Source organism: Lontra canadensis, unplaced genomic scaffold, assembly GCF_010015895.1.
Source record: "Lontra canadensis isolate GAN:19392208 unplaced genomic scaffold, GSC_riverotter_1.0 scaffold20, whole genome shotgun sequence".
Classification (NCBI taxonomy): Eukaryota; Metazoa; Chordata; class Mammalia; order Carnivora; family Mustelidae; genus Lontra; species Lontra canadensis.
The window spans coordinates 23922025-24191533 of record NW_022631014.1 but is presented as its reverse complement, the minus strand read 5'-3'; the positions used below and the strand labels follow the sequence as shown (position 1 = coordinate 24191533).

The following is a 269509-nucleotide window of genomic DNA, read 5'->3' as shown; positions in this document are numbered from 1 at the left end:
GTTAATCTGTCTCATAGAAATTTAAGTCCAGTTGGTAGACCTTGAAGGTAGAGAAGAATTTTTCCCTTCCCTTCACTATCATTCATCCATTCTTATCTACTGTGTGCCTACTATGAGTCCATTGTGTTTTAGTAGCTGAAAAACAATGTACTAAAAAGGTCTGAGACCAGATCTCTCAAAGTTCCAGGACAACCTGGTGCTATTTTTAAATCTTCTAAATAGTGACCTACTATCCAGTTACCTTGAATGAGAGTGCTTATGTTGGAAGGTCATCAGGACTTACTTTGACTCTCCAGTCGGATAGTCAGGTTGTGACACTTTTAAGGCAAGTGCATGGTCTGCTCTGCAGGCCCGGGCTGTGAAGTCCAAAAAACTAAATGCAGCCATTATATCACCAAAGCTAAGTGTACCACACAGACTGATGATTGGTGCCCTACTGGTTCCAAGGTCAGCTTTAATCCCAAGAAGGATTTTTTCTAGGGAAAATGCCATTGTAGGGATCTGGGCCTTTATCAGAAGTCTGCAAATCAGAATGAGGCTGAAACATGGAGGGTTTTCTAGGGCTTCAATGCCCTGACTGACCTATAAATGGTTATAAAGTGCTGTAACTAAACAAAGTGAGAAAGTAAGTATAGTAAGGAGATAATAAGGACATGGGATGGGGCACCTGGGTGGCCCAGTTGATTAAACATCCAACTCTTGATGTTGGCTCATGTCATGATCTCAAGGCAGGAGACCAAGCCCCATGTTGGGCTCTATTCTCAGTGTGGGATTTGCCTAAAATTCTCTCTCTTCCTTTTACTCCGCCCTTCTCCCCACCCTGCCTGCCCACTCTGTGTGCAGGACCTCTCTCTTTCTCGCTCAATCTCTAAAATAAATAAATAAATAAATAAATAAATAAATAAAATCTTGAAGAAGAAGAAGAAAAAGAAGGAGAAGGAAGGGGAAGGAGAGGGGGAGGAAGAGGGATAGTAAGGAAAAATGATACTTGGATCAAGGGAAGGGCGCCGACACCAACTGTGTGACCTTGCGGGGGAAAATCACATGATGAGGGCTTCTCAGAGTCTAATCTGCATGCGGACTTTTTGGGGATATTGTTAAGTTGCAGATTCCAATTCTGTGGGTCTGGTATGGGACCGAATTATTAATTAATAGAGATTCTCTATTTCTAATCAGCTCCCAGTGATGCCTATGGTCTTGCACACCACCCCCCCCCCCTTTTAAAAACGATTTTATTTATTTTTTGATAGAGAGACATAGTGAGAGAGGGAACACAAGCAGGAGGCGTGGGAGAGGGAGAACAGGCTTCCCGCAGAGCAGGGAGCCTGATGTGGGGCTCAATTCCAGGACCCAAGGATCATGACTGAGCCACCCAGGCATCCCTGCACACCACCCTTTAAATAACAAAGCTCTAGCACAACCACTGGAGCTTTATGCAATGATGAAAATTATCTAAATCCCACTGTTCAGTAAAGTAGTCATGAGTCATATGTAGCTATAGAGCATTTGAAATGTGTCTAGTGTGACTGAATTTTTTATTTTAATTAATTTATTTTAATTGACTTGAATTTAAAAATCCACATGTGGGGGCACCGGGGTGGCTGCATGGGTTAAAGCGGCTGCCTTCGGCTCAGGTCATGATCCCAGGGTCCTGGGATCGAGCCCTGCATTGGGCTCTCTGCTTAGGAGGGAGCCTGCTTCCTCCTCTCTCTCTCTCTGCCTGCCTCTCTGCCTAGTTGTGATCTCTGTCTGTCAAATAAATAAATAAAATCTTAAAAAAAATAAAAATAAAAATCCACATGTGGTTAATGGTTACCATGTTAGACAAGAAGGTTTCGATCATCTACTCCTCAGCTATGAAAATGAGAATTTGAAACTGGATGATTCTCTACATTCCTTCTGGTGTTCTGTGGTTCCAAGTTGTTTTCAAGATTATATAGAAGGAGGGGTTTGATGAGGGGGCTGATGTTAGGATGTTAAAATTTGGAGTAAAGGCCTGGGAACTAAGAGCTCTACCACAGTAGGGTGGGGAAAGAGGGGTATTGTCCCTTAAGGGCTGGATTCTAGAACTTCTCGTAGAATTGCTCTCCAGAGACACAAGACTCTGACTAGTCAATGAATATCAGTTGAACTCTTCAGAAGCAGATAAAAGCCCTCCTTTGGCAAGATTCAAATGCTAGGCCATAAAGGAAAGAAGTGAGTAATACTACCACATCAAAATATAAAATCTCTGTGTGAAAAAAGACACAATAGAACACAATGCAAAAATTTGAAACAGACCTAGATTTAATCATTTCAATATATAAAGAAAAATTAAATAATAAAAAGTAGAAAATAGAGTTTAAAAATCCTCCTCGGAAGAGAAAACTCTCAAGCCATAAATAGGCACAAGATGCTTATACTCACCTGTGATCAAGGAAATGGAAATTCAAACCATGATGACATAAATGAAAAGAGTTCATGATACAAAGTATTGGCAAGAACCTGGATCGATGGGGAATACATCTACCCAGTCCACGGGAGTGCCAGTTGATACAGCCATTTGGAAAATGATTTGGAAGTTACCTGTCTGAAAATGTAAAATTAACTCTCTGACCCAGCAACTTAATTTCTGGGAATCAGTCCTTTCTCATGTGCACATAAAGATATATAAAATGATGTTTCCTTCAGTTACTCTAATAGAAGGAAAGAAAAGAAACAAAATTAGTAAGAATGCCCATGATTAAATAAATTCTGGTACCCCCATAATATGAAATACCATGACAGCACTAATTTGGAAAGCTCTCCAGAGCATATTGATATGTAGTAAAAGCAAATCCATGGAATATGAGTCAAAAGTTGGTACTTTGAGATTAATACAATTGATAAGCTCCTAGCTAACTAATCAAGAAAAAAAAAAAGCATGAATGAAGAGTATTGGGTTTGGAAAAGAGGATGTAACCACAAGTCTTACCAACATTGGGATGATAATGAGGCAGTATTACAAATAGCTTTATGCCAATGAATTTGAAAACATAGATAAAGTAGGCAAGATATTTAGAGAACATAACTTGCCAAAAACTGACAAGATACAAATAAGAAACTTGAACATCTCAATATTTATTTTTTAAAACTTGACCTTTTTAAAAACTTAATTTGTAAAAACTTCCTACAAAGAAGTTTTTCAAATAATTGAATAATTGCCCCCATGGTACAGTAAGATAGTCATAAATTCTTTACTGCTTCTCACATTGAAAACTGGAATCTTGTTTTCTCTCCCCTTCAGTCTGAGCTGTGATTTGTTTTGACTACTAAAATGTGGCAGAAGTGATTCTGTAATTTCCAAGACTGGAATTTAAGGGATCCATAGCTTCAGTATTTACCAATTCTTATAATTCCTCTTGAAAGTCTGATATCCCAAGCTCTGCTGGCCATGTGGAGAGCACCAGAGTTCTAAGATTTCCAGCCCACTCTCCAGTGAACGCAGCCGAATGAATGACACAAACTGACACCATGTGGATTGAAGTATGTGTCCAGATGAGCTTAAATTCCTGACCCAGAGGATGGTGAAAACAAAATGGTGATTGTTTTAAGCCACCGTATTTTGAAATTTTTATTTCCCTGATGACTAGTGATGCTGAAATCTTCTCACATGCTTATTTGCCGTTTACAAATGGCAATGGCAATGAAATGCTTTCAATGAGCTTTTCAATGAAATGTCTGTTCATGTCTCTTGCACATTTTCTAACTACTGAGTTTTAAGAACTTTTTATGTTCTCTAGATATTAGTTCTTTGTCAGTTTATGGTCTGAAAATATTTTCTCCCATAAGCAGCTTATATTCTCATCCTCTTCACAGAGACTTTTGCAGAACAAAGTTTTTAATCTAACGAAATCCAATGTATTGATTTTTCAATGGGCTTATGCTTTGACGTTGTCTAAGAACTCTTTGCCTAACCTGAGGTCCCGAAGATTTTCTCCTTTGTCCTTATCTAAAAGTTTTATGGTTCTCATGTTACATTATGTCCATGATTCATTTTGAGTTAATGTTTGTATAAAGTAAGAGATTTCAGTCAGGGTGTTGTTTGTTTATGGCCTATGGCTATCTAATTTCTCCAGCACCACTTGTTGAAATCACAAATAGTTTTGATACATTGTTCAGTAGCCTTTTGTGCTCTTACAAAGGAAGTAGGATGTGTGAACTATGGTAGATATCTATGGGGTAAGGAGATTGGGGGGGGTACATGAAGATGTGCTCAAATCTTCCTTCAGGGAAGGGCTTATTCCCTTAACTGCTGTGAGATTTTCAATGGAACAGCCTTTGGCCCCTTCAGGGAACACCTCACCTACAAAGATCCATCTCACCAACATCATGCCCTTTGGAGGAAAACTCACACCTAATAATGGCTGAAGGTAGGAATACAAAGGACCAAACATTTCCACCCAAAATGGGACAATTCAGATGAGCCTTTATCACAGCTCAGCTTCTTCTCAGTCTCACCTTCACCCTCCTTCCTGTCAGTGTTGATCACAAGGGCACTCCCTGAACATTAAGCTCTCAGAGATTGCTTCCTGCAGAGGCCAAACTGTGATACTTGTTTTCATTTGTATTTAATAAGCATGCCATTTGGTTTAGGTGTTGACAAGTGAAAAGGTTATAACTTGGTGGTTTTTATACTATGATTATAGGACCAGTCATGACAGGAAAACTTGCCTCAGAAAGTCTACTCTCAACACGCACCATTGCAAATGAGGAATGGAAGCTGAAGGAAAGGAGAGGACAAATGTGAGTGGTAAGATTCGCACAGGCATGCGTAAAAAAGAAAGAAATATCACAAGTGAAATTGAGTGAAAACAGCAAGATGCTGTCCCCTCTTTTACCATGGCTCGTAGTGATGCCAACACTGGGAAGGTAGATGTGTGGGTCAATATCCAGAAGTACAACAGGGCCAAATCTCCCATCAACATTGGAAGGTGGGGGGCAGAGAGGAGAGGGGAGAGGGGCTACCATTCAGTTTCTAGTCATGTTCCCTGCCCCAGGAAATTTGAAATCATGCTGATTTGGGAAGAGAATTTTAACAGTGTTCTTTTCCTCTACCTTAAATATCATTTGATTATAATAGAAGAACCCTTGATTTTTATTTTCAGTAGCATCAATGTTTCTTTCTTATTTATTTATTTATTTATTTGACAGAGAGATCACACGTAGGCAGAAAGGCAGGCAGACAGAGAGCTGGAGAACCAGGCTCCCGGCTGAGCACAGAGCCTGAGGCGGGCCTCAATCCCAGGACCCTGAGATCATAACCTGAGCCGAAGGCAGAGGCTTAACCCCCTGAACCACCCAGGCGCCGCAGCATCAGTATTTCTTTCTTTTTTTTTTATTATTCATTGTTTTTGCACCACACCCAGTGCTCCATGCAATCTGTGCCCTCTCCAATACCCACCACCTGGTTCCCCTAACCTCCCACCCCCTGACCCTTCAGACCACTCAGATTGTTTTTCAGAGTCCATAGTCTCTCATGGTTCACCTCCCCTTCCAATTTCCCTCAACTCCCTCTCCTCTCTAGCTCCCCTTGTCCTCCATGCTATATAAGTGAAACCATATGATAATTGACTCTCTCTGCTTCTTAAAACACTGACAGAAAAATTTTTTCCTACCATATTTCAGATCTTTTAACCTTTATTTTCCTTCTGGTTGTCTTTTATCAGCACATGCTGAAATAATAGGTAACCTCAGAAATCAGGAAAATATCCTCCAAAATGTTGACATTGAAAATGTCAGTTGCCTTTCTGTGTTTGAACCTACAAGAGCAAAAACCCTTCTATGTAGTCATTATTTATGCCCCTGAACATTTTGTAGTGGGGAAGGTTTACACAGTAACAGAAAGTGTTCATACCCATAATTCTTCTGACATTAACGTTGGCTCTTGAATCGCTCCCTCACCACTTTGAAAATGCATCCTTCGGTTTAATGCAGCTTATTGAATATCCATTCCATTTAGTCGGCACTCACAGCAGAAAACAAACAGCAACTGGTATCTTGGCTCTATTACATTTTCTGACAAGTGGGAAATATCTGTTTGGGATACAATAAATACTTGGTTCTAAGTAATTCAGCAAATTGGCTTATTTAGCTTGAGCTCTACAGGGAGGCACTGAGGGACTGATTCTTACCCATCATTGATTTCACATTGAAATATGTTGATTGTCCATGCCCGCAGCTGGAAGAATTTTGTGGTGGTATGAGTGAATGAGCAGTTAGTGGAAATGCTGTCCTAAGTCACTGTAAAACTAGCAGTAATCTTATTGCTTACCTACCTTAGAGCCAGCTCTTATCAGCTCACCAGTCAATTGTTAAATATTCAGGAATTTTTGAGCTGGATATGAAACCGTGGAACTTTGAAATTGGGAAATATTTGTACCACAGAAATTAGCAGTTGAAATATGGGTTTGTTTGTTTGTTTGTTTTTTAAAAAAAAGATCTGGTTAACCAGCACACAATTGCCTACTCTACCTTAACGTAGGAAAGTTACAAAGGAGATGGCATGATGATTTCTCTCATGTGGAATTTAAGAAACAAAACAGATAAACATAGGGAAAGGAAGGGGAGAAAAAAATAAGACGAAATCAGAGAGGGAGACAAGCTGTAAGAGACTCTTAACTCTAGGAAATAACTGAGGGCTGCTGGAGGGGAGGTGAGTGGGGGATGGGGTAACTGGGTAATACATTAAGGAGGGCAAGTGATGAAATGAGCGCTGGATGTTGTATGCAACTGATGAATCATTAAACTCTACCTTCAAAACTAATAATATGCTCTATGTTAATTAATCGACTTTAACTTTTAAAAAAGATGGCAAGCAAAGAAATGAAGGTTTCACAAGAAAATGGATAAATTCAAGTAAACTGAAAATACACAAAGAAACAGATGACAAGGATATAACAACTTTCTGTAATGGTACACAGGTATGCATGAACATATTTAAGCACTTCAAAGATAGAGATCTGATTATAAGATCAAGCAAGTGTGGTAAGGATTCATGAAAGTGAGTCTCAAGTAAGACTTATTTTCTTTTCAGTTGAGTTATACAGCATGGATCATAATAATTACCACAAAGTGAACTCCTCCACATTAGCACAATCCAGATGATTAAGGAAATTTTGCAGGAGAAAAAGGGACACTAGAAGAAAGCAATGGAGCAGGCAATGCAGGTAGGCTTGCAAGAGAAGAAATCATGTGCAGCTCCATAACAGATACTTGAGCTTGAACAATATCAGTTGGACAACATAACCTGCTCGGGATTTTTATTTTGTTTTACTATTAAGATGCTGCAAATCAATGTATGAGAACTTTTTTTAGGTGTGCTGATGAATATACAGTTAATAGCTAAATTTAGGGCTTTTCTTTGGGTAACTCTTCTCCTTTGAGATTTGATGATACTGCTTAGCTATCCTCCCCTCTGAGCACAGTCTCTGATTTGATGGACCCTTGACACTTAAGCAACACGGGCTTGAAGTGGGTGGGCCCACTTACATATGGATTTTTTTTATAAATACAGTACAGTGCTGTAAACATGTTTTTCCTCTTGTGATTTTCTTAATAACATTTTCTTTTCTCTAGGAAACTAAAACATTTTCTTTATTCTAGGAATGAAGTATGTAATCCATATAACGTATAAAACATATGTTAATTGACTGTTTATGTTATAGTAAGGCTGCTGGTCAACAATAGGTTATTCATAGTTAAATTTGTGGGGATGTGGAGTGCCTGGATGGCTCAGTTGTTTAAGCATCTGCCTTTGGCTCAGGTCATGATCCCAGGGTCCTGGGATTGAGCCCCACATTCAGCTCCCTGTCCGGTGGGGAGACTGCTTCTCCCTCTGCCTCTCCCACTGCTTATGTATTCTTTCTCTCTGTGTCAAATAAATAAATAAAATCTTTTTAAAAAATTGGGAGAGTCAAAAGTTATACATGAATTTCCACTGTGCAAGGGGTTATTACCCCTAACCTCCACTTATTCAAGAGTCAACTAATTACTTGCAGTAGGGGAAATGGGTTATTATTAAATATCTTTCAAGTTAAGTAGCATATGCAGTATGTACATTGCTCTCTGCTACTTTTGCATTAACTCCTCAGTCTCCTAAAACTAGACTTTTAAACCATCATTTTTGTACATGTGTGCATCTCTCTTTTTTTGGAAGGGGAGAGTTGTATATTAACAAAAGTGGTAATTTTAATGATAACATAGTTTTACTGGATTGAATCTATCCTTTCTTACCATAAAAATTTATTCTGCACAATAAAACCTTTCAAACGAAAATTACACTGTAGCATGAGATTACACTAAAATGATTTAACCAAAATAATTATACCCTCAGTAGTGAACCCATCCTATAAGCCTTGATTTTCTTCCTTGGGTCCAGCAGAGCTTCTAGTTCTCCACATCTGAATCTGGTCACAGACCACTGGGGGAACATCAGAGTCCTTGTCAGTGGCTGCAGTTGGTTATACTTTTTTGTTAGTGTACTCACCAACTGTCACTGGGATTGGTCCTATCTTGCCTGAAAGATAATAATTCCTTGAGAATAGAGATGTGTTTTCTACTTCCTTTATAATTCTCAGAAGCTCTTAGAACTATCTTGGAATCTGTACACTGTGAAGATGAAATATACCCTGTTTGTTGACTGAGTTACAGCTCAGGTGTAAATAACACCTGCAAGGAATTAAAAATGCTACCTGATTAAGCCAGTTGATCTAACCATCCTTCTTAGCAGTTATTAGCATTTTCATGAAACAAATGGGAAATCAGGGAATAGAGGTTCTATTACTTACCAACAACTATACAGAGAAATGGTAGCAAGAACCAAGAGTAATTTTCTCTGTCTCATTGTATCATACCCCTAGTGTGGTGGTGCTGGCTGGCCCATGAGGGGGTGGTGGGTTGTTAAAAAGCTATCCTACCACCCACCCCCATTGTTTAGACACTCTCCTGGAGTTGTGTTTCTAGCAATGGTGATAGATCTGCATCTGTTGAGGGGCTGTTGAAAAGACTGATGTAGCTGTCTACGAACTAGACAAGACTAGTTTTTTTGGCTTTCTACCAGCCAAAGGGGTAATTTAAAGCCATAAGGCAACTGTCACCAGCCAGAGGCCATATTCCCATTGCCAATCAGCCCATCCAAGTAGTGCTGTAACCAGTAGATTAGAACAGCTGAGACCTCTGTTGTTAACTAAATTTGTGAAGCAGTCATTCACATGGGCCTTTAATTATAAGAATGCTGAATCCACTCTTTTTGCCAAGTTCCAATTCTGAGGATTGGGTCGGATGGATTATTTTTCACCCTAACAGGAAACTTGGAAATCCAGTTGGTCCAGTCATAGAAACATTATGTAAAAAATACCACTAAAGTCTGCTGAAAAGTTTAGGCTCTTAACCACAAATCTCCCAACCTATTAGGAAACTAGGAATGATCTCCAGATTTAGGCCCCAGAATTTCATTTAAAAATAAGAATATGCTTTGAGTATGATAGAAAGGTAATAGAATACTACTTAAGTATGATAGATACATAGATGTAAAGATATGTAGCTATAGCCTCTTTTTTTCCCCTCCTCCTGAATATCTTATCAGCATAACTGTAATTATCTTTATTTGGTTGAAAACAAATGAAAAGAAAGCAATTATCACTCTAGATAAACTATATAGAATCTCAGTTGAATTTAGGTACCTTATATAAATGTTAATCATTTTAACAACTTACAAAATGATGGCCAAGTTTAGTTAACAGTTGGATCTCCCAAATCTAGAATGAGTTGTTTTCATCTCCATACAATTGCAAATCTTAATCTTTTCCTTTCTCATTGTTTGAATTATCACTGCAGTTTAGCCTTTACTCAAGTGGAAGATTTTTTTTTCTCTTGAAAGAAGAAAAACAGAAAGACATTAAATATTTTCCTTTGAATTATTCTTCAGTGCTCAAAATACAGGTTTAATTCAAAACCAGTGCTTGCACTTTGCATAGCATACAAATCAGGATTTGAATTAAAAAACATTGAATAGATGGAAGAAATATAGTGTTGTTTTAAAGTTTCTTTAAAATATAAATGACTTAAAATTACATTAATATAAGTTTTTAAAATGTATTAAAAACAAACAAACAAACAAAAACCCCAGTTAAATATGTAACACTAAAAGCACATGCTAGGGCACCTAGGTGGCTCTGTGGTTTAAGTATCTGGTTTCAGCTCAGGTCATAATCCCAGGGTCCTAGGATCCAGCCACCCATGTTGGTCTCCTGCTTCACAGAGAGTCTGCTTCTCCCTCTGCCCCCACCCCCACTTGTTCTCTCAATCTCTCTCTCCCCCAAATAAATACATCTAAAAAAATTAAAAACACATGCTAGAACCTATTTATAGTTGTATATTTAAACATCCCCCAGTTGGGAAATATAAAAGTAAAAATTTCATATAGCAATCAGTTCCCTATCTTGCTCACAAAGAAACCATTTCCCAACTTTACTCATAATGATTTGAACAAAATAATAAACTATAAACTAGTTAATTCAATTATCAGAATTGGAGCTACAGTCAAATAGTAAATCCGAAATATTTTCCTAGTAACTCATACTCTGTTCCTGAGCAGAAGCAATGTGTTTTTAGAGAGGTTTTGATCGAAGGGAAGGTAAATGAAAAGGGAGGCAGTAGAGCAGTAAATAAAGAGAAATTTACTGACTTTTCTGTCAGTATCTGTTAAGAATCACCATTCTGGAAGGCCAAGGTGTTTATAACAACAACAACAACAACAAAATACTGCCTTTTCTTCTTAAAGCTTTTTTTTTCTGGTAAAATACATATACAGAAAGGTACCCAAAACAAACAACTAGCCCCATGTTTTATTATAAAGTGAACACTAATGTGTTTATCACCCAGGTCAAGAAATGGAACATTTCAACATCCCCAACACCTCCCTCGTACGCCACTCAATCATTACTCCAATTCTCTAAAGTTAACTCCTCTCTTAAGAACTAACACCATAGTTTAGTTTTGCCTGGTCTTGACTTTACATAAACAGATTCATAAAGAATGTGAACTTTGGTGTCTGGCTTTTTTCACAGAACATTCATCCATGTGATTGCAATTCCCTGTAGATGTTCATGTCCACTGTCAAAAGATATCACAGTGTATTGATCTGTGCAACTGCTCTTTCTTTGATGACTTGCTTTGTGACCTTAGAGCTGTTTGAATAGTTTATTCACTTACAACCTTTTGTGTGCCTTGGTGACCAATCTGTTCCCATGGGCTTGATGACCTACCCATTCCCATGGGCTTTAAAAATACACCTTTATTTAAGATATATTAGTTTTCATTGTTCAAGTTCTCAAAAGGGAATTTTGAAAGCTATATTTCCAAAATGATAATTCAAACAATGAGAAAGGAAAATATTTCATATTCTTTTCAAGAACTATTTAAATAGCAACAGTTGTGCACTTTTGCCTGGAAGGAAAGAGGAGTAGTAGGCAAAAGAGAAAGAAGAAAACTCAAAGTACAAATACAAAATATTTATAATCCTAGAAAGTAACATCAGACTGCTCAGACTGGATACACATCTTACAGGAAAGAACTAAGGACTGTGTCATTTGTTGATATCTTTAAATATTCCAACACAACAAATAAAAATAAAACTGCTTTTGAAAATGGGATTTGTGAGGACTGGTACTCTCTGTATCAGTTTGGTCCTTTGGCTTCAACCACAGTAACTCCCTTGAGCCATTTCAAGCAGGAAGAAATGAACCTGGGCACCTGGGTGGCTCAGTTGGTTAACCGACTGCCTTCGGCTCAGGTCATGATCCTGGAGTCCTAGGATTGAGTCCCACATCAGGCTCCCTGCTGGGCAGGGAGTCTGCTTCTCCTGCTGACCTCTCTCTTCTTATGCTCTCTCTCTCTCATTTTCTCTCTCTCTCTCTCTCAAATAAATAAATAAAATCTTAAAAAAAAAAAAAAAGAAAGAAAAAGAAATGAACCTGAAGGAACACAAAGGCAATATGGTACCTGGGAAGCTGGATAACGAGATCAGCACACAGTCCGTCCCCGAGCCTGGAGAGAAAGAACCTCAGCAGCCACCTCAAAGCAAGAAGAAACTGGGCAATTGCTGCCAGTCAGATGGAATTAAACTAATTTTCAGTCTTTTTGTTCTTCAGCTCAAGATTCGTATTCCAAGAGGGAGGCAAAGAATTGCTTTGATGTAAGTCAACTACTTTCTCTTTAGCTGGACAGAGGAGTAATGGAAGGAGAACTTCAGTGATAGTCCCACAAGACCTTACGCAGTGATTGAAGGGTAATCATAACATTGGAAACTAATGAGCACATAGGAAAGAGAAATGGTTGCAGAGAAGCCCCAAACCAATATTATCTACTGTATTCTCCTACAACACAACTTCTGTTTTGGTTCCAACATGGGCCGAAGGAAATTGAAGTCCCTGCTTTATGAATACCGTTTAGGAAGAGGACAATTTAGGTCATTATTGCCCCCACCTTCTTCAGGCTGGTGGATTGCTGAGATTATTGCTGTTCCTAGATTTTATTTCTGGGCATTTTTGGCTTGATTTTGAAAAATTAAAATAAAATAAAAACCAGAAGTTGCAGGAAGTCAGTAGAGCTCCTTGGAAAAGAGCAAGACTGGAGAAGGAACCCAGACTGTCACACTTCAGTGAGTTGTATCGAATCATTCTCAGAACGAAAAGATTCATTTATTTTTGGAGAGGAGTATATTCCCTTCTAAGGTTTTATTTACAAAAATACTTATTAAAAAATGGAGAGGAAAGCCCTGCCCTACAGCTTTAACTGTTACCTGCAAAGAATGAAAGCCCTTTCATTTTATTGGAATCATTGTGTAACATTTACAAAAATGTCTCTCTGATCACTGAAAACTGGTAAAAGGAAAATGATTATTAGAATTTCTAATATAAAAGAGAATTACATAGTCTGTGATCACTGCGCCTCATGGAATTAATCTAAAAAAAAAAAAAAAAGTCAGTGACCAAAGTAACATCCATCATCCCTGCTGCTTCAGGCTGTAATTCATTTAATTCTTTTGCTAAGAGCAAACTTGTATTTGTGAGCATTCGTGACATCCTTATGTCAGAAAAACCCAAGGGCTCTGCCCACGGAGTGAAGTCAGAGGTCAGGCCAGTTTTTTTCCATCAGGGCAGTGCACATGTTATTTATGGCAGGCATCCACCCCAAGGAGTGGGGACAGGAACACGCCTATTCCAGCAGTGGGAATTCCATGAGAACGATCATCTGTCCTCCCTAGTCCATCTTCTGGCTCTTCCATATTCAGAATAGGGGAAGAGAAGAATATAAGGAATAAGGTAAAGAGCTTTCACCTGGCTGGTATCATTTGTGTTACTAGTTCTCACTCAGCTGACATTGGCTGGCTGTCACACCTCCCATGGCAGTGAGCATCCCCTGCTAACTCTTTGATGAGAAGACTTGTAGTTTGTTGGGAGACCTCAACACAGGGGAGCTCCATTCCAACCTTTCCTCGTGTAGGTAATGGTAAATTGCAGTTGGAGATCAGTAAAAATAAAAATGTGATTCATTCCATTAAGCCTACCCACCCTATGATTTCTATCCCCATCCAAAAATCTGCAGTGTCTGCCCAAGATGTTGTCGGGGGTGGGGGTGGGGGGGAGGAGACTCAAACTGAGTATTTTAAAGACAGAGGAATAAAGTGAAGGCCCTTTGCTATTTGTACTCCCCCTTTTGGGGGGTGGTGAAGAGGTAGAGTAACTTACATGTGGTCTATGATGTCAAGTTCCCAAAAACCCTCTCAATCCAACTTAAATGATAATGAAGTTTATAGCTATAGATTTAAGTCCAGAACAAGAGGGGCTTCAGGGCTGACTAAATCTGGTGGCTCTGGCTCCATTTTCCTGTAATCCTCTCTTCTCTTCCCTTTCCTTGTGTCAGCTGCGTAGTTAGAGACATTGGGGATGGTTGCAAAGGTCTGGGCTCCTATCTAGGTGTACCAAAGGCCAGGGAAAGACTGGTTACTTCTAGAAGCTTCTAGAACTGCTAGAAGCCCCCTAGCAAGCTGTTCTCTGCATCTCATAGACCTGTATTGTCATGATTATCTATGAATTGCATGTTAAACCAAGTTCTGTCTGAGGGAATGGGATTTTTTGTTATCAACTTTTCCTGAGTACTGGGGTTCTTGGGATTCTAGGAATGAAGAGAGAACAGATGCTGGGTAGCAAAGTCCACTCTGATATCCCCCAAACAATTATAATTACTAGATCTAATCTCTTACTGTTAGGCACTTAGGTTGTTTCTAATTTTTTGACAAAAGTTCACAAGGATATATAACCTTGTACATACTCTTTTGAATAACTCTTGTGTTATTTCTTGGAATGTAATTCCAGAAAGGGGATTGCTCAAAGTAGTAACATATTTCTAAGCATTTGATTTATATTGCCAAATTGCTTTCAGCCCCATTATTCCGAGTTACACACCCACCAGAAGTGTATGAAGATCTTATTTTCCCAAATATTCACCACCCATGGGTATTATACTTTTTTAAACTCTTCACCAATCCAGTGGGTGAGAGAGGCATTTCATTGTGCTTTAATTAGCATTTCTCTAACAACCAATAAATGTTAATATTTTTATATGTATTTGTTGGCTAGTTCTATTTCTTATCTTGTGAATTATCTGTTCATATTCTTTATATTTCTGTTAAAGTATTGATAATTTTCTTATTGATTTTAACTACTCTTTATATATTAAGGATATTATTAAAACTGTGTCTTGTGTAATACATTTTATTAATAGTATTTTTGATAGAGAAATTATAAAAATAATTTACAATCAAGTATATAAATCATTTTTGTTATATTTTTTACCTTGTTAACATGCTCAGAAAGGCCTTCTTTGACTCTAGATCACATAAATATCCAACTATATTTTTCAACTATTTCATTCTTAAGTAGTTTTATTGAGATATAATTCACAAACCATAAAATTCACCCATTTAAAGTGTAGTATTCATCAGTTTTTAATATATTCATGGAGTAGTACAACCATCACCATTACCTACTTGTAGAAGATTTTCATCACCCCAAAATGATTACATTTAAATATGATTAATTTTGGATTTATTTTTTCACAGTTAGATAGGGGTCCAACTTCATTCTTTTGCTTGTGAATATCCAGTTGCCTGAGCACCATTTATTTGAAAAGACTATTCTTTCCCTATTGAATTGTCTTGGCATTCTTGTTGAAAACCAATTGACTATAAATGTATTAGTTATTTCTGGATTCTCAGTTCTATTCCATTGATGGAGATGTTTATTTTTCAGTACTATGCGCGCTCTCTCTCTTTCTCTCTCTCTTTTTTAAAGATTTTATTTATTTGACAGAGATCACAAGAGAGGGAACACAGCAGGATGAGTGGGAGAAGGAGAAGCAGGCTTCCCTCAGCAGGGAGCCCTAGTAGGGCTTGATATTGGGGCTCGATTTGGGGCTTGATCCCAGAACCCTGGAATCATGACCTGAGCCAAAGGCAGACACTTAATGACTGAGCCACCCAGGTGCCCCAGTATTACACTCTCTTAATTACTGTGTGTTTATAGGAAGTTTGGAAATCAGGAAGTGTGAGCCTTCCAACTTTGTTCTTTCTCAAGACAGCTGGCTGTTATGGATCCCTTGCATTTCCATATGAATTTTCTCCTCTGCTACTCAGTTTCTGAAAAAAATAAAATAAAAAGCCAGCATCTGGGACTCTGACTCAGATTACACCAAATCTATAGATCAGTTTGGGGATATTGTCATCTTAACAATATTAAGTATTCTGACCCACAGACATGTTATGTCTTCCCATAAATCTAGATCTTCTTTAAAAAGAAAGCTTGTCTTCTAAGAAAGGCCATCTTCCTTATCACTTCCAACTCCAGAGGAGTAGAACCAGAAGAGAGAGAGAAAGCAATCTTAACAGCAACCTGCCCAGGACTATGCTGTGTGAGGGAAGAAGTGATTTGAGTCAGATATGACATTAAGTTTTGGACTGGACTGGAGTAAGTATGAGTCACTAAAAGGGACTGGAACAAGATATCATCTGCCCTTGATATTGTTAAGATCAGGCAAGGAAGATCAGACACAGAATGGATGAAGTGTGATTGGAAAAAGTAAAAAAAAAAAAAAATTGTTTTTCACATTTAAAACTCAATGGGTTAAAACTCCAATAAACCTGTATGCACAAAGCTGAATAAGAGAAAATCTCTGCTCTCAAGGAATTCATCATCTTGCCTGCACGAACTTTGCCAAGACTGCCCCTTTTACAGAACGAAATCCTTTGAAAAATGTTATGAATAGTGTTTTTACCCTAAACCTCATCCAAATTTCACATCCATTATTTCACCTAATTTATTGCCCTCCAAAAAAAAAACAACTCTTACTGTCAAACAGCTTTTGTACAAGGAAAAGAGTATTAATTGAAAAGAACACATGCTTGCTGGCACATCAGAGGGACAAGAAATAAATGATGTGATGAGCACTTTATTATTCACTTTATCCAAAGGTGGTGCCTCAAGGAGGTCACTATCGTACTGTGAAAGGAAGGTAACACAGGTGTTTGTTATAATTATACTTCCATGAGTGCATTTGAGGCTGTTGACTTCTTTCAGACAGAGTAAATTGCTCATTTATTACATTAATGTTAACACACACAACTTAATGCACACCATTTGTCAGATGGGAAATAAAAGAAACTGAATTAACACAATCAGAACACAGCTGGCTTAAGATAATTATTTAGGGCTATGGGGAAATGCTCAAAACAGCCTAAAACTTAGAAAATAATGATCTGGTACTTTAATTCTTGCATGTGTACTCTTCCCTAATACCTACCCAGAAATTCTTTGGTGATAGGCTTTTTATTGAGGTTTTTAACTTCTGCAAAAATAATTTCTGATTGCAATTTTTTTCTGTGATTCTCTGTGATTTATGAAAAAAAAAAGTTAAAGTTACTGCAACTTATTTTTTTAAGCTTAATTTCCTGTTGCTTCTTTTTCTAACCATTCAAAAAGGACACCAGACTTAATATCCTTGATGGTTTTGCTTAATAATTCCATGGCTTTCCTCAATTTTTAAAGCAGTTTCTTTTCAATTACCTGTTATTTTTCTTATCTTGCACTCATAAATGGCCTTTTACCTACCTAAGACCTTCCTCTCACCTCCCTGCCTCCTACCCAGGTTCTACTGTGCTGGATGAATTCCACATCCTCTGTTTCACCTCTGAACCCCAGAAATCTTGTGAAATTCTCTATCCTCAAGTGGGTGTGTGTATCAGTCACAGAATGATATGTATCTATGTGGATTAGAGGGAACTTGCCAGAGTATGTGTGTGTACAACAGAAAACAGGGTTTATGATGAACTCAGAGTGGAGTGGATGAAGGACTACTCTCATAGGCAGACATCAGCATTGGACACTTATATAGAGAAAGCATTTTTAAAGCAGATTTATTGACGTATAATCCACATGACATAAAGTTCACCCTTTAAAAGTGTCCGCTCCAATAGTGTTTAGTTTACTCACAGTGTCATGAATTTATCAGTATCTAATTTCAGAACATTTTCATCATCCACCAAAGAAAACATTAACATCTCTCTGTTCCACCAGATTTAGACAACTACTAATCTATTTTCTGTCTCTATAGATGTACCTCTTCTGGATACTCATATAAATACAGTCTCACAATGTTTGGCCTTGTGTGTCTGGCTTATTTCACTTAGCATATCCATGTTATGTCATCTGTCAATACTTGATTCCTCCTTATGACCTGATAATATTCCAATGTATGGACATACCACATTTTATCCATTTATCAGTTGATAGACATTTGGGTTGTTTCTACTTTTTGGCTATTATGAATAATGTTGTTACAGACATTCACATTCACATATCTATGTGGACATATTCTTTGAGTTCTCTTGCGTATATACCTACGAGTGGAATTTTTTGGTCATATAGAAATTATATGTTGAACATTTTTTTCTTTTTCTTTTTTTTTTTTTTTAAAGATTCTGTTTATTTATTTGACAGGCAGAGATCACAAGCAGGCAGAGAGGCAGGCAGAGAGAGAGAGAGAGAGAGAGGTGGAAGCAGGCTCCCTGCTGAGCAGAGAGCCTGATGCGGGGCTTGATCCCAGGACCCTGGGACCATGACCTGAGCTGAAGGCAGAGGCTTTAACCCACTGAGCCACCCAGGTGCCCCTATGTTGAACATTTTGAAGAATAACAAAACACTTTCCAAAGCAGGCACAACATTTTGCATTCCTATCAGTAATGTATGAGGGTTCCGATTTCTCCACATCCTTGAAATTACTTGTTACTATCCTTCTTTTCTATTATAGCTATCCTATGGGATGTGAAATTTTATCTCATCATGGTAATGATTAACATTTCCCTAAGTACTAATGATGTTAAATATCTTTTCATGTGCTTGTTAGCTATTTGTATATCTTCTGTGAAGAAATGTCTGTTCAAATCATTTGTCCATTTTTTAATTGAGTTATTGGTCTTTTTATGCTGGGTTGCAAGAATGCTTTATAAATACTAGGTATAAGTCTCTTATCAGATAAACAACTTGCAAATACTTTCTCCCATGCTGGGTGAGAGCTTTATTGATGATGTCATTTGCAGCAAAAAGTTTTAAATTTTTATGAATACACATTTATCTATTTCCCCCCTAGGTGTTTGTGCTTTTGATTGCTTATTTAAGAAACTATTGCCTAATCCAAGGTCATGAAGTTTTCACCTATGTTTCCTTCTAAAAACTTTATATTTTTTAGCTCTGATTACATTTACATCTTTGATCCATTTTAGTTAATTTTTGTATGTGGTATGAGGTAGGAAACCAACTTCATTCTTTTGCTGGTTGTTCTTGCATCATTTATTTAAAGAAACAGTTCTTTCCCCAGTAGCTCCCTTGCCAAAAATCAATTAGCCATAAATGTAAGGATATATATCTAGGCTCTCAATCCTATTTCATTGCTCTGTCTATACTTACACCAGAACCATGCTGACTTGATTACTATAGCTTCGCAATAAGTTTGGAAATCCAGAAGTGTGAGTCCTCCAACTTTGTTCTTTTTCAAGATAGTTTTGACTCATTAGGGTTATTGCATTTCCATATGAATTTTATGATCACTTAAAAGTGTAAGTCAAATTTAGGTCAAATACAAGTGAAAAGGACAGCTGGAATTTTAATAGGAATTATTTGAGTCTGAGATCCAGTTAGGGAGTAAAATGTAAAAATGAGATGTTTCCATTTATTTAGGTCTTTAATTTCCTTTGTTGATATTTTGTAATCTGTAGGTCCTTTTATTAAATTATTTTTTTATTTTTTACATTAAGCTGAATATCAAATTTTTTGTTAGTTTTCTTTTCAAAATTTCATTGCTAGAATATAGATATACAAGTGTTTTTTTATATTAGTCTTGTATCCTCCTAACTGGTATGAATTCTAATAGTTTTATTGTGGATTCTGTAAGATTTTCAATATGCAAAATCATGTCATCTGTGAAGAGAGATAGTTTAACTTCCTCAATTTAAATATGGAAATCTCGGGGTACCTGGGTGGCTCAGTGGATTAAAGCCTCTTCCTTCAGCTTAGGTCATGATCCCAGGGCCTGGATGGCTCAGTGGATTAAAGCCTCTTCCTTCGGCTTAGGTCATGATCCCAGGGCCTGGGATCGAGCCCCGCATTGGGCTCTCTTCTTGGCAGGGAGCCTGCTTCCCTTCCTCTCTCTCTGCCTGCCTCTCTGCCTACTTGTGATCTCTGTCTGTCAAATAAATAAATAAAATCTTTAAAAATAAATAAGTAAATAAATAAATATGGATATCTGTTACTTCTTTTTCTTGTCTAATTGCCTGGTGAGAACTTCTAATACAATTTCAACTAGAAGTTGTAAGAGTGGATTTCCTTGTCTTGTTTCTAATAAAAGGGTGAAATCATTCAGTGATTCACCATTAAGTGTGATACTAGCTGTGAATATTTTTTTGATGTTCTTTATCAGGTTAGAGAAATCCTTTTGTATTTCTAGTTTGTGGAGTGTTTTTATTTGAAAAGGGTGTTGGCTTTTGCCAAATGCTTTTTCTGTGTCTATTGATATTACGTGAGTTTTTTTCTTTATTCCATTAATATTGTATATTACATTGATTGATTTTATTTGTTAAATCAACTTTGAATTCCTGGGATAAATCCCACTTGTTCATAGTGCACTGGGGGTCTTTACATCTACACTCATAAGGGACGGAGGCCTCGTTTTCTTGTAATTATCTTTGGTTCTGGCATCATAGTAATCATATATTTGAGAGTTATTCTTGCTCATATTTTCAGAGGAGTTTGTAAGGATTGGTACTAAAACTTCTTTAAAGGTTTTATAGAATTCACTAGTGAAGCCATTTTCTTTGAGGGAAGTTTTTTAAATTACTAATTCAATCTCTTGTTATTGGTAAAGTAAGATTTTTAATGTCTTCTTGAGTTAGTTTTTGTCTTTCTGTTAATTTGTTCTTTTCATCTATGTTATCTAATTTGTCATCATATAATTATTTATAGTATCCCCATATTCTCTTTCTGATTTCTCAAAGGTCAGCAGTGATAATTCCTCTTTTATTTTTGATATTAGTAATTTGAGTCTTCTCCCTTTTTTCTTGTACAGTCTAGGTAATGGTTTGTCAGTTTTACTGACATTTTTAAAGAGCCAACTTTTGATTTCTTTGATAGTTTTTACTATATATATATATATATATATATATATATAGTTTCTATTATTATTGTTTCTATTATTATCTATTTTTTTCTATTATCTATTTATTTCCTCCCTAATACTTATTATTTCCTTCCTGCTGGTTTAGTGTGACTTTTTTTTTAAAATTTATTAAATTGGAAAGTTTTGTTATTGATATAAGATTTTTCTTCTTTTTTAATATAGGTATTTACAGCTATAAATTTCAGGCAGAATATTAACTTTATTCCACAAATTTTGTGATCTTGTTTTTTCATTTCATTGATGTCAAACTGTTTTCTAATTTCTCTTGTGATTTTTTTCTTTTGCCCATTGTTTATTTAAGAGTGTGTTGCTTGATTTCTACATATTTGAGAATCTACTAATTTTTCTTTTATTATTGATTTCCAGTATTATTACTTGCTATCAGAAAACATTCCTCATATATTTCAAATTCTTTTAGAAGTATTGAAGCTTCTTTTATGGTCTGACATATGATAATCCTTGGAGAATATTTCGTGTGCATTTGAGAAGAAAGTAGTACTTTAATTGTTGTTGCATGGAGTGTTCCATAGATGTCTGTAAGGTCTCATTAGTTTTGCAGTGCTGTTCAAGTCTTCTATTTACTTGTCAATCTTCTGCTTTGTTACTCTGTTCATCAATAAAAGTGAGATATTGAAGTCCCCAATTACAATTGTTAAATTTTCTATTTTTCCCCTTCGACTTTTCATTTTGTGGTTCTGTTGTTAACTATGTATATGTTTGTAAGTATTATATCTTCCTGAGAGATTGAATGCTTTATCATTATAAAGTTTCATTCTTTTGCACTAATAACAATTTTTGACTTAAAATCCAATTTGCTTGTTATTAGTTTAGCTCTCTTTTACATTACATTTCACATTAGCTCTCTTTGGGTATTTTTGGCACAGTATATATTTTTTTCGTCCTTTTGCTTAACCCCTATTTGAATCTTTCAATCTAGTTGAATCTTGTTTTTGTATCCATTCTGCCAGTTTGTGCCTTTTGATTAGGACGTGTATTCCATTTGCACTTAGTGCAATTACTCATAAGGTAGGATTTGCATCTGACACTTTGTGGGGTTTTCTTTTTCCCAGCATGTCTGATGTGGATTTGTTCTCCATTACTACCTTCTTTTGTGTCAAATAGGTATTTTATAGCATATTGCTTTAATTCCCTTGTTTCTTTTACTGTGTTTTGGAGTTACTTTTCTTAGAGGTTGATTACGTGGGAATTAAAACTGAACTTAAAACTATCTTATATGGATTAATACTAACTTGATGTCAATAGTATAAAAAACTTGGTTCCAAAATAGCTCCATTCACTCCTCCTTCATTGTACTATTGTTGTCAGACAAATTACATCTTTACACATAGAACCTCTTTGACACAGTTTTATAATTATTGCTTCAGCAATTGTCTATTAAATCAGATGTGGAAATAAAGGAGTTATAAACAAAAGTATATTCATACTATCTTTTATCTTTATATATGTACTTACTTTACTGGTACTCTTAATTTCTTCACGTGGATCCAAGCTTCTGCCTAGTGTCCTTTCATTTCAGCCTGAGGACTCTCTTCAGCATTTCTTATAAGGTAGGTTTGCTAATGATTAATTCTCTCTGATTTTGTTTATCTGGAAAAGTCTTGTTTCCCCTTCATTCCTAAAGGTAATTTTTCTGTATATATTTGTACTTTGAATATATTATCATACCGCCTTTTGGCTTCGTGGTTTCTGATAAGAAGTCAGCTTCTAATATTACTGAAGACCACTTGTACATGAGTTGCTTCTCTCTTGCTGTTTTCAAGATTCCCTCTTTGGCTTTTGACAGTTTGATTCTGATGTGTCTAAATATGGGCTTCTTTGAGCTTATTGTAATTGAACTTTGTTGAGTTACTTTGTGCAGATTAATGTTTTCATCAAATTTGTGATGTTCTTGGCCATATTTTAGAAAATGTTCTTTCTGCCCCTTCCTCTCTGTTCTCTCTGGGACTTTAATGATGTGTATTTTGATATGATTGATATTTTCCCTCAGGTCTCTGATGCTCTGTTCCTCTTTACTCATTTTGAAGTGTACCTAGTGATTTTATTCATTTTAGTTATTGTACTTTGCAACTCCAGAAATTGTTAGATTCCTTTTTATGATTTATGTTTGTTTTTTGACATTTTATATTTGGTGAAATAGCTTTCTTCTACTTTACTTCTTTAGACATAGCTTCCTTTATGTCTTTGAATGTATGTATAATAGTTGGCTTAAAGTCTTTCTCTGGTAAGTCCAACACCTGAGTTTCCTCAGGCACAGTTTCTATTGACTGCTTTCTTTTCTTCTTTATTGTGTGCATAGATCATACTTTCCTGGTGTGTGTGTGTGTTTGAATGGCATAATTTTTTTGTTGAAAACCAGACATTTTGTGTGATATAACCTGGGAACTCGGGAAATCAGATGCTTTCCTCCCTCCCTGGGGTTTACTATAGTTCTTGCTATTCATCTGTTGTTGCTGTTGCTGTTTGGTTGGTTTCATGACTTTCCTGATCTAATTCTTTAGATCTGATCTAATTCTTTTTTTTTTTAAGATTTTATTTATATATTTGACAGAGAGAGAGATCACAAGTAGGCAGAGAGAGAGGCAGAAAGAGAGGAAGGGAAGCAGGATCCCTGCCCAGCAGAGAGCCCGATGTAGGGCTCGATCCCAGGACCCTGGGATCATGACCTGAGCCCAAGGCAGAGACCTTAACCCACTGAGCCACCCAGGTGCCCCTGAAGTCTGTATTCTTTGTGATATGTTTTACCCAAAGCCTGCTTGGGTAGTTTAGTAATAGACTAATAATTATGATTTTCTTATATTCCTGGATCCAATAAGTCTCCTGGCTTTTTCTGAGGGGCTTTGTATAGTGTTGGGGCAGACACTTTACAAGCTGGTCTTAGTCTTCACTTCCCGTTTCTACAGAACCTCACGCTCAAGCAGAGGTGAGAGATGCACACTGTACTGTGCATGCATGTGACATCTATATTCCCAGGAATGTGTTAGCGCTTTGCAAAACCCCTAATGGGCATCTCATTCCCCAGTTTTTCCTTATGTTTTTTGGTCAGTCTCTTGTTAGCTGCAAACGACCTCAGGCAGCTTTAATGTTTCTATATTACTACTGCTTGTGGATTAAGATACTTTAATATCTGTATAAACTTCTGATTTCTTTTTTTTTTAATATTTTATTTATTTATTTATTTATTTGAGAGAATGAGTGAGAGCGAGTATGAGAGAGGAGAAGGTCAGAGGGAAAAGCAGACTCCCCAAGGAGCTGGGAACCTGATGCAGGACTTGATCCTGGAAGTCTGGGATCATGACCTGAGCCGAAGGCAGTTGCTCAACCAACTGAGCCACCCAGGCACCCCAAACTTCTGATTTCTGAACTGTTATTATTCTCATTTATAAATAAAGAAACCACATCTTCCTTATCCATTCATCTGTTGAAGGGCATCTTGGTTCTTTCCACAGTTTGGCGACTGTGGCCACTGCTGCTATGATCATTGGGGTACAGATGGCCCTTCTTTTCACTACATCTGTATCTTTGGGGTAAATACCCCAGTAGTGCAATTGCAGGGTCTGAGGGTAGCTCTATTTTTAATTTCTTAAGGAATCTCCACACTGTTTTCCAAAGTGGCTGCACCAACTTGCATTCCCACCAACAGTGTAAGAGGGTTCCCCTTTCCCCACATCCTCTCCAACACATGTTGTTTACGGTCTTGTTCATTTTGGCCATTCTAACTGGTGTAAGGTGGTATCTCAATGTGGTTTTGATTTGAATCTCCCTGATGGCTAGTGATGATGAACATTTTTTCATGTGTCTGTTAGCCATTTGTATGTCTTCATTGGAGAAGTAAGTGTCTGTTCATGTCTTCTGCCCATTTTTTGATATGATTATCTGTTTTTTGTGTGTTGAGTTTAAGGAGTTCTTTTTTTTTTTTTAAGAAAGTTTTTTTTTTTTTTTAAGATTTTTTATTTATTTGACAGACAGAGATCACAAGTCGGCAGAGAGGCAGGCAGAGAGAGAGGGGGAAGCAGGCTCCCTACTAAGCAGAGAGCCCAATGTGGGGCTCAATCCCATTACCCTGAGACCATGACCTGAGCCGAAGGCAGAGGCTCAACCCACTGAGCCACCCAGGTGTACCAAGTTGGAGGAGTTCTTTATAGATCCTGGATATCAGCCCTTTACCTGTATTGTCATTTGTGAATATCTTCTCCCATTCCATGGGTTGCCTCTTTGTTTTGTTGACTGTTTCCTTTACTGTGCAGAAGCTTTTGACCTTAATGAAGTCCCAAAAGTTCATTTTCACTTTTGTTCCCTTTGCCTTTGGAGACATGTCTTAAAAGAAGTTCTGTGGCTGATGTTGAAGAGGTTACTGCCTATGTTCTCCCCTAGGGTTCTGATGGATTCCTGCCTCACGTTGAGGTCTTTTATCCATTTCGAGTTTATCTTTGTGTATGGTGTAAGAAATGGTCGAGTTTCATTCTTCTACATATAGCTGTCCAATTTTACCAGCACCATTTACTGAAGAGACTTTTTTCCACTGTATATTTTTTCCTGCTTTGTCGAAGATTATTTGACCATAGAATTCAGGGTCCATTTCTGGGCTCTCTACTCTGTTCCCCTGGTCTATGTGTCTGTTTTTATGCCAGTACCATGCTGTCTTGGTGATCACAGCTTTGTAGTAAAGCTTGAAATCAGGCACTATGGCATATTATGCCTCCATCAGAAAGGATGAATACCCAAATTTTGTATCAACATGGACAGGACTGGAAGAGATTATGCTGAGTGAAATAAGTCAAGCAGAGAGAGTCAATCATCATATGGTTTTGCTTATTTGTGGAGCATAAGAAATAACACGGAAGACATAGGGATATGGAGAGGAGAAAGGAGTTGGGGGAAATTGGAGGGAGAGATGAACTGTGAGAGACTATGGACTCTGAAAAACAATCTGAGGGTTCTGGTGGGTGGGGGGCAGTGGGAGATTCGGTGAGCCTGGTGGTGGGTATTATGGAGGGCACATATTGCATGGAGAACTGGGTGTGGTACATAAACAATGAATTCTGGAACACTGAAAAGAAATTAAAAAAAAAATAAAAATTTTAAAAAGAAAGAAAGAAAGAGAGAGAAACCAAGACCCAGAAAAGTTAAGTCTATGCATATGTCACACTGCTGGTCAATGACTGCATCAGAATCCAAAACTCTGTAGACTGTCTCCTTCCAAAGCTTATGAGGATATGGCTGAATCGTAGTTTGAAATCACACAGTGGGGATATTTAAATACTTTGAATATGGAGTAGTCCAGTCTCTTGGACTGGACTCAATAGTTGAGAGAATGATGCTCTAATGGCAGAATTCTTACATCCATTGTAAGGACACCTGTTCTTATAACAGATATAAGGTGATATATCAACAACACTTGGAAGGTAGAAGAGAATTTTCTCCTTTGGGAAGGAAAGATTCTTTCCATCTTTCCCACCTTTTATAACAAGCTAGTCTCTTCCTTCTAGATGTTGTACCTCCAAGAGTGACCCACATCAATTTACTCTTTCAGTGCCAAGCTGGAAGTAAACACTCATAGTGGTCCACATAAAGAAAGTGGATATCTGTGACTCAGTGCAACCATGATTCTCTGAACAACATTCTTTTGGGGCTCAGTTTCCTCCCTGTAAAATATGGGGCTCAATTAGATGACCTAAGGTCCCTTCCACCATAATATGGAAGTCTAACTCAAAATCTAATTCAGAATCAAAGTGAAACTGCTGTAAGATAATAGTATGGTAGGAGCCAGATAGCCCCGGAGACAGTTGTGAATTCTGTTTGCTCTACCCCGCTCCCTGTCACTTCTGCTCAAAAAAAAGGGACTAGGAAGTGTCCCTTGTACAAGCATGAGAAATAGAACTCCTGGAACCTTTTGTTTTTATGTCACAGTGAGGCAGCTAGTATTTATTTCCAAGGTCAATATTGACTGAAACAAAGCTAAGTCATACTTTGAACATGACTCAGCGGTAGAATAGTAAAATTCCCATGGAAGTTTTCCACTGGTCAATGAATCAACTTATAACAGTCAGAGATACTTAAAAAAGTTTTTCTTTGAGTCTTTTAAACGCTAATCAGAGATACTTAAAAAAGTTTTTCTTTGAGTCTTTTAAACGCTAAGTACAGAAATATCATAGTGAAAAATGTACCCAGGAAATAACACTCAGGGGCTGGCTATAAGGAACAGGAGTAGAATTTTTGTTTATGTTTTTGTTTTTGTTTTTGTTTTAAGCAAACATACCAGAGCCTGTACATGCTTCTGTCTGATTTCAAAGCAATCACGCCAAAGAGAATACCATCTCAAAACATTTAGGAATACTTTTAGTCTTCAGAGGCAGGGATCACTGTCTTTAATATCCTAAAAGGAGTTCAACATTAAATATTTGAGAATGGGCTTAATTTGTGAAACTAATCACAAATTAGACTAGAGCTTTGCAGCATGAAAAGAAAGATAAGTATAAGTAAAAGTAAAAGATAAGTAATATAAGAAAAATCACTCTGGATTTCTAAATGAGGTGTGACTTCATTGACCATTTTTTGGTAGAGTAGAATAGAGTAGAGCCATACTCTCTACCTTTTTGCTAATAGACTGTTATTTATTTCTGATGCTCTTGGCATCAGTCAGGCATAGTCAAAGGGCAAAAGGACATAAATGGAAGGCCTTTTTACAGTGGCATTGATGGGACAGAGCATGGCTTTGGAGAAGCCAGTGGAGGACAATGCATATATATTGTTGTGAGCATTGTTTCTCTCTGTTCCAAACAGCAAGGAGCAGATCTATTACACAGTAGAGTAAAAGTGTCTTTTTAGACAAGTTGGTGTCTAAAAATCAATTAAGTTATTTCTGTCTGATGATAGGCTTTTTAATAAATAAGTTGGGACAGATAGCCCCTTGGAAAAGTTTAAAACTGAATCTAATCCTCACATTGAGATAAACTCCAAATAGATCAGAGATCCAAATGTAAATGTGAAACCAAATAAGTATTGCACGTGAATTACTTCATAAACCAGAAATGAGGAAAGTCTTTCAGAATCCAGGAACAAAATTAGGGAAAGTTTGATAAAATTTGCTATCAAACAAACAAAACAAAACACCCTACTAAGCCAAATCAAAAGGCAAATGGCAAATCAAGGAGAGCATTTACAACTTATATCACAGAAGAAGGAAAGTATACAGAGAACATTTAGAAATGGAGAAGCCCCAAAATTGGATAGAAATATAGATGAGAGTCATGACCAGAGAGAAATGTGAGAAAAGAGAAAAAGAAATGTGAGTTGCTCCTTACACACATGAAATGATGCTCGTGTTCCCTTATAAGAGAAAGGCAAATTAAAACTTTGCTGAGCCTAAAAGTTTGACATTTTCTATTGAGAGTGGAAGCACAAAATGGAACAAAGCTATGCAATGGGGATTTGGCAAAATTCTACAAAATTACATATGCATTAACCTTTGGCCCATCAACCCCACTTTTAGGAAGCTATCCTGAAAGTACACCTTCATAAATTTGTACAAGGTTATGCAACACAACATTGTCTACAGTACCAAAACTTTAGAAACAACCTAAATGTTCATCAACAGGGCAGTGGGCAAATAAAGTGCAGTACATACACAAATTAGAGAGGAGGCAGTCAAAAAAATACAAAGGAAAATGTCTGTGAACTGAGATAATTTCCAGAATATACTTTTAGATTTATCACATAGCAGTACATAGAATAGGTACTATATACTTTGTGTTTAGGAATAAATGGTGGAGTTTGAAGGAAGATGGTGGTGTAGGGGACCCTAGTTTCATCTGGTCCCTTGAATTCAGCTAGTTAGCTGTCAAACCACTCTGAACACCTGTGTACTCAACCTGAGATTTAAGAAAAGAATTGCTGCAATTCTACAAATAGAAAAGTGACTACATTTTGCAAGGTAGGGGGTGTGGAGAAGTAAATCTGAGGTGATAAATCAGAAGACAAACCATGAGGGGAGGGAGCCTCCATAAGGCAGCATTGGACGGTGGTATAGCAGTGGAGCACAAAATCAGAACTTTTACAAGTCTGCTCCAGTGGGGGACATCCCTGCCTATAAGGTAGCAAAGTGGAGCAGAATCCTGCGTGGGACAGTGTGGTCTCAGGATCTCCAGGGTCACAGGAAGACTGGGGTGCCCGAGTTGGGTAGAGCTCCCAGACATCAGATAGGGAAGCTGGCTGCAATCCGTGAGCCTAGGACTGGGCTTTCAGCTCAGTGTTGCCTTAAACCATGACTGCAGCACAGCTGGGTGACTGCTCTCTGAGCGGGGGTCCAGCAAGCAGTAGAACCACAGTGAGACTCTCCTTCTTTCCCTGGAGGAGTGGCGTGGATACATACCAAAGAAATCTGCAGGACTTGGGAGTATTGAGTGGTTCAGTGTCGAATTTTGCCAAAGGAGTCTGTAAAGTCTCAAAATGGGGTCATGTACCTGAGATAAAAATGCTTGGACACAGGCTGGGTGAAAAAAGAGTGGGGACAGAAACGGGGGAGACAAGGTGATTAACTGCTTTTCCCTGAGGACCACTGAAGAGTGGGGGCTGCAATCTTCCAGCTCTAGGACTGGAGAATGGGACACCACCATTTTTGTTTTCATCCTCTAAAGTGACACGGAAAGCCTTCAGGGAACGAAAGCCACACAGAGTGATCTGGAGCCACTTATGCTGAGCCAGGCCCCTGGCAAAGATGGTGCAACTCCTCTTGACCAAAGGCACCTGTGAATCAGTGCAGCAGGCCTCTGCCTCAAAAGACCAGCAGGAACATTAGGCTAACAACAAGTATACAGATCACACAACACTGAAAACTCCAGTGCTATGGAAAAATAGTATGTACAGTTCAAGATTTTTTCTCAAGATTCTTTAGCCTTTCAGTTTAAAATTACTTTTCTCTCTCTCTTTTTTTCCTTTTTAACTAGTTTTTTATTTTACCAACAGTTTTAAGCCTTTAAAAAAAAAAAGAACTCTTTTTTAAAAAGATTTTATTTATTTATTTATTTGAGAGAGAGAGCACAGAGGGAGAGTGATAGGGAGACGCAGATTTGCTGCTGAGAGCCTGATGCAGGGCTCAATCACAGGACCCTGAGATCATGACCTCAACCAAAAGCAGATGCTTAACCAACTAAGCCATCCAGGTGCACTTTTTAAGCCTTTTTGAATTTTCATTTTTACATTTACATTTTATATATTATATATATTCTTCATTTTTGGCTTTCTTTCATTATATTCAATTACATATATATATATATATATATATATATATATATATATATATTCTTTACAATTTGGAGATCTAGTTTCTTCTAACAAACAGGCCAAAATACACCCAGGACCTAGCATATTACCCTGTTCTTTCCACTGTTTTCTCTCTCCCCCACCTTTTGTTTTGTTTTGTTTTTGGCTTCTGATCTCTTCTGATTTGTTTAGTGTATATTTTGTTGGGGTTGTGGTTGATATTTTTTGTATTTTGTTCTCTTGTTCATCTATTGTTCTCTGGACAAAATGACAAGATGGAAAAATTCACCAGGGCAGTGGGGGACAACAAGAGGCAGTACGGCCAGAGATTTAATAAATATGGATATTAGTAAAATATCAGAGCTAGAATTCATAATAACAATTATAAAGATACTAGCTGGCCTTGAAAAACCATAGAAGACACTGGAGAATCCCTTTCTGGAGAAATAAAAGAACTAAAATCTAATCAGATCAGGAAAAAAAGGTGTATTACTGAGATGCAATAAAAAATGGAGGCACTAGGGACACCTGGGTGGCTCAGATGGTTAAGCATCTGCCTTTGGCTGAGGTCATGATCTCTGGATCGTGGGATTGAGTCCTGCATTGGAACCCCTGCTTAGCGGGGAGTCTGTTTCTCCCTCTCCTTCTACCCCTCCCTGCCACTCATGCTGTCTCTATTTCAAATGAATAATTTTTTTTTTAAAAGAGAGAGACTCTAACTGCTAGAATAAATGAGGAATAAATATATAATTAATATATAAATGAGGCAGAAGAAAGAATCCCTGACAAAGAAGATAAAACAATGGGGCATAAAGAAATTGAGGAAAAGAGAGATAAACAACTACTGGATCATGAGGGGAGGATTCAGGAGATCAGCAATACCATAAAGCAAAACAATAATAGAATAATTGGGGTCCCAGAAGAAGAGGAAAGAGAGAGAGGGGCAGAAGATATATTGGAGCAAATTGTACCTGAGAACTTAACCTAATCCGGGGAAGGAAACAAACATTCAAGTCCAGGAAGCACAAAGAATCCCCTAAAAATCAATAAAAATAGGTCAATACCTTGACATAATAGTGAAGCTTGAAATTTTCAGAGATAAAAGGAAAATCCTGAAAGCAGCTCTAACCTACAGAGGTAGAAACATAAGGCTGGCAGCAGACCTATTCACAGAGACCTGGCAGGCCTGAAAGAGCTGGCATGATATATTCAGGATACTAAATGAGAAAAATATACAGCTAAGAATACTTTATCCAGCAATGTTGTCATTCAAAATAGCAGAGACAAAGAGCTTCCAGGACAAACACAAACTAAAAGAATTTGTTATCACTAAACCAGACCTACAAGAAATATTAAAGGAGATCCTTTAAGTGAAGAGAGCCCAAAAGTAACACAGAAACAGAGACAATATACAGAAACAGGATTTTACAGGTAATACAATGGCACTACATTCATATCTTTCAATAGTCACTCTGAATGTAAATGGGCTAAGTGCTCCAATCAAAACACACAGGGTATCTTATTGGATAAAAAAGCAAGACCCATTGATATGCTGTCTGCAAGAGACTCATTTTAGACCCAAAGACACCTCCAGGTTGAAAGGGAGGGGATGGCAAACCATTTGTCATGCTAATTAACATCAAAAGAAAGCTGGGGTAGCAATCCTTATATCAGACAAACTAGATTTTAAACCAAAGACTATAGTGAGGGTGAAGAGGGACACTATATTATAATTAAAGAGTCTATCCAACAAGAAGATCTAACAATTGTAAAAATATATGCTCATGACTTGGGAGCAGCCAATTATATAAACCAATTAAAAACAAAATTAAAGAAACACATTGATAATAATACACTAATAGCAGGGGACTTCAACACCCATTCACAGCAATGGACAGATCATCTAAGTAGAAGATCAACAAGGAAACAAGGGTTTTGAATGATACACTGGACCAGGTAGACTTCAGAGATCTATTTGGAGCATTCCTCCTAAAGCAACACAATACACATTCTTCTCAACTGCACATGGAACATTCTCCAGAATAGATCACATACTGAGTCACAAATCAGGTCTAAACTGGTACCAAAAGACTGGGATTAGTCCCTACATATTTTTAGTCACAGTGCTTTGAAATTTGAACTCAGCCACAAGAGGAACTTTGGAAGGAACTCAAATACTTGGAGGTTAAAGAACATCCTACTAAGGAATGGGTCAACCAGAAAATTAAAGTAGTATTTGAGAATTCATGGAAAAAAATGAAAATGAAAACACAGCTAGCTACTCAAAACCTTTGGAATGCTGCACAGGTGGTCCTAAGAGGGAAGTACATTGCAGTACAAGACTTTCTCAAGAAACAAGGAAAGTCTCAAATACACAACCTAACCATACATCTAAAGGAACTGGAGAAAGAACAGCAAATAAAACCTAAACCAAGCAGAAGATGAGAATTAATAAAGATTAGAGCAGAAATGAATGAGATAGAAACAAAAAAACAGTAGAATAGATCAACAAAACTAAGGGCTGGTTCTTTGAAAGAATTAGTAAGGTCAATAAACCCCTAGCCAGACTTATCAAAAAGAAAAGAGATAGGACCCAAATTAATAAAATCATGAATGAAAGAGGAGATATCACAACTAACACCAAAGAAATACGAGCAATTATAAGAACATATTATGAGAAACTATAGGCCAGCAAATTAGGCAATCTGGAAGAAATGGATGCATTCCTAGAAACATATAAACTGCCAAAACTGAAATGGGAAGAAAGAGGAAACCTGAACAGACCCATAATCAGCAAGGAAATTGAAGTACTAATTTAAAATTTCCCAATAAGTGAGTCTAGGGCTGCATGTCTTCCCAGGGGAATTCTACTAAACATTTAAAGAAGAATTAATACTTATTTTTTCTGAAGCTGTTTCAAAAAATAGAAATGGAAGGAAAACTTAAAATCTCTTTCTATGAGGCCATCATTACCTTGATCCCAAAACCAGACAAAGACCCCACCCAAAAGGAGAATTACAGGCTAATATCTGTGATGACCATGGATGCAAAAATTCTCACGAAGGTACTAGCCAATAGGCTCCAACAGTACATTAAAAATGTTTTTACCACAACCAAGTAGGATTTACTCCTGGGATGCAAGGCTGGTTCAACATCCTCAAATTAATCAATGTGATACACTAAAATGTGATACATGACATTACTGTGATACACTAAATTAATAAAAGAAAGGACAAGAAACATGATCCTCTCAATAGATGCAGAAAAAGCACTTGACAAAATACAGCATTTTTCTTGATTAAAGCTCTCCACAGTGTAGGGATAGAGGGAATAAACCTCAAGATCATAAAAGCCAACTATGAAAAGCCCACAGTGAGTATCATTCTCCATGGGGAAATACTGAGAGCTTTTCCCCTAAGGTCAGGAACATGAAAGGGATGTTTATTCTCAGCACTATTGTTCAATGTAATATTAGAAGTCCTAGCCTCAGCAATCAGACAACAAAAAGTAAAAGGCATCCAAATCAGCAAAAAAGAAGTCAAACACTCACTTTTCACAGATAACATGATACTTCATGTGGAAAACTCAGAAGACTTCATTCCAAAATTGCTAGAACTCCTACAGCAATTCAGCAATGTGGCAGGATACAAAATCAATGCACAGAAATCAGTTGCATTTCAACACAGTAACAATGAGACAGAAGAAAGGGAAATCAAGAAGTTAATCCCATTTACAATTGCAGCCAAAACCATAAGATACCTAGGAATAAACCTAAGCAAAGAGGCAAAGTCTATGTACTCTGAAAACTATAAAACACTCATGAAAGAAATTGAGGAAGAAACAAAGAAATGGAAAACATTCCATGTTCATGGACTGGAAAAACAAATATTGTTAAAATGTCTGTGCTTTCCAGAGCAATCTATACAGTCAGTACAATCCCTATCAAAATATCATCCCCTTTTTTCATAGAGCTGGGACAAGTCCTAAAATTTGTATGGAACTAGAAAAGACCCCAAATATTCAAAGGAATATTGAAAAAGAAAACCAAAGCTGGTGCCATCACAATTCCAGACTTCAAGCTCTATTACAAAGCTATTTCATCAAGACAGTACGGTATTGGCACAAGAACAGACATATAGATCAATGGAACAGAATAGAGAACCCAGAAATGGACCCTCAACTCTATGGTCAACTAATCTTTGGCAAAGCAGGAAAGAATATCCAATGGAAAACAGTCTCTTCAACAAATTGTGTTGAGAAAATTGGACAGCCACTTGCAGAAGAATGAAACTGGGCCATTTCCTTGACACCATACACACAAATAGACTCAAAATGGATGAAAGACCTAAATGTAAGACAAGAATCCATCAAAATCCTAGAGACCATATGCAGCAACTTCTTTGACCTGGGCAACAACAACTTTTTGCTAGATATGTCTCCAAAGGCAAGGGAAACAAAGGCAAAAATGAACTATTGGGACTTTATTTTAAAAAATGCTTTTGTACAGCAAAGGAAACAGCCAACAAAACCAAAAGACAACCTACAGTATGGGAGATTTTTGCAAATGTTTTATCAGATAAAGGGGTAGTATCCATGATCTATAGAGAACTTACCAAACTCAACACCCCCAGGGACAAATATAATCCAGTCAAGAAATGGACAGAAGACATGAACAGATATTTCTCCAAAGAAGACCTATGAATGGCCAACAGATGCATGAAAAAATGCTCAACATCCCTCAGCATCAGGGAAATACAGATGAAAACCACAATGAGATATCATCTCACACCAGTCAGAATGGCTAAAATAAACAAGTGAGGAAACAACAAATGTTGGTGAGGATGCAGAGAAAGGGGAACCCTCTTAAGTTGCTGGTTGGATTGCAAGCTGGTATATTCACTATGGAAAACAGTATGGAGGTTCCTCAAAAAGTTAAAAATGGAGCTACACTATGACCCAGCAAGTGTACTACTAGGTATATATCACAAAGATACAAATGTAGTGATCCGAAGGGACACCTGCACCCAATATTTATAGCAGCAATGCCCATAATAGCCAAACTATGGAAAGAGCCCAGACATCCATCAACAAATGAATGGATAAAGAAGATGTGGTATACATTTTATACAAAGGAATAGTACTCAGCCATCAGAAGAATGCCCAAAATCTTGACATTTCAATGACATGGGTGGAACTAGAAGGCATTATGCTGAAGGAAATAAGTCAATCAGAGAATTATAATTATCATATGATCTCACTCATATGTGGAATTTAAGAAACAATACAGAGGAGTATAGAAAAAGGGAGGGAAAAATAAAACAAGATTTAATCAGTGAGGAAAAAAAACCCATAAGAGACTCTTTAAAAAATTTTTTTTTTATTTTTTATTTTCAGTGTACCAGAATTCATTGTTTATGCACCACACCCAGTTCTCCATGCAATATATGCCCTCCGTAATGCTCATTACCAGGCTCACCCAACCTCCCACCCCTCACCCCTTCAAAACCCTCAGATTGTTTTTCAGAGTCCATAGTCTCTCATGGTTCGTTTCCCCCTCCAATTTCCCCAACTCCCTTCTCCTCTCCATCTCCCCATGTCCTCTGTGTTATTTCTTATGCTCCACAAATAAGTGAAACCATATGATGATTGACTCTATCTGCTTGACTTATTTCACTCAGCATAATCTCTTCCAGTCCCGTCCATGTTAATATAAAAGTTGGGTATTCATCCTTTCTGATGGAGGCATAATACTCTATAGTGTATATGGACCACATCTTCCTTATCCATTCGTCCGTTGAAGGGCATCTTGGTTCTTTCCACAGTTTGGTGACCATGGCCATTGCTGCTATGAACATTGGGGTACAGATGGCCCTTCTTTTCACTACATCTGTATCTTTGGGGTAAATACCTAGTAGTGCAATTGCAGGGTCATAGGGAAGTTCTATTCCATAAAAGACTCTTAACCATAGGAAACAAACTGATGGTTGCTGGAGGGGAGGTGGGTGGGGGGATGGGGTATTAGGGTGATGGGCATTAAGGAAGGCACACAATGTAATGAGCACTGGGTGTTATATACAACTGATGAAGCACTGAACTCTACCTCTGAAATTAATAGCACACTATAAATTAATGAAATTAAAGAAAAATAAAATTAGGAATAAGAATATGTTTACATATTTGTTTATATTTTCAAAAAGAGGTGATAGAATTAGTTACCTATAGGGGATGAGGAAATGGAGAGAAGGAAGAAGGCTGGAAGTGAAACTTCAGTGAATTTGATTACCTTTTCATACAGTTAATACTTTAGGTTCAGGTAAGTGTTTTACATATTTAAAAAATTAAAATGCAGGTGAAAATAAGTATATTTTACAAAACAAGATTTTTGATGTAAGAAAAATGAGATGCAAAGCAAATATTAAATCAAAATAATAAAACACTGTAAGATTAAATTTGAATTGAGAATAACCCTATAGACTCAACTTTTAAAAGTGCGTCTTTCCTATATCTGTATGTTGAGAGGGCCGGGAAGCAATGATAGCCTAGTATCAGTGAATTTGGTTTCTAAATAAGATTTCTCACCAATAAAAAGAATGTACTTATTCTTAGGAGATGCATGTTGAAATATTTATAAGTAAAGTAGTATGAATCTACCTGCAGGTAGGTGTGTGTGTGGTAAAGATCCAATTATTGCACCATGTAATCCCCTTTCCCACATTTGGCATCACTGAAGAGTTAGTTCCAGCTGCCCACACTCTCTTGTGGACATGGCCTCCATTCTGAAAATTAATCCAAGTCTGAAAAGGTATAAATTACTAAGTTGCATGTCTCTGAGCCTCAGAGACCTTAAAGATGAGCAATGCCATGTGAGCTTTAGTTTTCTGCTTAAAGCTACTTGAATCCTTTCAATGTGAGATATTTAAAATAGGACACATGGGACTTCAATCTTAGTGGTCAAAAGTAGTTCATTGAAAGACCATTTCCCAGTGCTTCTTTGGTTTCTTTGGCTGTGAGAGCTGAGAGTTTGCATTAGCAGTTACTGGCTTTGCTGTGGCTTTGATCTTTCTGCAGGAATTGGGAAATGTGGGTTCTTCTGGGGCTCCATGATTAACTTGTTATGTAGCTGGGGGGCAAGTCATATTGCATTTGGGATGTTTGTTTTTCAACTGCCAAATATGAGTGTTGGACTTGAAATTTTTTTCCACAGTAAATTTTTGTGATTTTGAATTTTCTCCAAGTAGAGCAATGTATCTGCAAATAACAAGAGCAGCGAGAGAGAGAGAGAGAGAGAGAGAGAGAAGAAGAAGCCTTCATTGGATATGAGGTGCCACCTGGAGTAGTTTAATCTTTTCCAGCCAATTTTTTTTTTTATTAATCCTGTATCAAATTCTTTAAACATGTTAAAAATGGGTAAGGGCAGTAGGTGGTTCCTTGATTATAAGAACAGTGTTTTGGGATATGATTTTATTGATAATTATCCTTAATTCCAACAATAATTTTTTGAAAGATTTTATTTATTTATTAGAGAGAGCACACAGGAGCAGGGGGAGGGGTAGAGGGAGAGGGAGAAGCAGACCGACCGCTAGACAAGGAGCCCGCTGCAGGGCTCAGTCAGAGATCATGACCTGAACAGAAGTAAATGTTTAACCGACTGAGCCACCCAGGTGCCCCAATAATTTTTTTTAATCTAGGAGGAAAACATGGGTTCTGAGTGGTTCCAATGCAACAGCTCCCTGTGGCTGCAGCTTATGTGGCCGCCTGCATGGCCATGCCAGAGCTGAGCAACACTGGGCAATATGCTCCCAAATTACTCATCACAGCAGTACCACCGACTCACAGTAAATCCTTGGCTTCCTCACATGTCTGAAGAATTAGACACTCAGCTTTGACCGTCTATCCAAAGTACTGGAATATGAAATGCACTAAGCATGAAGTCCTATTGAAAATCATTTCATTCTCTTAATTATTCAGGGGGTTTCTCAGAGTCTGACAAACCTTCAGGATCATTATTATGAGCATCAATTATCAACATAATGTGGCAAGGGAAAAGTCTGTTTGAAAAGACTTCTGTTTGGTAGAACTCTGCAAGGAAGAAAAGTCACCATTTTGTTTGGGTGTGTGTGACTCTACTCTGCTGCTGGACAGTGAGAGAATGGGAGTATTGGAATATAATACCCTCCAGAGTCTTCTTGCTGCCAGGGATAGTCAGCCATTCTGCATAAACTCCTGTGTGGAGGCCTGGTGGGAGAGGGTGCAGACTGAGCTGGTGGTTGGGGGAAGAAAGAATAACTGAAGCCAGGCAGGGATGGCAAGTTCTCCATGACCAGGGGTGCAGCTTTCCATGCTAGCCAGTTATTTTTTCCAGTCCAGTCAGCATTGATCATGCTTTATTATGCTTGTGCTGGCTTGGAAAGAGCATCAGAATGGAGTAGGTTGAATGGAGAAGTTTCAAGCAAAGTCTTTCCATAGAATTAGCTGAGAATACACTTTTCAACCATTTTTCTCCATCCCCTCAAAACACACAACCAATACTGAAAGGTACTGTGGAATTTAAACCTATTAAATACCTATGTGCCTAGTGACTGATATGTTTAAGTATCAATTCTTCAAGCAAATCATTGTAAAGTGGTCCATTTTAGAGTGACTGGCCAGCAACATTATTTTCAGACCCCCTTAGTGTCCTGCCCTCCTTGCCACCAAACATATATTTCTGTGGCCCCAACTCAGGACTAGGCTTGCTTAGGCTAAGGACACTCCTCTGAATTCAACTGGTTGTGTTGATATGACAGAATAATGCTGAAAAAGTTCTAGGCTGCCATCCAAACAGTCTCATAGTTGACAATACTCTGATATGTTAGATTCTGCCTTCTGGAAGAACAGAATCATCTGTATTTCCATCACAAATGGATTCCTCAACTTATTTTAGCTGTGTGGATCTATGTATTAAACATTAGCACTAGGAATGTTCCACAAACACCTGAAAGATGTAGATGTGAGTGCCCTCACATACCAATGTCATGGTAAGCTGGGTGAGTCATCTGATTCTTGGAGTTGCTTCCCTGCGCTGATTTAAAATATCAAGTTCAGGGGCGTCTGGGTGGCTCAGTTGATGAGTGTCAGCCTTTGGCTCCGGTCATGATCCCAGGGTCCTGGGATCAAGCCCCACATTAAGCTCCCTGCCCAGCAAGGAGCCTATTTCTCCCTCTCCCTCTGCCTGCCACTTCCCTGTTTGTGCTCTCTCTGTCAAATAAATAAATTAAACCTTTAAAAAAATAAACAAAAATAAAATATCAAGTTCTCTGGGGCACCTGGTGGCTCAGTCGGTTGGGCATCAGACAACTGATCTCAGCTTGAGTCTTGATCTCAGGGTCATGAGTTCAAGACCTGTGTTGGACTCTATGTTAGCCATGGACCTACTAAAAAAAAAAAAAAAAGTCAAGCTCTTTGACCACCCCGCCTCTGCAGCCATTCAAAAGACGTCACCTAATTCCCCTCCCCTTGACTGTGGGCTGGACTTACTGACTTGCTTCTAACAAATTGTAGGATGTAGAAATGACAGTATGACTATGGGGATTAAGTGACTAAAAGGCAATAGAACTTCCTGTTTACTTTCTCTGATCCTGTCCTCTTCCAGAAGCCACCTGCCATAAGGAGTCCTATGAAGAAGTCCATGTTTGAGGACCTGAGGTGTTATCTTCTAGCAGCCACAAGAAAGAGCCACCCTGGGGGCAAATCCTGGTGCCCTATTTGAGCCATCAGATAACCACAGCCCTGGATGACATCTTGACTGCAAACTTAAGAGAAATCCTGAGCCAAAACCACCCATTCCTCCGCATTCCTGACTCTCAGAAACTGTGTTAGGAAATGAATATTTTGTTGTTTTAAGTCACCATGTCTGGGGGTAATTTGTTAAAGCAGCAATAGGTACTACAGGTAGGTGCCTAAAATAGTTGTTGAGAGTTCCCTTTCTTACCCCTCCACTTGGTGGTGCTGCTGTGCAGCCATATACACACATACACAGGCACGCATGCATGCTCCAGAAAGAAAACTATCTCACCCTACAGAGGTGGTGCTACTCCTGCCCAGTGCACCCTGAGAGTCAGGACCAGTATTTCACACTATGTGCCAAGCACCTGCTCTCTGGATACCTGTGAGCTAAGTATTTTTACCCTCTAAATACATAATGTAATTGTAATAAGCTTTTCATTTTTCAGAAATTCTAAGGTATGAGAAAAGATCTGTCATTGTATTCCATCCATATCCCATTGCACAGACTGGATATCCAATATTATATGCATTTGTTTTGATTTTGACAGCTAAAAATCCCATGAAAATGACAAATGCTTAAAGGGAAATCCAAAATTTCTAATTTGTATTATTTTTAGCATTCTATAGACATATCTTAAAAAATTTTTTTTTTTAAGATTTCGTTTATTTGAGAGAGAGAGCACGAGAGTGAGAGAGCATAAATTGGGGGGAGGGAGGGACAGAGGAAGAAGGAGAACCAGACTCCCTGCTGAGCAGAAAGCCTGATGTGGGGCTTAATCCCAGGACCCCGAGATCATGATCTGAGCAGAAGACAAACACTTAACCAACTGAGCCACCTAGGCATTCTTTATGAACATATCTTGAAAAAAGCTTTTCTTCTTAATTTTTTACAAATTTTGATCAAAGAAAATTAAAACAAATCGCATAATTTCAACAAATATCATCTACTACTTGCTTGTGATAAAACATATTTAGGGGCGCCTGGGTGGCTCAGTGGGTTAAAGCCTCTGCCTTCGGCTCAGGTCGTGATCCCAGGGTCCTGGGATCGAGCCCTGCATCGGGCTCTCTGCTCAGCAGGGAGCCTGCTTCCCTTCCTCTCTCTCTGCCTGCCTCTCTGCCTACTTGTGATCTCTGTCTGTCAAATAAATAAATAAATAATCTTAAAAAAAAAAAAAAAGAAGGTTATCCTTATAAATGAGTTATCCATAAATGAATTTATGGTCTAGTGAGTCAATGATTATTGAAACATTTGGTTTTGGAGAAGGCATATTTTTCCCAGGAATAATTTAGAGATTGGGTTCACAAAGACAACATTAACAATTTTTAGCTTTAGTTTAATTAGAAAAATAAGATACCTCACTTTAATCAGCTTTTATTTGAAGAAAAAACACAAAGATAAATATAACACACATTGCTCGATACTTCTGGAGGCTTCCAGAAAAACCTGATTGATCCCCTTTTGGGGATTTCATTATCATTCATTCATTGCTACCCACAATATATTTTATATTGCATTCAGAACATGTACTAAGTCCCACTAGCTCTAGGAGGCGAATGGCAACTTTCTGATTTATCATCCAACAATTGGTTACTTTTTATTGCTTTGCTCCTAATTTTTTTCTTTAAGGTGAGAAATAAAAAGCAAGATGTGAGTGAGGCCCATGGATCAGCTGGAACTGTCAGGTTAGGTCTACAAAGTGAAGTTTCTGAGAGTCATGCTCCACCTCTGAGCCACTGGTGCCTGAAAGGCCAAGAAGACACCGTTCAGCTCAGGTATAGTACACACAGCCCTGTCCACACCCTAATCAATTAGGTGAGAGCAAAGTGCCCTGACACTTTGTCTCTTATGTCCTTCCTTTTCCTTCTTAATTTTGCCCCTAATTTCTCCCTAATTCTACTGTGTTTAACTGGGGCCTTTGCAATGGTGAGAGAGGTCTGGGTTGTTTTCAGTTTTTGAGGCTTGCAATACATTAAAAAATAAAGAAATGTTAAAGCAGGGTGCTAAAAAAATTTTTAACTGCTGAGTAAACACTTGAAATATCCATATTTAACAAAATATGTCTTTTTTAAAAGATTTTATTTATTTGACAGAGAACGTCACAGCAAGAGAGGGAACACAATTAGGCGGAGTGAGAGAGGGAGAAGCAGGCTGCCCGTTGAGCAGGAGGCCAGATGCGGGGCTGGATCGAGGATTCTGGGATCATGACTTGAGCTGAAGGCAGACGTTTAATGCCTGAGCCATCCAGGTGCCCCCAAAATATGTCTTTAAAACAAAAATACAAAGCAATACAATTATACTAATTATAAGGTAAAGAAAGGATTTGTGAAAAACACTAAATTCATTATACATACCATTAATATTGTGGTCTGTTACTGGGACACAAATTGAAAGTTACTTAATATCAGTGAGATCACATGATAATTGTCTTTCTCTGACTGACTTATCTAGCTTAGCGTAGTATCCTTTCATTCCATCCATGTCATTGTAAATGGCAAGATTTCTTTTTTTGATGGCTGTGTAATATTCCATTGTATATATATATGTGGAAATTAAGAAACAAGATAGAGGATCATGGAGAAGGGATGGAAAAATGAAACAAGACCAGACCAGAGTGGGAGACAAACCATAAGAGACTCTTAGTCAAAGGAAATAAACTGAGGGTTGCTGGAGAGGAGGGAGTAGAGGGATGGGGTAACTGGGTGATGGACATTGGGGAAAGTATGTGTTATAACGAGCACTGGGTATTACATAAGACTGATGAATCATAGACCTGTAACCTGAAACAAATAATGTATGTTAATTAATTGAATTTAAATAAATAAAAAAGAAAGATACTTAGTAGACATTTTTCAATCCTGTGTGTATTTCTATAATTACTTCTGTACCCTCAGGAATGATGTTTTAGCTCAAATTTGGGGGCATTTGCAAGTGTGGAATATGAGCCAATGGCCTCTCTTGGTCCTGCAATGACCCATGTAGTAGATGCAGGTAGATCCCAGCCATATCCCCTCAGGACCTTCCATTGGCCAGCAGCTGCATCTCGTTGCCTGAGGGCACCTCTGGTGGCAGGAGCAGTGGCTTCCCACAGACATGGAGGCCAAAAGTACCAAAGAACTAACCTTCCTAGCTAGCAGTCCTTGTGCAGGAAACTGAAGTGTGTTTTCCACTGGCCCTGGAATTGCCCAGTGGAGTTCAGCCCCGGCCACCTTAAGGAGTGACCTGCGTGACGACACAGCCTCACTCCTGGTCTCTCTTCCTCTCTCCTCTACCATGTCCCCTGGTTCTCCTCCCAGTGAACTGCTTGCCCTCAAATCCTTGTCTTAGGGTCTGCTTCTGGGGACATCCACACTAGGACGCTGTTTCTTGCTTATGTTTTGTTGTTGTTGTTTTTTGGGTTTTTTTGGTCTCTTTGTTAAGGATTTGCTATATAAAAATACTTCTTTCTTACACACTGGACTACTCAAAGAGAAGCTATTGGAGTTTACCAAATTGGAAGAAAAAAATAAACCAGAACTATAATATCAGATCAAGTCAGACTGTTAAAACCTTTCCATTTTCTACTTCATCATATAGGTTAAAGGGTTATATTTAAAAGTCACATATATAAAAGTTATAATTCATCTTCACCTATGCACTTAGGTTTACTGGACAACACTTATATAGCAGAGTAAAATCTGTAGGGTATATTGGAGAAGTCAGATGGAGGGATTATCTCTGTCTAAGGTACTTGAAAGGACTTAAAGTGATGCTCAGGGCCCTCCAGGGTGATAATCGCCAACATTTGACATAAGTGCAGAGCAATAAATTAGATATGGGGCCTCAGAGGCTCAAGCTAGGCTGCCAGTGTTTTGTTTGCTGTGAAGGAAGGAAGTAGGTGTCAGCAACAAGGTGTCCTAAGCGATGTGGGAGGCGTGGGTTCTCCTATAGTACATTTATTTCTCCTACTCTCATTATTCTTCAAAATTAGGTGCCTTGTTCCCCTTTACATGCGTGAGCTCAGGAAGTGGTCACCAATGGGGAATGCATGAGTAAATGAATTCAGGAATTTCAAAAGTCACTGGATGAAACTGCGCTGTTTTTCGTTTTAGATTGCTTCATCTGTCTTAAATTTGATTGTTTCTGGTGGGTGGGGATATGTGGAGGAGTCGACAAGAATTGGAGGTAGAGGAAAGTCTTGAGTATCCAAACACATACCCCAGTGCTTATGTGTGTGGTGGTGTGTATGGGAGGGTTGGATAGGAAGGCAGGGGAGGAAGGAAGACAGGAAGATCTAAAATCTCTAGGAAATTCAAAATAAGCTGGTTTCCTCTGGGGAGAGAAACTGAGTGGTAGGGGATAGGGAGAGAGACATACTTTTCTCTGCCTACTCTCCTACAATTTTTACTTTTGTACTAAGTGTCTGTGTTACTTAACTTTTTTTTTTAAATTCAAAGACATGTGAAAAGGAAATTCAGTAATCTTTTGTCCTCTTACAAAGTCTTGTTAACTCTGCTACCTGTGCAGCCTGTAGTATATACAACTGACCTTGAACAACACAATTTTGAACTGTGAGGCTCTACTTAGATGTGGATCTTTTATGGTACAATACTGTAAATTTTCTCTCTCTCATGATTTGCTTAACATTTTCTTTTCTCTAGCTTACTTTATTGTAAGAATACAGTATATAATCATACAACATGCAAAAATATGTGTTAACTGTTTATGCTATCAGTAGGGCTTTGTTAAATAGTAGGCTATTAGTAGTTAAGTTCTGAGGGAGTCAGAAGTTATACACAGGTTTTTGATGCTTGTAGGTGTTGGTGCCCCTATCCCGTGTATTGCTCAAGGGTAAAATATACTTCTGTTGGGAAACTCATGAGTTGTGTTTGTAGCAAGACCATTCCTAACTGTTGGGAAATAATTCTACATGAATCTTAGGCATATCTACACATCTTCTGAGTCAAGGCACTGAAAACCTTTGTTCCAAATTATCTTTTGAAAGATGTTTGTATAGAAAATAGCCTTGAAGCTAGAGCTGGTATCTCTGTGTGGAGCAGAGGGCGATTTGTTTTCTGTTTAGGATTATAAAGATAATGCTTCCCTCAGAAGTAAAGGTCAAGCGGGCTTGCTAACAGCCCCTTTAAAAGACCAGAGTTACCGAAACTCAGAGTTTCTGAGCTATGATGCTAATCCATTGAGTGTGCAGAATCCACCTGGGCTGCCCCACATTGCCCCCATAGGACATGGGGGTCAAGGGGATCTCACACAAACACAGAGCTCAAACTACCACCTATGCAAAGAGTCATCAAGTCCTTTTTGTCTCTGACCCAGGAGTCCTTTGTCTTCTGTTAACATCCATGAAACTGTGACAGGTTAACTTACTTGCTCATAGGTATGGTAAAATGTCGTACCCTTTGGAGTTCTTGACACTTATGATATAGATTTTGGTGGTTGGAGATACCCATCTCAATCAAAATCTAATACTTAGGATGAGCAGTTCCCGTCAGGTGGGCAATTTCATAGATGAATTCTATTATATCAATGGCTTTATTCCAGGAATGTATTAGATATAGAGAAGACACAGAAAGGACCCATTAGCCATTTAGACTGTTCCCTGCTAAGACAGGAAATTGAAATAACACTGGGAGCCAAATTATGTCCTTGCTTATTTGGCAGATGTCAAATTGTCATTACTCTATATTATAGGTTTCCAGTAAAAACATGGTGGAAATAAAACAACACTTTCCCCAGGACATTAAAAATATTTATATGATATTTCGTCTACTCTGGCAAAAAGTGATTGTACTCAATAGCTACAGGGAGGATGGAAACGGTTTACATATTTGCTTCTAGGAGGATAAGACAGGTGTTTTAATATATAAGCATAAATTTCTATTTTGGAAAAATATAAAAAATCAAAAAAATTTTTTTAAGTCACTAGTCTATGGTATTTTTGGAATAGCAGCCTGAACTAGCTAAAACACTCATCTTTGACAAACTGGGAGACCCCTGGACCGCACAACCACATGAAACAGATGGGAGAGTACCCACAGCAGTGAGGCTTAGTAGGGACCCAGACAGAAGTGGAGAAAGCACACTCAGGGTTGCAGGGGTCACATAGGGCTGGGGGGCACTCCACAGTGAAGGACCCCCTTCACTGTGGAGTGCAGGGTGCACCAAGCCAAGTCTCAGAACAGCAGCAGGTCAAGAATGAAGGTAAAAGCAAGGAGGTAGGGCTGCCTGGGGACACACACACCGCCACAGATACGCAGTCTGTCAGTGAGTAGAGAGAAGACCGCACCATGAGCAGTTCTCCAGTGGCCTGTTTCTGGGTGGAAGAAAAGCAAAGGCCGAGCCAATTTGCCAAGTCAATACTGAGCCCTAAGAAGAGCTTCCAGTCAGGGATCTGGACCACACCCACCATACCCTCTGCCAGTGACTCACATGGAAGAAAGGGAGGCAGGAGGTAGACAGAAGCTGGTGGCACTTTGAAAAGAAGTGAAAGTGTAAAAAAAAAAAAAAAGTATCAAGAATTAAAGGAAAACTGGCCACCTGTCCCTAGAAAATAGACATGAAAGCAAATTCAGGAGGAGCCATGGAGAGCCGGAATGAAAACAGCAAAATAGTTTACGGGGATTAGAGAGACTAGGTTACAATTTTGAGTCTGGAGGTGAGAATAGGCCTCATTGAGAAAACAACCTTTTGAATAATCTTGGAGAAGTGAAAGAGTTAGTGGTGTGCTAGGGAAGAGTGTTCCAGGCAGAGGGAAGAGCAGGTGCAAAGGCCCTGTTTGAGGCAGGGACAACAGTGTTATTTGGTGCATAGATATTCGTAAGTATGTTATCTCACTGTGAATTCTACACATAAGCGTTCCAAACTCCCTTTCTTTGTCTTGTTTAATGCTTTTTGCTCTGAATCCAACCATCTTGGCTTTATTTGTGTTTGTATTTGCCTGGCATGCTTTTGGCCATCCTTTTTATTGTAAAACTGAAAATTACTTTAGGTTGTCTGTTACATAGAATATAGAGCTGAATTTTCATCCATCCAATTTGAATATTTTGTTTATTTACAAGTGATTTAGGCATGGTTACCATAATTGGTAGGCCAAATATGTTCATCTTCGTGCTGTCATATTATTTCACATTCCCAGTTCTCATCTTACTTGACCTGCCCTCAGAATGTGGCACAGCTTCTTCTTCATTCATGTTCTTCACTTGCTTCCGAGACGACCCCCCTCCTACTCTCTTGGCTTACCTCCCATCTGACTGGCCAGTCTCTGCAAAACTCCTCTGCTGTTTTGGTTCTTGGTTTGACCTCTCACTGTTGGAGCTAAGGCCCTGGGCTCAGTCCTTGGTCCTCTTCCCTAGTGGCTCCTGCACCTTTGGGGCACCCAGTCAGGCCTGCAGCTTCAAATACCAGGTCTGCGCTAACACTCTGCAAATGCATCCCTCCAGCTGTGCCTTCTCTCCTGACTGCCAGGGGCCTGTATTCCAACTCAGATTTCCAAAAGGGATCTTAAACAGTGTGTCCAAGACAGAGGTCCTGACTCTCCTCCAAACCCACTCCTGGCACAGTCTTCGCTACTTCAATTAATGACACTGCTGTCACTGGTACTTCATATCCAACATGTCTGCAATTCCTGAGAACTTTACCTTCTGGATATTTCTAGAACCTGTATGCTCCTCATCACTGTACCTCTCTGGTATAGTCTATCTCTTGCCTCAATTACTGTAATAGTCTGCTTCCATCCATGTGCCTCTTCTGTGTGTTCTCAACACAGAAATCTGAATGATCCTGTTCAGATGTGAGGCACATAATATCACTCATCTGCTCAGAATTCCTCAATGGCTCTCTTATCACTTTCAGAATAAAAGCTAAATAAGGAAATCTAATACAATTCATTATTAATAAGAAAAAAGTTACTATGAATGTCTTCATGGATGATGAAAAGCATATTTAAAAAATTCAGCATTCATCCTTGATAAATAAAAAACTTTCAATTAAATAATAATTCATGGATTCTTACTTAATAATAAAATATATTTATCTCCAACCCAAAGTCAACCTCCTACTTGCTGAGTAAACACCAGAAGCATTTCCTTAATACCAGAAAAAAGAAAAGAAAGCAGGAAAATTCTAATTATTTCCAAATTATGTGACTATGAGATCAGTCACAGTCACAATTACCTGATTTGAGATCAGGTAGTAGAAATTAGGAAACTTCTTTGCACCAAGTTCCAGTCTATTTTCAAGCTTCCTGGTATCAGGTAGCAGTAGTGGTTGTGGAAGCTTCTTGATTCAACTCTGAAATCCATGGATCACAGGTTAAACTGTCCATTCTCCATACTCAGGCAGTGGCTGTGGTTCTAGCCCTGATCTGTACATATTTGGTATTGGAAATGGTTGCAGGAATCAGGCCCTCAAGATGGAAGTTTGGGATTGGATCTGACCTGGCTAGGTTTGAAGACAATGGTGACCCTGTCACCAGAGGAAAATGGGATACTATGAATATAGGGCACACAGTGGGAAAAGTTACCTAAATGGTCATCTGTGGTCTCCTGGAATGACCAGTTTACTGAAGGCAAGACTTCAGTGGCTGCTGTACTAGACATTTATGATGGGAATAAGGGATTCAGAAACTATCAGGGTGGGTTGGCCTTTTCTCACTGTACTGGAGAGTTTAAAGAAGGAAAAAGATGTATTGCAAAAGTCCAAAAATACAGAATGAAATTTAGTATGTGATAATGATGACATTTAAATCAGTAAGGGAAAGATGGGTTATCAAGTAAACAAAATCAGGCAATTGTGTCAGTATCAAGATATAAAGAAAAGCTAGATCCATTCCACTTATATCAAAACAAATTCCTGATAAGTCAAATTTTAAAAGGAAAAATGTGACTCATGGAACATTAAGAAAAAAACATGGAAAACTTTTCAAAGTAATCTAAGAAAGGTAAAGGTCTTTCTAAGTCTGATACAACCTGGAAATACTAAGTAGTAAAAGAAAAGTGTGGTAAAATTCATTAATTAGAAAAGGAAAAGGCCTGCTTGCTAAAAAAACAAAGCACAAAACAAGCAAATAAAACAGCATAAGTAAAATAAAAAGATGTGGCAAACTGAGAAAAAGTTTTGACATTCATATCTAAGAAAAGGACTATTTTTACTATTACATAAAGTTCATCCAGTAGAAAATTGGACAAAATATATAGAGAATTCATAGAAGACGAAATACAAATGTCTCGTTTACACTTGTAATAAGAAAAATGCAAATTGAAACATTTTTTCATCTATCAGGTTGGTAAATTCCAGTTCTGGCCAAAATGCAGTAAGTCGACTGCAGCCTGGGTACCCCTCTGACTACTATTAAAACCTCTAGATAAAATATGCAAAAAAGGCTTTACAAGCTGGACAAAGTGTTTAAAACTCCTGATTGTTTTTTCTTCTCCCTCCTCTGTCCTGAGGCTAGTCCCAGTTCCAGTGCTGGGATGCAGTAGTAAGGTGACATGGGTAACTAAGAGAATCCCTGTTATTTTCTTCTCTTTTCCCTCATCACTGCCTTTACAATAGCCCCACAGACAGATATGCACAACAGATAGAAAGCCTAGGAAACTTCAAGAGCAGCCTAGCTTTCTGGCCAGCAGAACTGGAAATAGGTCCTGGGAGCCACAGAATATGAAGGAAATCCTGCAAAGGACAGAGGAGATGGGAATCCCTAATTGTGTGTTGTGGTTTGTTATGCAGAAATCCATGTCATTAACTCACTCAGGTCAGCTGTTTGTGTTGTCCAACAACTAATCTGTCGTACTTTACCACAAAGTTTTAATTTAATTGTAGAGAAGAAATTAGATTTTCCATGTGAAAGGTATTTCTTTATATTTCCATTCAAATTTTGTTTTTGCCAGTCCTTCTGGTCATATAACTATCAGAAGATAAAGTTATGTGGAGGGATGGCGATTCAAGGTCAAGGGGTGAGAAGATAGGAAGATTACAGTTTTAAAAAGCCTAATGAGTACTTAATGTCTAAACCTACTGAAACTCAGAAACAATTTGTCCCAACTTGGAGAAGAGAGAGAACTTCTGGATATACCCATGCAGGACTTACTAAAAGACAGCCCCTTAAGAGCTGGTCAGTAAGGTGGAGCATTGGAGTTCTAGAAAGAACAATAGCCCCTAGGGAGTAACCAGCCTTTGTTCCTTTCACCTAGTTTCCTTCCTTCCAGTCTGGACCCTGCAAGAAGGGGTGGAGGAGTGGAAGAGCAGACCTCACTGCTCTAGCTTGGCAGGACTTGGAGGCATCCCTCTGGGCTGAGATGGATATGGAGGGTGGGGGTTTGAGGTAGTCCTTATAAAGCATTCATTCATCATTGCTTTCTTTCATTCCACTGAGTTATTGGGCCTGTTGCAGATCTAGGGCTGTCCCAGGCACTGGAAATATAGTAGTGGACAAAACTGACAAAAATTTCTGCCCTTGTGAAGTTTACATTCTAGAGAGAGACTGAAAGTAAGCATAATAACATTAAACAGTTACGTGAGGAGTGCTATGGAAAAAAGAAATAGGAGAGCAGGTAAGTAGATGGTGAGGCATGGAGGAGGAAAGGGGCTCAGCGAAAAGGTGGGATTCCGCTCCCCGAGGGAGGAAAGTAAACAACCTCCATAATTAAGGAAGGCAGAGGGAACAACCAGGGCAAAAGGCTCTGAGATGGGTGGTGGGTAGGATCTAGGAAGGTCAGGGAGACCTAAGTGGCTACAGCAGAGAAAAGGGGAGAGTAGAGGTCTTCTGAGAGATAAAGGGTGGCGGGTATTTGCTCTTATATTTGAAAGTGACAGGAAAAGTGGAATCTGGACCGTAAGAGACTGAAAGGAGGAAAATGTGAAGAGGCACACGGCTTCCTTGGCTATCCGAAAGCAGAGCATCAGCCTAAGTCGAAAAACGAAGACTAATCCCTCCACCCCTACCCCGTCGCTTTCCCAACGTTCCCTTTACGAAAGACCTACATTAGTACCTGTGTTCGTTAAGGGAAGGAAATCAGAGGAGCACTGCCGCTTTTACAAAAAAAGCTATTACTCTCGGTAGCAGGTCTCCTGCGGGAGCCTGGATACCAGTAATTCTTTTTTAGCGGACCTAGGTCCCGCCCCCTCTCGGCGCGACGGCCCAGCGAGGCCCCGCCCCTCACAGGAAAGACAGCCCACAAGACACGCCTCTTCCACTGTGATCCCGCCCCCTCGGAATGACAGCTCGTAGGGCACATCCTCTCACCGTGGTCCCGCCCCCCACGGTGCGACCGCCCCGCGAGGCCCCGTTTCCCACTCTGTGGTCCGACTCCCTCTCAGAGTGACGTCGCGCGCGGCACGGCTCTCCCGTCCACCGCCCGGTTCGCACTCCTGGCCAAAGGCCAGCTAGGCCCATCTCACTTTTCTGCGGAGCCGTTCCGGTCCGCGCCTGGAGCACTCCCTGCTAGGCCCCGCCCCGCTCAGTGCGACGCAGTGCTGGGCCCCGCCTCTCCCGGCGTGGTCCGGCCCTGCCTGAGAGCTCCGGCGTTCTGGGCCCCGCCAGGCCTGCCACACCCAGCGCCCGGCGCCCCCGCCCCTCAGATCCCGTCCCGCCCCGCCCTCGAGCGTCCACGGCCGTGCCTCCCGGTCGCGCTGGCTCTCCGGCCCGCCTGCGAAGACGTGGATTGTCGCTGCGGCCGGTACGTGGGGGAGGGGACCGCAGACCCTCTCGCTGCCGGCGGCGCGGAGCCAGGGTCCGTGCGGAGCTGAGCCCGGGCTGCCCCGCCATGGCGGGGCGCCTCCAGGGACGCCACCGGCCGCCCTTCCTTCCCGGGGTACCCCCCAGTGCTGGCAGTCCCAGGAATGGGGAAGTGGGACGGGAACGGGCGCAAATGCGGGAAGGTGGAGGGAGGGACTGAAGGTGTTGGGGAATGGCAGTCGCAGGTGGGGGCTGGGAGAGCCGAGATCTGGGGAGGAGTTACGGGGTGGAGGGTTGAGTAATGAAAGAAACGTAGTGAGGCCGAAACCTGGGGTTGGAGTCAGGCTGTGGGGTTGGGGGTCTTCAGAGCTAAGGAGAATGAGGTCGTGGGCGGGAGTGGAAAAGACTGCGAAGCGTAAGGGCGTGTTTTGGAAGGACCAGCTCAGCGGGGCTCAGGATTCACGCTTCCCCCAGACAGTCCCGGGAGCAGGGGGGCGGTTAGGGTATGTCAGAACGAAGTGTGGCTGGAGCGAACTTGCGAGGTCATGCTTTCACATCAGGGTGATTGGGTTTCCAAGCTCTTGACTGGGACACACCGTACATTTTAAGTAATAAATGCAAGTCAGGAGCAGTGCCTAGGACACCGAAGTAATGTGGATGGAATAGAGATTTCCTTTAGGCTGCTTCTGTTTTCCCGGTACCTTCACAGCGCCAGCCTTGGTGTGCGCTGTCTGCAGCAAAACACTGTTCAGCAGCCAAGACAGAACTGTACTTAAAAATAAGTACAGTTGAGGTTCACTCAGACGGAAAAACAGTTGTATCCCATTCTCTTAAATCACGTGGTGTTTAATTTTTTAAAAATCGAATCCCGTGGAGTTAAAAAAAATCTTTATTATTTGTCTCCTTTCAATTTGAAGTCACACTAACCTACAGAGCTGGATGTTGTCTAAGGACCTATTCTGTATGGTACATAGTTTTCAATTCACTGTGGAAAGTAGACCATATCTGTTCTGACCAGCTATTGCTGAAAGAATCGTAGAATTGCCCGTGAAGAATTAAATTTAAAAGGTCTAAAATAATGGAAGGGAATAGAAATGGCCTGGTAAATTGGAGTGTATGCACTTAAAAAGCCAGTGAAACTTTTTTTTTTTTTTTTCATTGTAGAAACTTGGAAGAGTGAGAAAAAATATAAGGATGAAAATTAAAATCCCATGTAATTTCACCAACCCTATTAACATTTGGGTGCAATTCTTCTTAATTCGTTTTGTATTTTATTGTGTATTAAATGTACATGTTACATTATTGAGATTATTGTTATATTACTTTTCTTTTTTCCCACTTGGCATTTTCCTGGATCATTAAAAAGTTTCCTTAAATATCTTTTTAAATGGTTGTATGGTTATCATATGGATTTATTCTTTTATCACATATTAGAGTTGGTTTGTGTCAAGTGCTATGCTTACAGGTGAGATTTGGTGTTGCTCCAGGTTCTCAGACATCATTCCAGCCCAAATAAGCAAAATCTTCACAGTTTGTGGCATTATGAGAGTAGATAGAAAGTCTGAATGAGAAGAGGAAATAGTGTTTTTTCACTTCATCAGTCAGTCTGTGGCAAGGCCCAGTTGGGTGATTCTGTGTCCAGGTGGCCTTCTGCGGCTGTAGCATCTAATCAGGCCTGGGCTTGCGCTGCTATGGCCAGGCTGTCTTCAGTTGTCTTGTCTTACCTGTCCTGCGTCTTCCTGTGGAATCCTGATGCCACCATGTTCCCAGGTATGGGAATAGGACTCAGCAGCTTCCTTACCTTGTTGGTGTCACTGAGTGTCAAATTCTAGTGAGGGTGTGTGTGTGCAGTGCTGATTTTCTACTATCAAATTTCCCCACATCTGATATAACACCAAGAGGCAGCTGCCTTAGGTCTCAAAGAAGGAATATCCCACAGTTGCTCTCATAATTAACTGCCTATTGGAGGTTTCAGAGGATGTCTCTAAGCTGTCTTTACCCTCAGGGCCTCTGGAGGGGTCCTGTCCTTCTTCCTTCTAGCCCTGGCCATTAAAAATGCAAAAAAAAAAAAAAAATGCAACTTTTCTCCTGAAGAAATCCCTCTCATTTTCCAGCTCAGTCAGTGTGGCCCTTCATTTTTCTCTCACTGGTGTATTCCTATTTTGCTTCATGTCAGAAAATTTTGTAATTTTGGTTTATGTTTCTCCTTGAGTCTGAAATAAGATGATTTCTGAAGACAGCAGGTGCATTTCCTTCTTACTAGCCTCTGAATTTATAATTCCATTGTGCCCCCTCCCCCAATTCAGGAAGAGAATACAGGGTCTCCTATTCTTTTTTTGATCCTTGATAAAATATGCACATACTCTCAGACCCTCAACCTCCCACCCATGGTTGAACTCACAGTGTGTTTCTCTTCATATGTGCGTTTCAACCTCTGTGGACAGGATTTACCTGTTATTATAGGCAAGTGATTCCTACTGGAATCACTTTACTTTAGCTACTGCTAAAGTAAAAGTCACATGAGTCCAGTTCATTTATAGGCCTCTCTTTGACCCTGTGTGCAGTTCAGCACATGCGAAGAGCAGAATTTGGGATGGCTATCTTATGCCCCATGGTATCTATGGAACCTGTATGCTAAGCCTTTTAGTCCTTCCTGGCTGCTATCTTGGCTGACCGCCTGGATAAAAGGGGGAAATTGGTTGTGGTTGTAGAAATCATGCTACCTTCCAATGTCTAAGCAGACTACATATGTTGAATCATTGTTTTTAGATTGGCCCCAAGTGGGAACATGAGCCTCTCTTACCATACTTAAAGCCCTCATGTCTGCCCATCTGGTATTTTGGTCCCATGTACTGGTCCTGCCTGGTAATGGTGGACCAAGTTCCTATTAAGATCCTCTGGTAAAAGCAGATTGCAGAACTCAGCTTAGGCCAAGGCTGCCATGAGGCTTCTTGTTTTCACCACCTTAGACTTGCTATTCACACCACTGGGCTAGCCAATTGGGAGATGTGTGTTTAGGGCACGCCTGGATTACCCTGTCCTGTAAACTGTAAAATTGAATCCTCCTTACCTGTACCCTGCTGCATACAGAACAGGGACAAGAATCCCCCAAGGAAAGGGCATCACAGAGCTGTTCCTATACAGAAATTTCCTGAGCATTAGGTTCCCCTAGGTGGATTACAGGGACTAGAAGAAGAGAGCACAGGAGGTGTTGCAGGGTGGGGAAAGGGCATCTTAGGTAACCAGGTTTGTAAGTACATTGTGGCTCAATGGATGGCATAAGCGTAGGACAGCTGAAAACCAAAAGCATGAACGGAGCAGAGTTGGTTCTGAAAGGGCTGTCATCAACAGTGTGGAAACCTCAAGAGCATTTTCTGTACTAGAGCCTCAAAGGGGACAAGTCTTACCAAACTCCACTAAAAAGCCTTAGTGGGCCTCCTGTCCCACCCCTCACCTGCCATTCACATTGCTCAGAGCAGTGTCCACACAACACTGGCACTCGTGTTAGTCTGTGAGACTTCTTTGGAGCTAAAGCATACCGCTGCACAGTGTGGGCAGACCAGTGTTCCTTCTAATGATGAGACTGTAAAACTGACTTTATGGACTCAGTTCACAAAAAGGACAAAAAAACCACACCTTTTTCATGTTATTCAAAGAGCACTGGATTTCAGTCCCATATCTGCCACACTATTTGTGTGATTTTGGGTCTGATGAACATGATATGGTGAGGTCACGGAACTAAATGACCCTAAGGCTCCTTCTGCTCTAAAAATTCTATTGCTGTGCAGCCCTCTGGTGCTTTTGGCCATCTGCTTCTGGATAGGAGGGGGTGTGCCTAGGTACTGAGTCCTTTCATTGTGTATACTGTCAGACAGAAGGCTTTTCACCATTAGTGAACTTTTACTCCAAACAGCCTTTAAAGTTTGGCAACTTCTTTTGTACAAAGTTGGTATGTTTTTAATCTGAGGACTAAAGCAAAATATTATCTTGTATTAAAGTTTTAAAAATATTACTTGACCTTTACTAAAGGGTATATTTTATACTTACTGTTGAAAATGCAGGGCTTCTATACTATTCTATATACAACTATATGTAGTATATGTATATAGTTCTATATACAACTGTATATACAATATATTATATTGTATATAGCTCTATATACAACCATAAAAGCCAATTTTTTCTAATTATTAAAAAAAACCCCTTGCTCATTAAAATTCAAATCAAAAAGAAAAATGTAAAGAAGAAAATAACCATCAGTTTAAATCCTGCTACTTAGACATGGCAGTTTGGAGAAATATATCTGACTAATCATTGGCGGCACATTTATTAAAATGAATGCTGGGTGGCTCAGTCAATTAAGTGTCTGCTTTTAACTCAGTCATGATCCCAGGGTCCTGAGATCAAGTTCTGCCTGCATCAGGCTACTTGCTCAGCAGGGAGCCTGCTTCTCCCTCTGCCTGCTGCTCCCCCTGCTTGTGCTTACTCTCTCTCTCTCTCTCTCTGACAAATAAATAAAATCTTAAAAAACAAAACAAAACCCAGAAACAGTGTAGACTGAAATGTGAGTGTTTCCACACACAGTTCAGGGTGTAAGCTCTGGCCTCAGACCACTAGAATTTAAATCCCAGCTTTCCTGCTTGTTACTGTGTGACATAGGACAAACCTACTTATCCTGTTTGACCTCAGTTTTCTCATCTGCTAAATGAAAGTGTTAGAGTTTCTTCTTCATGGGATTGGTGTGAGAATTTAATGAGTAGCCCAGTGCTTTGCATGTAGTAAGTCCCCAGCAAAAGTTAACTAGTGTTGTCATTTTGCTATTAGTATGGATTGTATATATCCATAACTGGGATCATGCTTTGCATTTTTTTTGAACTTTACAATGTGTTCTAAAATGTTCTCCATGTTAATATAATTGCATCTGGATGCTAGTATTGATGGTTCTGTTGTATAGTTGTGACACACTTTATGTATTTAGCCAATCTCCTCGTTAGACTTTCAGGTTGTAAGTTGTTTCTTTTTCATTTCTTTGCCATAACTAGAACCCAAAAATAAATAAGAAAGAGAGAAAAAAAGAAAGTTGTCATGAACTTTCACTATATGTATGTATACATAATATGTATGTAGAATATATACATACATATATATGTATGTATGTATATATATATTCTATTTTATTATCTCTTTGGCATGAATTCCAAGAAATAGCATTGTTGTGTTGAATAGTAGGAGTATTTAATATTGCTTTTAATACTGCCACGCTGCTTTCTGGAAAGGTGGTATCAAGTCACATCTGTCAGCCATGTGTGAGAATGCCCAATTTTCTTTTTCTTTTTCTTTTTTTTTAAGGTTTTATTTATTTATTTGACAGAGAAATCACAAGCAGGCAGAGAGGTAGGTAGAGAGAGAGAGAGAGAGAGAGAGAGAAAAGGAAGCAGGCTCCCTGTTGAGCAGAGAGCCTGATGCGGGCCTCGATCCCAGGACCCTGAGATCATGACCCGAGCCGAAGGCAGAGGCTTAATCCACTAAGCCACCCAGGTACCCCAAGAATGCCCAATTTTCTGCACCTGTTCCAGAACTGGCTTCTGTCCACCTTTCAACTTCAGCAAATCTGAAAAAGGAAAAGCATCTTCTACTTATTTTTCATTTCGTTTATTAGTGTGTTTTGAACATCTTTTCAAGGTGTGTTGGCTGCTTGTATTCTTTTGTGACTTGTGATTTCAGTTTTTTGTATTTTTTTGTTGATTTGTAGGAACTCTTTGGATATCAGAGATGTGACACTTTTGTTTGTAATATGTTGGAAATCTTGTTAAGGTTGTCTCAAGTAATGAAAGGTGTATAGTATCTCAAATGAGAATAAATCAGTGCATAAGTATTTATTATGAATCTCTAGCTGGTGCTCATATATATGTTTAGGATGGAAACCCTCATTTAGTGTCTCAAAAAGATTGTTTTGTGACCTGGTAATTATGAATAAGGTAGGCCTTTTATTACTGACATTAGGCAATGCATAATTGCCAAAAAACTGCCATCTCTGATGCATGTCCACATGTACTGTGCTGAACCTTTGATTGTTCCCTTAACCTTACCATTCTTTCCAACATGTCTCTTTATTTACTCTGTCCCATGTCCCAGGTCAGAAGTCTTAGAGTCATCCATGTGCCCTTTCCAAGTTGAAAGGTGTCTGGTTCTCAGCCTCCCTTCCCAGAAAGAGAAAGTTAATCCCACCTCCTCTGGCTGCCCTGCCCCACCCGGTTACTGCTATCCTACTCAGGCCTTGTGCTAGAATGATTTGGCGCACACTTGCTTCTGCTAAAAGACCATGAACTCCCCAGAAGTGAGAAGGGACCTGACTTACTTTTGTACCTTCAGACTGTCACAGCATGGCCCAAAATAAGTACTGCAGTAGTGTTCGTTGCATTTGATATTTCCTTTTAAAAGTTGATGATGCTTAAGCCTCTGTAATCTACCTGTAGATTAACCATTTTCCCAACTTTTTGCTATGAAAAATTTCAGAAGTTCAGGGGAATTGAAAGACGAAAAACACTCACAATCTTGCCCCCTAAATTTACGTATTGAGATTCGTATCATTCTGATATGTTGCTAAGGCTCTGCTCAGAAACCTACAGTGACTCCTTTCTGGCCACTGGAGTGGATGTGAAGTGTAGCATTCCTTATCCTTAAATGGTCACAGCTCACAAAATGTTGCCCTCTCTGCTCTGGTCAGGCCAGTCTTACTGTTCTTCTCCTATACTGTCTATATTCTTGCATCATTGATTTTATACATGTTCTTTCCCTGTGTAGAATGAGTCATTCTTGTTTTTTTTTTTTCTTTTTTGAAAACTTTTATTTTCTTGTTTGAAAACTTTTGCACATCAAGTGTTCTGAGTTCCCATAGCTCTAACTGCTATCTTTTATCATTATTTCATTCTGTGTAATTCCTAACCATATCATTTTAACTGTTGGAAAGGGAGTACTGGGTCCTATTTTGATCTGGTTACCTTCATAGAGCCTAGCAAGCTGACTTTGGATTTGGCTGGCATTTTAGAATAGCATTCCTGAAGCATTTGTGCTATGATGTGAATCCAGAATTGATTTATGATACTTATATTGCCCCAAAACTGTGCTCTGTTAGAGAAGAACAAAAGCTTATCACTGTCAAGTCAGATTACACTGGTCTGTTTGATCAGCTTGTTGCAAGATCATGGTTCACCCCAAAGAATGGAAAGGTGTTCTGTGGTGTTGATCATCCTTTTGTGATTATTTCCAAGAATTGATTTGAATGTGTACTTTGGAGTCATTAAAACTTATATCAAGTACAAAGCTAGTACAAGTAAGTCTAAAGTCTAGAAATCATCCCTGATGTAAATCACTGGGTTAAAGAGATTCACATGAACAACATTTTAGAGAGAGACCATTAAGCCTTCGTGACTGATGCCATTTGGGGTGGGGTGGGGGGGTCCAGGTTGACCTGAGTATTTTTCAGGCTTGGAAATGGAGATAAAGGTGATGTTCCTGAGAAAGAAAAACTAGGAAGGGAAGCTGATGCTGGGGACATCAACTCCATACTGAAACATGAATTCAGATTGTGTTAGTTCCCTGCTCTTACTGACCTGGTGACTCCCATCGTTTATTTGACAAAGCCCAGTTCCTTTGTAATCAGGGTCCCTTGTTAGTACCTACTCATTCCCATCCTAGCACCCTGCCCCCCTCCCCACACCCACAGGTAGTGCTGCAGCCATATTTAATCACTTGTATTCCTCTGATTCTGTTGGTTGTTTTTCATCATTATCTGTAGGGGAATATTATTTCCTCTACTTAGAATGCTATCCAAGTCTCGCTGGCGAACTCCTATTTATTCTTCTGAATCCTGTTCAGGTGTCACATCCCTCATAAATACTTTCTTACTCTTCCTGTGTGAGAGCACATTTGACAATACTGTCCTTCCCTTACCTGAATGTCCTCCCTGCTGTGTTCTGAGCTGCTTACAGTAGAAAAGGATGGTCTTCCCCCTGACTTTGTATGGGCCTGCCTCACATGTGTGCTCTGAACACAGTTGAGCCTATTGTATAACCCAACTAGGTCATGAAAAATCTTCCTTTTTCTTGGAAGCCAGAATTAGGTGTAGTTAAGAGAAAATACAAATATCGATATTTGTCTATATATTTCTCTTTTCCATTGTAACCCATGTGCTTTTTATTTTATTTTAATTTTAGCACGTTTGTAAAAGATGAAAGTGACCTTATCAGCTTTGGATACTTGTGAGAGTTCCTTCACACCTTTGGTCGTTCTAGAACTGGCTCAGGATGTCAAAGAAGAAACCAAAGAATGGCTGAAGAACAGAATTGTCTCTAAAAAGGAAGATGGAGGTAAGTAAAATAAATATAACTCAGACTCGGTCATGATTAGTGACTAAAAATATATTTTCAAATATGTTTTATAGTTATTTCATTGATATATTTCTAAAATTAATAATCCATTTCTTTGCTCTTTATTATTCATCTGGACTTGAAAAGAGACCTTGAGTCTACATTAGACTATAAGTGACATGAGTGATTTTGTTCACAGCTATAAACGCTGTGTCTAGTACACAGCCTGGCACATAGTAGGTCAATATTTATCAAATGAATGAATAAGTATCTATTGAGTGCTCTCTATGTGTCAGTTATGATGCTAAGGGAAAGATTAATATGGTCTCTGCTTGCAAGGATGTTACTGTCAGTGTAAGGAGACTGAATGCCAATTCCTGGAAATTGAAGTAACAGGTAAACGCCCCCTCCAGAAAAACCCCAAAAACCCTAATGAAAGAGCTGTTACACAGCAGTGCATGATACTTACAAATGAATTGTATGTAAACTAGCTGGAAGAGTAATGGGAAGACAGAGGTAACACCTGGTGATGGTGTTTGGGCTGGAAAAGTATGACTTCATACATATATTAATCCCTTAGTAGCTCTCTCCTAGGGTGGAAAGGGATCTAGATTGGGTAAGAGGATGGAGGACATTTCACATGAGCAAACACTTCGTAAAACTACACAAAACAAGAGTTGTTTTGCACTTGCACTTCACCTAAAAATTCATCTAAAACTTTACCAAGTCTCCAAACACTGAATAAAACTTTCTAGACTGTTTTTAATAAAGATTTTGACTGTGAACCAAAATGCTATCTTTATAATAAAACCTTGAATCAAAGTGGAATTTTTCAGTTTTTGCAAACAACTGCACCAAAAGATAACTTAAAAACAAGAGTACTTTCTTACCTAAATCTGAGGTGTTTCCCTGGGTTGGAGTCCCTTCTTTAAAATTCCTGTGATGGGGGCACCTGAGTGGCTCAGTCGTTAAGCATCTGCCTTGGGGTCAGGTCCTGATCCCAGAGTGCTGGGATCAAGGCCTGCAATGGGCTCCCTGCTCAGCTAGAAGCCTGCTTCTCCCTCTCCCACTCCTCCTTCTTGTGTTCCCTCTCTCACTTTCTCTTTCTCTGTCAAAGAAATAAATGAAATCTTTAAAAATGAAATAAAATTCCTGTGATGGAAGAGCATTTGTAGTGCCTAAGAGGGAGGGACTTCAGTATATTCCCATCTTCCCTGCTCACTGTATGCCTTCAACAGAGAAACACAAGGATGGCATGGGGGAGGGCATCTTTCTACCCTGCTGGGAAATATGAAAAGAACATTCCAAAAACATATTCTGATCTTTCAGGTAAAAGTAGTGGATTTAACACTCATGTTTATTTTTACTCTCTTTCAAACATGACAATAAAAGGATTTTTTAAAAAAGAGATAAGTCCAGTTTGACAAAGAAAAAGGGAAAGAATATAGCAGCATCACCATTTTGGAAGCTAGAAAACAGGTGGATGAGTGGTAAATAGCTTCTCAGACTTGAAAAAAGTCAAAGTTGAAGGTGGCAGGGGTATAAATTGAGGTCAGTTTAGTTTAACACCACAGAATACTCCTAAAGACTTAGGTATTAGTGACTTTAGGGGCTTGCAGAGGTGGAATTAAGTAGTACCAAGAAAAAGAAAAAAGAATTGACTGAGATTCATGTAAGAAATAGATCCCCAGATCCCTTCTGTATTCTGCCATTACAGCAGAAGACTGAATGCAAGATGCTTGGATTTTGATGTGGGGGCTTTATGCACAGTTGAAAACAGAGATTCTCTACTGAAAATAGGATAATAACTGAGTATTATTCCCCCTATCCTCCATCCCACCAATCTCATATCTACTTTAGTTTCTAAAATGTTAGCAGCTACATTCAAATCATTTAGGAAGCAGGTTGAATAATCTTTCTTGGGGAGTCTGATCGAAGACAAAATAACCATAGGTGCCGAAATCAGAGAGTTGACCATGGAAAACAACCTGGCTATATGTATTCAAGGTTATCTTTAATGAGTTCCATCTAAGCCTTCAGAACTTAAGTACAGCCTCCTAGAACCCCATTCCTAAATATGCACATATAATAAAAGATCACCAAACGTCTGAGGAAAATCCCTAACATGAAAGAGAAAGCTAAAACTAAACAAAAAGATAAAAACAGCAAACTTTGCCAAAGAAGAAAACCAGAGAAAATTTAAAACTCAGCTCTCAGTTACGAGAAGCTAGGACAGACCTAGAGTTGGATACTCTTGATAGATCAAGAGATCAGGAGTTGGATACTGTAAAATACTCATTTAGGAAAAAAGCTCATATATAAAGTAGAAGTATAAAAGCAAAATTTAAAACTCAGTAAACGGATTAGAAAATAATTTTGATTAAAGCTCCCAGAAAGTAGAGTAAAAGGGACAGAATTGGGAACTTTGACAGAGAAAAAGAAAAAGTACCTAGTCTAGGAGGTACACATCTGAATAAAAGGAGTTCTAGAAAGTGAATAGAGAAAAAGGAGAAGAAATCATCAAAGGGAAACTTAAGGTTGATCCCATGCTTTTTCAGATGGGAAGGGCCCACCTGGTGCCCTGCACTGTAGATGAAAATGGCTTACCATTGGAATGTTCTAGAACCTTGGGAATGGAGAAGATACTACAAACTTTAAGAAAGACAGTAAGTCACACATAAGGGATCAGACTTGTGAGCAGAAATACAGGAAGCTAGAAGGCATTTTCCGAAGGAAATCAACTTACTTGTAATTCTTATTTATTTGGAAGATAGATTTGAATTATTAATACATTTGTCTTATATCAAACTAGAAATAATACTTATTTAGAATGTTTTCATTTTTGAAACTTTTCTAAGATTGTGCTTATCTTTTGTTTTTGAAGGTGCCCAGCTCCTATTTAGACCACTATTAAATAAATACGAGAAAGAAACACTAGAAAATCAGAACTTATATCTTGTTGGTGCCTCTAAGATTACATTGTTACTGGGTGCAGAAGCAATAGGTTTGGTAAAAGAGTGTAATGATAACACTATGAGAGCCTTTACATATGGAACACGACATAACTTCAAAGATTTTGATGGTAAGTCCCAATATTGTTTCTATCAGAATCAATTTATTTCAAAAATAAGTTACTGATGAGTAGATCAGGGGTCAGCAAACATTTTCAGTAAAGGACCTAATTGTAAATATTTTAGGCTGTGCAGGCCATATACTTTCTGACTGTTATTTGACACTGCCCTTGGAAAGCAAAAGCAGCCAGACCATAAGAAATGAATGGGTAAAACTGTTCCACTAAAATTTGCTTATAAAATATGGTCCATGGGCCTTACTTAGTTATTTAGTGAGTAAAGGATAATGGTAAAATTCACCTCATTTAGGAGGATTCACTTGCCAAAAAAATACTGTTTTCTTTTTTTTTTTTTTAAAGATTTTATTTATTTATTTGAGAGAGAGAGCACAAGTGGGGGTGAGAGGGTCAGAGGGAGAGAGAAGCAGACTCTTCCCTGAGCAGGGAGTGTGATGCACGACTGGATCCCAGGACCCTGAGATCATGACCTGAGCCAAAGGCAGGAATTTAACTGAGTGAGCCACCCAGGTGCCCCCCAAATACTATTTTCTTATCAGACTATCTTCTCCCTCATTTATGGGTGGGATGTTAACTCCAGAAGGGACAGGCCTAGGCTTGTGAGTTTGAGGAAGGAGAATTTGTCATACAGCCAAACCTTAGGTCATCCGTAGTTAGAATTAAAGAGCATATAGCTTTCTGCTCATTGGTATTAGTTGAGAGCAAGCAAGTAGCTGCCATTTGGATGTTTATACTATATTATATAAGAACTAGTACTGTAGGCCCTCCCACTGGATGCCTGAAATAGCAGGTAGTACTGGACCCTATATGTGCTGTTTTCCTATATGCACATCCCTGTGATAAAGCTTAAATTGTAAACTAGGCACAATAAGAGATTAACAACAACAATAATAAAGTAGAACAATGATAACAATCTACTGTAATAAAAATTCTGCAAATGTGGTCTCTCTCTCTCTCTCCCTCAAAGTGCCTTATTTTACTGTATGTACCCTTCTTGTGATGATGGGCTGATGAGATGAGGTGAGGTGAATGACCTAGGCCTTGGAACATAGTGTTAGGCTACCACTGAACTTCTGATGATAGGTGAGAGGGAGGGGATCAGCCACTTCTGGACTGTGATTCATGGGGTAACTAACACGCTAGAAAGAAAAACTGCAGAATAAGGGGGTACCATTGTACAATGATTGAAGAGTTGTATTATGTGAAGGCAAAACATTATTTTTATTCTTAAAGAATATCTAAGGTGCTTTATGTTCTGCTTAATTTAGCAGTTTTATACTTTGCTAACTCCTTTTGTTGTTTGTTTATATCATCATTTCTGTAATCCCAAGTTATATGAATATTATTAATTTTATTTTGGCTATTAATGAGAAAATAACTGGAAATTTTTGCTTTCATTTAGATGACAATAATGACTTCCTTACAATGGCAGAATGTCAATTCATTATCAAACATGAGCTTGAAAATCTTAGAGCCAGAGAAGAAAAGATGATCCCTGGTTACCCCCAGGCAAAGTTGTATCCAGGAAAATCATTATGTAAGTCATTGTATCAACCAGCTTCATGAATACACATTCTAATGCAATTATCTTTTCTTAGTAGACATGAATAACAAGTTAGAAAAGCTCTATTTTTTTCTCTTACTGAAAAATGCATAGAACTTTACAATAACTTATTCCTGTGTGAACATAGCTTTTGCTACTGGAGCTTCATTATATTGTACCTTTAGATCAATATATTTGTTTTGTATGGTTCGCTATTTATTAATTGCCTTCTCACAGCATTCAGTTAGCTTAAAATTAGGTGTGAATACATACATATATTACTCATGTTAAGTTTAGCAAAGTTTACTTTATGTCCAGACACTCTAGGGAGTCTGGGGAGGAATGAGAACAGGAGCCATCACCTTTTCCTGGAGCCCTCCTTCCATCTGTTCTCATCTCAGTCAGTGAGAACTTGGGAGCAAGGCTTAGGAAGAATCACAAAGTGACATAATACCTGAATACAGATCAGCAGTTTGCAATTTTGTGATTTTGTGTTACTCCATTTGAGTGAGAATACTAGTTTGCAGATGGAAGTGCTCACTACAGTGTGTAATTTCAAGTTTGCCTCAAACCACTCCCATACCAGATGGTGGCAAGGCCTCAGAGCATTTTTGCTGTGAAAATGCACTTTAAACATGTAAGTCACTGTGTTCTCTAGGCAGCATAATACTATCTTCCAGTCTTTACCCACTCCCCCGGCCCCAAGCCCTGGGAGGACAGATGCCCAAGAACCAGTCCATTTCAGATTTTCTCAGTTGTCCCCAAATATATAGAGTTGGTTTGATCAAACCGAGATCCAATCACAGATCACCCACTTTGTATGGTGGTATATCTCTAAATTAACTCCCTTTCTCTTAGTGTGATAAAGTATACATAACATAAAATTTAAAGATTGAAGATTAAAAATCTTAAGAGATTTTCAATGATATTAAATATATTCATAATATTGTACAACTATCATCACCATCCCTCTTCAGAGCTCATTTCATCTTGTAAAACCAGAAGTCTGTATCCATTAAACAATCCGTCTCCCTCCCTTCTTCCTCTGACTCTGGCATAATCAACCACCTTTCTATTTTCTGTCCATGGTTTTGACTACTCTATCTCAAATAAGTGGAATTATACAGTATTTCTCTCTTTGTGACTGGTTTATTTCACTTAGCATTATGTTCATTGGGTTCATCTATGCTGTGGCATATGTTGGAATTTCCTTCCTTTTTAAGGCTAAATAATATCCCATTGTATGTATATATCACATTTTGCTTGTTTACTCATCCATTGTGGACACTTGGGTTGTCTCCACCTTTTGTCTATTTTGAATTATGCTTTTATGAACATGGTCTACAAATATCCTTCCAAGACCCTGCTTTTAATTATTTTGGGTGTATACCCAGAAGTGGAAGTGTTGGGTCATATGGTATTTCTATATTTAATTTTTTTAAAGATTTTATTTATTTGAGAGAGAGAGCATGAGTGGGGGACAGAGGGAGAGGGAGAAGCAGACTCCCCACTGAGCAGAGAGCCTGACATGGGACTTGATCCCAGGACCCTGAGATCATGACCTGAGCTGAAGGCAGACACTTAACCAACTGAGCCATCCAAGTGCACCTATTTTTAATTTTTTGAAGAACCTCTATACTGTTTTCCACAGTGGTTGTGACATTTTGCATTCCCACTGACAGTGCAAAGGGTTCCAGTCTCTCTACATCCTGGCCAACTCTTGTTATTTTCTGATATTTTGGAAGTAGTCATTCCAATAGGGGTGAGATGATGTCTCATTGTAGTTTGATTTTCATTTCCCTGATGATGAGTGATGTGGAGCGTCCTTTCATGTGCTTATTGGCCATTCGTATATCTTCTTCGGAGAAATGCCTTTTCAAGTCATTTGCCCATTTTTGAATCAGGTTGTTTTTGTTGTTGTTGAGTTTTAGACAGTCTCTATATATTCTGGATATTAATCCCTTATCAGATATATGATTGGCACATATTTTTACCTATTTCATGGATTGCCTTTTTACTTTGTTGATACTGTCTTTTGATGCATAAAATTTTAAAATTTTCATGAAGTCCAACTTAACCTATTTTTTCTTTTTGCCTGTACCTTTGGTGTCATATCTAAGAAATTATTGCCAATGTCATGCAATCAAATCCAATGTCATGAAGCTTTTCCTCTGTATTTTCTTCTAGGAGTTTTATAGTTTTGGGTTTTATATTTAGGTCTTTAATCCATTTTGAGTTAACTTTTCTCTATGGTGTTAGGTAAGGGTTCAATTTATTTTCTATTTTTATTTATTTATTTATTTTTAAGGATTCAGTTTCATTCTTTTGCGTGTGGATATCCAGTTTTCCCGGTACCATTTGTTGGAAAGACCACCCTTTCCCCATTGAATGGCCTTGGTACCCTTGTCACAAATCATTTGACCATGTATGTGAGGGTTTGTTTCTGGCCTCTGTTTTATATTGGTCTATATGTCTGTATGCCAGTACCGCATTATATTGGTTCCTGTGGTCATTTTTTTTTTTTAAGATTTTAGTTATTTATTTGAAAGAGAGAGAGAGAGAGAATTTGCATAAGCCAGGAGAAGGGCCAAGGGGGAGAGGGGAAGAGGGAGAGAACCTCAGGCAGACTCCATGCTGAGAGTGGAGTGCTACATGGTGCTTGATCTCAAGACCCTGAGCCAAGCCCAAACCAAGAGCCAGCTTCTTAATCAAGTGAGCCACTCAGCATCCCAGCTTTATGGTAAGTTTTTTTTTTTTTTTTAAGATTTTATTTATTTATTTGACAGAGAGAGATCACAAGTAGGCAGAGAGCTAGGTAGAGAGAGAGGGGGAAGCAGGCTCCCTGCTGAGCGGAGAGTCTGATGTGGGGCTCGATCCCAGGACCTTGGGATCATGACCTGAGCCAAAGGCAGAGGCTTTAACTCACTGAGCCACCCAGGTGCCCCTATGGTAAGTTTTAAATTCAGGAATTTTTTTCTTCCTTTTCAAGATTGTTTTGACACCCATGATTGTTTTGAAGTCCCATGAAATTCCATATGAATTTTATGATGGGTTTTTCTATTTTTGCAGAAAGCTTGATTGGGATTTTGATAGAGATTGCATTGAATTTATAGATACTTTGGTAGTATTGACAATTCAACAATATTAAGTCCCATGAACATGGGATGTGTTTCCATTTATTTACGTCGTATTTCGTTTAGCATTGTTTTGTAGTTTTTCATTGTGTGCATCTTTTGTCTTCAGTTAATTTCTTATTAACTAAATTCTAAAACTAAAATAACTAATTCTTATTAGTTATTTTATTCTTTACGATGCTATTATAAATGGGATTGCCATAATTCCTTTTCAGATAGTTCATTCTGTAATTACCTTTTCAGATAGTTCATTGTTAATGTATAGAAATGCAGCTTGTTCTATTTATTCATTTTGTATCCTGCTATTTTTCTGAATTCATCTATTAGCCATGACAATGTTTTTACAGAAAAGTTGGGGTTTTTCTACATAAAATACAATATCGCTCATCAACACATAATTTTACTTCTTCCTTTCTAATTTGGATGCATTTTTTTCTTCTCTAATTGTTTTGGCTAGAACTTCCAATTCTATTTGAATGGAAGTGGTGAAAGTGGGCTTCTTTATCATATTCCTGATCTAAAGGAAAAACTTTTAGTCTTTCACCATTCAGTATGATGTTTGCTGTGGGCTTTTCCCAGATGGATTTTGTTATGTTGAGGTAGTTTCCTTCTGTTCCTAGTTTGTTGAGCATAAAAGTGGTGACTCATATTAAATGCTTTTTCTGCATCAGTTGAGTTGATCATGTGGTCCCCCCCCCACCCCTTTCTGTTAACATGGTGTATCACAGTAGGCTTTTACTGGAATTATCCTTGCATTCCAGGAATAAATTCCACTTGCTTGCTGTCTCATCTTTCTACTGTGTGGCTAAAGTGAGTTTGCTAGTATTTTGTTGAGTATTTTTGCATCATTGTTTATAAGGGATGGTGGTCTGTAGTTTTCTTGTGGTATTGTTGTCTGGCTTTGTATCAGGGTAATGCTGGCCTCAGAGAATGAGTTAATAGCACTCCTCATTGGGGCGCCTGAGTGGCTTAGATGGTTAAACAGTTGCCTTCAGCTCAGGTCATGATCCTAGGGTCCTGGGATCAAGCCCCTCCTGGGGCTCACTGCTCAGTGGAGAGCCTGCTTCACCCTGTCCCTCTGCTGCTCCGCCTGCTTGTGTGCTCTGGCTCGTTCTCTCTCTGTCAAATAAATAAATAAAATCTCTTAAAATATAAAAAACAACAACAACAAAAAAGTGTTCCTCATCAACTTTGGGGGAAAGTTTGAAAAGGATTGGTATTGGTTCTTTAAGTATTTGGTAAAATTCACCAGCAAAGTTGTCAGGTCCAGGGTTTTTCTTTGTCAGGAGATTTTTCGGGGTCCTTACTAATTCAGTCTCCTTACTAATTATCAGATTTTCTATTTCTTCTGACCTCTGATAGTTTTTCATGGTAGCTTTTGTACTTATAGGAATTTGTCCATTTCCTGTGGGTTACCTAGTTTGTTGTTAGATAGTTGTTACTAGCACTCTCTTACAATCCTTTTTATTTCTGCAGAATTGGTAGTAATGTCCTCATTTCTACTTCTGATCTTAGTAATTAGTAAGTTAAGTCATCTCTCGTTTTTTCTTAGTTCATCTAGCAAAGTATTTGTCAATTTTGTTGATCTTTTCCAAAAACCACCTTTGATGCCTTTAGTCTTTTCTATTGTCTTTCTTTCCTCTATTTTGTTTATCTCTGCTCTAATCTTTATTATTTCATTCCTTCTCCTGGCTATGGGTTTAGTTTGTTCTCCTTTATCTAGTTTCTTAATTAAATTAGTTTGTTCATTTGAGGTCCTTAGCCACAAATTTCCTCCTTTTTTCTGTGTTTCCTAAGTTTTGTTGTGTTTTTGTTTTCATTCATCTCTAAATATTTTCTAATTTCCTGTGTGATGTCTTCTTTGAGCCATTAGTTGTTGTTTAAAAATGTAGTTTTTTAATTTCCACACATTTGTGAATTCTTCAGCTTTCCTTCTGTTACTGATTTCTAACTTTATCCCGTTGTGGTCTGAGGATACTTTTTACGATAGGTATTTGTAAATCTGTTGAGACTTAATTTGCGGCCTAACACATGACTGATCTATCCTGGAAAGTGTCCCATGTGCACTTGAGAAGAATGTGTTTTTGGTCATTTATTGTCTAATTTACATGTGAACTGGATTTTGTGGATTCCCCTGTCTCTGAGTTATGCTGTCGGTATTTGCCATGGATGCTTTTGTTTGTTCTCTTGTTGATATGTATGGCTTGCAGGAGGTGTCAAGAAATCCGAATGTAGGTACTGATTCTTATTTGTCTACATTCCTAGTTATCTGCATATGTCTTGATATTGATTATATTGTAGCAGTTTTTTTGGACATATATTTTTTCAATGTGTGTATTAAAGATTACCATGATTGCAGAAGAATTTTTTTCAGTAAACTTTTATGAGTTATTGGTTGTATTTACTTTCTTCTTGTCTTTAGGTAAGCCAGTTATGTGTATGTGGACTCTTAAATATTCTCTGAAATATATTTAAGGTTTTATGTAATTTTCTTAGGCTTGTCTACCATTTTCCTGGCTATGTTTTCAGTATTTCCTGTTAGCTTTAATTATGACTTTGCATCTGTAGGAGTTCTATGTGTGTCTTAAATCAGTTTTCTGAGCTCTCACCTTCAGCTCTTATAGCTCTTCTTTGGGTTTTAATTTCAGGGAGATGGCTTACTTTCATTTCTTTAATTTCATAGGCTTTCATTGCTCAATGCTGTAATTTCCTGCTTTGTTTCTTCTCTGCCTTTGTTTCTGGTTTCCTTTTCCCTGTAATATTTCTGCATAGTTCTATGCCAGTTACTTGTGGTTATTACTTACTTTCTAGAGAGCTTGTTCTTCCAGACCACTATCTTTTCCAGCAGATGCAGTTCAGGGATCTACCATGAATCCTTTTTGTCCACATCTGGGCAGTGGGGCAGTCCTCACTCCTCAATGTCCAGGAGAACCCTGCCCTCTCCTCCTTGACCCCATTGTGCAGAGGCGTGGATGCTCTTAGCGTAGCCTGGGCTGACTTTTAAAGCCTTGTCTCTTGGTTTGTGATTTGGGTTTATAAATGTTTTTCTAGTTTCATCAAAGATAGGTGTTTCCCTTATCTGTCTTGTTTCCTTTGTTGTTTTTAACTTTTATCATGAGCAAGAACAGGGCAGAGGTGTCTTTCTGCCACTCTTTGTTACCAGGAGTTCCACATTCTGTATTCAGGCAGTATTTTGGTGCCTTTCCAGAATTTTAAATCTTTCTTAATCTCTTAGTGGAAATAAGACACAGCTGGGTACAAAACAGGCTGAGGCACCGTCTTGGTTGTTAATGTCAGCCTCCCATTTCTTCCTGTTTATCCACATTCAGATTCTTATGTGGAAGTCCCTGCTTCCTTCTGCTAGCTTCTGCACAGGTACATCCTCTTTCTGTGGCTGGGACAGAGACTGTGTGTGCATTCCCACCACATGGGTCTCTGGAGCAGCAGTTTTCCAAATGCTCCCAGCTGCTTCAGAAAGAAGTTTTCAGCTGAATGAAAACCTTGAAAGGAATATACGTAAATGGATTTTTCTTGGGTGTATAGGTGCCCTGTCTGGTGTTCTAAAGCTGTAATAGAAATAATTTTCTTACTGGCAGGATGGGGGTTTTATAAACAAGGATCTCCTCTCTCTCTTTCTTTCTTTCTTTTTGGTAATATATATAAAGATAATAAAATCATCTCATCATGGTCATTTGAAAATTTTTTATACATCTGAGGTAAGAATCATATTTCCGTGGTCAAGGCTGGATTTTCAAAATCTGCATTATTGTTTTCCTTTATATATTTGAAAAATGTGATCCCTAAAATGCTGTGTTTTATCATAATATTTGGTTGAAGAAGAAATGAGATATATATATGGGCTATGGATAATTATAAAGTGTGAACTGTTTTCAGAGTGCAAATATTAGAGCTAATAAAACTCAGAGTAACCTAAAATCTTAGATTTCCATGAAGTTAGTCCATAGCAATAAGTAGAAAAGCTTTTTTTCTTTTTAAGATTTTATTTGTGAAGGAGAGAGAGGGACAACATGAGAGGCAGAGGGAGAAGCAGGCTCCCTACTGAGCAGAGATATCCCCCCAACCCTCACCCTCCCCTCCTGCGCAACAGGGCTCAATCCCAGACCCCAAGATCATGACCTGAGCTGCAGGCAAACGCTTAACAGCCACTCAGGTGCCCCCTCCCCACCTTTTTTGGCCTTTCAGTTTCACGGGAGACACTCCCTGGGTGTCTTCTTTCCCACAGCTTAATTGGGAGCAGAGATTGTAACCTGCTCATTGTGATCCCATCAGCACTGTGAGAGCTAGCCAGGCCTTTCATGAGAAATTCTCCCTGCTATTGCAGGTTTAATTTGATTTTACATGCGATGATTGTGATTTTGTTTGCTACAACGTTCTGTTTAAATAGCTTGCATTAAGTAGATGGCAACTGTTGTTGGGGTGAATGTGACCTTCAGCCAATTAGGAGGTCCTGGGTGCTTGCAGTCAGGCTCTCCCTTGTCTCACAGCGAGCAATGTGGACGGACGTCTAAAAGTGTGTCTCTACATGTGTCTTTGTCGCATTCATCTTGGTTTTCTCTGTGAGCTGAGATCACTCAAAGACTCTGCCTTCTCCTATTGGTTCCCAATAGTTAATAGTCACGCAAAGTAACACAATGAAAGATTTTCTTTAGAAAAAGGAGTTAAGGGAGCTGGGAATTTCTTATGTATTAACTGTATCTTAAGGGATGCTATTTAGGTTAAAGCTCTGTCTCAAAATGTCTGTCAGAAGATTATCATGTTTTGATTGATGGGAGATGGCACAGCTCATCTTTAGTTTTATATTGTCATTCTTTTTGGACATTATAGTAACTATTTCTGAATATCTTCTGTTTATACATAGAGTGGTCAGATATAATCTGTCTTATAATATTATTAATAGACCTTATAAGAGTAATAAAGTTTCAAGTAAATATCATGTAGCAGGCATGTATATAAGATTAAACTATTAATACATATATATATATCTATATTTCTCTTTCTCTTTATAAATACATCTATCACTGGGTGCATCACCATACACACACAGACACACACACACACACACACACACAAATGCACACATACATGTACTGTGTTTTGGTGCATATATGCACTTTTTCTATTAAGCAGGATTAAAACAATACAGGAATATAAATGTATTTTGAGAACACAGGTTATTTCTGAGAAGCAGTTTTTTCCTTATTGAGACATGAGTGGTGTGTTCACACCTGACTGTTCGAGTGCAGTGAGACCTGGGAGAGGGTGCTGGGGCATGGCAGCAGCTACGCCTCTTGTGGGTGCTCTGTGCGCTCATCATCCCTCTTCTGGATTGGAGGCAGCATGACCTGCACAGAGACGCTGTAAGGAGACATGAGAGAGACTTTGTTGTTGCTTTTGAAGTAAACATGTGTTAATTAGCCAAAGACAGAAGCAACTGTGTTAGTATTATTATTGTGTTATTTAATTTCGAGGTCTGACTATAAACTAGGTTAGTTATCAGTTCCCTTCAGTTCGATTTTGCTTTGTTTAGCTAATCAATAAATGGTTGTAATAGTAAGAACCCTAGTATTTGACAACAGAACATTAGCAGTCTTTTTTTTATTTTTAAAGATTTTATTTATTTATTTATTTGACAGAGAGAGACATAGCAAGAGAGGGAACACAAGCAGGGGGAGTGGGAGAGGGAGAAGCAGGCCTCCCGCCAAGCAGGGAGCCCAGTGCGGGGCTCAGTCCCAGGACCCTGGAATCATGACCTGAGCTGAAGGCAAACGCTTAAGGGCTGAGCCACCCAGGCACCCCATTCAGCATTCTTAAAGGAAGGAATCTTGGTGTAGGTTGTTTAGTTTTATTTTTTTTAATGGAAATATAGTTGACATACAATATTTATTAATTTTAAGTATATGGTATAGTGACTAGACATTTATTTGCTTTATAAAATGATCACCATCGTAAGTCTAGTTATAATCTGTCACCATATGAAGTTGTTACAATGTTATTGGCTATAATCCCTGTGCTGTACTTTATATCTCCATGACTTTCTAATTATAACTGAGAGTTTATACCTCTTAACTCCCTTTACCTATTTCTCCTATCCCTTGATCCCCTTCCCTTCTGTCAACCACCAGTTTGGTCTCTGATTTATAAGTCTGTTTGATTTTGTTCATCTGTTTTGCTTTTTTTTTTTTTTTTAAAGAGAAAGCATGAGGCCAGGGGGAGGAGTGGGAGCGGCAGAGAGAAAGAGAGAGAATCTTAAGCAGGCTCCACACCCAGTGTAGAGCCCAACACCATGGCTTTGTCTCACTGCCCCGAGATCATGACCTGAGCTGAAATTGAGAGTCAGACACCTAACTAAGTGGGCCATCTGGGTGTCCCTGTTTTGCTTTTTAGACTCCACAGATAAGTGAAATCATCTGGTATTTGTCTTTCTCTGTTTGACATTTTTCACTTAGCATAATACCCTCTTGGTCCATCCATGTCGTTGCAAATGGCAAGATTTCATTCTTTTTATGGCTGAGTAATATTCCACTGTATGTGTGTTTATATACTACATCTTCTTTATCCATTCATCTGTCCATAGGCATTAGGTTTATTCCATATCTTGGCTATTGTAAATAACGCTGCAATGGACATAGAAGTGCAGATTATCTTTTTGAATTAGTGTTTTCATTTTCTTCAGGTATTTACCCAGAAATGGAATTGTTGAATGTTATGAAATTCCTATTTTAGCTTTTTGAGGAAACTCCATACAGTTTTCCATAGCTGCACCAATTTAAATTCCCACCAGCAGTCCTTAAGAGTTCCTTTTTCTCCATATTCTTGCCAGCACTTACTATTTTTTGTCTTTTTGATACCAGCTGCTCTGACACAATGACACATCATTGTCATTTTGATTTGAATTTCCCTAGTGATTAGTGATATAGACTATAGACATAGTCTATTGAAATTTTTATTATTTTTGATGCAATTGTAAATGGAATTGTTTTCTTAATTTTTTTTCATGATATTTTGCTATTAGTGTATAAAAACACAACAGATTTCTATGTATTAATTTTATCTCATTCATCTTAACTGAATCCATTTAATCTAATAGTTTTGGTGGATTCTTTAGGATTCTTTAGGTTTTTCTATGTATAATATGCTATCTGCCAATAGTGACAATTTAACTTCCCCTTTACCAATTTGAATGCCTTTTATTCCTTTTTGCTGTCTGATTGTTGCAATTAGAACTTCTAATATTATGTTGAATAAAAGTGGTGAAAGTGGATATCCTTGTCTTGTTCCTAACCTTGAGTTTGATGTTATTTGTGTTTTATGTTACATGTGGCCTTTATTATGTTGATATGTACTACACCCATTTTGTTGAGAGTTTTTAAAGATCATAAATGGATGTAGAATTCGTCAAATACTTTTTCTGCATCTATTGAGGTGATCATATGATTTTTATCCTTCATTTTATGAATGTTGTATATCACATTGACTGATTTGAGGATATTGAACCATCCTTTCATCCCTGGAATAAATTCCACTTGATTATCATATATGATCCTTTTAATGTATTATTGAATTTGGTTTGCTTATATTTTGTTGAGGATTTTTACCTATAATTTTCATCAGTGATACTGGCCTGTAATTTCTTTTTTTGTAGAATCTTTGTCTGGTTTTAGTATCAGGGTAAATTCAGGCCTCATTGAATGAATTTAGAAGTGTTCCTTTCTCTTGAAATTTTTAGAATAGTTTGAGAAAGATAGGTATTAAATCTTCTTTAAATGTTTGGTAGAGGGGCACCTGGATGACTCAGTCAGTTTAGTGTCCTATTCTGGATTTCAACTCAAGTCATGATCTCAGGGTTGTGAGACTGGGCCCCATGTTGAGCTCTGTGCTCAGCATGGAGTCTGCTTGAGATCCTTCCTCTCCTTCTGCTCTCCACACCCCCCCCCCGCCCTGCTCACACTCTCTAAATAAACAAACAAACAAACAAACAAAAGCTTTAAAAAAAATAAATGTTTGGTAGAATTCACCTGTGAGGGTGTTTGGTTCTGGTCTTTTCTTTGTTGGATGTTTTTTGATTACTGATTCAGTTTCATTGCCAGTAAGCAGTCTGTTCAGATTTTCTCTTTCTTCCTATTTCAGTCTTCCCTGAAAATTGAGGGTTTCCAGGAATTTATCAGTTTCTTCTAGACTGTCCAGTTTGTTGGCGTGTAACTGTTGGTAGTAGTCTCTTATAATCCTTTGTGGTTTTGTCAGTTGTAACTTCTCTTTCATTTCTAATTGTATTTATTTGGTTTCTGTACTCTCCCTCCCTCCTTCCTTCCTTTCTTTCTTCTTCTTCTTCCCCATGTCCTCCCCACTTCCCTCTCCCCCTCCTTCCTCTTCCCCCTCCTCCCCCTTCTCATCCCCTCCTCCTTCCCTCCTCCTCCTCTTCCTTCCTCCTCCTCTTCTTCTTCTTCTTCTTGTTTATCATTTTGTTTATCCTTTGAAGAACCAGCTACTAGTTTCATTGATCTTTTCCATTATTTTTGAGGTCTCTATTTCATGTATTTCCACTTTGATCTTTATTATTTCTTTCCTTTTATTAACTTTGGGCTTTGTTCTTTCTCCAGTTTATCTAGATGTAAGGTTAGATTGTTTATTTGAGATTTTTTCTGGTTTCTTGAGGTAGGCCTCTACTACTATAAACTTCCTTTAAGCTGCTTTTGTTGAGTCTCATTGATTTTGGGACATTGTGTTTCCATTTTCATTGGTCTCAAGGGGTTTTTTTGTGTTGTTGTTTTTTTTTTAATTTTCTCATTGATCCATTGACCATTGGTTGTTTATTAGTGTATTGTTTAGCCTCTGTGTATATAGATATATTTTCATTTTTTCCTTGTAGTTGATTTATTGTCTCATACCATTGTCATAAAAGATGCTTGATATGATTTCAGTCTTCTTTAATTTATTGAAACTTATTTTGTTCCCTAATATGTGATTTATCCTGTTGAATGGACTTCAAAAGAATATGTGCTCTGCTGGTTTGGGATGAAATTTTTTGTATGTATCTGTTAAATCCATCAGGTGTAATGTGTCACTTAAGGTCACTGTTTTTTTTAATTGATTTTCTGCCTGGATGATCTATCCATTTGTGTAAGTGGGGTATTAAAGTCCCCTACTATTATTGTATTATTGTTAGTTTCTCCCTTTTTGGCGGTTAATATTTGCTTTATATACTTAAGTGCTTCTTAGTGCACTTAAGTGTACTAAGGTGTAATAGGTATTTACAATTGTTATATCCTCTTCTTGGATTGATTTTTTTATTATTATGTAGGGCCCTTTTTGTTATACACTCTTTGTTTTATAGTCCATTTTGTCTGACATAAGTATTGCTACTCTAGCTTTCTTTTCATTTCATTTTCATGGAATATCTTTTTCATTCCTCACTTTTAGTCTGTGCAAGTCTTTAGATCTGAAATGAGTCTCTTTTAGATAGCATATAGATAAGTCTCATTTATTTACCCATTCAGTCACCCTATATCATTTGGGTACACTTGGCAGACTTTGTCCATTTATATTTACTTATTGATAGGTATGTACTTATTGCCATTTTGTTAATTGTTTTTGTAGTTCTTCTGTGTTTCTTCTTCTCTTGCTTATTCCCTTGTGATTTCCTGGTTTTCTTTAGTGTTATGTTTGAATTCCTTTCTTTTTATTCTTTGTGTATCTATTATAGGTTTTTTTGTTTGTGATTACCATGAGGTTCACATATAATACCCTATGTATATAGCAGTATGTTTCAAGTTGATGGTTGCTTAGGTTTGAACACAGTCTAAGAACACTACATTTTTATTCTCCCCCTCCTTGTTTTATGTTTTTGTTATCATATTTCACATCTTTTTATTTTGTGTATCCCTTAACTAACTGTTGTAAATATTGTTGACTTACTACTTTGGTCCTTAACCTTCATACTAGCTTTATAAATAGTTGATCTACCACCTTTACTTTATATGTTCACTGTTACAGCTATATTTTTTCTTTCAAAATTTTCTTCTAGTTATGGCCTTTTCTTTTCTACTTAAAGAAGTTCCTTTAACATTTCCTGTAAAGCAGGTTTAGTGGTGATGAACTCTTTTGTCTGGAAAACTCTTTATTTGTACTACAATTCTGAATGATAACCTTGCTGTGTAGATAACCTTGTTTCTCTTTGTGGATTTTTCCCTTTCAACACTTTGAATATATTGTGCCACTCCTTTCTGACCTGCAAAGTCTGCTGAAAAATTAGCTGATAATATTATGGGTGTTCTCAGGTATGTAACTAGTTGCTTATTTCCTGTTGTTTTTTTATATTTTCTCATTAATTTTTGACATTTTCGCTATTTTTGTATCTTGGTATGAACTTCTTTGGGTTCATCTTTTTTGGGGCTGTCTTTCCTTTTTTGGATCTGGATGTCTGTTTTCTTGCCCAGGGCTCTCTTTCGTTTTTGGACCTGGATGTCTCTTCCTTGTCTTTTTTAGCTATAACTTCTTTAAAGAAGTTTTCTGCTCCTTTCTCTTTATCTTCTCATTCTGGGACCTGTAAAATGCAAATGTTAGTAGCCTTGATGTTGTCCTGAAGGTCTCTTAAACTATACTCAGTTGTTTTTTTTAAAAGATGTTATTTATTTATTTGATGGGGGGTGGGGCAGGGAAAGAGAGGGAGAAGCAGCCTTCCTGCTGAGCAGAGAGTCCGACGTGGGGCTTGATCCCAGGACCTTGGAATCATGACCTGAGCCGAAGGCAGATGCTTAACTGACTGAGCCACCCAGGTGCCCCAACTATCCTCGGTTTTAAAAATTCTTTTTTCTTTTTGCCATTCAGTTAAGGTCATTTCCATTACCCTGTTTTCCAGATTGCTGATCCATTCTTCTGCATCCTCTAATCTGCTGCTGATTCCCTCTAGTATATTTTTCAACTTAGTCATTATATTGTTTGGCTCCGATTGGTTCTTGTTTTATATTATTTATCTCTTTCTTGAAGTTTTTGCTGTGTTCATCAGTTCTTCACCTGAGTTTGGTGAGCATCTTCATGACCATTACTTGGAAGTCTTTTTCAGGGAGATTGCTTATCTCTTTTTCATTTAATTCTTTTTCTGAGGTTTTATCTTATTCTTTCATTTGGAACATATTCCTCTGTCTTCTCATCTTGCCTCTTTGTGTTCGTGTGTGTTCGTGTGTTTTAAGTAGATCAGCAACATCTGGTCTTAAAGGAGTGGCCTTCTGTAGAAGGTGTACTATGGGGCCTAGAAGTGCAGTCCCTTGCTGGTCACCCGAATCAGGAGGTCCAAGGCTGTCCTTTGTGTGTTCCCTCCTGTTTTGGGTGAGCCACAACTGTTGTGGCCTAATAGTAGATGGGAGGCCCTTTAGGGGAGCACCAGTTAAGGTGGAGGTGGCCTGGTGGGTGTGGTGGGGTGGGAACTACTTTGGGTGGGGGGTGCCTTCCAGAGTGCGGAGAGTTGAGCAGGGCAGGTCTGCAGGGGAATACCAGGGTGGGGCTAGCAGTGCTAGCTAGGTAGATGGAGAATGTCAGAAGTCTTTCTCACCAGTACTAGGCCAGCTAGGTAGGGTGAGAAAAATGGCATCTGCCAGCGCTTCCATTCCTGGAGAATGTTCCTGCAGTTCCCTGAACCTCTGGCACATGTCCTAAAGTTAGTCAGTGAATCTGCTTCATATATGGCCCGGGTACTTTCAAACTGCTGCCTTGACACTGGGTCTTAGAGCGAATATGTGGATGGGTCTTTTAAGAGTGGAATCTTGGTTTCCTGTAGCCCTCTTGCTCTCTTGGGATTAAGCCCTGCTGATTTTTAAAACCAGACATTTTGGGGCCCATCTTCTTGGTGCAGGTTCCTGTGGCAAGGTTACCTCCATATGGGGCTTGAACCCTTCACAGGGAGGACCTCCCTGCATGTGCTATCCCTCCCACTTGTGGGCTGCCATGATGTGGATTTGGGTCCTGATTAGACCACTTCTCTGCCCCTCCTGTGCTTCTTAGTGTGACTTTTTCTTTCTGTGAAAGAGCTGTTCTGTTACTCTTCAGGTCATTCTCAGACAGAGTTGTTCTATATGTAGTTGTAGTCTTGGTGTGTCTGGGGAGAGATGAGCTCCAGTCTGCCATCTCCATCCTCCTGGGAAACCGTTGTTTCTGTCTTTAAATAGACCTACACAGCATCTTACCTTTGAAGGTAAGGGTCATTTTAATTACATTCATCGCTAACAAGAGAAAGTTAAAGGATTAAAAGACAAACCTCTATTTTTAGAAGCTGAAATTGGAACCACGCTTTTGGCATTGGTGGTGAAGAGAAGCCTGGTAATTTAGGACTTGAGGCTTTATATTCTGAGTCTTTCAGTTCACGGTCCTTTTTTTAGAAGTAGCTGGTTTTTATGCCTGCCGAGAAAGTCATCTATAGTAGAATGCAGTCAGTTTTTTAAAAAGAACTTAGAAATAGTAAAATAATTTAGATGTTGTCAGTTCAAAGTTGAATAACTTGACACAGTAATTGAAAAGGATAGTGATGGAAGAAAGAGTAAAGTACAGCTGTGCATCTTCAAATAAGAGAGAAGAATCCGAACAGTTGTGGATGACCGACTTTCACTCATGTGAGTGAAAGAAAAACTCACTGAAATACTTCAAAATAAAAACATTAAAAAATAGACTTGACAGCATCAGTGGCTAATATAACAAACCATGTATCTTTTCCTGCTAATTAATGAGTGTGTTTTTTTTAGTCATTAAGGATTTCATCACATCCCTTGCTTTTCAAGACTTTTTAAAAAAAAGATTTATTTATTTTTAGAGAGAGAGCATGAGAGGAGGGGTAGGGGCAGAGGGCGAGGAAGAGGGAGAATCTCCAGCAGACTCTCTCCTGAGCTTGGAGCCCAACCTGGGGTTCGATATTATGACCCTGAGATCACAACCCGAGCCAAAACCGAGTCTGATGTTCAACTGACTGAGCCACCCAGGTGCCCCTTTAAGACTTTTTTATAACTTCTGTGTGAGATATAATTGTAAGACTCATCGATTAAGAAGTTTTCTTTCAGACCCAGGCTTTTTCCTATTGTTGGTATCACATATCTCCTGTTTAGGATTCTTTGTTCATTTCTAAGAAGTTAACTTTATTTTTATTTTTATTATTTTTATGTTTTAGAGCTGGAGGGGACAGGGTTAGAAGGAGTGGGAGAGAGGGAAACTGAAACAGGCTCCACACCCAGGTGTGGAGTATGATCCGGGCTAGATCTCACAACACTGAGATCATGACCTGAACTGAAATCTAGAGTTAGACGCTTAATTGACTGAGACACCCAGGCGCCCCTGCTTTACTTTTAAATTACTCTGAAGATTTTCTGATAGGGCCATCTGTCGAAAATAGCATCTTTCTTTGTTATATATAGTATTTCTACAGGGAAAACTCAAAACATACTTTGCTTCGATGTTGCAGATGTTCATTTTCATCCTCCTTGAAGGGCCTGTTGCTTGATATGCTCATCACTTGTCTTTGGTGACAAGGTAGATAGGAGATAAGAGAGGCAGCTCTTGGAAGAGGTGAGCTGATAAGCCTTGAAGAGCTCAAAGCTTATCAGTGGATGAAAACAGCAAAGCATCTTTTCTTTATGCAAATTCCATCTTATAAGCAACTGTACTCTTGAGTTAGAGGCTCTATTAGAAACTTGTGTAGAAAGTAGTTCATCTCCCCACATATGGCACTAGGCACAGCATCGGAGCTCTCCATGTCTGCTGATCACATCCTGATCACATCTGAAGACCCACACACCTGAGTTACTCTAAATAATTTATGGATGAGAGAATGTCCTGTTTTCACATATTACCAGGGGATATTGTCTTTGGGTAAATTCATTTGTCTCTTTCAAGTATATGTACAGGAGTGATAAAATCGTACTAGTCAGCTGACTGCTGAAAGTATGATTTTATTTGGTTTTGTTATTTGCTGTTTGTAAATGTAAGCCTTTGTTATCAGATTAGAAAAGATGAAAATGATTCTGCAAATATTCAGTATCATCAAGGATAAAAGGAACTGAACACTGTCTTCTTACCTTCACTGTGGTGGGAGGACAGATTGGTAAAGTCTTTCTAGGGGCAGTTTTATAATTGCTGTTCAAATTTAAAATAAATATGCTCTTGGACCTAGCAATTCTATTTCTACTTCTAACTCTACTTCTAATTCTACTGCTAAGTATGTCTGAGGAAATAGTGGGCAGGTGGGAAAAGATATGTGTATAAGAATTTTAACATTTGTTTATTTATTAAGATTTATTTATTAGACAGAGCAAGCGTATTTGTGGAGTGGGGAGGGGCAAAGGGAGAGAATCTCCAGCAGACTCCTGGCTGAGCATGGAGCCTGATGTGGGTCTGGATCCCACGACCATGATACCGTAACCTGAGCAGAAACCAAGAGTGGCATGCTTAACTGACTGAGCCCCCTAGGTACCCTGAATTTTAACATTTATAATGGCAAAAAAGCGGGGGGCAGGGAACAAGTATTTTTCAACAGAGGATTAAATTTTAGCACTTCATACAAGGGAATATTATGATACTGTTAAAAAGGACATTTCATGTTTCTAGGCAATGGCATTGAAAAACATTTGTTATACACTACTACATGAGAAAAAATTACAGAACAATGTGTATAGAATGATCCTACTTTTATTTTTATAGTATATATTTATGGATGTATGTTTTGAAGTTTGGTCTTACACAAAATTGTTGTTTACACTGGTTATTTTTTGTGGGAGGATCTCTCCAATTCTAATTTGTGCATTTCAGTATGGTTTATAATTTTACATAAAGTTGTATTGCTTTCATAGTTAAAATAGTCAAGATATTTACACTGTGAAGAACAAAAGAATATACACCTTCAGAATAGGCAGTATACCACTGCTCCTTGTACAACACCCCTTCCTTACAGGGCTGACTCTCTAGCATTTGAAGAAGTATATCACGAGTGATCTCAAAGCCATTTTATCTAGTCTGGCCCATTTTCCGTCTGCAGTGAGAAGATTGCTCACCTCTGGCATCGTGATTCAGGTGTTCCCACTGCATGATAATGAAGCACTGAAGAAGCTTGAGGACAGCTGGTACACGCGGTTTACTTTCAAGTATCAGCCACTAGGTATGTGTCAATACCTGTTCTCGTAGGGAAGAGGAAGGACTACCAACCAGATGTCATGATTCAACAGTGGCATGTTTCTTAGCATATTGGTTAGATGTTTAATGCTCTGCTGGGCAAGGCTCTGTGGGCAAAAATTGGGGTCAGATAAGATGGTGTCACTGGTAGGGAGGAACCTCTCTACCCTATTACATGACCTATTTAGTAATTTATTTTATTTCTAATAGCATTTCAGATGGGCTGAATGGCAAGCTCTCTTTAAATTTCACCAACAACACAGGCTATTCAGTGTGGCCTTCATGAGTACATGTCCGAGTTGGAGTAGAACAGATTTTATGAGAATTTCATTTGACTATGAATATCTTGTATTGGAAAATTTCTGTTTCTTTAGAGCTAATCATTTGAGCAGACCAAGCTGTGCTCATTTTTAGGGGCAGACTAACAGGCCTAGCTTGTAAGTATCTTGGTGTATATTACTGAATCTATACATTTTCTCTGAATTTAGTTATAAGAGTGTCCATTAGTTTATTTGGTATGTGTTAGCATTACTGCATGCAAACTGACTTCAGAATAAATGTTCAGGTTTTTTGGCTTACTTATGTTTTATTTATTTATTTTTTATTTAAACATTTTTTTAAAGATTTTATTTATATATCTGACAGATAGAGATCGCAAGTAGGCAGAGAAAGAGGGAAGCAGGCTCCCTGCTGAGCAGAGAGCCCAATGTGGGGCTCGATCCCAGGACCCTGGGATCACGACCCGAGCCAAAGGCAGAGGCTTAACCCACTGAGCCATCCAGGCACCCCATGGCTTACTTATGTTTTTTAAGCATAAGTTTATTAAGCTATTAGATTTTGTTATAAGCATTGCTATCCATATTTCAAGGGCATTTCTCTTTTGATTTTGTTCAAAGGAATCCCTCTAAAATAATTTTATTTCCAATTTCCATTCCTGAAAACAGATACTATAATACTGTCACAGTAAATAAAAATCTGTTTTTAAGATGAAAATTTGAAATTGCATTTTGAATTTTTTCTTGAATTCTTTGAAAGGAAATGTTCATTTTTTATAGTTCTAGGTAATACACTAGTTGTTTTGTGTTACACTAATTGACATTTGTGTGGCATCTAGATGTAGTAAATTTAAGTATTGCCTCTAGGACTTGTAGGTGATAGTATCCAGTAACTGCTTAGAAAGTGAGGGGAAAAGTGAGTTGAGGGTGGAGGCTGAGCATGGTTGTGGTGGAGGGCGTGAGACTTTGGGGAGTGCTGGGACTGGGGATAGCAGGTGGGGCACAGGCAAATCTTGACCTTCCCCTTAAGATCAAAAGAGGGAGGTCATGTGATTTTGGAGACCAGGACCATGAGCACCTTTTTTTGTAGTTGTTGTTTTTCTTTTTCATTTTTCGGATATCCTTTAACCTGATTCAGATTTGAAGTGACCTGATCATACCAACTATTTTATCATGTTCATGGGTTAGTTGGAAGAATAAGGATAGGGGGAAATAGCTTATCCCAGTTTACTCTGACCTGTCTGCATAGACTGATCTGACACATTATCCTAAAGTTTTAACTGCATGAAACGAACCAAGAAATAGTAACCCCATTATTGTACCTCCCCAGCCCTTGCATCACACCCTGGTCCCAGTGCAGGATGCTTTTACAGCCCAGGCACTCCCCCAGGTAGATGCAGCTGGCAAAGGATGGAGTGTTCGAGAGACCCCTTTTGAGTTAGCTCATGTTGTGTTTACAGAGTATTTAATGGTGAAGTCGCTTGTCCCTTCTTTTGCCCAGTTCTTATATGAAGGTATAGATAAATGTGTCCCGTGGCTGTTCTAGAAGTTAATGTATAGAATATTGTTTTATACTTTTGAATAGCTTTTCTTCAGTGTATTGAATCATTTGCCATGGCACATTGATGAAAATTTATATTTTTGGACAGTGGGAGGAGATACTGTGGATGGAGTCTTCTTTGAAAAGAACATCTATAGATATGATATTAAAGTGAGAGAAAGGTAGAGAACACAAACCCCCAAATTAAAATGGCTCATTGGCTATGACTGTGTTTAGGCTAGGATCATGGATATTTGAGACAAGCCCCAAGCTAAATTTTTCTTTGGGAAGAGGGCATTCATCAGATAAGGAAGTAAAGAGGAAACAGATCCTGGGTGCCTTTCAGAGCATCCCCAGCAGCTATGGCCTGGGCTCTAAGCTGGGGCAAGTATTGGGCTGGATCTCCAGGCAAGTGGGGTCTTGGTAATGCATGGAAGAAGATTTACCATTGTACACTGATTGGGAAATGAGAGTATTAAATGATCCTTCACTTAACTACAAAAATAAGTAAGTTTACTTGAAATGGTGAAAGTCTTTGGTAGTCTGTACTTACAGTCTTTTTTTTTCCCCCCCTTTCATTGTAGACCGTATTCGTGGCTACTTTGGGGAAACAATCGCTCTTTACTTTGGATTTTTGGAATATTTCACTGTTGCCTTAATCCCTATGGCGGTCATTGGGTTACCTTACTATTTATTTGTGTGGGAAGATTATGATAAGTATGTGATCTTCGCCTCCTTCAACCTGATCTGGTCCACAGTGATCCTGGAAGTGTGGAAGCGTGGCTGTGCCAGTATGACCTACAGGTGGGGGACACTTGTCATGAAGAGACAGTTTGAGGAGCCCCGGCCGGGATTCCATGGGGTCCTGGGTATCAATCCTGTCACTGGTAGGGAGGAACCTCTCTACCCCAGCTACAAGAGGCAGTTGCGCATTTACCTGGTCTCTCTGCCCTTTGTGTGCCTCTGTCTCTATTTCTCCCTGTATGTCATGATGATTTACTTTGACATGGAGGCCTGGGCCTTGAGTCTACACGAGAGCAGTGGATCAGAGTGGACCAGTGTCCTGTTGTATGTGCCCAGCATCATCTATGCCATTGTGATTGAGATCATGAACCGCCTCTATCGATACGCTGCTGAGTTTCTAACTTCATGGGGTAAGACGTGATGCTTGCATTTATGTCTTATTTGCCTATAGGAAATGTTGCTTGGGTCATAGGATTCCCATCCCTGCTGCTTTGCAAAGCAAGGAGATGTTGCTGTGTGCTCACTCTAGAGACATAAGGAGGAATTCATTAGCTTTGTGGGTTCTGATGCTCTCACCTCCTGGTTATCGTGGCAGTCACACATGAATGTTGGTTACTGCACTCCAGGTGCCCCGCTCTTTGTCCGTGGTACCTCATTTTCACCTCCTCAGGACACTATGAAATGGAAGTTATGTCACCATCTTAGGGATAGAGTTAAACAATGTTCGGGGAAATTGTTGAGCCAGGCTAATCCACACCTCTCTGTCTAAAACCTGTGATCCCAATACTATAATTTTGTATTTTTTGTATTTTTTGCTGGGGGTAAAGTAGATTGAATTAACTTCAGATACTTTGGCTAGTTGTACTATGTATGGTGTCTGAGAGCTGATGGTCTAGTGGTTTAGAGCACCGAGGACTGCCACTGGCCTTAGTATAGCGGGTACTCTTGTGTATATATACATCTGCGGCAAAAGGGGAATGGGTGTAGTTTAAAAATTGTTGTGACTGGCCATTCACTCTTTATTTATTCACTCAAACAAGCAAATATGAACTGTTATTCCTTAGGAAGAAGTCTGTATCTTAACTTCATGGACTATAAAGATATTTAAGTTATTTTTATCAGTCATTTAACAACTACTATTTATTGAGTGCTTTCCTTCTGCTGAAACTGGACTGAAGTTTTGTTTTACTTCTTAGCCTGACAGTGACGCTGGAAGGAGGGGGCGTTAGCAGTTTTTGTAGGCAAGGAGGCTGAGTATCCCAAGGTTAAGTGACTTGCCCAAAGACAGACCGTGGCTGAGTAGCTGAGTGGGGTTGCGGTCCACTTGAGCTTAACACCACCTTTCTGCAGGGTGACACTCCTCTTAAGAATCTTCTTTGTTCTTTCACGTGGTTGTCTCAGGGCCTGTCCTGTGTCTCCTTTCCCTAGCTGGGGATGGAGATTTGAGTTGCCCTTTAAGTTAATCCTTGTAAGACAGACATACGGAAACTTTACTGCCCTCTTTAGAGGTTGCTCTGTTTTATTTATTCAGAGTCTTTTCCTGGGTGGTTGTCTGTGGGATCATTTGCCAATTCTTCCCACATTTCTTCGTTGCAATAATACTTTAAAAATAATTACAGAACACAGTGCTCTCGCAGTACTGTGAAAAATGTGTCCCAAGTGTAGTTTCTTCCTGTGAGATGTTGTTGTGGGTTAAGTGGTAACCGTGAATGGCATTCTGGCATGTTCACTCACTGAGGCTCTGTTGCCTGACGTCTCTGGCTCAGCTCATCTGCCTTCACCCCATGATGGCATCTCCTACTGTGTGCTTATGTAAGAGAAATTTCCTCTCCTTTCTAATATTTTAGAGAATCACAGATTGGAATCTGCCTACCAGAATCATCTAATTCTGAAAGTTTTAGTGGTGAGTATAGTTTTTATATACAAATCCATTTGAATTTTGAAACCTATGTATATTAGTTAATAGTTAGGAGGATAAATAGGAAGCCTGGCTTCTAATTTATGGTATCGGATAGTTACTATATTTTGTATAGGCAGGGAAGGATTGATTAAGTGAGTTTTCATATGCATTCTGTAGTCTTACTACCTATGTGTGTGTTGTAAGACTTCAAGTATAGAAATTGGTAGTATAGCCAATTTCTAGTTATTTAAAAATCTAATTAACGACGTTATAGACATATTTCTGTTCTCTTCCTCTTGGTGACTTCTTTGTTTCACTCTTCAACAATTCTTCCAATTCAGTTCAGTGATGGACCATTACATTTTTTGAAAGATGTATCGTTAGATGAACCATTAATTTTGTGAAAGAAATTTCCAAAGTCTAAGATTTTCTCAGCATGTTTTAGTGGGTAGGAGGAAAGAAATGGAGAGAAAGCTTGGTGTAACCTGCTTGCTCTTTGTGTAAAAGCTCACACATTATGCCTCTTTCCATCATTATAAATGATGAATACCAGCTTGGAAGCCCCTCATTTATCAGGAGGTTATCTCAGCCACTAGTAACATAACTGAGGATCAATAAAGGTGCAGAAAGAGTTCTCTGAACTCTCACTGTACATTACTCCTAAGAAAGGGTTCCAGAGGAACAAGTTTTTGTTCCAGCTATAGTAATCATTCTAAGAAGCTTATTGATCTAGTTTTTCAAGCTTTAACAGATTAGAAGCTACTGATAGAAAGGTATTTAGGTTTCTGGAAGGAGGTAAACTTAGAGAGGCAAGAGTGGTAAGGAAATAGAAAATTTTTCATAAGTAGGTAATAAAAATTCAACAGTTTTAGCAATTTGGACATTAGAAAAGGTCCAAGCAGTCATACATACCAAAAAAGTCTGTGAAGGCCTCAGGCTAGCACTGGAAATAATTGATAGTCCAAATGCCAGTGTTGTCTGGCCATCTGGGAATCTCTCTGTGGCAAAGAGGAGTGCCTGGCTTGCAGGAGGGAAGCACTGCTAGTGAGGACTCTGGAGAGATCCCCCTTGCCAAGTCCACACGACTCTTCAGATGGACAGGGGGGTGCGGTGAGGTGGGGTTAGCAGGGACTGAGCCCGCCCCAGCTATCTGGGCTGCTGGTTGAGGGTGGGAAAGGCTGGTGTGTTGGAATGTAGTGGAGATGTGCTGGAACTGTCCTGGCCTCCCAAAGCAGTTGTCCTCCAGGCTCTAGGCAGGTACCAGAGTCCTCCTTTGCTCACCCTGGTGTTCTTTCCAGAGTTTATGGACATGCTTAGGGAGGAGGAATAGGGAGAAACAAGTCTATGCCATCTTGTCAGGACTGGAAGTCCCCTCTTCACATTTTTAATGCTATATTTATAGTTTTGTTGAAGTACTGTAAAAAGAGTGTGAAATCTTGCTCTCTCTCTCTCTCTCTCTCTTTTTTTGGCAGTTCAACTTTCTGAATTGTTTTGCCTCACTTTTCTACATTGCCTTTGTCTTGAGGGATATGAAGCTGTTGCGTCAGGTGAGTGAATAGCAGAAGGTATCCATCTTACAGGTTTTAGAGGTGCTTTCTTATATTCAGGGAATGTGATCGTCTTCACATTATTATTTTTACAAATAAAACCTTACATTTTGTATCTTTCTAAGCCAACTCTAAATAAAAAACCATTAGCAATTGCACTGTATATCATACTCAACTGAAAACACTTGTAAAGTTAACCATGTAGTACTGGAAAATAAACCGTTCACCTCAAAGCTTGTAAAAGCAATTCTAATGAAGAAAGTGTATTCCTTAATTGAAATTTTGTGTGTGTCCCAGAGTGAGGGGTGATTGATAGGACTTTAAATACATTTCATTTTGAAATGAATTATTTGTGAAACTTTAGAGACCAGCAGATCCCATGCACTGCTGTCTTTTCTGCAGTGTTTAAGAAGTTTGCTATTTACTTTGGTGTGTTGCCATTCTTGGACCACAAATGCCAGGGAATGATAAATTGAGTACAAATTATTGCCATCTAAATTATCTTTTTTATAATTGAGCCAGCTATCAGTAAGTGCTATTCCTTCTTGGTTTTAATATACTGTGGTTGTTAGTAAAAAATATCAAAAGCTTAGGCTTCATAATAGTGTTTATATGAGAACTTGGGATCATTTTTTAGGAAATTGTATAATCAGAAACAGAAGATTTTGTAGTTATGGTTCTAACAGCTTGCATAAAGTAAAATTAAATGCTGTGTTCTTAAGAACACTGGAAATAAGTCAACCAGAGAAATATTACCTCACTGATATGAGAAATTTGAGAAACAAGACAGAGGATCATAGGAGAAGGGAGGGAAAAATGAAACAATATGAAACTAGGGAGGGAGAGAAACCATGAGAAACTCTTAATCTCAGGAAACAAATTGAGGGTTGCTGGAGGGGAGGGGGATGGGAGGGATGGGGTGACTAGGTGATGGACACTGGGGAGGGTATATGCTATGGTGAGAAAAAAATTAAAAAAAAACAACATTACATATATTGCTACTTTTTTTGAAAATTGAAAGTTCAGAATAATACATTTTGAAATTGGTAAGTTGGATATACATACTGTCTTCTGTCCTGCCTTTAGTATATTAGTAGGGTATGACTTCTCATTTGTAGTACCTTAGAGAGTCTCCTTTTTAAATAGGAGATAAAGGATGGGGATAGGGGAGGACTTTTTAAATAATATAATTTTAATACCAGCAAAGGTGGTATGTGATGGAAACACTCCTGTCCATCTGGGGTAAGTAGAAATTGACACAGCATTTCAGGAAACTACTTGGGCAGCTTTGCCAAGAACCTTAATCCATCCCTAGTAGATCATCAGAGATTGGGCAAGGAATCATGGTACACAGGTATCCAGGGGGCGGTATTTATAGGAGTGAAGGTTGGGAATAATACAGTCAACAACAGTCTATGGGCTACTTGTATTTTTACATGTGACTGGAAAGAAATATCCTAAGATGTTAGTTAGCATGGTTGCATCATGCATGTGGAATTATGGGTGACTTTTTCTCTTTTCTAGGTTTTCTACAAGGAGGGAGAATATATTCGCTTTATAATTTTTTTTAAGTTTTGCCAAACTACTTTTTTTTTCAAAGTTGCCAATATCATGTAGATTATTATGTTGTATCAAGGATGAGATGACAAAAAACACAATTTCAAGTAAAATTGTTCCCCTGCCAACTCGTAATTGATTTATTTCTTATTATAATCTTATTTATATTACAACTTTTTTGTATTTTAGTATGTCTTAACTGAAAAAAACAGTAAATTGGAAACATTTATTCTAGCAGCTAGCTTTTTCAATCCTAGTTTTTATTAATAGTGTACTATTTGTTGAAGATTCCATTTTTATTTACTGTGTGATTATACAGATTCCATACAAATTACATTGTCAAATTCCATTTGTGTGTTTCTTTTTAGAGCTTGGCCACTCTCCTTATTACCTCCCAGATCCTTAATCAAATTATGGAATCTCTTCTTCCCTACTGGCTCCAAAAGAAGCACCATGTGCAGGTGAAGAGGAAGGTGCAGGCCTTAAAAGCTGACATTGATGCTACATTATATGAACAAGTTGTCCTAGAAAAAGAAATGGGAACCTACTTGGTAAGTTTGAATATTGCTGAATTAACCATTGCCTCAAAGGGAATGATAGTCATACACTGAGCGCAACAAATGTGTATATGCTCACTGTCTCAGATGTGGCCACTTTCCTGCCAGTGTCCTCACCAAGAGCTATGTTAAAGCTTAAAAAAAGGTGGACCTGGGCATTGAAATGTTGCTGTATTCCATCTGAACTTATGCCTACTAGCCGCGGAGGGAGTTTGGCCAGTTCTGCCGCCGCTCTGCAGAGGCTTGAGGGCCATTGCTGCAAAGATGCTGGAGCCTGGGCGGGATGAGAAGGCTGTGAAGAGGCAGCACTGGCTGGCTCAGGGTACTGCCGACGACTGGAGGAGACTGAAGCCTGCTGCTGAACGGAGGGCCTATCTGCAGATTCATTTCTAGCTTAAATTATTTAGTGGCATGGTAAATAGGACAGAGAATGTCTGAGTTCACTGGGGATCTGCTGGCAGTGTGGCCACTTGTAACAGTGAAGCATCTAGCTCCTGAGACCCGGCCATACGTTCATGGGCAAGGGCTGTTGGGCCCCGTCTGCCCCAGGTCACTGTTTCTGTATCCTACACCTTCCTTCTCAGCTTGGGACTCTCCTGAGGGAGACAGACCCTGCCGTGGTTCATCAGGGAGGGTCCGTTACTGGCAAACTTTCTTAGTCTTGTCTTCCATCTTGGTGAATCGTCTTGCAAGTTTCTTGGCTCACGTGCCTCTTTTTCTGATGTGCATGTGAGTTTTAGTTGATACGTTCATCTCAAGGAGGAGTATATTCTCTCTCTGCCCACTTTTCCCTGCCTTGTTTTCACAACTGTCCCATGAGCTGTTAAGTCCTTAGTCCAGACCCGGGCATTTGTAACCCAGAGCTGCCACCTTATGATGACCTTGGAGATTTTGGAGAGCCAGTAGTAGGTAGCACGGTGTTGACCCAAGCTGCAGTTCCAGAGCAGCAACTGGCTTTTTTCAGCTCCCTTTCAGGGACAGTGGAACACTGTCCTAGCTCCTGGTTTTGTGCAGATGGCCTTACCTTTTTGGCACTTCATGACATCCGATAATACCTTTATGAAGGAAGGTAAGATAAGCATGGCTTTTCCAGTTATGTGGCACTGGAGTGGGGTGCCTTTGTCCCCTGCCCCACAGATGCAGATCTAGCTGCCACTGTTGGCCAGGCTCTGGCTTACCACCTTGCATTCTGTTCCATTTCTCACCTATGCAGCTGTTTTTCTAATTTTTGAGTGATAATATGCCTGTGATGAAAATACATGTATACACACTAGCATTTTCTGTCACTGCTCTCTTTGGGAGAGAGTGTGATTTAGAGTATAAATTTATAGCACACTTGACCAGTAACACGATTTATGCTTATTCGTGAAGTGTCAGAGAAAACACAGGAGTGTGTGTACACATGCACACACACAACACAGAGGCATGTGCACTCAGGACGAGTTAAAGGAACACATTTGCACAGTGGGATGCCATCTTGCCTGAATTGGTTGAGGGCTAGCTTACTGTGGCCTAAAGACTGTCTAATTCACACTGCGTCCGAATCCTTTCCTTGCTTGTTCTGGGGACTGGTATTTCTGACTGTATATATTTTTCGTCCTTCCACTCTTTTATGGAAGACAACCCGCAGTCTTTCCCCCCCAAGCTCTTTATTCTGTCGCCTCTGCATCTCCTTTCATTTTTACATACCTTTTTTTCCCAGGGCTCACCTGGAGCTCCCACATCTCCCATTTCCCCTTCTCCCTGCCCCGCCTGTCAGCAGCCCCCTGTCCCAAACCAAGCAAACCCTCACACTTCTCCTGTTTGTGTCCTGTCTTTCCTGCCCCTCACAGTTTCTTGAAATAATTCTCTATATTATTATCATCTCTACTTCCCTACTTCTCTTCCTATAATCAGTTAGAATCTGCTTCCATCTCTTTTTCCTCCAAATTATTTGGGCAAACAACATCATCCACTGAAGTATTCCAAATCAAATTCACACTCTTCTCTAGACCAGTTTCTTCTCCTTTTCCCCTGGCTCAGTGAATGATACACCATAATTCAAACAATGTGCCCCTTGCCCCAGCAATTTTAATTCATCTAAGAATTGTAGAATCTTAGACCCTGCCAGAATCTTAGACCTTCCTTTTTTTGGCACTTGATGACATCTGATAATACCTTTATGAAGGAAGGTAAGATAAGCATGGCTTTCCCATGTTAATAAAAGACAAATGAAGTTCTTAATCACTTGGCCACTAAATCAGGAACAAAATTCAAGACTCTGCTTTTCCAGTTCAGTCTTCCTGTCATTGAACACAGGCTCTCCGATGTGAAGTAAAGGAAGGAGAGCACTGGTTTCTCTTGCAGTCCTGGGTCTGTGCGTGAGCACCGGGGTCGGCAGTGCTACTCCTCGGCTTGGTTGCAGGACCCTGTGTGATCTGATACGTTTCGCCCTCCTCCTCTCCTATATGTCCCCCTCTACTCTCTCCACTGGAGTCACAATCCAATATATGTTATTTCAACTCTCTCCATATATTGGGAGAGAGGGGACATGCTTTTTGGTCACATTTGATCTAGGTCATTGTTTCCCATGCACTGATGCTTCCCCTCTTTTCTCCTCACTGACATCACTTAGAACTGTGTTTTCTGTAAAGCTCATCCTGACTGCTACATGAGAATCTAAAATAATATTACCAGGTTTTGGGGAAAAAAAACAATCCAACTGAAACACAAAAAACATTGTAAAAGTAATACTTATTATGCACTGTGGGAAACTTGGATAATGCAGGACAGAGTAAAAATTAAGGAAAAAGAAAACCTCCATAATGTCCCCACCAGGGGTAATCTGCTAGGGTCTTCTGACCCTGCTGTCAGCCATAGGGCTAAGGCTGAGTCGCACCTCAGTCTGCACTGTGCACCACTCCCGCTCACCTGTGACCAGCCAGTTCCCACCCACCTGCATAGCTGCATGAGTATGAATTTGCACGGTGAGTACTCCAGTTAGAGCAGCATATTGCTGCACAGTAAATGAGCTGCCTTCTAGTAAGACAGACATTAAGAAATTTGTTAAAAACATCAACGAGTGTTACTCTTTACACTGAACGTTTTTGTCTTAGAAAATGTACTTACTTTTCAAGCAGTATTTTATTGTTGTTAATGTTTTTATTTACATAATCAATGAGACTTTTTTTTTTTTTTTACAGTTTTGAGTTTTAATTTCAAATATGGTAAACATCATTAGGTAGAACTCCTACAAACAAAAGGCCTTTGGTGTCCTCAGTCATTTTTTTTTTAATTTAATTTTATTTTTTCAGTATCCCAATATTCATTGTTTATGCACCACACCCAGGGCTCCATGCACTACATGCCTTCTTTTTTTTTTTTTTTTTAAAGATTTTATTTATTTATTTGATGGATAGATCACAAGTAGGCAGAGAGGCAGGCAGAGAGAGAGAAGGGAGGAAGCAGGCTCCCCGCTGAGCAGAGAGCCCGATGCGGGGCTCGATCCCAGGACCCTGGGATCATGACCTGAGCTGAAGGCAGAGGCTTTAACCCACTGAGCCACCCAGGCGCCCCTACATGCCCTTCTTAATATCCACCACAGGCTTACCCATCCCTCTACACCTCCCCTCCAAAAACCCTTAGTTTGTTTCTCAAAGTCCACAGTCTCTCATGCTTCATCTCCTCCTCTGATTTCCCCCATTTCACTTTTCCTTTCCTTCTCCTAATGTCCTCCATGTTATTCCTTATGCTCCACAAGCAAGTGAAACCATATGATAATTGACTCTCCCTGCTTGACTTATTTCACTCAGCATAATCTCTTCCAGTCCCATCCATGTTGATACAAAAGTTGGGTATTCATCCTTTCTGATGGAGGCATAATACTCCATTGTATATATGGACCACATCATCTTTATCCATCATCTGTTGAAGGCCAAGATGACTCCTCACAGTTTGGCATCTGTGGCCATTGCCATTATGAACATCGGGGTACATATGGCCCTTCTTTTCACTACATCTGTATCTTTGGGGTAAATACCCAGTACTGCAATTGCAGGGTCATAGGGTAGCTCTATTTTTCATTTCTTAAGGAATCTCCACACAGTTTCCCAAAGTGACTGCACCAACTTGCATTCTCAGTGTAACAGTGTAAGAGGGTTCCCATTTCTCCACATCCTCTCCAATACTTTTTGTTTACTGTCTTGTTGATTTTGGCCATTCTAACCGGTGTAAGGTGGTATCTCAGTGTGGTTTTGATTTGTATCTCCCTGATGGCTAATGATGATGAACATTTTTTCATGTGTCTGTTAGCCATTTGTATGTCTTCTTTGGAGAAGTGTCTGCTCATGTCTTCTGCCCATTTTTTGACGTGATTATCTGATTTTTGAGTGTTGAGTTTGAGGAGTTCTTTATAGATCTTGGATACCAGCTCTTTGTCTATAGTGTCATTAGTGAATATCTTCTCCCCTTCTGTGGGTTGCCTCTTTGTTTTGTTGACTGTTTCCTTTGCTGTGCAGAAGCTTTTTATCTTGATGAAGTCCCAAAAGTTCATTTTTGCTTTTGTTTCCTTTGCCTTGTCCTCAGTCATTTTTTAAGAGTTTAGAGCTTCAAAGACCAAAAAGCTTGAAAACTGTAAATCTGGGATAACCTCCCTGCCTTTTTTGTTTTTCAAGGCATTGGCTTTGGTGCAGCCAGTTGGTCCCCTTGTTTCCTCATAAGATTCAAGCTTAGCAGTTACCGAAGGTACCATTATTATACCCCATCAGGGGGCATGATGTCAGGTTGCCCCCCGTGTGGGGCCACCTTGTTCTATCCCTTGATTGACCTGATGATAAGCAGATTGTAGAGGTGGTTTTTCACTTTGTAATGAATCTACTGCTAGATACTTTGAGACTTTCCTGTTTCCTTTTATTGGTACCCTTAAAAAATAATTTTTAATTGGTTGTTGCTAGTACATGGGAATGCTATTGATTTTTGTATGTTTTATCTAGCAACCTTGCTGAATCCTGCCATTATTTCCAATCAACTTTCTTGGATTTTCATGTAGACGGATATTTCAACTGTAAATAAATAATGACTGTTTTCTTTCTTCCTTCATCTTGATAGTTATTGTCTATTGGGTTCATTAATATGTTCAGTATAATTTGGACAGAATTAGTTACAACAGGAATCTTTCTCTTGTTCCTGATTTTTTTTTCCCTCATCATTGAGTGTCATGTCACATGTTTCTGGTAGATAACTTCTTATCAGTTTAAAAATGGTTCTTTTCCCCTATTTACTAAGAGTTTGTATTGTGAAGGATGTTAAATTTTATCAAATTCTTCATTTATTTCTTCTTTTGAGATTATCATATTAAATAAATTGTTTTCATTTTTTAATATTTTCATTTACAATAATAAATTTCCTAATGGAATACCATGTTACATTTAAATGATTAATTCCACTTGGTAAGTATTTTTAAATACATATTGTCATATTGAATATGTCATTATTTTATTTAGGATTTTGTGTCACTTAATAATTTTCCTTTCTCGATCGCTGAGAGCAGGGTACCCATGTTATTTATCATGGTAGCTCTTAGCAGGCATTCAATATAATATGGAATAAGGAACAGTTTTAGGAGAAGAATGGCCAGCCTTGATGTCTGTGTGCTGTTTGCTGCCCTCAATATACTTTTTCTTTGTCCTGCACTCAGCATAGGGAACTCTCAGACATGTTGTTTCTCCAGGGCTGGTTTGAGGAGCCAGTGGGATGGATCACCTGAAACCTGAAACCTGAATGAAAAAATTCATTTAATAAATAGATGTGTAAAAGTAGTTATAATTTCATAGCAAGTATTGTTAATGACTTCTTTGTTTTTTAAAATTTTGTAGGTTTGTCTTGGTTGGTCCTTGCTAACTTGCAGCTAATAGGGTAGAGTGTTTCTTATTTAATGTATTTTTGTTTATGTATACAGTTATTTACTTTGTTGAGTTTGCATTTTTTTTCCTTCTTGCTGTTGGAGTATGTCCCTGATGTGCTAAATTTACTGGCTTTAAAGTGCTCAGTAGCGTTAAGACTACTGATAAAGTTAACACGTGCACACGACACTCACTTGATGTGTGAGATAGAAACAGAACGCGTGGTGTGCTGCTGTGTGGGGTAGGGACTCCCTAGGTGCTGTATGCTAAAATGCCAAGAAGACTTGGGCATGCCTTCTGGAGGCTGCCTAGTGGCACATCCAGGTGAATTTGTCTATACATCTCTGCAGAGGCCCAGCCTTGTACTGTCGGAGCTGAAACATTCAGCCGAATGGAGGCTATCAGGATTTCTTAAGACTGAATTGTGGTAAAAATGGCTTAATAGCTAAGATTTTCACTTTTTCCTAACTCTTAATTTCTACACTTTTCAGAGAAATGAATTGATGCTATATCAGTCAGTATATTTTAAAACCAATATGCTGCAACACAGCATAAGGAAATACATAGAAGCAAATGCAACCAAAGAGTGGTTTAGAAACTACTCACCACTGAATCTCCAGCTGAGCGCCAACCCCCCGCCTCTCTCTGCCTCACCCCCTGCCCCCCGCCTCACCCAGCTCCGGAGGCACCCATGAGCCTTGAAAATAGCCAGAGACTAACTCAGAATCCCTGGGTTCCTGCTTCGTCCACATACCCAGAGCATCTGGAGGAAGCACTTTCTGCTATTCCCAGTACTTATGTTTGGGTATTTTCTATTTTAGTGAAATACAAAACAAGAAAAGAAACTGACTAGGAATGGAATCTGACCTACACTAAGCTCAGCTACTGAGCCTAATATACATGTCTTGGTGAAAGATGGGCTCTGAGATACCATAATAATAATTATAACAATTCATTTTAGAATTATTCTATATAATATAGAATATATATAGAATATAATATAGAATATTTAATAATATATTATATAAATATATACTTATATATTTTTATGTAATTTATCAGATTTACATAATTTATTTATATAATTACATATTCTTTTTTTAAAGATTTTATTTATTTATTTGACAGAGAGAGAAGGATTACAAGTAGGCAGAGGCAGGCAGAGAGAGAGGGGGAAGCAGTCTTTCTGCTGAGCCTGTTGCAGGGCTCGATCCCAGGACCCTGAGATCATGACCTAAACTGAAAGCAGAGGCTTATTCATCCACTGAGCCACCCAGGCACCCGTATAATTATATATTCTATATATGATCTCTATATATTCTAGATATATTCTATATAATTATATGTTCTATATAATTATATATAATTACATATTCTATTATATAATGCCTATATTATATATAATTCTATATATTATGTAAATACATAATAATATATAGAATATATAGTATATATACTATCTCTAGTATATATTTATACATATATTTATATTTTATAATATAGAGAATATATATAGAACATATTATAGAGAATATATATATAGAATATATACATATAAAAATACTTGTCACAATATTTTAAAGCAATATATATTTTATTCTATATAGTATAGAAGATTAATGCTTAATAATTGCCTTAAAATATTGTGACAAGTATTTTTACTAAGCTGAAGTTGTTGCAGCCTGTGCACTTGGATGGTCATGAGGAGGCCTGAGGGTGCTGGAAGTAGGCAAGCCTGGCCTTAGGCCTTACGAGGGCTGGGTCTGTCACTCAGTCACTGCATGGCGTAGAGCACTGCTTGGCTTCTCTGGGTCAGAATAAATGTGTGTTGTGAGCAGGCCTCTAGTGAGGAGTGAGGAGTTTAAGTAGCATGTCACTGGGTCCTGGAGAGTTGTAATGTCACTCAGGTGGCAAGTGACAGTCACCAATGCCCAGGCATCCTACTTCGGTGAAGGCTCCTTTGTCCAATTATTAAGTAACTAAATAACTCATACTGATGTTTATGTTTCTCCCCCACCAAGCTGAGGGCATATAATGATTGTTGCCCCTTTCTTCCTTTAGACTAAACCTATTAAAACCTATTTGCAAGGTTTTTAAACATAGTTTGAGAAAGATTTTTTCCTGCTTCTATGGTTTCCCCACTTTCTGCTGTGGATTTTCTCATTGGCTTCTTTGGTATATCTGCTGCTTCTGATGTAGTGACTCTCAGGAGGTCCCTTGTTACTACCAGCTTTTTTTTTCTTTACTTTTTAAAAAAAAATGGGATCTAATTCACATGCCATAAAATTCACCATTTTGAATCAGTACAATATAATGATTTTTAGTGAATTCACAAGGTTTTACAACAATGACCACTAAGTCCAGAATATTTCCTCATCCCTGAAAGAAATCCGACACCCATTAAGCTGTCAGTCCCTACCCCAGTGTCTGGCAACCACCAGTGTGCATTCTGTCTCTGTGGATTTGCCTGCTGTATGCATGTCATGTACATGGAATCCTCCAGTATGTGGCTTTTGTGTCTAGTTTCTTTCACTAAGCATAGTACTTTCAGGGTTCATCCATGAGAGAGCATATATCCATACTTCATTCCTTTCTATGGTTGGATAATATTCCCTTGTATGAATATACTACATTTTATATATTCATTCATCAGTTGATAGACATTCGGATTGTTTCCACTTTTTGGCTGTTAGAAATAATGCTGGTATGAACATTTGTGTGCAAGCTTTTATATGAATGTATGTTTCTTATGAACCATACCATTGGCTAGGTCATATGTTCACTCTCTGTTTCACTTTTTGAGGGAGGAACTGCCAGACTATTTTCAGAGGCAGTGGTACCATTTTACATCCCTGCCAGTCCACTTTTTTCTACATCTCTATCAACACTTGTTATGTAAGATTTATTTATGAGAGAGACAGCATGTGCACAAGTGGGGGAAGGGCCAGAGGAGGAGAGAGAGAGAATCTCAAGTAGACCCCACGCTGAGCACAGAGCCAGACTTGGGACTTGATCTCATGACCATGAGATCATGACCTTAACAAGACCAAGAGTCAGACACAACCAACTGAGCCACCCAGGCGTCCCTCCCCTTTTTTAATGATAGCCACACCTAATACATGTAAAATGGTATTTCATTGTGGGTTTGATTTGCGTTTTCTTTCTTTCTTTCTTCCTTTCTTTTTAAGATTTTATTTATTTATTTCACAGACAGAGATCACAAGTAGGCAGAGAGAGAGGAAGGGAAGCGGTCTCCTTGCTGAGCAGAAAGCCCAGTGCGGGGCTCGATCCCAGGACCCTGGGATTATGACCTGAGCAGAAGACAGAGGCTTTAACCCACTGAGCCACCCAGGCACCTCTGATTTGCATTTTCTTAATCCCTAAAGATACTGATCGTCTTTTCATGTGCTTTTTGACCATTGTGTCTCTTCTTTGGGGAAGTACATATTCATATTCTTTGCCCATTTTTCATTGGATTATGTGTCTTTTTATTATTTCATTGCAAAAATTCTTCATATATTCTGAATATAAATTTCTTCCTTTCTTTTTTTTTTAAAGAGAGAGTGTGAGAGGGGTGGAGAGAGGGGCAGAGATGGTGGGAGAGAGAGAATCTTTTTTTTTTTTAAATTTTTTAAATTTATTTTCAGCGTAACAGTATTGATTGTTTTTGCACCACACCCAGTGCTCCATGCAATCCGTGCCCTCTCCAATATCCACCACCTGGTTCCTCCAACCTTCCACCCACCGCCCCTTCAAAACCCTCAGATTGTTTTTCAGAGTCCATAGTCTCTCATGGTTCACCTCCCCTTCCAATTTCCCTCAACTCCCTTCTCCTCTCTAACTCTCCTTATCCTCCATGCTATTTGTTATGCTCCACAAGCAAGTGAAACCATATGATAATTGACTCTCTCTGCTTGACTTATTTCACTCAGCATAATCTCTTCCAGTCCCATCCATGTTGATACAAAAGTTGGGTATTCATCTTTTCTGATGGAGGCATAATACTCCATAGTGTATATGGACCACATCTTCCTTATCCATTCGTCCGTTGAAGGGCATCTTGGTTCTTTCCACAGTTTGGCAACTGTGGCCATTGCTGCTATAAACATTGGGGTACAAATGGCCCTTCTTTTCACTACATCTGTATCTTTGGGGTAAATACCCAGGAGTGCAATTGCAGGGTCATAGATAAACTCTATTTTTAATTTCTTGAGGAATCTCCACACTGTTCTCCAAAGTGGCTGCACCAACTTGCATTCCCACCAACAGTGTAAGAGGGTTCCCCTTTCGCCACATCCCCTCCAACACATGTTGTTTCCTGTCTTGCTAATTTTGGCCATTCTAACTGGTGTAAGGTGGTATCTCAATGTGGTTTTAATTTGAATCTCCCTGATAGCTAGTGATGATGAACATTTTTTCATGTGTCTGATAGCCATTTGTATGTCTTCATTGGAGAAGTGTCTGTTCATATCTTCTGCCCATTTTTTATATGGTTGTCTGTTTTGTGTGTGTTGAGTTTGATGAGTTCTTTATAGATCCTGGATATCAACCTTTTGTCTGTACTGTCATTTGCAAATATCTGGGAGCGAGAGAATCTTAAGCAGGCTCCCTACCTAGCACAGAACCTGATCAGGGCTCAGTCTCATCACCCTGAGATCATGACCTGAGCTGAAATCAAGAGTTGGCTGCTTAACTGACTGAGCCACCCAGATGCCCCTGAATATAAATTTCCTATCAGCTATATGATTTGCAAATATATCTTACCATTCTTTGGGTTAGCTTATTTTCTTGAATGTCCTTTGATGCATAAAAGTTTTTAATTTTGATGGAGTCAGATTTCTCTCTTTTTTGTTGCTTATTCTTTTGCTGTCATCTCTAAGAAACCATTGCCTTATCTAAACATGGGAAGATTTACTTACTCCTATATTTTCTGCTAAGAATTTTATAGACTTAGCTTTTACATTTAGGTCTGATCCATTTGGAATTAATTTTTGTAGGTAGTATGAGGAAGGAGTCCAGATTCATTCTTTTGCATGTGGATATCCAGTTGTCCTACCACCATTTGTTTAAAAAAAATCATTTTTTTCTTCATTGAATGATCTTCACACATTTGTTGAAAATTGTAAGTCTATAGATACATGGATTTGTTTCTGGACTCTCAGTGCTATTCCTCTACATGTCTATCCTTATGCCAGTACTACACTGTCCTGATTACTGTAGCTTAGTAGTAGGTTTTCAAATCAGGAAATGTGATTTCTCTAACTTTGTTCTTTTTCAAGATTGTTTTGGCAATTCTTGGTCCCTTGCAGTTCCTTACGATTTTAGGATTAGCTTGTCCATTTCTTTTAAAAATGCAGTTGGAAGTTTGATTGCATTGACTCTATTCATCAATTTGGGGACTATTTCCATCTTAATATTAAGTTTTCTAATCTGTAAACATGGAATGTCTTTCTGTTTATTTAAGTCTTTAATTTCTTTCAGCAATGATATGCGGTTTTCAGTGTACAAATCTTGCATTCTGTTAAATGTATTACTAAGTGTTTTATTCTTTTTGGTACTATTGTAAATGAATTTTTTAAAAATTTCGTTTTGAGGTTGTTCATTGCTGGTTTCTAGAAGTACCATTGATTTTTGTATGTTGATCTTATATCCTGCAACTGTACTGAAGTTTATTATTAGATTGCTTATAATTAGACCTAATAATCTTTTGGGGGGGTTCCTTAGGGTTTTTTGGTATGTAATATCATGTCCTGGGCAAATAGAAATAGTTCTACATTTTTTCTTGTTCTGGATGGCTCTTATTTCTTTCCTTGCCTTATTGTTCTGGTCAGAACCCTAAGGACAGTGTTGAATAGCAGAGTTAAGAGCAGACATTCTTGTCTTGTTCCTGATCTTAGGTGGGAAGCTTTTAATTTTTCACCATTAAGTATGATGTTAGCAGTGGGGATTCATAGATGCTGTTTATCAGTTTGAGAAAATTCTCTATGATTACAATTTGTTGAGTGTTTTTATCATGAAAGGGTATCAGATTTTGTGTTTTTTTTCTGTATCCATTGAGATTATTATATATAATTATATAAAGATATATATTTAGGGATCTCTGGGTGGCTCAGTTGGTTACACATCTGCCTTTGGCTCAGATCATGATTCCAGGGTCCTGGAATCGAGTCCCACATCAGGCTCGTTACTCAGTGAAGAACCTGCTTCTCCCTCTGCCTGTTACTCCCTCTGCTTGTGTTCTCTCACTCTCTCTCTCTGACAAATAAACAAAATCTTAAAATATATATATATATATTATATAAATTATATATATCTATCAAATTTTGTTATGTTTATGTATTTCCTTTTGCTTGCTCTGGATTTAGTTTACTGTTATTTTACTAGATTCATAAGGTGAAAATTTTAGTTGTTTTGAGATCTGCCTTTTTTTTTTAAATGAAAGCATTTATACCCATGAACTTCTATTTGAGCTCTGTTTTTACAGCATCCTATAAGTTTTGATATAGTATCTTAATTTTCATTCATCTCAAAGAATTTTCTAATTTTTCTCGTGATTTCTTCTGACTTACTGGTTTTTTTTTTTTAAGATTTTTTTTTTCTTTATTTATTTGACAGATCACAAGTAGGCAGAGAGGGAGGAGGAGGAGGCAGGCTCCCTGCTGAGCAGAGAGCCCGATGCGAGACTCGATCCCAGGACCCTGAGATCATGACCTGAGCTGAAGGCAGAGGCTTTAACCACTGAGCCACCCAGGCGCCCCTGACTTACTGTTTTTTAGGCGTATGTTGCTTAATATCCATACAATGTGTGAATTTCCCAAATTTCCCTCTGTTATTGATTTCCACTTTCATTCCGTTGTGGTCAAAGAGTACTTTGTATGATTTGTAAGCTTTTCAGATTTGTTGAGAATTGTTTTACGATCTAACATCTCATCTATCCTGAAGAATCTTTCATGTGTACTTGGGAAGAATGAGTATTCTGTTGTTGGGTTCAGTGTTATGTAGATGTTGATGTGGGGCTGCAAGTGAACGGTCAAGAAGGAATTGCTTTCTGTCCACAGGGACAGGACCTTTGGGCAGAAGGAGTTGCACTTTTGCATTATGAATCTGGTGGTTATATGCTTAATACTCAAGAGGGAAGGGACACGTAGGGAGTGTTAAATCGTAAATGTTTCTTCAAATTCTAGTCGTGACATTACTTTTGCAAGATTTTTCTTGTGCTTATCAATCAGTTTGACAGAGATTAACTATCAGTGAGATGTATAGGTAGTCTTGAGATCCTTTAAGAATGTAGCAACAAGCACTTAATTTGATCCTTATCAAACTTATGCAGGCCATAGATCAACCTACTGGGCTAAAGGTGAACATTTTTCTGCTTCTGTCCTTCATCACATGTCTTTAGGTCTCTCTTTTTGTGGTGGGGAATGCTTTCAGCACAAAACCAGGAAGTTTAAAATTGTGCCTTAACATTCCCTTCCTGCTTATGCAGAGGTGAGATCTTAGACAGAGACTTCTAAGATCTTTCCTGAGATTATGCATGATCCTAGGCATGTGCCTGGTTGTCTAGATTTCCAGGAAAATGTTGGAGCTTTTCAACCCCCTGTGAATGTCTCCTCAGCTTGCCCTTTTGAGCTCCCTGGCTAGTCTCTTGTTTGCCCCAACTGCTATCCATTACCTCAGGCAGACTGATGTTTAAAAATTCAACTGACATACCCAGGGAGAAGCCTTTAGCACTCAACGAGATTTGGTGAAGTTGAATAAAGATGAGCCTTTCAAGTGAGGTTTTCTAGGGTCCTACTAACCAGGTCAGATAATAATTTCCCTTTGGGAATGAGGCTTTCAAAGATCTCCAGGCCCACCTTGCTCCCTCTGGTCCTGGGAGTGCATGCTGTTCTTGGTTTGTTTGTTTGTTTTCAATGTTCCTACAGAGCTGGGGAGTAGGAGATGAGACTAGAATAACTTAAGATGCCAGAAGATTGAGATGTTTGTCATGACTGTATGCAGCCAGTATTGCTACAAGCCTTTGGTTAATTTCCAGAGTACCCGAAAAGTTGATTCTGACACATTTTGCCATCTTTTCTATTCTCATGGAGGAGCAAACTTCTGGAGGTCCTTACTCTTCCATTTTCACTGACATCACCGATATAGGAAAGACATTAGTTTCAAAGGCAACAGCCAAGAAAGAATTTTTGAGGTGTCTTTAGTGCAAAAAGGTGGGTTTATTAAAGCATGGGGACAAGATCCCTGGGCAGAAAGAGCTGCACTGAGGGGATGAGGAGTGAGCCATTATAAACTTGCAAGTTGGAAGGGGGTTAAGGATAGCATAAGCCTTCTATGTATTTTGGAAACAAGGTTTTCAGGATCCTGAAGGGGTTAGCTGTTGTTAAGAAAAGGCCATTCATTATTGTTTAGTAAGCCTTCAGTCATTAGACCCTTCAGATATATATACTTGGATCTTATGCTTGGAGGATGATTGCCAACATGTATCTTGGCGGGGGTTGGAGGGAGTGGTGAGATAAAGGAAGTTTCCAAAGGAATTTTTATGTTAAAGTAGACTTTACAACATCCTGGGGGTTTGGGCCTGACTTTGCCTTTTGCCCTTAGCAAAGTATTAATGTTGAGGCAGCTTAGTTCTTAAAGGAAGGTCACTCTGCTTGTTTTAAGGACTTGTCAATGGGCTGTAAGTAGTGAGGAAATTTAATAATTTTTCTTTTGCCTTTGTTTCCCACATCATCACCACCTCAGTTTTTTATTAGAAGGTCAGAGACTGAGATTCTGGGGTACCCATGGTGCGAGGGGGCAGTCATGCAAGATTTTTTTTTTTAATTTAATTTAATTTTTCAGTGTTCCAAGATTCATTGTTTATGTACCACACCCAGTGCTCCAAGCAATATGTGCCCTCAATAAGATTTCTAATGGTGATGTTGAATCATTTTTCAGTTGATCAAGAGCAAACATCTTTAGCTTTGCTGTTATTATGTAATAATTCAGTGATTTGGCACAATGAAATGAGTAGCTAAATCATTTTTTCATTCTTTCAGGAACTTAAATATAAAATTGCTTTTGAATTTATGTAAAATCTATTGTTGAGAAGAAGAAATTGAGAGGAATTCTGAGATTTTTTTTGGTTGGAGGCCGGTGTCTTGGGTAGTATTGCTAAACGTTGTTCCTGTTACATGATATTAAAACAATGCCTTTTTTTTCTTGTGGTTTACATTTTCAGGGTACCTTTGATGATTACTTGGAATTATTCCTTCAGTTCGGTTACGTGAGCCTTTTCTCCTGCGTTTACCCATTAGCAGCTGCCTTTGCTGTGTTAAATAACTTCACTGAAGTTAATTCAGATGCCTTAAAAATGTGCAGAGTCCTCAAACGGCCATTCTCAGAACCTTCAGCCAATATTGGTGTATGGCAGGTAATTAATTGGTGTATGGCAGGTAAAAAATTATTCCTTTGGGGGGAAAATTAGCAAAATGGGGCCTTATATTAAAAATAAAAGTGCTCAGGAGAGATTTGGAAAAACTGGATGTTATCCTGTTTATTTTTATTTATTAATTATTTTGGCCACAAACTAGCTGTGTGACTTCACATAGTTATTAACTTCTTCTGGACCTTGCTTTTCTTGTTTTTAAAATTAGGGATGGGGCGGGGAGGTAAATTATAATTTTTATGACCCCTTTCAGACGTAAAATTCTAATAGTTTTCTAGGAAAGTAGCCAGCTGGGATTTTACCCACTAGGTGATAAAGAGGACCTCCCACTGCAGTGTCAATGCAGATCATGTGGGGAGCCTGGACTTCCACACTTACCCAGGAATAATGAGGTTCCCTCTCTAGTTTCTCCTGCAGTGATCTCAGATAAAACCTAATGAAGAGTCAGACATTTCACCACCACCCAGCACAGCAGAGGCCATATGGGAGTGCACATGAGCCATTTGTACCCCTCCAAGCAAAAGAGAGATCAGTGGGGAGGTTAGTGGGAAGCCAGAACTCTGATCCCTGTCCAGTGATAATAAGGATCCCATCCCCCACTTTGGGTGTCAGTGGTGTCCAAATGGGCAACCTAACAAGATGTTACTTCTTTTCCTGCTGGAGTGATGTCAGAGGAACCAGCTAAAACAAAAGTTTTAAATAAAATGTAGAATTTTATAACACCCAAAATGTCCAGGGTTCTATTAAAATATCATCATACCAAGAACCAGGATGTTACCCCCCCAAAAAAGGTGATGTAGTCAGTAGATGCCACAATCAAGGTATCAGATGTTAGAAATATCATACAAAAATTCTAAAGCAGCCTTGATAAAATGAATACACCTTAAACAGATGGAAAAATAGAATATCTCAGCAAAGAAATAGAAGATATGAAGGAGAGGCAAATAGATATTTTAGAAGTGGAAAATATAATTAAAATAAAAAAACTCAGGGGCGCCTGGGTGGCTCAGTGGGTTAAAGCCTCTGCCTTCGGCTCAGGTCATGATCCTGGGGTCCTGGGATCGAAACCCGCATCGGGCTCTCTGCTCGTCAGGAAGCCTGCTTCCCTTCCCCTCTCTCTGCCTGCCTCTCTGCCTACTTGTGATCTCTGTCAGATAAATAAATAAAATCTTAAAAAAAATAAAAAAACTCAGTGGATGAGTGCAGGAGCAGAATGGAAGGAGTAAAGATCAGAAACTGGAAAACAGTGCAATAGAAATGATTCAGTCTGAATAGCAGACAAAAAATAGCCAAAGTAAATACAACCTCAGAGACCTGCATGGCTCTAACAGAAAATCTAACATTCCTGCTGTTGGTGTTCCAGAAGGAAAGGAGAAAGGAGGGGCTAAAAAATATTTGAAGTAATAATGGCCAAAACTTTTTGATTTGGCAAGAGAACTAAAACTACATATTCAAGAAATTGATTGAATCGCAAATAGAGTAAGCCCCAAAAGTCTGTGCCAAACACATTGTAACTAAACACATGAAAGCTAAAGACAAAGAAACACTTGAAAGCACCAGGAGAGAAGTGACTTGTTACCTACTATAGGGGAAGACAATTAGAATGACAGCCAGTTTTTCAGCAGAAACCATGGAGGCCGGAGGCAAGTGGCATAGTATCTTTTAAGCACTTAAACAAAAGTACCGTTAATACAGAATCCTATATTCAGAGAAAATATCCTTCAGGATTTAAAAGAAGATCAAGACACTCTTAGATGAAGGAAAACTAAGAGAATTTGTTGCCAGAAGACCTATCCTAAAAGAATAGCTAAAAGAAGCTCTCTAAACTTAAGGAAATGATAAAAGAAGGGACCTGGGAGCATTAGGAAGAAAAACCATGGTAAGCAAAAATACAAGTAAACATATTAGGCTTTTCCTGTCTTGAGTCTCTAAAGTTATATATGACAATTGAAATAGAAATTATAACACTATCTAATGATTCTAAATATATGTGGAGAAAATATTAGATACTATACAGAATGGTAAAAGGAGGTGAGGTTTCTTTATATCACTCAAACTAGTAAATGACGACATAAGTAGACTGATTATATATAGACGGTCCCCAACTTAGAGTAGTTCAAATTACGATTTTTTGACTTTACAACAGTGTGAAAACAATACGTATTCAATAGAAACCATACCTCAAATCTTTAATTTGGATGTTTTCCTAAGCCAGTGGTATGCAGTAGGATCCTCTCTCATTACTCTGGGCAGCAAGCTGTTTATAGTCATAAGGGTCAACAACCAATACACCTAGAACCGTCTGTACCTACAACCATTATATTTATTACTTTCAATACAGTGTTTAACAAATTACATGAGATATTCAACACTTTATTATAAAGTAAGCTTTGTGTTAGATGATTTTGCTGAACCATAGGCTAATCTAAGTGTTCTGAGTACATTTAAGGTAAGCTAGGTTAAATTACGATAATTTGGTAAGTTAGGTATATTAAATGCATTTTTGTCTTACAATATTTTAAACTTACAGTGGGTTTTTTGGGATATAACTCTTCAATCAAGGAAGATCTACACAGATGCACACACAATATAATATGAAATGTATGTAATATATAAAGCATATCTATATAATCATATATGTATGTAATGTAATACCTAGAGCAACAATTACAAAGCTACAAAAAAGCTACATTCAAAACAGATAAATCAAAATGTAGTTCTAAAAGATGTTCAAATAACCCACAATAAGGCATGACAAGTAAAACACAGAAATGAAAAAACAGAAGGAACAAATGGAAAACAGAGAAACAGCAAACTAAAGTCCTAAGATATCAATAATTATATTAACTGTAAAAGGTCTAAAGATACCAGTTAAAGACTGATATTGGCAGAGTGGATTAAAACACATAACCTAACTATATGTTGTCTGTAAGAAATTGAGTTCAAACATAATGCTATAAGCAGGGTAAAGGTAAAAGGACAAAGAAAAAAAAAAAAACCAACCATGTATAGAACTATTAATCAGAAGAAAGCAAGAGTGGTTATATTAGTATCAGATAAATTAGACTTCAGAACAAAAATAAATTAACAGAGAGGAGCATTCTATGATGATAAAAGGGTAAAATTACCAAGAAGACATAGCAATCTTAATGTATATGCCCTGAACAACAAAGTTTTAAAATTATGTGAACCCAAAATTTATAGAACTAAAAGGAGAAGTAGATAAATCCACAGTGATAGTTGGAGATGTCAACATTCCTCTCTCAACAGTTGACAGAACAAGAGCTAGAAAGTCAGCAAGGGTATGGAAGAACTCAGCACCACCACCGTCATTAGATAACAGAATCTAATCCCTGTTATAGAGCACTCTGCTCAACAATAGTAGGGCACACATTTCAAGTCCTTACAGAACATTCAAACTGGGGAAACAAACTTTAGAAATTGAAATCATATATAGTATGTCTCCAACTACAGTAGAATCAAACTAGAAATCAATAACAGAACGATAACAGGGAAATCTCTAAGCACTTGAAGACTAAATGACACATTCCGTAAATAATCATGGGGTCAAAAGAAAGTGTCAGGTGAACTCAGAAGACACTGAAAATGAAAAGACAGCATATCAAAGTTGGTGAGACATAGCTAAAGCTGTGGTGACAGGGAAATTTGTAGCACTAAATGCATACATTGGAAAAGAGGGAAATGTTTCAAACAGTAATCTAAACTCCTACTTCAGAAACTGGAGACAAAGAAACAAAACCAACAGAAGCAGAAAGAAGAAAATAATAGAGTGCAAGTCAATGAAATGAAAAACAGAAAAATAATAGAGAAGATTAATGAAATTAAAAAAGAGTTGATTCTTTGGAAAGAGCAATATAGTTGATAAACCTCCAGCAGGACTAAAGCAAGAAAGAAGAAACAACCATTATAAAAATGAAACAGGAGATATCACTACAGACCCTTCAGATATCAACAGTATAAAAGGGACTATTACAAGCAACTCTACACATATAAATTTTTTAAAAAGATTTTATTTATTCATTAATAGAGGGAGAAGGAAAAGCAGGCTTCCCACTGAGCAAGGAGCCTGGTGTGGGACTCGATCCCAGGACCCTGGGATCATGACCTGAGCCGAAGGCAGATGCTTAACCAACTGAGCCACGCAAGCATCCATATACATACAAATTTGACAACTTGGATAAAATGGACCAATTCTTCCAAAACACAGACTACCACAACTCACCCAATATGAAGTAGATAATTTGAGTAGCTCCATAACTGTAAGGAAAGTGAACCTGTAGTTACAAATTTCCAAAAAAGAGATGCCCTGGCCCAAATGATTTTACTGGCAAATTCTAATTTAAAGAAGAATTAACACTGATTTTATACAATTTCTTCTAGAAACAGGACATGGGAGTATTTCCCAATTCACTTTATGGAGCTGGTATCAGTGTGATAGAAAACCAGAGAGAGAATGGAAAAGGAAAACAACAAACCAATATCCCTTATGAATAAATATATAAAACATCTTAATAAACTGTTAGCAAATATAATTCAGCAATCTATAAAAAGAGGTATAGACCATGACAAGTAGGATTTAGTCCAGGGATGCCAGCTGGGTTCAATATAATCTACCATATTCATAGTCTACATGGTTATATCAATCAATAGATATAAAACATTTGACAGAATCCAACATTCATTTTTGAAGACTCAGAAAAATAGAAATGGGGGTATTCTTTAACTTGGTAAGGAACATCTATTTTTAAAAAACCTAAAGCTAACATCATACTTCTTGGTGAAAGACTGAAAGCTTTCCTTATAAGATTAGGAACAATGCAAGGAAATCCACTCTCACTACCCTTACTGAACATAGTACTAGAAGTTCTAAGTAGCATAATAAGGCCAGTGATACCTCCAGTTTACCAGTGAGGTCCCTAGCTGACCTCAAGTATATGAGCATATCCAGTCAAAGTCATCTGAGACCAGAACTGGCTTGGATGAGCACATCCTAAATTATCCACCCACAGAATGAGGAGTTAAAAAAAAATGGCTGTTTGAAGTCCCAGAGTTTGGGGTGGTTGGTTATGTAGTAATAGCTAACTGACTCAGTACTTGGAATAAAAAGAAGACTCAGTACTTGGAATAGATCAGTTCTCCTTTAATTTACAAATTTATAAATTAACCTACAAGTTAATTCGCAAATGTACCAGTATCCCAGTCAAAGTTTTTCTTTTAACTAGGTAAACTTATTGTCAAATTCACAGGGAAAAATAAATGAAATAGAATAGCAAGAAAATTCTAAAGAAGAATAAGGACACTTACCACATATTAATACTTACTATATAACTTCAGTTATTAAAGTAGTGCGGTACTGGTGCATTAGTAGACAATCACACCAGTGGAACAGAATAAAAAGTCCAGAAATGCATTATATGGTATAGGTGAAATCTCAGTTCAGTAGGGGAAACGACTATCCATTAATAGCATTGAGATAACTAGGTCTCCAGATAATGGGGGGAAAGTTTGCTCTTCTAAAATTACAAGATAACAGGACAGGACTCAGAATGGGAGAAAATATTCATAAATATATGTCTTCCAGAGGACTCGTATTCAGATTAAGAACTCTTAAAACTCAATGAGGCATTTCAGCCAATAAAAACATGGATAATGATTTGAAGAAGTACTTCAAAAAAATATGCAAATCATACAGTATATGACTTCAATTATATGACATTCTAGAGCATACAAACTAATTCATAATGACAAAAAGCAGATTAGTGTTTGGGGCCAGGTTTGAAAAGAAGGTTGGATTACAAAGGGTCATGAGGAATCTTTTGAGGGGAAATGGAAATATTCTGTATTTTGTGGTGGTGATTTTATAGATAAATACAACTATCAAAACAATAAAGTGTATACCTTCAATGAATGCAGTTTATCACACAAATTATAACTCAATATCGCTGTATTTGAAAAATCACGTTTTTTGATAAATGTACTAAAAGTGCAGGAAGCCAGGCACTCTTATATGCTACTGACAGGAGTGCAGCTTGGCATTATTTATCAAAATTATGAATGCATGGTACCTTTGACTCAGGTAGTCCATGTTTAGGAATTTATCATAATTCCACACTTGTTAAATGATGTATTTACATGATAACTAATTGGAGCATTGTTTGTAACAGCAGCTAATGCCCACCAATAAGGAAATAGTAAAATAAGTTCTGGTACATCTATGCAATAAAATATTTAAGCAGTTGTGACAAAGAATGAAGTCATTCTTTGAGATCTGACATAGAATATTCTTCAAGACATTTAGTGACAAAAGCAAGGGACCTGACACTAAGGGTATATACATTCAAGTTTGTTTATATTTGTATATTAAGTGTCTGGAGAGGTACAAAAGAAAATAATAGTGATCATTTTGTAGGGAGAACGGGAGCTGGTGAGGGAGGGAAGGGATACATGAGGGCAAGGAGACTCTTCACTTTTTGCTTTTTTTAAAGAGAAAGTAAACAAAATCCAGAGTAGGTTTGTTGTACAGAAAACTGGAAAAATAGATTATACAAGGATTCCCAAAATAAAAGATGGCAGAAATTCTCCATGAAACAATATTCAGTTTGGATCCAATCATGTTTCATTTTGCTTCTTTTAAAATTTTAGTTTCTGGGACACCTTGGTGGCTCATTTGGTTGAACGTCTGCCTTTGGTTCAGGTCTTGATCCCGGGCTCCTTGCTCAGTGGGGAGCTTGCTTCTCCTTCTGCCTGCTGCTCCCACTGCTTGTGCCCTCTCTCTCTCTCTGACGAATGAATAAAATCTTCAATTTTTTAAAAAAATTTTAATTTCTAAACGTAATTGCTTTTCTAAGAATTAGTGGGACTTTTTTTCTGATTTTTTTTAATAACACGCAATTGACACATAGTGTTATATTTGTTTCAGGTGTGCAATGTAGTGATTAGATAAGGCTATATGTTATGCTGTGCTCACCGCAAGTTAGCTCCCATCTGTCACCATACATTGCTACTATAATACCATTGATTGTATTCCCTATGCTGTGCCTTTCGTCCCCATGATTCTTTTTTTTTTTTTAAAGATTTTATTCATTTATTTGAGAGAGAGAGAGAGAAAGAGAGAGCATGAGAGTAGAGAGGTCAGCGGGAGAAGCAGACTCGCTGCCTATCAGGGAGCCCGACTTGGGACTTGATTCTGGGACTCCAGGATCATGACTTGAGCCCAAGGCAGTTGCTTAACCTACTGAGCCACCTAGGCGCCCCCGCCCCATGACTTCTTCATCCTATAACTACAGGCCTATCTCCCATTCCCGGTGGTTAAGTAATTAAGTAGCGGTCAAGTGTTACACATTAAAGGAAAGAAAGAGTGACCAAGCAGTGGTCACAACATTTCCACAGTCGGTACTCAGTAGTGCGCTCCATGAGACTCCTCATGGGACCTTGGATCACTCCGTTAAGTAGCTGAGTGGGGGCATCTGTATTTTCCTTGAAGTCCCACAAGTAAATGCCACTAGAAAAGGATCACTGTTATGGTGCCTCAGGTATAGTTGAACCAGATGTGTGTGATGTGTCAAAGTAGGGCAGTCACAAAATAAATTATATTTGAAATCATACCTGACTGTTTTTGAAAGTGAAACATTTTTTCTGGTGGCCCCATTTTAGGTTCCCTGTAGATATGAGTAGAGTAACTTTAACAGCGTACTCCTCTAGGATGTATTCCAAATTTTCAGGTCCCTGGCCACCTCCAGTTGGGAAGGTAGAACATACTGCTTTGGATATTCAAGCCATAAGTATCTAAAATACCTTGTAACAGTGTGGCTTTTTAAAGCTGATTTTAAAGAAAATCACAGCATTATAGAGAAAAAGCTTAAAATGTACTTGGAATATTTAGAACAAGGGAAAGGCTTTTCCTTTGATTTTAGATAATATAAAAAAGGATGAGGAAATATGGAAGAGGTCATTGTGGTTTTTAATTTCACATTTTTTTTTCTTTTAGTTGGCTTTTGAAACTATGAGTGTTATATCTGTGGTGACCAACTGTGCTCTAATTGGAATGTCACCACAAGTGAACGCCCTCTTCCCGGAGTCAAAATTGGACCTCATTTTGATTGTAGTAGCAGTGGAGGTAAGTGAAAATTTAAACCTGTTTTAAATAGTCTCCACATCATATGCCTCCATTAAAGCAGAGATGACCTAAAGCAGTGATGTCCCCAACTGTCAATGGTTAACAATTTAGTGACATCCATTTCCTGGGTAAGGTAATGGAAAGCCATGAGGTTTGAGGCTGTGCGTTTCTGGTTGTTTCCCAGGTATGAGAAAGTCCCCATGGTGCAGATGGGAAAGTGACCTTTCCAGCCGTTGTATTGACCTGTCCAGTGCTGAGTAGATAAATCCTATTTGAAAAATAATTCTGTAGATTTAATATTTTTTTAAGTTTCTTCTAGGGATCTGTCATTTCCACGTTCTTAAGCAAATAAATTGTAAGAGATGCTTTTTGATTAACAATTTAAATCTCATTAGCAACAGGTATGAAATTCATTGTGAAACTCTAAAACACCAAAATGTAACATATAGTAAGAAGACTCATAATTTCACATACAAAGTACAAGTGGTCTGTCTGTGTACTTTTTTTTTTTTTTTTTTAAGATTTTATTTATTTATTTGACAGAGAGGTCACAAGTAGGCAGAGAGGCAGGCGGCAGGGCAGGGGCGGGGCGGGTGCACGGTTTGGGGAAGAAGGCTCCCCGCTGAGCAGAGAGCCCAATGCAGCTGGATCCCAGGACCTTGAGATTATGACCCTAGCTGAAGGCAAGAGGCTTAACCCACTGAGCCCCGCAGGTGCCCCGTCTGTGTACTTTTTAGGTTTTCATTTTATCATGTTTTTCAATATGGCTTTACTGTAACATTTTGAAAATTCAGCACTGACCAATTGCAAAGGGAAAAATTTGCAGGAATTTCTTTATTGCTAGTGATTATTATTGTCTGGAATATTGTGACCTTTCATTTTTAGATATTTAAAAAAGAGAACAGTTGTGGAAATTTATTAAAAAGAATTTAGCAGGATTATAGAGTGGCCTAAGGCCTTAGGCCTGAAGGCTGACTAGAAATGAAACTATGAACTTGTACGTTTCTACTAGTGGCTGAAGAAATAGATTGTGCTTTGCTGTATTTACTCTTTCTGTGTATTTAATAGGAATCTGTGTTCATGGTAGATGCTATATGCAGAGTGCATTTGGAGAATGATTTTAGACAGCAGTGAGTAGGAGGGAAAGGGAATGGCTCTAGCAGATAAAAGTAGATCTGTTTTGAATTTTGAGGGTTGAATAGGATTTTGGAGAGCTATTTGTAAGGCTGATTTCTCACCTGTGTGAGAGATCAAAACAGGTATCTTAGGGGATGGCCAACTGCCCAGGCTCATAGCATACCTTCTTGATATAGGATATGGCGCTTAACTTTGCCAGTACATCCAGAGTTAATTAGGCTTTTGGGGCTGACTTACATTTTTAAAAGTAATGAGTCTCACAAAGGACTGACCAGAATGCCAGGCAGTTAATTTACCATAAGGTAAATTTACCATCTTTCCCAATAATTTACCGTCTTTCCCAATGACTGTAACAGTTGGTGTTAAAGTGAAATTGGTTTATTAGATTTCTTGGTAAAGTGGGAACCAGAGCAAGAGCAATATATGTCTTGAAAGACAAGGAAATGGAAACCCTGAAAACCATCCCTTCCCCGAACTTGAGCAGACCTCTGCTTCAAGCCAGATCTGGGTGTTCCATTGCCAGCTTCTGAGCAGTGCTGGATGTGTTCACTGCCCACCTCTTGATTTTGCCTTCACTTTCTCTAGATTTCTGGCCAGTCCAATGTTGCGTATATTGCCATTGCCACTGCTTTCTTTTGTGTTTGGTGATGTCTTAGCATCGGCTAGCCAGGGCCTGGCTCTTCTCACTTAATTTGGGTGACTCCCTAGCCTCTGAGGCTGTTCTTGCAGCCGGCGCTCCCCCAGGGATTTGCCTGCGTGCATGGGATGGGGCCCCAGGATTTCTGCTGCATTAGTCTAGAGTGTCCAAAAGTTTGGTCTTGCTAGGCCTCCCCTGTGCTGGACTTTGGCTGGAGAGCAGGCTTTTCTGGTTGATTTTTGTTTGTGCCCATTGGCATTTCTGGTTCTGCTTCCTCAGCCCTTAGTCTGACACATACGAGGTAAAGAGAGATCCCTGGGAACTCACTACCATGTTGCTCCTTAGGATCCTGGGGTCCCTGGTGAGTCTGTTTTCTTCTTTCTACCCTTCAGAGTTTTCTTATGTTTATTTTATGTATAATGTCAGTGGCTTTTAGTTGTACTTAGCAGGAGGAGTAGTGAAGAGTACTTCTATTCTACCTGCCCAGAAGTAGAAGTCCTCACTTTTTTATTCCTTTTTTTTTTTCCCCTCTTTGGCTTAGGACCTTTGCCCTTACAAAGTCCTTTCTTTGGGCCTAGCTAGCATACTTTTATTCCTTAGGTCTCAGCTCAGATGTCACTGGGCTCCCAGCCTTTTCTGATCTCTCCATCTCTTCTGGATCTCTTCTGTTAGTCTCTCATGAAGCCTTAATTGTCTTCCCTCATGGTGATTATCCCACTTATATGCCTGGCATTTCCTGGTAGGCGTGTTTATGTAATGTCTGTTTCTCCCTGTGCACTGTCAGCTTCAGAAGAGCAGGGACAGTGTCTACTTTTCTATCGAGTAAATCAGACTACTAGCTAGAATAGTAACTAAAACATGGTAGGTAGGCATTTCAGTGTTGACATAAATGTGGAATTAATAAATTAAGCTATTAGAAAGGGAAATGGGTACTTCTTTTTTTATTTAAAAAGGAAAAAATGGATATTATTCTTTTGATTAATTTATATCCAGTATTAATTTATGACTATATTTGTGTATAACATTCTCTTCTAAGTTCTATTTAGAGAACACAAAGTGGCAAGTGCTCATTTTTTTATTCCTTAATTAAATTATACTCAGTATATAAAACTTACATGTATATTACACTGAATCTGGTGCTAAGGAAAGACAAAGCTGTCTTTCTGTGTCTGTCCTCAAGAACTCTGCTTCTTAATGTAGCTGAGGAGATGTGCACTTTTTGACCACACAGACACACACATGAGTGCATGTCTCTGCGTGCAGACTGGTTAAATTCATCTACTAGAGATGCAGCTAGGAAGTATGACACACAGACACACACACGCGTGCATATCCCCACGTACAGACTGGTTACATTCATCCACTAGAGATGCAGCTAGGAAGTATGAATGACGTGCCAAGTGAATGGTCAGTGGCAACATGGAAGAGGATAATCATGGAGAGCATCCGAAGACAGGAGACCCTTTGCTGGCTTTATCTTCTCCCTTCGGTGAGGTCTGGGGCCTCCTGTTGCATATTTTGGGAAGGCTTGGGTGTGAGTGAATCCTGATTTCCCAGAGCAGTTTAAAAGGCAGTTTCTTCCATGCTAGTAGAGACTTCTCACTCTGAATTCTGTAACCTACTCCTAAGTTAAGGATACCCGGCATCCTGAGGGTGGGAGATAAAAGCACAGCCCAGGCTGATTTAGAGTCAGTCATGACTTAGAAGAAAGGTAGTTTTCAGCTTAAAATTAATCCGCAGAGGCCAGAATGCCAGCAATGTTTTAGGCCATTTCATTACCAGCTAGACTTAGACCTCTAGACAAGAAGTATTTCCCTGGGTTACCAAGATTAAATCCTTATAAGATAAAAGTGATCATTTTGGTATGTATTGGGTTTTTTTTTTTTTAGTAAGATAACTCATTAGAATGTTATCAACAATTATTAATATAGAGATCATTACTAATATTGAGATCACCCAGAGTTAAAGGTAAGGGAGGATGAAGAGGTGGTAACTAACTGTATACTACTCTTTTCATTTTTTTATTGTGATAAAGTAAACATAACATAAATTTAGCACTGTAACCTCTTTAAAATTTTTTAACTGTGATAAAAAACACATAATATGAAATTTACCCTCTTAACCACTTTTAAGTGTATAGTTCAAGGCATTGACTGAAATTCTGTATCTCTTAAACACTAACTCCCCTCCCCACCCCCATTCTACTTTTGTTTCTATGAATTTGATTACATCAGGAATCTCCTATAATGGAATCACCCCATATTTGTCCTTTTGTGTCTGGGTTATTTCCCTTGGCATAAGGTCTTTAAGGTTCATTCATATTGTAGCATATGTCAGAATTTCCTTCCTTTTTAAGAATGAATGATATTCCATTGATAGATATACTACATTTTATTTATCCAGGCATCAATCGATGGGCATTCGTATTGCTTCTACATTTTAGTTATCGTGAATAATGCTACTGTGAACGTGGGTATACAAATAATCTGTTTGAGTCTCTGTTTCACTTCTTTTAAGTATATAGCCAGAAACAGAATTTCTGGATATATGGTAATTCTACGAGGAATTTTTTGAGGAAATTAACTGTACCATTTTTCATAGCAGCTACACCATTTTGCATTCCCATCAGCAATGTGGGAATTGCATTCCAATTTCTCTACATCCTTGTCAACACTTGTGATTTTATGTTGCTGCTTTTTGTTGTTTTTTTTTTAAGTAATAGTTACCGTAATGTGTATAATGTAGTATCTCATTATAGTTTTGATTTCCCTGATAATCAGTGATATTAAACATGTTTTCATGTTGTTTTTGGCCATTTGTATTTCTTTTTTAGGTTATCTGTTCAAGTTCTTTGCCTATTTTTAAATTGTGCTGTTTGCTTTTTGGTAGGAGTTCTTTATTCTGGGTATCAATCCCTTATTAGATGTCTGACTTGCAGATATAGTCTCCCATTCTGTGGATTACCTCTTTGCTCCCCTGATACTACCTCTTGTACAGAAGTCTAATTTTTCTACTTTTTCCTTTTTTTGCCTGTGCTTTAGTGTCATATCCAGGAAATCATTGCCAGATCTAATGTCATGAAGCTTTTGCCCTATGTTTTTTTCCAGGAGTTTTATAGTTTTAGGCCTTAAGTTTAGGTGTTTGATCCATTTTAGGTTAATTTTTGTATGTGCTGTAAGTATCCAAATTCATTCTTTTGCATGTGGATATTCAGTACTTCCAGCATCATGTAGAAAAGACTCTCCATTCCCCAGTAACTGGTATTGGCATCCTTGTTGAAAATCATTTGACCATATATGTTAGGTAGTTTATTTCTTGACTCTATTCAGTTTCATTGGTCTATCTATATGTCTGTCTTTTTTTTTAACCGCTTTATTGATGTGTGATTGACATACAAAAAGCTGTACATATTTAATGTATACAACTTGATGAATTTGGTGATGAGTATATATCTGTCTTCAGGTCAGTTACCATACTGCTTTTCTTACTGTAGCTTTGTAGTAAGTTTTCATATCAGGAAGGGTGAGACTTTGTTCTTTTTCGAGGCTGTAAAAGATTGATTCGGCTATCGGGTTTGTGTTTGTTTTAATGTGCTTGTAGTAACTGAAGCTACTTAACTGATTTTTTAAAAACTATTGATTAAAAGCTGGGTTTATATTGGCACAGATTCATATTAAAATGTCTTTCCTTTCTACCACAGTGGTATTTTTGAAGATTTATTTGTTTTTATTTTATTGACATTCTTCCTATTGCGAGAACCCCAGCTTTGTTTTCTAAATTGAAAATTTTTTGTGTTAGAACAAAATCTAGCTCAGAGAAACTGTTAGAAGTAACCAAGAAATTAGTAAGTTAGCTAGTTTTATTTTAGTGTTGCTGAGACCTAAGCTGAATGCCATCTGGTCTTGTAATGAATCCAAAAAGTAGAAAGTTTAATATAAATTAGAAAGCATACTTTTTTGGTTTATTACCATGCAAGTTTGTAAAATCATACTGAAATTCTAATTCAGAATGTTATAGAAGATTCCCTAAAACCATCCATGGGTCAAGTTAACATGTTTCTGTGTATAAGATTTTTCCTTTTGATCTGTAGAAGTATTTTCAAATAAGGAAGTAAAATGTTAAAATTATATTTAATTACATGGGTTTTTTTTTTTCCAGACTCAAGGTAAAGTATCAGTATTAATTGATATGGTTTTGGAATATAGGTGCGGTTCTGTGGGGTGCAGTCTGGAGCCTATGACCAGGAAAGAATTCTCGAGACATCTTTAGTACAAAATGGTGGTTTATTAAGCACAGGGACAGGACCCATAGGCAGAAAGAGCTGCAGCCCCAGGAATGTGAGGGGTGGCTGATTATATTGATTACATTATATTGGGGGAGGTAAGGAAAAGGGAGGTCTCAAAGGATTTTTACATGTTAAAATAGACTCCCAGGATACCGGTGGTTATGCCATTGTCGGTGGTTATGCCATTGTCGAGTTAAGGTTGTTTTTCCTGCTGGCAAGGCATTAACATGAAGACAGTTGGGAGATTCCTGGAGGAACATCACACTCTGCCTGCTTCAGGTATCTGGAAATGGGCTGCAGGTTATAAGGACATTTGATTGTATCTACAGTTTCTTCTGGAAGCTAGGTTATTGATAGAAATGCTTTGTTCTTGTAGATCTCTAAGACATTTGTAAGCTGAGGGAGACTCATGTCTTGCAGGATTGTGATCTCTGTGAGTTAACTATTTCTTTTTCCTTTCCTTAGCTTTAGGGCAGCCAGGAGTGCCCGAGGGATGTCAAGTAAATCCCATTTCGGGGGAAGGGGGTTGTGAGGTGTCAACTTGTGCTTCTTCCTAAGCTTGCCTTCTGTCCCCTCATCCTTAATTATTAAGTTTTAAAAAACGTTTTGTGTGTAGGACATTAAATTTTTTTTTTAAGATTTTATTTATTTATTTGACAGAGAGAGATCACAAGTAGACAGAGAGGCAGGCAGAGAGAGAGAGAGAGGGAGGGAAGCAGGCTCCCTGCCGAGCAGAGAGCCCGATACGGGACTCGATCCCAGGACCCTGAGATCATGACCTGAGCCGAAGGCAGCGGCTTAACCCACTGAGCCACCCAGGTGCCCCTGTAGGACATTAATTAATAGCATGCTATATTTATGTATATTCATTCATAATCCCTAAAAGAATAGAAATTTCACTAATTCAAACCCAAAAAAAAGTCATAAATAAAGTAAGTTCTTGTGTAAATTTTTAGCATTTTAATGGAAACAGCAGTTTAAGAGATCTTTAGTTATTTTCTCCAAATTAAGTAACATCTAAAACATGTTCATGTGATTAAAATTTTTTAACAAGACAAAAGAAACTTAGAACATGTAACGATTTTATAAAGCTGGTGTTGAGAGTGTTCTCACAATTTTAATTGTGGATGAAGTTTTTCTTGTTCAAACTTCTAAAGTCAGGAAACTTTAGCTTTAATTTTTGATTCTTCAGGTTAGTTTAGTTTAGTTTTGTTTTAAAGCTTGACATAGTGCAGTGTAAAATTCAGTAAAAGGCAAAGATGGTCAGTAACGTTTGCTGGTAAGCACCAGGTCATATGTCACAACTTTTGTGTAATTACTGCCATCTAGTGTTTACTTTAAGAACTAAGGACACTTGAACACTACTTTTATTGCTAAAATGTTACAAAATTATGGGCTGATCAAAAGAATAGCCTACCAATGTATGAAAACATGTGAAAATTCCATTTCTAGATTAAAAATAGCCAAATAATGGCAGTCTTATGCCCACAAGTTCAGACCACAAGATTAAATCATCATCCAAATAATTCCTTTTAAATAATAATTATCCTCACTTTTGAGGCAAATTTCATTTACTTCTTGGATCAAACAAAGGATCACTACTGGTTTGTTTTTGTTTTTGTTTATTTGTTTGTTTTGCAAAGGATCACTTCTTTAAATGAGGAAATGAGGAATTGCACAAGAACTCCCAATTCCTAAAAAATAGAAATGACCTAAATTTTCTAAATATCACATGTTGGTAATCCGTTATTTTAGTATTAAATACATTCACAGTTCTCTTTTAATTTTAAACTTGGCAAGATGAAGCAGTCATACATTCTGAATGTGGACCATTCACCTACTAAACGCTACTTTTCTCCTCAGGTGACAGTGAATTAACTATTCACCCCAGAAGTTATACTGCATTTCTAATGCTCAGGTCCTGGTGCCTAGCAAGCTAATTTGCACCATGCATGTTTAATTGGTAGTTTTAAAAATATTGCTTAATTGCAGTTTCTTAAAAAAAGGGGGGGGGGTGTTATGTGATTTCCACTCCCGCCAAGAGCTGCCTAGAAACAGAATTGATTCTCACCTGCTTGTAATGACTAAGGTGTCTTTTGAGAATGGACAGAGCCCTTTGAGTTCTTTTATGCCCTGACTCACAGGGTTTATTTTTCTATTATTTATTTATTTACTTACTTACTTTACTTACTTATGATCTTAACTATTTATTTATTTATTTAGAGAGAGAGGTACAGCATGAGTTGTGGGGGGCAGAGGGAGAGAAGAGAATCTGAAGCAGGCTCCACCCTGAGTGGGGAGCCCAACAAGAAGCTTGATCTCAGGACCCTGAGATCGTGACATGAGCCAAAATTAAGAGTTGGGCACTTAACTGTGTTAACTGTGATCTACCCAGCTGTCCCTATTTTTCTATTCTTTAAAAATGGTTTCAGACTTAAAAATGGTTTCAGAAAAGCTGCAACTCATAATACAGGTAATTCCTATATTTATAAGGATTCACTCATTTCGAACCTTTTGCTACATGAATGCTCTCTCTTACTCCCTCTCTCCGTTAATTCGTATTTACATCTGTGTGTATGAATACATATGGGTACTTCAGAGTGTGGAGATTCTGTCCCTCTCCTGCTCCTTAGTGCACCATGGCCCTGGGCCAGTCACCTCATCTTCTAGACCTTTTTTCTTTTATAATTTTTCTTATTATGTTGTTAATTATTATGTAGTACCTCATTAGTTTTTGATGTAGTGTTCCATGATTCATTGTTTGTGCATAACACCCAGTGCTCCATGCAATTGGTGCCCTCTTTAGTACCCCTCACTGGGCTCACCCATCCCCCCACCCCCCTCCTCTAAAACCCTCAGTTTGTTTCCCAGAGGCCATAGTCTCTCATGGTTCATCTCCCACTCTGATTCCCCCTCTTCATTTTTCCCTTCCTTCTCCTAATGTCCTCCATGCTATTCCTTATGTTCCACAGTTAAGTGAAACCATATGATAATTCTCTTTTTCTGACTTATTTCACTCAGCATAATGTCCAGTTCCATGCATGTTGACACAAATATTGGGTATTCATCCATTCTGATGACTGAGTAATATTCCATTGTGTATATGGACCACCTCTTCTCTATTCATTCATCTGTTGAAGGGCATCTCAGCTCCTTCCACAGTTTGGTTGTTGTGGACATTATTGCTATGAACATTGGGGTGCATGTGGGCCTTCTTTTCACTATACCTGTATCTTTGGGGTAAATACCCAGCAGTGCAATTGCTGGTATGCCTATTTCCTTGACTACAGATTGAGACCAGAGTAGCTTCTCTTTAGGGATATACTGAGGAGTAGAAATGACACATGTGTGACCCTAATCACAAGGGTATGGCCTTGTGCAGATTCTTGGTAGATGCAGGTTGTGTTACCACTCTTACAAGACAAGATACAGACACGATTGTGCATGTGAAATTCCACACACAGAGCTGGGCATTTGGCAGAGGCCCAGAGCTGAGAGCTGCAGTTCTGAGAGCTGGCTTGGCAGTGGCAGAGTGAAGCTGTTGTTGTCTTGATTGTCACTGTCATCATTATTTGTTAAGCAGCATAGCAACATGGAAGTAGCTTGGGGTGTCAGAGGCCAGAGGTAGCTGAATTAGGACCTCCGCCCTTCCTCTTCGTCTCTGTGTGCCACGGTGGCTCAGATGTAGAATGAGGGCATTGGTAAAATATAGCAGAAGCGGCAGACGCCAGGTCTGATGCAGAGGAGGACTTGAGAAGGTGGTAACGGTGAACAGTGACACCACTGTTAATGGGTTCATATTTTAGCAGCTAGCTTGTATTTGTCCCTTATCTCACAGATGCCTCTCCCCGGCTCTGCTCCCCCCATGCAACAGTGAATTGGTTTTGTTTGTGCTGCAGTTTCTCGATTATATGTTAGTCTCTATCTCATGTTCCCATCCTGTGACAGTACTCCCATTTTTCTTCTCTTTGCAATCTTCCTGTTCCCACACCTCAGTCCAGCCCTCCTTCCTGCCCATCATCCCACCAAGTCTTGCTGATTCTGACTTTGAATATCTGTTGCACCACTCTTCCCTTTGACCATTGCTGTGGTTTGAGGTCAGGCTTTTACCATTTCCCATTTAGACTTTTTTGTAAATTTTTAAAATTTTTATTTGTTTGATAAGAAGAGAGAGAGAGAGAGAGAGAGCACAAGCAGGGGAAGTGGGAGAGGGAGAAGCAGGCTCCGCCGATGAGCAAGGAGCCTGATGCCGGGCTCCATCTCAGGATCTCCAACCTGAGCCGAAGGCTGATGCTTAACCGATTGAGCCACCAGGCACTCCCCCATCTAGGCTTTTTAAAAAAACAACTTTATAGATATAATTCATATATCATACAGTTCCCTTATTTAAAGTGTACATTCCCCAGCTCTCACTTAGACTTTCACAGCCACCAGTGTGACTGGGTCCTTACTAGTCTTCTGGCTTTATGCTTTCTCTCATCTTCTCCATGCTTTCTACTTCTGGCCTTGTTATTCCAAAACAAAATTCTGATCATATTTCTCCTCTGCGGTGGTCCTTAACACGAATCTCTGCAGCTTACAGAAGAAATGCCTAGGTTGAATATCAGTCTTTACAATGTCCCTTCCCCTGCTGTCCCTTTTTATATTTGGACACCCCAGAGCCCTTCCTGCATGTTACTGTTAGCATTTACTTAAACTGTAGGACAGCGATGCCTTTCTTCTATCATAAGGAGCCTCCTGAAAGCATTGGCAAGGACAGGCATGCAGTAAATACTCAACAACTGAAAAGTGTCCACTGAATCGCTTTTACTGTGTTTTTAAGTGATTAAGCAATTGCTTGTGAAAATTTTTTTTTAATTTTATTTATTTATTTGACAGAGAGACATCACAAGTAGAGAGAGAGGCAGGAAAAGAGAGAGGGGAAAGTGGGCTCCCTGCCAAGCAGAGAGCCCGATGCAGGGCTCAATACCAGGACCCTGAGATCATGACCTGAGCCGAAGGCAGAGGTTCAACCCACTGAGCCACCCAGGCGCTCCTGTGAAATGTTTTTTAATGAATAAGTGTAGTCATGTATGGTGGTTGTTTTCCCAGTGAATATACAGTTAGTGGGAATTATTCAAGAATGAATTTTAACTTTATAATTAAAGACTTGGATGTATTTTGGGGAGGTATATCAACAAAACCGTTAAGTAGAACATTAAAATGGTTTATAAGAAAAGGTGAGCTTAAATAGGCAGTATGACACTGTGTTTTAGAACATGGCCCCTGGGGTCAAATCCTGGCTCCACCATTGATAAGCTATCTGTCTTTGAAAGACTTTAGTACCTACAATTATTATGAGGATTAAATGTATAAATACACATGGCATGCTTACTACAGGGCCTGGCAAGATTAAGTATTCAGTATTTGTCAGTTGTTTGTTTTAGGAAGACAATCTCTTCTCATAGAAGTCTCTTTACCTAACTGAAAGGTCTGATTAAACTCTGAGAATTTAACTAAAAGGCTTGATTGGGAAGAAAACGACAACCACTATTCTTCTGGTACCACGTGCAGCATCAGCATTTATTGGGCTCCTAGGAAGGTTTTTGACCTTTAGATTAGGATACTTTTGAATGGAATTGTTGAACTGGGTTTTTCCCTTCCTCCTTTTGTTTCCTTTAGTTCTGTGATAGTCATGGGAATTTTCTGGTCTTTCTGTACGCTGGCACCCTCTTCATTTTTTATCCAAGTGAAACATTGCTTTATGTTCTTTTGAAGGTGTTGGAATAATTAAAGATAGTCAAGGCAAATTCTTTCACTGAAAATGTAGGTATTGGGTGCTTAAACTATGCCAGGTATTACCAAGGTACAGCCCTGGCTTTAGCCGTGTTTACAGACAGAACTCGCCAGGAGATGGATCAGTGATAGGCGGCCTGCTTTCTGGCCTCCCCAGGTGACCCCCTCCCTTCCCCTCCCAGCAGTACCTGGACTGGCGCAGGTGCTCCCAGCCCACTGGGTTGGAGCCAGTGAAGATGTCTGCTCACTGAAGTAAGTGCTCACCAAGAGGCATTTTGTTTCCCAATCTATGTATGGCATTCTTGTTACTGTAATCGGCATAATTTCATTAAGTGGAATGAAAACTGATGAAATGTGTGTGCTAAAACAGAGAGAGCCATCATTTCTATGAATACCCTTGGAAAGACTCCATAAAGACAAATTATTATCAGATTGGATAAAGATGAGGCAATTATAAAAGATTAGGAACAAATCATAAAAACATGGACAGCTTCCAGGTTCTGTTTTCACTTTGGTCCACATGTGTCTTTAAGTTTTCATTCTTCTTTAAAGAAAACAATCCTGATGATCTTCAACATTGTCTCATGGGTGTTATTTGTGTATGGAAGACTGTGGAACTCTATCCCTGGGTCCTATCCAAAGAAAAGGTATTGGCCCTACATTAAAATCTTTGCAAATAAATGTACATTTAAATGTTTGCTGAAATAAAACATGAAAGATAGGCATTTTTATGATTCCTCATTTCAGCTACTTTGTTGAATAACTGGTCTCAGGTATGGCATCTTTATAAATGAGATTCTTCTGTCCTTGGGGAGTGTGGAATTAGCGGTCTGGCTTATAAATTTGTCAGTCGGTGGGAAATACTGGTTTTGTTGAAGAACCCAGTTTAATAACCCCTTTCCTTTAGGAAACCTCCCCCATTAACAATATCCCAAGCTCAAGATGTTGTGTTAGTATTTGAGGTCAGATCCCACTTTAAGAAACACTTAGCTGCTTTTTGCTTTGGAATTTTGTTTCAAAAATTGGGTCAGGCTTGAATTATCACTTTCTTAGCATCATAGACATTGATATATTAATTGGATTGGGTGAAATGGTATCAGTTTGACCAGCATATAATTTTCTGTTATATTTGCTATATTTTAATTGTTTTTTTTTTGTTGTTGTTGTCACTTCTGTTTTCCTTCTGCCTCACCTTTACTCTCTAGCTTAAAAGTTTCAGAAGGCTTTAGTTTCTTTTATAGTCCCCCAAGGTGCTGTGTTGCAAACACTGGATTAAATTAGAAGCCATGTGAGAGTGTTTTATAGATTCTGAGGTGCTTATAAATGTAAGATGTTAATATTACTGCTGTCATTTCTTCCTAATTAATAAAACATGTTCCCAGTCCCATTATGTTATGTTATATGTTACTAAAAATCAACTATTTCCAAAGAGGTTAAAAACTATGAAAGGGAAAACTTCCTACATACTTTAGTTAAAAGCCCTTATGTTCCAACTGAAGGAATAGAAATGCCTGTTTCACACACACGTGTGTATATATGTGTGTGTGAGTGTGTGTCTGTGTGTGAGAGATACGATATGCCTAATCAGAACCTGTAGACCACGGTTCTCCTCTGACAGCCGGGGCATAAGGAGGAAGATGAGCTGCAAAGTATAGGGATGTGATTATCCCCGTGCTGCTCTCAGTGGGCCCCAGCTGTAACCATTTCTACAAATGCAAGCAAGGTTATAGTGCTTCCATTTCAGGTTCATTGTAGCACCTCACGGGGAAACTAATTGGCACCATCTGTGTGAACAACTAAGTCTGTAATGTGGTCACTGGCACACAAAGAACTCAGATTGAGGGAGTATTTCACAGCAAAAAGGTGGTAGGATTGGAGCAGAAAGAATACCACTGGTTGATATTCTTTTATAGTCATCAGTTGTAGAAGCGCAATTCCAAGGGGAAGGAGCAGCTCTGTGGTAGGTCAACAGCATCCTTCCACTGAGGGTTTAGGAAGGACATATAAGCAAGGCTATGGGGAGGGCTCGTTGTATTGTCTTCTCTCTGCTGTGAGATTTGTCCTATGCATCCATTCTAAATTTTGGACATTTAAATTTACTGCAGGGTGATTGCCACGGATTGGGAATAAGGTGTGTATTTGATTACAAGGGTACAGCACAAGGACAGTTTTTGGAATGATGGACTTCTTCTGTATCTTGATTACGATGGTTTCACACCTCACTGCATTTGTAAAAATTCAAAGAGCTTTATGAGTGATTTTTACTCTTTGTAAATTTAAAAATGAATTTTATTTTATTTTATTTTATTCTATTTTTTTTTTAAGATTTTATTTATTTATTTGACAGAGAGAGGCACAGTGAGAGAGGGAACACAAGCAGAGAGAGAGGGAGAAGCAGGCTTCCTACCGAGCAGAGAGCCTGATGTGGGGCTTGATCCCAGGACCCTGGGATCATGACCTGAGCTGAAGGCAGATACTTAATGACTGAGCCACCCAGGCACCCCTAAAAATGAATTTTAAAATGTATAAAACTTTATTGAAAAACATGCTTTGGAAAATCTTTTGCCTGTGGCTCAGGGTATGTTTGCAAGGTGAAAGAAATGATTTTTTTTTTAAGATTTTATTCATTTATTTGACAGAGAGAGAGAGACAGAGCAAATGAGACAGAGAGAGAGCACGAGCAGGGGGGAGGGGGAGGGGGAGAAGCAGACTCCCCACTGAGCAGAGGGGCTGATTCCAGGGTCCTGGGATCATGACCTGAGCCAAAGGCAGACTGAGCTACCCAGGTGCCCCAGTGACTTTTTCCCCCAAACTAACTGAGAATGAAATTACCTAATACCAGTTAATCTAAAATTTGATTTTGTATAGCAAGTGGCTTTTTTCAAGCTCTGAATAAGATTTTAGAATAGAATTTTCATAGATTCTGCTAAAGGGAACATGCTAAAGATATATTGGGTTTTCCATTCTTCAGTTTCTCATAATGCCTGTCAACATTAAAGGAGCTGCTCATGCAGAGTACTGTTTTGCTGATGGGGGAAAATTAATGAGGTGAGCCATAGTTCAGACATCTGAGAATTCACTGATCATGCTTAAGAACAAAAATGAGCCACTATTTTATATTTTGTTGCTTTCAGAATGTGGGCCATGTACATAAATGCTGATAGTTGTATAGAAAGTAATATGGTATTGCCGTTAAGCTTTTCAAAGGCACAAGATATATTTGCCTTTGTGCTCATTTTGCTCATGTGCCTCTAGAATCATCAGGGTGTGGGCAATAGGCAGTAGCACACTGGGAGTGATCGAGAGAGAATTCCAGTGTTCTAATGAGAGAGGGAGTGAGGTTGATGTCCACGAGTGGAGTCACCGAAAACCATAAGTTTGTATTTGGTAATTTTTAAGTAAATAATTTCAAACTAAAAGAAACATTTTAAACAATTTGGAACATTACATTTGTTCATGAGTTTGACTTTTCTAGGGAATGTTTCAATAGTTCTAAGTTAAAAGCTGTTTAAGGGTTTAACCTAAAGAATATTTTCTTTTAGATATGAAAGACTAAATAGTATGTAATTGTGATCTAACTGAAAATTGGTTTATCAATTGGGTAACAAATACTTGAGTACTTATTTGTAGTTTTTACGCTTTAAAATAAGGGTCAGAAAAAAATAAAATAAGGGCCAGTGACCTTTCAAATAGGGTGCTAAACCCTGTTTATTCATTCCTTTGAAAGAGAGAGGTTTATAATCTGAAGTCTCGAGGAGGGTCTTATCTCGAACCCTGATTAACTGATACAGTTCTTAAGTCACATATTAGCTGAGATTAATGGAATTTGCATTTTGAGGATTTTTTCCCCCCTGTTGTCTTGGTCAGCACATCACTAAAACTTGCTGTCAATGGTACTCACCATAGTTCATGGTGCTGCCCTCAGTATGGCTCCCACACTGGGCTTGCTGGTCTGCGAACTGTTTGTGGTAGTTTGCAGAAAGATAAGGAGCTCATGCTAAAATGTAAATCAGCAGGCTGCTTCCTTCATTGCAAATGTGTAGATATGGAAAGCAATGTCAGCTGAACTCTGAGCATCCTTCCTGAGAAATGATGTGCATTCTGGCACAAGTCTTGGAGTCTGATGGTATTGTTTGATACAGTTGCATTTTTGTTGTTAGCGGATACAATGGAAATTATAAAGGGTATTTCCTTACAGAAATAATGATCTTCTTTATGTAAATGTTTTAATTTATTCTGTGAATATAGTGCATTTACATGGCTCAAACTTGAAAGATTCAAAAATGCAGTGATAAAATCCCTCTACTTCTATCTCTCAGTCAATAAATTTCCTTTCCTGGGGGTAGTCAATGTACTAGGATCCTTACATCTGCTTCCTGGGATAGTTAATGTGCAGATAAACAAATATATATGAGAATAATGATTTATGAGGAGGATTTCGTGGATTCATTTTACATCTAGTTGTTTAGAACAAATAATGCTGTCAGTAATTTTTTAAAAAATTTACGTAAATTTTTTATGTCCTATGTGAGATTACCTCTCATTTTGTTGAGCTTTAGAATTGATGACTTGAGTGGTATTTTACAAGGCAGTTTTGACCTTTCCAGGATAGCAGAAATTCATGCGTTGTGAGTAGATGATGGGTTGAAAGATAATGAATGACTGGTGTGCTTGTAATTTTAGGTTTGGATCTGTTTCACCTACAGGTTAGGAAAAACAAAAGCTGCTTATTAATAACAAATATTTTGTCCTGCTTGTCATCAGGGATAGTATCAAGATTGGGTTGGGGCCCAAGCAAAGGAGCAGTCTATTTGTGTATTTGTCCTAATTTTTTAATAAGAGTGAATTTCTTTAAAACTGCTTCTGAGGCCAAAGCTTTTTTAAGCAGATAATCGTGCAACTCTGGAAAGAGAATCAATTGCAACAGTGTCATTCAACAAAACTGCCTGGGTTAGGGAGTTTTTGAAGTTGTCTTTTTAGAAAATAAGCTTCATAAAATTTAAATAAATGTGAAATAGGTATATTCTTTGGCCCTGAAATTCTACTTGAAATAATTTATCCTTACAAGAGAAAATTTAGGATGGGGTAGTTTAGGCTAATGATACAGTTCTCTGGATGGACTTGGAGTTTTCAGCCCGCTTCTCACTCTCATTTACTACTGCATTTCTCTTTCTCAATAGCCCTTCACATCCTTTGGCTTTCTTCCTCAGTGCCGCTTCTCATTGTCATCCTCTGAAATGTATCACCACCTCTTTTCTGCCGACAACGCCTACTTTAGGCTTCTTTGTTGCTGGAGTTTTCTCTGACTGCTTCCTTGATGTCTGGGTCTGTGTCCTGGGCTAGGAGCACCAGAGATTTACTGAGCCCCTTCTGGGCTTGGCATAGAGGCCACAAAGGCAGAGAGAAAAGGGAACATCTGTCTGGTATGGAACAGAACAATTAAATCCCTAATCAGAGAATGATGTCTTTGGAGCACGGCACACATTTTGTGTGAATTCTTGCTAGGACTGAGAAAGGAACTGAGCATGCCTAAACCTTACCCTATCACTGTGTCTTTGAATCTTTGGGTCGGTGATCCTTGGGTGTTTGGAGGGATTGTTTTGGTTGTTCTGTTTTGTTTTACTCTTTCATGGGAAAAAACATTCAAATAAAGTGAATTAAAATTAATTTTGTTTTGAGTGACTATAAAGACATAGCATGAGGGATTTTGGAGGTTGATGGAACTGTTCAGTACTCCAAATATGGTGGTGGTCATGAAAATCTATGCATTTGTTGAAATTCATGGAACTACACACAAAAATGTCAACTTTATTTTATGATATAAAATAAAATTTAAAAACAAAATAACTTGAACAATTTCGTGTACCCTGCAAATAGTGGTACATCTGTGGACGTCATTAATTAAGGAATTACTATTATACTGGATGAACTGTTGTATGGCCCCATGATAAATATTGGGATTTCCAAGAATATTATTTCCCAGTCTATAGCTACTTCTCCCACCTTTTACACACCTGCCTGTATTTTCGTATTTAATAAAAAATTAGTTCTAAATTGAATGAGAATAGCCAGTCAGGGTTATTAGCTGATAGTTTCATTTGTTTTTTTCTAAATCCTTAAGAAGAATTTTGAGCCAGTTTGTATGGGAAGTTTAAGCAAAAGCAAGGCATTTGCAACCATGAAAGCATCAGTTACTATTGCATCTTTAGAGAGAGAGATAATAATAAATAATAATAATAAATTATATATACATATTTATATATAATTTATTATATTTATATTATATATAATTTATTATATTATATTAAAAATTTATTATATTTATATTATATATAATTTATTATAGTGTATTAAAAATATAAATAATAAAAAATAAAAAATATTTTTTATTTCAAGACCTGCTATTAGTATTTTTAAAGCAATTACAAAGCAGAAATATAATATGGTAACTTTGTTTCACACATTAAAACATTAGTGCAAGAAAACTCTGCCATAGACATCAGAAAGAAGATAATTTTTTAAGATTTTATTTATTTATTTGAGAGAGAGGGCACGTGTATGTGGGTGGGGAAGGGGCAGAGAAGGGGGAGATGGACAAACAGACTCAGCACTGAGTGGAGCCCAAGGTGGGGCCCCATTCAAGCTGAAATCAAGAGTCGGATGCTTAATGGACAGAGCCACCCAGGTACCCCAGAAAGAAGACATTTTTATCTGAGTTATGAGAGGCTCTTATTTTACCTTCATTCTTGTAAAACGATTTGGGAAATTAGAATAATTTATGAATCTTAAGATTAAAATCAAGTAGATCATGGTGAATTCTGTGGATAAAGAGTAAGCCAGGTTTTGTAATTTTAAAGGTTAAAAATATTTTTCCAAAATAAGGTGGAGTTTGCTTTTAGTTTAGTTTTTTTTTTTTTTTTTAGATTTTAATTATTTGTTTAACAGAGAGAGAGAGATCACAAGTAGGCAGATAGGCAGGCAGAGAGAGAGGGGGGAAGCAGGCTCCCTGCTGAGCAGAGAGCCCGATGTGGGACTCAATCCCAGGACCCTGAGATCATGACCTGAGCCGAAGGCAGTGGCTTAACCCACTGAACCACCCAGGCACCCCTGTAGTTTGCTTTTAAAATATATGTTGATTCTTGAGAATCTAGAGAATCTTGCTGTGTCTTCAGAATAGTTGACTATTACTTAAACAGTGTGTGAATGGTGAATGTAGTCAAAAGTTAGAATACCTATACTTGTGATCTTAGACTTCTTTTTTTTGTCTTCTTGCCTGGAGTTTATAATGGTATTGCACATATAGGTTTTACTTATAGAGAATGTTCAGATTTTCCCTTTTAGATACATACATGCCATTCAAGTTTGAGACATTTTCTGTGACTTGACATAAGATCAGGCATTTAAATGTTCTACATGTGCTTGAGAATAAAATAGGCCCTTTATTATACTCATGTAATGTTATCAGTGTCTGTATCTGTTTTTTCAAGCTCCACCATTGTAAACATGTTGTTTAGGTCTCCTAAATTATTACTTTTTGTCCACTCATCTTCTTTTTATTTTTAAAGATTTTTATTTATTTATTTGACACAGAGAAAGAGAGAGAGAGAGATCACAAGTAGGCAGAGCAGCAGGCAGAGAGAAAGCAGGCTCCCTGCTGAGCAGAGAGCCCAATCCCGGGCTTGATCCCAGGACCCTGAGATCATGACCTGAGATGAAGGCAGAGGCTTAACCCACTGAGCCACCCAGGCGTCCCTCCACTCATCTTGATAAAGTCTTCTATTGATAACGTCATCTTGGTAAAGTCTTCTATTAAATACTATGCTCCTATTACAAAGCATCTATTTAGTTTCTGGTTTGTAAATGTAATTACTATGTACTTGATGTATAGAGATATGTAACTGCTGTATTTTCATTTTGAATTGTGACCTTTAACATTATAAAAATATTTTTCATTTTACGGTCTTTTGACCTAATTTTGCTCTCTGATATTAGAATTATATCCCCTCCTTTCTATTTTTCTGTTTTTCTCTAGTATACCCTTATTTTTAACTTTACTGAATCACTTTCATTGAGGTGTGTCTCTTGTCTATAGCATAAGATTAGTTTTCTTCTGGAAGACAGTTTGAAGTATTTTACTTTTAATTGATGCCATTGTGTTTGGTCTCAACTTTGTTATGTTACTTTGTGTTATGTATTCTATGGTATTGTGTTATATTTACTGTGTTTTCTCTCTATATGGTATATACTCTCTTTTTGTGGGGAGGTGTTTAGGAAGATTTGTTTTGTATCTTTATTGTTACAGCTATCTCAATGTCCTTAATTATCTTTTTCTTTTCTTAGATTTCTACATTTGGTTTGTCAGTTTTAAGAAACATTCTTTGATTATATATTATCTGTTTGACTTCGTTAATGTATTTTCCTTTCTCCTTTCTCCTCTCATTATTTCAGTTGTATTATTTCTACATTGTCAAAATATTCAGCATTTGCATGTATCTTTTTTAGTCCGAGGAGACAGTTAAATCTCTCTGGTGCTTGCCACACTCTGCCAAAGTTTCCCTGTTTAGTCACCTCTTTTTTCATGAAACTTGTTCTCTAGTGCATTGTTTCTCCAACAATAATGGGCATATGAATCATTTGGAGTTCTTGGAAAGCACCTAGATTTTCATCCCTTACATACTCCCAAATGATGCCACTGCTGTGCCAATGAACCCTACTTTGAGCAGCAAAAGATTCCTCAAGAAGAGTTTTTAAGTTCTTGAATGTTTAAGACTATTCTTCCATAACATTAATGTTTGAAGGACAATTTACTGTATAAAAAATATTTTGGTTCAGTTTTCTTAAAATTTCTTGAAAATGCTACTGCAATGTTGTCTTGGTTTACTGCTGTCAAACTTTGATGTCAGGGTGACTTTTCTCTTTTTATGAGTGATTTGGTCATTTGCTTTGAGGCCCGAGGGTTTATGATTACATTATAAATTTATCTTTAAAATCTAATAGTTTTATAGGTAGGTATATGTCTCAGGAGTTGACTGGTCCAGATCACAGATACACAGTGGGCCTTTTCAAATGCAGTTTTAGGTCTTCTTTTACTTCTGGGACATTTTCTTATCTTCTTATTATTCTCATTATATTTTTAAATATTAATTGCATTCTCTTGTTTTGTTTTTCTTCAGGGTCTTTAGGTGTATGTAGGTTGGATCTTCTTTTCCTGTCTCCTGTAGCAATCATTTTATTTCACTTTGACATCTCTATTTTATTTTTGTCATCTTGGCTTTTCAGTCCTTTCTTTTCTTGTCCCTTATTTTCATTTCCATCTATTGTCCCTTGGCTACTTTGTGGTTTAATCCTCATTTCTAAGATGATTTTTGTCTTTTTCTTTAATTCTTTGCTAGGTTGTCATTCTTATTTCACATCTTCCTCTTTGTTGGTTTGCTTGATATTTCTGTTCTGAGTTTTTAGATTTTTTACTTGGAGGTTTTCTTTCATATTTGCAAAGGCTTACTTAATATAATTTAATTCAGGTTTCAATCTTGAGTTATAACTTTCATAATTTAATTCAGGTTTAAATCTTGAGTTATAAGTTTCCTGTGGTTTCTATTTTGTTTTATTGTTTTTTTTTAATCATTTAAAAAAATTTTGTTGGTGAGCAAATCCTAAAACAAACCCATTGATTCTCAATGTCTGTTTTATACTCCTAGTAACTCTGTGCAGATGCTATTCCTGTTTTTATGTTCATTTTGAAATGAGTGATTTTCCTGGGCTAGCTTTACTATTTTGAGTTGGCAAGGGTGAGATTTACTTGATGGTTTTCTTAGCTCCCTAGTTCACAGTGCTCCCTTCTTCTGGTATAGCAAAAATGCTGTCTTTTTTTTCCCCCTTTTTCTTTGGTTAAGCACTTTTTTTTTTTATTGAGGCACAATTGACATATAATATTATATCAGTTTCAGGTGTATAACATAATGATTAGATGTTGTGTGTACTGTGAAATGATCACTACAATTAGTCTAGTTAGCATCCAACACCACACAGTTACAAAATTTTTTGTCTAATGATGGGAACTTTTAAGATTTATTCTCTTAGCAGCTTTCAAATATTCAATACAGTGTTAACTATAGTCACAACATTGTATGTTACTGTATGTTACATCCCCATGATTTATTTATTATATAGCTGAAAGTTTGTATCTTTTGATGCTCTCACCCATTTTATAGGGACACTGAAGTTGGTTCCATATCTCAGCTATTGTAAGTAATGCTGGGTGCATATGTCTGTTCAAACTAGTATTTTCTTTTTCTTCAAATATGTACCCAGAAGTAGAACTGCTGAATCATATGGTAGTTCTAGTTTTGATTTTTTGAGGTACCTCCATACTGTTTTCCACAGTGGCTGCACCAATTAACATTCCCACCAACAGCACACCACAGGGGTTCTCTTTTCTCTGCAGCCTTGCCAGCACTTGTCATTTCTTGTCTCTTTAATAGTAGTCATTCTAACTGGTGTGAGGTAACATCTCATTATGGTTTTGATTTGTAAAAAAAATGCCATTTCTTTAATGAGTACCTTCTTTGTGGTGAGAAGTGTGAGTATTGCTCTGGGTTGTACAGGACCATAATTTCTACCTTTTACTTTCTTCTTTCCAGTAATCACTAGCCTCCATGAGATACCTGATCCTTCTGTGTAATCCTTTCCCCCAGAAATGGTGCCTTCCTAAGACTACAATCTCTGGTTCTGTTCATTTTCAAGCTCTGTCCTTTGGATTTTCCAGGAAACCCTCTGATCCACCTGTCTCAGATAAGTTTTCAGTAGTTACAGTGGAAATTTCTTTTCCTGTGGGTGATTTTATTTGTTTTCCAACACTCCTAGAACTCTGTTTCCCTCTCTACTTTTTTTTTTTTTTCCAAAGTTTCTGACTTGACTCCCCACATAGATATGGGCTCTAAAGCTGGTGTTACTGGATTTGGGTGTTGATTTCCCTATTTTCATGTAACCTGTCTCCTAGATATGTTGTAGTTATGAATAATGGATACCTTCATTTGTTCTCTCCTTGTTGATCTGTTTGGTTTTGTTTGTTTGAGGATGTATTGAGCAGTTTGGATTTAGGTATCTCCATTAACCTATAAAAACCCAGAATTCTGTAATAGTATTTTTATCTGGAAAAAATTGAGTTTATTTTGGTGTTTTCAGGCAGTTTTAATATACGATAATCATTTATGAACTAAAGAAGAATACTTTATCTTCTGTTTAGCTTATACCATATTTTATATTACTTGGATTGTCATTCTACTTATTCTAATTTATACCTAGTTCACTACAAAATCCATTCTTGTCAACATAATAGTAAACTAATATATTACCTATAAGGGGCATACTGGGCATGTTGTAATATTTTAATTGGATAAGAGGCATTTTGAAATTCAATTTTTATAAATACATAAGCATTGAACAAAATGTGAAAACTTTTCCCAGAAACCTGTTACACTTAAATCCTTGTAACTTTGTCCCACGACACTGAAGAACAGCATAGCATGTGTGTTTGTGTGTCTGTCTGTCTGTGTATGTATGTGTGTTTGTGTTATATCTGTTGTATGTGCCAGCATGTGCCAGTTGAAGTCAGTCAAGTTTGAAATTATTTAGACCCTAAGAGAATTTTAAGCGACGTCTACTATTACTTCTTAAAGTAGGGCTGAAGTAAGGATAAAGGTGGTATATCCTGTAATATTTATAAGATGTTTTAAGTGACCATTAAAATTATTTTAGGGAGCTTGTTATTAAAGTATCACATACATATGTATACTGGTTATGGGTGTCAAGCTAAGTTGGAGTTTCAAGAAGTGCACATATCCGTAAGACCTAGAACAATGTACCAGAAGTCCCTTCTTGCTCTTCCAGTCAGTGCTAACCAGAAGTAACCATTTTCCTGACTTCTGTTGCCACTTAGTTTTGCTTCTTTTTAAATTTTGTATAGATTGTATCATATACTATGTTCTCTCAATATATTTTTTCAGTGATCTCAGTCTGTTGCAATTTTTTCCCAGCTGTGGTGCTTTTTAAACCGTTTTTTTCCTCTGACGTGTTAATTAATCATTTAGTATTGCAGTGTTGATGTGCATGCTGACTCTTCGGGTGGCTGGCAGCAAGCGGCAGTACCACACAGACATGCTGTTTCAGCATTATACAAGTGATCATAAATATTACATCTCCAAGTCCAGTGAGGAAATTCTCAAGATGATGGCTAATTAGAGAGATTAATGAAATATGGGTATAGTTAAAGATGTGGTGACAGAACAAGACAATTAGTATGTTGCTAATTCTGAAAGTGAGTCTAAAATGAGAAAGATAATTCTGCAGTCCATATGTTAGTCACACCCCTGACTAAAGAGATAAGTTGGCAGTCTTTTTTAAGCTTCCTCATTTTCATCATTTGATTGGTTTTAGTTCTCTCAATGTGCTGATTTCAATGACTTTTTTACTTAATACTTTCTAAGTATATTATGTGATTATGCTGGAGTACATTGAATGTTGTCATTTGAAAATAGATGTGATCACTCTGTTGGGAAACAAACAAATAAATTCAAAACAGTGAGATGATGTTTGCACGTCATAGTGGCAAGCAGATCCTTGGATTTGGAGGGATTGGTTCCCAGAAAACCTGAGGTTTGAAGTCACCAGTCTCCATTAGTTTCCTCATAAATTGGTAGCATTTTGATATTGAAAACAGAAGAAGAATTTGCCGTGGAGAGGAACAGATTTGGAAACTGGGCCTCTGCTTATCCTAAGTGCATCAGCCTCCCCTCACCCCACCCCCAACCCCTGCCAGTCTAGTTTATTTAGGAACTTAGGAAGAGGAGCGAAGAGAGACAAAGCATCTTTCTCTACTTGATAATTGTACTTCCTTTTGTTGCTTCCTCCTTGCTGAACGTGGCCAGAGTGTTCTGTGGTATTGTAGAAGGGAAGTGTAATGGCCTCTATCTGCCCCCTCCCCAAGGTTGATTGTGCTTGCTGCTCCTCTCCCCCAAGGCACAGTCACCTGGCAGTTACTTGGGGACTGCCTGTACCTTGTTCTGGGTTCTGAGCAGAGGCAAGATTCATCCCTCGCCTCTTGGAGCTTCATCTAGTGTGGATGCAGAGCACCAAGTAGTCACACAGAGAGATTTAAAATGGCTGGAGTGTAGAGAAGAACTCAACCTCTTCAGGAGTCAGAGAGGTGTTATTTTTGAGGAGGAGTGACCAGTGTCATGGAGCCTGGAGTGAGGGGCTAGGGACAGGACACTTTGGGCAGAGAAGAAGGTGGTCCTGCTGAAGGACCTTGGAGTCTCTGGGGCAGTTCTCTCCTTAAAAGCCTTCAGGCTCTCTACCATTTTCAGGATTGAAATCCAGATATAGTTTTGCAGTCCGTCTGTGAAATCATACAGCTCTTCCCCACTGCTCTCCTTCCCACACTTTAATAACACCCAGCTCCTTGATGCTCCTCCAAAGGACTGAGCTCTTTCTTGCTTGGTAATTTAGGTCTGCTGCTTCCTCTGCTGAGAACCCTTGTCAGACATACTTAGCTTAAATTGCTAATTTGCAAATTGGTTTGCCTAAAGACATGGTGCAGTGAACATGAGTCATTCTTTTTGATATCTGAGCATCTAACCCCCCTTTTGTGTCCGCAGAATCTCTGACCTTGGAAGGCAGAAGCACCCCCCCCCAACTTAGCACCCAGGCAACAGACAATGCTGGGTCCTCCCTTCCTAGCCTCCCTTGCTGCTGGGCATGGACATAGGCACATGATCTGTATTCCGGCAGTCATAACCTTGCCACTGCAAACTTGGAACTGGAATCTAGTGGTCCCAGCAAGGTGGTACTGTGCAGAATCCACTCTGGTGAGGGACGCCAAGGCAGTGGCTGTTGTCGGGGGGTTAGGTCTCTGTCTTGCAGCTGTGGCCCCAGCATCCTTATGAAATGAACTTGGTGCTTGATTCTGGACGCTGCTCCTGGCTGGGTAACTGCTAAACCTGGTTCTTTAAACTTTTTAGAGGTTATGCCAACTGCCTGATTTCCTTTGAACAAACTCCTTCTTTGTCCAAGTAAAACAAAATTGGGTGTTTGTAGCTTGCAAAGAAGAACCCTGCTTGACTCAAGTAGATTCTAGCATTAGTACTTTCAAGGGCAGGGGCAGAATATAATTATCTATGTAATTGCCATGACATGCCCCTCACGCATAAGAATTGTAGGAGTCTCTTACCCTGCAGGTAAGCGAGTAGTCACAATACTTACCAAGAGGAGCTTGTGCTATGTATATCAGTGATGTAACTCAAGTCACAAAGCTTTCCCAAGAAAAGAACACAAAAATATTGCTATGATAGTAAAGACAGTAAAAATGTGGATGTAGGAATAGCTGTGGGCCTTTTTATTTTATTTATTTTATTTTATTTTATTTTTTCTATTATTGGTAAAATATGAAAAACAAAATTTGCCATTTTGACCATTTTAGGTGTACAATGCAGTGACATTAATTATGTTCACTGTGTTGCACAGCCCTCACCATTAAGCATTAACTCTCCAGACTCCTTTCACCCAATCCCTCCTGACCTGTACTTTCTGTCTCTGTGAAGTTGTGTATTCTAGGTATTTCCCATAAGTGATTCATAGAATTGTTTGCCCTTTTCCGTCTGCCTCCTTCACTTACCTTAGTGTTTTCAAGGTTCATCCATGTTGTAGCCTGTGTCAGAACTCCGTTCCTTTTTATATCTGAGAGATATTGCATTGTATGGATAGACCACATTTTGTTCATCCATTTATGTGTTGATGGGCATTTGGGTTGTTTCCACCTTTTGGCTATTTTAATGTCATTGTAACTAATGCTGCAGTGAACATTGGCATATGGTTATCTGTTTGAGTCCCTGCTTGCAGTTCTTTTTTTTTTTTTTTTTAAGATTTATTTATTTATTTGACAGAGATCACAAGTAGGCAGAGAGGCAGGCAGAGAGAAAGGGAGGAAGCGGGTTTCCCGCTGAGCAGAGCACCCGATGCGGGGCTCGATCCCAGGACTCTGAGATCATGACCCGAGCTGAAGGCAGAGGCTTAACCCACTGAGCTACCCAGGCGCCCCCCTGCTTGCAGTTCTTTTGGATATGTATCGAGGAGTGGAATTGCTGAATCATATAGTAATTCTACATTACATTTTCTGAAGAACCACCAAACTGTTTTCCCTACAGCTGCATGATTTTACTTTCCCACCAGCAGTGCACAAGGTTACCAGTTTCTCCATGTCCTGGCCAACACTTATTTTCTGGGTTTGTTTCTCTTGTTGTTTTAATTATAGCCATCCTAATGGGTGCGAAGTGGTATCTCATTGTGGTGTTGCTTTTCATTTCCCTGATAGCTAGTGATGGTGAGCACCTTCTCGTGTATGTAGAGCTTCTCTACTGTCTCATTTGTGCCAAGAGCAGCTGGGTTAGTTAAGTGAAGTTTCATTCTGTAATTGGCATTTTTTCCTGGAAGTGAGCAAACAGAGCTGCTTTACATGTATCATTGTATCACCAAATCCAGCTCTTAAACATAAGGCTACCCTGTAAATAGTAGTAAAGGCTTGACAGTTAGCAGGTTTTCAAAAATCATCCCTTTTCTTCAAACTGATAAAGGGTATCTATACAAAACCTCCAGCAAACATCACGTTTACTGGTGGAAGACTGAAAGCTTTCTCATTAAGATCAGGAACAAGAGAAACAAAGATGTCTACTCCTGATTCTTGCCACTTTTAGTTACATTTCCCTGTAAATTCTAGCCAAGGCAGTTAGGTAAGAAAATGAAATAAAAGCCATCTAGATTGGAAAGGAAGAAGTGAAACACACTATCTCTGTTTGCAGAGGACACAGTTTAGTTAATAGAAAATGCTAAGGAATTCACTAAACAACTATCAGAACTAGTAAATGAGTTCAACAGGGTTGGAGAAGACAGAAACAATACCCAAAAGGAATTGTATTTATATATAATAGCAATGAGCAGTCAAAAAATGGAATTAACACAGTTCCATTTATAATAGTATCAAAAAGAATGAAATGAAAACTCAGTACTGTTAAGATGGCAATACTCCTCAACTTCATCTACAGATCCAACATATTAAAATCCAAACTAATTTATGTGCAGAAATTCGTCCTAAACTTCATATGGAAATGCAAAGGACCCAGGATAACTGAAAGAATCTTGAAAAAGAATAATGCATGAGGACCCATACTTCCCAATTTCAAAACTTACTGCAAAGCTACAGTCATCAAGACTGTGTGGTACTGGTATAAGAATGGATATATATATCAGTGGAATAGAATTGAAAGTTCAGAAAGTAACACTCACATTTATGGTCAGTTGATTTTTTTTTTTTTTTTTCCGCAAGAGTGCCAAGACAGTTCAGTGGGGGAAAGAACAGTCTTTTCAACAAATGGGGCTGCGACAACTGAATATCCATATGGAATGTACACCATGTACAAAATCATGTACAAAATGAACACCATGTACAAAAATCAACTCAAGGTGGATCAGTGACCTAAATGTAAGACCTGAGTTTGAGGTGGGTGTGAGGAAAGGTTTTATGGGCCAGGCCTGGAAGGTCATTTCTGTTCACATTCTGCTGTCTATGGAAATCAGCCATAGCCATTGGGAGAACATGTGGCCACTGGAAACCTGGGGAAATGTGTTCCAGCTCTATGTCCAAAAGAAAGAAAAAATTTATTTAGGCGAATAGCTGGCATCTTTGCTACAAGGAGGTTGCCTTGCCATTGGTTATTCTGGGCCTTTGCAGTTCTGAAATTCTGTTCTTTTACTAGCTCTTCCTCATTGAGTCCTGTAGTTTTAAGAACTGTGAAGAAGTGAGAATGCTAACACTAAATTACCTTTTCCTTGGACATAGAAGAAAAAGGAAAATCCAGCCAGCAAAGTTTTTCACAGCAATCCTGTTTGCAAAAAATATATTCTGTGGTCTTGTAAACCTACCTGTTTGCCAAGGCATGATGCTGGCTTGAAACCGTGATCTCCACTCATTTCTGGCCTGTTTCCATGCATGCTGAAAAGGTGATCCTTGTCCTCAATTGTGCTATCGAAGCTACATAAAGCTTTTGAAGATGAATGAACACTTCTTCATAGGAAACAACTCAGTAGTGGCTCAGAGTGAAAACCAAATGCATATGTTAGATCGCATGCATCAAAGATCCTCTGGAATGGCCATCAGAAAGTTGGACATCTCTTCACTGGGAGCACAGGGTCCTCATCTCAATGGCAGGATCGTGAGAGTTAATTTGCTTATCCATCCAAGTCAGAGTCCCTCGAGGGCATCTGTTTGGTGAGTTTGGTATATAGTCAATTGAAGAAGTCATACTCCAGCTTTGAGCTTATAATCTAATTATAATGCACTCTGTGGATATGATTACAGAGACTGAAGGAAGAGCAAAAGAGAAATAGAATACAAGAGGTGTTATAAACAAGGCACAGTGCTATTCACTTTTAAGAACCTGCATTCTGCAGTGGTTTGAGGGATCTTAGCAAGATACATGATAGAATCCTGAGCTTCTCTGTTATTTCCCTCACCCTATAGCATATTTCTGATTTCAAATGTGTTTAATATTCTTGCCCTAATTCTGAGTTCTATGCCTAAGCTAAATATTGCATTAAAAAAATATCAGAGAAAGACTATAAACCAGTACTGGTTGAAGTGTGGTCTGCAGACTGCTGTTAGTCCACAAAGTGTTTGACACCAGTCAACAGTGAGATTAACACAGAAGTAGGGCGTTAAGTGTTTCAAAATGTCTAAGGCAGTTTGTCATTGCTGTGACATTAAGCATGTGGCCAGTAGTCTCCCGTTGTTGAACGAGGTATAGATGAAGCAGAGTGGTGTGCGACTTGCATGTTGTGCAGCTCATTTTGATCACCTGTGGTATGCATTAGTCTGCTCTCATTGTATAACAAAATACCACAGACTGGGTGGCTGTTCCAACAACAGAAAGTAGTTCTCAAAGTTCTAGAGGCTGGAGGTTCAAGATCAGGGTGTCAGCGGGCAGATTCTTCCCTTGGCTTGTAGGTGGCCGCCGTCTTGCTGTGTGCTCACATGACCTCTTCTTCATGTGTGTTCAGAGGAAGGCAGAGAGAGAGCTCTTTGGGAGCTCTTCTTATAAGGACACTAGTCCTGTCACATCAGGGACCCACCCTTATAGCCTCATTTAATCCTAATTATGCCTTGGTCAACCCTATCTCTAAGTTATAGCCACAGTGGGGGTTAGGACCTCAACATATGAATTTGGGTGGTACATAGTTCCATTCACAGTAGGGCCATAGGTGGTTCCATAATGGACTAGGAATTTAAAACATTGATCCTTCACCATGGATAGTTTGAGAAGCTGTGCTGTAGACATAAATGGGGGTAATTACCTTAATTACAAGTAAATATTAATATCAGAGCAGGAAACAATTTGCTGTAGGTTTTAACATTTGAATATTCTTGAAGTTTATATATCTTGTTTTTCAATAAAATTGTTTGTGGGAAATGTTGACCCTTTGGAATAGATTAGATTAAAGACTGGAGAAGATGTATTGAGTGGTTAATTCTTAAAGAGGCCTGGGCTTAAGCTGGATGTAATTACTGTACGGTCACTGCTCTTGTAGAGTAGCTGTCTTGTCTGTGCTGCCAGCTCATAAATCCGTGCCTCCATCTGCCGGCTCTGCTTTCTGGCTGCCTGAGGACACCTCCCCATGGCCATTCTGTAGGCACCACTATACAGCCACTCAGATGAGAGCACAGCATCCTCCCAGGGACCTCACTCTCGTGCTTTCTCCTTTCTCTGGTTTTCTATTGAAACACATGGGATCACTATCTTCATGGTAACTTACTTTGAAACCATGGAACATGTTTGCTTTCCTCTTTGCCTTTAGAGATTTCTTTTGTCTCCCACCTGCTGATTCTGCCTCTAGAATGCCCTCTCCATCAGCCTCCTTCCTGAGGCACCATCAACCTTGCACCAGGGCCCCTCTTATCATGCCTCACTGGAGAATTTCAGTGAGCTCCCAGCTGCTCTCTTGACTTCAGTTTCTTCCTGTACCATCTAATTTGTAACACACATCTCACCTGTGATCTGAAAGCCTTTGGTTGTTCCCCTTTTCATAAAATAAAATCCAGCATCCTTAGCAAGGGACTTAAGATCCTCTGTGATCTGCCTCTTAGCTGTCTCCCCTCCCCTCCCCCACTGCTCCTTTCACAACACCACAGCACTGCGGTGTCTGTCTGCCTGGAGTTTCCTTAGTCCTTGAATTTTCTCCTATCTAGTTGCCGCTATCAGAGGATCCCTCGGTCTTCAAGGACCAGCTTAGACATCACCTTTCCCTGGTCTCCCCATTTAGAATTAATGATTATTTACTGTGCTTCCATAATGTGTTCTGGTGTCATACCATGTTTCCCATGTATTCTCTCTCCTCTGACTAGTGTTGGCATGGTAGCCTTTTTTTTTTTTTCCCTCCTCAACATCCTTCTCCTAACCTATTTCTGTCTATATTTTAAGGATTTTTTTTTTTTTTTTTTTTAGGCAGCATATGATTAGCTCTTAACTATTTTTTTAAAATTCTTTATTTAAATTCAATTTAGTTAACATAGAGTGTAGTATTGGTTTCAGGGGTAGAATTTAGTGATTCATCAGTAGCATAGAACACCCAGTGCTCATTCCATCAATTCTTCCTTAATGCCCATCACCCAGTTACCCCATCCCCCCACCCACCACCTGTCCAGCAGCCCTCAGTTTGCTTCTTAGAGGTCAGGGAAAATAAAATAGGTCTTATTGTTTTATCCAGTTTGACAAACTCTGACCTTTAGTTGGGATGTTATGGCATTTATATTTAACCTGGTCATTGATATAGTTAAATGTAAGTCTACCCTCTCACTATTTGTTCCCTTTTCTGCCATCTAATGAATTCACAGAAGTTTGTGTGGATGTGTGTGATTCCACCATCAGGGGCTCCAGCCCTCTCCACACTCTCACCCCAGCTCACAGCCTGGGACATCCTTGAAGGACAGCACACTTGGAGCTTGTGACCCCTGAGTTTAGGTGACAAGACTATGTGCTGCTCTGCAGTTTGACCCTTGTACCACGGACCTCAGTGTCCTGTGCCTGTCCTGCCCTGATGCCTGCAGACACAGATTTAACCTCACACTGAGGAGCCCTTCTACTTCGTGAGTGGTTTCTGAGCTCCAGAGAAGCCGATAGCAGGCCTGTTCCTACAGCACTGCACACACGCGCCCCTCTGATCCTCTCTGGTATCAGGGCCCATTCAGGGCACACATCCTAAGTCTAAAAGTGGGGTGCTAAGGTGGCAGCACAGACATGAAGGGCAATGATGGTATCAGACATGAACCAAACCAGGCAGATGTCCTCGGCCTGTGTATTCATAATCATGATTTGCATGTGAAGAGAGATGCTTAAGTTTATTTTACAAAGGATTATTTTCAGACAGAGATAGAGATTGGTTGTTAGACAGACATTAATTTAATATGGAAGAGCTTATGCAGACTCCACTCTCAGGCTAAATAGAATTGGAAATGTCATTCTAGGACTAGGACCTTGTTAAAACATTTTTCTGAGATTTTGCAGATACTGTCAAGTCAATAAACTGATACATGGACTATATTTTGTAAATTTTTAAAAAATCTAATTTGTGTTACTAGAGCAGCAATAAAAAAGCCAAGTAACCATAATGTATAAATAAATTATGTTGGAAATATAATAACACTCTTTTTTGTGCGTATTGCACTCCATCATTTTATGGCCATTTTTTTGTTTAACTGTCTTTGTATCACTTAAAGCTATAGTGTCTAAAAATGATATCATTAACGTGATCATGAAATTTTGGACATTGCTTATAAAAATTCACTAGTTGGTCACATTAATCAAATTATACTATTTTTGTTCAAAATAATTATAATTAAACCATGAAATGGGATAACCATTAGGTAGTTAATTTTTGTCACCTTGAGAACAGTACCAAAACTAAAGTGATTATGTCATATTTAACATATTACTATTTAAAAAGATAATCTTTTTTTTCCAACTAATTGGAAATACAAAGAGTGTGCAGAATATAAACTCAAGCTGACTTTGTAGTATTATTGGGGAGTTTTTCATAAATCTGGTGGGTTTATTTAGCCATCAATTGAATCACTATATAAGCTCCCTTGTACAGTGACATACTCATTTAGGTCCTAAAGGCTTGGGAGACCAAGGCTAGTCAGACCATGGCAAAATAATGACTTTATGAATTTTTTCATTGAAATTTTTATTGAGATAATTCTAGGTTCACATGCTTGTAAGACATAATACACAGAGATCCCATGTACCTTTTCCCCAGTTTCCTCCAATGGTAACATCTTATAAAACTATAGAGCTGTGTCACAAATTAGGGTATTAACCTTTATACAGTTTACTGACCTTGGTCAGATTTCCCCAGTTTTACTTGTGCTCGTGTGTTTGTGTGTGTTTGTTTTCTATATAATATATATATATATATATATATTCTATATATAATATAATTTCTATATAATTATTTCTTTATAATTCTATGTACATGTGTAGGTTTGTGAGTTCACCATCATAGTCAGGATACAGAACAGCTCACTAGTCCTTTAATAACCCCACCTACCTCTACCCCCTCTACCCCCACCCTCTGCATCTCTTACCCCTGGCAACTACTACCTGTTCTCCATTTACAAAATTTTGTCTTTTAAAAAACGTCACATGAATGGGATGCCTGGGTGGCTCAGTCAGTTAAACGTCTGACTCTTGATTCTGGCTCAGGCCATGATCTCAGGGTCCTGGGATCAAATCCTCCATCAGGCTCCATGCTCACTGAGGAGTCCGCTTGAGGATTCCTTCTCTCCTTCCCCCTCTTCCCTATCCCCTGCTCATACACATGCACGCACTCTCTCTCTCTCTAAAATAAATAAATAAATCTTTTTAAAAAATGTTAACATGAATAAGTCATGCAGTATATGCCCTTCTAAGATTGGCCTTTTTTACTCAGCCCAGTTTTCTGGAGATAGATTCAAGTTAGTGTGTGTATCTGCAGCTTGTTCCTTTTTTGTTGTTGAGTATTATTCTGTGATGTGGGTGTACCACAGTCGGTTTAACCATCAGCAGTTGAAGAACATCTTGGCTGATCCCAGTTCAGGGGCTGTGAACATTTTTGTACAGATTTTGTGTGAACTAAAGTTTTCATTTCTCCGGATAAATGTCCAAGAATAACATTGCTGGGCTCTATTTGCATGTTTAGTTTTATAAGAAACCGCTAAACTGTTTTTCAGGGTGCCTGTACCATTTTGCATTTCCACCAGCAATGGGTGAGGGAACCAGTTTCCACATCCTTGCCAGAATGGTGGTGTCACTAATCTTTATTTTAACCATTCTGACGAGTTTGTATTAATATCTCATTGTGATTTTAGTTTGCATTTTTCTTACGGCTAATGATGTTGGACATCTTTTCAGGTGCTTATATGTCATCTGTATTTCCTCTTTGGTAAAATGTCCATTGATATCTTGTGCCTATTTTTTTTTTTTTAAGATTTTATCCATTTGTGGGGGGAGGGTGGGAGAGAGAGAATATGAGCAGGGGAAGGAGCAGAGGGAGAGGGAGAGACTTCCTGCTGAGGATGGAGCCTGATTCGGGGCTCGATCATAGGACCCTGAGATTATGACCTGAGCCAAAGTCAGATACTTACCCCACTGAGCCTGTCAGGCACCCTTGCCCATTTTCTAACTTGGTTTTTCTTTTTAGACAGTGAGTTTGTAAAGTTCTTCATGTAATCTAGATAGTAGTCCTTTGCTGGATATGTGGTTTGCAAATATTTCCCCCCGGTCTGTAGCTTCATATAACTTTTATAGAACAGAAGTTTTTAGTTTGGATGAGGTCCTTTTCATGACTTTTATGGCCTTAAAAAAAAAAATAGGGAGAAGTGCCTTCAATAGAATTAGAACATTTTTCAAGTTAATTTTGTTCCTCTTTTATTCACTTTTTACTTTCCCCCACTTTTGCTCTCTCTTTAGCATCATAAACTTTTTCTTTCTTTTTCTTTTTTTAATTTTTTATTTCTTTTCAGCATAACAGTATTCATTGTTTTTGCACCACACCCAGTGCTCCATGCAATCCGTGCCCTCCCTAATACCCACCACCTGGTTCCCCCAACCTCCCCCCCTCCCGCCCCTTCAAAACCCTCAGGTTGTTTTTCAGAGTCCACAGTCTCTTATGGTTCACCTCCCCTTCCAATTTCCCTCAACTCCCTTCTCCTCTCTAACTCCCCTTGTCCTCCTTGCTATTTGTTATGCTCCACAAATAAGTGAAACCGTATGATAATTGACTCTCTCTGCTTGACTTATTTCACTCAGCATAATCTCTTCCAGTCCCGTCCATGTTGCTATAAACTTTTTCTTGGCTGTAAAAAATACTGTTAATTATTCAAACCATAATTTATTTCAAGTGTTCTTAAATAAGTATGTTTATACTTTCCTCTTACACTTTACAGACATCTAGAACATTTTCTCTTTATTTGACCACATTATTTATAAGCATTTCTTGGGATTGTTCATTTATTCACATGCTAACTGTAGAATTTTACTTTTCTTTTCAAAACCAGACCATTGTGCTGGTAGCACTTCATTTTTATCACAGTTAATAGTGATAGAGTGGCTCCCTAGAGCTTATAAAGAACATCCCAAGGTTTAAGATTCGTTGGCTCTACTTATGTAAAGGCTCCCACCATCTATGGGGATCTAGAGACATGCCTTTACTTTTTTTTTTTTTTTAAGATTTTATTTATTTCAGAGAGAGAGAGTACAAAAGCATTAGTAGGAGGTGAGGCAGAGGGAGAAACAGACTGGCTGCTGAACAGGGAACCTGAGGCAGAGCTTATCCCAGGACCTTGGGGTCATGACCTTAACCCAAGGCATATGGTTAACTGAGCCACCTAGGCACCCTGAGACGTGCCCTTCCTGAGTGCCCTGGTCACTCAGTCACCAGTGGCTGATGAACTATAGCCACCATCAGAAGGTTGGGATGTTTCCTTTTTCTCTGTCTTTTCATGAGGGGTTTGCCTTAGCTATGAGGATGTCCAGGCAGTGCTGGCTGATGGAGTGCCAGTCTTCCAGGGACTAGCAGCAGCAGGGCTCATGGGAGGAGAGTTGTCTCACACACTTGACCTGTCTGCATGTGGTGCTGGTTGAGGAAGCAGCCATGGGCAAGGAGGATGCCCCAGTTCCACGTGAGTCCTGGGCCTATGGTAGCTCCTGAGCCTTGCAGGATGTCTGTTCTTCCTTCCTATGAAGAGCAGAGAGCACCTGCCCTGTCTCTCTCAAAGGACTTATCAGGACAATTCTCAGTTCTCGAGCCCCCACTATTTTATCTGGACTCTGGCTAGAGAAGAAAGCACTGGTGACTTTATAGAGAGAAATGTGTTTATCAACTCTAAGGTAAAAAGATAGCAATGTCAAATCTGTTAGCAAATAAAGCACTGAAGTCCCTTTTTTTTTTTTTCAAACTAGATGAGTTCTAGAGTCTTCCAGTAAATAGTAATTACAACTCATTCAGTTAACTCAATAAGGATTTGTTAGCACCTCCTCAGTGCCAGACATGTTTCTTGGCAATGATGATACAACAGCAAGCAAAAAGAAGAAAAAACTCTGCCCTCATGTAGTATGTATTTTAGGGTGGAAGATAGATTATGACTAAGATAAGTAAATGTTTAGTATTAAAGGTAAGAGCTATGGGGAAAAATAAGGTGAAGAAGGAAGATGGGTATGTTCTGATGGGATGGTGAGAAGGCTTCGGAGGGAGAATGACAGTGAGTCAGGACCTGGAGTCAGCCTCTGAAGTGGGCCTGGGCCCAGTGTGTTCAAGAACAGAGGGAGGGGAGGCTCATGTCACCACGCCAGAGTGAGTAGGGAAAGAGGAGATGAAGCAGACGTACGACAAGAGCAATGGGAAGGCAGCTCATGTTGGGCTTCTTGGGGCATGGGCAAGACTGTGGTGTGACTCCAGGGGATGTGGGAGTCACTAGAGGTTCTAAGCAGGGGGCGGGTGATTGGAAGTGCATGTTAGTGGGGCCACTCTTGGCTGCTGTGGTGACACACACTGGAGGGGATAGGGGCAGAAAGAGCAGTCGAGAGGGCATGGCAGTGATCTGGAATAGTGGTGGCAGTTTCCTTGGCCAGGCCAGTAAGTGTGGGGGCACTAGGAGGGTTTGGGTTTTTCATATATTCTCAAGGCAGAATCAGAAGGATTTGATAATAGGTTGCAGGTAGGATGGGACAAAAGTGAGGCATCAAGGATGACCTCTGAGTTTGGCCTGAGCAACTTAGAGAATGGAGCCGTCATTTATGAGATAAGGATATCATGAATCAGTTGTGGCAAGTAAGGTCTAGATAGTAGTTTAAGAGCATTAGATCTTTTTAAGAAGTTGGTGATTAGCAAGCATACCCAAAGTGTAATAAAGTATGCTTATTTTAAATTGAAGTTTATAGGAACACTATATCATATATTTTATTCATCAAAGAAATTTTTGGATGGAATTTTTAAAAATTATTTACATCTTAAATTCCTTACCTTTCTTTAGCTCTTCTAAGAGAAATGGTACAGCTATCTGTGCTACAAATTGAAATGTAAAATTCTTTTCTTCTGCAAGTATCTTTTATCCCTGTTTTGCATCCTCATAATATCCTGACCCTATGGGGGAAGAAGAAAGGTATGACCTCTGCCCTGAGGCACCATGACTATTTTGTTAAATGTAAATAAAAGATGTGAAAACTGGAGAGTAGTGACCAGATTGAAACAGAGTCCCCTGGCTGACAGCTTTGGCTTCTCAACTGTGTGTGTACACATCACATACCCCTCTGGAATATCTGTCACAAAATGACAGTTATTTTGTTCTACAGTCTGAAAGATGGCATGAAAGGAACATGTGAAGAAAATGTGATACCTCACCCCTGATGAGTAAGAAAGCCAGTCTGAGGTTCTGAAGCACACCTCAGGTAAAGGGTTTTGATGTAGCGTAATTTGGGGCTTCCCTGGAACCTGGGTAAAGCCCTGGAGATGATGACATCTTATGAAAACCACATGCCCTTAGGTCAGTCCACTAGTGAAAGCTGTCAAGGGAATCGAGCCTGGAGGCAATCCCTGGGCTCAGCAGGAAAAATGCTCTTACACTTAAAGCAACTTTAATTTGAATCTGATTTTCTCATAGCCGAAGTAGTGTGAGGGAGAGTTTTATTCTGTGCTGGGATCCAATGTTCAACTATACCTGGCGTGCTAGTCAGTATACAGCTTCGTCCTTAGGAACCCAGTTCATAGTCATGCAGCTTAGTGATTTGGACACCATCTCCTTTACTGGAAAGCTGCTTTTGTTTTCCTGGGTTCTCAGTTTTACTGGAGCAGATCAGAGAAACTGCTGTGGTATTTAGGGAATTCCGAAGAATTTCATCGGATTTTTAAACCATCTTTGAAAGAGACTTTGGACTAGTTGGTAATTTTTTGAGAAACTGATTCAAGAATAATTTTCTGGAAAGACTTTCTCTCCTGTAAATGAAGTAAACCAACAACCTGAGTTTTAAATAACTCCCTTTGCAATGGCAGAAAAAACAGGCCATCGCAGCCACAGCGGTAATCTCTTAGGTAGCCCTTACGTGTCTCATCTGCTTTGTAATTGTTACTTACATTTCTTAGTGGAGGTGTGGGTCAAGCTTTTCCTCTGGTTCCTCTGCCTTTGGCCTTTTCGTTTGTTTGTATTGACTGTGCTCACCTGGAGCTCCCCAGCCCTTTACTGCACCATGATGGAACAGACTCAGGGTGTCAGTGCAAGCTGCGCTCAGGGTTGCTACACAGTTAAAAAAAAAAAAAAAAAAAAAAATCCCTTCCTTCTCAGCTATGACACCGCCTCACTAGAGCACAGTGTTTAGTTGGATGCGTGATCCTGGGCAGTGATGAGATCCCTCTTTACGTGACAGCGTCAGAACATTGAGCCAGAGCAGCGGCAGCAGCCTGCGGAGCTTGGCTGGGATTGGCCTGAAGTCTGTTAGAAGCCGGTCCTTCTTAATTTCTGCAGAGATGGTTGTGAGAAAATGAACTTTTTTTTTTTTAAATTTTTTTAAAAACTGTAGGTAGTTAACATATAGTGTAATATTGGTTTCCAGAGTAGAATTTAGTGATTCGTCAGTTGTGTGTAACACCCAGTGCTCCTCACAAGTGCCCTCCTCAATGCCCATCCCTCAGCTACCCCATCCCCCCTCCCATCTCTCCAGCAGCCCTCACTTTGTTCTCTGTGAGCTTTTTTAATGTTGTGGTTGCAGCTCACTTCTCTTGGCCTAATGCCTGTCTTTTTTCCTGGTCTCCGAGCATCACACAGCCTAGCTCTGTCTGTCCCCATCCCATCACTCATGGGTGCTTACATTGACCTTGAAGGGGCAGAGAAACTTGCTATGTGACTTGGGAGCCATCACATTTGATCTCTGGGCCTACCCCTCTCTTTATCTACTGGGATGAAATTTACGGTGCACTATTTGTAAGATCTGGATTTCCTCAGAGGAAAAGGACTGGATGATACAAAAAATAAAAATAAATGATCAAAAAAAGGTAGAAACTTCTTCAAAGTATCTGAGAGTATTTAAAGGTATTTAAGCCACTAGAGGGAGCTCATATTGTTCTGATTTCTAAAAACTATACTGTTTAACAGATTGATTTTATTGGCTGTAGAAAAGGATACCTTCCACCAATGACTCATGCATGCACAGTTTCGGGGATCTCCATCAGTTTGCTTTTAAGTTGAAAACGGGAGACCGCCAGGTCCAGACCACTGTCTACACCGGGGATCTTGTGCTCCATGTCACAGAACGTGGTGCAGGTGAAGTGGTTGAGAAAGACCTTTCCTTGGCTCCAGGGTCTCAGGCTCCCTCCGCTTCATTTCCCCTTCCACCCTCTTCCTCCCAATAAGCCCTGCAGATTTAGTCCCATTCAACAAAATGTCAGTCATATGAAACTATTATGCTGGGCTCTGGGCAGTTGCGAATAATAGAGCCATCCTTCTTGTTCGGATAAGACTCTCAGGCTCACGAACACCCAGGTATCATGTGTCGTGGCCTCTTTCCACCTTCTCTTCACCTCCCTCCAGATGATTATGTCCCAGTGATTTCTCTGGTTCCCTCACCTCTTCAGATTCTCCAGGTTTCCCATCTTTCCATTAATGGAGTTCTGTTAATATTTTATTTTCTGCAGATAGCCTTGTGCATAGAAAGGATTACTCAAAATTACTTGCATTTTAATATTCAGGTAATTAAAACTGTGAATACGAAAAATAGTGTTTCTGATGCTCAACTTATAGGCCTTTGTTTTATTTGTAAATCTAGTAAATTTTACATGAAAATCATAATCGCTTTCATGTATATTATGAATAATATTCAATAAACTTATAAACACATTAGGATTCCTTAAACTATTAACCTCCACACAAAGTTAGTTAATTAAGTTAAACTTTATTTGCAGACTTTATCTGACTCAAACATGTTGAAAGCTTGGCAGAGCATCCCTGGACTTTTAACAAGCAAGCTCTTCTGAGCAATAAGCAACTCAGATCAAATACATTTAACTCGAAAAGTAGGTTAGAGTCTGTTGAGCATTTGAAACATGTTAAAAGAAGAAAGCACAAAATAGCTAAATGAGTTTTAGAAAATGTTGCTGTGACCTTGTGATAGGATGTACCCAAAGTTGTTTATATTCACTTCTTCACCCCAGGGCTCCTCCTCTACCCAGAAGGGGCTGAATTACTGTCTCAGACCCACACAGAGCGAGGTTAGGGACTTGACAAGGCTGAGCCAAGGCAAGGACTGGGAACGCTTCCAGTATTTCCACCAAAGCCACAGTTTATTGAGCCCATTTGATAGGGATGGCTTTATAGTCCTACGACTTTTGAAAAAAAAACATTTGGAACTCATAATAGCCCTTCTACTACAGATAGCACTGATTTTGTTACTGAAAAATTTGGGCTAATTCAGTTCTTCACCCACCACCCCTCCCAGTCCTCCTGCAGACCTGTTACAGGTTGCTTCCCCTTTTATTGGTTTCTATGGCCACCATTCTAGATTGATCTATAAGAAGTCAAATAGACTGGAAGCTTATCCAGCCTTTGTAAACCTTCATAGATTACCCCAGGCCAATGCAGAATGCATACACAGACAAAGCTAAAATATTTATTGGGATCATTTCTGTAACGGGTGCATTTGCTTCTGTGTGTGTGTGTGCACGTGTGCACACACACATCTTAACTACTGCATCTTTTGAGGGTTTAAAAGACAAATCCTGTCCTCAGATTAATTACATTCCAGGGTGATTTTAGTACCAGTATCTGTGGAGTTATAGTCTAGGATAAAAGCTTAATACATCACACCACCACATTTCATTGATTCTAAGGGCACATTTTCTCACTTTAACACCTCTGAAAGTGACTGCATTTCACAGTGGCTGCCACGATAGAGTTGCTCTTGCCAGTACACGGGTGTATTGAATGTTTCTTCTGGTAGCGTGATTTGGCAACTGCAACTCCTCCTGGTTTCAGGCAACAAGCTGTTGAGCACTCTTTGAAAAAGGGAAAATGAGCCCTGGGTGGTGCAGAAAACCTCTCCCTACTCTTTCTGATTAGATCGGGCAAGGAGCAGCATTGGAACTTGCAAGTGGGTGTGTCAGCGGCTTGGAGGGGTGGCCTGGGTACATGGTGAACCCGCCTTTAACCATTGCTGCACCCTTGCACTGCTGGGCCGCCCCAGGAACTGGCTCTCTACTGACACCCTGAGCACCCTCGACTCTGAGACAAGACTCGATTCTGAAGTGCTGCACTCTGAATGTGGGGGATTAAAGAAAAAAAAAAAAAGAGCATGTTAACTGGTGTATTGTGCTTTGTTTTCTTGTATGTAGCGTAAGAATGATGATTTTAAAACCTTTTCTAAAATTTTTTAAAAGCCCTTTCAAGTTGGAATTCTAAGTGATGAAAACGCATGGTATAAGATTGGGTGAAATGAGGTAGCAGCAGGAAGGGGGGGGTCCTCCCTTTTCTCGCCTCTTCCTCTCCCAACACCTAGTTTTTTTGCACCACACTAACTTCAGCTTCTGTGCCTCGACAGTGCCCCCTTCCTCTGGTCAGTGGCCTTCCCATCTGCCTACTGAAACCCTCCACTTCCTATACCAAACCCTCCTTTGGTAGACTCTTCCCCCATCTAGGGCATTTCTTTATATTCAGGGTCCTTCTCTGGAGGTGTGTAATTTGAACCACACATGAATATCTGTTACTATGGAAATGTTTTGTGTTTGCTTCACGCATGGATCCCACACCTGTGATAGATTGTAAGTTCCTTGTGATAGGGTCCGTGTCTTCTGTGTTTCTGTCGCAATACCCGTAATGCCAGCATTGTAGTGTGCTCACTTGGTAAATACTTGTTGATTTTAGCTGGGCTCTCAATTTTACTAGAAGTCAGGAATATGAAAACTTTTTTTAAGTCTTTATTTTTAATTTCTTTTTAGCAACAGAGAGAGAAAAAGAGAGGGTGAGGGGAGGGACAGAGGGTGAGGGAAAGAGAGAGACAGGGCTCAGTCTCGTAACCCTGAGATCACGACCTGAACCGAAATCAAGAGTCAGACACTTAACTGACTGAGCCACCCAGATGCCCCAGAAATGTGAAAACATTTTGAGAAAAACAGGGGCAAATGCTTCAAATGGTCCCTCTTTAGTGGTTTTTCTACATGAGCTCTGGGACTCTAATGAAGAATGCTGAGGTGATCCCCTAATTTTGCCTGGGGTATGATTTTTTGCTTCTTGCTCAGTATTCACCACTACCTTAAGTTACTCAGGCCTGGGGGTGTACTGCAATGCCCAAGCACCACAGCCTCAAGACTGTTGCATTGCAAAACCATTTGATGGTGAAAAGAACAGACATACCCAGTAGCTTCCCAGAAGGTGGGAGGGAAAAATAGCCCCCTGCTCTACCTGCCCATGGCCAGACAGCAACCCTATCAGTCACTGGGGCCTTATCCTGCTGCACGTACTACACCCCTCATAGCACCAAACAAGGATTCAGTAATTCATGCCTTAAAAAAAAATACATGAGCAGAGCAAGTCTATGTTACTTCATTCTTTAAGATAATTGCCATGTTGTTAATGACTTGATTTACAGCTGAGAATTTATTCTGATAGGGACAAAATCAGTGAGTCATTCCATATAAGAAGTACAGAGATGAAGTAACAAAATTAGAATTAAACAACATTAAGATTTGTACCATGAATGTCACTTTAAGGTTCTCTAATTTCATGTTTAGATTAGCTCAATTTGTATTGCTGTTTTCCTTCTCTCTTTGAATATATCATAAAAGCAATATCAAAGATATTATATTTGAGTGGTGCCTGGGTGGCTCAGTCAATTAAGTGTCCGGCTCTTGATCTCAGCTCAGGTCGTGATCTCAGGGTTGTGAGTTAAATCCCTTGTGTTACTTAAAAAATATATATGTCTGTATGTGTGTGTGTGTGTGTATTTGGGGTAAAAGCTACAGCTTTTAATGAACTTGCTGCAGGGGGTCTTTGCCCAAATAACAGGTGTATCAAGGGTCCATGGGGTGCAGAGAGTGTGTGCAAAGTGGTGGGGTCACGGGAAGCTCAAAAGGTGACATCTCCCCCAGCTCTAGGCCTCTCCCTGCTGGGGGTAACAGGAGCCTGAAAGAGAACCCTTCTTTCTTTGGATTAGAAAAAGAGCAACAGGAGTGAATCTTGTATGGATTGCCTGGTGTCCATTTACATTTAAGTTTCTGTTAAACATTTAACTCACTTGGAAATTATTTTTATTTTTGTGGTAGGAGTCCAACTTTGTATTTCCCAAACGAATAGGCATTTATATTCATACCATTTATTAAATAAGCCATCTTTTCTAGCAACCTGAAATCTTTATCATGTATGTTTTACGATTCTCTGTTTTATTTCACTGACCTTTCTGTTTCTTTTCGAGCCAATCCATATCGTTTTAATTATAGTTGCTAGCGTTTTAGTATTTGGTATGACAATTCTTTCCCTAAAATTTTTCCTCCTATGTTTTTTTCCCTAAAAATTTGTTGGTAATTCTCATACATTTATTTTTCCATATGAATGTGAAAATTATTCAATTCAGTCTAAACAAATCCATTAGGTTCTGATTGAAAGTGTGTTAAAGTTATATATGAAAAAAATGGAAAGATCAATACTTTGTGATAAGTTTGCCCATCCAAGAACACTGTATTTAGGGTCTCTGTTTATCAGTGTCTTATTACATACCCTTCAATAAAAATTTATGATTTTCTTCATATAAGCTCTGTACGTTTCTTGTTTTTCTTTGGTAATTCATTACTTTTATTGTTTCCATGAATAATATTTTTCTAATCAATTTCCATTTCTAACTACTTATTACTAGCATAAAGAAAAGCTTTTTTAAAAAAATAATTATATCCAACAACTATTAAGCTATAAGTCAAGCAGAGAGAGTCAATTATCATATGGTTTCACTTATTTGTGGAGCATAACAAATAGCATGGAGGACATGGGGAGTTAGGAGAAGGCATTTGGGGGAAATTGGAAGGGGAGGTGAACAATGAGAGACTAAGCTCTCTTATTTGTCATAATTGGTTGTTACATCTTTCTTGGGCTTATACTCATAGCTCTAATGTAGATCATGTTTTTTCTTCTCTGCCAATACTTAATTTATTTGTGTCTTCTATTACTGCATTAGTAGCTAGGGCTTTCAAAAACAATGTTGATTGTAAACATTGTTTAGTCTTGACTTAAATAGTAGTGGCCTTAGTATTGCACCATTGAATAGGTTGTTTAAGTTTGTAGTAAAGGGCTTTGATCTTACTCTATTTTGGGTAGTTGTTTTTTGCTTGCTTGTTTTAATTAGGAATGACTTTTGAATTTTATCAAGTGTTTTTTTAGTCTCTATGCTTTCTTGATAGGGTTTTTATTTTTTCACTTTTTAAAAAATGTAATAAATTATGCTGATAGCTTTCCAAATGGTGAGCCATGTCAGCAGTCCTGAAATAAGCCATACTTGGTCATGATATATTTTTCTGTTCATTCACTGCTGGATTCTACTTGCCAGCACTGTATTTAGAATTTTTGCATTTATATTTATAAGTGAAATTGGTCTCTGGTTTTCTTTATCAAGTTTTCTATTAAATATATTCTAGCTTCCTTTTTCTTTTCAAGATTTATTTATTTATTTATTTGAGAGAGGGAGAGAGCAGGGGGAGGGGCAGAGGGAGAGGAAGAGATTCCCCAAGCAGATTCCATGCTGAGTGCAGAGCCTGACATGGGGCTCCATCCCAGGACCCTGAGACCACGACCTCAGTTTTAGTAGAGCGCAAGTATCTGTTCTCTGATGCTGTCTCTTACCCAGTATTAATAAGGGTATGGGATAGCACCAAGCTTTTGATCTTTACCATTATTATTTAAAAATATGATCTTGCTACTTTAGAGGAAGAGCTCTGAAATGCTTTTTCACCCCTCTGTCCAGAACTGCCAGGATTTGGGTTATTTATTTATTTATTTATTTTTGCTTTTATTTTGTTTTTGTTGATATAAAAAGTTTTTTAGAGTTTCAGTAATTTTTAGGCTGAAGGCTCATTGCAACAAGGCAGAAGAGCTATCTATGGAGAATCAAGGCTTTTGTGTCGCATGGTTGGAGATCTGAGAAGGGGAAGGGACACAGATTTAGCAAGAAAAAGAGAATAGGGCTCCTTGTGGAAAGCCTGACTCCACCCCCAGCTCCCTCACGCTGGATGACAATAAGTGAGCCTACTGTGGCTACAAGTTGTTTTTGCCTCATCCATGTGTCATGTTCATAACTGCCTGCTGCAATTACTTTGAGGGTGGGAAGAAATAATAGCCAAAGACTTCAAGATCCTTAAAGCGCTACATTGATGCAAAGGGCACTTTTATAGAATTATTCTTTTCAGATTATTATCAATGAAAAGAAAAAAATTTTTAATTATGATATAAGGAGTCTCCCTCCTATTTCCTGTGAAAGGAAATTTTTATTTGTAGATAGCTGTTGATTTATTGTAAAACAGTCTTCTTTGATCAGAAAGGCTACTGACCATGAGCTAATAGAACAGGTTTTTAGTTTTTTTAAGTAATCCCAATTTTAAAGATGTTACACTCTACCCCAGTGAGCCAGGCCAGGTAACTCTTAACTTCTTGGTGCCATTGCAATATTTATTTGGAGAGTAAATTAAACAATAGGTCATTTATTTTGTAGGTGTCACAACCTACCTTTTCTGCCTTCTTTCTAGTCCTCATAGAGAAAGACCTTTTTTTTTAATGCCCTTTATTTAGTCACCTGGAAATTAGATGCTTTTTTTTTTAAAGCAAAATGCTCCTCTAGCACAAAAAAGAAAGAGAAAAATGGTTTTCTTTAGTATGTCCTCACAGTACCAGCTGACTGAATCACGTATGTTTTGAGTACCTGAAATAAAAGTTACTGAAGAGTTCATATCATCAAACTGTGTACTAATCTCTGTAGTATTGTGATGAAAATACACTGCAGCCTCCTTTGGCTCCCATGTCTCCAGTGCTCACCCTGAGAGGGCAAAATCAGTTCTGTCAGCTCAGAGCAGGCCCCTACTCAGCAGTGCAATCAGCTATGAACAAAGAAAGTCCGAATTCGGAGTCAATGGGGGAGACTGCAGCCCCCACTTCTACTCATTCATGGACGGTATGGGCTCATGAACCCGTGGAGCAGGGTGAGGCACCCGGGCGAGCGATTACAGTCATTTATCTCTAGTGCGTGGTTGGGAATAAGGCCAGGTGTGGAGTGGTGCCCCAGGGTGCGTCAGCGTGAACCCTTACCCAGAAGCTAGTTTCAGAAGCATGGCTTCCTTAGTGAAGTCGCCATCTTACAATGCAAAGGCAGAGAACAAAACATGCCACCCAAAGGAAAAACTGCCAGATTTTCCCCAGATACCAGAAAAATACACAGTTACTAAATTTTTCTAAGGAAAAGGCCTTGGGACTGGAAGCAGATCTTTTTTATTCTGGGTAAAGTCACTTAAGGAAATTATTCTTTCCACAATAATGAGCAAAAGCAAAGAAGGGAATGAAATATTTTTCTCAAGGAACGATCGCCTTGTTGGATTTTTGCTTTGTGACATTTGATGGTGATCACTCATTAGGGCCCAGAGCACAGGAAGCCAATAGCAAATAATCATTTGTTCCAAGAGAAGATATAATTAAATAATTCCTAAACATGACCAAAAATTGAATCTCTTAAGAGACAAATTCAATAAGCAGTCTCTTTCTCTAACATCAATGTTCTAATTATTGGACTGCCTGCCCATTACTTGTTTCTTCTGGAAACTGCGCCCCCACCCCCTGCAGCCCCCATGCCTGACTGCAGCTATGCCCCCACCCTGTTGGGTTCCCTGCCCCTTGGCGGGTATGGGAGCATCCAACCTAGGCTCCACCATTCGGCCCTTCCTTGGAGGGTTTGGAATTGCACCCCAGGGCAGCCTGTGTCCATCTGGCTGCTCTTCTGCAGAGGGGAATTATGTACTCAGGAGCTGTTGTTCATGGCCCTTTTTGCCACGTGTTTTGGGAAACAGCAACCCTTAGAAGGTAGAGAGCTGCCAGAAGTGAAACTCCCAAAAGAAGAGGTTTCAGGGGCCATGGAGGGTGAGCCTAGTCATCTGAGTGTGTCCTCCCATGTCTGTCTAGAGGGCATGGCTGTACTGGTAGCAGTTCAGGGAGCAGAGGTGTGAGGAGGTAGCTGGTTTCCCACTGGGAAGCAGGTGGCATAACTTAGATAACCGTTGAGGCGCTTCCAACCCTGAATCCCATGTTTCCCTAAAGGCACAAGTGAGGTATCACTCTTAGTACTTGACTGTAATTTAGAAACTGAATTTTACAAATCTTTCTGCTTATAGTTGACCAAGCATATTGTTTCCTTTTTAAATTATATTTTATTTTTTGAAAGTAATACATATTTATAATGTTAAAGCCAAATATTTCTTTAAGACTAATAACAAAGTAACACGTCACTGTGCTTTTCTAATTTCCTGGAGTCAGTGACTCAATATTGTAGGTCTTTCTTCTGCTAGTTACCTCTATATTCCTAAATAATGTGTTTTTCAGTTTTGTTGACTCCCTACTCTATGATATGAATGTTTTTACACCCACATACACTGTTCTTCTATCCCCCTAATACCGTTTTACATCCCAACTTTTGGTCAAATTCAACCTTGATAATTCTGTTATTTTGCAGCTATTATGCACAGATAAGCATGTAGTGTGCCATGGTATGTTTCCTTAAATGTAATTGAGTTGATAATTGCCTTATTTTTTATTTGCTTCATTTTCGATATACCTATTATTGATTCTGGAACATACTGTGCTTAAACACATCAGATATCCTATCAGTGTTGTGTTTTGTTGTTTTCTATGGAGAGCGTATTCCTGGAATCTGAGTTGTCCTATTTCAATCTGGGCAGGTTACTCGTCCTCATTTCCAACTTGAGAATTTGCTTTTCTTTGTTCCCCATACCATTTCTTAGTCCCCCTCCTTATTTTGGCAAGTGCATGAGAGAGATTTTGGAATCTTGTATGAAAACATCTTTGTTCCCATTTTCCCTCCAAATTTGGAAGGCATTGCTCAGTTCCCTCCAGCGTTGCCATTGAGAGGCTGATGTCATTCTGATCCCCAGTCTTTCATATGTGACCTCATTCTTTCTAGAATAGTTTCCAGAATCTTCTCTTTATTTCTGATATTTTTAAATTTCATAGTGATATTCTTTTGTGGTTTGGTGATTGTTATTTTTTTTCTTTCCCAGCAATTGAACATGCAAACTCCTTGCAAACTTGCAAACTCCTTGCAAAGAGTTCTTGCAAACTCCTGTTCTTCATTTCTGTGAAATGTCTTGAATTGTTTTTTTGAAAACGATCATTTCCACATCTCCTGTCTTCTCTATTTCTGGGCCTCTCTTGCATTATCCAGACCTACCATTTGTTATGGATCCCCCCTGCTTCAGTCCCGACCATTGTGTCTCCTTTTTTGGTTTGTTTTGCTCTGTGTTTGTTTTTGTCTATTTGAGAAGCCTTCCTCAACTGTATTTTCTAATTGTTCTATTGAATTTATTTCTATCGTATGTTTAATATCCAAGAGCTCTTCTTTGTTTTCTGAATATTCTCCCCCTGCCTCTTTTAAAAATAGTATTCTGTAGTCTGTTTCAGGAATGCGACCTCACTTGTCTTCCCTTCCTTGCCTTGTCTCTGTCCCTGCCTGAGTCCCCTGTCAGGTAAGGGCATGTGCCTTGGTGTGGCCAGTATATTGGCAGGTCCTGGAACCCACCCCAAAACCCCTCCAGGCCTTGTAGCCCAGCTCCTGAGCTGCCAGCCGTCTGCACACCGTGGGATGGCCTTGTGGTGACATTTCGGAGGAGGTGAGAGCAGAAATAAGTTCATCTGTTTGTTCTAGAAGCCTCTCACACCTCAGAGTTGCATTTTGATTTTAACCATATGGTGATTAACTTTTATCCTCCTTAGTCTGTTCCGTACTGATGACTTAAAATGCCTGCAACTGTAAACTGGCTCAGTTTCTTTTTCCTCCATTCTTTATTTCTTTTAAAGCTTCCTTCAGGGCAAACATACCAATCACAATTTAATAAAGGTGGTTACTTCTCTGGTTCTTTTCTTATCTTTAAGCTCTAGAAGTTCGATGATTTTTTTTAAAGATTATTTATTTATTTATTTGACAGAGAGAGAAATCACAAGTAGGCAGAAGTAGGCAGAGAGAGAGGGAGAAGCAGACTCCCCATTGAGCAGAGAGCCCGATGTGGGACTCAATCCCAGGACCCTGGAATCATGACCTGAGCCGAAGGGTGAGGCTTAACCCACTGAGCCACCCAGGTGCCCTGAAGTTTGATGATTTTTGGTACATCATTGAATTTTGGATTTCCAGCTTCTATATTATTTCATTTAAGTTTGATATTTATTTTTTATTTCTTCTTTGACCTACTTGAAGAAGAAAGTAACAATGAAATTAAAAATGCAAATAGGATAATGAGGTTAAGAAACTTTTAGAGGATATCTGAAATAAAATTAGACAGTATGAGCTTATCCATCCTCATGAGATGAGATACTTTATCTTGTGCTTAAGTTGTCCTGTCAGCTGAAGTGAAAAAGGAAGGTAGTAAATCTTCTTTTGTTATTTAAAAAAAAAAAAAAAAAGGAGCATAAACCAAGAAATAGAGTCTTAACTATGGAGAACAATGATGGTTACCAGATGGGAGGTGTGTGGGGGGATGGGTGAGATAGGTGATGGGGACTAAGGAGAGCATTTGTGATGAGCGCTGGGCGATGTACGGAAGTGTTGAATCACTAAATTGGATACTAAATCACTTACACTAACTATACAGGAATTAAAATAAAAACTTAAAAAAAAGAAGCAGAAAAATTCTTCTTCAGAGAAAATTAAACTCAAAGATGACCTTATCATATAATTCCTTGAGTAGGAAACCTTGATTTGCATAATGTACAATGTCCTCAAGGATAGTTTTAGAAAATGTGTGTAGTATGCCATTCAAATGGTTCAGTATGGTTTCTAACGTGCCTTAACTTAGTAGAGGCATTTCCTCAGGGGTTTGTGAAAATATTACTTAGGCACTTGGCTTTGCTTTTTTTTTTTTTTTTAAGATTTTATTTATTTATTTGACAGAGAGAGATCACAAGTAGGCAGAGAGGGAGGCAGGCAGAGAGGAGAAAGCAGGCTCCCCGAGGAGCAGAGAGCCCGATGTGGGACTCGATCCCAGGACTTTGGGACCATGACCTGAGCCGAAGGCAGAGGCCTTAACCCACTGAGCCACCCAGGTGCCCATTGGCTTTGCTTTTTTTAAGGTGAGAGCTTTTAGGTGCTCTCACCTTAAAATAAAGACAGAATTTGGAAGTCTAATAACTTATTTGATTTCTCAAGCTTTTGCCGTTTGGTAGATCACAGTCAGTTTATTTTTGAATTATCTGCCACATAAGCATGGTGTCAGTATTTCATAGTATTTAAAATGAGAAAAATTGTACCAACCAAGAACGTAACATAGGGGTGAGACTTAAATTTTTATTGAATTAATTACTTTTGCCTGAAAACTTCTCCCCAGGTAGAAGGCCAAGCCTACGTTATCACAGGCATAAGCCATCAGAGTAAACAGAACCACTATGAGGTAGGAACTGTTGCTCAGTTTCCTTACCTGTGATATGAGGATAAAGTTCGTACCTCCTGGGATTGCTGTGATTTAATATCCTTTTAGAGGAGGACCTGGTACATGATATCAGCTATATTAAAGCAAAGCATAAGAAGCAGGCCTGCTTCCGCAGAGACTGCCTGTGGTAACATAATTTCAGGACACTCTGGCCCTGGCCCGCGATATGTTCCTGTTCTGTGAGGCTTGGCCCTCTTCTGCCAAAGTCTAGGGGATCTGTCTGAGTGTGAGTGATACTTCTCTTTCTGCTCATAAACAGCAGCAAGAACCCTCTGTGCTAAGATTATATTTTGTCCAAACAGGGAGGCCACATCCACTCACCTTCCTGGGAGCTGTGTGCATGACCCCACCCCAGTTTCATGACAGTAAAGGGAGGTGTAAGGACATCTGAGATGGGGTCTAGGATCTGAGGAAGTATATGAGCCATTGATCTCTGTTAAGATTAAAAAAAAAAAAACTTAAAAAAAAAACCCCATCAACTGTTCTTAACTGTTTTCTTAATACAATGAACTGGAGGTTAACAGTAAGTGGATCGTGTCTTGTTTTGTTTTTGTCCCTGCGTCCTATGACAGTACCTAGCATATGGTAGATGCTCAATAAATCTTTGTTGAATGAACATTTCATGAATTATTTTCATATTCATAAATAAAAAAGAAAATATACTATATCTTTTTTTAATATATCTTGACAACCCTTATCCAGTGTAACACTTTTGATATGCTAGCTTTCTTAACAGTTTATAAGACTGTATCCTCTCAAAGTCATGTACTAGGCCAGAATTTAATTTGAGGAATAATAAAGGACTTCTCTATTTGTAGTCCAGCAGATAAATAACGGCTTGTTTCTAGTCAGAGTGTTGTAAGATAAGGGATAAGAGGCAGGTCAGGAATGGATGGAAGATCTGCTTTTCAGTGTACCCTTGACTATTTTTTCTAATCATGTGTACACATTACTTTCTCAAATGAAAAAAATATGACCCATGCTAAAAGAAAAAAAGTACTGTTATTTGTGCCTTAACATGAGGACAACATACCCATGTTGCTAATTAGGTGAATAGTTGGGCAACAATTGTAGCTCACCTTCCAGGGCACACTCAGTAGTTGTTAGGACTGGAAATCTTTTCAAGAAAAGTTTGTTTGTTTGTTTGTTTTTAGAGAGAGAGAGTGAGAGAGCAGGGTGAGGGGGGGGCAGAGGGAGAGAGAGAATCCTGAGCATGCCCTGTGCCCAGCATGGAGCCTGAAACGGGGCTCCATCCCAGACCCCAAGATCATGATCTGAGCTGTAAATAAGAGTTGGATGCTTAACAGACTGAGCCACCCAGGCACCCCTTCAAGAATTTTTTTAATAGATTGCTCACTCAATCGGATATTATAATACAGTAGAGCCCTTAGCTTTTCTCTGGGAAAAGCCCCCAAATCTGCCTACTCTGTAGATCAGCTTCTGTCAAATAGGCCACGGAAATCACTTATCAGTCATAGTCATCAATCATAAATCATACCATGATTTATTTCTTCTTCCAAAATCCATACTCTGGTCACCCATGAATTCAGATCTAGACTTGTTTTCTTTTAACAGTTAATTTTAAGTTATTTCATTATTTTAATGCTTATTACTGGTGCAGCTTGCTCATACAAAGTTCTACAAAGTGGTCTAACTCAAGATTTCCTGAGAAGATGATGAAGTAAGGGGAGAAACCAGCAAACATTACAAAGAAAAACAAAAGTTTGGGGGAAAGTACATCAGCACAGAAACAGGGAGCTCATGGGAAAGCGGTGACCAATGCGGCCTACAAGGATTGACAGGTTTTCACCTGACAGAACAGGTGAAGGAAGGAAGGACAGACCAACTTTCAGAAAGACACCAAGAACCAACCCATGACTTCCCTTCCTGAGGAAGTTGGTGCAGTGTTAGGAGAATTCAGTTTAACAAATGCTATCTGACTTCTACAAACCCTGCTCAGTAGAGAGCCAAGAGCAGGCCCAGGAGAAGTGGGGACCCTTTTCTAACCAGGATTCAGGAACATTCAGACACTGGGGACAAGATATTGCCACGATGAGCCAGAGCTTAGGGACAACCATCAGGCCTACTGACAATTATTTTATGGAGCTTTCTTTTGTTTCTTTTAGTGTTTAATTAGATATGATTAAGTACATGGTAATTGTAGGTAAAAGTAAATAAGCTAAAAGAGAAATCCATCATTCAAATCTACCACCAGAGAAAAACACTTATATTATAAAATGAGTAAACAGTGTATTAAAACATATGAATCTGAATAAGTCAGGTAGAATAAATGTGAGATAATGGCCATGAACATTTTTGAAGACAATAATGCAGTGGTAAGACTTTGCCCTATCATATCACATCAGAACATATATATAAATGGAACAGAACAGAAAATCCAAGGACTGTCGGAAGTACAGATATGCACAAATTTGGTGTATGTTATCATAGGTATTTCCCATCAGTAGAAAAATGATTGGTTGTTGAATGGTGTTGAGACAACTGGCTAGCCATTTAGAGGAAATAGATAAAGGTCAATCCCCTCTTTAAATTATATACTGAATATAAATTTAGTAAAGTTAAGGATATAAATGTAAACATGAAAACCATAAAAATATTCAAAAGTATTATAGGTAAATATTTAGCTGACCTTTGGATGGGGAGATCTTTACTATATGAGTGGCACCAAAGGAAGAAACTGTAAGAAGATTCACAAGTTCTTTAGTTAATGTTGAATATCAAGTTCAGGACTAAAGGGAGCTTTGCGTCCAACATTAGGTAATTGATTAAAACCTCTTAAATGGTGTACCTTGTTGCCATAAAAATAAAACTGTATATGACTCTTTATTATTGGAAAGATGGCCCCAGTAATGAATGAGAAGTGAATAACTTGTACTTTTGTGTATTTGCATTATTATATGCATTTCTGTAGTAAAAGGCCTGGCTCGTTGTGATCCACATTCAACAGTAGTAGTTTTTAAGTTAAGATTTGGACAATTTATTTCCTTTTGCTTTTTCTATGTTTATTTCTTTTTTTTTCCCCTAGAGTGATTACATATTTAATCCAGTTTAGTTAAAAACCCAAGACAAAAATTTCCACAAAATAATTGGTGATTATTGGAGAGAAAAGTAAGCTTTAAACTTCCCTCTTGCCTAGATCAAATAAGCTTCTTTTTTTTTTTTTTAAGATTTTATTTATTTATTTGACAGAGAGAGCTCACAAGTAGGCAGAGAGGCAGGCAGAGAGAGAAAGGAGGAAGCAGGCTCCCCACCAAGGAGAGAGCCCCATGCGGGGCTCGATCCCAGGACCCTGGGATCATGACTTGAGCCGAAGGCAGAGGCCTTAACCCTCTGAGCCACCCACATGCCCCTCAAATAAGCTTCTTAAAGGGATCTTGGGAACCATCTGTTTTATTGCAAGATTACTGTGTTTCATTGGGTGGCAACTTGAGTCCACATGACCATAAATGTAAATTCCTTTCAACATAAAAACCGAATGTATACATGCTTTCTAAAAGGACTCTAAAAGATTTTATATATATAAATATATTTTATATATATATATATATATATATATATTTTTTTTTTTTTTTTTTTTAAGATTTTAGTTATTTATTTGACAGAGACACAGCAAGAGAGGGAACACTAGCAGGGAGAGTGGAAGAGGGAGAAGCAGGCTTCCTGCTCTGCAGGAAGCCTGATGTGGGCTCAACCTCAGGACCCTGGGATCATGACCTGAGCCAAAGGAAGTCGCTTATCCACCTGAGTCACCGAGGCACCCCATAAAAGATTATATTTTAAATGGTGATTTCTCTTATTATACCTGATACTTGATTTTCTTATACATTCATTCTTTTTAACCAGTCTTTGTTTTGTCTAGTTTCTCTGACTTGTGCAGCAGAGAGCTGTTTTAACATTCAAATTTATTATGGATAAACAAAATTAGTGAAAATGCCTTTTAATGAAAGCTTTGGTTTGGCCAATTTAAGCTGTTTATAAATCAAAAACGTAATCAAGGAGAGATTATTTTAGCTCATTGTCCACCAAGAAACTTGTAGCTGCCAAGAAAAGGCCTCATTTCTGGAGAAACATTGCCCCTCCTGCTTCGAGTCCTCCAGTGGTTTACTGACTTGGAGAAACAGCATGGTGGTTTCGGATAATCAAGTTTGACGGACTTTTTTGAGCCCACCAGCTTTCTCTTTTGAGCCATTGGGTTGACAGTCTCCTAATAGGAACAAGGAAGAGATTAGAAGAAAAGAGCTCTAATTTTCTCCATACTCAGCCCTTCTCCCCTTCACCCCTGGCAACCACCTCCTTGGCTACAGTTTTGCTTTTTCCAGAGTATAATGTAAATGGGGAATATTCTTTATAACCTTTTGAGTCTGTTTCTTTCACTTAGAATAATGCATTTGAGAGTCATCTGTGTTACTGCACTTACCAATAGTCCCTTTGCACTGCAGGGTAGCATACCAATGTGTGGATGCACCATAGTCTGTCCATTTTTTAGAAGAGAGATATTTTGATTGTTTCTAGTTTTTGCAATTTTTGAATATACCTGTTATAAGCATTTGCCTAATGTTTGTGTAAATAAAGTTTTTCATTGTATTTGGGTAAATACCTAGGAGTAGGATTGTTGTGTCATATGTAAAGGGAATATTTGACATTGTGAGAAACCACTGGTTGTTTTCCATAGTGGCTGTACCATTTTGGGTTCCCGGCAGCAGCGTATTAGAGTACCAGTTCCTCCACATCCTTACCAGCACTTGGTGGTGTCAGTTTTTTTGTTTATTTAAAATGTTATTTATTTGAAAGGGAAAGAGCACAAGCAGGGAAAGGACAGTGGGAGAAGCAGACTCCTTGCTGAGCAGGGAGCCTGATATGGGGCTCAATCCCAGGACTCTGGGATCATGACCCAAGTTAAAGGCAGACGCTTAACCAACTGGTGGTGTCAGTTTTTGTTCAGTTTAGCTTCTCTAATGGTCGTGTTGTGCTGTCTGCACTTGTGTTTCTCTGATGACCAGTGATGTTGAACATCTTCTCAGGTATTTACCTGTGATCATGTACTTCCTTTGATGACATGACAATGGCAGTGACTATTGAAGCATGTAGTTTCAGTTACAGTTCTTATGTTGATGTTTCACAGTGTCGGTCTGTCTGATTGTCTCCTTAAGTTGTGTTTGTTTCTTCTTCCTCCTTTTTTTTTTTTTAAATTGATCCCCCTGTCCCAATGTTATATTAGAAATTAGGTTTAGAGACTAAATTAGATTCAGTTTCAACAGTTTTGTCAAGAACATTTCATGAGCGATATATATGTGAGGGATAAAAAAAAAATGCATCACACCATGATGATACCACCTATTGCATTGTAGCAGCTTCCCCAAAAGTGGGAACAGCTGGAACAGTGTCCTGGACTCTGAGAGAAGGACAGCTGGAATCCAACCCGGGTGGATAGGTTGGACCTCAGTGCAGAGGGAATGGATGGTGGGGGTATGGGTCCAGCCAGGTGTGGGAACTGACAGATATCCTCTTCTGAAGGCTTCTGTTCTCTCAAAATAGAAAGTAAGGTTGGTGCTGACATTGAGGACATCGAGAGAGGTGTTGGAAGTTTAAAGAGACAGGAGAACATGGAGAATCAAGCTGGGGAGTGGGAGATTGAATGGACCAAGGGAAAATAGCATATACCAGGCCCTAAGAGCCCTCTTGAGGACATGAGTTGAACATGGAGATCACTTGAAGTTGTTTTTCCCCTAACTATTGTTGTGACTGTATTGTTAATAATTAGAGCAATTTTAGAGCAATCGTGGGCTTTCACTTGTAAATTGTGAACTTGTGAATGTGAGAGTATATCACATACAGAAATGTCATCAGTAAAACTGGTTACAGTGTAGAATTTTAACCCCCAAGATATTCACCTGGAGGCCCGGGACACCCATCCTCTGCAAGGGAAGGACATTATGAGGTTTCAAATCAAGAGCAGAAAATCTTGCAAGCAATATTCTATTTCCTAAGCATAGAATTTTGAAATGTTGAAACTGTGTGTCTTTATAATGTGAGACATTTTATGGCAAATAAGAGTAAAATCAGTGTTTTATTTATTCTTGATTTCTTTTCTTAGTCTTTCTTTTGAAATTGGATACACTTTTACTGTTAGTTAAACCTGGGATTGAATGTTTGATGTTACTTTAAATAGGTTTCCAACAGAGGGAAAGTGTTTTCTGAATATTTTCTGGGCCATCACAGCAATGTTATATAAGAGAGAAAATTGTTATAATATTTTTCTAAAAATAGTTCAGTGGAAAATTATTTTGCAATTAGAATATGTCTGTTTAAAGATGTAATATTAAAAACTGCAATTTTTAATTAAGCCACCTGGGTGGCTCATTGGGTTAAGCCTCTGCCTTCAGCCCAGGTCATGATCTCAGGGTCCTGGGATCAAGGCCTGCATTGGGCTCTCTGCTCAGCAGGGAACCTACTTCCCCCTCTCTCTCTGCCTGCCTCTCTGCCTACTTGTGATCTCTCTCTCTTTGTCAAATAAATAAATAAAATCTTTAAAAAGAAAAACTGCAATCTTGATTAACAATGTAATTTTTACACTGACTTTATTTTTAGAGCAGTTTTAGTTTCATAGAAAAATTATATAGAATATAGAATATACCATGTAATCCCAATACCCCCAAACAATTTCCCTTATTATTAACATGCTGCATTAGTGTGGTACATTAGTTACAGTTGATGAACCAATATTGAGACATTATTATTAACAAAGGTCTACAGTTCACACTAGAGCCCACTCTGTGTTGTACATTCTGCAGCCCTTAACAAGTGCGCAATGCCATGTATCTACCGTTATAATATCATATGAAATAGTTTTACTATCCTCAAAAATCTCCTACATGTCACCTGCTCATCCCACCCTTCCTCCCACCCCACCCCCTAATCCCCTGGCCACCATTGATCTTTTCACTGTCTCTACAGTTCTGCCTTTTCCAGAATATCGTATAGTTAAAGTCATATCGTATGTAGCCTTTTAAGATTAGATTGTTTCACCTAGTAAAATGCATTTAAAATTCCTACATGCCTTTTTGTGGCTTAATAGCTCATTTCTTCTCATCACTGAATAGTATGCAATTGTGTAGATGTTCCATCGTTTGTTTAGTCAATCAGGTACTGAAGGACATTGCAGTTGCTTCCAATTTTTGGCAATTATGAATTAGGGTGCTATAAATTACAATGTGGCTTTTAAAATATAATTATAATGGTTGATACTTTTCTCAAGTTAAGTAGTGCTGACATTTGATAGACCAGGCTTTGACCGATTGCTCACCGTAAGCAGGTCCAAGAATGTTTCCAGATGGCACTAGCCATCACAATATCAGGCAGTCAAGTTCCTTGCCTTGTGGGGCTTGTAGTCTATCTAGTGAAGAGCTAAGTTACATAAAACATATATCAAAGGACTTAAATACGTAAACAAACATGTGAACCCCTACAAGAGAACTTTTAGGTACTTTCGTTATTAGAAGATTAAACACTAGACACCGAACTATATTTAAGGAATGATTAGAGACCCAAGGCAGTGGGTTTCCTTAGGAAGAGTCCTAAGGAAGAAGAAGCCTTTGACTGTGGTATCTCTATTTATTATGGTTATATTTCTAAAGGTAAAAGTTATGGCCCTTGGGACTTTCAGAAACTTTCCAAGTTTTCACTCCTTATAGTACAAGTATTGATACAATGATCTTAACAAGCCCTGAAACACTGTAAAAGAGAATAGTAAAATGTCCCTCTGTAGGTCATGTGCTGTGAAATCCTAATTGATAGAAGATTAATTCAATATAAACCTGAAAGAACTGTTAGAAAGGCAAATCACAAAAAGAAACGATTTGATATAGGACCGAAACCCATCTCAAGGTTTAGAGAAAAGATTCCCAAATCACCACCACGCTCTAACCTATCGAGGTTGCTTGGCTTGAAGTCTGGACGCATTCATTACAGCAGTAGGCTTGGAAATCTTGACTTAAATTCAGAGTCTCTGTGAGGGCCAGAAGCTCTGTGAGATCACTCCTTCCTATAGCCCTCTGTCCAGGGGGAGCCACATGCAGATGTGCCGGGCGCTGGGCGGCACTTCTTTCACCAGAGAAGTGTCCCCCACCCCCACGCGCACCCCCACATGCTCCATCGCTGTGGCTTCTGTGCAGGAACTTTCCATTTGTCCAGGGCACTTCCTGTTACGGAAAAGTCCCTTGGGTTAGAGACGGTTCCTGCATCCATCCTTCCAGCACTTTTTGAGGACTCTGTGCTATGCTCTACTGCACACTGGGGATACGATGGTGACTGAAACAACTGTGGGAATTAAGAAACTGACATGCAGAACAGATCAGAATCCTTTAGAATCACCTGCCCAGCCAGCATAGTGCCCACAGCTATTTTTTGACTGTGATATTATAATGTACATGGGAAGGCGCTGCTAAAAATTACAAGACCTTGTGGCTACAGCAGGGAAGTAATTAATTTTGCTATGAAAGAAAAACAGGTTGTGGTTTGAACTCTTTATAATTAAAACTTAAAATATGACCCAAAATGCTTACATTACATTTTCTCAGGCAACTCAAAAGAATACTTATGCTCAAATGCTATGAAGTCCATTGTTGTGATGAAAGCTGAAAAAAATTCCTGTATCTCCTACTTTAATTCTCTTTACAACTTGGTTTGTACATATCTCAATCTGACACAGTTGTTACTATTGCAGATGAACTTGAAAAAGTTGAGGATTCACTGCATCATTCTGCTGTGCAGTCTTCTTAATCAGTTTTTCCAGGTATAATTTGCATACAGTAAAATGGACTGATTTTAAATGTTTCATTTGATGGGTCCTGACAAATGTATCCACCCATGTAATGGCCACTACAGAACAACTTAGACTATTTCCGCATTTCCAGCAAGTTCCTCCTCCCTCTCTGCAATTAGTCTCTTCCCCATCACAGACCATTGCTGAAGTGCTTTCTATCACTGTGAATTATAGTTGCCTGTTCTGGAAATTTATATGAATGCACAAGACCATAAATAATGTTTGCATCTGGCTTTTTTATTTAGCATAATGCCTTTGAGATGCATCCATGGCATTGCGTGTAGTGTGTTGTGTTTTTTATATTGCTGAGTAGTATTCCGTTATCTGAATATACCACAGTTTTCTTTTTTTTTTAGTTTTGTTATGTTAATCACCATAAAATACATCATTAGTTTTTGATGCAGTGTTCCAAGATTCATTGTTTATGCACCACACCCAGTGCTCCATGCAATACGTGCCCTCCTTAATACCTACCACCAGGCTCAAACATCCCCCCCACCCCTCTCCCCTCTAAAACCCTCCATTTGTTTCTCAGAGTCCAGAGTCTCTTATGGTTCATCTTCCCCTCTGGTTTTCCCCAATTCGCTTTTCTTTTCCTTCTCCTAATGTCCTCCACTTTATATTCCTTATATTCCACAAGTGAAACCACTGACTTTCTCTGCTTGACTTATTTCACTCAACATAATCTCCTCCAGTCCCATCCATGTAGATGCAAAAGTTGGGTATTCATCCTTTTTGATGGCTGAGTAATAGTCCATTGTATATATGGACCGTATCTTCTCTATCCATTCATCTGTTGAAGGACATCTTGGCTCTTTCCACAGTTTGGCAATTGTGGATCTTGCTGCTATCAACATTGGGGTACATATGGCCCTTCTTTTCACTACCCCTGTATCTTTGGGGTAAATACTCAGTAGTGCAATTGCTGAGTCATAGGGTAGCTCTATTTTTTAAATTTTTTGAGGAATCTCCACACTGTTTTCCAAAGTGGCTGCACCAACTTGCATTCCCACCTACAGTGTAAGAGGGTAGCCCTTTCTCCACATCCTCTCCAACATTTGTTGTTTCCTGCCTTGTTAATTTTTGCCATTCTAACTGGTGTAAGGTATCCCAATGTGGTTTTTGATTTTAATTTCCCTGATGGTTAATGATGATTTTTTCATGTGTCTCCTAGCCATTTGTAGGTCTTCATTGAAGAGGTGTTTGTTCATGTCTTCTGCCCATTTTTTGACCTGATTATTTGTTTTTGGGGCATTGTGTTGAGTTTGAGAAGTTCTTTACAGATCTTGGATATCAGCCCTTTGTTGTGTCATTTGCAAATATCTTCTCCCCTTCTGTGGGTTGCCTCTTTGTTTTGTTGACTGTTTCCTTTGCTGTGCAGAAGCTTTTTATCTTGATGAAGTCCCAAAAGTTCATTTTTGCTTTTGTTTCCTTTGCTTTTGGAAACATGTCTTGAAAGAAGTTGCTGTAGCTGATGTGGAAGAGGTTACTACCTATGTTCTCCTCTAGGATTTTGATGGATTCCTGTCTCACATTGTGGTCTTTCATCCATTTTGAGCTTATCTTTTTGTATGGTGTAAGAGAATGGTTGAGTTTCATTCTTCTCTACATAGCTGTCCAGTTTTTCCAGCACCATTTATTGAAGTGACTGTCTTTTTTCCACTGGATGTTTTTTCCTGCTTTGTCAAAGATTATTTGACCGAAGGGTTGCAGGCCCATATCTGGGCTCTCTACTCTGTTCCATTGGTCTATGTGAATATACCACAATTTTCTTACCAATTCATCTGCTGATAAACATTTTGGTTGTTCCCATATTTTTACTATTGTGAGTGAAGCTGCAGTGAACATTCTCATACATGCTTTTTCATGTACATGCATCTTCATTCCTCTTGGGTAAATACCTCAGGATGGATTTGCTGAGTCTTATGGTAAGTATATGTTTAATTGCACAACAAATTGTCAAACTGTTTCCAAAGTGTTTCTAACACTTTATACCTCCACCAACAAAAGCTGTGAGAGGTACTCCAAATCCATGCTTATATTTGATATTGTCAGTTTTTTAGGGTTTTTTTGTTTGTTTGTTTTAGCCATTGTAACAGTTGTGTGGTGATATCTCCTTGTGGTTTTAATTTGCATTTCTTTGGTGACTGATTATGTTAGAGCATCTTTTCATTGGTGTATTGTTAGCTATAGTTTATTCCTAGAGGCCTTTTTAAGGTTTAGGAATTTCCCTCTATTTCTGTTTTACTGAGTATTTTTATCATGTAAGAATATTGAGTTTTGTCAGATGTTCTGTGTGATAGGTCATTTTTCTCCTTTATTCTGTTAATGTGTTGAATTCCATTTATAACTTCCTATTGTAAACCAAACTTATATTACTGCGATATATCCCACTTGGGTATATTTTATTACAGATTGTTAGATTCAATTTCCTAATATTTTGCTAAGGACTTTTATATCTATACCAGTAAGAGATTTGGTCTGTAACTTTCTTGTAATGTCTCTGTCAAGTTTTGGTATTAGAGTAATACTCTCCTCATAAATTGCCTTCCTCTTCCTTTTTTCTGAAAGAGATTGTGTAGGATTACTTGTTGTTTGTTTTTTGTTTTTACTGGTATTATTTTTTTCCTGAAATGTTTGATATAATTTTCCAATAAAACCATCTGAGACTGAGAAGTTTTTTAAATTATGAATTTAATGTCTTTAATAGCTATAGGGAGGTATTCACATTTTATATTTCTTCCTGCATCAGTTTTAGTGATTGGTTCTTTTAAGCAATTTGTCTATTTCATCTAAGTTGTTAGATGTATTGACATAAAGTTATTGATAATATTTTCTCATTGTTCTAATTTTTATAGAATTTGTAATGGTATCACCTTTCTCATTCCTGATGTTGGTAATTTATTTCTTCTCTTTTTACTATTAATCTGTTTAACTAGGGTTTATCAATTTTATTGATATTTTCAAAGAACCAACTTTTAATTTCATTGATTTTCTCTACTGTTTGTTTCCTATTTCACTGACTGCTGAATTTTCTTTTAGTATTTTCTTTTAGTCTGTTTGATTTTTGTTTGGTTCTTTTTCTAGCCCCTCTTAATTCTATTTCATGAGAGACTTCTTAGACTAGATCCCCTGGCTCTTGTAATGAAGTTTTTATTTGGGGAGTCATTTGGTAATTTTCAAGAACTCTTCCTGGTTTTCTGATTTTTTCCTTTTTCACAAGTGTCTGTTCTTGCTGTATGAATGCAAGGTTTTCTTAGTTCTCCCTAAAGGATCCTTTTTTAAAAAAACAAAACCTTCTCTCTGTTCCCTAAATTATGTTTCCTCTGGCATCCATTTTCTTCTTTTTCACCTTGGGGTATGTATGTATAATTATGTGTCGGTCTGTGGGGGTTTTTGGGGTTTTTTGTTTGTTTGTTTGTTTGTTTGTTTTTGAAGGCTATTCTCAGGTGTCTGATGGTTCTTGTCTCTGTGTTTGTAATTGAGGACTAGCCAATAGCATGGCTTGCTCAGGATAAAGGCAGAGTCTCTGCTTTATGCTGGTTGCTTGCTGGTAGGCTAGATTATACTGCCAGTTCTTTAGGTCCAGTGCATGGAATGTGTTGCTGAACTCCCCTCCCAAGGATGTTCATTAATTTCTCTAGTAAAGACCTCTTTTACGTGTGCATATGAGAGTTCTTTTAGCTGTAAGCCATTTGCACATAGGGCTGGGGAGGGAATGAGCCCATATCACTTTGCCCCCCATCATGAGAACAGTGTGCTATGGAACCTTTCCAGGGTTCTGTCAACTTGGTTGGCTTCTTCCATAGCTGAAGCTCCCACCTCCATCAGGGTGCTAGACTCAATTTCCTGTGCTCAGTTTCATCATCCTATATTCTTTCATCTCTTTTCGGATTTCCATAAATTTGTAGAAATTTCCCACATGCTCATCATCTCCTTCCCATTTCCTTTGTTATTACAAAATTGTACCTTTTGTATTTCTTTGCTGTCCTTTGGATGGTCTTTCCAGATGGTTGTGAGAGATAGATGGGAATCTTATCTTAAACCAATGTACCTCATTCCTTTTTAGCTGTATCGCATAGAAGTCTATAATTTCTACTCCTATGTTCTGTGCCCCTGGGCAAGTTGTTTAACCACTGTGTTCCTCCATCTTAAAATAGAGCTAGTAGTACCTGCTTCATAAATTTTTTGTGAGGACAAAATGAATTAGTATATATAAATCCCTTAGAATAATTTATAACAGAAATAAGACCTACATAAAGGTTCTTTTTGCTGTGCTTCGGTTGTAGCCTAGCTGTTTGTGCACACCGGGCATTTAGCTCTGTGTGTTTCACCAGTGTTGTGATAGGTGTCCCAACTTAGTTTCCTAATCTGGACGCACGTGAGTTCTGTCCACCAGAGATCAACAATGCTTAGGGGAAGCCACCATGCATTCTGGATTTTCATAGAGATACCACGTCCCTTTCTGTTCTACCCTCCAACCAATGGTGGATCAAAGAATTCTCTGTTTTTCATCTTGTTTCTAATCTGATAGATGAATACAGATGGATAATGTACTTCCATCCCTCAGCCAGAGGTTATGGTAATAAATAAACACACTTAATTAAATTAGATTTGTATTTAGAATCTCTTAACAATCCTGAGGAGCTGCATGAGGCCCCCTAACATGAGGGCACCAACCAGGGATGTGTCCATGAAGCAAGTCAGGTGGAGGCTGGGAAAGGCCAACTGTGGTGGTGGAAGAGTTAGAGCTCATCCACAGCCTGAAGCACAGGCCCTCCTGCCACAGCTGAACTTCATCAGCCCCACCAGCCAGGGCCGAGCTTTATGAAGGCACGAGAAACAACGTGTTGGAATCCTGAACAGAAGCTTCTGATAACATCAGCCTGTGGTGGCAGCTGAGAAGCACCTTCATCAGGAGCATCCCACCCAGAGTCTGGCAGCTGCCCTACACCTTTCAGCTATGTCACCTGCTTGCCCACATGCACCTACTCCATGCCCCAAGCTTCTCTGCACCAGTCCTTCTTTCTCTGCAGCCCATAGGCAAGTACTGCCACAGGCCACTAGATCCCCGTTCCATTACCTTTGAGCCTTTTCTCACCTTCAGCCTTGTCACACATGACTCTATCATATGGAAACCTTGCTTCCCCCCATTAGTACCACCCACTGTGTGGTGGGTACTAACTGGGTAATGTTCCAGCTTGTAATTTCCCTTTACTAGGGAAGTGCACGAGGTAAATAGAGGTCTGAAGGCAATCCCAGTCCTTTCACTCAACGGCACTGACTCCTGAAGGGGAGAGGGCTATGGCCACCAACAGAATAGAACAAAAGGTGAAGATGACATGGTGGCAGGAGGTGGTGGTAGTGGAGATGGGTGGACACAAAGTGAGTCAGGGAAAGAGGTGCCACACTAGGTAGGAAGTGACAGTCAGTCATTGCTCTTAGAGCTATCCAGTGGCCTTGGGGCTAGAGTTTGCCCACCTTACACTAAATGGTGCTACCTCTTTACTATGACCTAATTCCACACAACTCAGGGAGCTCAGAAACTTTGTCTCACCCTTGTAGAAACATAAGGTTAGAAGCTCATGGCATACAAGACATTGGTTTAAGTCTAATTGGAGAGTTAATAGTCTGCATTTCCTGTCTACTGCTAATTCATTTGATGTTAATGGGAATTTGTAATCTGTAAGAGAATCCATTAGAAATATTTTCTGTGTGGAAATATTTTCAGAATATTTTATTGTTGCAGTCAGTAAAAGGAAGACGTGGAGTAGTTTTGTGGAGCAAATCAAATTATTTCAGCTTAAACTCAAAAACTTTTCACTGCTACATTGTCTTGTGCTAAGACCATCCTTCCAAGAAGGGGGAAACAGGTATGGTAGAAACTTTGTTAAACTTCTCCTTAGAATAGATTTTTCTAAAGTGTGTCTTAGACCTTTAAGAAGATTCACCTGCTGGGTGCTGTATGGCTCTTGTTGAACAATAGTCTCCATTGTAAAGGAATTCTTGACAAGGACTCTGGGATCAGCACTTATAACCGGCCTCCAGGGTTTTAATATTTCTATTTTATAAGTAACGAAGGTCACATGTGGCACAGTGGGGATATGTTGTTATCTCCCCCTTTCATAGGTACTAAGCTGGGAACAAAATGAGGGTTCTTGACCCTTCTTCCTGTGTTCATTCATCCGCTGTCTTTGTTGGCAGGAACTCGGTGAAAGTAAGGCAGAGAAACTTGAGCAATTATTCTAAGATCACACAAAACTTCCATAGGAGTAGGAAATGGGGCTCCTTGAATCTTGGTTGGCCTGGTCCTGAGCCCAGTGGACCCCAGATACATGATGGTACAGCTCTCCCTGTAGCACTGAGCTCCATCTCAAGTGGCAGCTTCTCAGAGCCCATTAATTTGATTTCCATCTGGTGCTGATCTCCTCCTTGCAGTCAATTTTATTTGAGAATAGAATTTATAGTTTAGAGATGGAAAACAAAAAGGATTTTGTGAACTAGGAGCCTGTTGGAAACATACATTTATTATAAAGTGAAACATGAGCACATTTTTGCAGTAAGCTCTGCCTGTCAGGATAGGCTCTGATGTGTGTGGTTAGCATTCAGCTAAGAAGTATTTCGTGTACTAAGTTATTAATCATAGTGTCAAGTCCAATTCTATAGGAGTCTTTTTATCTACTTTTCTCTCTGAATATTTCAAATTATGATCAAAGCTTTACTCTTTATTAGATTTAGGATTGACTAATTTAGCTTTTGGCAACTGTTATTCCAGATCCTATTAAATACCATTCGTGAATTGAGATAACGATTGTACCAAAATGTGTCAAGTTTATAGAATGGAGATACACTGTTGCGTGATTATCATGCTATGATATAGATATCTCTGGAGCAAGATTTATAAGTAACAAATAATAGAAAGCTTCAAGTATGAAACACACATACCTACTAACTGCATTTCTTTTCCAAGAATACTCTACTCCCTTGCTCCATGATCACTACCTCAGATACACAAATCAAGTTGATCCTATGTCTTGATTCATGATACAGTCATCTTTGCTTGTATTTTATTTCATTTATTCCTACTTCTATGGCACTCCCACACTGGCATCAATGTCCATGCTTCACTTCCACTCATTTATTTAAATTGTGTTGTTCTGTGCATGTTCTTAAATTTATGCGTATAGTCTTGGGCTCTGAGCCTCTAATTATTTTCACTTATTACTATATTGAAGATGTCCGTGTTACTGTGTGTGTGTGTGTGTGTGTGTGTGTGTGTGTGTGTGTCTGGCTCATTGTTTCATACCACTGCATAGATTTCCATCTTCTGAATATCCCAGAACTTATTTGTCCGTTATCCTGGTGATGGACACCTATCCTGCCTCCCAGTCTTTGCTTCTAGAGCCTGTGCTACATAAGGATGCACGGCCTGACACTTGCTCCCTTGGGCCAGCCTGAGGGATCTGAGGAGTGGACAAAAGTAGCACATCAGTTTCTATTTAAAGAAATTATTTCATTGTGTAGCAGATATTTAAGTGTTTTTTACATTAATTTTCTCTTTTCATCTTCATGTGTTGGAAATTTAAGTTAACATTCTGTTTCTGTTGCACTTAGACCTTGCTTTAGGATAGCTGTGCCCACAGCATATCAATCTTCAGAATAAATAGAGCCTCATGTACCGGGGTATTATAGTGTATTCTTATGTACGGTCTTGTTCATCTTTTTGCCCTAAGGCTGACCTAGAGTCTGAGCCTGATGCAAAAAAAGAAAAAAAGGTTTGGAACCAGTGTTTGATTAATTCTGTTGTTATGTTTGGAAATTTTGTAAGCCCAGCTTGCTCAGAGATTCAGATCAAACATACAGCACCCACACAGTTCTGGGATGGTCCTCTAGCGGTCAAGGGGCAAGAGAATAAGAACCAGTGGGTCAGATGGGTTTGATTCAGCTGGTCTAAAGAAGGATCTGTGGGACCAAAGTCGCCCTGTGGGGCTGGCCCTCTTCCCCTGCAGACCAGTTTGTGTCCAGTGTGCAGTCCTGGAAGACCCTCAGGCCTGGCCGGCTGTCATTCTCTGAGGACTCTTTCTCTGGTCCACCTCTCTGTCCATGCTTCCCTGCCAGAGTAGCCCACTTCCTTGACCTCTCTCCTGCAGTGCCCTTTCTGACCCCTGACATTGGCCCTCATGCCCTGGTCATGCCCTTTGTCAGTGTGTGTGGCCTTTGACTGGCCAGAGTCAAGACTCATCACTGCCTCAGGAGGCCCTTTGTGCCACCTGACAGTCATGTGTGTTTTCTTGGCCTGTCCTCTTTCCCCTGCTGGATGACAGTGACAAGCCTTCTCATATTGCTTCCCACTCTCTTGCACCTACACGAGCATCTGACCATCTCTCCTGTTCCTGTGGGCCAAGGCTGTGCGCCTCTAAGCAGGCCCCACACCTGGGCTGGACCCTTCCCTCACCTCTCAAGCACGGGCTGCTTCTGTCCTTCCTGCTCCTTCCTGTCCCACATCACCATTTCCCGTCCCCATCAGCAGCACACAAACATGCCAGTGTTTCTCTCCCTTCTTGAGCTCATATCTTCCTTCAGGTACTGCCCTGCCTCTCTTTAAACAATGTTCCTTTAAGAAAAAATGTCCATTTGCACTGTCTCTGATTATTCTACTTAACATTTTCTCTTTACCATCACCCCACCAAAATGCCACTTCTCAAGGTCACCAGTGACCAGCATTGCTGACACTATTGTCATTCCTCAGGCCTCATCCTACTTGACTCCCTTCTCCTGGAAACAATTTTCTGTTTGACTTATGTCACCTGCTTTTCTTCCTGCCTTTCTGGCCACTCTTCTTAAGTATTTCTCTCTCCCTCTCTGCTTCTTGCTGTCTTTTCTGTCTTCCCTGTGTGCATGTGTATGTGCATTTGTGTGTTTGCATATGGACGTGTGCATATGTGTGTATCTGTATGAGCACATGTGTTCCCGACCCCTGAGGCTGCCCTCTGAGATGAGGCTGCCCTCTGAGACGAGGCTGCCTCAGACCCCATCTTTGGATCCATCTCCTGGTCTGCATGCATCGCCTTGGCAATCTCATCTGTTATGCCTTTGAATCTCAAATTTTTATTCACAGCTCTGTAAACAAAAGTTCCTGTTTGACTTCTTCATTAGGGCTAGGTGTCTCAAAAATTAATGTTTCCAGAGATGAAATAAGCTTCTGTTGTCCCCAAAGCCACTCTTTCTGCAGACTTTTCTGTCACAATCAGTGGAAACTTCATCTTTCCAGTGTCTTAGGCCTAAAACCTTGAGTTTCCAACTCCCCACTTTCTCATTTTCCCATCTGTCTTCAGGCCAATCTGCCTGGCTTCCCCTTCAGAGTCAGGGCACTCCTCTCATCACCCTCACTGATCCCCACTCGGTGGGGCATCTCTCATTATCCCCTCACTGGCCCCTGCTGCTACCCTCCCTCCCTAGTCTAGTCTCAACTCAGCAGCCATAGTGGTCTATTAATCACTTTACCCAGACTATGCTATTCCTCCACCCAGAAACTTCCAACAGGTTTCCATTCCATGTAATGCAAAGCCTGTGTCCTCACGATAGCCTATGAAGCACCCCCAGGATCCAGCCCCATGTTTACCTCTTTCTCATTCTCAGTTCCTCCCCTTCATTCACTGCATTTGAGACATACTGGCCCCTCTCATTCTTCAGACAGCCTTTCAGGCCACTGCCCTTGCTTTCCCCTCTAACTAAAGTGCTTCCCCACAGATGTCAGCATGCCCAGCTTCTTTACCTTCTGTGGGTCTTTGTTCAACACTCAGCTTCTTGGCAAGGCCTGTCCTGGCTATACCGTCTGAATTTAGCCCTCCCCCCAATACTTCGTATTCCCTTCTTTGCTTCCTAAGTGATACTTATCAATCTCTGACAAACTGTATGTGTTACTCATAGAGAGTTTAATTATGTGTTTCTGCATAAAGCTAAGCTCCAAGCAAGTTTTAGTTCAGTTGAGATTCCGCAGCACTTCAAAGAGTGATACCCAATGTCATGGGTGCCCAGTGAGCATTCGTGATGAATGAGTACACATAGCAGTTATCTTCAGGGTGCCCTGTGTGATGCTAGCATAAGGATAGACTTACAGACTAATAGAATAGAATCAAGAGTCCAGAAATAAACCCCCATGTATGATTTTTCAGTAAGGGTGCCAAGACAACCCAGTAGAGAAACTATATTCTTCTCAACAAATGGGGCTGGGACAACTGGATAGCCACATGTGAAAGAATGAAGTTGGACTCCTACTAACACCAGATATAAAAATGAACTCAAAATAGACCAGAGACCTAAATACAAGCGCAAAAACTACAAAGTTCTTAGAATGAACATTGATGTAAATCCTTGTGCCGTTGAGTTAGGCAGTGGTTTCTTAAACATGACACCTAAAGTACAGACCACAAAAAGACAAAAAGCTAGACATCATAAAAATTTACAGGGTTTGTACTTCATAGGACATCATCAAGAAAGGGAAAAGACAGGAACAGAAGGGGAGAAAAGTTTTGTAAACATCTGATAAAGGACTTATATCTAGAATATACAAAGAACTCAATACTAGAAAGACAAATAATTTTAAAATGGGCAAAGGATCTGAATAGACATTTTTCCAAATATGAAAAATGACCAATAAGCACATGTAAAGATGTTCACATTGTTAACCATCAGAAAAATACAAATCAAAACCACGGTGAGATACTTCATACTCATAGGAAGGTTATCATAAAAAAGCAGATAATAGCGAGTGTTGGCAAGCATGTAGAGGAACTGGAATTCTTATACATTGCTGGTAGGAGTGTGAAGTGGTATAGCCACTGTGGAAAACAGTCTAACAATTCCTCAAATATTAAACATAGAGTTAGCATATGATCCATCAATTCTACTCCTAGGTATATACTCAAAAGAAATGAAAACATATTCACATAAAAATTTGTACATAAAGTTCAGAGCAGCATTATTTATTTCTCAAAAGTGGAAATAACACATATGTCCATCACCTGACAAGTGGATAAATAAAATATGGTTTGTTCATTCAATTGGATTTATTAGATAGCAACAAGAAATGAATTATTAATACACTCTATAATGTGGATGAAATTTGAAAACATTATGCTAAGTGAAAAGTCAGTCACATCTGATTCCATTTATATGAAATGTCTAAAATAAGCAAATCTATAGATATAGAAAGTAGGTTAATGATCATCTAGATTAGGGGATATGGAGGATTGGTAAGTGATAGCTAAGGAGGCTGGTTGTTTGGAGGGATATAAGGAAATTGTTCTAAAATTGACTGTGGTAATGGTTGCACAACCTTGTGAATATATTAAAAGCCATTGGAATATATTAAAAGCCATCAGATTTAATATATTAAAAGCCATTGGATTAAAAGCCATTTAGATGGGAGAATTATGTACCAATCAAGCTGTTTTATAGAGAGGAGAATGCATTTACAAGCCGAGAGAATGTTAGGGAAGTCTCTTTTAGAATTGCCCTGCAACCTATTTTATTAGTAATATCTTTAGCCTTTGAGGGTGGATTTGACTTTTAGAATAGGAAAAATAATTTAGTATTGAATCTTGGCAGTTCACTGGGTCACCAAACTACATATTACAATTGGAAATGAAAACCAGTGACAGCAAAAAACCATTTTCATTCACTCGCTCTGGTTGTACATCTAAGTGTTCCAAAAATCTTTGTGATTTTTCTATTCTAGTTCTTTAAAATAATTATACAGCCTCCCAGATTCATTGCTAATTAAACAACAGTTATTTGAATATAAAATTCTAGTATAGGGGCACCTGGGTGGCTCAGTGGGTTAAGCCTCTGCCTTCGGCTCAGGTCATGATCCCGGGGTCCTGGGATCAAGCCCCGCATCGGGCTCTCTGCTCAGCAGGGAGCCTGCTTCCCTTCCTCTCTCTCTGCCTGCCTCTCTGCCTGCTTGTGATCTCTCTCTGTCAAATAAATAAATAAATAAAAATCTTTTAAAAAATAAAATAAAATTCTAGTGTATTTGTTTAAATTTCCTCTATATTACTTTATAGTCTCATCTAAGTGCATTTGGATTCCTCAACTGCCTTGAAGGGTACTTGCGTGGAGGGGTTTGTGTTGTACTAATTTTGTAAGCTCTCCCACCCCTCTTCTCCCATCCTCCATTTCTAACCACCATGCCTAGACAAAGCCATAAGTAAGGTGCTTTATTTGTTCATTTTTAAAGATTTTATTTATTTGACAGAGAGATAGAGAGCACAAGTAGGCAGAGCAGCAGGCAGAGGAAGAGGGAGAAGCAGGCTGTCCGCTGAGCAGGGAGTGTGATGCGGAACTTGATCCCAGGACCCTGAGATCATGATCAGAGCCGTAGGCAGCCGCTTAATCCACTGAGCCACTCAGGAGCCCCAGTAAGGTGCTTTAAAATCCTCACTATTTGATTGATTGCTGTCACAGTTCACTTTCGTTGGGAAGCGAACTCTGAGACAGAAGCTAGTGTGGGGGACATTTGTTAGGGACAGCTCTTGAGAATCACCACCTGAAAAGAAGGGGAAAGAAGGAGGAAGGAGCAGAGGGAGAAGGTAAGCAGCAGTACAGTATCAACAGAGACCTCAGCTGATTCCACACTTAAGCTGGGATGATCCTGCATAGTTATCCCGAGTTGGGACACAGTGGCCAGGCTTTTTTTTTTTTTTTTTAAGATTTATTTATTGTTATATGCAACTAATGAATCACTGAATTCTACTTCTGAAACTAATAGTGCACTAGTTGTTAATTAAGCAACTGTTTTTGTGGCAGTAGGCTCAGAGGGCACAATTCAGATGTTATAAATTTGTGCTGTGATACATTTTGAAAATAAGGTTTCTTCTTACCAGATGGTCATTAACTTTAAGATTATATAAGATACCTATCAATACTGTATTATAAAGCCTAAGCAATAGAAGAGAATGCCTGAACTTGTCATTCATCTAGTCCATTCATAGAAGTTCATCTGTGAGGACAGTAGAAGCTAAGGAATTTATAACCAACAGGCAGTTTTTCAGAACTGTGCCATGTTTGTTAGAAACACTGTTTAACCTACTGCTGTATTGCATCACAAAAGATGGCACAGTGTTCTCAATAATATTTTCTAAACTACAGGTTCCTTTGATATGGCTTTGGTTCATGTGGACTTGAATATTATGTTTAGGAATCTTATTTAAAGTTTATCACTTGATTTTTAAAAATGTATCACAAAGGACAAAGTTATTGATACACAATTCCTTTATTATAACTAGGGAACTCTCTAAGATACCTGATTCTAGTACAGGTGAAAAGCCAGATATGTAATTTTTCACAGCTTCAGGAATCAGATTTTCTGTATTTTCAGTTGCATCCACAGACATATAGACAACTATTTTTCTACTTGATTCTAAAAACAATGGTAAAAATTAGTAGAACAAAAGTCAGTTGTTTTCTGATATATGAGTAATGAAAATTGGAATTTGAAATTTAAAATACAATACCATTTACATTAGCACTCCCCTCAAAAAGCTGAAATATTTAGGCATAAGTCTAACAAAATATGTGTAAGATCTTGATAAGGAAAACTGTAAAACTCTGATGAAATAAATCAAAGAAAATGTAAGTAAATGGAGAGATAGTCCATGTTCATGGCTGGAAACACTCACTATTGTCAAGATGTCAGTTCTTCCCATCTTGCTCTACAGAGATTCAGTGCAGTCCCAATCAAAATTCCAGCAAGGTCTCTTGTGGATATCAACAAATTGATTCTACAGTTCATATGGAAAGGCAAAGGCCCAGAATAGCCAACATAATACCGAAGAAGAACAAAGTCAGAGGACTGACACTAGCTGGTTTCAAGACTTAATGTAACATTTCAGGAATCAAGACTGGTATCGGCAAAAGAATAGAGAAACAGACCAAGGGAACAGAATAGGGGGACCAGTAATATATACACTTATATATATATCCAACCGGTCTTTGACAAAAGAGCAAAGGCAATTCAATGGAGAAAAGATGGTCTTTTCAACAAATGGTGGTGAACAACTGGACATACACATGCAAACTAATGAATCTAGACACACACAGATCTTAAACCCTTCATAAAAATTAACTCAAAATGGATCAGAGACCTAAATGTAAAATACAAAAGTGTAAAGCTTCTAGAAAATCTGGGTGACCTAGGGTTTGGCAATGATTTTTTAGATACAGTTCCAAAAGCATGAAATAAATAATTGACAAGTTGGACTTTTTTAAATTAAAAACTTATGCTCTGCAAAAGATAATGCTGTAAGAGACTGAAAAGACAAGCCACAGACTGGGAGAAAATATCTGCAAAAGACACCTCTCTTAAAGGACTTGTATCTAAAACATACAAAGAACTCTTAAAACTCAACCTAATAAAACAACCCATGAATAAACAATCCAACAGCTCATTCACTGCTGGTGGGAATGCAAAATGGTACAACGCTTACAGACTGGACTCTTTCACCTAGCTGTGGAAGACAATTTGGCAGTTTCTTACAAAGCTAAACATACTCCTTACCTTAGATTTTAGCAATTGCCCACCTAGACATTTACCCAACTAAGTCAAAAACATGTCCACACAAAAACCTGCACATGAATGTTTATATCATGACTGATGAAAATTGGAAGCAATCAGGTGTCCTTTAATAGATGATGAGATACATAAACTATGGTACATCTATACAAATGGAATGTGTTTCAGTGTTAAATTAAAAAGAAATGAGCTATCAAGCCATGAAAAGATGTAGAGGAAACTTAAATACATATAACTAAGTGGAAGAATTCAATCTGTAAAGACTATAATCATGTATGAGTCCAACTATATGACATTGTAGAAAAGGCAGACTGTATGGTCACCAGAGGTCTGAGAGGAGGGAGAAAGGATGGGACGAGTAGGTGACCCACAGATGTTTAGGGCAGTAAAACTATTCTTTATGATAAGTAATGGTAGGTACATGACATTATGCATTTGTACAAACCCATACAATGAACCCTGATTTGAACTGTGGACCTTAATTAATAATAATAATGTGGCATTATTGGTTCATCAATTGTAACAAATTCACCACACTAATACAAAATGTTAATAATAGGGGAAACTGAAGGAAGGGAGGGTATATGGGAACTCTGTACTTTCTATGCAATTTTTCTCAAAACTAAAACTGTTCTAAAAATAGAATTTCTTAATAAAAAATAATAGCAAAACATCATTAGAATTTGACGTGTTCCAATATAAATTAGGTTAATATAAGCCAAAAATGTGAGGTCTCTATCCTTGTACAGAACTGAATAGATGTATTTTCTTCCTCCTCTCCCTTACTTTTTTTCCTTCCCTCAATCCTCCAACCTTCCCAGATGCTTTTCATTGTGAACAGAAAGTTCACATTAATGAAATGCAGATGGATGTTAAAGCATATAAACAGATGCTCGACACCACTCAAAGTAGGAAATGCAAATTGAAACTAAACTGAAATACCGGTTGTCACCTATCAGACTAGCAGAAACCCGCAAGAGACATATTATTCTGAGTCTACCCAGGGGGAGCCAGGCGTACCACATACTCAGCTGCTGGGAGTGCATACTGGCTCAACACCACGTATGAAACAATTTGGCAAAATCTGCTTGAATTGAAACTGCATGTGTCCATGGACCTAGCAGTTCTATATTTGGGATTTTATCTCACAAATATATTTGCATACACACAAAATGATAAATACATGGGGTTATTCACTGCAGCATCCTTAATAATAACAAAATACTGAAAGAACGTAAATGCCCATGAGGGTTAAGTAAATTATAGTTGCTTTCTGTGTACTAATATGGAAAGAGCCCTAGGGCGCCTGGGTGGCTCAGTCAGTTAAGTGTCTGACTCTTGATTTCAGCTCAGTTCATGATCTCAGGGTCCTGGGATTAAGCCCTGCGTGGGCTCTGCGCTCAGTGGGGAGTTTGCCCTCTCCCCTGTTACTCCCCCCCCAATAAATAAATAAAATCTTTTTAAAAATATGGGAAGAGCTCTGATATTAGTAAGTCAAAAATCAAAGTGCAGAACAATATTGCTGTACTTTTTATGTAAAAATAGCAAAAAGTAATCACATACTCATATTTACTTGTATATGCGAGTATGGGACACAGGAGGGCACTGGCAGACAGGGGCAGAGGGAGAGTTTTCACTGGCTAGCTTTTTTTCTCCCTAACCAACACCTTTAAACATGTATTTCAAAAACCTAAGTACAAACATGAACATTTTTAAAATAATAAACTCAGAATAGCTAGGAAAGATAGTCTTTGCTATTGCCAAGCCTTAGAAATTATTTTTATCTGCCTATGAAAATCCCTCCCTTGAGCATTTCCAGCAGGGTGATTGTTAATGTTATTTTGTAACTGTAAGGGTCCCTGGTAAAAACCTGACTTTGCCAAAGAGGTAGTTCAGATATCTCTGCTCTTCTAACAGTAATGTTCTTGTTTAAGAAAGAGAAAAGTAAGAAACCAGTGTTTTCTTTAAGAAAATATCTCAGTGAAGAATATAAAGTTTAACTTTGATCTTGAAAAAGAAAAAAAAGTGTAGCTGTAGAGTCCTAGCCTTTTCTTCTTTGACAGCAACTCTACTCAGTTGTATGAGGTTTCTTTCTGAGTAAAGACTCTTGAACCAGCTTTATTTTTTACCTCCTCTTTCTTCTACATCCACTGCCTCTATGTAGCTGGTTTTTCCACTTCCCTTGCTCTGGCAAAGAAGTAAGATGTTACATTAAGGCAAAACCTGACAAGTGCCAGATATTGCTGGTAATTTCTAAAAGGAGTAGACATGAATGCTGAATCCTAGTGAGCCCAGGGGGAAAGACAAGGTAGGAAGCATTCTTTATTGACGCCATCCCTAATGTATACTGAAATGTGGGAAAGAAATCCAGTCCCCAGAAGCAAATGCCAGTGGAGGCTGTAGCCTTCCCTACTAGCAGCTCTTTCTAAGAACTGAACACACCTGTGTTAGCTCCCTCTGCCCGGTGTGTTGCTTTCATTCTCATCTGTGTTTGGACAGCTCCTGAGAAACTGACAACAGGGACAGGATGTATTGCCTCTGCTGTAGGAAGCATGGGCATAGGTTTGAAGCCATAGGACCTGAGAACTGATTAACAAGTATTTAGCTGAATTGTTTTTAGAAGGTTTCTTTCAAACCCTAGTTTGTTTTACCTGAAAAACTTTAGGAAATGTATATGATAAGAGAATCATGTTAAATTTACCAGGAAGTTGGCACAGTAGTGCAGAAACTTCTCATATACCTCCTATTTTTAATATCTAACATTACTATAATTAATGAACTCCTGCTAATACATTAACTAAAGTTCATAGTTTATTTAGATTTCTGTACTTTTTTCTAAATGTCCTTTTTCTGTCCCAGGATTCCATCTGGACTACTGCATTGCCTTTAGTTGTCCTGTCTCCTTAATTTCCTCTTGGCTATGACAGTTTCTCAGAATTTCCTTGTTTTTGATGACTTTGACAATTTTGAGGAGTACTGGTCAATATTTTGGACAACATCCCTCACTTGGGATTTGTCTGATGTTTTTCTTGGACTGTGGATTTGGGGGAGGAAGACCATGGAGGTGAAGTGCTCTTCTCATCAGGGCCATACACTGTCAACATGACTTATCAGTGTTCACCAAGTGAGGTAGCTTATGTCAGGTTTCTGCACTATAAAGTTGCTGTGTTGTGCCCGTTCCATTTGTACTCTTTGGAAGGAGGTCCCTATGCTCAGCCCACACTTAAGGAGTGGGTCATTATGCTTTTTTGGAATTCTTCACAAGGGAAATTTGTTACTTTCCCCCCATGTACTTATATATACGATCATTTATTTGTATCAATATAGATTCGTGGATATTATATTTTATATTTTATATTTATATATATTTTATATTTATATTTTATATTTGGATATTATTTTATATTTATTTTATATTTATATTTATAATTTTATATTTATATATAAATATTTTATATATTTTATATATATTTATATTTTATATTTATATTTATATATAAATTATATATTTATATTTATTTTATATTTATATTATATATTTTATAAATATATATTTATATTTATATTATATTATATATTTTATATTATTATATATTTTATATTTTGGGTTATTGGCCTTTGGGGGCTCTTTTAATTGGCTCCTCTGTCTCTTTGACAGCCCCCCCCAATTTATGTGTATGTGCGTGTGTGTGTTTCCTTTTTTGAGCACTCCCTTACTTTCTGGCATGATAAAATGCTCCAGGCTCATCTTATGTATTTCCTGCCCCAGTCCTAGAATCAGCCATTTCTCCAGTAAGCTCTAGTTCCTTGTATTGAAGAATGAAATTAGAAACCAAGATCTGGGGGTGCCTGGGTGGCTCAGTGGGTTAAAGCCTCTGCCTTTGGCTCAGGTCCTGGGATCGAGCCCTGCATCGGGCTCTCTGCTTCGGCAGAGAGCCTGCTTCCTCCTCTCTCTGCCTGCCTCCCTGCCTACTTATGATCTCTCTCTCTGTCAAATAAATAAAAAGAAAGAAAGAAAGAAAAGAAACCAAGATCTGGGGTGCCTGGGTGGTGCAGTGAGTTAAACATCCAACTTTTGGTTTTGGCTCAGGGCCGTGGGATCAGCCCCCATGTCTAGCTCCACTCTCGGCCCAGAGTCTGCTTGGGAATCTCTCTCCCTCTGCCCCTCCCACCGTGATCTCTCCCTCTCTAAGATAAAAATAAATAAATCTTAAAAAAAAAAAAGAAGAAGAAGAAACCAAGATCTGGTGCATTCCTTTGCTTTTAATTCATCTGAGTCTTTGTATCTACTTTTCTTATAGATAACATATAGTTAAGCTTTGCTTTTTGTCCACTCTGGTATTCTCTGTTTCTTAGTACATTTAGACCATTTACATTTAAGTGATAATTGTTATAGTTGGTTTAATATTACCATGCTTTTAACTGTTGCCTATTTGTTATATTTGCTTTTTATTTCTTTTAAATACCACTTACAAAAAGTCTTTCTCCTTCACACTGAAAGATAATTTTGCTGGATGTAAACTCTGATTTGATGGGGGTTTCTTCCCACACTTTATAAGCACTTCATTTCATTCTCTTCTTGCTGGCATGTTCTTACCCTTGTCCCCCTGTCCGCAAGGTGTTTTTCTCCTCTCTGGCTTCTCTCAAGATTATCTCTTTGATTTTCTGCAGTTTTGAATATGATATGCCTGGGGATAGACTTTTGGCATTTATCCAACTTGATGTTTTATGGGCTTCCTGGATCTTTGACTTGGTGTCTATCATTAATTTGGGGAAGTTCTCTGGTACTACTTCTTCAAATATTTCTTCTGTTCCATTCTTTCTTTGTTCTTCTCTGGGATTATAATTATGCATATGTTATACCTTTTACACTTATCTCACAGTTGTTGGATATTTTCTTGTTGGTTGTTGTTTTCCTTCTTTGCATTGACTCAGACTGGGAAGTTTCTTTTGACCTATCTTCAAGATTGCTGATTTTCCTCAGCTGTGTCCAGTCAACTGCCAATCCTATCAAAAGCATTGTTCATGTCTTTTAGAGTTTTTAATTTCTAGCATTCCACTGTGATCGTTGCTTACATTTTTCATCTCTGTGCTTACATTATTCATTTGTTCTTAACATTTTGTCTACTTTTCCCAGAAGAGCCCTTAACAATACTAATCATAGTTATTTTAAACTCCCTGTTACAGATTCTGTTCCAGAATCTGTTATGTTTGAGTCTGGTGCTGATGATTTCTTCATCTGTTCAGAGTGTGTTTTCCTTTTCTTATGGCACACCTTATAATTTCTTGTTGAAAGCCAGACCTGTTGCATCAGGCAGTAGCAGCTGAGGTAAAGTAGGCCTTTGGTGTCAGGATTTGTGTTAATCTGGCTGGAAGTTGGGCTGTACTTGATGTTTATTTTGGCCATAGATACCACAGGCTTTAAGTTCCCATTCTGTCCTTGTTTTTTTCTCCCTCTTTAGGTTGGGCTTCCCTGTGTTTCCCTCCTCAAAGAAAGGGTGTATTGCGGCTCTTTTAATTGTAATATACTATTATACTGGAGCCCTGTTGGTGTGTGATAAGCTGTTGAGGAGGGGACCAATTCTCTGATTTTCAGATCAACCCTCAGGCTTTAAGTGAGGCAATGTTTCAGGAGAGTGGTCTCCAAAAGTGTTGTTACATGAGTAGAGCTCTCTGCCCGCCCCTGCCCGCTTTCCTGTCTGCGGTGCTCCAGACTACTTCTTTGAAACCCTGACTGCCGTTCCCTCTGTTTTATTTTTGTTTTCCCTGCATGAGACAGGAAGACTGGAGAGGCAGGAGTGGGGAGGAATTTCCTTACTGAAGCTGAAACCACAGTCTAGAATTTGCTCTGGTAAAGTCCTTCCTCCTAGAGAGTAAGCCTTTTGTATGGAGAAGGCTATGAACAGTATTTCATAATGCCTACTCTTCCTTTCTCCCTGTAAGATCTATGAGGTGATCCTTCTTCTGTTCTCAGCATGAGAACCAGGTTGGGTTCCTGGAGGGAACACCTATGAAAGTATGGGGCCCCTAGCACTCTACCCTTCAATGGTTTCTCACTTATGCTGATCATGCCCAGCCACCAACAATTCATCAAAATCACCTTTTAAGTGTTCCTATCAGTTTATGGCTCTGGCAGTTTCCATTCTGAGTAAGTAGATCTTGGTTGCTACAGCTCTCTAGATGCACCTAACTCCCCAGATTTTGAGCAGTGGTTCACCCTCTATTCTTTGACAGTTCCAAGAAAAGTAGTTGGTCTTCCATTTGTCCAGTGTCTTATTGTTGTATTGACAGGAGTGAAACTTCCAAGCTTTCTTTACATGTTGGAGCTAAAACCAGAAGTGCTCAAAGGTCTTTTTTGAAGAGATGTTATTTGGTGTCATATAAATTTGCCAGTTACCAAAATAGTAAATCAAAGCATATATTCAGTAGTAAATATGCTGAATTTTGTTTTAGGGAAACATGAAGCAAATGTTTCAATAACTGAGCAAACTATTTGCTCACTGATAGTAGCAGTGAAAGGTCCACTGTGGAGGGGACAGAAATCTGAGGCCCTCCTGCTCCATACCCCTGGTCTTTCTGGCTCTTCTCCTCTGCAGAATAGATTTTCCCATGAAAATGGACCTGACGCTCAGTTTATTGACTGTCTGTCACCTGCCACCCAGTTAATCAGCTGACACCTCTGGTGTGGTTTGGTGCTAGAGATGTGAAGCCCATTGCTTCCTGGCACAAGTTCTCAATTTAGAATCATATTTTGGGGAGAGACATTTGTCCAGCAGCATATCTCCTAAAACTGTGGCCTTCAGCAAAACATATACATATGCAGATGACCAGCATTAACTGTATTAGAATGAGGACTTAGATGAAAGTAAGAGGAGGTGCTTTCTCTTTTCATTTATAAACAGATAACCATCTGATTTTTAGGAGGCCCCATTGAAGGACTCTAATATTCTTTGCAGTAATTTCTTTCTTCAGAAGAATGCCTGATTAGTTAAATACCTGCCACTAAGGTTTGGATGCCCAAACTGAGTTGAAGGTAGTCAGAAACTAATCTGACAAAATAGTAACATAGGAACTTCAGAAAGTAGCATTTCTGGGACACCTGGGTGGCTAGTAGGTTAAACGTCTGCCTTCGGCTCAGGTCATGATCTCAGGGTCATGGATTTGAGTCCCACATCAGGCTCCCTGCTAAGCAGGGAGCCTGCTTCTCCTTCTGCCTCTGCTGCTCCCCCTGCTTGTGCCCTCTCTCTCTCTCTCTGACAAATAAATAAATAAACTCTTGAAAAAAAATAAAGTAAGTAACATTTCTGTGTCTTGACTACTCACCATTTGTCAGGTGCGACAGTGGGAAAGGAGGCTCACTGACCTGCACCTTGTCCTGCCCTCTTCCCTGGCTCCCAAGCCTGTGCTCTCCCACCCACAGTGTCTTCACGGAACAACCTCAGGCAGGTTGTTGGTGGGGGGAAGGCAACAGCAGTGTGTACAGTGAAAAACCTAGAACTTCATTGTCAGCCCTGACATAGTCTCTATAGGTCAGTTTCTTGCCCTTAAAGTGACAAACTGATTGAAAGGCTCACTCAGCTTCTTACAGCTCTAAAATCTCTGCATTCCTGATGGGGCAAGAGACATCACTACCTACCAGGTGGCCCTTCTCTGGAAGCTATTTGTCATGATTTCCTTCTCTATGTAACAGTTGGGCTTCACAACAACTGTGTAGCATAATAAGAGTAAAGGAGGATGAAGCTCCAGCAAAGGAGGGGGAAGCACAGGCCTTGCAGGGACAGTGCAGAAGCAGCTCCTGGAGGGGGCCCATTTCAGAGGCCAAGTCCACAGAGGGTCTTGTCAAATTGAAGCTTGTCCAAAGCAGGCAGGTAGAACCAAGAAGATGGGACAGAGCTTTCTGCCCAGTAGTGTCAAAGAAATGCCAGGTAGCTTTACTTCATTTTTGGTCCTTGAAGAAGTGGTATTAAACATGATTGGTTCTCATTTAGTTCTGTAATAAACAAATGTTTCCCATGGCCGTGGCATCTAAATTACAAGGAAAACAACAGCAACAAAACTAGAAGGAAAACAAAAGACTAAGAGGGAAGGAGATGAAGTCTGTGAACACAGAGCCATCCTGAGATCACAGCTTTATGTCACATATGTCACATCCTGCTGTCACCACAGTGAAGGGAGAAGAATTCTCCTCCTGTCTTGTACCTGTAGCTTGGAATTCCCACCGCCATTGGGCCTTTGAGACTTTTTTTTTCCAACTTAAATATTCTTCCAGTGTCTGCCATGCCTGTGTATCTCTGAAGATAAACGGTGTTTGGTGAGGCCAGTACATAAAGGACTGTTTAGTTGGCCCCGGACTGGATCTTAAAAGGAAAAGTAATTATGTTTCCTGTAAGACTTCACATGTGGAGTCTCCTGAGCCTTGCCCTCCTCACTCTCTGTCACTGACCAGGCAAGCATCAGGAAGGTGACTTAAGCAGGCTGATTGTGTGTCTTTCTTGCACTTTGGTAGAGCCACCACCTCTCAGAGGACCCTTGGAGTGCACCATGGCTCGCCTTTGTGACAACAAGTGTGTGTTTCTCCAGCGCTATTTAAATTTTCACTTGATTGTCCAATTTAAGTAAATGAAGTAAGTATATAGTGAAACAAAACCACAATCTTAGGGTATCCCTTTGCTTGTAGGCCTTAGAAAACATTTCCAAGTACAGTTATTAAGCGTTGCTTGTTTTTTTTCCTTGTCGAGTGATCAAAATAATTGTTGGAAAAACAAACTCCAAATAAAACATAACCCTCCCACAGATTGCACTTTCACAGTCATCAAATCTGGCCTAGAAACTGCTTTGTACATGGAATGTAGCTGTGAATGGAAAGAGAAAAAGTTTTGCACATGTAAATCACTTCAACACTGCATAGGACCTGCTCTTGGATGACATCAGAATTGCCAAGGCCTTGAAAGCCAGCTTCTTCACCCCATTGACCAAAGACAATGCCATCACTCAGGGTCCTTCACCTATAAGGTGCTAATCTTGCTAATCTTTTGTTAGCAAGTCTCAACAATGGTGATTATACTTTCAAAAGGGAAGAGCTGATGAGGCATTCAGCTAAATTTACTTGTAACCCTTTAATTCCTTCTGTTCATTTGGTCTAATTGGCATTGGTTCTATTAAGTGGTAAGATGGACGAAGAAGAAATAAAAGAATTTTTATGTTTTTATTATAATCAGTTTCTCTTCTCTGTCTTATTGTTTTAATCAACTAACTCTCCTAATATTTTTTCATTGCTTTTTTCCCTGTACACTTATTTTAGATTCCAACTTTCCACTAACCTTTTCAACCCAACTCTTCACTCATTTGACTGATCTTGAGAAATAGCTCATGTAGACAAGCCAAAGGTCTAGGGTCTTTGTGATGATGGTGACTCCCTGTCATGCCCTGTGTGCATCCTCACTGCACCAAGCATGTACCATGACCTTGGTCAGGAGCATAATGTACTGTTATCACAGGAGATACCCTGCCCACACTGCATCCCTCAGAGTCTATCAGTGACCCACCAGGTGTTAGGAACTGAAGACACTATATAAGAAGCCTCCTTTGAAACTACAGAGGAGATTCCTATTCATTGTGTTATTGAGACAAAGACAGATTTTTTTAATGCTTTCTTATTCGTTTGCATGGAATATCTTTTTACATCTTTTCACTTTTATGCTATGTGTGTCCTTAATTCTAAAGTGAGTCTCTTGTAGATAGCATATAGTTGGATCCTGTTTTTTTATCCATTTAGCTACTCTGTGTTTTTCAGAGTTTAATCTGTTTACATTTAAAGTAATTACTGATAGTAGCAAATTTTCTGTTGCCATTTCATTGTTTTCTGTGTGTCTCATATTTATTTTGTTCCTCCTTTTCTCCTCAATGCCTTTCTTTGTTTTTCATTTTTTGTTTTTTTGGGTTGTTTTTTTGTTGTTGTTGTTGTTTGGTTTTTGGGGTTTTTTTTGGTACTGCCTTACTTTGATTCTCATTTCTCTTTTGTGTCTCTTCTGTAGGTATTTCTTGTGGTTAGCATGGTGGGTATATAAAACATAGTTATAACAGTCTATTTTAAACTGATAAAAACTTTATTCACATGCAAATCTCTGCTCCTTTACATGTCTCCCCTCCAATTTTATGTTATTGATGTCACAGATTGTTTTTATATACTGTATTCAATCACATAGTTTTATAGTTATTTTGTATGCTTTTATCCTGTAAGTTGTACACCAGAATTAAAAACAATGTGTATATCACCACTACAGTATTACAGGATTCTGTGTTTGTCAATATTTACCTTTGTAATATTTGGTAATATGTAATATGGTAATATTTACTATATGTTTGTATATGGTTTTGTGTTGCTGTCTAGCATCCTTTATTTCAACATGATGGATGCCCTTTAGCATTTCTTGTAAGGTAGATCTGGTGGTGATGAATTCTCTCAGCTTTTATTTATCTGGAAAGGTCTTAATTTCTACTTCACTTTTGAAGGACAGTTTTGCTGAATTTAGTACTCCTGGCTACAGGGTTATTCTTTCAGCATATTGAATATATCATCTCACTCCCTTCTGGCTTGTATTAGTTCTGCTAAGAAACTCTCTGATAATTTTATGGGTCCTTTCTTGTAGATCTGCTGCTTTTAAGATTTTCTCTTTTTCTTTCAACAATTTGATTACATTGTGTCTCAGTGTGGGCCTTTTTGGGTTTATCTAGTTGGAATCTTTTGTGCTTCTTGAGTTTGTGTGTCCATTTCCTTTCTCAGACTTGGAACTTTTTGACACTTATTTCTTCAAATAAGCTCTCTGACTTTTAATCTCTTCTCTTTCTGGGACTCCCAGAATGCGTATATTGGTCTGTTTGTTGATGTACCTTAAGTCCTTTAGGCTTTCTTCATTTTTTTTTTTTTCCTTCCATTCCTCTGACTTGACAATTTCAAATGGCCTCTCTCCGGGTTCACTGATTCTCCTGCTTGAACAAGGCAGCTGTTGAGCCCATCTAGTGAAATTTTTGATTATTGAAATCTTCAGCTTCAGAAGTTCTGTTTGGTTCTTTTATAGTTTCTGTCTCTTTGTTTATATTCTCATTTTTTTCATGCATTATTTTCCAGATTTCAGTTAGTTTTCTTTCTTGTAGCCCATCGAGTTTCTTCAGGTTAATTATTTTGAATTGCCAGGTAATTTATACATTTCTGTTTCTTTAGGGTTGGGGGTTGGTTTTTCAAGATTTATTACTTTCCGTTGATGGTGCCATGTTTCCCTGTTTCTTCATATGCCTTATTATTTTTCAGTGAGGTTTTTGCATTTTAAAAAAATAGCCACCTCTCCCAGTCTTTACAAACTAGCTTTGTATATGGAAAAAATTCCATCAGTCAGCCCAGCTAGAGAGCTGGAGGTGTCTCACACCTTTTCTGGGAATGTGTCTTCTCTGAACTTGTGCATGTAATTTCCCAGTTAGGAAGGTTGTCAGTTTCGTTTTCAGGAGTTTATGATTTCTTGCTCCCTCCATTGTCTGTCTGCAGTATTGCAGGTACTTCAGCATGCCACCAAGCTCATGTTGCTCTTAGTGGCCCCCAGGCATCCAAAACATGTCACATCCTTTCCAGGACTCTGAGTCTACTGAGATAGAAATCAGTCCCTGGGGCAATGCCCTGAAAACCCAGAACATTGGATATATGTTCGACTCTTCTTCTCCTCTCCTGAGGGAGAAGCCATGAGTTGGGTATTGTCTCCCAGTTGTGCTTAGTTGTGCCAGCTTGGAGGAGGAGCTATTGCAGGTGAAATCCAGTGGCTTTTCTTATGTATTTCAAAGTAGCCATTCTTGATTTTGTGCTTTCCTGGAGTACTGCAACTTCTTAACTGGTTTCTGGAGTTCTCATAAAGGCTTTTTGGATGGTATATTGTTGTTAGGTCGATATCTCAGTGGAGGAACAAGGTTTGGGCTTTCCATTTCAGCATCTTTTCGACTTCAGTCTCGCCTCTAAGTCTTTACTAGGAGCCTGGAATGACTGTGGGTGTGGCTTCTCTCTTGGGCCTAGCAGTCCCACACAAAGACTCTCCCAGATGATCACATGCTTTCTTTAAAGGGCAAGTCACTGGCTTTAGTGTAAGAGAACCTTGCGGTAACTCTGTTACAAAGTGGCATAAGAAAGGGCTCCCTGTGGCCCTAGTTTTTCTGAAGGCAGGTTTTTAATACATTCACTTTGGTGAACACTCCCTATCCCAATCCCTTCCTATTGTGGGGCTGAATCTGACATTGGTGTCTTTCTGAGTCTTCTTTGGGAGGACCTGCCTTTATGTCAGGAGATGTGCTATACTTTCTGCCTCATCAGTCCTATATTCAGAATTTCTGACAAATTCTCTTGGTTCCTCTTCTCATTCTTTTTTTTTTTCTTTCTCCTTTCTTTATTTTTTATTTTTATTTAAATTCAGTTAATTAACATATAATGTATTGTTGGTTTCAGAGGTAGAGGTCACTGATTCATCAGTCTTATATAATACCTAGTACTCATTACATCAAGTGCCCTCCTTAATGTCCATTACCCAGTTACCCCAACCCCCCTCCTCTCCAACAACCCTGTTTGTTTCCTATGATTAAGAGTCTCTTATGGTTTGTCTCCCTCTCTGATTTTTGTCTTGTTTTATTTTTTCTTCGCTTCCTCTGTGCTCCTCTGTTTTATTTCTTAAATTCCACAGATGAGTGAGATTGTGTGATAATTGTCTTTCTCTGATTGACTTATTTTGCTTAGCATAGTACCCTATAGTTCCATCCACATCATTGCAAATGCTAAGATTTCATTTTTTATGGCTGAATAGTATTCCATTATATATATATATATATATATATATATATATATATTCATATATATTCATATATATTCCATTTTTATCCACTCATCTGTTGATGGACATCTGGGTGCTTTCCGTAGTTTGGCTATTATGGACCTTGCTGCCATAAACACTGGGATGTAAGTACCTTTGGCTCACTACATTTGTATCTTTGGGATAAATACCCAGTAGTGCAATTGCTGAGTCATAGAATAGCTCTATTTTCAATTTTTTGAGGAAACTCCGTTCTGTTTTCCAGAGTGGTTGCACCAGTTTGCACTCCCACCAATCTTTGCCATCAACTATAGTTTTCTGAGTTGTTAATTTTAGCCATTCTGACTGGTATAAGGTGGTATCTCATTGTGGTTTTGATCTGTATTTCCCTGATGCCGAGTAATGTTGAGCACTTTTCATGTGTCTGTTGGCCATTTGGATGTCTTCTTTGGTGAAGTATCTGTTCATGTCCACTGCCCACTTACTGATTGGATTATTTGTTCTTTGGGTGTTGAGATTGTTAAGTTCTTTATAGATTTTGGACACTAGCCCTTTATCTGATAAAATATTTGCAAATATCTTCTTCCATTCTTTTGTCTTTTGGTTTTGTCAGCTGTTCCCTTTAAGGTAAAAAGTTTTCTATCTTAATGAATTCCCAGTTCATTTTTACCTTTGTTTCCCTTGCCTTTAGAAATGTGTCTAGCAAGAAGTTGCTGCAGCTGAGGTCACAAATGATGCTTGCCTGTGTTCTCCTCTAGGATTTTGATGGATTCCTGTCTCACATTTACATCTTTCATCCATTGTCTGTTTTTGTGTATGGTGTAAAAGAAATGGTCCAGTTTTACTCTTCTGTGTATATACAGCTGTCCAGTATTCCCAACACCATTTGTTGAAGTGACTGTCTTTTTTCCATTGGATATTCTTTCCTGCTTTGTTGAAGACTAGTTGACCACAGAGTTGAGGGTCCATTTCTGGGTTCTCGCTTCTGTTCCATTTACCTTTGTATCTGTTTTTGTGTCAGAACCGTACTGTGTTGATGATTACAGCTTTGTAATAGAGCTTGAAGTCCAGAGTTGTGGGGCCACCAGCTTTGGTTTTCTTTTTCAACATTCCTTTGACTATTCGGGGTCTTTTCTGGTTCCATACAAATGTTAGGATTATTTGTTCTAGCTCTTTGAAAAAAAGTTGACGTATTTTGATAGGAATTGCATTGAATGTGTATATTGCTCTAGGTAGCATAGACACTTCAACAATACTTGTTCTTCCAATCCATGAGCATGGAACATTTTTCCATTCCTTTGTGTCTTCCTCAATTTCTTTCATGAGTGTTCTGTAGTTTTCTGAGTACAGATTCTTTGTCTCTTTGGTTAGGTTTATTCCAAGGTATCCTATGACTTTGCGTGCAGTTCTATATGGGATTGACTCCTTGATTTCTCTTTTTTCTGTCTCATTGTTAATGGATAGAAATGTAACTGATTCCTGTGCATTGATTTTATATCCTGCCACTTTGCTGAATTCCTATATGAGTTCTTGCAAATTTGAGGTGGAATCTTTCAGGTTTTCCACAAAGAGTATTGTGTCATCTGTGAAAAGTGAGAGTTTGACTTCTTCTGTGCTGATCTGGATGACTTTTATTTCTTTTTGTTGTCTGATTGCTGAGGCTAGCATTTCAAGTACTATAGTGAATAGCAGTGGTGATAGTGGACATCCTTGCCATGTTCCTGACCTTAGCGGGAAAACTCTCATTTTTCCCCATTGTGAATGATACTCACTGTGGGTTTTTCATAGATAGCTTTTATGATACTGAGTTATGTTTCCTCTATCCCTATACTGTGGAGAGTTTTAATCAAAAAAAGGAGGCTGTATTTTGTTAAATCTTTTTTCTGAATCTATTGAAAGGATTATATGGTTCTTGTCCTTTCTTTTAATAACTTAGTATATCATATTAATGTACTGCATCACACTGTATTGTATCACATTGATTGATTTGTGGATGTTGAACAACTCTTGCATCCCAGGAATAAATCCCACTTGGTCATGGTGAGTAATCCTTCTAATGTACTGTTGGGTCTTATTGACTAGTATCTTGGTGAGAATTTTGGCATCTGTGTTCATCAGGGATATTGGTCTATAATTCTCCTTTTTGGTGGGGCCTTTGGTTTTTGGAATCAGGGTAATGCTGGCCTCATAAACGAGTTTGGAACTTTTCTTTCCATTTCTATTTTTTGAAACATCTTCAGAAGAATAGGTATTAATTCTTTCAGTGTTTGCTAGAATTCCCCTGGGAAGTCATCTGGCCCTGGACACTTGTTTTTTGGGGGATTTTTTTATTTCCTTACTGGTTATGGGTCTGTTCGTGTTTTCTGTTTCTTCCTGTTTCAGTTTTGGTAGTTTATATGTTTGTAGGAATGCATCCTTTCTTCCAGATTGCCTAATTTTCTGGCTTATATTTGCTCATAATATGTTCTTATAATTGTTCGTATTTCTTCAGTATTGGTTGTGATCTCTCCTCTTTCATTCATGATTTTATTAATTTGGGTCCTATCTCTTTTCTTTTTGCTAAGTCTGACTAGAGGGTTATTAATCTTATTAATTCTTTCAGAGAACCAACTCTCAGTTTCATTGATCTGTTCTACTGTATTTTGGTTTCTATTCATTGATTTCTGCTCTAATATTTATTAATTCTTGTCTCCTGCTTGGTTTAGGCTTTATTTGCTGTTCTTTCTCCAGCTCTTAGGTGTATGGTTAAGTTGTGTATTTGAGACCTTTCTTGTTTCTTGAGAAAAGCTTGCATTGCTATGTACTTCCCTCTTAGGACTGCCTTTTGCTGCATCCCAAAGGTTTTGAACAGTTGTATTTTCTTTTTCATTTTTTTCCATGTATTTTTAAAAGTTTTTCTTTAATTTTCTCATTGGCCCATTCATTCTTTAGTAGGATGCTCTTTTTTTTTTTAAGATTTTATTTATTTATTTGTCAGAGAGAGAGAGACAAATTTATTTATTTGTCAGAGAGCAGGCAGAGGCAGAGAGAGAAGCAGGCTCCCAGCTGGACAAGGAGCCCAATGCGGGACTCGATCCCAGGACCCCAGGATCATGACCCGAGCTGAAGGCAGTAGCTTAACCCACTGAAACCCCCAGGCGCCCCAGTAGGATGCTCTTTAACCTCATTTTTTTTTTTTTTAAGTTCTTTCCTCTTGTGATTGAGTTCCAGTTTCATAGCACTGTGGTCTGAAAATATTCAGGGAATGATCCTAATCTTTTGGTACCAGTTGAGACCTGATTCATGACCTAGTGGGTGGTCTATTCTGGAGAGTGTCACATGGGCACTTGAGAAGAATGTATATTCTGTTGCTTTAGGATGGAATGTTCTGAATACATCTGTGAAGTCCATCTGATCCAATGTGTCATTCAGAGCCCTTGTTTCCTTGTTGAACTTCTGCCTAGATGATCTGTCCATTGCAGTGAGTTGGGGGTGGGGTTGTTAAAGTCCCCTACTACTATTGTATTATTATCAATGTGTTTCTTTAATTTTTTTATTAATTGATTTACAAATTGGCTGCTCCCACATTAGGGACATAAAAACTTAAAACTGTTAGATCTTCTTGTTGGATAGACCTTTTAGTTATGATATAATGTCCTTCCTCATCTCTTATTACAGTATTTAGTTTTAAATCTAATTTGTCTGATATAAGGATTGCTATCCCAGCTTTCTTTTGATATTTATTAGCATGAAAAATGATTTTCCACCCTCTCACTTTAAATCTGGAGTAGTCTTTGGGTCTAAAATGAGTCTCTTGAAGACAGTATACTGATGGGTCTTGCTTTTTTATCCGGTCTGATACCCTGTATCTTTTGATTGGGGCATTTTGCCCATTTAACTACTGAATGATACGAATTTAGTGCCACTGTATTTCCTATAAAGTTCCTGTTTCTATATATGGTTTCTGTTCCTTTCTGGTCTGTGTTACTTTTGGGATCTCTCTCTGCTTAAAGGGTCCCCTTGAGTATTTTTTGCAGGGCTGGTTTAATGGTCACAAATTCATTTAGTTTCTGCTTGTCCTGGAAGGCTTTTATCTCCCTTTATTTTTGAATGACATCCTAGCAGGATAAAGTATTCTTCGCTGCTTATTTTTGTCATTTAGCACTTTGTCATTGTCACTTTGTCACTTATTTTTGTCATTTACATTTTGTCATTGACACATGAATGTATCACGCCAGTCCTTTCTGGCTTGCCAGGTCTGTGTGGATAGGTATGTTGTCAGTCTAATGTTTCTACCATTGTAGGTTACAGGCCTCTTGTCCCAAGCTGCTTTCAGGATTTTCCCTTTGTCTTTGAGATCTGCAAACTTCACTATTAGATGTCAGGGTATTGACCTGTTTTTGTTGATTTTGAGGAGAGTTCTCTGTGCCTCCTGGACTTGCATGCCTGTTTCCTTCTCCAGATTAGGGAAGTTCTCAGCTATAATTTGCTCAAATATACCTTCTGCCCCACCTCCCTTTCCTCTGCTTCTGGTGTTCCAATTATTCTAATATAGTTAGAATGGTATCACTTATCTCTTGAATTCTCCCCTTGTGATTCAGTAGTTGTTTAGCTCTCTTTCTCTGTTTCTTTATTCTCCATCATTTGGTCTTTTATATCACTAATTCTCTCTTCTGACTCATTTATCCTAGCAGTTAGAGTCCTCCATTTTTTATTGCATCTCATTAATAGCCTCTTTGATTTTGACTTGATTGGATTTTAGTTCTTTTATTTCTCTAGTGTCTTCTATGCTTTTTTCAAGCTAGGTAGTATCTTTATAACAATTATTCTCAACTCTAGTTCTTATATCTTATTTATATCCATACTGATTAGGTCCCTGGCAGTCAGTACTGCCTGTTGTTCTCTTTTTGGGGGTGATTTTTTCCATCTTGTCATTCTGTCCAGAGAAGAATAGATGAATGAGAGAACAAAATACTAGAATGGTAACAACAACCCCAGAGAAATATATGCTAAACAAATCAGAAGAAACCTAAAACCAAAAAATATTAAAAATTTTTTAAAAGAGAGAATATAATCAGACAGGTGAACAGAACAGAGCAATACACTGGATCCTGTATTTTTTTGGTATGTTTGTTAGAAAACTAGATCCCAAAATTGTAAAGAAAGAAAAACTTATATGTGTATAAAAATAAAATTAAATATAATGAAAGGATAGAATGTAGCTGTAGAAATGAAAATTAAAAGACAAAAAAAAAAAAAAAACGAATATAAACAGACAGGTGAAAAGAACAGAGCTATACACTATATCCTGAGTGTATTTTGGTCGGTTTGTTAGAAGAAATTACATCTCAAATTTGTAAAGAAAGAAAACTTATATATCTACAAAAATAAAATTAAACACATTGAAAGGATAGAATGTAACTGTAAATATGAAAATTTAAAAAGACTTTGACCAAAAAAAAAAAAGAAGAAAAAAAAAAGAGAGAGAAAATATGATCAGACAGATGAAAAGAATAGAGCCATACACTGAATTCAGGATGAATTTTGGTCTGTTTGTTTGTTAGAGGAAAGTGCATCCCAAAATTGTAAAGAAAAACTTATACACACACACACACACACACAAATAAATACAAGGAAAGGATAGAATGTACATGTAAAAATGAAAGTAAATGATTTTGAAAAAGAATTCATGAAATATATTGGTTAAAAGGGAAAGAGAAAAAGATTAAAATTGAAAGACTAAAGAATTGTGGTGGAAAAAACTGTGTATTCTATATACTATTTTCCTCTAGCTCTGGAGTTTTACAGTTATCTATGATTGGTAAACTTGATCTTGGCTGGATGTTCTTACTGATCTTTTGGGGGAGGGGCCTGTTGCAGTGATTCTCAAATGTCTTTGCCTGAGGCAGAATTGCACTACCCTTGCCAGGGGCCAGGCTAAGTAATCTCCTCGTGTTCAGTCTCGGTAGCTTTTGTTCCATGAACGCTTTCCATAGAGCTCTGGAGGACGGGAATGAAGATGGCGGCCTCCCAATCTCTGGCCCCTGAGCCAAGAGCTCTGGCCCCCCTCTTCAGGGTGCCCTCAAAGAAAAGCAGTCAAATTATTCCTGTCTACCTGGTCTCTCTGTGCATTCCATGCTCACTTAGCCTGTGACCAAGGATTTCTATCTCAGGCACACAACCCTGTTTTGAGTTTCCAAACCCCATAGACTCGTATGGTGTGCTCCCCTACCACTCCTCCCTGGGGTGGAAGGAAGGGCTCTTACTGCAGTTCTGCCACTCTCTGGGCCCCTGCTCAGAGAGCAGTCACCCAACTGTGCTGAGATTCATGGTATATGGCAATCCAGACCTTAGAGCTCGCTGTGTTTGCAGCTGGCTTCCCAGCTCCAGTGCTTGGGAACTCTGCCACACTCAGGAATCCCTTGTCTTTCTGTGACCCCCGAGAATCCTAAAACCACACTGCCCCACCTAGGATTGCACCCTGCTTTGCCACCTGAGCACCTTTCAGGCAGGGACGTCTCTCACCAAGAGCAGATTTCTAAGAGTTATTTTCCCTGTTGTATACTTTTGCTTTCTTTGTCATAAATTAATTGACCATATATGCTTGTGTTTATTTCTGGGCTCTCGATTCTGTTTCATTTATGTCAATACTGTGCTGTTTGAGTGCTATAACTTTGTACTGCAATTTGAAATCAGCAAGTGTAGGATCTCCAGTTTTGTTCTTTCTCAGGATTGTTTTGGCTATTTGAGGTCTTTTGTGGTCCCATGCAAATTTGAGAATTATTCTAGTTCTATGAAAAAAATGTAACTGGAATTTTGATATGGATTGCATTGAATCTGTAGATTGCTTTGGGTAGTATAGACATTTTAATAATAATAATTCTTCCAGTCCATGAGTGCTGAATATCTTTCCATTCATTTCTGTCTTCTTCAGTTTATTAATGTCTTGTAGTTTTTATAGTATAAGGCTTTCACCTCTTTGGCCAAATTTATACCTAGCTATTTTATTCTTTTTGATACAATTGTAAATGAGATTATTTTCTTGATTTTTCTTTCTGATAACTTGTTATCAGAGTACCGAAATGGAACAGATTTTTGTATAATAATTTTTTATCTGAAAATCTATGGAATCCATTTATTTTAGAAGTTTTTTGGTAGCATCTTTAGGGTGTTCTATATATAACATCATGTCATCTGCAAATAGTGACAGTTTTATTTCTTCCTTTCTAATTTATATGCCTTTTGTTTCTTTTCCTTGACTAATTGCTTCCTAGGACTTCTAGTACGTACTGTGTTGAATAAAAGTAGGAATAGTGGTCGTTCTTGCCTTTGTTCCTGATCTTAGAGGAAAACCTTTCAGCTTTTCACCATTGAGTATGATGTCAGCTGTGGGTTTGTTATCTATGGCCTTTATTATGTTGAGGTACATGTCCTTTATACCCACTTTGTTGAGAGTTTTTGTCATAAGTTGATGTTGAATTTTGTCAAATGCTTTTTTTACTGCATTATCATTCAATTTGTTAATGTAGTGCTGATTTATTTGCAATTGTTGAATCATCCTTTCATCACTGGAATAATTCCCACTTGATCATGGTATGATCCTTTTAATGTGTCTTAAATTCAGTTTGCTAATATTTTGTTGGTGGGGGAGTTTGCATCTATTTTTATCCCCATCTCATAATTTTCTTTTTCTGTGATGTCCTTGTCTGGTTTTGGGAGCAAGGTTATGCTGGCCTCATAAAATGAGGAGAGCTTTCCATATTCTTCAATGTTTTGGAAGAGTTTGAGAAGGATAGGTATTAAATCTTATGTGAATGTTTGGTAGAATTCAGTAATAAAGCCATTTGATCCTGGACTTTCATTTGTTGGGAGCTATTGATTACTGATTCAGTTTCTTAATAATCAGCCTGTTCCAATTTTCTATTTCTTCATGATTCAGTCTGGATGATTTTCTGTTTCTAAGAATTTATCCATTTCTTCTAGGTTGTCCGATTTGTTGGCCTGTCATTGTGCCTAGTAGTTTGTTATGATCCTTTGTATTTCTATGGCATCAGTAACTTGTATTCCATTTCTGATTTTTTTTATTTGAGCCCTCTCTTTTTTTCTTGATGAGTCTAAAGATGTGTTAATGTTGTTTATCTTTTCAAGGAATTTGCTCTTAGTTTGATTGATCCTTTTCTATTTTTAGTCTCTATTTCATTTATTTCCACTCCGATCTTTATTATTTCTTTTCTTCTACCAACTTTGGGCTTTATTTATTCTTTTTTTCCCCCTAGTTCCTTTAGGGTTTAAAGTTAAATGGTTAATTTGAATTTCTCTTATTTCTTTGATAAGAGAACTTCCCTCTTAGAAGTTGTTTTTGCTGGAACCCATAGATTTTGGTATGTTGTATTTCTGTTTGTCTGAGGTTTGCTTCTTAAGAGCCTAATTCCATATTTTTTTTCAATCTTGGATCTATTAATCATTTCTTGTTAATTGGCATTTGGCATGTAATTTGGTAATCAGCTGAGGATGCTCTTTTGGAATTTCTTTTATTCAGTGGTGGCTGGACTCTGAATGGAAAGAGGTACCATGGCCAACATTCCACTGTGGAGATCAAATGATCTTTTCAGAATTCTAAGAACTATCTCTAATTTGCATTTTGTATTTCATAAGAGACAGGGTTGGTGACATGCTGCTACAAACACAGCTGCTACTGTTGATTGTGTCATAGTTTCCAGTTTTTGTAAAATAAAAAGGTTCTGCTCACAGACTGTGCACCTGCCACAAGACTCCCAAGAGCTTGACCTCCTGGGGTGACCAGAGGTGCATGGCACCAGTGGCTGGGTAGGCAGTACTGTGTTTCTGGGAAATGCTTAGCTCCAGATGCTCCTTTACTTTGGCTTGTCCTTTTCTTCTTTCCTGACTAATACAGCCTATAATCATTACTTGAAGCATGTTGTTATGGGGAGCCAACTTCTTTGTATTTACTACTTTTAAAATTCTGCCCATTTTCCCACCAACCCCCAACTGTTTCTTTTCTTCTTTGCTTTGTTTAGGATACAATTTTGTGAGTTTTACTTTAAAAGAAGATTGTCAATGAAGAAAGAATGACAATCATGGCCACAAAATGTCTTCTTTTTTCACAGGCTATGAAAAGCCAACCAAAGTATTCATTTTTTAATATGTTTTTCTTCAAATCTGAATAGATTCACATTTTGTCTTAGGTTTGCTTTTATTTATGAAAACAAGTAGAAATAGCTAAAATGCCTTTTGCGATTTTTTTTTTCTCAGTTCAGTTAGCATAAAGCAGTTCCCAGCCTTGAAACAGATTTGCTGTAGGGAATATATAAACAACATTTTAAAGGTTGATTTTTTTTTTTTTGAAACATGGTGCTATAACTGTTATTTAGGTTTCCAGGCTAGCCTACAAAAGCTTACTTAATCCATCAACTTGAACTCTGGATCCTGGGTACAAGAAACCAGTGAAGAGACTGCAACGGTGGCTGGATGTCTAATTTATCCTTTCCTGAGCATTAAGATAGTGTTAGTTCCATTCTGATTCTATTTACTCCTCTTCCTCAAAGCCAGTATCCCACTGCTGAAGCTACTATGGCATCCCCCTACTTCTGAGCACTCAAGAGGATTGGGGGTGGGTGGAGGACAGAGTTTGCTAGCACTGGCTAATTAAACTTACTGACAGTTACCTGTGAATGGCAGTGCTCCTTCACCCTCCCAGGGATATGTCAAACCAGATAAGCCTGTAATTGGTGGAACTTCTGGAGTGCTGCAAAGTGGGGCAGGGTGAGGGCTGGATCAGTGTGACAAGGTTTGAGGAGGGAAGGAAGTGGTAAAAGAAGGCCAGCATCTAGGTAGCCTGGCTGTGTGTAAATGCTCTCCTACATATTTGCAGAAGGAATGAGTACAAAGTGATGACCTTCACCAGCTGCTTGTCATCTTGGACCCCAGATTAAAAAACCAGACTCCCTGGGCTGCAGGTTTTCTGGTTTGGGTCTGTCTCCTGGGCATATGGGCAGTTATAGTGAAGGGGGGTTAGGAGCTTTAGCATATGTAATTCCTTTAGGTGAGTGTCAGTTCACAACCCTCCCAAGAGCTTCCTGGGTGAAATCTGAGCTGACCCCTGAGTGTGGAGGGCAGGAAGAGATGGAAGAAAGAGGTCAGCCTCTCCAAGTGGGAAGATGACAGTTAAATAGCAAAGGGAACTTACTTATGAGGCTTGTCTTGGGCAGTAGCAAGATGAGTAGATCCTTGCACCTCCTCGCCACATCTAAAAAGTTTTTATGAACTTTTATCAATAGAGGCCCTTGCTGGGTTTGGTCAACTGTACCATCAACTGTACCGTTCTCAACAGCACCTCACCATCTCAAGCTGATGTCCTTACAGCAGCTTCTGGGAGTGGGAGGGGCAAGCTCACTCCCACATTCCAAGGACAGGGGAGGAAGTGAGCAGCCCCCAGCCATCTAGGTCCAGCTCACGGGTTCACTAGTGGTCATGTCTTCTCCCTGACCTTCCCCAGCTGTGAGGAACACTTGCATTCTTTTTGACTGAAGTGGGTTTTTCCCCCATATAAAAGCAATGCACAATGTGCAGCCCTATGTTTGTAGCAGCATTGCTTACAATAGCCAAGATATGGGGGGAGCCCAAGTGTCCAGCGATTGATGAATGGATAAGAAGATGAGCTGTGTATGTATGTGTGTATATGTGTATGTGTATATATATACCTATATATACACATACAAATGGAACATTATTCAGCTGTAAAAAAAGAATGAAATCTTGCCATTTGCAACAACACATATAGAACTATAGAGTATAATGCTAAGCGAAATAAGTCCGAGAAAGACAAAGACCATATGGTTTCACTCATATGTGGAACTGAAGAAACAAAACAAATGAGCAAAAGTGAAAAAAAAGACAAACCAAGAAATGGACTCTTTAACGATAGAGAACAAACTGATGGCTACCAGAGGGAAGGTGAGGGGGCATGAGCTAAATAAGTGATGGGGATTAAGGAGCACAGTTGCTGTGATGAGCACAGGGTGATGTATGGAGGTGCTGAATCACTGTATTGTACACCTGAAACTAATACTACACTGTATGTTAACTAACTGGAATTAAAGTAAAAACCAAAAAAAAATGTAGAAAAGGAAAAAAGAAGTAATGCATGTTATCAGAGACTAAAGATAAAGAGATTGCCCATATTGCCAACCATCCAAAGAAAACTATTGCCAAGATGTTGATATATCTTCTTCTAATCTGGTTAATAATATTGGCATTTTTGTTTTGCTCTTCAAGGCACTTTTTTTTCTTCTGTTGAAGATTATGAGGATCTGTTTTGAGGAAAGGATACATAGTGATGGTTTAAGATGAGGTCTGTAAAAGAAAAATGAGAACACTATGGGATGGTCACCTGTCCTTCCTCATTTTAAGTATGAATTGCCAATTCTGAACAATAAATTTCTTCTAGAGTTCTTCTCTTCTTTAAAATGAGTGCCCCCAGTGCCTTTGTTTCCCTGAGTCAGCTCTCCCTCTTCAGTGTGACAAGCCCTGCTTTCTCCATTCTTGCTTCCCAGGCTTGGCTCACCTTTGTCTTGCTTCTGTGACCTCCACTCACCTGAAACCACTCCCACCAGAGCCACCAAAGGCCTCCTGGTGGTTAAAAAACCAAAGATTGCTCCCCAGCCTCCATGTACATGACCTACCAGTGCCCACTTGACTGGCTTCTTTCTCTCTGCTTTGTTCCTGTAACCCCACAAGCTCCCCGATTTCTGCTGCTTCTCAAGCTACTTTTCAGACCTTTCCCTCTGCTCATCACACCTGATACGTTCCTCCAGTTCCATCCTGTGCCGACTTCTTACCTCGTCTCATCTTTTCTCCCTCACTGTGCATCCCTGCAGATCTCAGCCATTCCCATGGCATTATGTGCCTCTTATGCATATGCCCTAGCAACTCCCAGGTGTTTGCCTCCAGCCCTGTCATGAACTTGAGACCCCTCTGCCCCACTGCCTGCTGAGCATCTCTACCCAGATATCCCACAGTCCCCTGAAAGTGCATAGGCTGTGCAGACCCTTCCCTCCAAGCCTGCTTCTCATCCTGCACACGTCATGATGGAGGAGCCGTGGAAGCCTGTCTGGTCCTCTGCTGGTGAGCCCTCCATTCAGACCTGGAGGTTCTGTCCCATTACTCTTGCACACACTGGCTCACCCCGATTACCTGCCTGTACTGCTGAACACTCCACACTGGTCTGCTATCCGCGCCACAAATGGAGACCTCCAAGCCCGTCATTCCTGTGTCGGCATCTTCAGTGCCTCCTCACTCCTCACTCAGCTCCTGTGTCTTCCAGTATCTGAGTGCCTCCATGTCCCCTCTCTCCTCAACCCCACTGCCCCTCTGTGTGTTGGTTTCCTCTCTGGGAACACTCCTCCCCTCTCCTAGCCAACTCCTCATCCTGTATGTCTCTGCAAACATACTTCCCTCTCCAAACTGCTAAAAACCCAGGTAACTGCCAGTTTGTAGGCTCTTTGTCCTGTGTATACTGGGTGGGACCACTCATGCGTGGCATTAGGGGATGGCCCATAATTACTCGTCTCCTCCTCTAGACTGTGTGCCGGGACATCATCTCCTTCCCTGTAGAGTCCTCCAACACGTGACCCATGTCTAGCACACTAGTCACTAATATACGTGAAAGGAGGGACACAGTACTGCTTCCCTCTGGCTTTGTGGTGCTGGTAGTAAGCTAAGGAGTATTCAGCTGTGTGCGTTGTGTGGAACTCTTCAAGAAACATAACCCTGGAAGTGTTCAGTAGGAAGTTAAAAGCTTAAAATAAGCAGGTCTATTAGGAACCTATTTGCAAATACAGCTCAAAAGAAATTGATCTGTCTACATATGGGCCTTTAAAAACATTTAACATAAAATTATTTCAGGAAAACAAACTACAGAACTACTCATAACTTACCAGGTTATGGTATGTTATGGTAACTACTCATAACTTACCAGGATTTCCAAACTACTCAGAACTTACTGCTATGTAAGTGTTCTAACCATATTAAAATGACTTCCTATATCAACTGATATTGTTTAATAAATACCAACATTTTTAATTCTTGAGGGTTATGGACATTTTGTATGGCACCTGTGAGCACTGAGGTCTGTGGCAGCCTTGCTCGGTTGCCCAGTAACCAGTCCTGGTTCCCAAAGGAGAGTTGACACATCTTATAGGAACCTTGTTTCCAAGGGAAGACCTTGGCAAGGTCTTTTTTTTTCCACTGGTTCCCTCCAGGACTCCAAAGAAGAGAAAATGGGTACAGATTTCTAGGAGAGATGGAAAGGGGCCAGTGACTGTCTCATGATGGGGTTCTAGCAGTTTGAGGACATGCCTTTCCTGGAAAATGTGGAAGATTTCATCGGCTCATTTGTTTATTTCTTGTCTAGTATTTCTACTGAAGAGGTTAAGTCTTATATAAAATTATGTGTCAGTGCTCCAATGGAATGAAATAATGACACAGTATACCTTTTTTGAATTATTTATTTGTTCTTTGTAGATTTTATCCAGGTTCCTGTTAATTTAATTCAATTAGTTCAGACTTACAACAGATGATGTCACCTGATCCGTGCTGTGTTATCTACTAGTTTTCACACTGTAGATACTTAATCAGCACCTTGCAGGTGTCCTCTGGGGTCCCAGTAGTCACACTCTGGTGAAGACTCCCTGGCCCTGATCCAGTCCACATCTCCTGTTAATACCAGGAACACCTGGCCTGCCCTGGGGCTCTGCCCATTTCCAGGTCTTTGGATTGAATTATTGCTTGTTCTGGCATGATGCTGATTTCCTTCATTATTTCATGCCTCTCCCAGTAGATATCCACATGGTATTCATCCTTCATCCTCCTTTTGAAAATATCACAGTAAGGGGTTCATCTGATTTTTTTAAGCTGTCCTCTTTTTCTGTCAGCAATTCAATGCAGCATTTCTTAGAGGCTGCTCCATTTCCTTCGCTGATTTTCAAAATGCCTTTTAATCATTTCTTACCTTTAAAAATCATTTCACAGCTTTTCATATTTAGTAATTCATGCTGTCATCAAAGAGGCAACTTTATTCTTTTCATCATTCAGACTTCTGTGGGTGTTGATCCTGGATCACAAGATGATACTAGAATTGTAGAATCGTCCATAGGTCGAGGCCATGCATCTGAAGAGCAGGCTTACCAATGGAAACAATCCTGTTTGTTTATTCTGTTCTGCAGAGAAAAAGGCATAATTATAAACCTCATATCATTATGGTATGAAAAACCCCAAATAATTTTGGTGGAGAAGGGTTCTAAGCTTCCCGTGTTATAATGGATACACTCTATGTTTCTGTGTACCTGCCCTACCATATAGATGGAGTCAGCAGCATAAAGTAGTACATTGCAACCAATCAATTTATCAATATTTATTGATTATCATTTCATGAAAGAAATAGTAGCAGATACTTGTGGGGGTGCAGAGGATTCAAGGCACCTGATGTTTAAGGCACCGTATGTTTCACATAATAGCTTGAAGCACAGCACAGGGAAGATGTTATTGGGCAAAGAATAGAGGGAATCTGCCAGTGTTGTATGCTAACATACACTGGGAAGGTGGACACAGGTAGAAAAAACACATTTTGTGAAAGACTTCTCAGAGTAAATTTCATTTTTCTATAAAACACTGAAAATAATGTATGGTATCAATTTGGGTGAATAACCAATTTTAGAAGAATAAAGCAAATAAGACAGTAGTTATTGAGTGGGCCACAGTGGTGGGGTGGGTTAAATAGAACTCTTGGGCCTGGTTTATCTCTGATAAAGGACAGGCCAGTCATAAGAAATTAATAAGACTAATGAGAAGAATCACAGATTGCTTAGGTCCCTTGTTGTCTAATTGCACACCGTAGCCTAGTGTGGCATGTCAACATGTACTCTTTCTTGTTTTCAGCATGCACTCCTGGCTTTAAAGTTCATACTTGCATTTGCCATACCTGATAAACCACGGCATATCCAGATGAAACTGACCAGACTGGAGTTCGAGTCTTTGGAGGCACTCAAGCGGCAGGTAAGGGCAACTGTGCTGAAAATCAGTGTATGTCTTTAGCAAATGCCAGGGGCTGTAATTTAGAGAGCTCACTCTCAGTATTTCCTTCAGCCTTGAAGTTACCAGCGTAAATAAATACAGAAGCCGCCAGTTTAGATGGCATAACAAAACCAAAATCGTAATAATATGAGCAACAAATAGTTGAAAGAACTAAACTAAGCAAAACAAAAATATCTGAGCAATGTTAAAGAACAGAGCTAGCTTTCAGTAGAAGAACAAGGCCAGGATTTCCAAGAATTATCCTGGTGCAGCTCCGACAGTTTCTAAGTCTGCCTTCCACAGAAACATGAAGCAAGAAGTGAGTAAATAGAATCTCGCATAATATCTTGCAGAGAATGAGGGAGAACAAGAAAGTGTGGGCAAAAGCAGCAAAAATGCCATCAAAGTAGAAACTTCGTCCAGGGATTTCCACATTATACCAGAGGCGAAGCTGGAGGTCTTCATTTTGACTTTCTACTCGTAGCAGAATGTGAGCAGGAAGATAGAGACTTCTCCATGCCCAGAGCTAGTTCTCTCTAGTGAGAGATATATAGGAACTAAACCAATGAGAAAATTAGTAAGGCACTTATCATCTGAGAGGCAAGCTGTGGGTCCAGGACATGGCTTTTTTTTTTTTTTTTTAAGATTTTATTTATTTATTTGAGAGAGAGACAGTGAGAGAGAGCATGAGCAAGGAGAAGATCAGAGGGATAAGCAGACTCCCCGTGGAGCTGGGAGCCCGATGCGGGACTCGATCCCAGGACTCCGGGATCATGACCTGAGCCGAAGGCAGTCGTCCAACCAACTGAGCCACCCAGGCGTCCCCAGGACATGGCTTCTGACCCTCACAGTCCATTAGGCTTCCAAACCGCCTTGTACAGAAATATTTCCTTTGATGTTTGGGGAGCTGGGAGGAAAAAAATTGCAAAGAGGACCCCTCCCCAAACTGACCCTCTGATAGAAGCAAGGGCTCCAGGACAGTGCACAAGATGGGAGGCCCCACACTGGAGCAGAATGTGCCCCTGATTAGGCAGGGTGTCCCCCGGATAAGACTTGTGATAAGAGTATAGAGAAGGAGAAGTGCAGGTCCACCAGCGGGGTGCAGCAGCAGAGAAGGCTAGATGACTATGTTTCAGTTTCTAAGTTGTGGGGCAAGTTCACCTAGCCAGTGTGTCTGTGTCTTACATCAGAGCACAAGCAGCATCATGCTCCACAGTGAGTCACCAGAAGCATTCCCAGCAATGTCAGGAAGCCCATTACCACTGCTGGTACTTTCCATGGTGCTGGGGCTGCTGACCAATGCACTTCTACAGGAGGAAAAGTGAGAAGGTCAAGTAACCTGCAGGAAGCAAAACTCCTTGAAAATTAGAAGATTATAAATCTAAAAATCACTAGATACATTATTGGACACAATAGGAAAATATGGTAAGGAGATAGGTTACGAGGTTTGTCTAAAATTGTTTCCTTTTGTTTGTTTGTTTCCCTTTAATAGCCATCTGAAAATATTATTGAAGAAAAGGCCCCATTTGCCAAAGAAGCCAAAAGAGAAAACGTGTGTAGTAATTTATAAAAATAGTATTGATAATCTATATGAAGAATATTTTTTAAACTCTGCTGGGACCAAAAGATTCAGTCTTGTGAAAATGTGATGCTAATTCAAATATATAGGAATAAGCATTTGAGAACAGCAAAGAGATTTCTGAAAAAGAAGAGAAATGAGTTCTTTAGCTCTGCCAGATATTAAAATGTATTCTGAATAATATAATAGAGTAATTAAATACATTTTGAATTAGGGAAGAAATAGATCAGTGGAATAGAGCAGAGAGCCTGTAAATGGACCAAAATAAAACTGGGACTTTAGTTTATGGTAAAATTAACATTCTGTGGTAGTGGGGAAAAAGGAGGGTTGTTTGTTACATGGTCTGATGACAATTTTGGGAAAATTACTACATTTCATTTTACCTCATTCCTTACATACCTCTTGCCACCACGCTTCTGCAAAATTCAGACAGGTAAGAGATACAAAAAGTATGGGAATTTAAAACTTCTGTATAACCAAAAAAAACCTCAAAAGATAAATTGGACATAGTGGGGAAATATCTGCAACATATGAAAAATGGTTAACATCTTTAATTCAAGTAGCATTTTGATAAATTCATACAAAAAGACAACCAGTAATCAAAGCATAACCTAAGAAGAGGTGCTCGGCCTCACTCACAATTAAAGAAATTTAAGTTCAAACAACAGGGAAACGTGACATTTTACTCACGCTGTCGGCAAACGCTGGTTGATGACCTGTTCTTGCCCGGTGTGAAGTAGTGGACACTTTTCTATACTTGACAGAAGTGTAAATTGGCTCAGGCTTTCTAGAATGCAATTGAATCAAAATTTAGATTACCCTCTAACCAGAATGACTCTTGCTAGGGTAATGGTAATAACTGCAAAGTGGGCCAAAATAATGTTGTCAAAGCATTTCTATTAGCAAGAACCCAGACGCAGCTAAACTGAGTAGGAGACAGTTTAAGACAATTATAGTAAGATAATGGTTCCACAGAACCTTGTTTTTAAAACTCCGTGCTGGGGTGTGTGTTGTGTGTATGTGCATGCACGTGCATGCGTGAGTGTGTGTTTGCTATTTTAGCAAGTAGAGAAAGCAAGGTACAGAACAAGTTTGAGTTAAATTTTGAAGAAGGGAAGGAAGGGACAAGAAATGGGTGAATGCGAACATGTCCTTTGTTTTTCCTAGAAGGGCTTCCAGGAAACCTGGTACATAGCTGCCTTTGAGGGAAAATTAAGATATCTCTGGGCGCCTGGGTGGCTAAGTCAGTTAAATGTCTGCCTTCAGCTCAGGTCATGATCTCAGGGTTCTGGGATCGAGCTCTGCATCAGGCTCCCTGCTCAGGGGGGAATTTGCTTCTCCCTCTGCCCCTCCCCACCATTTGTGTTCTTTTTGCTCTGTCTCTCAAATAAATAACATCTTAAAAAAAAAAAAAAATGAAGGTAACCGTTTTCACATACAGCTTGGATTTTCTGACCAGGCACGTGTACTACTTGTTGAAGGACAACAGGAATTCTTTGGGTGGAGGGTGATTTGCCATTTGTTATCTGTATGTTTTCTGCATTTAAAACACTCCTATAAGTAAATGAGAAATAAAGTCCTCCCTCATGTTGGTGGTTTGAATAATTCCTTAAATTCCCTAATGCCATTTTCAGATACACCTGAATGCATCTTTGAAACACTGTTCCTCCTCCTTCCTTATTCTTTTTACAAACATTCATATGCTTTGGTTATTTTCTTAGAAAAAAATTTAAACATCAGGTGAAATTTTTGGAGTAAAATTTATTTTCATATAATATGTATTTTAGGGGCGCCTGGGTGGCTCAGTGGGTTAAAGCCTCTGCCTTCGGCTCAGGTCATGATCCCAGGGTCCTGGGATCGAGCCCCACATCGGGCTCTCTGCTCAGCAGGGAGCCTGCTTCCCCCTCTCTCTCTGCCTTCCTCTCTAACTTCTTGTGATCTCTGTCTGTCAAATAAATAAATAAAATCTTTAAAAAAATATGTATTTTACGCACAAGGTTTGCAGGCACGAATTGAATGTGGAAACCTAGAATCAATGTGAGGCAAAGTGGGATTGGTCCTCAGTGAACCTCAGTTGGGGTCAGGATCAGGATGAGACCAAGGCTGAGGGCAGACCAACCTGAATCTGGAGCCCCACTCAGTATTTCAGAGTACTTGTTCAGCCCCCATTTAAAGGAGAGGCTGGGGGTGGGGGTAGAGCATAGTCCCTCCCCATAGCCTAGTTCCTTAAACTTGTGAGGAGTCTGTGGGCACAGACAATTATGAGAGCCTCAATATTCAGATCCCCAATTTATGTGCGTCCTCTTTTTTCTAAAATGTCCTTGTAGGCGGCCTGAGTACCCTGTGGTTCCTCTGGGCTGTCCTGGGCCACACTGCCTCTCTGCCTACAGTTGTTACCCCTGCTTAATAGAAGAAGGCACCCCTCACTGCCTTGAACCCTGCTCTGTGCCTTGACCCCAGGGTGAAAGGCTCGAAGCTGAGAGAGAGCCTTATAACATGGAGGTGTCCGGGGCTAAACGTCCATAAAGACATCACAGTCTTCCGCCTGCCAGAAGACTGCACCTTTAAAAGGTGCATTTTGAAAATGTATCCAGGAATTTATGTCTAATAATTGCTTATCAATATGTATATTATATTTGTGTAATTTTTATCATTTATGCCCAGTCGTAACTATAATGACCAGTTGGTCCAGAAGAAAATTGTAAACACTTATAGTGAGACTTAGAGTCACGGGAAATTTTTTAAACTTTTAAATTTCCATTTATGAGCATATTAGTGAAGTAAAGTATGATAGTAATTGATACTTCCAAGCAAAAAAAATACATTTTATTAGGATAAAATTCTTTGGGAAAAGAATTTTCCATGCTAGTGAAGCTTTCCTCTTGCTCAAGATTTCATGTTATCGTGTATTTGTCTAAAAAGCAAAGGGTTATTGGGGCGCCTGGGTGGCTCAGTGGGTTAAGCCGCTGCCTTCGGCTCAGGTCATGATCTCGGAGTCCTGGGATCGAGCCCCGCATCGGGCTCTCTGCTCAGCGGGGAGCCTGCTTCCTCCTCTCTCTCTGCCTGCCTCTCTGCCTGCTTGTAATCTCTCTGTCAAATAAATAAATAAATAAATAAATAAATAAATAAAAAAAAGCAAAGGGTCTGTAATGATGTTGGATATTAACATGGCTCGTATTACTCAATACATTTACCTAGAAGTCCTACTGCAGAACTGTTATACTTGCTTTGAGGGGGCTCATAGCTGTAAGTACTTGCTGTGGACATGGCTAAATGATCTCTGAGGTCATCTCAGCTCCTGGCTTCCCCTGCTTCAGATACACACTATCTAACAGCAAAGCAAAGCCCTAATTCAAAGGCAGAATTTATTTACACATATCGTCATTGGGTAATGAAGCACTAACCAAAATTCTGTCTCATTTTTTAAAATTTGTTTTTATTTACTTACTTTTTCTCAGTAAGTTCTATGCCCCATGTGGGGCTTGAGCTCACCACCCTGAGATCAAGAATTATATGCTTTACTGATTGAGCCAGCCAGTTGCACCTCCCTGTCTCGTATTATTTTAAAAGAAGAGAAAAACCGAGGGTCACCTGGGTGACTCAGTTGGTTAAGCACCTGACTCTTGATCTCAGCTCAGGTCTTAATCTCAGGGTCTTGAGTTCAAGCCCCTCATTGGACTCCACACTGGGCACAGAGCCTACTTAAATAAAAATAAGTAAATAAAATTTTAAAAGAAGAAAAAATCTAAAAGATTTTAAGTCTCTTTGGGCCTTTCTCTTCTGGAGACCTAGATGTGATTCTCTAATTAATATCACCTTCTAAGAAAACATGACTTTGGTGCTGATTTTGCTATTAAGATTCTGGAGGGACAGAAATGTCCCGCAGGCTTTGACTTGTTATATTTATCAAATGCCTTCAAACAGGGCATTCTAGCTTGTCCTAGCCAGCTTGCACTAAAGGTAGTTTTACATTTGTGCATGTGCGGCTCCCAAGTGCCTGATCCATCAAGCGGGCAGGAGGCAGGGATGAGTGCTGTGGTCAAGGTTTCCCAGGGTCCTGAACAGCAAACCACGTAAAAGTATTCTCCTGTCCACTCCTTGTTTGTTAAAGTTAGAATCTGAAAAGGACAGATCCAGGATAAAAGCCTGGAGGGAGAGCCCGTGCCAGCTGTCCCTCTCCTGTCCTCTCTTGCTGGCCCAGGGCTTTGTTGGGTGGTTGGCGCTGCTGCTTGGGCCTCGCAAGTTCATGCGGCTCTGAGTCCGGGAAAGATTCTTACTATGCTGCCTGTTTAGTCTCACTGTCCAGAGGTCTGAAGAAGCCCAGAAGGTCCTAGATATGAAAGGTCACCCACAGAGTGCTTTTCAAAAACTCAGATTAACTGGCAGGTCTTCAGTTTGCTTATTGAACTACTGACATTTCTAGGATATAGGATTTTTCTTATTTTTCTTTAATCTGACATTTAACTTACCTGCTTTGTAAATAAGTAGAGCCTCACTTCACTGGGCCATTCCTATGTATCAAAGGCAGAGAGAGGTTCTGGTGGGCCCTAGTCAAAAACAGAGTTCTTGAAGACATACTTAAGAATAAATCTCATGAGTAACTCGCCTATCCCCTGACATTTTCACTGTTAAGTGACCAGAAATTGACAGTACATCGGCCAAAAGAAATCATTACCTATAGAAAATCAGTATATTATGTTTAATTTTCACTTGAATTGCTGCTTTTCAATTCAGGTTCCCATTTTATAGACAAAACATGACTAAGAAATTTAGGTCATTGGCCAGTTCTTAAATCGGGCTGTGTATCTTAAACGTAGAACTTCTGAAAGATACCTGTGCCTGGGCCCCACACCTGAAGAGTCAGATTCGCTAGATCTAAACATTTAAATATCCCTTCCTATTGCTCCAAACCCCCCGACCCCTCATCCTCAGCCCCCAGCAAAATAGATCCCAAGCATGGTCAGGTGAGTGTCAGGAACAAATGCGGTCTGGGCCATAAATGAGGCAGGTAGTCTCTTTTGTTTTATAAAATGAAAGGCTGGATTGCATGGTCTGTGGAAAGACCCAGAGATCTGCATTTTTGCCCCGCACTGCTTCTAATGCAGGAGCCCTGAAGCCCATTTGGAGAAGTGCTCTGTGGGTCCTAGTTACTGCTCTCAGTTGCGATGGGAGGCATGGAGGAAAGGCGAGGTACTGGGAGCAGTTCCCTCTTCTGGGTCAGATAGGAAGCTATGACTTGTCTAAATATAGGGCAAGTCAGATGCACTTGAAGGTGAGAGGCAAACTAGGGAACATAAAACTGTTCGCAGAGGGCATTTTCAAAGAATCAGGCTTCTGCTGGTGAGACCTTTGCAAAGAACTCTAGATGGTAAATATCCGAATGATGCGCTTTTCTTTCTTTTCAAATTGATTTATTCAATTCTGGATAATTTTGAGATTTAATTAAAAATAGGAGTCTCTCAGGGTCCTGGAGCCCAAGGACACCACAGCCTCTTTAACTGGCCTCTGGGCAGCCAGCCGTCCCCGAGCCAAGCACCTACAAAAGCCAGAGGGCTAGGTCCAAACGCAGGGTTTGAAAAAGATAACAGCCCCCAGAAATCAGTCAGAAAGAACAAGATAAGGACTTTAAGAGGATACCACAGGGCTAATTATAGCCCTCAAGGGCCTCAAGTCAGGTGTGGGACCTGCCAGGCTGGGCCATCTGGGCCAGAGGCCTTAAGTAAAGTCTTTGTTTCCTAGAATTGAATATATTTAAACCATTTCCAGCATTTACTAATAGCCTCTGAACTTCTCTTCCCTGCATCTGTGCTCTCAAGTTGTGGTAGATAAATAAACATTTTTAAGGGAAAGTTAAAAGTTTCACAGTCTGGAATGAAGGTGCTAAAGCATTTGGCTATTGCTATGTAATCACAAGCTCGTTTGCCAACACGTGGTTCAGAAGGAAATGAGCCCAGAGAAAGAATCCGCTTCCAAGAAACTTAGTGGCAGACGGTGCCAGAGCCTTGATTCGTGGGGAGGGATGGTCCATGGCCCAGGGCCCCAAACCAGCTACTGGCCTTGTAAGTTCCAGGGCTTTGGGATGGCCCCTCTCAGCTGGCCTCTCCCTTTCTCCTCTGTCGTCGTCTTCCCGCTACAATGAGACCCTGGGAGGCAGTGCCCACCACGTATGGTCAGAGTGGGGCCCGAGTGGGACAGCATGAGTAGGACACAGTATAACGTTGGGACAGGCAAGGACTGCCTTGTGCTTGGGTGCCCTGTATCACCAGGTGAGCCAGGCAGTAATTCTGGGGAAAATGAGGCCATGAAACCAGATTAGGAGATGAGTCGCCATTCCACCTTTGCAGCAGGCCTGCCTGCTTTAGGGCACGCAAGCAGCTGAGCAGCCGTGATAGTGGAGGAGAGGAAGGCTGGCCCGCAGCGGGTGGTCACAGGAGCCAGGTGCTTCTCCAAGCCTCTGTGCATGCAGTCACTCCTCTGAAGGGTTCCTGGCCTAGGGTCTGTTAGCCACTTACATGGGGTTTCTCTCCAGTCGCCACAGGATACTTCCTCACAGGTGGTCAATGCTTTAACAAATGCTGGCTCTGTGTGGCCGCTCAGTCCCCTCTCCTATTCTTCTTCCTCTTCCTTTCCAGTCTGGTAGGATGCACTGCTCATGGAGTCCCAAGTCCCTCTGCCATTTTATAACTGACCACCCCTACAGTTCCCCTCTGCCCTCAGCTTCACACACCTCCCCTTCCGGGGGGATGGGGTGGTGTAGCGCTCCCTCCGCTGTGAGGATGGTGGCCACTTGTGTGCATTCCCCCGCTGCACTTGGGCCGGTGGATATCTACTCCTGCGTTCCATCATCTGGCACAGGGCCTGATGCCCAGCAGACTCTGAATAAATCTCCACCTCATCAAACTGAGTTTGTTGACTCATACATAGTTCAGAAGCTAATATATTAAGTAAATGACAAGTGATGTCCTTGGACAAGAAAAGAGGAATCTTAAAATAGGTTCTGTGGCAAAAATGGAAACAGTTAGGTCATATGCCTTTCTGGGATCACCAGGGAAGAGAATGCACTCTGAGGAATTGCATCCAAGCACTTTACAAGGTCCCCATACCTAGCCTTGATAAAGCTCAAATTCTACTTTTTTTTTTCCCCAAAAGACTGACTGTGGTTGATATCAGTAACAGTCATGGCTCCAGAAGATGGTAAAAAAAAAAAAAAAAAAAAGCCCAAATCAAGCCAGATAGAATTCTAAAATAGTTTCTACTTTGCAAAGTTCAGACTCTGGAACAGTCCTCTCCTTACCACTGATGTGAAAACATTTTCCCCCTGCATTTTCTGTTGTCACTAGAGAAAAAAATGCTGTAGTGTACATAGAGTCAAACAGACATTAAAATAAGATGCTTCACTAAAGCTCTAGAAAGCCTTTCATCATTTTTATCTTCCTAGTAAACAATCCATAGAAATTGTTACTTATCTCATTCCCCTGGTTTTCTAAGCAAAATTTTAAATTTGTAAATCCTAATTATTTTTCCAGATGTAAGAAACATAGCCAAATCAGTACCAGATTTATTTTTACTTTGGAAATTACGGAATAGGCCATAAAACAGAATAAAATTTAGCATTTTCCTAGCCAGCACGTGAGTAAACCAGAAGCAGGGTGGGCAGAAGGGACTTGGAAGTACAGTTCCTTTCTGCTCAGAAGGGCCTCGAGTTTACCGTGCTGTAGGAGGGACACCCTGTGCTTTGGACCAGGGTCACATTTGTCGTCCAAATGCGTCTGAATTTGTAAAGAATAAAGTTCACCTTATAACAAATTATCTTAGAGATATCAGAAGGCCTAAAACTGTATATATATATATATATATATATATATATATATATATATATATATAGGTATACATAAGTTTTTTTTTAATTTCTGGCATAAATAACATACTGGGTTGTATTAGTTTCAGGCATGTGGTATAGTGATTCAAAAATTCTGTACATGACTCAGTGCTCCATCATGAGAAGTGTACTCTTAATCCCTTTTACCTCTTTCTCCCATCAAAGCTATATATTTTAAGAGGAAAAACACATATTCTGATAAGATACTTAAAGTTCTAAGAGTTCTTATCTCAGACTCTGTACTGGAGTAATAGTTACATTATCTTGCAGGCCAGCAGTGTGGTAACAGGCTTTTCTTTCTAGGAAAATCCTGGGCTGTTATGAATGCAGCTATTTACTTTTTTTTTTTTTTTAAACCATATATTCTAGGATGTTAAAGTTTATATTGTTGACTCACTGAGGTCAAAGATATTTGTCTGTGACCACCAGACTAGAAGCTTCTTAAGGACAAGATTACTCCAGACACAGAATTTATATTTGTTGAATGAGTAAGTCAGTAATTAAATGAACATCACCAGGGTCAAAGCCCCATCTCTTTGTGCCTTTCTCTATTACTAAATTCTAGTCTTTGGACTTTGAAATTCTCTTTTGCGTGTTATATTTGGGATTCAGGAAACCATTATTGAGTACTTGCTATGTCAGGAAACCACAGACTTCTTTTTAACTTTTGTTTTTAATTACTAGTAAATTGCTAAAGTAGAAAATATTCAATGTAATAAGAAAATATTCAACATAATAAGTGGTATTATTTTCCATTGATTTCTAATGCTACAGAACCTCAGGGATATGATTGAATATTGCATCATGCAATGAATACAAACCTAGGAGGTTAGGCTGAAAATACAGTGATTGGTAGACTAGAAATTTTAGACTCAAATCCTTAAGAACAACACAGATTTGCCTCTGTCTTCTAAGAATAGAGTACAGAAAACGGGATGATTAGATTTAGGAACTTTTTGAAATACTACCTAATTAATTAAAGGAAAATAATCCACATAAATAATGGCTCTAAGAACATAAATAGTAAATTATGCTGAATTCATATATGTCAAAATTAAAATACAGATATTAAAATTCAACAAATATTGAGTATATTCATTCTGTGGCCAATACACAAAAATATAAATCATCAGAAATTGCCTATATCGTGTAATTGTCAAATGTTAGAATTATTGATCCTGTCCCAAACCCTGATTGTACAGATTATGGAAAGGGTCACTAACTGTGATTGTTTGCTTCCAAGGTCCCCAGTGATCCCTGCCTCCCAAGTATTTACACCCTTTTGAAGTCCCAATAGGATACTACAGAATGTTGGTATGTCCCTTCTGAGGCTAGGTCACTTAAAAAAAAATGTGTGTGTGTGTATGTGTGTGTGTATATATATTTTTTCATATATATATATAGCTTCTGTCATCTTCTCCCTCTTGGGTCATTTGCTCTCGGGAAACTGGCTGCCATGTTGTGAGGACACAACATTGGAGGGGTCAAGAAAGTCTAACTGCTGGATGACCCAAGAGTTGGACCTAGGCAGTCAGAGGCTCCTCCCTGTCCTTGAAATGTATGTTCTGACCACCATTCCCACACTAAGAGCCATTTCAAGGACAGAACCTTGAGAGAGTAGGTGTTGAAACCCTCTGGATTGCATATGTGACTGAGCCTCTTGAGGTCTCTATATAAACTGTAAGATTCTGATGGGCAGATATGGAGATCTACTCATCTTGTGATCACCCAAATCAAGCCTTCCATGTCCTTTTCCTTGATTGTTAAACCAGCCACCTACCAATCTGGAGTGGCTGGCCTCTTTCCTCAGTCTCTCCTTGTCCTTGATGTATGGGGCCTAGTTTCAGATTTTACCCAGAGAACCCCCAGGGTTGTGAACCAACCCTTAAGCAGCCAATGGAGGGCCCACATGACTAAAAGCATGACCTACTGCTGACAGCCAAGTGAGTGCACCATCTTGGAAACATTCTCTAGTCTGAGGGTTAGCAGACATTTTCTGTAGAGAATCAGGTAGTAAATAGTCACGATGTGTAGACCATACAGTCTCGATCAAAACTCCTCGGTTCTGCTATTGTCATGCAAAGGCAGCCATCGGCAATATGTGAATGAAAGAAAGAGGCTGTTTTCCAGTTAGAACCATATTTATAAGCACAGGCTGTGGGCCAGGTTTGGCTTGTGGACCGTAGTTTGTCATCCCCAGCTCTTAGCCTCAGTCAGGCCTTCAGATGCCTCAGCCCCTGCCCTACCTCCTGACTGCACATTCATGGGAGGCCCTGAACCAGAGCCACCCAGCTGCTTCCAGATTCCCAGCTGACAGAAAGCATGGAAATAAACGCATGTTGTTTTAAAGCTACAAGATTTTGGATTAATCTGTTCCACAGTAATAGATACTTAATGCACCAGAAATCCAGGAAAGGAGGCTGGGTGACTATGAGGTAGTCATTATTGAGGCTAAGCAATAGGGGGATTCTTTACACTATTCTCTCTACTTTTGTGTAATAAGTTTAAAGAAAAAGAAAAAGAAAAAAACTGGTAAGTAGTTCATCTAAAATCACAAAGCCCAAGCTGCATACCCAGGTTTCTGGCTCTGAAATCCTGCGTTCTCTTGGCTTCTCCTTTCTGCATAAATAGCAACCAGTAGAGCTGTAGCTATTTGCTCAAGTTTTCCCCTCAGTTCTTGCTACCTGAGTACCTCCAACTTAACATGCAAGATAGTTCTTTGGACTTTGATACCATTGCTCTTGTTGAGCTGTCCTGAAGGCCTTTCTGCTTCTTTATACCTCTTTATACCATGGACTATAGAATTAGTCATTCCTGGGGGATGGAGCCTTGCTCAGAGATCTACAGAGTCCTACATCAGTGTGGCCTGGAGTAGAACAAAGCTTGCTGTTTACATTCTTACTGAATGTGCTGTCACCAGAGCACTCGCAAGTCCATTAACTGTAATTCTTACACAGCCTATGAAGATTGGCTTGGCCAGTTTCACTCCAGGATTTTGTAGATGAGAAGACAAAGACTCTGAAAGTTTAAATGGTCAGACAGATAAAGGCAGCCGAGTCCAGAGTCTGGCTCCTGGCCCAGTGTTCTTTCTTCCTTCCTATATTACCTCTTCTCATGCTTAAGGAGAAACGGAGGGACACCCAGATGGCTCAGTCCGTTAAGTGTCTGGCTCTGATTTCGCTCAGGTCATGATTTCAGGGTCGTGAGATCAAGCTCTGAGTGGGGCTATGCACTCAGTGGGGAGTCTGCTTGAGATTCTCCTCTCCCCCTCTGCCTCTCCCCCACTGCATTCTGTGTCTCTCTCTCTCTTTCTCTAAAACAATAAATAAACACATCTTTTGGGGGGGGGGGAGAAACAGGCAGAATTTGACATTAAATAAAATACAGTTCACTATATAAAAGAACCTACCACAATGGTTGGTACATAGTAGGTTCTAAAACAGTAAGTTTAACTTTCCTTTAAAATCCTTTTGAAATTGGAAATCACCCTGAAAGGTCTTAACTGGTAATATAAATTACATAACGTATTGATAGGTAGGTACATGAGACGGATATTTGAAACAACTGGTCTTTTGATCCCTTGCATTGCATGTACTCACCTCCTCAGAGTGGTTGAATGGGTCTGGAAGAGAATGCTCCTGCAGTTCCCCAGGATAACCACAAAATAAGATTTAGTGTTGGATTTTGAATAACCAGATGTCCTTGGTGATGCCATTTACAAGGGAGATTTAATGATGAGAATAGGTAAGGAAGGTGGGAGGACAACAAAGAACAAAATACCAGGCCTGATGAAATGTCCTTGGATTATGAAATTTAGTTCAAAAGTCCATCACCTTCCCTTTCCTTTTTCCTTCCAAAAATCTGTTTAATATTGTATCTTAAGGTTTTTTTTTTTTAAACATTTTTATATTGGTGGCTGTCCTTTCAGATCAAGTATGCAATGCAGTTGCTGTCTACCAGGTAACTATGTTACCAGGGCTGTTACTTTAAATTCTTGATCTCCCCTACACACCAATTTGGGAAAAAAAAAAAAAAATCTCTTATTTGTTATTTGGAAAGTAAATGGATCTCAGGATTCTCTCCAGTTCTTCATTCAAGTTGCTTAAAGCAGTGTTCATGTGGGTAGATTTACAGGCTCTTTTGTTTGAATTGTCTTGAAAAAAAAAAAGAAATGAGAGGCGTTTATTTTTAATTTTCAAGTCTGGTTTTAGTCACAGGCACGAGAGAAAATGAACTGCCAAATGTCTGGGAAACAGCACCAACGCCTCTCCTTTCACATGTGATAAATATTGTTTTGATTAGAAGCAGAATAAAGCCAGGTTGCTTTTTTTGACTTCTTGGACTAATGAATTCACTCTTTTTTTTTTTTTTCATGTAAGTTGTAGAAAAACATTTCCAAAAACATCAGTCTGTGTTATTTAGACTTTATTCAGGATAGCTGGGCACAAATCATTTCTGTGAAAATGATGTGTGATTAAACAGTTACCATCAGCGAAACTTGCTAAGGAATTGTCATATTTATGTCTGTGCCAAACCATTGGCCTTAAATGAAGCATTTTGGTTCTCTGAAGGATATAAAATGTGCCTGGAGCAGGATGGGTAGTTTGCATGCTCCGGATGTTAAGAGAATGGCTTTTGGAGTCAGGTATATCCCAGCTGTGCTACTAAGTAACCCTGGGCCCTAAACTTACTCAGAGTAACTAAACATCTCTGGGCCTCAGCTTCTTCCTCTGTGAAATGGGCATAATGATGAGAATAACCACACAGGGAGAATAAGTAGTTAGGTCCAGGCAGACAACTAATTCTGAGTCTATGGCTTTTCTACCATTTTCCACCACAGAGCAGATGGGTATAAATAACAGAATTCTCTGTTGGACACAATGAAGAACTTGACCATTGGGAGACAAAATATTCCTTTTTAATACTCCATCCTTGGAAATGGATGGTTTTAATTCGCCATCCTTGGAGATCTTGCAGAAGAGAAGGAACTCCTAGTTTGGAGATTTACCTTTCTTACTATCTCAGATACCGTCCAGCCTGTGATTCCTTAAAAATAGTTACTATCCAGCTGTATTTTAACCAAATAGGTTGTCTTGAAATCCTGATCAACCAAGACTAATTTGGATTTCAAATGAATACCTGGGAATAAAAACTGGTGTCAAGTCCCTGGGCAGTGCCCTTCCTTCAAAACTTGGATTGGGGCTCTGTTGGATAGCTCTTCTTGGGCTCACACTTGCTCTTTCCATGGCAGAATTCATAGAAACAGCATTTCTCTCTAGGAAGAATAGTGATGGAGTTCAGCCAGCCCTGGGGCTATATTCTGTAGAGTCTGTGTGCTATTATCAGTCACGCTTCTCTTTTCTTCTACCTCCTCCTTCCCACTCTCCATCAACATCTCTTCCTTCTTTGTTTTTCTGTTTTTTGGGAAAGAAAAAGGTCTATATGCCCAGAGTGTCCATTCTTTGAATTTTATGTTATCCAAACACCCTCCTTTCAACCTCCCTTCTTTGTGCTTGGGTTACTATTTACAGTCTCTCTCTCTCTCTCTCTTTTTTATTTTCTGCTTCATTTCCTTTTAGCAAATTACCCTGCTCTCTCTTCCGTTTATCTTTGCAGATGCTCACGCACCCCTCTTGCATTCTGCTGGTTCTGTCTTCCAGTCTTCAGAGCACTAGGTCTCAAACCCTCCTCTGGGATGGCCGCAGACCTAATGGTCTGTGCTCTGGGCCAGCATTCCTACTTAGGAAGCTGTGTGTTGGGGATGACTGCCCTCCTGAAGGCTGCCCTCTCTCCATGGGGAGCCTGGGGGGGGTGGGAGCCCTCAGAGCCCTCCCATCTCTGTGGGGCAGCAGTGCAGCCGACCCCTGTGGGGCCTGGGAGACTTGCAGGCCGCTTTCCTGGTCACAGCAGGTGAGATGAGAACGGACTTCAGTCAGATCTTGCTGTCAGAGATGTAGCCCTAGCACCAGCAACTTGCTGTCCCCTGAAGAAAGTGGTCCACCTCTGCCAATGGTCATAATGAATTCCCCATCCCAGACAAGTGGCTGTCTCAATGAGAACCAAGGAGTGCATACACTCTAGGGAAGAGAGCCCTTCCGGTCCATCCTCTCCAGAAACCTCTCCACAGACTGAGGGTGGGGGGGGTGGAGTACAAAGGAGGGTGGGAGAAATAGGAAACAAAAGGCTGAGCAGCTGAGAGCTCTAACTGAAGGTCCCTCCTGCCAGGGCCTGAGTGCAGGCTTGCTTTGTGGATCTGCCTTAGGAATTTAGGAAGCTCTTGCTTCAGATGTAGTGTAGGTCATTCTCATTGTGCCAACGGCAGGGAATAAAGATGATTGTTGGCCATTTGTATGGTCCTTTCATTTGGTCAGAAAGAGTGCTCTAACTGAGGGAGAGGCCCTGAGGTCTAGACAGCACTAGCTTTCAGATGAGCTGCTGATTCAGCAGTGCTGGAGAGCCCTCTGGAATGGGGACAGTGGCTACAGGAAGTGGGGGGAGGCTCCCAAGCAGCCAGCCCAGCACGGGCACATTGGCTGTGTCCTGGGCCACCGCCAGTGTGATGCCTGTGACACTGGAGACCACCTGGAATCTTTTTTTTTTTTTTTTAGATTTATGTATTTGTTTTAGAGGGTGCACATATGTGTGGGGGGGAGGGGCAGAGGAAGAAGAGTGAGAGAAGCAGACACCTGGCTCAGCTTGAATCCGACACAGGGCCATTACGGGGTGATCTCACGATCTTGAGACCATGACCTGAGCCAAAATCAGGAGTTGGACGTTCACCTGGTTCAGCCACCTCGCCACCCCTAGACCATCAGGCATCTTGACAGTCATCTCTGATTGCCTCCTTTTCCGTATTCTCTTAAAATAAGATGCATCTGCATTTCTGATCTCCTACCTGTCTAAAGATCCATGCCACCCAGCACCCCCTTGGCTCCCTTAGATCCCCTTTCAAACCACCAGCCCTTGGTTGAGGGTGGTTAAGTGGAAAGGAGTTGTTCTCATTGTGGGAGGGTGGAGTGGGTTTGATTTTCATTTACATTTGGTTGTAGGAGCTGGCTGTTTTTCATCCTTGGCCTCAGGAGTCCATCACATGTCAGCTTGTGACAGTTGAGATATCCCAATTGTTTGGAATTGTTTGTTAAAAATACATACATACTTACCTACATGTAAATATATATGTCTTCTCTCTCAGGAACTTGGGCTTATCCTGTCTATAGACAGAGGGTGTCCAAATCAAACGGGTTAGCTGGCGAAAGAAAAAAACTAAGTTCTTGTGAGTTAATTGTGTCTTAACACAGTGGCAGTCTCAGTGAAATGGTTGGTTAGCACATACTCTTGAAGTTAATTTTTCTGGGAAACAATAACTCCAAGACACAGTTGTTCCTGAGCTCCAGAATACAGACTGAGGCATCTTTAAATGGTCCTCCATTAGACTTGAAACCATCTGCTTGTTTGCAGCGAAAGTATAAATTTTCCACTGTTCTGAGCTCTGTGACGATGGCATCACTCCAGAGAGAGAAGCAGCATAAACGGGGCCCTGTGGAAGCACTCTTGCCAGCCTGCTCTGCAAGGCACTTCAAGTTCATTTCCATTGATTTGATTAGGGAACAGAGAACCAATGAAAAATGTAATGCCTTTTCAAAATTAAGCTTCCCTTCTCTAATACCATCCTGGGCTTCCAGAGGATTAAATCTCACTCAGTCTGCCTTCATCGAGTTTCCTTTTGCATTTGGACTCTCAATGGCTCTAAGATAGTGGTCAGAATCTGTACGATCTACTTTTGAAGGAGTACAAATTAAACGGGAAGGCGAGTTTCTCTGACAGGAAAGTACCTGGACTATGGTGGTATTAAGTGCAGCCACAGAGTGGGCTGTGGCTCTCTCTGCTTGTTGAGGTAGGCGGCAGTGAAGCGGGATTAACATTTTAGTCCTACCGTCAGGGTTCTAAAACCACCTCCCCACAGTGTCACTACCTTTCAGTGGACCAGAGAACTTAAACACCTATTGCCTAAGGCTGTAGACATAATCGTTGAGGTCATAATTTGGTTTCAGTGCACACACCAGCCGAGGGATCTCGTCATGCTCATGTTCCGGAACTTTTCGTGCAGGTAAATCAGTGAGAAAGGTGTTAGCATCTGTTTGCCATGTTACCAGAATGGCATAATATATTTGAGAGTCATCCAAGAAGAGTTACTTTTCAGACCACTTGGAGTCATGGCCTCCACCTGGAAATGTTCACAGAAAGCCTCTTTTTCACAAATATAGCACCGCTGTATTCAGAGTATATTTTCTCATGCAACTAAATGCAGTTGGCGGTCATGGATTTTATGAGTGTTCAGCTAGATGAGGTAAGTGGGACGGAATGGGTTTGGTAGCATTACCTTCTTGCCAGTTATATAAATGGCACTCTGCTTGAAAAGGCACATCAGTGTTTTCTTATGGTTGCAAGAGCATCTCAAAGTATTTTACTATGCTGCAGGCTTGGAATGTCTGTCTGTCTTTCTTTCTTTCTTTCTTTCTTTCTTTCTTTCTTTCCTTTCTCTCAAGAAAATATAAATAGAGGAAGACTCACGATATTGTAGTAATAAAAGGTTCTATTACAATCTAGGTAATGGAATCCGAATACTCTTGCTGCAGAATCAGATATGAGCCGAGCAAGAAGAGTTTAATATTTTTAAACTACGTTTTTTAAATGACAGTAATAGAATATGTTTAAAATTACTTAGAGTAAAAGTTGTTTTGCAACAATTTCTTAGTAAACTATAGTTAAAAACAACTCGTGTAACATTCTTATTCCCTTGTTTTACCTTTCTCTCAGCTTCTGTTAAATATGGTAGATTTTGTGAGGGCGGAGAAAGCTAGATAATCTCATGTAACGTTAATACATTTTATTGTTCACTGTCAAAGCCATTAGCATGGTAGAAACAATCCCAACTTCTCATTTAACACAAATGAAAGACTCACATCACTCTCTTCCTTCTTTTAGTTTCCCTTTTAAAGGATGGGTCTTCAGGAATTATATGCTGGAAAAAGAGGATATTATTCAAATGTAATATGAAAAAGCAAATTCCCCTTGAAACATTTGAGAGACAGTCAGCCTTTATACTTGTTTTTTTTTTTCATCCAGTATTTTGTTAACACATTAACCCCAAGTGTGAAATACAAATTAGATGGGTTAGCTGCTTTTTATCTTACTTACTCACAGTTGAGTAATGTAATATGCACATGCTTTTGAATGTTTTTTGTTGTTGTAATGACTCTTTTATTGTATATTAAAGTTAACTGGTAAAATTCACTCCAGTTCCCTGGGCTAGTGATAAGTAACGCGAACTGCATTTTATATCTGGGAAAGATGAGTTTGAAAGATACAGGCACTCGGCTATAGAGGTAGTAAGAATAGTATGTACTTCCTTTCTTCCCCAAAGGCTGTGGCTCCACAGACTCCTCCGTTTCCATTCCTTTTCTGTGGGTGCGGTGGTGGTGGTGATGTGGGCTTTGGATCACCCTTGAACGGTCCTGTTGAATAGCACCCAGTGAAGGCAGCTCGAAAGCAAGAGAAAATTAGTGGACAGACACTATAACTTGTCAGAAAGTATCTAGAGCTACAAAGTTGTTACGCTGATCTCAGTACCTAGACTCCTCAGCCAAAATGTAAAGGTGAAAAGCCATGAGGAGAGGGACCCAGTCCTGGCCTCCCTCCGCGGTGCCCCCTGCAGGTCACGCCATTCACGCCTTCCCTCAGCCAACACTTCATGCGCCTTCTGTGTTTCGTAAACAGGACTGTAAATAGAACATAGGGCGGTATGGAAGGAGCAGATTTGGAAGTGATATATATTTGGTGAAATTGTAAGTGCTGATTATAATTCTTCAGTTGCCAGACTCTTAAATTATACCTTTGAATTCCTCAAAGGAGCAAGCATTAAGTTGAAAATCAAACCCATTTTCAAAATCACAGTATATCCTGCTGGTTTCCCTTATGTCTCTATTTTCATTTGGTACTTTAAAAAGCACAGAAATTATCATTCTCTGGAGTATAATAATGGAGCTTAAGCCTCTACGAAATAATTAATAGATGAACTATGTTAATAAATCAGTGTTTAGATGAACTAAGATTCTTTTACCTCATCTGAGAATTCTCTATGACCAAGAAACAGTCATTAAGTAACAAGTCATTAAGTAACAAGCTGTGTTTTTAGGTTTCCCTTGCTGGGGTTAGAAATTCAGGTCCCTGACTTGTCCTTTTCAATGGTATCAGTCCTTGTGTAGTGAAACTTTTCCTTTAATCGGCAGTATGTCAAGGAATCAGTTAAGGGGCTCTTACCCTCTCTTCCAGGACGGCTCCTACAGTCTCTGACTGCCATCAGTCTCTCCTCTGTCCCATCCACTTGCCCTTTTGCTACCACAGCTTGCTCTCCCAATTCTGAATGTAAGTCTATTGGGGGTATGCCGGGGTGGTTCAGACAGTTAAGTGTCTGCCTTCTGCTTAGGTTATGATCTCCAGGTCCTGGGATCAAGTCCTGTGGCTGGCTCCCTGCTCAGCAATAAGTCTGTCTATCCCTCTGCCTGCTGCTCACCCTGCTTGTGTGCGCTCTCCTCTCTCTCTCTCTCTCTGACAAATAAATTAATTAAATTAAATAAAAAACTCTATGGTATGCTTCTGCTCAAAATCCTTTAGCTTCTCCACATTCCAGAGAAACCCCAGCCCACCCCCATGGCTGTTTCCAGCTTCATCTCCCTGGCCAGATCCTCTCTCTGACCACATGGAAATAACCAGGTTCATGGGTCACCCCAGATGGATTTGCCTCTGCACACTCTTCTCATTCTGCTGGCTCCCTTTTTTCTGTCCAGCTTGTCTTCCTGGAAATGTTCCCGTCCTCTCTTAAGCCTCCTGGGTCACCACCACAGTGAAGCCCTCCTTTGTGCTACCTGTGGTCACAGTTTACTTATCTGTGTCCTGGAATAGCCACAGCCAGCATGTGGCTTCTCTTTCCTTAGTAGCTAGCTTGTGGCGGATATGCATGGAAGAGCGACCTTGTACCCGTTGACTGGCAATTCCATCTTTGTGTGTGTGTGTGTGTGTGTGTGTTCCCAGAGAAGGTGGGGGTGCAGTGCTCCTCGAGGCAGCAGCCTTCACCTAACAGGATCCTCAGGGACAGGCCCTGTCCCAGGGCATCCAAGAAGCGCAGGGAGAAAAGTATTCACTTTGGAGTTAGAACACCCGCAGTCAATCAGGCAGTCTCCTTGAGGTCAAGGGACCTTATGCAGCATTCTAGGATTTATGAATCTGAGGCATGGGTTCTGGTCTGTCCTCTAGCACAGAGAAGCCATGCAAGCCTGGGCTTGCTTCAGGGCCCTCCTGGCTAAAATTGAGGACTTGGACCAGGTCACCCCGGAAGCCCCCCATTGCCGTAGGGCAGCTCTTCCAGGGAGACTCCATGCACACTGCAGGGTGGGGCAGCCCACTAGGCTCGTCCCCTAGTGTTCAAGTGACAGTCATGAGATCCTATGGCATCATCCTTTAAAATGCCAGTACTCCCTAAGACGGGCGAATTTGGAATATTGTAAATGGAATTTAGTGTTCATCGTTTTTGCTTTGAAGTTGTTAATTTTACCTTTCTAAGAGGACACAGTACAACTCTAAGTCACTGGGGAGATAAAGAAGCAGTTGGCTTTGGGGAGAGACCAACAGCACTGACTTCAGAGTGCATTCTGCATATTTTGACTGTCATGAATTGGGTGCCACGAGATTCATCACATGAGCCTCTCAGTGTTAGAAGTAACCCGGGCTCCCATCAGCCATGATGCGTGTACAAGAGACAGCTCTTCAGGTGCTAATAACTTACCAGCATTACAATGTGACTGTTGTTTCCAAATCAGCAACAAACAGGTGATGATGGCTCCTTTTTTGCCTCTAAGATTTCATTATTGGCTCACAAGGTTTAAAAATGTGGTCACAATCAGTTTTAAACCAATACCCCAAAGTTTTTAAAATGAGTTGAATGTAGCAAGTGAAAGCATATGCACATCATCTGCTTTGGGTGTTTCATCGTGTTTCTGAGCAGTGACAGCTCCGACTCAGCATGGACCATTTGCAGCCTGCTCCAGACACCACAGAGGAGGCCATGCCAACCCCCAGGGTGCAGGAGCCCCATGTCACCCCTCACCCAGGAGCACCCTTACTACTGTACCACTTAGCGGAAATTAGAGCAAAATTATTTCCCTTTTCAGGCCCAAAGAAGTAGATAATTACCTTTGACAAAGTAGCTGATGATAATCTAACAATATTCAATAAATTTGTCAATGTAATAAGTATACATTCTAGGTTGAAATTCTAGTTCTTTGGAAAAAAATCTACAGATTAAAAAGTGTTAAGGAATAATTTGTCAATTTCTCATAAATTAACAGAAAGCTTTGAATCTTCATGAAGTTACAACATAGTGGGTTGGTAAAGGGTCACTGGGTCAAAGTGACCATCCTTGGACCACATCCTGGGTCAAAGTGGACATTCTCACATCCCACCTGGCCTCTTCCCTGCACACTGCTCTAGGAGTCCACAGGTACAACACCCTGTTTACCTCCAGGACTCCTCCAGATGGGATTGATTAGAATTAAAGTGTTTATAGTTCACCAAAGGATAGAGTTTCTTAAAAATTAGAGCCATCAAAATCCTGAAAAACCAGGATCAGTTTGCCAGAAGAGCCAAACAACACAGCTTAAAATTAAAAGGATGGGTTAGATCAATTTGCAGATGAAAATTGTAGCATAGATTTAAAACATATTTTTAAATCTTTATTTATTTGGGGTGCCTGGGTGGCTCAGTTGGTAAGCATCTGCCTTCAGCTTAGGTCATGATCCCAGGGTCCTGGGATCCAGTCCCGCATCAGGCTCCCTGCTCAGTGGGGAGTCTGCCTCTCCTTCTGCCTCTGCTCCTCACCCACCACTCGTGCTGTCTCTCTCTCTCTCAAATAAATAAATAAATATTCAAAAATCATCATTTATTTAAAGCTATAAAATATTTAGAGATCATTTCTGCTTAATTGTTTCACGTACACAATGCATCAAGAATGTGGCATAAGTAATTTCTATCTCAGGCACTGTGTTAGTTTTCTATTGTTCTGTTAAGAAAAAAACAAAAACTTAGTGGGCCTAAAACAATACATTTAGTATTTCACAGTTTCCATGGGCACAGCTTAACTCATTCCTCTCTGCAAGGTCTCAGCAGCTGCAGTCAAAAAGCTTGGGCAGGGCTTTGGTCTCATCAGAGCCTCAACGGGAAAGGGATCTTCAGGCTCTCTGCAGTTGTTAGCAAATGCATCTCCCATGATAGACTGTGAAGTTCCCATTTTCTTGCTAGCTGTGTCCTAGGGTCTGCTCTTTGCTCCTGAAGGCCACCCACAGTTCCTTCCCATGTTCTTTCCATAGGCCTCCACATTATGGCAGCCTACTTCTTCAGAGTCAGCAGTGAAGAGTCTCTCCACTTAGTCTCTACCCTCAGAGACAGCCTATTCCCTTTTTTAAAAGACTCTCAATTTATTAAGTACAGCTTACTCAGGATAATCTCTGTTTTGGTTAACTTTTTTTTTAAGATTTGTTGATTTTTTTGGTGGGGGAGGGGGTGGCAGAGAGCAGGCTCCACACCCAGTATGGGGCCTAGTCTTACCACCCTGTGATCATGACCTGAGCTGAAATTAAGAGTCAGACACTTAACAAACTGAGCCACCCTAGAGCCCCTCTTTTGGTTAACTTAAAACTCAGCTCATTAATTATATCTGCAAAATCTCTTCACTTTTCTCATATAATGCAACCTATCACGGGAGTGACATCCCATTACCTTTGTCATATTCTGTTGATTGGAAGCAAGTTCCAGCTCCCATTCACATTCTAGGAATGGGGACTGTCCAAGGCATGAAACCAGGAGATGGAAATCATTGCGGGTGAACCCTAGGACATACCTTAGGATGTCCACCACAGGCACTCAGTGACTAGTTATTAAGTTGAAAGATCCCTGTATAAGACTATGGTTTGGAATGCAGAACCTGTGTTCTAAGACAGAGAGGATGATCAGTTGTAACTAAGTTTATAGGTGAGCTGACTAAGCCCATGTCATAAAGTGTAGCCAATCTAAAATATCACTATACGACTTACCTTGTGCTTAGAATAAGATCAGGGTGTGTGCAGTGCTGGAGAAAAACTTTTTCACATCTTCTGGGGAAATAGGGGGCTCCCGTCCATCAGCACCTCACCACACCTACTCTAGCCCTGTTTGGTGAGAGGCCACATCTGCTGCTCCCTTTCCCACACACCTGGAGCAGCCCAGCCCTCTTGTGCTGCCCTCAGCACCTTGCTGCCACACCCCCACAGGCCCAGCCTAGCCCCAAGCTCCCCAGGTGCCCAGGCGACCTTTCTTCTGTTTCACTAGTCAAAATCATGCCCCTTAGTAAGGCTCATCCCACTGATGTTAGACTGTGCACCTATCTTGACTGACATCTGATAGTTGCTGGGTGTCACTGTGTTTTTCTCCAAAATTCAAAATATCTTGTGGCACCCCTGTGAGTTCGCTGCAGTGCTCAAGGGTGCCTCTGTGCACAGTTTGAGAACTGTCTCTACCTGGTGCAGGATTCCATCTGCATGGAGTACTCACTGTTTGCAAGGCCCAGTGTTCAGGGCAGGGGCAGCAAGTAGAGGAAGAAATATGCCACCAAGTGGCTTGAAAACTGAGCAGGATGAAGGAGAAGCTTAGCAGACCTGGTGGGGGAGGACAGAGAAGGCACATTCAATCCTGGGTTGGTACGGAAGGCGGCAGCTTGCCTTAAGACAAAACATATGTCAGCTGTGGCACAGCGTTTCCTGATAAAGAGTCCCTCTCATATGTCTGTCACTAGACTGCGGATGAGGTCTTGTTTAATCTGCTGATTTGTTGTAGAGCATTTGCTTCCTGTTGGAGGCAACAGTTGTCTCATTCTCCTCAGTGAGGACACCAAGGTGTGTTTTTAGATGAACTTCACGAGAAGGCATGTAACTGTATGTTCCTTCTCAGCACTGCCTGCCCTGTGGAGCTGGTGGAGCCCGGGGTGGAGGGCAGCTGTGGGACAGAGAGCACAGGAGGAGGGCATGCCCTTGCCCAGGAGCCAAGGGAATCAGCACCCCAGCACACTGGGAGCCAGTTCACCCTGGAGCCCTGTGTGCACAGCTCTTGTTACTGACAGGAAGTTTTAACACTTACAGAGTAATACTATGTGTCATTTAGGTGTAACACATCTAGGGGAGAAGAACCACATGGGAATGATGAGTACCAAATCCAGGGGAGTGTTCCTCTTTGGGGGAGGAGGGTGGAAGATGAGGTTCAGAAGGCTGTCAAGGTGGAATCCATTGTATTAGCAATGTCCATTTCTTTTCTTTTCTTTTAAGATTTTATTTATTTGACAGAGAGAGAGAGAGAACACAAGCAGGGGGAGCGGCAGACAGAGGGAGAAGCAGACTCCCCACTGAGCAAGGAGCCCGATGTGGGACTTGATCCCAGGACTCTATGATCATGAAGTGAGCCGAAGGCAGATGCTTACCCGACTAAGCCACCCAGGCTTCCATTTCTTAAGGAAGCTGGATGGTGGGGCAGTTAGAGCATTCTTTCCAACACCATGTGTTTGTGCAGTAGTTTGTGATTTTAAATAGGAAGAGTAATACTTTTATAGATTTGTGAGAATTAGATTTTTTTTGTTTGTTTATGTTCATTTGCTTTTAGGAAAACCAGGAATTAAGCAGGTATGCCTAGGGGTCCGTCTCTTGTTTACTGAGTTTTACAGCCACTGAGCTGAGGGAAAAGCCTGCTGGGAGATATTCCTGGCTCTGTGCCCACACCAGCCTGTGCCCACAGCCCTTGCTTTCCCCCGGGGCACAGAAGCCCCTTCTTAGAGTCTGTGCAATTGCAAGGTAGCAGTGCCCGAGCCCAGCATTTACTCCAGATTATGCATCAGCTACACCTGGATTTCACAAGTGCTGGCTTCTGGACCCTTCAAAGAATGAAAGGGGAAGGTTAAGAAATATGGGGATATATTTGTATTTTTATCTATTATGCTATTACTGAATGTTCTTACATCTATGGGAAGGACTGTATTCTGTAATTAGAACAAAAAAAGCAATCATGTAGACTTGTTCCAATTTCAATTCATTAATTTCTCCAACCTGAAAAAAAAATTTTTTTTTTGTGACGCTTCATTTTGCCTGAGACAAATTGAACCATGAAACTACTGGTTTGTGAAATGATTGAACAAATTAAGAAATGTGTGTAAACAGCCAGATCAAAATTAACAAGCGAGTCTAACAGCATAAGCAAAGGCCTGTTGGCCAAGAAGCAAGTCTTTAAGTCCATTATAGCAGGCTTATTTTGTGTTTGCTTTTCCCTGCCTTTTAAAAATGTAATGTATCTTCACCCAGAGTGGTTTCATAACAAGACTTGAGCCGAGAAGGAAACATGAAATTTTGGAGTTCTTTATTTTGTTTTTTTAAGATGAAACTATGTTCTCCTTAGATCAAGAATGATTATATGATGGAGAGTGTTTGATAGTGCTGGTTCCTTTGTAAATGCTGTGGCCAGCCTGTCTTAGCATAAAATACTACAGAAACTAAGACAAGCAGTCTGTGGGGCCAAGATTATTGATACTTTTTTTTTTTAAAGATTTTATTTATTTGAGAGAGAGGCAGTGAGAGAGAACATAAGAGGGAAGAAGGTCAGAGGGAGAGGCAGACTCCCCGCAGAGCTGGGAGCCCGATGAGAGACTCGATCCTGGAACTCTGGGATCAAGACCTGAGCCGAAGGCAGTTGCTTATCCAACTGAGCCACCCAGGCGCCCGATTATTGATACTTTTAAGGATCTCCCCGACCACCACCAAAAAAAACAAAACAAAACAAAAAAAAAAACCCTCTTAATATAGTTATTTTAAAACAGTGCTCCAGGGGCACCTGGGTGGCTCAGTTGGTTGAGCATCTGCCTTCAGCTCATGTCTTGATCTCAGGGTTCTGGGATGGAGCCCCACCTCAGGTTCCAGCCCCACCTCGGGCTCCCCGCACAGTGGACAGTCTGCTCCTCCCTCTCCCTCTTTTCTCCCCTAATCCCCGGTCGTTCTCTCTCTCTCTCTCTCTCAAATAAATAAAATCCTAAAAAAAAAAAAAAAAAAACTAGTGCTCCTAATTACTGACTAGATAGGAGAATTACATACATATGTATACTTCTCTTCCAAAAAAAAAAAAAAAAAAGACCCAAGCCTGTGAAAGATGATTAAGGAAAACAGAAAAAGACCTTGTCGTGATGGCTATGGGCTTGATTCTTGACAAAGTATGTCCTACTGAACCTGTGCTTTCCTGCATCCCTGCTCTTTGTGGAGCCCTGCCCCTGCCCCCCGCCTCCCTTACACAGAGCCATAGTCTTCCATGGCCAGAAGAGCTTTTAAAGACATGGGGAATGAGATCACAGCCAGCCAGCCAGCTTTCTGTATGTGGTAGCACTGGATGGCCTGGTGATTGCTCCAGTTCTGCTTTCTGTCTCTGGGTATGACCTAGCAGATAGTCTGTGGGAAGGTGAATCCATACATTCCCTAACACTTACTACCATCTAACAGGACTTCCCATTTATTTCTGCCTCCTCTAAAAACCATATTTAAACAATAGGAAAAATACAAGAAAAGCATAAATCCATTTAAAAGGTTGGAAAACAAGAAAGTGTACCATCAGCTAACCAAAAAAGGTTGGGAAATTCCTGTAAAATAGGCATTAGAAAAGACAGGTTGACTGGGAACTGGAGCCAAGATGTTGCAGCCCCATCAGACACAGCCAAGTGCTGGCTGGTGAGAGCAGCCCCAAGCTGGCGGCCAGTCCAGCCAGAAAGGGAACCAGGACCAGGTGGCTTTAGGCAGTTCTGTCAAGAGAGCAGCACCTCCCCAGCAGGAGAAAATGCGCGAGAGGAGCTTTGCGACTATGAGGGATGTCTAGGCTACTCTGGGCCTCTGTGACCCATGGGGAGAGGATACAAGGAATGCATAGTATCCCAGGATGGAAGATGCTTTTCTCATGTGGCTCCTAATGAAACCTGCAGGTCACCTACCTGCTGCCTACACACACCCTGAAGAAAAACAGGTTCGTTGGTGTATGCATACAGAGCCTACCCAGAGCTCCTCCTCCCCATCCAGGGAGAGGAGAGCCCTGGAAGGGGCCCATTCTTGTCACCTAGTCTTTGGTGGAGTACCTACACAAGGTTCACCTAGTCCTTCTGTTAGAAATGTGAAGGAACTACCTAAGAGCATCAGATATTTGAAGAAAACCAAAAGTATGAGAAAGACACCACCAGGATATACTATGATTTTTAACAAAGACACAAATATGGTGCATTAGAGAAAGGATAGTCTTTTCAATAAATAATATGAGAACAATTGGATATCCATACGCAAAAGCAACAACAAAATGAACACGGACCCATACTTCGTACCAACATGGCTTGTAAACCCAAACAGAAAACCTAAAATTTTAAATCTTCTAGAAAAAAAGCAGGATAAAATCTTTGTGACTTGCATTAGCCAAAGATTTCTTGGATACAGCTTCTAAAGCACAGTCCATAAAAGAACAAATCAATAAATAGGCATGTCATCAAAACTGAAAACATGCTTTTCTGAATCTGTCATTTATACAATGAGGAAGCTAAAAGAAAAGCAGGAAAATCTTCTAGAAAACAGTTCTGGGGACCTGTCAAACACTGACTGTTATTCTCTGTGGGCAGGAAACGTGCTGTGTCAGACAGTTGAGCCTCCCAGTGTCTTCCCCCCAGCTCAAACCTCTTTCCCCACCAGGGAGGAGCAAAAGCGGAGCGGCAAACAAGTCCAGCAAAATCATAGTTTCCTGAAATCTATAAACTGAGTTGACCCTTGAGCAACATGGGGGTTAGGGACACTGACCCTGCTCATTCAGTAAAAAATTTGTTTAACTTTTGGCCAGCCCAAAACTTAACTACTAATAGTCTGCTATTGACCAGAAACCTTACTGAGAACATACACAGTCAATTCACACATATTTTGTATGTTGTATGTATTATATACTGTATTTTTATAATTAAGTCAGCTACAGAAAAGAAAATGTTATGTAGCAAATCATAAGGGAAAGAAATTTGTAGTACTGTACTGTGTTTATTTAAAAAGAAATACATGGATAAGTGGACCTGCACAGTTCAAACCTGCATTGTTCAAGGGTCAATTATACCTTCCTCGAATCCCAGAAAATACAGAAATTGAGGAAATTGAGAAGAACAATTGTTTGATGCCAAGTGGCTTGGCATCAAGACCTAAGTGTCCTAAGACCTAAGCTTATTAGCTGTAGGTGTGTGACCTAACCTTTGTGCAGGACAGTTACTGCATGTGCCAAGTGGGAAGCACTGTGAGAACTAGAGGAAGGGCGGCCGGGTGCCCAACAACCAGGCCTGCCACTTATGCAGGGGTGCCTCCTGCTTTCTTTACCAGCAAGACACATGATTCTGTCAAGTGTAAAAACTACATGCAAGTGTAAGGGTTATTTTTTTCATTGTTTCCTATGAAATCTAGCTGACGTTTTTGCTAGAAAAAGTCTAGGCTCTAACATTTTAGAAGGGATTAAATATTCCTGTGCAAGATGGAAAAAATTCAGGAAGGAAGCCAGAAAAACAAATATCCTGAAGAGACTTTAGAGTCAAGAGGTGAGGGTGGAAGAATTTGACACAAGGGAAAAATAAAAATGCAGAGCTACTGGTGATGTGTTTGTAACAGGAGGTTTTCCCATAGAGGATAAATCTGGACTTCCCAAGGAAAAGCTGCATGTCAGGCCTCAGGACAAGAAGAAAAAATGATAGGTCAGAGGAATCTTGTTGCTGACCACAAGGGGTCACAATGCCTGAGGGTGGGCCAGAGGACATAAACATAAGGTCTGCACTGCCAAGCAAGAAGGATGCTTTGACACATATGTGAAAGCAAATCTGCCCACACTTATCAGCCCTTGCAGTCACCCTAAACTTCCCCTGATTCTCCTGAAAATGAAGTGTGACAGAAAAAAGCAGTTATGATATCCTGTGAGTGTTTATACCTTTTCCCTTCCCTAGGAGTGTTCCCTATCTACCAGCTCTGCCCCTAGGCTTGTATATAGTGCTGACTTATGAGGGAGGACAGATATCAAGTTTAATTGCCTTCCAGTGGAAAGGGCAGATGAGAAGGGAAGAGCTCTGGGAATGGAGGAGGGGGCAGAGAGGAAAGCCGGGAGGGCTTTCCTGAGGAGGCTTGGAGGAAGGAGCCACAGTTGGGGGTCTCAGCTCACAGTTGATAACTCAGGTTACTTCCCTACTGATGTTGGAGCACCTCCAGGAGAGGGAGACCAGGTGTTGGTCTATGTTGGAGGTCAAGACTTGTAACTGAAAGGAAAGGGAGATAAATAGCTGCATAGAATGTCAAAGAACATGATTTTGGTGTCTAAATGAGGCTTAAAATGCTGGAGTGTAACAACCAATAGAAAGTACCTCAAAATTCACAAGAAGAATGAATTTCTCAGAAAATTGGCTGGTATAAACAAGAGAATTTTGTAATTTAAGGGAGAAAAACATATGCCCAGATAATGCCTTCAGTCTACATAGAATTACAAACCGCAGCTACAATATATTTAGTTGAGAGGGTGCCAGTAACGTACAGGTGAACACAAGAGTGATGAGACATAGGGACTTACGTGGCCTGGGATATTTCTGAGTTGTTCCCATACAAAGAATAAAATTTATTAGGGCTTTGAATGACACACTGGACCAGATGGACTTCACAGATACATTCAGAACATTTCATTCCAAAGGAACAGAATGCATATTCTTCTGGAGTGCACATGGAACATTCTCCAGTATAAATCACATACTGGGTCACAAATCAGCTCTCAAGCTATACAAAAAGACTGAGATTATACCATGCATATTTTCAGACCACAATGCTTTGAAACTTGAAGTCAACCACAAGAAAAATTTGGAAGGAACACAAACACATGGGGGCTAAAGGGTGTCCTACTAAAGAATGAATGGGTCAATCAAGAAATTAAAGAATTAAAAAATACATGGAAGCAAATGGAAATGAAAAATGCAATAGTTCAGAACCTTTGGGATGCAGCAAAGGCTGTCCTAAGAGGATGTATATAGCAATACAACCCTTTTTCAAGAAGCAAGAAAGGTCTCAAATATATAGCCCAACCTTACATCTAAAGGACCTGGAGAAGGAACAGCAAATAAAGCCTAAACCAAGCAGGAGACAGGAATTAATAAATATTAGAGCAGAAATCAATGAAATAGAAACCAAAAAAACAGTAGAAGAGATCAACAAAACTGTGAGCTGGTTCTTTGAAAGAATAAGATTGATAAGTCCCTGGTCAGGCTTACCAAAAAGAAAAGAAAAGACCCAAATTAATAAAATCATGAATGAAAGAGGAGAGATCACAACAATACTGAAGAGAAATAAACAATTATAAGAATATATTATGAGCTTGGGACACCTGGGTGCTCAGTGGATTAAAGCCTCTGCCTTCGGCTCAGGTCATGATCCCAGGGTCCTGGGATCGAGCCCCACATTGGGCTCTCTGCTTGGCAGGGAGCCTGCTTCCTCCTCTCTCTCTGCCTGCCTCTCGGCCTACTTGTGATCTCTGTCTGTCAAATAAATAAATAAAAATCTTAAAAAAAAAAGAATATATTACGAGCAGCTATAAACCAGCAAATTAGGCAATCTGAAAGAAAGGATGCATTCCTAGAAACATATAAACTACCAAAACTGAAATGGGAAGAAATAGAAAACCTGAACAGACACATAACCAGCAAGGAAATTAAGTCTCCTAACAAACCAGAGTCCAGGTTCAGATGGCTTCCCAGGGGAATTCTACCAAACACTGAAAGAAGAACTAATACCTCATCTTCTGAAGCTGTTTCAAAAAAATAGAAATGGAAGGAAAACTTCCAAACTCTTTCTATGAGGCCAGCATTACCTCAATCCCCAAACTAGACAAAGACCCCACCAAAAAGAATTACAGACTAAATTCCTGATGAACATAGATGCCAAAATTCTCACCAAGATACTAGCCAATAGGATCCAACATTAGATTAAAAGGATTATTCACTATGAGCAAGTGGGATTTATTCCCGGGCTGCAAGGGTGGTTCAACATCCACAAATCAATCGATGTCATACACATACATTATAAAAAAAGGACAAAAACCATATGATCCTCTCAATAGATGCAGAAAAAGCATTGGACAAATACAGCATCTTTTCTTGATTAAAACTCTGCAGTGTAGGGATAGAAGGAACATACCTCAGTTCATAAAAGTCATATATGAAAGACTCACAACAAATGTCATCCTCAATGGGGAAAAACTGAGAGCTTTTCCCCTAAGGTCAGGAAAATGGCAGAGATATCCACTATCACCACTGTTATTCAACATAGTACTGGAAGTCCTAGCCTCAGTAATCAGACAACAAAAAGAAATAAAAGCCATTCAAAGCATCAAAGAAGTAGTCAAACTTTAACTCTTCACAGACAACATAATACTCTGTAGGAAAAACCCAAAGGATTCCACCAAAAAATTGCTAGAACTGATAACAGGAATTTAGCAAAGTTGCAGGATAAAATCAATGCACAGAAGTCAGTTGCATTTCTAAACATGAACAATGAACAAAGAGAAATCAAGGAAAAGAATATTCAATAGAAAGAAGGACAATCTCTTCAATGAATGGTGTTGGGAAAATGATATAGCCACGTGCAGAAGAATGAAACTGGACCAATTTCTTACACCACACACAAAAATAAACTCAAAATGGATGAAAGACCTAAATATTGAGACAGGAATCCATCAAAATCCTGGAGGAGAACACAGGCAGCAATCTCTTCTACCTCAGCCACAGCAACTTCTCACTAGACGTCTCCAAAGGCAAGGGAAGCAAGGGCAAAAATGAACCACTGGGACTTCATCAAGATAAAAAGCTTTTACACAGCTAAGAAAACAGTCAACAAAACTAAAAGACAACTGACAGAATTGGAGAAGATATTTGCAAATGTCTTATCAGATAAAGGCTAGTATCCAGAATCTATAATCTATATATCAAACTCAGCATCAAAAAAAAAAAAAAATCTAGTGAAGAAATGTGCTGAAGATATGAACAGACATGTCTCCAAAGAAGACATACAAATGGCCAACAGACACATGAAAAAATGCTCAACATCACTCAGCATCAAAGAAATAAGGATCAAAACCACAATGAGATACAATCTCACACCAGTCAGAATGGCTAAAATTAACAACTCAGGAAAAAACAGATGTTGGTGAGGGTGCAGAACAAGGGAAACCCTCTTACACTGTTGATGGGAGTGCAAAACTGGTGCAGCTATTCTGGGAAACAGTATGGAGCTTCCTCAGAAACTTGGAAATAGAGCTATTCTATGACCCAGCAATTACACTACTGGGTATTTACCCCAAAGATAAAAGTGTAGTGATACAAAGGGACACCTGCACCCCAATGTTTATAGCAGCAATGTCCACAATAGCCAAATTATGGAAAGAGCCCAGATGTTCATCAACAGATGAGTGGATAAAGAACATGTGGTATATATCTACAATGGAATATTACTCAGCCATCAAAAAGAATGAAAGCTCACCATTTGCAATGACATGGATGAAACCAGAGGATATTACACTAAGTGAGATAATTCAATCAGAGTAAGACAAATACCATACAATTTCTCTCATATGTAGAATTTAAGAAACAAAATAGATGAACATAAGGGAAGGAAAAAATAAAGTAAGATTAAAAGTGAGAGGGAGGCAAACCATAAGAGATGTTGAACTCCAGGAGACAAACTGAGGGCTGCTGGGGGGAGGTAAATGGAGAGGAGGATCGAGTAACTGGGTGTTGGGCATTAAGGAGGGCATGTAATGTAATTAGCACTGGATGTTACATGCAACTGATGAACCACTAAATTCTGCTTCTGAAACTAATAAAAAAGAAAAGAACAGAAGTTATTAAGTGAACCTGAGGTGTAATATAACAATAAATCCATAAGTGGGCCTCTCCCAAGGTTGAGGGAACAGCCCAGTGATGGCATTATGGAACTAGGTTGGCTTTGGCTGTCTTGCCATCCAGCCATCATCAGTATGTTGGCTTTCATCATGGTCACAAGGTGGATGCCATAGCTCCACGCATCATATCTTCACACACTCTTGTCCAAAGGCAAGGAAGGCTTCTTGTCAGAGTCTCTTTATATTAGGAAGGAAAACCTTGCCCGAAAGTCCCCCAGGAGACTTACTAGTTCATTCCCTTACTATTGGGAAGATTAAGAAGTAGCACCTGGCATTGCTGACTTCCAGAGTGAAAAATAGGCTTTTAGAGTAGGGTAGAGGTAGAGACCAGGTAGGGAGTAAAGACACTACGTAGCAGTCGAAGGGAATAGATCTTGTTCTGCCTTACTAAAGTTTGCAGTAAGCTCTGAGTGTCAAAAAAAATGCACACAGTGGGAGATGGTGAAAAGGCAATGGAATGTGCTGAATGAAGGCATTCAGAAAGATCATGGTAGGTTTCGATGATGAAGGTCAGAAAGGACAGGTTAAAATTTAATCAGGATAAACTGAAGGTCTTGCATTCTATTTAAAAAAAAATCACAAAAGTACAGGCAAAAAAAAAAATTCTGACCAAATGAAGCGCACATGGAAAAAGCTGGCCCGTCTCCTTGGCTGCAAGTTCCAAAGAGCTAAAGGCTCAGCTGCCAGAGCAGCTTATGTAACCAGAGGCTGCAGGAATAATATCCAGAACAAAGGGGCGTGACCCCAAGGCTTCCTGGGCCACCTCTCCTGCCCAATCTCTGTCTCTGGATTTTTTTTATTTTTATTTTTATTTTTTTGCCACCTTCATCCTTTGGTGTCACACACCTCAGAAAGCCCCCTTCATCCTTTGGTGTCATACACCTCAGAAAGCCCCTTTGAGGGACTGCTCAGCAGATCCCATCCCTCGATGACTGTTGGTCAAGTGCTTGCTTCTCCAGCCTTTCCTGATCCCAGTCCCCCAGGCCCCAAGTAAAATGGACCACTGCTGCCTTGTTTCCCGACCTAACTCCCAGCACTTACTGGGCCTCAGCTCTGCTCGTCTTGAAGCTGGACCCAAGCTCGACTTGGAGGGCTGGGAGGATCCCTGACATCTACATGGTGCGTGGCATCCATGACCTTCGCTGGTCTAATGGATGACTGTGCTCCAGCTGTACTGTAGCATGCTGGGAGTGGTGTCTCTCATACTCAAGGGTACTGTGAGGACACACAACAGGTGAGGCAGAGGGGATGCGATAGACCAGTAGTGAGGCCACTGCACCAGTTCCACGATGGATTCATAAGACAGTGACCAAGATGTAGAGTGCAGACCAATTAGGAATAGTCTGGAAGGTGAAGGCAACCACACCTGCTTTTCCAAGGCTCTGAAGCTGTGTGATTCACTAGGCGGGAATACAGCCTGGCTTCAGGAAATGACCTTGAGTTTAGCATTGTCAGTTTAGTGACACCCAAAAGAAGATGTCAGGGCATGGGTTTTGTGAGTGTTCTGTGAGCGGGAAGGAAACCTGTGCTGGGAGTAGGGATGAGTGTATGTATGCTCTGCACACAGGTGGTGGCTGCCACTGGCTCTGTGCGATCTCTCGTAGGGAGAGTGCTGTCCACGGTAGCCGCCGGCCACCTGTTGCTCTTTACATTTAAATTCGTTCACATTAAATCAAATGAAAAATTCATCACTTCGGTTGCACTAACCACATCTTAAGTGCTTATAAAACATTCCTTTTATCTCAGAGTGTTCTGGCGGGTGGTGTTGATCTAAGTGAAAAGAGGAGAGGGCCTGGAGTTGACCCTTGAGGATTGTTTCCAGAAAAGAGCGGGCACAGGGCAGGAGAGGTGGGAGGACTGGAGGGCCAGGTAAGGGGTCATGTCATAGTCACAGGCAGAAAGGAGTTAGTGGCAAGATGTCCAGTGCAGCTGTGAACACATCAGATGAAGACGGGAGAAACACCCTTGGATTTAGCCACATGGCAGCTAGGTGACCTTAGAGGGAACTCTTCCAGTGGGTTCACTGGCCAGGAGCCACAGTGGGGTGGTTGGGGAGTCAGAGTGAGAAAACAGCCAAGGGAGACCATTCCATTGACAGGTTTGGCTGGGAGAGGGAGGAGGAAACTGAAATGTCCACAGAGGGGAGAGTGAGGGTGGGAGGTAGAGAGGAGGATTTTGTTTGTCTGTTTAATGAGAAAGAGTAGGATGTTTAATAGCCTAAAGAAAATTCCAAGAATTTATTCCCTAGATATACTCACGTTCATAAGTACACCGTGGTTTAGGGGACTAGTTAGCGAATTGTCCCATGACAAACCCCATACACATTCAAAAGAAAAAGAATTTTCTACAATTCCTCATATAGGACTATCTCTAAGATTTATTTTTGCAAGATGCAGAACAGGGTATATTATGCTACACTTGTATTAAAAACAAGAAGGATATCCTCAGATAGCATATGCTGATATTTGGCGTGGGGGACAAAACTTCTGAAAGAATGATCATGAAATTGGTCATGTATTAAGAAATTTCCTCCCAAGATGAGGGACTGGGGGACAAAAGTGGGAGTGAATCTTTATTAATGATATTTTTCTAGTGCGTGATCCTTTTAAACTATGCACATGTATTTTAAAAATAGAAGTATTTTTCATAGTCACTAGGACAGAATTTGGTTGAAAGAGAGAGAGGTTAAATAATCAGGACAGGTAAACCACATCCCGCTTTTCTGGCCAGGACCCCTTGGCCTTTGATTACTCCATCGAGCTCTCCATGAAATCGGGCTTATTTTAACGTAATGAGTTTTTGTGATATTCCACGTTAACCATCCCATATTGTCTACTTGTGGATAACAAATTATCCTCGAACAATAAACACTGGCTCTCTCACAGTGTCTGTGAATCCGTACATGCCTACCAGGGTGCCTCTTATGTTGGGTAGAGCTGCAGGTGTCCCAGGACTGGCTGGGCTTATACCCGTGACTGGGAGCCTCAGGGCCCAGACATGGGTTCCTCACCATGTGGGCCTCTCCACGTGTGAGGGCCACTCCCAACAGGGCAGCCAGCTCCTGTCAGAGCCAGTGCACGAGAGAGAACGCACCTGAGCCAGAAGCCAGAGTCTCTTTGTAACCTAATCTCCAAAGTGACATCCCCTCACTTCTGTTGTGTCGTGTTGTTGAGAAGTGAGTCGCTAGGTCCAGCCCACACTCCAGGAAAGAGGTTTCCACAAAGGAGTCATACCAGTGACAGGGACCACTGAGGGCTAGCAGAGGATGCCCACCACTATATCCCCAAATTCACCTCAGTTGATTGCTTCTTTATATGGTGATGTTCTATTCCAGTTCATCAAAAGATCTTTTGCATCCTGAATAAAAGGGAACTCCTGCATTCATCACTGTAACCTCTCCCATAACCTTATAGCCTCAGAATAACCAGCTGCTATTCTGCAGTAATACTTGAGGGACTCCCATCTGTTTTTGATACTTCCTGAATTCTGTCAGTTTGATAAAATTTGGAAACTTTGATAAAAAAAAGGAAAGTACCATCTCTTCACCCTCCAAAATCATTTCGGGGACAGAACATTCTCCCCTATCATGTAAGAGACAGGCCTTGATTTTAGGAAATACACACTGATGTGTTTAGGGGCCAAGGGGCTTATCGTCTGCAACTTACTATCAAATGGTCCCCCCCCAAAAAAACAAAAGAGAATAATGAAGCAAATAGGAGAAATGAAAGCAGTTGGTAAATCTGAGTAAGAGTATTTCTGACTCCCTTAATACTGTGTGTGCAATTTTTCTGTAAGTTTGAAGTATCAAAATTTAAAGTTTGAGAAATAGTTTTCAGACCCATCCCCAGACCTGTTAACTGAGAATTGCGAATGGGACCAGAAAAACTCGTTTTATGAAGGATCCTCAGATACATTCTGGTTGTCAGCAAGGCTGAGGGCCAACTACATGAAAGTCTGTCTCATTCTTAAAGCTGCTTGTGTAGAGCATCTGAATTTGCCAGTTGGACTTTGCTTCCTCGGGTCCCCGTGGTAGTCCCATGGTCCATTCCCTAACTGCTGCCCTTGGTTCTCCTCCAGCTATAGAACTGGCTCCTTGGAGTGATGGGTTTTGGTGGCAAAGGGGGAGTCTGACTGTGCAGCCCAGGGAAGAAGGGAGACTCCCAAGATGTGTTGGTGGTCACTGTAAAGGGCAGAAACACTGGGTCTCAACACTGGTGCAGAAGCCTGGCTTGTTTGGCTCCTGTGCCATACCTCAGAGCTCTGGATCCCCCCAGTGACCAACCCTGCCTCAAGGAGGCCAGCAGGCAGACAGACAACATCCTACCAGCTCTTACATCAGGGTTGTCCACTTGCCGGTGCACAGAGGCCTGCCTATCCTGCGTGTGGCAGTCTAGAGAAGCTTCCGGGAGTGTGCCTGCTGTGCCATGTCTTCAAAGAGCAGTAGGCATGCAGAGGCGTAGGTGAGACCCTGGGACTAGAAGCTGCTGCCAGGTCGGTGTGCTGGAGAGGTCAGGAGAGAACCGCTTCCCTCTGAGCTCCCTGCACACCAGCCTGTCCCGGAGCAGGGTAAAAGGGCCAGTGAAGATGGCAGGATGGGGCTGGAGGTGGGCTCTGAGAGGTGGGCTCTGAGAGGTGGGCTCAAGGTCCAGTCCAGGTGTATCCACTGGAGTCAGAAACGCTGGGGTCTCCCGTGCTCCCCCAGGGGCTGCAGCTGCTTCACAGCGTTGGGGTAGTTAGCAGGTGCCACAGTGACCTATCGTGGGTGGGGTCAGTGGGACTCTGCTGCCCTGAGGACCCGGAAGGCAAGAACTCAAGACCCGTGGGCGGGGCTCCCTTCTCGGTGGGTCATTACTGGTGGTGAGCCTTTGCCCCCGATGAGGTCTTTGTTTGGAAAGAGCTGTCCTTGTATTGTGTGGAGGCCCTTCAGCTCTGACACACCCACTGTCTTATTCTGTTCCATTTCCGCCTCGTGCATGTTTTCCGCTTGAGGTTAGCCCTCACTTCCTCCCGGCCCGGTACAGCTGGCTGCTGCGCTGTGCATGCTGGGGGAGTGTCTGGCTTTTCCAGCACACCAGGGCAGCCTCGATACTGGTACCAGTTCCTTCTTGAGGCGTGGTGGATCTTGGTCTGCAAGCTGCTTTTGTTACCATTAAGGACGTCTTACTCTTCTAGTGGTCTTCAGGCCCTTCCAGTTAAACCTACAGAAGTTAAGAGCATTTACCCATGTGCTTTGCCACATGCTTCCCCAGAATGCTCGATTCAAAGGGGGGAAATGTACAGTATATACCCACAACCTGCTGCAACTGGATGATTCTTGATTTGGTGCATGCTTGGTTTTTGGCTTTGCTTCCCCCTCCTAAACCCATGCGAGCAAACTGTGCCTCAGCTGCAGTCTTTGCTAGATGACACAGAATCACCCCACAAACACCTGGCCATGTGCACCTAAACATTTATTCCATGCCCACTTAACAAAATGACCTGCAGATCATTCAGGGTAAGAGGCAAAAATCATCTGTATTTTATTACTTTTACCAGGGGCTTCCCTGTCAGCAAACAGCTTATCTCCTGTGCCACATGCTGTTCTTGGCTTCATGCAGGGAAACGGCAGTAATGGTAGAGGAGGAACTAAATATTTGAAAGCATGTTTAATTCAACACCTATTAGGTAGATCAGCTCGTGTTTCTAAATAGCAAAGCAAGGAGGCAGAGTTCTGACACTCCAGATACTGGGACCGGCTTAGAAAGCTAAGTCCACAGCCACGTGGCTTAAGCAGGATTGTGCTGGCTGACAGCTCAACCCAAACTGTGACTGTGATCTCTTCCAGAGGTCGCACTAAAGACAGCACTGATCACACGGGCTGGACTCCATCCTTCTAGAACTTTCCAGATTCTGGAAAGCTTGTGATGGAAACAGAAGGAAGCCTTTGCTGCTGTCCCAACATGAAATGCAGTCATGTTTTGAGACCTGGAGGAAGTGAGTAGAACCAGGCACTGTTGGAATGAAGTATTGGTACTAGCTTCTTCTGTGCAGTGATTTCTAGGAGCCTCATGAAGTGCCCTTTTACCACTTCTCCCCCTATTTTGTGTGCCCTTCTGAATGCAGTATGCAGATAAAATGGCAGTGTTTTAGTCCTAGTTTTTCTTCTTTTTGAATTTGTAAACTTTTTTTTTAACCAAAAAACACCTGAATTTAGTAATATTGGCGTCACCCAAAGAACCAAGAACATCTTCTAAGTCCATTTGTACACTGTGCATTTAGGGCCTGAGAACAATCAGAACTTTCATATCCCCATTAGATGGACAAAGTGAACCTGTGGTGTTGCATTTAAAATAATAAAGTAGCTATTATTCTACTTCTGTTATCTTGGAGAGAACACAAAAGAGCCTTTGGAATAGGGTCATAAAAGGGGTAAGCCCATGCATTTGTTCATGCTGCCTTTCAGAGCCTCCCCTGATACCTGGGAGTGCTGCTTTTCAAGGCCTAGAGGGGTACATGTATGATACACTGAGGGGCTCACCTAGGATTGGTTTCGTAATTAATTTCAGTGAAACTGTAATCATTGCAATTTAGAAAACCCCATTTTGGCTCATGTAACACCAACACGTACTGGGCCACGTCTCCCCCGGGGCACATGCACACTTGGGAGAAACCTCACGGGGTCTGACTAGAGTGTATGTGGGGTGTCAGTCATGAATGCTCTCATTTCTTCTTCATCTAGACTCTGTATTCTGATAACACCAGGTTCTTAGATGTCTTTGATCTCTAAGACACATGTTTGCAAAAAAAAAAAAAAAAAGTCCTTTCTTCCTCACAGAAACAGTGAATGTCATGCCTGTATTATACCATAGACATGAACTTAAAAAAAGTCATCTAGCCTGCTTCTAACTCCACTTGTTAGAAAGTCTGACCTGGACCCCGCCCCCCCGGAGGAAAGTTAGTGGAAAGATAATCCCTGGGACAGAGGTGGTTTGGTGCCATGGATAGGTTTCAATGGCACCAACTAGGACAGCGTTGTGTCACTCCAGTTCTAGATTTCAGGACACGCTAGACAGCCTAAATGTTCTCACGACCCTGGGACACAGCAGTGAGGTGTGTTTGTGTGTTCGGTGACATTCTTGTCACCCAAAATTCAGCCATCAGTGCTGGTTACGGTCGCTGCCACTCACCCAGGAGGGAATATAAGGCGATGGAAAGAAAAGTGGAGTAAAAGATGGAGGCGAGAAGCAGGAATTTTTCCGTTTAATGAGGCTAATAGATGGGAATGAGTAGGCCTTAGCTGCTCTGAGGGAAAGGGATGTCCAGTGAATGAAGGCTAGAGCCCCACCTTCCACTGAGGGTGTTTTTGTTGGAGAAAAAGATCAGGTGTGATCAAGTAGACCATCCCTGGCTCCAGCTTTGCCCAGGCTCCTCCGAAGGGGCGCTGATGGTGGCAGTCCTGCTGGCTCCCAGCACGGGCACCCAGGGCAGCTATTTTTACCTACTGGGGACGGGACCCTCCCCCAGCCCTCCCCCACCCACCCGGGGTGAGGGGAGCATGCCAGTGTCTTAGGCAATGGAGGCAATGTGGCCTTGTCAGAATCGCAGTCAATGTTACAACTATTGGTTGGGTTTTAGTCATATTATTGGTTGTGACTGTTAGATTAACAGAGGATAGAGATGTTTGTGTTTATCAAAGAGCCATCCAGTGTTTAGATGGGGAGAAACAACCTCACTGCTCTGGGAAGATCCTAAAGATGAGGGTGGGGGGTGGCATGTGCTTTCTCTGTGGTCTGAAATTGAGCATGCATTTTATAAGCATCTTTCATAAGATGCTTTGGTGATGGGTGAGGTGTGTCTAAAGGCTGGAACCACTCTGCAACAGACAGGAGCCCTTTCTGTGCTTACACATACCCCAGACCCCCATGGCAGCCACACAGAAGGGGTACAGATGCCTCTTGGGGCAGAGAGGCAGCTCGCCCTGTGTGGTCATGCCCATTCATCCTGCCCTCTCCCTCCTTGTTAGTAGTGATGGCATTATTTTCTTAGATTAAAGGTTATTCCCCCTTAATATTAATGAAAAATGTTTATTTTAAATTGAAAAAAATCTTTAGTTGAAACCCTGCTGTGGGGCGTAGACTGTCTCCTATATTTAATTCAGTGGACTGTTTACCTCAGCCCTTTATTTTCTAAACTGTCTGGGTTTCTGCTTCATGGCACAGTGAAATCCTGCCCCTCCCACTCCTTGACTCAGGACTTGGATGAAAGGCTGGGCTCCAGGTTCCCTCTGACCGACCTCCACACCACCCACTCACCCCACAGTCGAGGTCCTGTTAGAGACCTTTGATTTCTCTTCCTGGGGCTCTTACGCCTTTGTGTATCACCTTGACCCAACCAAATTGTTGAAGTTTCAGTTGCTCAGTCCCTAAATGCCCCCCAGCCATGGCTTTCAGTGAGCCTATGGGGGGTTTCTTTGGAGGAACCATGGGTGCTTTCTGTCCTTTCTCCTTGTCTACTGCTCCACTCACAGCCTGAGCCCTGGGATGCCCCTGCTATCCACCTAGGATCTGCAGATAAAGACAATGCCTTGCCTGGTCAAAAATCTCTCTAGGTCTCATCTCCTAAGGGACCCCAGTGACTTGTGTGTAAGCTTATTCAGGGAGAGAACAACACTGCCTCCCTCCTTGGCTCCCAGGGCTTCCAGACAAAGAGGGAGTTAAATCCTGAAGCCCCAACACATCCTTCCTACAGTCAGATCAAGAGCGAGCCAGGTCCTGAGTAGGGACACTGTGACAGTCCTGTCCAGGAAGTGCCTCCTGCAGATGCTTGGTCATCTGGGTGATTGGAAGCACAGGAGTCCTGTCTTAGTAAAGTAACATCACTGTGTATTCAGTATCGCAGGTAATGAAGAGCTATCAGATTATCCCCCTCCCTCTCTTCTTACGAACTGCCCAGGACCATATTGCAGCAGATGGAGTGGATGGAGGGCTGCCTCCTGCACTTCACTGCAAAATAACATCACACCTGGAGACCTAGTTCTTTCAGTGAAAGGTGCCATTCGAAAAGGAACTCCATTTATAAAGGAAATTTAGTTATTTGTCCCCTGATTTGAGGCAAACTGACCACCATACTTTTTTTTAAAAGATTTTCTTTATGTATTTATGTATTTGAGAAAGAAAGAAAGGGGGGGTAATAGTGGGGGAGGGTGAGAAAGGGAGAAGAATCCCAAACAGACTCTATGCTGAGTATTCAGCCGACACAGGGTTTGATCTCACAACCCTGAGATCATGACCTAAGCCAAAACCAAGAGTCAGACACTTAACGGACTGAGCCCCCCAGGTACCCCCACCATATTCTTTTTACATGATTATTTACCAAAACACAAAATGCTTTTTTCCCCTTTCTCATACAGAATTGGTGGCCCCTTCATCCGACTTCTGTGACTCACCAAGGGCTCCCATTCTGTGTCTTCCTCACCCTCCCTTTTATCCCCTCCTTCTTCTCTGGTCATGATATGCACTCTGTGGTTGGCCGTTCCAGAAGTACTGAGTGTCTTATCTATATATTCTCTTATTTCCTTAGAATTACTCATAGCTTGCTTTTGATCTCAGGGACTCTGGCTCTTGTTATTTCTAATGACACTTCTTTTCCACATAGTCCATCTGCATTCTGACCTGACCCCCATAGCGGGCCATGGAGAGGGCAGGGTTAATGCCTTCTGCCCAGGCTGCTGCTGGGTTGTCTCCCCTTTGTGGATGTCCCCAGGCACTCCAGGGCCCAGCCATCCTTCTTCTCTACACTTGGGTCTGGGTGTTTCCAAAATGCATCCATTCAGTTCAGCTGCCTTTTAAGCAACATCTGTTACCAATTTTCTCTCCTCATCTAACGAAGGAGACATCGCTTATTTTAACCTTGGTTGTTCCTGAATAATGTATGACTGTCTGTACTCCCCTTTCTGTGCTTGGTGAACTGCACTTTGTTGCCACATTTACGTCCTGGTTCTTTCCATTTTCCTTCTTGGAGGGCCTCTCCTTAGCGGTTCACCCATCACTAGCCTTCTTCCATGTTGGAGCTGTTGGAGCACTTGTGATTTTGCCAACTAACATTCCCACAGCATTTCCCACATTCGCTGGCTCATGTGCCCTTCAGAGGCCTTTCCGTTTAAAAAAAAAGAGGAAAAAAAAAAAGCCTAAATAAATAAATAAATAAATGAAAGAAACAACAACAACAACAAAAGCCAAGGATGTCTGCCTTCTTAAAAAATTTAACTCTTAAAACTTCTTTCCTGGCGTTGTAAGCAACTTTTTAAACCTTGCTTGAATTTGTGCTTACAGGTCAGAGGAGGGGTTAACGTGGTGGGTTCTAGAGCCAGACTCCGGTGGTTTAGAGACTTAGCAGAAGCAGAGACTCCCAGCCAGGTGGGATGGGAAAAAAATTGAGACCTTACCAAGAATCAGAAAGATCTCAGCAAACCCTCCCGAGATGGAAGTGAGAGCCAGCTGACCCTGAGTCTCCCAGTGCAGGGGGCTAGGCGTGACATTATAACAGCGTGAAACCAGAGATGCAGCAGCAGGCTGGGCTCAAACCTCCTGGGCGCCGTGTGACCTTGGGCAGGCTGTGTGACCTTGGGCAGGATTCTCAGCCTCCCTGGGCCTCGATTCCCTCTTGAACATGATGACAATGTAATGTTTCTCATAGAGTGGTTCTGAGGAGCAAATGAGTAAATAGATAGCATTTAGAAGAGTGTCTGGTATGTATTGTGATGTAATTGTTGGTCACTAAGTTACACAAAAACAATAGAATGAAACAGACATTGAAAGTGAAATCAATAAAGCAGGAGGCAAAAAGAGTTTGGATATACAACACAATTAGAAGTGCAGGAAATGGGCAGGCAGGGAGTAAGTTGCCAAGAATGACTGTGGAAGGACAGAGGCCATGAGCAGCCCAGATGAGGGCCTTCTGCACTTCCCAAACCCAGCGAGGTAGGCTGGTCTCTCATCGATTTCACTTTGTCATTTTTGTGTACATTCAGCAGCTTGTAGCCACCTATAGAACTCCATAGCTTTAGCAGACACATAATTTTAGCAGCCTAGGTTTCAGAGACGGCTGTGGCTAATCGGATGTACTTGGCTCTCTGATTCCAGAAGCATCCAAATTAGTGCATACCTGGGGATGGCTGGGAAGCAGGCCTTAGGCTTCTGCAGGCCCCTCACACTCTATAGAAAATAGTTTGCATTCTCAGGCTATCTATAGAGTTTTCCTTCCAAGAGCCTTTAACTTCTGCTTTTGGAAATTTAGCCCTGAATCCCAATTACACAGAGAAAGCAGGACCCAAACGATAATTTTAAAATTTTTAAATTTTTAAAAGAGTTAAAACATTAAAATTTTTTTAATGTTAAACTGACTTATACTCCCCAGGGTCAGCCTGTGCAATTAATGAACTTGTGGGCTCTGGAATGTCACCCTTTGGGTGAGCTGGGCTGGGCCACCAGGTCCTGAAGCCTCTTTAGAGCTGGGTTTTTATCTTGGAGGGTTTTCGTTTCCAGCTGGGATCAAGCTGGTCATCCGGCAGCCTTCCTGGTGGCCCTTGCCTCTGCTCCTCCCTCCACCTCCCCGGCTGTCATTGCAGACCCCCTGAGCCAGAACCACACCTGAGGGCTTGGGGGAACCAAAGTTCCTGTTCCCAATGAGCCATAGGCCTAAGGGGCCCAGACCTGCATTGCTACCAGGGCAGGTAACTGGCCTCTGAACGACCTCCTGGGCCTTCTGACATAAAGCTCACACTGCAGTGTGCCTTTTGGGACGCCATACATGTGCTCGACAGACCTGTGATCCAGATAGTGATGTTGCCTTCAAGAATATGAGTGTGTCTCCTCTACATACCCGCGAGAAAGGAAGACTCCCCAGTTCACTGCAGTCATGCCGAGCTCTGGGCTGAACAGTGGTCATGCCGGCTGCCCCGGAGCTCCAGGCTGTGGTCCCCCTTCCACCCGTATTGGCGGAGTACAGGCTCTAGCTCGCAGTGCTGTGTCGTGGGCTGTGGGGACAGAGCCATGCCCCCTCTCCAGAGAGTCCACACTGTGTGGGATAGAATATCAAAGCAGGAAAAACCCTCACATAAACATTGACAAAAGCAGATGGTGTGTGTGGAGCACAGGAATCACGGCGGAGGGTGAAGGTGACAGGCAGCCCTTCTGGGCTGAGCGACCTGGGGTTGAGTCCAGAACCTCTGGGAAGCCTCTGTGATTGCATGTTCTTGTCCCCTGTTTTAAAACCTGGCTTGGGCTGTGTTTGGATGACGACGTTGAGGAGTGGGAGGCCGGCACTGGGAGCAGGGGGTGTGCTGGGCAGGCGGGGTGAGCAGGGCCCCATGGAGGACCGAAGACAGAGGAGGTGCACAGAGGCACCCACCATAAGGGCTCCAGTTCTGATCTGAGCAACCAGGTGGTTGTCGCCCCTGAGATGGGGTGACTCGGAGAGCAGCTGGCAGGGGTGAGGACATGGGACTTAGAACGCCGGCATGTCTAATGGTCAGCAGACCTCACGTTTTGTACGTTTTGTCAAATACTGAGGAACCAGGCCACCCCCAGAGGGAGAGGTGGCATAGGCAATGCCCACAGGACAGCCTAAAGGACCATTGCCCCTGCCCCTCCTGCCCTTCCCCCACTACGGTGGGGCTTGTCACAGCCTAAAGGCCTTGCCAGGCCCAGGGCAGAGCTAGAGTGTTTCATCATAGTATTAGAGTATGTCCAAAATCCTGCTTGTTTGAGGTAAGCTTTCCTCTAGATATAACAAATAAAAAGAGTCTTGAGGCACCTGGCTGGGTCAGTCAGAAGAACACACAACTCTTGATCACTGGGGTTGTGAGTTTGAGCCCCATGCTGGGTGTAGAGATAACTTAAAAAAAATTTTTTTGTGTGTGAAATGTCCCATTCTTTACTTTCTTTTTCACCTGAACAGCCAGACCCTTGCTTATTTTTGCCCTGATTCAAGCTACAGGACTTCAGACAAGTTGCTTAGCCTCAGCCTCATCAGTGAATGACACAGAGAAGACCTCGCTTGTACTAATGAGGGATGCATGGACAGGGCTGTGCCCGAGGGAGGCTTCCAGGCCTGCTCCTTCCTGCTCCCTAGAGCTGGAGTGGCTTCCTTCCACCCCGCCTTCACCTTCTTGATAGACTCGCCCTGGGGAGCCAGTTACATCAGCATGGAGGTGGGGAGGGGGCCGTGCTCTCAGCCATGGCACAAGGCCTCCACATGAGAGGCCACAGGCAAGATTCGGGGGAACTGGGTGCCGCAGGTGCCGTTGCCGGACTGAACTGGCCCGGGATCGCAGTGCCTGTCTGAGCCCATGAGGCCAGCAGCCAGCCCGCATGGCAGCCTCTGAGCTCTGTACAGAGCCAGCTCCTGGCCAGTGAAGCTTCTAGTAAACAGGAAGAGATGAATGCACAGGCTCTCTCTGTCCTTCAGCCAGGAGCTGCCCAAATAGAGTCTTTCTGTGGGTGGTTGTTGCTCTTGAGGGGAAGGGGTAATGGAATAGCTGCTAACAGATTTCCTATTGGGCAATAATGTAATCCATTGGTTGTGATTTCCTGAGCGCTGTGAATAGAAAGATCCCGGAGCTGACTGCGGGGTCAGCCAGAGAGAGTCCCTGCTACCAGCCCAGGAGGGGGAAGGGGCCGTCCCAGGTCTGTACAAAGCACTGCAGGGCTCAGGAAGCACTTCTGTGCTTCTCCACAGGGAAAAATGGATCCAATTACGTCCTTTCTTCTGTTAAGCCGTGCATTTGAACAACACACTTCGTGATTAGGTTCCTCTGATAATCATTACTAATAATGATGCAAGAAGTCAGTCTGGGCTTTTTAAAGAATTATTTGGAGCATGAGTGTTTTAAAGAGTCATGATTGGGGAAGATTTCATTCTCTTCATTCTGATATTTTTTGTAGGGAAGAAGTTAGTGCTATTATCTTTCTTATATTTTTAATAAGACTTCAAGAATCCCTAAAGAAGCCAGGTTGGTTTGTTTGTTTAGGGGATAATGTTGCTCCCTCCCACCGCATCCCCCTATAGGCAGGGCTGCTAAAGAGCAGAGGCAGCCAAAGAGCTGGGCGGCAGGAGGCAGCCTGGTGCCAGAGGGCTGCTCTGTGCCTCCTGGCCCGAGCCCACAGGGTGGCCTGGAAGGGACCTGCTCATCCCCCTCCACTCCAGTTTACTGATCTGTGAGAGATGGCAGGCAACAAATCAGAGTCTCCCAAGTTGGGAGAAATTTCGAGGGCTTGTTAAAATTCAGAGACCTTGGACCCCACTACAGACAGGGGAGTTAGCCGTGCCTCAGGGAGGGTCCAGTGAGTATGCATTTAAGAGGCGTTCCAGACTCTTAAGTGGCCACAGGACTGAATGATTATCAAGGTTCTTCCAGATTAGAAAATCCGTGTTTCTGGAGTTCATTCTGCGAATGCTCACGGTCTTCCCCAGTAGGGGAAGATGTGGGAAGCAGAGTGGACTGGAGCTCAGCCTCTTGCCTCCTCTGCACCAGGAGGGTGGGGTTAGGGTTCTTTTCCAAGTTCATGACAGCAGATAGAGGAGTAATGGACAGCAGCTGGCTTACCTGAGAGAACCTGTCTCAAGGCGCAGTGGAGGAATGGCGGAGGCCTGCCCGTTTGCACAGGACAGGGCTGGCTGTCACTCACCGACCTCAAAACCAGTTTAGGTCTCATTCTGTGGCAAGCAGGCTGCTGCAGCTTCTTTTTTCTAATCTGCTGCGATGTTTCTCTGGGCTTGAGCCATGGGTCTGAAGTTCTGCTTCGGCCACTGGCTACCATGTCCGGCATGGAGGACAGGAGATACAGGGAGACAAGCCAAGCCTCTGCCCCCCTCGCAGCCAGGATGCTGAGCCCTACACTGGCAAAGGCCTGGGGAGCACAAGTCTTCCCGTCCACCATGGTTCATGTTTCCTGTGGGGGTCAGGACGCTCCACAAGGCAGATCAGGCCCTGAGGGACCCACCACCGAGGGGAAGGGCTGTGGGCAGTCTTGGCCAAACCCAGCAGAGGGAGGGGCCGGTCACTGCACTAGTAGAGACAGGTACTCCTGCTGCCTGGGCTGGGGCTTGACAGGATGGTGGGGTCCCTGGCCAGCGTTCCTGCCTTTGCTCCCAGTAGCGCAGCTCAGGGTGGATAGCCCGTGACCTTCCATATATCCCCTGTGCTCAGGAGCCACCCTGAGCAGAGCAGGTGCCACAGATGGGGTGGTGGGTTCTAAATCCCTCCCCGGTCCTGAGTGAAGCTCCTACCTTGGCCTGGGTCATCCAGGGGAGAGGGCACGTCAGGCAGAGCCCTCCTCCTGGCCACTATGGAGCAGGATGCCCCCTCCTCGGAGATCTGAGGACAGCTCTGTGGTCCTTCGCCTGTTGGCAGGGGGCCTCCTAGCCATAGCCACACACAGAATGGGAGAACAGCTTGCACCCTGCAGGGTCCCCCGAGGTACTACAGATCTAAAGGATTCTCACTGGGCAAAATGGGGTTGAATCGGGAGGCAGAGCATTTGATTCCAGAGTATGAATGGGACTCCTCTCCCTGAAACAGAGAAAGCATGTCACTGTGTCCAGCCCTGGGTGGTGCTGGGGGCCCCCAAGAAGGACTCCCAGCTACCTGAAGCAGCGGCAGTGCTTGTGCTCAGAGCTATGTCTTTCCCAGAAGTAAATAACTGTTATCAAAAATCAGTGTGTGTATTTTAAGCCAAATTCCAAAGGAGTTATTCATTTTTTCAACAAACAGGGCAGAGCTATAGTCATGTTTTCCAGCACCCATGGGACAGAGGGGGCTGGGAGCTATGGGGGCCTCGGGGACGGGCAGGGGGCGCCCCAGGACTGGGAGCAGCAGGACCTCCTCGCCCCCAGCTGCCTTGGCTGTGGGCTCCTTCTGACACCTCCCTGCGAGCCTGGCAGGCTGCACCTCCGTCTCGGCCTGGCTCTCTGGGAGATTTCATAGGATGGCCCTGATGGCTCTGGATGGCTCAATGGCTCAGAATGGTCCTGTGGCCCTAGGGTCAGAGGTCTGGTGAAAATGTCTGTTGTTTTGGTGTATCTGCTCCGGGCCAGGGACTTCACGTTCAGTGACCCCCGTGTCCATCTTGCAAACATGCACCGTGGCTGCTCACATGCAGATGTGGAAACAAAGGTTCAGAGAAGTCCAATTGCCAGGGTCACCAAGTTTACAGGCACAGAGCAAGGACTTGGCCCCAAGTCAGTGCTCCAGGCCCCTGCTCCCCTCTTTCCCTTCCCCTGGCCCTGGGGATCCAGGGAGGAGGAGATTCCGGCTGCTGCTTCTCATTTCTGCCTCATTAGATTCCCTACTGGGCTAGGAGGTTCACACAACACGATGTTCCCAGCCTACGCCTGCAGGCTTCCATCTCCTCGGGGTCAGAAGTGGGGGCTCTGCACTCTGGGGAGACCGTGGGCAGTGTCAGAGTGCCCCCACTTACTGGCTTCTCGGGCAACAGAGTGTGCTGTGATGGAGCTCAAGGGACACCACCACCCAGGGCCTCTCACAGCGGGGGCGGGAGCCTGTGTCCCCCCCCTTCCGGGGGCCACCAAGCTGGCATGGCTCACCCCGTGTTCTGTGTTCTCTCAACAGCAAATGAAGCTCATGGCCCAGAACCTGAAGGAGGACTCAAGGGAAGGAAATAAAGAGGAGGAGGCCTGAGCACCCACCCGGGCCGCCCGAGCGAGGGCAGAGGGGCACCTGGAGCAACATGGCCGCCCCTGAACCCAGACCCAGGGCGTGGCCACAAGTAGCAGCAGACCCCTCCTCCCCTCTGCGGTGTCCCGGTGTGGGCCATGGAGAGGGGAGCTGAGACCCAACCCCTCCCAGTCCCCCGCCCAGCCTGCCCCTTCCTTCCTGTCCCTGCCAAGGGCCCCCATGCCCCTGCAGCAGCACGACCGAGGCCCAGAGCCTGGCTTGCAGTGGACCACCGCTCCCTGTGTGCCCCTCACAGCAGTGGTCAGCCCTGGGGGCTGGACGGCAGGTCAGGTGTGGTGCCCACCGCACCACCAGCGGGCCACCGGCAGGCCAAGTGCGGGGGCTTCCTGCGGGGCCTCTGTGCAGAGGGACAGGGGCGAGCCAGTGTTTCCAGCACCTGGACAGCTCCAGATACCTCTTGCCTGGTTCTCCTTTGCAGTATGTGAACAGACCCTTTCTCAACAAAAACCATAGTAACTGAGCTATTAAAGGCGACACGTACCTCTCTGACTCCTGCTTACCGCACGTGGACTGAAAAGGCCCTCCTTCTGAAACGAGCCCTAGTCAGGTTGTTAGAGCTCCGAGCTGAGAGTAGGGCTCTGCTTGAGGCTGGGCACCTGTGTGCCACTTCCAAAGCCTGTGGCCAGGCCCAACCAGTTCTCGGGAGGTTCCGCTACCCCTGGAGCCCGTCCCCTCGTGGGAATGCAAGGGCCCCTGGGGCTGCTTTCATGCCCGTGGCCCCCGGCACCCTGGTGTGGGCTCACCCCCACAGAAGAGAGCTTCTGCCCAGGGGTGCCATCCGCCCCCTGCCTGTGCCCAGAGTGCAGCACACACCTCTTTCACGGGCACAAAGACGGTAACCCTGAAGCTCAGGCTGCTCCCCTGGTTGTGTCTTACCTCCTCTGACCACAAGGACCACCCAGGAGGGCAGAGCCTGGCTCCCTTTCCCTGCCAGCTCTCGGGCTCAGCCTCGTGCAGCAGTCGGACCCTCTGTGCCTGGGCCCATGTTCCTCACAACGGGGTACCACAGACCCATGGGCCTTTCCTTCCACCAGGGAAAGAACAGCTGGAGAAAGGGGCTGAGGACCTTCTAGCTTCTAGACCTGTCTTCCTCAGGGGCCCCGCACCTTGTTTCTCTCCTTCACCTCAGAGTGGAGATGGCCTCAGTGGGCCCGTTCAGCAGTTGGTTGGAAGGCCCAATGCCCCCGTCTGCCCCTCAGTGTGGTCAGGTTGGTCCTGCCAGACTGCCGAGTCAGCACGGACTTCTCTGAGTCGGCTCTACCCAAATGCTGCTTGGTCTAAGGCACTCCAGGGCCCAGCTATCCAGTGGTGGTTCCAGGCTTGATGAAGACTTTCTGGAACATGCTCGGGTTCTGAATCCCTGGTGAATGGCCGCCACCGCTGTGGTAGTAAGCGGAGTCCCCAGGAGCTTCCCCACAGTCCAGCCCGAGTGCTGTGTTTGCTGCGGAAGGGGCAGGTGTCGATGGGGTCCTTGGACCAGCTCTTGGTCTCCCACAGGTCCTGACCATGAACAGGAGTTAACTCCCTGCCCCTGGGCTCCCAGCTGCAGGTGGCCGCTCTCCGGGCTGGCCCTCCTCACCATGTGAGGTGCCCGTGCAGAGCCGGGGGTCCCTGCACTGGAGGCGGTCTCTCCCAGGAACCTCCCTGTGCCCTTCCTCGGTACCACCGGCAGAAGCGCAGCGCTTAACCAGGGCGCAGCCTGCCCTGTTGGGGGCAAACGGTGCCCCTGGGGTAAGCCAGGGCGCACAGGACTCACCTCCACCGGGGCCACAGGGACACGGAGGCTAGACGTGGGATCAGCCAGGTTGTGTCAAAGGGAGGTGGGGGGTAGGGGGTGCCGTGTAGGTCTGCTGGCCCCAGAGCTGCTCCATGCCTTCCAGCTTACGGAGGGTACTCAGGAGCAGGCATGGGAGATGCCAGGACCTTTCACTGCTCCACTTTCTGGGGTCCCTTATCCTCCTGAGTGGAGAGGGACATGGAGGACCATGCTGCCCTGTCCCCACCCAGCACTGCTTGCCACAGCCTGCGCCCTGCGCTTCTTCTCCCTCCACTTTTCTGCCCGCTGATTTGTTCTCTTGTTTCTGGCCTCACCCCCGCCTACAGAGCCAAGCCACAGCCCTGCCCCACTTCATGCCCACTGCCCCGGCCCTCCCTGCTCTGTTCCCCAGTTCTCACAGTGTCCCTGACGACGGCAGCGAGCGAGCACCCTGCTCCCACGTCTGCAGCCCACCCGGCCCCCAGAGCGGGCATGAGAGGAGGCCCCCGCCTGCCTTGACACATGTGGACTCCGGGTCGCCAGCCCCAGCCTGGCCGTCCCACGAGGGAGCAGCAACAACGCGGGCCCCAGCAGCAGCTCCCCACAGGTGGATCAGGCTCGGACAAGCAGGAACCTC

General features: G+C 40.2%; 1 protein-coding gene and 1 long non-coding RNA gene across 5 annotated transcripts; both read left to right on the top strand.

The window, feature by feature from the left end:
- Window positions 1–6837: 6837 nt before the first annotated feature.
- On the top strand, window positions 6838–15942 carry LOC116869826. The gene is made up of 3 exons (XR_004383112.1): window positions 6838–6941; window positions 7055–7187; window positions 15862–15942. It is a non-coding gene; the product is annotated as an uncharacterized LOC116869826 (long non-coding RNA).
- Window positions 15943–51456: 35514 nt separating this feature from the next.
- ANO10 (anoctamin 10) lies at window positions 51457–267332 on the top strand. 4 transcript variants are annotated; one of them, XM_032861384.1, is made up of 14 exons: window positions 51457–51519; window positions 59735–59887; window positions 62772–62969; window positions 64378–64512; window positions 82681–82800; window positions 85388–85783; window positions 87221–87276; window positions 88746–88820; window positions 90746–90928; window positions 106034–106225; window positions 114249–114377; window positions 216696–216812; window positions 218323–218382; window positions 266991–267332. In XM_032861384.1, the coding sequence occupies exons 2-14, from the start codon at window positions 59749–59751 to the stop codon at window positions 267057–267059; spliced, it is 1869 nt and encodes a 622-aa protein (XP_032717275.1). In that variant the 5' UTR covers window positions 51457–51519; window positions 59735–59748; the 3' UTR covers window positions 267060–267332. The 4 variants fall into 4 exon arrangements, with proteins under 4 accessions (XP_032717275.1, XP_032717272.1, XP_032717273.1 ...); XM_032861381.1 differs by having other exon boundaries at window positions 85214–85783; XM_032861382.1 differs by lacking the exon at window positions 218323–218382 and having other exon boundaries at window positions 85214–85783.
- Window positions 267333–269509: the final 2177 nt, after the last annotated feature.

What these genes read in the sequence shown, in the direction of transcription:
- ANO10 (XM_032861381.1), top strand. Translation starts at nt 59,749, where the DNA reads ATGAAAGTGACCTTATCAGCTTTGGATACTTGTGAGAGTTCCTTCACA. An exon ending in TAACTTCAAAGATTTTGATG is followed by an intron (nt 62,970 to 64,377) that starts GTAAGTCCCAAT and finishes GCTTTCATTTAG; the next exon opens with ATGACAATAATGACTTCCTT. An exon ending in AAGAAGCCAAAAGAGAAAAC is followed by an intron (nt 218,383 to 266,990) that starts GTGTGTAGTAAT and finishes TTCTCTCAACAG; the next exon opens with CAAATGAAGCTCATGGCCCA.